The 288,358-nt window shown below is 34.1% G+C and overlaps 8 protein-coding genes across 14 annotated transcripts; 5 read left to right on the plus strand and 3 right to left on the minus strand.

Annotated features, from left to right (window-relative positions):
- Positions 1-21,323: 21,323 nt before the first annotated feature.
- Positions 21,324-58,994, minus strand: AP1G1_1 (AP-1 complex subunit gamma-1). 3 transcript variants are annotated; one of them, XM_051218690.1, is made up of 16 exons: positions 58,943-58,994; positions 56,245-56,445; positions 54,129-54,253; positions 48,200-48,341; positions 45,845-46,018; positions 40,106-40,204; positions 39,351-39,431; positions 38,203-38,301; positions 37,254-37,423; positions 36,695-36,890; positions 35,834-35,971; positions 33,324-33,529; positions 30,656-30,987; positions 30,096-30,488; positions 23,639-23,916; positions 21,324-22,300 (listed from the first exon to the last, which is right to left on the minus strand). In XM_051218690.1, the coding sequence occupies exons 2-14, from the start codon at positions 56,443-56,445 to the stop codon at positions 30,433-30,435; spliced, it is 2,019 nt and encodes a 672-aa protein (XP_051070752.1). In that variant the 5' UTR covers positions 58,943-58,994; the 3' UTR covers positions 21,324-22,300; positions 23,639-23,916; positions 30,096-30,432. The 3 variants fall into 3 exon arrangements, with proteins under 3 accessions (XP_051070752.1, XP_051070753.1, XP_035589509.1); XM_051218691.1 differs by having other exon boundaries at positions 21,329-22,300; positions 30,096-30,332; positions 58,938-58,994; XM_035731943.2 differs by having other exon boundaries at positions 21,330-22,300; positions 30,096-30,332.
- Positions 58,995-70,738: 11,744 nt separating this feature from the next.
- On the plus strand, positions 70,739-91,718 carry MS3_00003057 (uncharacterized protein). 2 transcript variants are annotated; one of them, XM_051210738.1, is made up of 29 exons: positions 70,739-71,025; positions 71,059-71,106; positions 71,147-71,217; positions 71,248-71,347; positions 71,376-71,570; positions 71,620-71,804; positions 71,835-71,877; positions 71,910-71,980; positions 72,034-72,130; positions 72,165-72,299; positions 72,329-72,541; positions 72,576-72,684; positions 72,722-73,023; positions 73,068-73,264; positions 74,153-74,330; positions 77,454-77,577; positions 77,619-77,679; positions 79,062-79,195; positions 81,280-81,369; positions 81,902-81,994; positions 82,747-82,879; positions 84,518-84,619; positions 84,660-84,773; positions 86,200-86,423; positions 87,711-87,890; positions 88,423-88,549; positions 88,582-88,694; positions 88,731-88,868; positions 91,248-91,718. In XM_051210738.1, exons 8-29 carry the CDS (start codon positions 71,956-71,958, stop codon positions 91,305-91,307), a joined length of 2,949 nt encoding a protein of 982 aa, XP_051070755.1. In that variant the 5' UTR covers positions 70,739-71,025; positions 71,059-71,106; positions 71,147-71,217; positions 71,248-71,347; positions 71,376-71,570; positions 71,620-71,804; positions 71,835-71,877; positions 71,910-71,955; the 3' UTR covers positions 91,308-91,718. The 2 variants fall into 2 exon arrangements, with proteins under 2 accessions (XP_051070755.1, XP_051070754.1); XM_051210737.1 differs by lacking the exon at positions 91,248-91,718 and adding an exon at positions 88,914-89,448 and having other exon boundaries at positions 71,607-71,804.
- Positions 91,334-106,890, minus strand: CAPS2 (Calcium-dependent secretion activator 2). The gene is made up of 12 exons (XM_012945154.3): positions 106,830-106,890; positions 103,178-103,444; positions 103,098-103,145; positions 102,950-103,060; positions 102,812-102,912; positions 100,447-100,701; positions 98,870-99,100; positions 97,581-97,702; positions 96,286-96,515; positions 94,571-94,702; positions 92,645-92,741; positions 91,334-91,822 (listed from the first exon to the last, which is right to left on the minus strand). The coding sequence occupies exons 2-12, from the start codon at positions 103,427-103,429 to the stop codon at positions 91,539-91,541; spliced, it is 1,863 nt and encodes a 620-aa protein (XP_012800608.3). The 5' UTR covers positions 103,430-103,444; positions 106,830-106,890; the 3' UTR covers positions 91,334-91,538.
- A 259-nt stretch (positions 106,891-107,149) lies between these two features.
- On the plus strand, positions 107,150-167,773 carry MS3_00010331 (uncharacterized protein; the record flags this gene model as incomplete). The annotated part of the gene is made up of 24 exons (XM_051218692.1): positions 107,150-107,503; positions 107,539-107,726; positions 109,381-109,664; positions 111,458-111,669; positions 113,957-114,211; positions 114,956-115,078; positions 118,993-119,154; positions 120,541-120,697; positions 121,759-121,936; positions 127,044-127,112; positions 130,670-130,796; positions 134,878-135,133; positions 135,538-135,782; positions 140,917-141,102; positions 142,179-142,325; positions 143,680-144,006; positions 145,240-145,407; positions 145,966-146,160; positions 147,217-147,420; positions 149,603-152,692; positions 153,990-154,463; positions 155,614-156,087; positions 160,729-160,968; positions 162,143-167,773. 24 exons carry the CDS (start codon positions 107,150-107,152, stop codon positions 167,546-167,548), a joined length of 13,521 nt encoding a protein of 4,506 aa, XP_051070756.1. The 3' UTR covers positions 167,549-167,773.
- Positions 167,774-189,725: 21,952 nt separating this feature from the next.
- Positions 189,726-208,128, plus strand: FOXC2 (forkhead box C2 (MFH-1, mesenchyme forkhead 1); the record flags this gene model as incomplete). Its single annotated transcript, XM_012940797.3, has 4 exons — positions 189,726-190,939; positions 198,347-199,211; positions 204,649-205,173; positions 207,715-208,128. The coding sequence occupies 4 exons, from the start codon at positions 189,726-189,728 to the stop codon at positions 208,126-208,128; spliced, it is 3,018 nt and encodes a 1,005-aa protein (XP_012796251.1).
- Positions 208,129-210,769: 2,641 nt separating this feature from the next.
- On the minus strand, positions 210,770-222,312 carry MS3_00003061 (uncharacterized protein). Of its 2 annotated transcripts, none has more exons than XM_051210739.1 (8): positions 220,690-222,312; positions 220,512-220,653; positions 219,410-219,469; positions 217,161-217,253; positions 215,400-215,641; positions 213,664-213,899; positions 212,411-212,569; positions 210,770-211,373 (listed from the first exon to the last, which is right to left on the minus strand). In XM_051210739.1, exons 1-8 carry the CDS (start codon positions 220,750-220,752, stop codon positions 211,187-211,189), a joined length of 1,182 nt encoding a protein of 393 aa, XP_051070757.1. In that variant the 5' UTR covers positions 220,753-222,312; the 3' UTR covers positions 210,770-211,186. The 2 variants fall into 2 exon arrangements, with proteins under 2 accessions (XP_051070757.1, XP_051070758.1); XM_051210740.1 differs by having other exon boundaries at positions 217,161-217,295; positions 220,298-220,653.
- A 12,797-nt stretch (positions 222,313-235,109) lies between these two features.
- On the plus strand, positions 235,110-258,520 carry MS3_00003062 (uncharacterized protein). 2 transcript variants are annotated; one of them, XM_051210741.1, is made up of 6 exons: positions 235,110-235,205; positions 236,594-236,831; positions 247,757-247,861; positions 252,459-252,619; positions 254,589-254,792; positions 256,473-258,520. In XM_051210741.1, the coding sequence occupies exons 1-6, from the start codon at positions 235,164-235,166 to the stop codon at positions 256,716-256,718; spliced, it is 996 nt and encodes a 331-aa protein (XP_051070760.1). In that variant the 5' UTR covers positions 235,110-235,163; the 3' UTR covers positions 256,719-258,520. The 2 variants fall into 2 exon arrangements, with proteins under 2 accessions (XP_051070760.1, XP_051070759.1); XM_051210742.1 differs by lacking the exon at positions 256,473-258,520 and having other exon boundaries at positions 249,216-255,240.
- Positions 258,521-280,666: 22,146 nt separating this feature from the next.
- On the plus strand, positions 280,667-282,673 carry MS3_00003063 (uncharacterized protein). 2 transcript variants are annotated; one of them, XM_051210743.1, is made up of 4 exons: positions 280,667-280,746; positions 280,786-280,858; positions 280,890-281,051; positions 281,089-282,673. In XM_051210743.1, the coding sequence occupies exons 2-4, from the start codon at positions 280,834-280,836 to the stop codon at positions 282,351-282,353; spliced, it is 1,452 nt and encodes a 483-aa protein (XP_051070761.1). In that variant the 5' UTR covers positions 280,667-280,746; positions 280,786-280,833; the 3' UTR covers positions 282,354-282,673. The 2 variants fall into 2 exon arrangements, with proteins under 2 accessions (XP_051070761.1, XP_051070762.1); XM_051210744.1 differs by having other exon boundaries at positions 280,688-280,858; positions 281,089-281,248; positions 282,550-282,673.
- Positions 282,674-288,358: the final 5,685 nt, after the last annotated feature.

A 288,358-nucleotide genomic window follows, 5' to 3' on the forward strand; every position in this document is an offset into this window, starting at 1 on the left:
GGACTGCAATTGATCAGGTGCCTATCAGGACTCAATAGCTTAAAGGATAACGTAATGGTATTTGAAATGATCGGTACTGGGTTCAAGTACCAGAGTGAACATCAACTCCGAGATGCCGGTACATCCAGATGACGAGTCCCAAATAGGACGAAACGTGCGTCCTGGATTCCACTGCTAGCCACTATCCATCTCTACTTATATTATATCATTGGTTTTTAATACTTTGAGATAAGTAATAATGTACATCAGTTGAAGTAATAAATTTTTCAGGTCAGTAAAATGTAATAAAACGCTCAATTATAAGCTTATTTTTATATTCCACTTTTTTCTTACTTGTTGTTAAAAACCGATTAACAAATGCTATAAGATTAGTTTCAAGACATTTTTATTATCTATTTTAAATATTAGTTAAATGTGAAATAAGATGACAAAGTTATTTTTAAAAGAATGCACTTCTTGATGAACAGAAATAAAACTATCCAAAATAGTGTAAATTTAACCTGTCAACTAGCATTCAGTCATTAAAACACTTTAGAATGTATATAATGGTTCATAAATCAAAGAAAAGTATCAATTTATTGTTTGACAATTAATAATTTACAATGATTACCGTATTATTTCCGTTCATCATTTAAATGTATCCAAATAAGTCTCATTGCTATTTAGTACTCATATCATAAATTGAGCTTAACTTGTCTGTCATCTACTTGTGATTGATAGGTACAGTAAACGAAACTCTTCTTTTTCATTGTTTTACCAAAACATAGAGGTGAAATACTTGACGAAGTTCTTTTTCTTCACAAGCTCTCCTATACATCAAAATGTTTCTCAACTAGATTAACTTATGAAATGTTGAAACAAAGTTATTTTGTACCTGTCGTGAAAGCTACTTTATTTTTAAATTTAGAATAACAAAAAGGACGAAATTTTTTCTGTAAAGATAGATATAAAATGTCTGAATTAGGTAGATTTATAATTTAATTGAGAAGGAATAAAATTGTTTCAATTTAATCTAATCTAAAAAACCGTACTTCTTAAAATGATAGATTGTTTATACTATATGATAAATCACGAGTTAATAAAGACGGGTTATGTGAATAAGCACTAATTCCGTGTTATTAAAATTTGGTATAGTTTGATGTACCCGTCTTTAATCAGATGTACCACACTAAACGCCCCAAAATCACAAGCAGACATACATCAACACAGAGCCCAGTGTAGATGTGTGCCACGTCAAGTTAGTACAACGAGATAAAAATAAAAAGATTATTAGAGAAATATATCGAAATAGCATAGTATTTATTATTATTTCTTTTTATTATAAGCTTTATTCTACATTATATTTCTGGTGCAATATAGAATTCTCAGCATAAAGCATTTCAACAAGTTTCCTCTTCTTATACCTTGATCGATTCTGATGATAAATATTGAGTGATGGCCAGTTAGATGTTAGGAGTTCGGTAATCTACATCTGAATAATGTTCATTCGTTGTGAGCTCAATAGATATAATGATGTGCTAAGACAAACAAGAAAACAGACTTGACGAAATATCTTGATAGGAGGAACAGGTAGCCCAGATATTCAAGGAGGCAGCTATAATAAAAAGAACAAACTAGTGAAAATATGGTTTGGGAAGACAGCGTAAAAGTATGTATGAAAAAATACTGGAATTCAAGATTGAGAGTAAGATAGGAAGTGAAAGCATCTGTGACACTGTCAACAATCACTAGCCACAACAGACATCGTCACCAACAGTTGGTCGTGATCATTACACAAATCTAAAATAGATAGCATGTATCTAGAAACACGGCTCAAATCAATGACCTCTTCATTTGGTTACCTCTAGCTCTCTTACAACGTGGTTCTATACCAGAAGGCATCACCCATTGAGAAAGGTGTGGATATATAGCACACGTCCTACCCACCCCAGTCTATGAACATTTACAATTTATAAATAAATAATCTACGCCCTTCTCCTAAAAAGTTGGAGCAAATTCTAGTGGTTAATCGTTAAAACTAGTGATTGAAATGTATGACTACTTTTGAGATGAATACATTGTTTCGAAGTAATTGATATGAATTAAGTATTCTACGTATTATATGATTCTTTATGTGGAACAATTAAATGATTTGAATGTAGTGTATATTTGACTAACGTTGTGGATGTTTTTAGAGTCGCGCAATTAATTTTCAGAAGAAATATGTGTAACATAGGGTGAACGAAACTTCTATAGATTAATGACCAATAAAAGTGTAATTTATAAAATCAAATGAATCAAGTAAAAGATAATAAAATGGAATGAAAAGTTAATAAATTATGGATGATTTGAAGAAAATACCGTTATAAGAAAACCAGGTGAGATAAGGAAACTAATTATATTGGTTTAATTTTTATTTATTGAAATATATAGAGAAATCAAAATGTCAGTTTAAAATATAAATGATAATTAACATAATGCGCTCAAACTTGTCAAGGTAGAATAAGAAATTGAATTATAGTGAAATGTTTTATAAAGACAGTCTGAGAGAGGTTTGATTAACATGATGTGGCTTTCATATACGAATGATGGGTGGCATTACAACGAATTTTAATCTATAACGAGGGTTCAAATCTTGTTCTCAACTTGGTTTTCCTTTAACCTGATTTATCATTCGTATATTTTGTAGAGTATTATCCATATCAAATACTTGATAATACAACGTTGTTCAAAGAGTTACGGTGGATTTATTAGTTTAAATGAATACCATCTAATCTATGACAATAGGGAAATGAATTCACATACTCATTTACTGTTACTATTTTTTAAAAATAACAATTATGTTAGATATGGTCATTTGGGTCCTATGTTCCTTTACATTCTTCACTATTTTCTTTTTTTTAAATGAAAAGTTAAAGTACTCGGCAGTCTAAGACTTCATATTTCCAACTTGAATAGGCATATATACCCAAAGAAACAGATTAATTTAAATAGTAATTATTGTTAATACATGAATAATATGATAAACCAACGGTTAATTTTATAATGTATTTAATACTCAACCAATTCGATAAAGATCATTCATTTTAATGGAACATTAGTTCGACGTAAGTTAAAAAATTACTCTTATCTCACATTAGGAAAATTCAAATAATAAACTTTGTTGTTTACATTACATTAAGTGAATATAAAAAAACCCAGTAAATTTGAGTATACAACTAAGATCAAGTCATTTATAAGAAGAATTCCTTGTTTAGAATTTAAAATTGAATGTCTCATAATTTGGACAAACGTTTGATCAATAAATGGAACATTAAAAAGCACATATAGAAGAAGTAATTATTTCTTGTCAGTTAGTTTTTCATTGTGACTCTACATTTAAATGTTCATGATTTACTGTTATTGAGATAAGAGAAGTGAAGAAACGCATTAAAGTGGTGATAATTCCAAAGAAATAAATTCTTAACATCAGGTTTCTATCAAATCCAGGTTAGTTTGTTGGGAGCATTCTGTGTTATTCGTAAAATGGCTAAGTCATTAGAATTATCACTTGGCACCAAACTTTGTGATATTAGGATAAAGATTATTAAACTGGGTGTCGATATTCCTTTTGAAAGTCTGTATACAGAAATGGTAGACTTCTTACCTTCATCAAATGTTGGTGTCGAAAGATTTATATATACTTTAGTTGAATACTGCTTTAAATACTTAAATAAACATAATCATTATTGTAAGAAATACACATAAGCTTTATGGAAAATTAGAATTAGTGGCAGTTCGTAACTCACAAATACAGATAAAAGTTACGGGCTAGATTTCAGAGACCGAAATGATTACTCAGACTAAATGAAAACCCTCCTATATGTTGGAAACAAATCTCAGAGACTAATAGTAAAAAATGGTGTGCTAGACATAAAAATTAACTAACTTACTCCTTGAAAAACGACGAAACAACAAAGTTTAATGTTAGAAAACGTTTGAAAGACTACGACTTACAGCGACAACGACAAGACTCTATAACGTAACTAAAATACAAAAACGGGCTTAACTGTCGAACTCATGTTCGATATGAATAATTCTGCATATTACACCACAGAACAATGGTTAGTACAAATCTTGAAACGATTGAATAAGGGAATGTTAAGCATAATATAAATTACTTTTTTGAATTTGTTGATAAAATATTTGGAAGTTAAAAATAACTTTATGAGATTATTAGATGAACCGTCTCTGTTTACTAATATTCTACTATGGGAAACAGTGAATTTTATTTTCACTGAACTGGAAGAGAAGAGTGTATAAACCTTAACTCTTGTTTCTACAATAAAAACGTCAATATTCAGGTGTACGATTAATGTCCGCTTTCGATTCGACTGCGAATATTAAAAATAATCGGATGGTGTACCAAAGAGATTACCACTGCATCCTCCTTTATCAGAATTTTACTTGAAAAACTGATGAATGAACCACTCGAAGAATTAGTTCATCGGCTAACATTATATTACAGCTATATAGATGGTACTTTCATAGTATTGGCGATTAAACGTGGAAAGAATAGTTTACTTGATATATTGAATAACATTTATCCATAAGTCACATTTACTTTTGACAAAGAACGCAGTAATAACATTTTATTTGTAGGTGTCGCATTACCAATAAGATTAGATTGAACATTAAAAAGGGATACTACATAGAAACTCAAAAACTGTGCATATACATGTTATAAAAGACTTTCGACTCATCCCAGTTTCTTAAACTCTTCTTTAAACTTCTTTTGTGTCCTTTAGTTACCCTGATATTCATCTCCTTATTATTAAGTAACTAATATTAATTTGATTTTTTAATGAAATGTTTTGCTAATCTTCTTAATAATTATTACGTAATCTGACAACCTGTTGAATTACACGTTTTCAATTTCTACAAATAATTACTTTGATTAATGCTACTCTCCTTCCACCTACTCACTTAATCATTCGAGATTATTTGAATAATCTCTAGTGAAATTACAATATTGTTATGTAAAACCAACACTCAATTAGTATTACTTTGTTGTTGTAGATCGTATATGTGTTAGCATCCATCCTTGATGAAAACACTAACTGGTAAAAAAAAATTTTTTACCTCTATTTTTCTCCTTACCACATGTCTTAATGGAAATTTTTATTTTATCGACAGGATTTTAAAATATCCCGCTTGTCTTTCTGTTCTTCTTTCTTCCGAATCCTTCTTTATACGATCCAAATATGGAATAATCATATTTTAATACAGAATATAAGGTGTAATATTCCTATTTGTGGATAAACAACTCAAAGTGAATTACTCAACAGGCGAATCATTAGTATAAAAACTGAAGCGAGATGGATAAACATATAGCCGTTTCAAAAACTTCCGAATCTTAGATATATGTATGTTTGTAAGTCAATTTATACATTTTTGAACTTAAATGAAAGGTATTGAAGAAAGAATCTCTGGCTTCTCAAATTTCAATACGGAAACATTTCAGTTTTTCTTCTTCGTAAATTGAACGTTTAATCCTCATTTATCAAAAATATCTACTTCGTTAAAATGGAGTGTGTTATCATTACTCTTAGAGTTTATTAACTATAAGAATTAACCATCTGAATAATACTGCAATGAGATAATTTAAACAGGGATAGTACTTCAAATCTAATTTTCATCACATCACTAACTGGTATTAGAGGAAAAACCACTGGAAATCAGAGACCACAGTAAACATGTTTCGTTAAAATCAAGTGACAATGTAAGTATTTATATTCTGACTCGCTGAGCTTATACTATCATACTCATCACGGCACCAGTTACTTATATTTTTGATCATGTGTATAATTTTCAGCGCCTACTCCAGAGGTCAAAATCGTCATTCATCGTTTCAAGGTTTAACCATGTGCATATTAGCGAAATTTTGCACGTAAAAATGTATTATATTGGATTTATCACCAATTTGTTATCAATAACATCTATTTATTATTGAGGGTATTTTTTTCTTCATTTAGTAACGTTCAAAAGTTATTCTTTTTGATCTAATCCATAAAAACTACAGAATATGGAACCTTGTTAATTTACTGATATTTTCTTCAGTTCTTACTTCCTTCTTTTGATTAGTTGCAGGATCAGATTGACGAACTCTTCATCTCTGATAACTTTTACACTCTTGAAACAAAACAATGATATATCTTTAAAAGCTGAGGTTTTTGTGTATAAAATAAGACGACTTATAAATTTAGTGAATCTATGAAATACTTATTGCAATTTTTGCATTTTATTTTGTTTTACATTAAATAGATTCATCGTTAGATAAATAATGACCTACTTTAATTACATCTGTTTACATAAACAGTCCACAATCTAATAAATATATACGTAATCGTATATGTAATTACTGAATTGTGATTAATTTCTCCTGCTTATTTACTTACCTTTTGACCAGGTATGTCCATGAAAATCAGTGTATTTCTGATTTACAGCAGTTAATGGTAAGTTGATGTTCCTGGTTTTACTTAAATATTTACAAGAATATTTTATAAAATATACATGAGTCAGGAATTTAAGTTATGAAATAATATTGAAGAATTCAAATAGTTAGTCAGAAGAGTTTACGGCTTCATGATATTGAATACTATCAGACAAGGAACAAAAATATACATTAATCAAATTATTTGAGGTAAAAATCATGCAGATAAAATTTTATTTTATGCTCAAGACAATGATTATAAGAATAATAATGGCTTATGTTGATCATATAGCTTGTATTTGTATATTCTTTTACCGGATATGATGGATTTCAAAAATTAATGTGTATGGATAGTTATATATATAATGAGAGGTAAATAATTAAATTATTTTATGTATAAGTTAAACTATACTAATCTACTAAACCGGTAATATTGTTTGATTCTCGGGTCAACGAAAAGCTCCATACAACTGTTTCATCAGACACTTTAGTAAAACGTTGAGACCCGAGGGATCAACCCTGAACAGAACCAGATAGTCACTTGATAAGAACGCTGAATTATTGTGTTGAATAGCATTGTGTTCTCCATGATATTTTGAGATTCCCAGGTTGAGCGATATATGTACAATTCTAAGGAGTCCTACCTCTACCTGCTATATAGTAAATGTTCAATGTAAGCTTAGTTGGGATGTACACTGTCTATATAAATCAAACGCCCTTCCCCAAACCACTTAACTGTGGTAGTTACATTGATTGATTTTAGGAGTAAAGTAATTACCTAATATATATATATATATATATATATATATATATATATATATATATATATATATATAAGACGGGTTTATCACTAATCTTAACCATTACAAAAAGTGCAAAATAATGAATTGTAGATTTTTCAAAGTTGGATAAAATTTTGTGTTTCACTGATTGAAATCATGAGTCAATTGAAGCTAGACCAGCATGGATGCTGGCTCAGTGGTCTTGTTGGTTAAGCGCCTGACGCGAGACTGATAGGTCCTGGACTCAAATCTGGCGGGGTGCGGGATCGTGGATGCGCACTGCTGAGGAGTCCCATACTAGGACGAAACGGCTGTCCAGTGCTTCCAGGTTTCCCATTGTGATCTAGCTTCAAATGACTCATGATTTCAATCAGTGAACTTTCTAAAATCTCCACAAAACCCCTTCTGAAAATTTTATGTATCTAAAAATCAATTAATTTTTTTTATTTTTGTTTCCATAAAGGATGAATGTGGAGATGAATACTTTTCAAAATTTTATGCAAGAGAACGTTACAAGAGACGTGATCGATTTCGGGGTTGAATAGAACACATTTGATTTTGAAATGCATATTTATGATAATCAATTCGGATAACACAATTCTTTCACAAATTTTATTAGATATTACGTAATACAGTTTGTGAATATAAATAGTTACATTAATTGAAAAAATGCACATGAAAAGTTTGATTTCAAATATTTCTTTTGAAGATTTAAGAAAAAAGTTAATTAGTGAGTGCATTGACAAAATTCTGATAGATTATTTAGTTACCAAGTAAAGGTAAAACACTTTATAATTAAATAATATCTTCTATTTGTACATATTTTGTGGCCTAAGATCTGACTCCAGGTAGATCGTTTACTGCTTGTTATACATGTCGCCAATTCTCGTATATAATCATCGAATTAAATCGTGTCAGTGAATAAAGGAATTAAATAAGTCAAATACGAGAATGAAGTTTGAATGCGTATGTTTCATACAATCGTTGATCGGAAAGCGAAGCAAAACGAAATGACTCACAATAGAGAAGGTGAGTGAGCCAACTCGATTTAATCAAGCGTTAATCGATATTTTAGTCACACTAAAATAAGTTACAGGCATGTTATAAGTAGGCTAAGAAATGCACACATATACGCTTACATAAACGCAGTCAGGGTTGATAAGCGAATAACTGACAAGATCAAAATGCAGCTTGAGAAGAACGAATAGGTTGATCTGTCCAGAGGCTAGTACCAGTCTCTAAACATCTACTGTTAGAATCATGAAATGTTGTATTATTTCATAATGGGAAACACTGCGGTTTTTACGACGTAAACCAAAACATGAGAACTGATGGTGGAAGATTTATGTTACCCTACAAAACATTTAATATTTTGGACAATTCATTCACTTTTCACACTGATTTCATATACCTGATAGCTAATTAATCAATATTACATATAGGGAAAATATACAGAATTATTACAAAAATATATGCTAGTTGTTATGCTTAACAAACTTCACATTAAATTAATACAAATAACACTACAATGCATAAACGATACTCTGACATAAAATGTTATACTATACAAACTGTCACACTGAGAATAAACTGACAGTATCTTAGGCATTTATCCTATGAAATTACAGTGAGAGTGTCATTGAACAAAAATCGCACTGAATTGAATCAGTCAATTAAATCCTTGATTGATTAATTAACAACTAATACTTTACTTAATGTTAATTCGAAAAATGATTAGTTTGTAAAGATGGACGGTGGCTAGCAGTGGAATCCATGGATACACGTTTCATTCTATTTGAGACTCAACAGTTGGATTTACCTTTATAGGATGCACATAAATCAATTCGAGACTGATCAATTGCATTCCTAAGCATCAATGGGAAGATTCAAACAAACAATACAAATAATTATAAACTGCCCAAACTTGTTGTCCATTGATTTACAGACTAATGCTTCAATATTTTCCACCAGTTCTGACGTTTTCAATTTAGTCGTAGATTGACTACCACAAAGTCAGAAAGCATTTCCACCCACTATTCACTCATTAACTCTATTTTCTTTGACAAATATGAGTGACTAGTGTTAAATATTGCACCTTTAAATTCCTGTTATTTACACCAAACTTCAGTCACTTAAGGCTACCTCGAAGATGAATATTCCCTAAAACCGAAGCCAGCAATCTTATTTTTCCAAGTACACTCTTGACATTTCTATTTTTGATCTGAGCTCAAAAGTGCTTTTTGGTTACAATTACTGTGAGTTCGGGAGGTTACAGATGTACTTAAAACTTCTCAGATTTCAAGCATTAACAGGTGACTAGTTTGGAATGTGAGTCTTTTATGATGAGGACCTGAAGATATGTGATGTAATTTCTTTACAAGTGAGTTTAAATTAACACTTTTAGTATTCAGTATGGATAAAACTAAAAGGTGTGAAACAAATGAAGTTCTTCTACACTATGTGGAATAGTAGGTTTCTGCTATTTGTTCATTGTTCCGTATAGGCAAAATAAATCTAGTGAGCAAGAATTATTAGCAGTAGTAGAAAGAAATCGATCAAACGAAAAGACGAAGGAATATAATGGTTCGGATATAATGGCAATCTATTTTCAGTTCAGCCTTTCCCGGACTGTACTTATTCAAGAGACTTGGTTATTTAAGCATACTTGTTAAACGTATTCGTGTAAGATACTGTAAAACATCCATCAGTTCAGATAGAACAAAACCAGGATATTAATTCGGTAAATTCCACTCTGTGATGGTTAAATTGTCTTAACAAACAAACTGAGTGTTGCACTACATTTATACACATTTTAATAAATTTAATTTGAGATAAACAAACATTCAACTGACTTATACTTGTTTACTTGATACGGTAGTAAGTCACTATGGTAACAGTTTCCTTCAGGCTTGAAGCAAAAATCCACACAGACTGGATTATTGTCGAAAGTTTAGCATCAAAGTTCAGCAATAATTTATTTCCCATAATATGTTGCCTACTTAAGCTTTACTAGAATATTTAACAAGACAATCAATATGAGCAATCATAACAGTGTTGATCGATGAGTTCTCACATTATAAAGTGCGAAGCAGAAAATGTTCTACATTTTGTTTGTAAGCTTCTCGAAAAAAATATTCAGTTCAACTGAGGTTTTCATTTAAACTCCTTGGTAACTATGAGTTATTCACTTAAACGCAACTGAATCATTCATCGCCCTTAACTTAAGAAGGCAGAATCTGAGTGGCGATCACTTTCTACTAATTTCATGATTATATATATGAACGTCCACTTCAAGTGAACTCTGATATTGGTTTGATAATAAAAACTATTGAAAAAGTTAGAAGACGAGAAAAATTGAAACCAACTGAAGCTTAAAAACACCAGTGTTAAACGTTGTGCTTCAAAGGACTAACAGCTAGATCAGTTGTATTTCTACCCTGTTTGGTTTTCTGACTTAGTTTCAACTCGTACAAGAGACTTCATTTGTCATTATTGAAGTATTATTAATTCCCAATATAAATCTGCAAAGAATTAATGGATTTTCCCCATAATATCCATGTTCGTTTTCATTTAATTATTAGCCTTCTTCGACCTTGCATTTGAGTCACATAACAGTCGTCTTAGAGATGTGAACTTTCAATATTTTAACTAATTATTTATTATAGATTTTTAGCATTGATAAAATTAATCACATCCAAGCACGCAATTTATTTCTTAACTAAATAGTCATGAATTAACAACTTTTTTCGGATACTGACACTACTCATCTAATAGATATGAAATTAATTACGCGTATCTAAATGTAGTCAAACATCTATATCAAATGTCGAGCGAAATCTGCAATTTTAAGATTATGCATTCAAGTGGTGAATTCAGTGTTTGAAAATATTCTATTCACAGGACAGTTAGCATTTTTCTGCTCACGTTTTTCATCGGTAATGTTAGTTTCGTTCCCACGATATATTTAAAAAATGTTAATTGTTGAACATAGGTTTTTAGTTCCTGATACATTAATTATATGGTTAATTTGAACAAAAGTTCTGTAATCAGTGTTTCTTTGATGTATTTATCCGAATAATCATGAACATGAATATATGGATCCAATAGTCTAATCAAACTTTGTTGTGTAATACCTTTTTTATAACTGTGCACTGAGTTTATCATCGGAGTCAAGGTATATTTTAATGTGTAATACGGCCTCTTTAATTAGTCAAGCCAAATCTTATACAAAAGTAGTTTTTTTATTTTTCCACACATTGGATTCATATACATCTACAGAAATAAATACATATGGCACAATGAATTCCCTCATTGAACTTTAAACAAATGAATAAAAACAGCTTCAACATCTTCAGTCATTAGCTTTGATAAATTGATTTCAACCGTTCTCTGTCAATGATGCTCTCTTTATTTATTTCAGTGGTGTAGATTTTGAGTAGCGCATTAATTTGAGAAACTATATACCAGCTTATTATTTTCTTTTATTGTCATATGGTTAAAGGAAATTGGCAGGAAACTCTGAACCCAAATTTCCCATCGATCGATAGTGTTCCGCAAAGAGGTTCATGAGCTGAACGTTGATCAACAACATTTTTACAGAAATATTTACTACTTCATATACACAAATACACACGAAACAAAATTTACTATCAATTAGTTCTGATCGCAAAATGTCACGGGATAATAAATTGATTCATTGCAAATCGAAGTATTTGAGACATCCTAAAACGGAACAATTGTGCACACCAAACACTAAAGTGAAATAGGTTAACTGATGAAAATTCTAACCATAAACCAGAAAGGTGTTGAGTTTTATTACGATAACAGTTGGACTATTTATATGTCACATTTTTGAACAAATATATTCAAATCATGGAAAATCGTGTACACGTTTCTAGAGGTATTCCGCCGATAAAATAATAAGACAGTTTGGTACTTCACCGATCCGGCTTTATGAAATGTATTTGAACATTTATTTTCATTATATAGTTTTGGTGAAAGTCATTTGTAAACAAATCAAGCATTCGGATAGATATTAATTAAAAGCTGACTTTCAGAAAATATGGCGTATTAGAGGTGTACAAACGTAACGTACTGTTAGGTGTATATTCACTGACACAAGCAATCAAAATACATAAAAACACAGGAATACTTTAAAATGTGTCTATACGTGTTACAACATTTTACATATGAATAAAACATTTCCCACCGATATTTATTAGCTCAGATAAATACTCTAATGATAAACTAAGTGACTAAAATTCTGTTTATATAAAATCTTATTACTTCTTTTGCTGTATTCTGAAGGCACTAACGGTTGTAAAGCTACATTGACATCTGGAAGCAATCACGTAGCCGAACCAACTTTCCAGTATGACACGTTCGAGTATCTTATTTTCAATACTGATCAGAATACCACTTGTTTACGGAGTATTACAAAAATAACTAATAATTACCGTATGATCTGGTACTAAGTAAATTAGAGGAAAATAAATTACATTTGACGCTTAACATTACCAGTGCCCTCTTTATACTCTTGAAACTTTTCTGGTGTTATCATAAGTGATAACACTGGAATGTTTTTGTGCTTACTTAGTGACTAGCTCAATAGGGTGTTTTAAAATTATGTGGATAACCTAGGTAGTCTAGAAAAAGAAATAGTTTAAGTAGGTCGAATCATTAACTCGGAATAATATGTATACTGACAAACAAATAATCTAAGGTCAGTTACCAATATGGCATTTACTTATTCATCTTGATTCATTTCTAACTATTCAACTGATGTCGTATACTTCTTTCCTCATCTACTGTTGATTTGATATTTAAACGCCATTCCAACCTACTTTGTATGAGTTCTCTTTATCTGATTGTATTTGTGAAATACTTCGAGATTTGAACACATTGTCCAGACTTGTTACTTTAACCATTGAAATTCATTTATCAAATGGAATACCTAATAAATGGTTCACTTTCTCTAAAACTGTCTTCATTGTGAGTCTATTTTTTTTTGGAAGAACACGCCAAAATGTTTTTGATAAGGAACATTGTATACAAACGTGAAACTTGTATATAAAGTGACCATGGAAATAATAATAAATTAATCATGTATCTATAATATTCTAATGAGTAGAAAACAGAATATATTACGTTTCACCACTTACATTAAATGTAAGAGTTCCATCTTTCCTTAAATTCCTTTCCAAATTATTATCTACCATAATTATGTTTTAACTAAGTGATTCTAATTAGTTGAAGCAGCATAACGTTTGTAAATGGTAAAACTGGACAACTATTTCGTATTCAAACTATTCTTTTCTATGAATAAACTATATTCTTTATCCAGAATACTATGACTATTATTGAATCAGTGAACTAAATGTTTTGTATATTTTGTTATATCTCCCAATTTATTGACTAAACTGTAAATATGTATTTAATTATATTTTTTTTAGACAGAATTTATCATAAATCGCTACAGATCATATCTAATTATAAATCTATTTATAGTAATTTACTCCTCCTTTCAATGCATTACTTCTTGATAAATAAATTCAATCACCTTTTTGTTATTACTATTATTATTGTGTTTTATCACTATTTTTTGTTATTTAGATCACCGAATCAGTTCACGCCTAACAACACTCTGAAGCATTGTAAAAATTGATTAAAGATAACATTTTATATCAATAGTATGAACTCATTTTCTCGAAATTAAGAATAATTAATATGGACTAATAAAAACGAAATTGTTGTAACACAATTTCTATAAGTTTTACAGTCGTGTCAAATACCATAGATGAAATATCGTTATTATAATTTACTTCTGAGCTGGTGTATTTATTGTATTTTGACAAGATTTTAATGTGTATTTGTACCTATCGTAACAGTCACCTTATTTGGAAACGGTAAAGATTTGTAGCTCGGGAGAATGATTTTATTCAGCTAAGTCGCTTGGTTGTTTTTGTAGACAAAATCATCAGTACAAACATAAGCTATACATGATCTATGGAAATTTCTTAACAACCTTAAAATTGATTGGTTTTTCTCGACATTTGTCTTGTCATTATCTACCGAACATCAGCTACATTGCAAACAGATTGAAATATTATACACTTTAAAGCTTCCACACCCCTATGAACATTGACCACTCGTCAAAATCTATGATATAATTTCATTTTTTCAATACATGTAGACAACTCCGGGAACATTTTAGGGTAGGAAAGTGTTGAGATATTAAACAGAGGTGGCAAAACGACGACTAGAAAGTCTTAAGGAGCTTAATATTCATGTCAGTGAGCAGTCAGCAAACATATTGAAATAAACCCAGTTTATAAACCAGTCAAGAAATTGCAAGGTTAATCGGGAGGAAAACACCAGTATAAATACCCAGACAATGACAGGATATGTACCAAAAACGACCAGTCAATTCCAAGTTCCATGGAACAACCTGCTGGTCTCTTTTGAAGAAATTAAAATAGTTCACTTTATATCTTACGTATATGCTGATATTAAACCACCCATCTATTTCAGCCAAATTAATTTGATAATGTTAAACAATTGCTTGAAAAGCCATTATTTTATACATTATTTTACACGATTAGTAAATCTTATCCTAAAGTCGTACCCAAGTTAGTTGACTATTTGTTCTACTATTTTCAAATATAGACTGACGTTTACTAGTTATTCTTTCAGCCAATGAACTGACAACGTACAGTGTAACACCATTATTTGACATGTGATATGTTAATTCATAAAAATTTAAGGATTCCATTACTTTTGTCAAAAGTAATGGGTAAAACTTCAGTCGAACTGTCATTATGATAAATTCTGTTATTGATTCACCAATATATATATATATATATATATATGAAGAAAATTCAAAATGTTACTCCGGTCTTGTACATTGAATAAACAACTATTCCTTACATGAGAAGAAACGTCATAGTTCGCTCAAAATTTCAAAACTCAGTAGCCCTTTACAGCTGGAGATATTAATTACTGTAAGCACACAAGTAGGAAAATACCAAGAGAAGAGAAAATCTTAATTTAGGTTAAGTAAGATAGCCAATTATGTTTTCAGCTTACATGGTATTCATGATTAGTTTACTAACGAAAGCTAAATATGGTAAAAAAAAAACTACACTTCCGCGAAATTGCTTCAATATAAGTGAAAGTTAAAGCTAAAAAACGTACAAATAATAAAAAACAAATAACATTGATTACCACATTCAACAGATAATAAGATATAAAAATCAGTACAGAGTTTCGTGAATTCGCCATGCTTTTATATTATTAACAACAATAACCTCATTTCCAGAAGGTTAAGAACCTCCACAACTAATCGGAAAATTGAGACCGATCAACATTTTAGCAGTTTCATTTATTGAGCAGCGGTTATCAAACCCAGGGATTTTGATCTCATGTGCAAACGCTTAAACTCTAGATTACTGAGTTGGGATCTAACTGTGTTATTCTCTAACTTTAATCAATCCGCCACCATCTAAATTTGCTCTGTACTTGATTTGAGTGAAATTCAACAATCTTCACTTCCCTTAAAGACAATCTACTGTGTAACTGGAATGCGTTTATTTCAGCAATAGCCTTTTGACTGGAAGTTAAAATATCATACCTGATGCATGAACCCTGAATATCTATTTCTTACCGTTAATGAATAATGTATTCATTGACCAAGAAATGACTAGTCAAATAAATTATTGCGCAAGTCCAGTTCCAAAGTCGACCAACCTAATGTACAACGGTCTCTCGAGAAATTCATCCAATTACTCAGTGAGTTCATTTTGCTGTGACATAGGTAAAAATACATATTTGACTAATTTCCAATCTGCAATATCTGATAATTCGCTTGTTGTTGCTCGTTAATATCAACACTAAACTCACTTGTTTTCCATCCATTACAGGTGTTTACTAAAAAATAATCTAGACTTCTAAACATCCACTCCTTGTTTCCGGATTTCATCCACCCTTGACTTTACAATATCCGCTAAACTAAGTGTCACACTACTTGTTATCTCATATCCTGTTTTATCATGTTTGCCTTCTGAATTCTCTTCATGTCTCTACTTCCTGTTTCATAGGTTTGTTTCTTTGTAACCTCAAATTTATTCGTTTGTTATGTTTTAATTGAGCTAATAGACTGAGAGAGAGATGCATCCCTAACGAAACATGTGCGTATAAACATTTTACGGTAAATAATTTATTTAATTTGAATACGTATCTTGATTGGATGAGATTCATTTGTGGTGTTAGAAATCGGAGATGATTTCATCTTGATGCTTCGTACTGAATCCGAAAACAAATACTATGTTGAGCCAGGAGGGTTGTTAGACTCACAGCACCTAAAAGCTTTTATCGACTTGAACAGACTGTGAAGATTAATGTCATGTTTTAAGAGGTGGATTATTTGGCAAAAAATGATCAACGACAATACTGTCTTTGAAGTTGTGAGAATATAATTGTATTGTCGCTCTTTTAGGTGTTCAGCAGAATGATAAATAATGGAAGATTACAAACTGAACGATACAAAATTGTACGACTTATATAATTAATATTGAATTGAAATAGAATTCTTATTATTATTGTTTACATGAGAAAAATTATCTTCGTACAATGTTTGAAATGATGAATTACTTTCACTAGCTCATTAAAATTTACTCGGTTAGTTGATCAGTTGTGATCTAAAAGTTACAATATCAGGAAAAATGAATTAAATATTTACATGTAGAAATACACCACAGAAATAATCATTCACTACAGAACTGCTGTTAAAAACAGAACAACGAAATTGTTAATAACAATGAAATATATATAAAATTGATAAATCAGTATAAAATCATTTCATTTACAACAGGACCTATATGAATGACGTTCAACTGATGTATTACAATCCGTTGTCACTCATATCTCTGAAAATGGATGGTATAAGATAATAAATGCCATCAAACTTGTTAAAATATTTAGTCAGGACTAATGTGAATATAACTGAGTTCATTAAAATACCAGATTTATCCTTATAAGCGAGTATAGTTTAATGCAACGAGTATAATTACTATCAATCGATACAAGCCGTTAACATATTAACCAAGTAAAATTGAAAATATATTCGTTTAATTTCCTTCAGTTATCATCTTAAATGGAATTTGAAGATACCTAAAAACGAAGAACTTACATTAATTCGCCATTTCAGAAAACATGTAAAAATAAAATATCAGAGCAATCAAAAACAGATGATCTAATATTCCCACACTAAACTTCGTTTAAGTTTAATTTGAGTTGAAGCCGAAAATTACGCTTATTCTGATCTATGAACAGTTACGAACGTTTTTATTTCAAATAAACTTGAAGCAACCAAAATTAATAGTCTACGAACATGCAAATTATTCTTAAGTTTTTAAAAAAAGAGAAATATGTGCTTGAAACGAATATGTTGCCCTCGATAATTGCAGTTATGTTTAATGTCAACATGTCAGCCTTTATATTTCCTTGATTTATCAATTTTATATATATTTCATTGTTATTAACAATTTCGTTGTTCTGTTTTTAACAGCAGTTCTGTAGTGAATGATTATTTCTGTGGTGTATTTCTACATGTAAATATTTAATTCATTTTTCCTGATATTGTAACTTTTAGATAACAACTGATCAACTAACCGAGTAAATTTTAATGAGCTAGTGAAAGTAATTCATCATTTCAAACATTGTACGAAGATAATTTTTCTCATGTAAACAATAATAATAAGAATTCTATTTCAATTCAATATTAATTATATAAGTCGTACAATTTTGTATCGTTCAGTTTGTAATCTTCCATTATTTATCATTCTGCTGAACACCTAAAAGAGCGACAATACAATTATATTCTCACAACTTCAAAGACAGTATTGTCGTTGATCATTTTTTGCCAAATAATCCACCTCTTAAAACATGACATTAATCTTCACAGTCTGTTCAAGTCGATAAAAGCTTTTAGGTGCTGTGAGTCTAACAACCCTCCTGGCTCAACATAGTATTTGTTTTCGGATTCAGTACGAAGCATCAAGATGAAATCATCTCCGATTTCTAACACCACAAATGAATCTCATCCAATCAAGATACGTATTCAAATTAAATAAATTATTTACCGTAAAATGTTTATACGCACATGTTTCGTTAGGGATGCATCTCTCTCTCAGTCTATTAGCTCAATTAAAACATAACAAACGAATAAATTTGAGGTTACAAAGAAACAAACCTATGAAACAGGAAGTAGAGACATGAAGAGAATTCAGAAGGCAAACATGATAAAACAGGATATGAGATAACAAGTAGTGTGACACTTAGTTTAGCGGATATTGTAAAGTCAAGGGTGGATGAAATCCGGAAACAAGGAGTGGATGTTTAGAAGTCTAGATTATTTTTTAGTAAACACCTGTAATGGATGGAAAACAAGTGAGTTTAGTGTTGATATTAACGAGCAACAACAAGCGAATTATCAGATATTGCAGATTGGAAATTAGTCAAATATGTATTTTTACCTATGTCACAGCAAAATGAACTCACTGAGTAATTGGATGAATTTCTCGAGAGACCGTTGTACATTAGGTTGGTCGACTTTGGAACTGGACTTGCGCAATAATTTATTTGACTAGTCATTTCTTGGTCAATGAATACATTATTCATTAACGGTAAGAAATAGATATTCAGGGTTCATGCATCAGGTATGATATTTTAACTTCCAGTCAAAAGGCTATTGCTGAAATAAACGCATTCCAGTTACACAGTAGATTGTCTTTAAGGGGAAGTGAAGATTGTTGAATTTCACTCAAATCAAGTACAGAGCAAATTTAGATGGTGGCGGATTGATTAAAGTTAGAGAATAACACAGTTAGATCCCAACTCAGTAATCTAGAGTTTAAGCGTTTGCACATGAGATCAAAATCCCTGGGTTTGATAACCGCTGCTCAATAAATGAAACTGCTAAAATGTTGATCGGTCTCAATTTTCCGATTAGTTGTGGAGGGTCTTAACCTTCTGGAAATGAGGTTATTGTTGTTAATAATATAAAAGCATGGCGAATTCACGAAACTTAGATCCGTTCATCAGTTGAATAAGACGTAGCATATCGTTTCCCTATCATAGTTATCCCAATACGTCTTTTGGTTAGTCGCTTAGACGACAGAGCTATTTAAGTTCATTCAAACCACATAGCTCATTTTCTACTCATGATGGCCTGGATTTTTCTGTGAAATACAATTCTTTGCTGAATGAATCGATCCGTTAGCCTAGCCATTACTGAATAAACGTAATTTGGCAACCACACAGTGACGAATACATTGTTAATAAACTTTATAGAATATGCACAGGTCCTGTAGTTCTATCAGTAACCTAATCAAACATATACGTGAATCTGAGTAAGAAATTGAACAGTGACGATCACCTAATAGGCGTTGATAATCGCCACTCGTTTCGTAATATACTATCCAATTTGACCATGTTTATTCAGTATTTTTTCATCACAGGACACCTTATATAATTTTTCGGTTGATAATCTAGGAGCTCACGAATTGCTTTGACATGCCTCACGTAGTGACCAACTTGTAAACCTATTTATGCTTCATAATTTTATGACTCTATTTTCTAATTTCACTTGTGCAATTTTTTTTTGAGTGACGCAGGTTGTTTCATTACGGTCGAGTATTTGAATTTATCCTGAACAATGTCACACTGCATCATTTTGATCAACCAATCTCATATGATGCATAAAATGATTTTCAAACTTATTGGTTTCTATTTGTCTGTGGCAAATGAAAATCCGAACGTAATATTATCTTTATTTTGTTTTACCACGATTTTACTGCTCGAGAATTGAAACTGCTAAAATGTTGATCGGTCTCAATTTTCCGATTAGTTGTAGAGGTTCTTAACCTTCTGGAAATGAGGTTATTGTTGTTAATAATATAAAAGCATGGAGAATTTACGAAACTCTATACTGATTTCTAAATAAGGAGATCATATATGATAATTTAATACATTATTTGAATTCCATTGTTTTATTTCAAGTTGTACGGTTATTTTAAAATCTCTACTTGTACATTTTACTAGTATATCTTTGTCTGCCTGTACATTATTATACTTTATTCTTTTAACATTTGAGATACTTTGAACAGATTTCTATACTGTACCTAGTTTAATTTCAATTCAGATGCAGTTGATATAATACCAGTGTAATTATAGTTCTAATATAATTAAAGATAGGTTAAATTCTGGTGTTGATATAATATTACTACCACTTCAATCTATTTTAGTGTTCATCCATTTGACGTCAATTTTGTTCATTATTTTTATCCATATCAATTGGTTTGACAATTTAAATATATATCTAGTTAAAATAATATTCCGATTTCCACTCAATTCATTTATCGGTCTTTCAGAAGAATGATATGGACGCTATATTGTATGAACATGAATTAATATTATTTACCACAAAGATTACAAAAAAATCTGACGTGGATCATTCGGTAAACCCCCGAACATTTAAAATTTTGATCCTTAACACTCTCCAATCGGGGTTCTCTAGATGGTACGACTCAGCAATTTAGAAGACCATAAATGAAGTTGTATTATAAGTAGTCATAATGGATCTATTTGCTTAGAAATACAAAAATTACAATCTCTTCTCATGCGTTGACTGTTCAAACTGATTTAGTGTAAACTTTGGGTGTTACACAGCTACGAAGTGAACGTGAATATAATTGTTCACTATTTAATAGCACACTTTTGAGTCCTTAACTTAATCAAACTAAATTATACTGTCTTTACTCGAAAAAAAAAACCCAGTTCTAAAATCTAAAAGTGAAGAAGTCATTGACTCACAGTCTAGACTACAACGAGTTAATAAAAAGGTTACTCAAAAATTAAGACAGAATAACAATACTATTTCAACAGTTCAATATTTTTTCATTACGTAAAAAATTTGTTTCTTAAAACCATTTAAACACATCTGACTAACGTTTTAGATATATATATCCATAGATGTGTTCAATGTTGAATGATTACTTTAAATTCTTTGGTTAATATAACTCAAGTAAAAACCATAAACTCATAACTACAAGGTGTAATTCCATGCAAACAATATAATTGAAAAAACAGAATGAACACCTATATTGAACTTTACGTTTCACAATAATATACCTTTTTAAACCAATTAATTGTAAAATAATGAACAGAATAATTGCATCACAGAAAAAACAAGACTATAATACGGAGAATTCAAAATATTATTCGTGCATAAAAGAAAGTCTGATTCAACATGGAAAGTTTTATCAGCAAACACAATAGAATTCATGAGAGTAACTGACAATGAATTCCGATTCAAACTGATACTTTTCAGAAAAGTAGTCGATCAGTCAATCTTTATTTTACCCAAAGGAATAGTCTGTTACATCTGATCATGAAAACAGTCGGAATGTTGAAATATTAATTGTACGCACACCTGTAACTGTCAGTTAAAATAAAATACTTCTGATACAAAAGAAACCATTAAACATGATGAAACAGACAAATAAGATGCAAAAACATGAGATTTTGACATAAACAAAAACAAGTGTATCAAAGATAAAAGAAATCAAATTTATCCCAAGATCAGAAGTAGCAAGACAGTGAAAATTTGCATATCGCGTTTATTTGTTACTCTTGCCGGAACGATATGCAAAAATTCGAGTTACATGATATTATGATGTGGAGCTGGTGGAAAATTGATAACAAGAAACAATCGAGGCACTGTGGCAGTTTCAATAAACAGTCTTGGGTACACATAACATTCTATACAAACAAAAAACAACATATTAATTATTTTCGCAGAAATACACGATTAAGCACAGCCAGAATAAGATTAACTCCCCATTTATTTTGGGTTAGACTTGAGGGTTCATGAATGGTTTTGTTTAGTTCATAGAGAATTATCCAAATATTACTGCCACAATACTTGTGGGAACTCGTCGAGTTGAAACTCATCCGTTTTTGTCTCACCGTTTTTGACAAACTGCAAACGAATCTTCATACGTGGACGTACCTAAATATAAAAAATCACCGTAAGTGAAGTCAGTTAGTTTCTTTTCAAACTAATTAAATGCAAAATGAGTAATAATGTGGTGTGTGCTATTGATGTCGACAGATATAAGTAGTATGTATCACCAACCGAAAGTAAAATGCTTGGAGGCAGAAGGTTAAGAAGAGAACGAGAACAAAGAATAATTGGTGTGGAAACGAAACAACAATGAAATCTGAGACGATTGATTGACATTTTGCAAATGAAGTATTTACTGCGTGATTCTCAGATTTTATTAAGATATTTTGTAATTTTATATTCAAATATATTCGATTGTTCCCATTTGTGTTCCCGTTCACTACGATAGTACACTTCAATTGACAGCTAACAGCCACATGTTCGTAAGAGGAAATTAATTCAGTAGCGTATGAAAACAATTTTGAATACCATTATCCTCTACACATGTACGAACACACATATGCATCATAAGCCTTAGAATAATGAGAAACTAATCAACAGAATTATGAAGCTGGAACAGTTTCATTTAAACACGCAGCTTGATAACTGTATACAACTAAAGACTGATGGTAAATGATATACATTTCATTTTATTAATAAAGGTTGATCCAGAGCATGATAGTAAGGGAAAACAGAAAAAACCACTTTAGGAAAAAACTATAATTATATTTTTATTCGCTTGAAATCAACTACGACATTTGAGTCTGTTTAACAGAATATAGAATTGTTATTACACTACGCTTTTTATAATCGGTTAATGTAAGTTAATGATATCGAATAAAACCTTCACAGAGAACGATTCGGTTACTAACATATTTAGGAGAGCGTTTGGTTGATGCTTAAGGTGTTCGACTTTAAATCACTAAGGCCCACGTTCGAACCACTCTCAGCCTGCTTCTGTTTTGGCATCCGGGTAGTATCATCAGGCTTCACATATAGAGTGTGGTCCATACCAATTACCTGATGACTGAGTTTTAAAAAAAGTAGTTTCACTTAACATAACAATAAAACAAAAAAGAGTATCTGAAGTGCTTCTGATGAATTAACAAACGCTGGAAAGAAAATCCACCTTATGATTATATCTAGCCAACGACGACGAATTGTAAATCAAATCAAATCGAATATGTCAAACAAATTTCTCATAATTCCAGGAATAATAATAAGTTCCAACAGATAACTTAATTTTTATTAAGAAATGACAAACACAGGGCAAAACTGATATATTCGATATGAATCAAAAACAAGAAACGAATTCTGTCACATTTCACTGAAATAGCTGGCAAACGCTAAAAAATAAAGAAGCTTGCGGAAAAACGAAAATGGATATAAAGCAACCCAGTTTACCTTCGGTGGAACGCTAAGCTTCAACACTTGTGTTAGTGGAGTAGAGTTAGGGCCACATAAAATAGAACTAGATGATGGTGGAAAAAGCTGTAACTGGCAAGATTTGGGCACAGCAGCCTGGAATTCAAAAGAATCAATTGGCTGAAGACTCGTAGTAGTTGCCACTAACTGGATAGTAATTATGTTAAAATGACCATCTAATACAGCGGAAGGCACGAAGTTGAATACAATTCTTATCTCATTCGAATTGTATATCGTGATGGAAGGAACTGACGGGACTAAATTAAGAAATTATTGTAGAAATTGAATGGAGATTACAAACTGTCAATTATTCTGCAAAAAAATTGTAACCCGCACCAAAAGTAATAATATTACACTATAAGAACGGATAAAATTAAGAAAATGAAACTATTTACTGTTGTATTCATGACACCTATCTTAACAAACTGAAATAAAACGAAGGGTAAATACGTAACAATATACAAATCTAAGGAATTACAACAGAATTAAAACAATGGATGATGCGGATGCTATATTCCTAAGTACATGAGGAAGGAAATCAATCTGAAAATTCGTATATCGGTTTTAAGCGATTTTCTTCTAGTTAACTTGGAGTGCATTTTGATTGTAACGATTAATTCACAGTGAATTTTGTTCAGTTATTCTTAGATTATTTCCAATTGTATCAACTCACTCAGTATCCAGTTAGTTATTTGATTTTCCCTTTTATAGAATAATTTACTGACTGAGTATTCGAGGAACAATTGGTCAGTTTGTTAAAACTCTGAAAGAAACTAAGCGATATACATTGCAAAATGGAATTTTAACACAATGATGTCTTGAGGATATGATTAAAGCTGAATTCGTTACTAACGAGTGATTTTTAGAAATATTGTGACTATTAAGTATATTCCTAGTACCCGTTCCCACTTAATTCCATTGGGTACTCGATACTGAACGCAGCTAATCTTTTGCACAACTAGTGCCAATATATCCGTCGTACCGAAAATACGTAAAGTGCCCATGCCAAAACTTGTTTAAAATTTATTTTCATCCAGTTGCAGTCGCCGTGGCTGATATTGGCGTTTTGGACTTAACAGACAGGAGAAAAGGACAATCGGGACTCTAGGCCTCTCATTCAGGTGCATGCGTCATCTGTTGGTCGTATAAGTCCGCGTATCTAAATTTGGCAAACGTATTCGCGGTAATCGTATAAGATAAGGATATAACAGGGCCAGTTCATGAAAGCAATGAATGAAAAAACTTCATAACGGAATTAAATCAATAAACACTATTACTTATTAAGTATATTTTAATTCGTTCATTTTTGTTGAAACCCAGTAAATTTTCGGAAAAAATTGATTAAGTAATGTATCTTGGCCACTCAATTCGAAGAAAGTCTTCCGCAGTTGTTTACTCACACTTTCGGGCTGCCTATCCAGCTGTTGCAAGAAATTTTCCTGGTTAGGATTTACTTCAGAAAGTAAACATGTACTTAAACCGCAAAGAGTGATTGGTTACAAACGAAATTTATATTAAAATGGATCTCATCTCAACAAAGTAAATTTAAGCCTGATAATTTATTACTGTAACTTAAAATATATCATGGAACCAAACAATGGGTAATGAGATATCATTCACACCTATCTGCAATGTCTATGGCTTCTTATCAGTGAGTGAATTATGTTTATAATATGAATGAGGAAATGAGTCATACATTAAATAAATCAACTCATAAATGTGTACACTGTTTTCTGTAATATCCTCATAATTAATGGTATTAGAATGAAATATTCAACCAGTAACGTTAATATAAAACCAAATGATAAATTATTATTATTATTATTATGGATTTATTTAATATTATATTTTGGTACAATATATAATTCTCAGCACAGGGTGTTTCAACAAGTTTCTTACACAAAAAAAGGTTTTAAAAATCTGAAAAACTGTACAACTTTTCAAATTAGAGACATGTTAAGAACGCAGGTTATTGACTAGGTTAACTCTAACAACCTGTTCGTCACAGAGTATATTTGCTAGGTAAGGTATTATAGAACTTTTATACTTTTGTTTGTGTGCATGGATTTTAATGAAATTACGTTTCGTTCTACCAGAAGATATACAAGGATAAAGATATGAATGAAGGGGATGGTTAGTATCTGATAAGATAACACCTGCCAAGAGTTTGAAAGACTTTAAATGTCTATCCACAACCATATTAATAATGACCTCGAAAGATTCACTACACACCTTGCTGACTTCAGCACTCTCTGCAATACAGCAAAGTCTTTTCTCAAAAGCCCGGGAAAAAATAATAGAGAACAGTAAAGAATAAAAGGTAATATGCAAGAATTGACAAATTGTAAGAGTAAAGGAAGAATAATCCCAAGAGCATGCAATTTCTTTATGTAGTAAGTCAGACGGAAAACTTTCTTCGATAACAATAAAACGTGAGAAGACCAAGAGAGATTAGAGGAAAAGGTAACACCAAGATAATTTACCTTCGACACTGTTTATCAACGAGTCTCCAACGGTACAAGCATTATGGGATCTCAAAATGGTGTTTAGATGCTGTTCATATCTCATGCTAAAGTTAACAGCTTGACATTTAGACGGATTAAGTATAAGACTATTACCAACAGACCAACAATCAAAAACGAGACAAAAACTCATTCATTTCTATGGGATGTAAAGAGGAAGAGATAGGCATACATACAGTGAGATCATCCGCATATTTCACAAAAGTGTTTTCTGTGGAAGATGGCAGATCATGCAGGGAAAAAAAGAGAAAAGAAGAGGTGAAAGAACAGCTGCCTGTGGTACACCTTCATGAGACAGTAGAGACTCTGAACACTTTCCTCTAAATAAAGTGTACTGATCCCTTCCAGAGAGGTAGGAACATAGCCAGTTGGTTATCCAGCTGTCAGTGTTGACGCTGATTAACTTGTTAATTAAACGTTGTCTTGGTATAGAATCAAAAGCTGAAGTATAGTCCAGAAAAGCACATCGAACATACTTTTCACCCTTTTCTAAGTTGAACACTATGTTATGATGCAGAACAGCAACAGCATCTAAAGTGCTTCTTTTGCGTCTGTAAGCAAACTGATATGGATCAATATGCTCTTTTATCGCAGGCTGAAGTGGAAGTATTAATAATTTTTCCATTGTTTTGAGGAAGGGTGAAGTTATTGCAATAGGTCTAAATTTTACATTCTTATCACCAGATGCTTTCTTGGGTACAGGAATTATCTTCATCTTTCTCTACATTTTCGGTATGAGATTAGATGAGAAAGATCTGTTAAAGATAGTCGTGAATGGATAACATAGGACATCAGCACATTTTTTCAAAAGGTTTGGGATACCATCAGGTCCTAAACATCAGGATGAATTAAGAGACTGGAGACATTTTCGGACATCAGTTTCAGTGAAACTACTAACACAGCTATTCCTTAAACCTGTGGATGAATGGAGCATTAAATAAGATGACTGACGTACAAAAGACTTATTTAAGTCAAACATTCAGCTGGTTATCTCTCCTAATCTGTCTGTCACCTGTAAGTTCTTTAAAGAGTTTCCACATACTTGGAGAGTTTTTGAGTAAACATAGAGTTCAGACGTCTAATCTCTAGGTTTTTCAGACCATTTAGCTTACGAACTTCATCAGTTTTTCTCCTTGTACATTTTTTCTTTCACCCTCCGTAGTCGCTTTAGTTGTGAAGATGTAAGTCGATCAAAACTTACAAAAATGGTTTCAGTGGGACAACAAATATCAAAACACAATTTAAGGTAACACATGATAACATTAGTAGTGATTTCTAGTGAGTCATCTGTAAATAATCCCCAGTTAGTCGCATGAAACATGTTTTGCAGATTTCGAATTTTTTTTGAGTAATTCCTATATTTGACTTTTTTGATTTGATGTAAGAGTGTACTCTTCCCACGCTTTCCATATACTTTAGGTAGAACACGAATTATACAGTGATCCGAGCTAGATAATGGAGCATGTTTACGAGTCACATATATACCCACACCATTATTGAAAACGAAGTCTAAATGAGCATCCAAACGAGTAGGAAAACCTACTACATTTTGATGACCTAGTGACGTAAGGAAGCTACAGTCACATGAATTGAAATCACCACATACAACTGAAAGTGAATCACTGAAGGAAGTAACAGTGAAACTCAGTGAATTCACCAGCGAAAACAGATAGCGCAGATGATGTGCAGTCTGGAGACACGTAGATAATGGTAACATAAACATATTTGTATTTATTCAGATGTTTTGGACGACATCTTAGAGTTAGACAGTCGATAAGGTCATTTGAAAACTTGAAACACACAAACGAAGATCGACATCAGTTCACGTTTACATACGTAGCAACACCGCCGCCACACCTATTTTTATTGTTTGATCGATCCTGACGATAAATTTTAAAATCACGTAGTGATACTCGGCAGTCGTCCTGTAAATCATTTAACCAAGTTTCTTGAATTGTGATGACACCACAATTACGATACATATTTTGACTTAGTAGGAATTGAAGATAGTTCACTTTGTTGATTAGTGATCGGCAGTTAGAATTTAGCAGCTCGGGAATCGACATACGATTAATGTTTATTCTCTTTAACGCATATTGCCAACCACCACGATGTCTTTTATAGTACTTTTTTGTAACTTGTGCAGCGAAAGGTCGTAGGCTTTTCATAAACGCGCCTGTATAGGTTATGCAATTAATGGATATAATGAGACGTTAAAACAAGTGAAAAAAACAGATAACTTGTTGAAATAATGAGATAGCAGAAACAGGTAGCTCAGATATTCAACCAGGCCGCCGTAAACCCTGTGCTGAGAATTCTATATTGTACCAAAATATAATATTGAATAAAGCCATTAATAATAATAACATATCGGCTTTGTGAAACTTCACACTTCCTAAACTTATTACTTATTAATGCACATTTAATTTTCAATAAAATTGCGATCTTAAAAACTAAAGTTTTATTAGCCATATAATCTTTTGTAATTGTTACGGAATAATGGGGTCTTTCTATTTCTGATTCAGGATTAAATATTCAGAGCTACCTACTATTTTGATGCAATACAGAACATAAAAGTAGAGGTGGCTGTCTATTATACGCACTGAATTGTCGAACTAGTAAAGTTGAAGTGTTCCCAACACTAATAAAATCAGTTTGGTTCTCGGTAAACCTCACGAGCCACAGTACACTTATGGGTTGTGTATATAGAGATCTAGACACTCTGATTACTGCGAACGATCTCATTCCTAGTGCATTTACACATGCTTCTGTTTAGAATTTTGCTGTGAAAGTCATTAGAGGAGACACCAAATACTGAGATATAATTTGGACTATTGGTATAGGTTAGTCCAGTGATGAAGAATTCGTAAATACACTAGACATAAACTATTGGTCACATCTCAACAAGATGTGATAACACCCTCAACCTAGTTTTCCGTCGAGATATGTCACTATCTGTACAAGTAGATTCGAAATTAAAAGCAGTAAACATAAAATGATTGTCGATTCTCCTTTAATTATTATCAACCCTAAAAATACCCTTCCCTTACAAAAAACTATCTACTACCGGGACCAAAAATGTGAAGAGTGGGACTTCCTGGAAACTCTGTTAAGGTGTTCATAATGGAGTAAATTCTCCAGTAATAACCGCGTAGATGGACTGGAAAATGTAGTCAAATCACTAGTTCGTGCCTAAATTCCATTCCACCTTTGAAAAATACAAGACTAGTAGGCCTAACGGAATATTCATACCAGTTAACTATCGTAATAAATTAAGATGCCCGCAGAAGCATTAACTTAGGTCGAATGATTTGTGTGTAGTTGAACAAAGAAATATAATTTTTAATCAAACTACAAAAACTCAGAAGTTAAAAGTTATTAATTTATGAGTTACCAGCACATGATAGCAACTCAAAGTACAAAAACTTAATTTTTCGTTTCAATAAATGCATTAGATAATCGCAAAATCGAGATAATCCCTGATTCTTGGACAACTGCAAGACTAAGAGTTGCGAAATACTGGACCGAAATGAAGATTTACTGAAGATCATACTGAAATGTGGAGATAATAAGATGTTTCTCAAAGATAACAAGCAACTCCAAAAATGTAGCTCTCTAAAGGATGAAAGGAAGATGTTGGTAATATCTTGCGTTGAATATAATATACATTTCGGCTTTCAGGTTTCCGGAGCAGACAAAAATGTCTAAAAATCGGCGATCTAGAATTTCAAAACCAGATATTCGAAAAATAAACTGGAGAAGTTCCCCCTTAAGCTCTGCAGGTGTGGTAGGAGCAACCGTAGTAATCAATTTTTTTAAACCTACCAAAAAATTTCCTACCAGGATATAGGTAGGTAGGATAATTAATGGTCATTGACAATTATGAAACAAAAGAAAAAAATAGGTTAACTGACCTTGATTTGTCAAACCTGGACCAGAATCATTGACAAAGTTGAAATCCAAGACAGAAGGCTGAGGAGCAGGCTGAATAATAGGGGCACCAAAACCATTTTTAGTGCCAAATAAATCACTTGAAAATCCTGTTGCATTTTGAGTATTGCTAGACACTGTCATTTCAGATGGAGCAAATACATCAAGAAGATCTAGTAAATTAGTCCCAGTATCAGAATGATTCGTGGTTGCGTTTTGAGCTATTACAATAAAAGATGAACGAAGCACAAGTAGGTCATCAAAAGGAGTGAAATTCTATCTGTTCATCCTGAGATTCTGTTTTATGCCTGAACTATGAAATTAAAACTTGATGCAGAAATGATAATCCAACAAGTTTCCAAAGAAGAAAGAGTAGACTGACATAAAAAATGAAAAATAATAGATTCATAGAACTTTGGCTCAATAACGAGCACATAAGTAGCGGATAATGATCAAATTTATGAGATAAATAGATTTAAACATACACTTGAGAAGTAATTTTCACTGAAAATATCACTTATAGGAAATAAAATATAGTGCTTACTCATGTGAGAATCCGATTCGCTTTCTGGACCCAATAAATCGAAAATGGTAAGCGACTGAGATTGATTAGTTGAGCCATTAACTGACAGAGTTTTTGCAGCTCCTATGTTACCTTCTTCAGTTTCGACACCATCACCTTCATTAATTCCACGACTCAGGTTATCTGGATTCGAAGTTCCAGACAAAGCATTTGTTGGTAGTACTGGCATACAATCAAGCAAACCACTACGAATACTTAAAGGTTGCGAGCAAATTTTGCTGTATTCAACAGAACGCTGTTGCAGCTCCAGATTCACATTAGTCGAATAAAACCTAATGAGCTCTTTTAGTTTTCTGTCACGACAAAGTATTATGAAATGAACAGTAAAGAAAAATTGTAGCGACTATTACAATATAAAGAAATTATAAGATAACGGCAAACATTTAAAACAAAAGTGACATATCAGTAGTGAATTCCCCCTGAAGCGCTTCTGACGTTAATGTCAGTGCCAAGCCCACACAGAAGACGGCTCCTTAAAGAGGTAAGGAAACCTGTAGTGTCAGTCATTACATCAAGCCCAGATAGCGTATTCTAGCATCCGAGCACACAGACTAAAATATAAAACTTAGACTACACTTTGATGTTGTTATTTATTCAGCGAAAGATGCGAGAATCAGGAGAGGAGCTGACATGACTTCAGATCACCACCAACTGGTGGTTGCCAAGATGAAACTGAAGCTAAAGAAGTAATGAATAACTGAGGAAACAACATTACAAAGGTTTGAAACAGCCTTCCTTCCAGATACTGACAAACCCAACAAATTCAAGATATCTCTCAACAACAGGTTCCAAGCCTTACAAGATCTACTGGGAGAAGAGGAAACTACTATGGAAAACAATTGGAAAGGGATCAGAGAAGTACTAACTTCAACGTGTCGGGAGGTTCTGGGTCTCAAGAAGCATTATCACAAGGAATAGATCTCTGGAAATCCTGAACAAGACTCAAGAAAGGAAAAATAAGAATATAGCACTTAACAACAGCCGAACAAGAACAGAGAAAATCAAGACACAAACTGAATACACTACAGTAAACAAACAAGTAAAGACGAGCGTTAGAGCTGAAAAGCAGAAATACGTGGAAGACCTAGCAACGACTGTGAGAAAAGCTGATAGAGAAGGAAATATAAAACAACTATATGACACGACGATGAGGCTGACAGGGAAATATAGTAAACCAGAGAAGTCGGTCAAAGCCAAAGAAGGCAGGCCCGTCGCTGAAACTCAAGGAGAGAGGGACAGGTGGGTAGAGCACTTTTAAGAACTCTTGAATAGACCTGCCCCGCTGAACCAATCGGACACCGGAGCTGTACACATAGACCTATTTATAGATGTCACTCCACCACCTATCGAAGAAATCAGGATGTCCATCAGACAAATGAGGAGTGGGAAAGCAGCAGGACCTGACAACATACCAGCCAAAGCACTGAAATCAGACATACAAGTGACTGCAAACATGCTCCACGTTCTATTCAGGAGGATTTGGGAGGAAGAACAAGTGCCACTGACAAACTGGAAAGAAGGACACCTAATCAAGATATCAAATAAAGTAAATCTGAGCAAGTGTGAGAACTACAGGGGTAATTGACTACTCTGAGTTCCAGGAAAAGTTTTCAACAAAGTGTTGCTGAACCGGATGAACGATTCAGTAGACGTGAAACTTCGAGATCAACAGACCGGATTCCGTAAGGATCGGTCGTGCACAGACCAAATCGCTACACTACGGATCATTGTTGAGCAATCAATTGAATGGAACTTGTCACTATACATCAACTTCCCTGACTATGAGAAAGCGTTTGACAGGAAAATCTTATGGAACCCTCTTCGATACCATAGTGTATCTGAGAAAATCGTCAACATCATCCGGAATTCATACAACAGACTACACTGCAAAGTCGTGCATGTAGGACAGCTAGCTGACAGATGCATTCCAAATGAGAACCGGAGTCAGGCAAGGCTGCTTACACTCCACCTTTCCCTTTCTTCTGGTGGTTGACTGGATTATGAAGACCTCGACATCTGAGGGAAAGCACAGAATACAATGGACAACTCAGAATAAATTAGATGATTTGGACTCCGCTGATGAAGAATATATTTCCCTCTTCCGAATTTGGACTGCTCTCTCTAGGTAGCTGGGTTGGGACGCGTCGGAATAGCTAACTAATCTGTCATTGTGTCACAGAGTCATCGTTCCGTTTTTCAGATTAAGTGAACTCGTAATTTCTCCAAACGTAGCACTAGTACTTATAAACAATAGTCTACCTAAGGTACTCAATGTCTGTTGACCGGATAACATTAGCAACAGCCTACTGCGGGAGACAATAAACCAGCTCCCAGATGAGGAGGAAATTAGGGAAAGTTGGAAGTTGATAGGACATACATTTCGGAAATCACAAAACTACATCGCGAGGCAAGCACCAACTTTGAAATACTGAAGGTAAACGGAAAAGAGAACAGTCAAGAAACACGCAGCATCCAGATTTGGAAGCAGATATTAAAAGGATGAATAGCGACTGCGAAGGATTGCACAGAACAGAGTTGGATGGAAAATGCTGGTGGTTGGCCCATGCTGCTCCACGAGGGGTAGCAGGCGTAAGGAAGTAAATATGAAATAATCTTACTGAAAACTTACTCTAAATGTGTTGGAGTAAAACGGGTGGTTAGTTTAACAAGTGTGTTTACAACCATTTGTTTTGTTTGCACTGTCGATGTCACACTAACTAGAGCACGCTGTAACACAGCAATCAATTCTAATTCAGTAACTGGGTTCGGAATATCTTCAGAAGGTTCCGGCGAAACCAACAAATCACCATATTCCCCGATTGTCCAACACGCTACCTATAAAAGAATTTTTAATATTTGGTGAGAAACGATAATTTTACTGAATTATGGCATGTATATTCAACTAGAATTAAAAATTCCGTAATAAAAATATAGAACCTGCTTTGTGGAATGATAACAACCAACACGACCAAGAAAGAATTAGAAACAAAATTACAATGGCGTAATCAAAGCGACAAACCCACCAAACTGACATATCTCAATGTAAAGTCACTAAAAACTGGTAAAACTTTTCTAAGTTCAAAAAAAATTAATTTTATGTACATTTAAAAATGATAGGTTTTCGGTTGTTTTATAAAAATCAAGATCCTCTTTTAGTCAAATGTTTGCTATATGGAGTAAGTTCATCATCTAATACAAAAACCAGTTATTGCAACTGAGACACAAAAGATTTATATCCATATACTACCTTCTATATATCAAAAGAACCTGAAAAGTAGAATTAGATTAGGTTTCACTTGATTGAGCTATTCCCGCCTTAAACAGATAGGTCGAAAAACAGTTCCCTTGTAGCTATGAGGATAGAAATCTATGCTTTTACTATCTAATTTACTCAGCTGATTAAAAGTATAGCGCTTTTTATCTACATAGCGAGAAATAATGGAAAACTTCAAGTATGTCAAAGAACCACATAAAATATATAAATTACAGTTACCAAGCAGCATCAATGGGCTTTAGGAGGACAAAATAAGTTGAACATTACTATACTTTTAACAACCAAGTGTAAATAAACTACTACTATTTTTATCTGCAGTGAAAGTTCCTGAATTCGAATTCCCTAATACAAAAATCGTGCGCTAATACATATTTTTACAACATACGCCATCATGACAAATTTCATTCAGATAGAACTACAATTCAGAAAAGTTACATTAAAAATTAACCTTAGGAAACTAATGAAAACTAATTTTCATTAAGAAAGAATACTGAACTTAAATTGCTTGTTCTGCTTCACTGTCAACTCAAACGTTAATTGCTTTTCTTTAATTTAGACAAACTTATTTCGCTATTCGATTTCGTAGTTTCGATTCTGTATTGATTTGTATCTCATTCAGCAGCTCGTCTGTCGAAAGTACTGACGGTTCCTAACAGCCCCTCGGGGCACGCTGGTTTACTGTGGTGGGACGCAAGTTTGACGTTAAACATTGATTCGCAAAACAGATTATTTCGCAATGTAAGCACATAGAAACTTAGATTCCAGAGCATGCTACGAGTTTCGAACAGCTATTTCATATCATTTCAGACACAAACACGAGGTCTAGTATCAGTAAAATAATCTGTGAAGCTAAGAACATCCCAAACAGTAACATCAAACGGCATTTCTGTGATAAATAACGATTATTTGGACGGACAGTTCAGCTAATATGCTTTCCCAGCAACATCGATCGGACTGTTCCATTATCCATAGTCGATGAAAAGTGATACACATACATACAACAAGGTTACAAGCAACTCCAACGTCTGAAACACCGTAAACACCAGACTCAGACGACTTACTATTAACTCCGTTTAAGGATGGTGGCTACCATCTGATCACCGAACTGACTGAGTTGTTCGCAAGGGTTTAGGAAACAGTGTTCCAACATCCGGGAATAAAGAGGTTGCCCTCAGCCTTAGAAGCTCCGTAGGTCTTTCATGTAACAGCTACCAAAGGATAAGTTAAATTCCGGCGGCGTCCAAACTGTCGTTCAGTTCAGGACATGGTACCAAAGTATGCAAAAAAAACTGTACGGGACTGGGACATTTCAGTTCCTCACTGCTCCCTGGTTAGGATTCTAAGGATTATACAACTTAGTGGCTTGAGACATTACCAAATGTGAGTGGAAACAGAAGCCAATGGAGATCCTGCAGTAGCTTTCTTTTACATCCTTCATATAAAAAATTGAGAGGACGTGGCTTAACTGAGAGATGTGTTACTGGTTGTATTTTTAACTGAACTATATATTCTATCATATACTATTCTCGGCCACTCATTATTATTAATATTATTATCCCTAATCATTTGTTTATTTTTGAATGTACTTCCTCTTCCTCACCTACCTCTTGACAATTCCATTTCACTATTGTTTAGCGCATATTTTGTTGCCCAGCTGTGCCAGTACTTATGTATATTATATAAATAATGCTCCTGATACATGAATGGCATTGGTAGCTGTATAGACACTTCAATTATATCTCTGAATACTGAGAACCTAGGATAAAGATACAGTACTGACACCCGGAATGCAAATTTAACAATATTGCGTGGTTTTAATTAATCAGAAAAACTGAACGGTAATATGGAAGGGAATTACAATATACCTGAACCAAAGGTTGTTGAGACATGGCTCCATTCATAGCACTGAATAGCTGAACGGTAGCGTACGCATGTAGACTAGGATTTTGAGAAATCAGGCTAACCAGAGATGAGACGACATCATCCCGAGCATAGTTTCCAGCCTATCAAAATAATAACATACAATTGGAAAATGCAAATGATAATAGCTAAAAGAAAAGTTCTAGAAGTATTTTTTAGATTTCTGAAAAGAATTCTTGGAGAAACCGAATAGAGTTTGATTAGTGCAAATTAATTATCAACAACATTTAAACTTGCGACGGTAAATGTAGCACCGTTTCTAAAGCATTCTCCTATACGTACATTCAAACCACTTAATCTGAACTACATACAAAAACATAACTCGGAAAAATTAAAGACAATATGTCCAAGCATTAATATACAGGGTTCAACTGATCCGATCCCACAGCAAAAATTTACAAACCCTATTTGCAAACGGCATATTTTACAAAATTCCTATCTACCTTTCCAATAATATAAACTTCCCTTACTGATAGAGTTTTGCAAAATACTTAAGCGAAGAAATCAACAACGAAACAATATGGCATTAAAAAAGGTTTATAACCTTGTAGTTTTTATAGAATAAAACCAACTGAATTAAACAGCTTATGAATATCCTAAAGGATAAATTCTAATAAAACAACGACATATGACAATCATAAGAAAAAATTAGGCTTTTTAATCCAGAGAACATAAAAAATAACCAGAGCAACGAGGGGTATTACGATACAATGAATGGTCTTCGGAAACAACTCGTGAGAGAGTTTGAATATAATTTATATATGTACAAATTATTTGGAGAATTTCAAAACAAAATAAAAACCTACGGTGGTTAACAATTTCATCATGGTGTCTACATGCCACCTTTTATTTGGAGCATATTTCTCGGCTGCTATTGAGATATTTGAACAAACATCTCCTCTGAATTCATTATCACAACTTTGTAAATAAAATAGAAGTTCCTTGGCCATTGAACAAACATTCGTATGATTTGTTAATGCAAAGCATAAATCGATAGCACGCCTGTAAAATCAAAGAAATCTTCAGTTTAATTACACAAAGCTGATGTTTGATTATCTAATTTACGTGTTGAAACATGATGGTAATTTTACTAGAATACTGAACACTATATATATTTATTACAGTTGAACACAGAAAACTAAACATGATTAAGTAAACATTGATTACCAATAGACAATTCGGATAAACTTTAAACGGGGAAGGAGATTCACCTATCACTTATAAACTTATAATATCGAAGTGTAGAGAACGAAAACCACAAAATTGGATAGTTACTTTTTATTGAAACACACGGTGAAACAATTTTTTTAGAAATTGAATGACTTGAATCATACTCAGCTTTTATATTTACAAAAACTGACTAACCTTTGTATCGAAACATCAGGATCCTTCAAACAGTCCAATATTGTCAATCTGTGTCTCTGTACAGCTTTAGAATCAGCATGCACAACTCTCAACAAAGTATTGAGAGCGACGTAGCGAATGTCTTTGTCAGTATTTAGTAGAAACCGACCCAAAATATTTATGGCAAGAACCTTTAGAAGAATTAGAATATAAATGGATAACAGAACGCTCATTTTAGAATAATTTCCATAGCTGTTAAAAGGCATCAAACACTAGTATGCTTCCTAAAGATTAGTTTAATTTCACTCATTACTTCGCTTCGAGCCACATTCTAAGTATAAGAGGTAGTGATACTACCAAACCAGTTACCGAATCGAAGTACATGGAATGGGGTTTGAACATATTATTTAGTGGTTTAAAGTCGAATGTCTTACTAGAAGCTAGGAAATCGTTAGTAAACCTCGATGGACGAGTAATAGTTAGCACTAAAAGTTATTTTACATCTGAATAACTTGTAATCCGTATTTATGAACCCTAACAAGCTTCTCCGTAAAATAAATTCAGAAGCAACAAACGACTAAATTTCTCTACATGACCATGAATAATTACTATATTTGAAACAAAGTAGTAATTTTTCGGGTACACAATGATCTCAGAATGGTAACAAAAAGTAAAAAATGGTGCGAAGCATATTCTCGAAGTAAGACGTGCGAATATTTATCTGAATGTTAACAAAGCAAATCTAACTTGAATGACTAGGATCCCAGATCATAGTTTCGTCTGTTTGATGATATGTTATAAACCATCTATCTAATGTTACTATTCATCTTAATATCTAATTCTGAAGCAATATATAAAAGAGAACAAACTATTAAGTATACTAAATTGTTCAATGATAATGTTTATTACGAAAAGATAGCAAATAACATCCTCGATCTAACCGAGTAAAACATCCTCATAACAAACGTACTCGCAATCCTGGATCTGATTCTATTCCCATTATTGTTAACACGATTTCATAGAGAATCGCATGACCAACATTTTTACTCGTCTCAGTATTTGTAGCAACCTATAAATTTCAAAAGTGATCATGTCAAAGTTAACAAACAAATAAAATAGAAACACTTCAAGAAACCCGAGATTTTAAGTGTTTGAAAAATGGCAAAAGAAGTACACTGATGATTCTATAAACCTGTGCTCATCAGGATCGTTGATCTTGCTTAGATGATCAACATTCATATTGAAGTATGTGTGCTGAGAGAAAAGGGAAAATAGTGGAGTTTAACGACTTGAAACTAATCCATAAATCCATTGAATATAGGAATGTTGAATTAATATTTAACTAATACAAGAAATGATCAGAAAATTTCAGTAAAATAGTTCGAAATCAACAATTATGAAGCAAGTGAGTTGGCTAATCGGCTATAAAAATCCTCATTTCGTAGGCTTACTTATTATATATTTCCTGATTCATGTATGATTTTTCACTGAAATTCTCACTCAGTGTTAATATGATTCAGTTGTTAATGTGAATAACTTCAGAAAAAAGGTGGATCATAAGTTAGAACTATATAATCGAGTATCATATGTAGGTTCCAAATAATCAGTGCGGTTTGAGAGCGTATACACAAACTTGGAATTAGTTATTACTCTGGTTGCAATTTATATGTTACTATTTTAAAGTGAAACACAATCAAGTAAACGCACTACTGTGATTGTTCGCCATTTCAATCAAACTGTTTATTAAAAATGTTCATATATGCAACTCCTTTAAACAAGTAGATGAAATAAAATGAAAAAGCATAAGACAGTATGAGTTACAGCTAACGTCGGAAGGGGTGCAGATATCTACCTGCATACACAAAAAGGTAATGTAATTCTAATTAATTGGAACTTAAATTATAGTTCCACATGTTTTCTATACGTTATTGATAACTTTTTGAAACGATTAAGACATACAATTAGATTATGTCAAATTACATTTTATGAAAAAATCAATGATCATGTCGATAATTCAGAGTAATACTTAGACACAAGAATGAAAGATAGGAATAAAGACGTCTTTGATAGTGATAACAACAATGTTGGGTACTGTAAAGATTTATATTCTAAAATTACTTGAGCTAGAATATCATTCATTGCTTCACTGGCAGCTTTATCACCATGACCTAGAACACGCATGAGCCTCAGTATTTTCACCTACAAAGGAAAAAGTGAATAAAGACATCAAAAAGTACTAAAAGACGATAAATCGCTCACCAGTATAGCACAAAATAGATTATTGCAACATAAGGGTTTTTTAAATAATGAGATTTCATTTAAAGTATTTCAGAATGTTAACCATTTTTCTTAAAAAATCAGACATTTGGTACACAGAATACGAAACAGATAACAATCTTGCAAAACACAACTATTGTGTTATTTCACTCCTTAACTAATCAGTTCACAGTAAACAACAACAAAGCAGCTGAATACTAGATTCTTATTAAATTTAAAGATATCTAATAGTTTAACTATAAATAAATATCCGAAGATAAGCAAATAATCTTCCTTACGCACACATATCTAGATGTGAATGACGGTTAATCCAACAAAGCAACCATACGGAAAGGCATAAATAGCTACGAATTTTCATATGTTAACCTTAAATTACTAGAATGAAAGTGTTAAGCACAACGAATTATGCAAATTCGGGTAGTTTTAAATAATGGTAAATTTCAAAAAAACTTTATATCTCAATAAAGAATATAGTGCAATGATCATCAAACAAGTAACCTTAACAGGATTTTAATCTAAAAAAACCGAAACTCAAAAATTATAATTTGATACCAGATATAATAGTCAAAAATTTGTTTGTTACAATGACGACAAACCTGCAGAAATGGGTCACTTATTTTATTAACGTCGTGATCAGGGGAATAACCCGTCATAATGAGATTCTTCAAAGTACGTACTAGTGTTGGAACTAATTGCTAAAGAATAAAGAGAATTAAATGAATATGTATTACACTAATGAAACAAAAGCAATATGGACTTGAATATAAATTGCTAGAATCCAAGTGAAACAATATAATTATAGTGAGCGACCAAAACACTAAAACAACAAAATTAGACTTGGTCACATTTTTTATATTTATGGATAGAGGTTTTATCTACATTTACATATTTAATTTAGAACAACACATATAAGCGAACAATTGTTTTCAATTAGATCGTCATCAGGCTTTACTCTAATATACATGAATATTTATACGAAAATGCAAACCAATCAAGGCAATATGGGTCAATAATCACAATGAAATAGAATAAGTCTCTACACATAATAGGTAAAAATATAAATTGATAGTAGGAAGACAGATGAACTGACAGTGGTAAGAATAATAAAACACGATACTAGCAGAGCAAAAAAGATCTGTACAGTAGATACTCTAAGTCAGGAGCTTGAATTTATCAAAAACTCACTGACCGAGATCGGCTACCCCAGTGCTTTCATTAAGAAGTACATGTATGACATAATAAAGAAGTCGGAGATTTCGACTGTTCGTAAGAAACCTTTATACATGAAAGTACAATTCAACGGGGATGTGGATAGTGATACTCTGAAATATAGGTTAACCAAAGTAATCACCAGGACATTCTACGCAGCCAATCTTGTGTTGACCTTCTCTTGTCCACCAGCGATGTCTACTCAAACGAAGGATAAGTTACCTGAGTTGGCCTCTTCAATGTGCATTTACAAATTCAGCTGCTCCTGTGCAGATAGCTATATCGGGCGTACTACCAGGCAACTTAGCCAACGAATGAGTGAACATCTATCAACTTGGTATATAAAAGGCCAGATAAAGTCTATTCGCAGTTCTATCTTGGCACATCTTATTGATAGCGGTCATGCTGTAGATGAATCGAAATCATTTCCAGTTATCTATCGTATACCTCCATTATTTCCCAACGGAGTTCGTTCCCGCCTCCTACATATAGCTGAAGCCATCGGAATTCGTACATATAACCTCAATTTGTGTGTACAGAAGAAATTCGTAACTCCCCTATCTCTTCCATGGCCAGTTATAACTTAACTAACGATTTTTTAAAGATTTCTATTATTGTCATTATTTATTTATTCTATTCTATTTTTGTTATCGTTAACCTTATTTTCGCATCCATTATTTGTTTGTAACTTTCCGCCTCTTTCTGTTTGTATTCTTCACTATCTAATTATTTACACACTTCTTATTACGTAATAATCTTAATGTTTTGTGATTACTATTCCTAGTCTATTTACCCATGTTTGACCTTCTATTCCCAACGTTTAACTATTGATAAGACTTTTGTTATCGTATTTTATTATTCTTACCACTGTCAGTACATCTGTCTTTCTACTATCAATTTCGATAGAACAATGAGAAGACGGAGTTGATCTGAAAAATGTGATGTGTTAGCGCTATACATTTCGAACAATCTGGTCACACATATACTTGTCAGGGCATTTTTATATGAAAATTAATAAAGGTCAAACTTCTATTTGTAAAAATGCCCTGACAAGTATATGTGTGACCAGATTGTTCGAAATGTATAGCGCTAATACATCATATATTTCAGATCAACTCCGTCTTCTTATTGTTCTATCGAAATTTATAAAAGGGACTAATTGCTTTAAATACTATCAATTTGTATTTTTACCTATTATGTGTAGAGACTTATTCTATTTCATTGTGATTATTGACCCATATTGCCTTGATTGGTTTGCATTTTCGTATAAATATTCATGTATATTAGAGTAAAGCCTGATGACGATCTAATTGAAAACAATTGTTCGCTTATATGTGTTGTTCTAATTTTCACAATGGGAATCTTTAATATTTAATTTATTTGATAGAATTACCAAGTCAGAGTAAAACATATACAAAAGGTTTGCGACACTTAAATTGTAATTGTAAACAACAAAAAGTCTTCAATCATGTATTACTAGAACCTAGTAGAGGTTGAACACTCCCATTCTAGAAACAATGTTTTATAAAATGAGGCTACAAATGTACAATCTACAGAGATATCTGTGAAATTCATGTGTTAAAACTGTATTACTTATTAGTAATTAGCTTCCTATGATAAAAGTTTGTAATGATTATGAATCTCAATGATTCGAAAACAAAGTGTTCTATTATATTCACTTGGTGTTGTTTTACTTGTATCTTCCCATTGTTATTTAGGACTGCAATTGTTAAGTCTCATGATAGCATATGTGCATCCTGTGCGGATCGCCTCGATATATCTTTAAGTCACAAGCTTTTAAGCAACGATGGATAATCGCTAGCAGTGCAATCCTATTTGGGTTCGAGTCCCGGAGTAAACATCAACTCTGGAATGCAGGCACATCCAGCTGACGAGTCCCAAGTACGACGAAACGCGCGTCCTAGATTCCACTGCTAGCCACTATACATCTTTGCTTAAAAAGCTTGAGACTTAAGGCTATATCGAAGCAATCCGCACAGGGCGCACATATGCCAACATGAGACTGATATATTGCAGTCCTAAACATCAATGGGAAGATTCAAGAAAAATAATACCAAGTGAATTGAAACTTCACCCCATTTCATAAGCAGGTGGCTATCAGGACTCGGTAGTTAAGTGGATGACGAGATGGCGTCTGAAGCGAACGGTACTGGGTTCGAGTCCCGGAACGAACATCAAATCTGTGATTCAGGCACATCCGGCTGACGAGTCCCAAATAGGACGAAACGCGGGTTCCACTACTAGCAACTATCCATCTTTGCTTAAAAAGTGTTCTATTGTTTGTCACAATTTTTATCAATTCGCGCAAATTGAACCAGCTATTATTGTGCATGTTAGCGAAGCGTAATGACTACTATTGTTGAGTTCATCATGTTGAATGTGAGTTTTACCCCTAGCAAATTATCGTTTACTGTAGAACATTTGATTATATATATACTTACTCCCGACTTCTCGTGTGGAAGCATAGACCGACCACAAATATTCTCTATTAAACTCTCTTCTGGATCATCCTTCCCAATCGTAATTCATCCTTTTCATACCTGTTTCCAATTCTCGACGCCTGATGTTTTGCTCAGATGTCGAGGTCTTCATAATCCAGTCAACCACCAGAAGAAAGGGAAAGGTGGAGTGTAAGCAGCCTTGCCTGACTCCGGTTCTCATTTGGAATGCATCTGTCAGCTAGCTGTCCTACATGCACGACTTTGCAGTGTAGTCTGTTGTATGAATTCCGGATGATGTTGACGATTTTCTCAGATACACTATGGTATCGAAGAGGGTTCCATAAGATTTTCCTGTCAAACGCTTTCTCATAGTCAGGGAAGTTGATGTATAGTGACAAGTTCCATTCAATTGATTGCTCAACAATGATCCGTAGTGTAGCGATTTGGTCTGTGCACGACCGATCCTTACGGAATCCGGTCTGTTGATCTCGAAGTTTCACGTCTACTGAATCGTTCATCCGGTTCAGCAACACTTTGTTGAAAACTTTTCCTGGAACTCAGAGTAGTCAATTACCCCTGTAGTTCTCACACTTGCTCAGATTTACTTTATTTGATATCTTGATTAGGTGTCCTTCTTTCCAGTTTGTCAGTGGCACTTGTTCTTCCTCCCAAATCCTCCTGAATAGAACGTGGAGCATGTTTGCAGTCACTTGTATGTCTGATTTCAGTGCTTTGGCTGGTATGTTGTCAGGTCCTGCTGCTTTCCCACTCCTCATTTGTCTGATGGACATCCTGATTTCTTCGATAGGTGGTGGAGTGACATCTATAAATAGGTCTATGTGTACAGCTCCGGTGTCCAATTGGTTCAGCGGGGCAGGTCTATTCAAGAGTTCTTAAAAGTGCTCTACCCACCTGTCCCTCTCTCCTTGAGTTTCAGCGACGGGCCTGCCTTCTTTGGCTTTGACCGACTTCTCTGGTTTACTATATTTCCCTGTCAGCCTCATCGTCGTGTCATATAGTTGTTTTATATTTCCTTCTCTATCAGCTTTTCTCACAGTCGTTGCTAGGTCTTCCACGTATTTCTGCTTTTCAGCTCTAACGCTCGTCTTTACTTGTTTGTTTACTGTAGTGTATTCAGTTTGTGTCTTGATTTTCTCTGTTCTTGTTCGGCTGTTGTTAAGTGCTATATTCTTATTTTTCCTTTCTTGAGTCTTGTTCAGGATTTCCAGAGATCTATTCCTTGTGATAATGCTTCTTGAGACCCAGAACCTCCCGACACGTTGAAGTTAGTACTTCTCTGATCCCTTTCCAATTGTTTTCCATAGTAGTTTCCTCTTCTCCCAGTAGATCTTGTAAGGCTTGGAACCTGTTGTTGAGAGATATCTTGAATTTGTTGGGTTTGTCAGTATCTGGAAGGAAGGCTGTTTCAAACCTTTGTAATGTTGTTTCCTCAGTTATTCATTACTTCTTTAGCTTCAGTTTCATCTTGGCAACCACCAGTTGGTGGTGATCTGAAGTCATGTCAGCTCCTCTCCTGATTCTCGCATCTTTCGCTGACCTTCTGAATTTTGTAGTGATACAGATATGATTGGTCTGTTTTTCTGTAGTGTAATCCTGTGGGACCCATGTAGCTTTGTGTATGCGTTTGTGAAGGAATATTGTGCCGTCTATAACGATTTCGTTGAATACATATAAGTTTGCAAATCTGTCACCAATCTCGTTACTTTCTCCCAGTCTATTTCGTCCCACAATACCTTCATACCCGGCGTTGTCCGTTCCGACCTTGAGGTTTAGGTCTCCCATAAGGATAGTCAGGTCCTTTCTTGAGCACCTCGCTATGATCGGTTGCAGCCTCTCGTAAAACTGATCTTTGTCGTCTTCATTGTTAGGATTGGTAGGTGAATAATATTGGATAACATTCATTGTGATTCCCTTCTTCTTTGTTTCGATTGATGTTTTGATGATTCTGGATCCATGAGATTCCCATCCTATAAGTACATTTAGTGCTTCTTTGGACAGCATCAGAGCAACTCACTAAGTTTGTGGAGCACTTTCTTCTTTGTGACTCGAGTAAAACAGCATCTCTCTCGAATTTATCCTTTTCTGTCCAGCTTGGGTTCAATGGGTTTTACTTATTCCAAGAACCGCCAAGTTGTATCCCCTCATTTCCGTTGTCATTTGACTGGTCCTCTCGGTCTCCCACATTGTCCAGTCATTCCATGTATCTATATTAATTGTTGCTCTAGTTGTTAGAATGGGTATCACTCTCGTGACTTCCAAAGAATGTAGGCTTTCACTATGAAACTACATAATTCTCCTGAACGTAGACTTTTGAAGTGTCAGGGTAGAGTTTAATTGGTTTTGTTTGTTAATTCTGGTTAGTTTTTTAGCAAGGATGTTTCCCATGGGATGAGTTTGCTGACCCTATGTTCAACCCTCCTCCTTCACGCAGGGCTTGCACCGGCAGTAACCCGATAAGAGCTAGACCTCGAGTGCGCTATCACAGTGAATCTGACAGTACCTAAGTAAATAAATGCATTCAAATAGTTTAGCATACTTAATATCGACATACAGTTCAAATAAGTGATACAATCAAAAAAATAATTCGTTGATTACTTATGAGAAGCACCAAAAATAAATATCTGGAAATTAAAATGAACACACCTTGCGAAAGTAATTCAAAGTATCCGGACTACGTTCACACATTTCTTGAATTAAACAAATGGTAGCCAATAAGACTCCATGATTTTTTTCGGAAAGAAGAGAACGTGTACATGGTATAAACATTTCCATGAGATCAGGTACCTTTCGGATTATTTGAAAGGCACATAATGCCGCCTGTTGAAATAAAATTGTAAGCATTCTATGAAAAAAGGGTAAATTATAAAATTGCCACCCATAATCCCCTCATTGTATTTACAACAACCTTCAGTCAGTCAGCTGCAACGTAGGACCAGGCTAATATATGCAACTTCAAGTCGGCCGACAAATAATATGAACATTACGTATGTGGAATATATTTTTAATTATGCACACTACAGCCTATTAAAAAAAATCTGTAAATAAAACACGTAATCGACACTAAACTTTCATTTAACTGGAAGACAAAATCTATAGGGCAACCAACTAGGTGAGATCCTAATAGATATACTCCCGACCATACAAAACACTAGATCCCGAAACAATAGCTTCGAGAGGAAAATCAATTAGCGTCTAGATCCATTAACTAGGTTCTTGATGTCAGCTCGAGAAAACTATGTTCAAATTATCTGAGTTCAATGAGATTATAGATCCTCAATTTTTCTCATAGTTACAATCAAATTCATTAAGTGGATTAGTTCGAGATAATTTATGGACAACATATGAGCGATGCTAAAGTGACCTTGATAAAAATTCACTTGTAGACCTGTGCCCAAAGAGGGTTATAAATTAATATGAGGAATTAGAATTTGGAGTTAGAAGTTAAGGTTAGGAGTTTATAGTTTTCATCACGAACTAACATCAGTTATAATGTTAAAATGCAAGTTAACCCTTTTGATAAATGAATCTCGCACCAAAATCTAAGACGTGCTATTTTTTATTTCACTGGTCCGTTCATAAATTATAGTCTTGCCATTTTTGTCCAACAAGATAAGAGAAAATATATCTTGAATATCAGTCCACGACAGTAATCTAGTCCTACTTACAGATTTTTAGTGCAATTATTCTGAATCGCAGTAAACGGTAGTTTACCAATGTGATAGTGCTATGAATACAACATATAAAACTTACGTTCTCTTACTATTGGACACAATAATGGTAGTAATAATAACTATGACAACAGTAATAGAGAAGCCACTACTTTCACTGATATATATATTCTAGTTCGGAAAAAATCAAAATACTCAGAGCAATATATGTTTATAAGATTGAAAAAATAACTACATATTTTTGCTGTAAATATATTGAATACTCATGTGACCTTCGGTAGGTCCTAGCAACAGCTGAGAGTATCACTTATATACTTAAAAAAGTGATCAGTCTTTTCAAGACCACTAAGAGTCGGTTAGTCATACCACTGTCTAACAGTCAGATTAAAATACTATCATTGAGAAGTGCACTACGAGATGTGGTTGAATTTACAGCATTCAGAAAAGATCACTTTATTACAGTTAGCCAATAATCAATTTTCTAAAGTACAAGACAATAAACAACCAACTAGTTTATTAATCTCTTATTGAAGAATTCATACACTAATTAGTCACTACAGTGCTATTAGTCACGTTTATACATGTTGCCACGTCGAATAAATACTTGAAACAAATTTGTGTACTCGTAATTGTCTTTCTGATCATCACTCTAGTGAGGATAAAATGCTTTCATTAAGAACTCATGATTGAAACTATTTGACATTGGTAAGTCAGTTCGAGTCCAGTCATTTAATCACACGAAGATATCTAAGTATTAAGTAAACCACATTGTCTTTAAGGTGGAACTGAAAAAAAGTTACTCACTGATGAATTACATTCATTCTTCTTGATTATTAGTAGTCATTCAAGTAAAGAAACTTAAACTTCCTTAATTAAGCACATGCAACCTATAACTCATAAAAAACTCAGTCGAATTGTCGGTTCCATTCTATTGTTTCCCTGTTTTTGACTTTTCCTCGTGTGTGTGAAGTCTAGCAACTTGTGTTGTTAAACAATTTTATCAAGTTCAGCGTTGTTCACATCTGGCCGACTGTTTGACTTAGCCGATGTTCAGTGAGTTCTCAACCCAGTTAAGTGGATGATAATGCTTACGGAAATAACCCTGGGAAAACTTAAATGGTAATGTTTTCCCAACACAAATAGCAGAATATTGTAAGAACATCCATAAATATCATTCACCTTCAAATAGAACTAGCGATAAATAATAAATGCGATACCATATTTAAAAATACGTTTTCGCGAACTTTAGTTCATGACTACTGAAATATAAAAATTGGACAACAATAAATACTATCAATGCTTATAATCCCAAATATGAATATAAACTTGCCTTCTTTTTTATGTAAGCATTTGATGATCGTATTAGTCGCTCAACTTCACCGGCTAGATCTCTGCTCATTTCAGCAGAGCATATACTTCCCAAAGTGCATAGAGCCAAACTAACAACATATGGAGTAGGATGATTTAAATCACTAATAATGTAAAAAAATCATGAGTATGCATCACAAAAATTACGAAAAGCCATTAAACAATGACAGGAAACAATAAGCTTTCCTCAATGACAGTTAGAGTGCAGAAGGCAAAATAAAACCAGTTTGATTTACTTATTTGAACACAAATATCGGTACAGCTGGGTAACAAAATATGCGCTAAACAATAGTGAAATGGAATTGTCAAGAGGTAGGTGAGGAAGAGGAAGTACAATCAAAAATAAACAAATGATTACGGATAATAATATTAATAATAATAATGAGTCGGTCAGTCAGCTACAACATAGGATCAGGCACATATATGCATCGGTCCAAGTTGCCACACCTCATTAACACGAGATGGACACCGGATTCATAAAAGTACTTAATTCAGAGGTGGTAATATATAAAAGAAAGATTGCAATAAGGATATATTACAGGAAGAAAGAATTTGTTCGTAGAAAGAAAGATATGGAGCGATTTTAATCTCTTAGTTTAGGGGAAGACAGAGAATGTATACGCCTACGCCATTGTGATCGATTCTGAGCCATGTCATCAAGAGTCTCCAACCATTGGTTACGATAGTCACACGGACCCCAACCAAGTAGTCTGCATCTACCAACATGCCTCAGACTAGAAGTTAGTGACTTCAAGCATTGATGCCACGTTTTGGTTTGGCCGCCCCTAACTTTCTTCCAACCATCTCCAACACCGGTTAGCATTGCACGTCGTGGTAGTCGGTGTTCAGGCATACGTAACACGTGGACCAACCATCTCAGTCTATGAAGATTCATAACCTCATCATCCCTAATACCCTGCGTCTAACCTCACTATTACTTACCCGGTGATCCCACCAGATTCCAGAAATATTTCTAAGGTATCTGTGGTCAAATTCTAGTAGCTTACGAGTACCTTCTACTCTTAATGGCCATGTTTCGCTGCCGTAAATTAAAAGAGAACGAACTGTTGCGCAGTATACTCGTCCTTTTATTGATAGACGGATATTTCGCCTTCGCCATAGGTGACGTAAGTTGGCAAAAGCCAAACGAGCTTTTCGAATCTGTGCTGAGATTTCGTCAGACACCAACCCATTAGGGCTGATCAGACTTCCAAGATAAGTGAAATTGTCAACGCGTTCGACTACTTCACTCCATATCCTTAGTTCAGATGTTGATGCAGACCAGTCCTGAAGCAACAACTTGCATTTAGAGGGAGAGAAGCGCATTCCAAACATTCTGGCATTATTGCTTAGTGCTACCAGAAGACTCTGCATTTCATCAGCGTCTTCACCAAACAGGACTATATCATCTGCGTATTCTAAGTCGATAAGCGGACCTCCTGGAAGGAGATCAATACCCGAGAATTCAGTAGACGAGAATGTTATTTCCATCAGTAGGTCTATGATAAAGCTAAACAAAAATGGAGAAAGTGGACAGCCTTGAAGGACATCACTCCAGGTTGCAAAATCAGATGACAGTTCGCCGTAAGCTCTCACTCGACTAGTAGTGTTCGAGTAAAGAGTCTTCACAAGGTTTATGTGCTTCTGAGGTACACCTTTCGATGACAGACACTGCCACAGAACCTCTCGGTCTACAGAGTCAAATGCTGCTTTTAGGTCAAGAAAGACCATTGTCGGACGCCGGTAAGTATGCCTATGTTCTAGAACCTGACGAATGGTGAACATGTGGTCGATGAAGCCACAACCAGGTCTGAAGCCAGCTTGATTCTCTCGTGTTTGCAGTTCACGAGTCTTAGTTAAGCGTCTGATAACTATCGAGGCTAGTATTTTAGATATTATATTAGTCAAACTTATACCTCTGTGGTTGTCACAGGATGATTTTGACCCTTTCTTATATATTGGGACGATAAGTGATTGCGACCAGTCAGATGGAATAACGTCTAACTCCCAGATCTTAGCTAAAATATTAGTCAACCTAATCGCTAAAATTGGACCACCATCCTTAAAGACCTCTGGAGCCAATCCATATGGACCAGCTGCCCTTCCTCGTTTCGGATTAACTATAGCCTTTTGAACTTCAGCTAGAGTTCGGGGACCTACTTCAATGTTCCATTCACAGTGTCTGGGAATGGAGGGTAGTTGTTGAGTAGCTGAAGGCCAGCGGAACTGTACTCTAAAATGTTCCGCCCATCGTTCTAAACGTCTGGACTGGGACCAGATGAAAGTGACATCTTTTTCCGAAATAGTCTGACTTGCACTTGACTTATTAATTCCAGTTTCTTTTATTAGTCTGTAAAGCTGTCTTGTGTTCCCTATAGCCGCCGCCTTTTCCATCTCTTTTGCTTTCGTTGCCCAACACTACTCACGGTCGTTTCTTAGACTTTTGCTTAACTTAGATCTGATTTCTTCACGCTCTTTATTGTGTTCAGAACCTGACGGGATGACTTTGCGAGAACCCATCAGTGTAATAGACCTTGAAGAAATTCATTGGTTCTTTGTAACCCTGTGGTTTAAATCACTGATAGATGTCACTGCTGTTTGTACATCTTTCCAAGCAACATCTGGGTCAGCCTCGTTTTCAGAACTACCTAAGTGTGACCTCAGTTGTTCCTGGAACCTACTTTTGGTTTTCTCGCTACTCAATTCAGTTCTAATGGGTCTTTATAGTGTGGCTTTTTTGCGTCCAGTGAGGCGCAAACAGATGCGTGCTCGTATTAAGGCATGGTCGGAGTCCAAGCAGGTACACCAGAATGAGCGACAATCTCCTACCGACCCTCTCGAACGATGACTGATGTCAATATGGTCTATTAGAGTCCATCGTTGATTTGGTGTAGGGGGTCGCAACAACGGTCGGGAACAATAATGAGTGGCCGAGAATAGTATATGATAGAATATATAGTTCAGTTAAAAATACAACCAGCAACACATCTCTCAGTTAAGCCACGTCCTCTCAATTTTTTATATGAAGGATGTAAAAGAAAGCTACTGCAGGATCTCCATTGGCTTCTGTTTCCACTCACATTTGGTAATGTCTCAAGCCACTAAGTTGTATAATCCTTAGAATCCTAACCAGGGAGCAGTGAGGAACTGAAATGTCCCAGTCTCGTACGGTTTTCATTCATACTATGACATTGTGTTGTGAAATGACCACTTCTCCCAATGTTGTACCTCGCCCAGAGTCCGAAAATAAAGCACAACATGAAAATCGCTCAGATGATTTTCGCAACACATGTCCAAACCACCGAGGTCAGTGTTTCAAGATGGTGACACTAAATTGTCATCACTGATCCCGGATACACATTGTCGAACCTCAGCATTGCTAACACGGTGTTGCCATCGAATGTCACCACTCCTTCGAAGACAGAGAGTCACCGGACATCTTCAGCTAGGAAAGGTCAGGTTTCACAATCACGGGGCAGGATCGCTCTCCTCGACGCGTTGTAGACCGGATATTTCAGTCACACTAACATCATGAAGGCGCCAAAGATGAATCAGCTTGGCATAATCCACTCTGGATTTCACTATACGTAGGTTGATCTCATCGATCACGCCATCATCAACACACGCACAGCTATCAATATACACGAACCTTTAGACTAGTTATTACGGTTCGCAAACAAATGCGAGTGACAGCACAGATAGTAAAAGTACTCAGCATTTAGATGTAGAGTAGCTCCCGTACTTACGGACACGGATTACCGATCGAGGAGAAAGGACCTGGATAGTTTTTATATCATCCTACGGTAAGACGATGTCATCTGCACACTGAAGATCGAAAAGTTCACATCTAAGTGGCACATCCGCACCAACATCATTACTACCATCAAGTACTTCGTTTAGAGCTAGTTCCAGAATGTCATCGTCGACAGAGTTGAAGATTTACTAGAGTGGGCCATCTTGTATAGCCCGATCACTGAATATGAACAATGGAGATAGGTGATATGTCCTCATTTTGCCTGCGCTGTTTGCATACAGAGCTTTCAAGCTGGTAATAAGCGTATCGGATACACCTTTCCTCAACAGAAAATCCCAGTGTACAGTCCTGTCCAACGAATCGTAGCCGACACTGATATTGAGAAACGCAAGGATTGTTGGTTTGTAGTAAGTGTGACGACCTAACATTTGTTAGTGTAAAAATATGATTAATAACATCCACAACCAGAACGAAAGCCAGCCTGCTGCGCACGACTCAGACTTCCATTGGGTTTTGAACATTAGTTTGGACGCCATTGAAAGTAAACTTATCCCTGAACAATTGTCCCATAGAAGACAGGAGTAACGTTTGTTTCATTTTGGGATGTTAGAGCACTGTTTTCTAAACCCTTGCGAACTCAGTCAGTTCGGTGATCAGATGTTAGCCATCATCCTTAAACGGAGTTAATAGTAAGTCGTCTGAGTCTGGTGTTTACGGTGTTTCAGACGGAGGTGCTTGCTAAACTTGTTGTCTGTAGGTGGATTACTTTTCATCGGTTGTGGATAATAGGACAGCCCGGTCGATAGTCAACCGTCAAATTAACTGAACTGTTCTTCGAAGAACTAGACCGATTGCTTCAAAGACGATGGAGAGAAATTGAAATAACGTATGTTCACCGCTATTTACATTTATAGAAATTACAGTAATCGGTCTTTTTAAAAAGAAATGTTTCAAGAAGTGATATTTAACATTTTTACTTTGTTATCCTTTACTGAAGTTGGAAAGTAAACTCTATAATGCAAAGTCACACAGATATTCTCTAATGTTTTTTTATTAAAATGATTTTTGCAGCGAGAAAACTGAAATATTCATTTTACGTCGTACATTGTTTTACGTAGGCATAAAGAAATATTAAAATTCACCGCGGACAAGTCACTTGCACCCCACTAACGTAAAACAAAAGTGGCAAATTTTTTACTCGAAAACAATAGTTTTAAAATAATTACGGACAAATTTATTGCTCCTGTTTTGTTCAAATTCACCGATGAAGGTGAATGAATGAAGCTGAAATCTGATGAACTGCCTCAATTGACCCAAACAAAATAATGGGCACTAACAATATACTGAAACAGTACTAAAAGAATACAATACACTTTTCTACTTTTATTAGTTTCCAATAACTCAACAAAAAAAGAATATTCTGGAAAGGAAAGCAATGATCGAAAAGTAACGTGTTTAAGATTAGTATGAAAAGGTAAAAGTCCAATACATGACAGATATCGTGGGGCTAGTTGTCAACTAATATTGGTAATTCTGATCCCAGAAAATACTTCTCTTTCCCATTTGATCCAGAAGTTGATGGACGTAGTTAAGACCCAATGGATTTTTAGCTATGTATCTCATCACACTGAAACCATCAACAATGAAGGTTGTTTTTAGTATTGATCTCTAGGAGTATTAAAATTTTAAATAGATTTTCGCATCATATTGCGTTTCTTGCATTTTGAACTTTTCCTGAACACTAAACGGAATGTTATGGAAAATCTGACGGTCTCCTTATCCATAAAAACGAATACTGTAAAGAACTACGATACACCTTACGGAATCAGTGAGTTGATGTGGAATTCAAAAATGCAGTAAATATTGACAGCGTATAGTTGGTTTAGAAAACAAGTTAAATTTTAACAATTTGTAATTAACTTTTTTAGATGTACTTAATCCAAATATAAGACATTTAAAGTAACCGTTGGATCATGGCTCGTTAGCTTCAACGACAACGACATTCTAAGTAAAGAAATTATTTTATGATAAAACAATGGGAATTCAGTCATTACAAGATAAGGTTTGACATACTACTATTCACTTTTAAAACCAATTTTTGGCTTAATTATTATAGAAAAGTATCAGAAAAACTCACTTTTTTAAGGAATTTGTAACTAGAAGGTGTACATCAGTTCGTTCATCAAGTAGAAGCATTGCGCCCAAATAACCAACTCTTTTATCGGTGAAACGTGGAGAAGCAACCAGTTTTAAGCATTCGAGCTATAAACAAAATGGTAACAAATGTTAATCGGTAATTTTAAATCTCTATGCAATAGCAAGAGAGTTAAGATAAGCCATTCGATAACCACGCATGCATTCATGAACTGGTCTTAACTACAATAATATATCAAAGCTACAATACCAATCAATTGACAAAAAGCAGATGGAGGATTTGAACAGAAAAAGTTACATAAGAAACCACGTTTATCATTCATGCCAAATGTCTACAATTGAGGATACTGAGTGAGAATTACTTGCAAAATAAGACTGGTGAAAATTCAGGCTGACCAGTGTAGTCAGAGCACAAAATTTGTTAACACATTTAAAGCATATATAAACTACCAAACACATATATATTCAAATCACGTGGTTAACACTTAAAAAATTTTAGACCTAAATGAAGGGTAATTGGTGAGAATTTTCAAAGGGATTGCGGAAAAATATATAAACGATCGGCAGCACATAAAGAAAACAGAAAGTTTAATCTCTATTTGGCAAACAACCCATCTGTTTTTAACATAGAACCCGGCACATATGTACATCGGTTTAAGCTGCGACATCGTATGAGAACAGTGAGATGCCAGTTTAGTTTAGGTAGTAACACTTGAAGATAGTAGAAAACATTGGGCTTCCCTTCAGTATTCCAAGTTGGCGCTTGCCACGTGATACAGTTTGGTGATTTCCATAATCTACGTCCTATCCACTTCCAAGTCTTTTCCTAATTTCCCCCTCAGCTGGAAGCTAGTTTGTCCCCTCACACAGAATGATGTTGCAGATAGTATCCGACCAATGGATGTTGAGTATCTTGCGTAGACAACCATTTATAAATATTTGTACCTTCTTGTTGATGGTTGTAGTAGTTCGTCAAGCTTCAGCTTCATACAGTAGGACTATAAGTGAAAGTTTCCACCTCTTCTCGAGTTTATCCATCAAGTGTGATCGCCCACCAGTACTCTCCATCCAACTCTGTCCTCGGTAATCCCTTCCAGTTGATATTCATTCTCTTCATATCTGCTTCCAAGTCTGGACACTGTGTTCTTCGGTCTTCCTCCTTTCTGTTTCTCTTCAGGATTCCCAGTTAGGGACCACCTCGTGATGCAATTCGGTGATTTCCGTAATGTGTGTCCTATCCACTGCCAACGTCTTTTTCTAATTCCCTCCTCAGCTGGAAGCTGATTTATTCTCTCCCACAGTAGGCAGTTGCTGATGGTTTCCGGCCAATGAACATTGAGTATCTTCCGAAGAAAATTGTTCATAAATACTAGTACCTCCTTGATGATAGTTGTTATAGTTCTCCACTTTTCAGCTTCTTACAGTAGGACTGTCTTGATGTTCGTACTGAAGATTGTGACTTTGATATTTGTTGATAGTTGTTTTGCGTTCCATATGTCCTTCAATTGTGGGAATACGGCCTTTGCTTTGCCAATCCATGCCTTCGCATCTGCATCAGACCCTCCTTGTTCCTCGATTATGCTTCCCAGGTACGTGAAGGATTCCACATCTCCCCGAGTTTATCCATCAAGTGTGATTGGGGTGGTGTTCTTCGTGTTGTATTTGAGGATCATGGTTTTTCCTTTGTGTGGCTTGAGGCCTACTGATGCAGAGGCTGCTGCTACACTAGTTGTCTTCATTTGCATTTGTTCGTGTGTATGGGACAGAATAGCTAGGTCATCTGCGAAGTCAAAATCGTCTAATTGATTCTGATTTGTCCATTGTATTCCGTGCTTTCCCTCAGATGTCGAGGTCTTCACATTTAAAATTATGGTTACTCCATCCGTTCATTGGTTCTCCATAAATAAAATAAACTAGATGTTCAGTGAGTTATTACCAACTGTGAGTGATAAATGGATAGTGCTCGCAGACTTACTTGCGTAAATGTAGATGAATAAAACCCGTCACATGTAGCTAATAAAATAAAGTAACTAAAATATTAAATGTAAATTTTAAGAGATAACCAGAAAAGCATCAAATGAATAAGTTGAAAAATTTACCTGACCGAAATGTGCTGGGTAACCCAACATGTGAATGTATAACAATTTGGCCACATTACGACATCTGTAAGTGTTATTTTCTTCCCGAAAACTATCTCTAATTAAAGCACACTCCCTGTTTACAATTGCCCGTTCTTCAGCAGCAGTTCGAGCAGATCTAATGTCTCTCACCAACTCTCGCAACCGCTTTGGAGCCGGCATCTGAAATAAAAAAGTTACGTGACCAACTGTAGACCACTAGTGCAAAAAGCGTTGAATCAACGATATTTTAAATAGTACAGCAAAAGAACTGGTGCAGTAAAGCAATTATTCATGCTACTTGACTTGAGAGTATTACCAAGAGGGAAAACAAGGGTCGGAAGACTTGTAATATTAAGTAATAAGAATGGGTAAGAAATGTGGTAAAAGGCGTATAGCATTTGGAAGTTAGTCACAAACAATGTGGGATCAGTAAATATGTGGATATGACTTAAACTGGTAAATGAACAAGGGCTGTACAATAATCTCAAAATATGAAACAGTACATGTATGTGTCAGAGACATGTCAGTCAGTCAGCTACAACGTAGGATCAAGCACATATACGCAGTGACATGAATTGTCACTTATTCTGTTTCTATAACTACACTCATCTGAGTAGGAAATAAATTACCGCAAAAATGAAGCGATAAGGTTTTATTCCCCACGGAAACGATAACTGGATAAAGCAAAGTAAACAAAAAAACGCTGAAAAACAAAATACGGAAACCACCATTTAGCTGTATATGTTATCAAATGCCCCTTTAAAAGCATTAATATGATCTATATGGAACGGCGGCTTACTGCTTAAGGTGTCCGACTTTAATAAGTTTTTAGTTCTAACCCTGCTTCATGTACTTCAGTTTTGGCTTTTATTTTTAATTAACTTGGAACCAGACCACATAAAACCTAAAGTTGGAGAGATATGCGAGTTACAATATAGCGTCTAATAACAACATTCATTATTCTATGCTTAGTAAACGCCAGTACTTTTTATTTTTAAGTGGCATTCGTCAGACCAAACAAGCCAGTGAATAATGATATTCTGCCTATGGTGCAAACTCTAAAGTTCAGTTCCACTGAGAAACAACAGACTAAGCTCATAACTCGTGCATATCTCAAAACTGTTGAAGTGAATACAATTTACTAAAATGGTCTATGTTCCTTCTCTTGATACAATCACACAAAAAAATAAAGAGGGGTTATATTCACTGAAACAAGATTGTCGCGTACTACTTCCACTAAAACGTCTGTGTGATTAGAGCAAAACATGTGTTCTTCGAATGGCTTTGATTTAAAATGAGTTTTAAACTACCACAATGGGTCTTATTGATAAATGGAGGAACGTAAATTACTCTGATACAGGTACTGAATACCGACTGTTATCAAGTCTTTTCTGTACCAGCTAAAACTTAGTTTTTTTAGTTGGTAAGCCATATAAATCAAATAAGACTCCGTACAAGAAAGAAATCAGAGACAAATGATTTGTTTGACACAAAAATATTCCCAACAAATTGGAACGTCTCCAAACTCCTAACTCTGACGAAATGTTTGCTGACTTATGGACCTTTTATTTCCTTCCGTTTTGATATCATAAAACGTAAAATATCAAGTTTGCAGCTCCAACCTACTTTTTGCGTGTAAGTTTTGGAGTTGATCAGCAGCTTAGGGGTCAATCTGTGTGTTTTTCAATTGTTCTACGATTAAATACTTTCGTTGCTGCCAACGTATCGAAATACGGTGCTGGAAAGATTATTCCATATAATTATCCTGATGATCCTGAAGCTATTTGTCATGCATCGAGGACACCCAGGAAGTAAGTAAAACTGAGTAAAGGTTCCCCTCAGAGTTTTGTGGATAAAGTTTTACAAAATGCTATGTGACCGAATTTTTACTTCATCCACTGACCTTATAACACCTGTCGATGTTTGGATGTAGAGAACAATCTCAGAATTTCCTAAATAGCCGTCTCAAAAGATAGGTAGTTACCTCAATGCTTAAGATCTTTAACTATATGAATCTACAAACACCTACTGCTTTAGTTACTGTATACATGTCAGTGTTAGTTTCGTGCTATCCCTTTAACTCTTTATTCCGAAAAAATCGTGCGGGAGCAACACAAACTCAGGCTACTCAATGAACAAGTTTTATCTAGTGAAAGGCATAACCAGATCTCTTAAACGATATCAGGGTGGAGAAACACGGAAGTACATAAGACCGAAACCACGACAAAATGGGAATTAGTGTTACTATTCCTTCAGTACAATCTTTTTACTCCGTACACTGTGAATAAGTGTTGAGATGACACCAATGTTCTACAACGACGTCCCAATGCCACGCAAATAGCTTGAAATAACTATATTTAAGAGAAGATATTTAACCACTGGGCAAAGATAATACTTAATCTCCCCAAGTGGCTCCACAACGAAAATCGGAGAACATTACGGCGAACAAGGGTCCAAAGAACAACATCTTCCTATCTAGGTTGCTACAAAACTTCCAATGGGTGAATATCATTTTGAATAAGGTCACAGGCGAACTAGCATACTTTGAAAGCAAATTCAGAAAATCATCAATTATAAAAACTCAGAGAACTCCGTTCACTGGAACACACTCAGACCATAAAAACGTTACTTTACTACGATTTAATTATAATAAAGAAAACTCGAAACTCCACCTAACTGATACAAATCACCAAGAAAAAGTTGGATGACAATCCGCCCAAACGTCAAGTAGTGACCACAGCGGCAAGCCAATAAACACCAACAATTCAAAGCTCAATATTTCACCCCATTCGAAAACCTAGTCTACAAGCTCTTGATTCCAGTTTTCACATTGTTTTGATCTTACGGTAGCGTTATTGCTAATTGCTTTCAACTGCTTCCTCTGTTAAATAATAGTTTGCTGAGTTTTCAGATGAAATTTTTTCTTGTCAATAACGTTTCACTTTTGAATAAACTGGTTTTTGAAGTACTGGTGTAAAGAAATGTTATGGGCTACAGTTCCGCTGTGCATTGTATACCTATGGAAATCTGTACTACTATATGCTAAATTTCTGTGCGTCAGACAATTATTAACCCATTAGCTTTCACACTCCTTTCTAAATGTTATAATACATTACCAAAATCTCGGAAACATTCAATAAAAGTAGATTAGCCACTCAACTTCACTAATCTCAGTGAATTCGACGGTTATTTTGGGGTTGAGGAATCTTGGACCTAAGAGAATGAGTTAGTCTCAGGAAAACAGGGTTGTTGAAACTGGCAGCCATCACGTTGCTGATTAGGTGACGGATAGTGTGCAGTATGAAAACTGTGGGAAAAGGATTCAGTGGAATGGAGAGAGAACAAGGGTGAATTTCGATGGTTTGGTAGGTTGGGGAAAAATGCGTACGAGAACCATATGTATATAGTAGATTATGTAGATCATATAGATGTAAGACTTCAAACTTTCATCTCAGATCATTCGATCAGCGGAAATGGGTAAGTACCAGCGCTAACCTAGCTGCATGTTTTATGAAATTATACTTACCACAACTTTTAGAGATGAAGCCCCTATTCAGATGTTGTGTGGCTTGTCCTCTCCGAAATTCTAGAATCAGGTTTAAAATTTAATCAATAAAAGTGCTATTTACCGTTAGCCCATAGTAATCCCAATCAACTGTTATTCATTTAGGTTTCCATATGAAGAAAAATGGGCCTGTATCTACTTCTAATTCATATGCACAGATGTCCGGGATAACCTTATTCATTGTTTCGTCATGATGATGACCAAACAGTGAAGGGTGATCGAATCATAATTTTCAGCCTACAGAATAGTCTAGGTCACACGTAGCTTATTTCCACCTGATAGCAGTGGTGGGAATATACAAAACTTCAAGTAATCTCAAAGCTGGGAGCAATCACTCAGGAGTGATCTAACCATTATGTACACAGAGTTGTGGATTATACTCTTTCATCTGAAACAGTATTTCGTGACAAACACTGAGTGACTCTGCCCAAGTCAGAAGCCTTCTAATACTCCATAGCGCACTTTGACAAACAGAGGAATCAGACACCGAACTAGCGGTTTTTAACCGATGCTCTAAAGTCTACAATAATAGGAGCGTTAACAAAGTAACAACTCAGCTAGTGTTAAGAAAGTTATTTAGACTGAGATCCAGAGAGTCAGTGAGCACGACGATACAATATCCTACGATAATGAACAGCTGAACAGACCCTCTTTCATCAAATAAACAGTCTATGTCAACATTTTTTCACTTCAATAAGTTATCAAAGCAATAAAAAGAGTAGTCCCCTTCCCAATTTTCAAGGGAAGGAACAGAAAAGACTAAGGCTTGTCACTGTTTATTATGTTGTTAAAAGTGTTGCAAAAAGTTGGTGAGCGACCAGATGGAGAATCTTATCAAAAAACAGCATCTTTAATGAAATGCAACGTGGCTTTAAGAAATGTATATTCTGAGTCTCGTCATCTGGAAACATATCACATATGTATTTTTATTTTCTGCCTTACATGTTAGCAACGAGAAAAACAATTAAAAATGTGTTTATTAGAATTTCGCCTATGTCCGTGTTGGCATAGGATGGTCACAATTCACGTTGCACCAGGTTTTTCAAATCAGCAAATTGCAGTATTCCATATGGAACTATCCGTAACAACAACCAATTTATTTTTAAATATGTTTGCCTGAGTGTTCCAAAAAACTAAGTAGTAGTCCTGGCTCCAAAGTGTAACTGATAGTCGAATCCATCAAATATATTTGTAGTGGCATTGGGCTTGAACCATACAATCCTCAAAACTGGACACGAAACAGCGGGGAAAACAGATATTCAATATTTAAAACGGAGAAAAACCTAACGATGGAGAAGGTGGGAACCGTGCGTTGAATTGATTAGAATTGATCGGATGGCATGGCTTGGCCTTGCGGGCGTGGTCTTACTTATGTAACATTATCTTTATCCATACTAAATATATAGTTCTATCTCCAGTTTACATGCGTTTTCCATCATGTAATGATGATTGTAACAACGCGATGAATCAGGGTAGACAATGATGTGACTCCCACTTTAGGTCTTATAGACAGTTAAATCATAACAAATCTACAATTTTAGGATTAGGTCTATTATTAGGGCAGTACTAATGTTGAAGTAGACCATAATTCTACAAATTCCTAGACATCCACCACTTCGACTTGGTTTGAACTTGACTCGTTTGAGCACCATTTATTTGCCGATTTCAGACTTTTTAAAGCGATACATAGTATTACTGACTTATTTTATTTGTCCTTTAGTTACCGTTTGATGTGTGCTCTTGCCCTCTCCTGTTTTCCTACGATGGATTGTGTTAATTGTTCCACATTATTGTTCACTCATGTTCTAAGAAGAGATGAAGCTTTTTATGCTGAACACCGTACTGGTTTTGGATTTCGACCAAAACCAAGAGCGTGCTTAACGGCGTTGGAACGTTTTAAAGAAGTTTATCTGTGAGTAAATAAATCATACTCCGTGGTCTCGATTGAGTAGGAAGAAATCACAATAACATAAACCAAAGTGACCAGATATAGCTGACGTAAAACACATTCTCGTAATGAATGCTGTACCCAATTTTATAGGGAGTAGGTGGAGTTTAATTTCATTAATTTTGCATGAGCGGATACGAAATTGGGCGTCATGAAGAAGTAGGCCGGAGGATAACTCATAAGTAACTTAGAAGTTCGCTTGTTACTGTTATAGTCTCGTATAAATACTTCGTGCACGTGCCTTCTTCCTTGCTTCTAAGGGCTTAGGACCGATCGTCTTCAGTGAAAAATGTCTGACATACAAAGAACAACTGGACTGTTAAGCGGTTTGTTCATCGGAGCACTTTTGATGCAGAATAATCCAGAAAACTATTGCATTCATCCGATCTAAGCTGTCGGTAACTGTGGGGTCAGTGAGAAACCCAAATGGGCCAAGAATTTTCACGTCGACTTACAGCGTTTTGATATAATTTGAACGTTTGCATTGATCGCTGCCTGTGAGGACGACAGATTGTATAGACCTGTCTGGTGCCGTATGGGTCATAAAACACAAATCACTAAAACTGCCGCACACCGTAACAATGATGATATTAGATCTAGTCTTTTGCTTATGTTTGACCAGAGGCTCATAGATGGGCACTTTTCAAGTAATCCTAGGCTTAATTGGAAGATATGCAATCTATGTAGTTGATAAATCGACTGAAGGAAGAAAAAATCTAGAAATGGAGACACGGATTAAGGATAATCAAGGGGACTGAAGATAATTCGGAAACCTGAGCCTTTGCTGGAGGCAAATCTTAAGACGTAACAAAGACTGATAAAAATAAATACCGGGAGGGGAAGCAGTTGACAAACTGTGATAGTATATATATAGCGGCTAAATATATGCATATTACAGACATTCAATATGGAGACTTCATGACAAACAACTAGATGAGGCAGAGTGCATAATAGATGTTGAAACAATCCAGACTGCGATTTTCAATGATCAGTTGTGTGAGCAAATCTGTGTGAGAAAAACGTTAGAAAATGGTGTGTGTAATAATATTTATATGGCGTTCTTCAATGAAACCTTGCTATATTAATGGTGTACCAACTATCGATACAAATAAAAATTAACCTTAAATAACAATGTACTTGTAGTGACCTACTTTTATCAAGAGAACGCGATTGGTGTAATGGAAACACTTATTGTTTTAACCAATTGTATCACGGGTTGTTTTACCGTACTTGTTTGTTTAACTGTACCAAAACATACATTCTTCTGTTGATTGTGACCTTGCACGAATTCGGTTACGCTCGGTAATCACACTTGTACTTCTTTTTGGCACGTTCTCGGTATTCTTTCAATACCACGAGATCGCCGACAAATACATTTCGACTACAGCCATCAACTGCCTTCTAATATTTGGCTTACGGGGGATCTTGTCGGTTAACTAGGACGTAGTCTTTCTGTGGTGGGGATCATATTCAACCGCGACTCGACGCTACACTACATGCTCTATAGAATAAATTTGAAATGTTTTGAAATTTGACGAGGAAGAACGTGCTATGAGGGCAACTAGGGGAGAGAAACAACGCACCGAACTGTTTTTTGTGGTGAGTCATTCTATTTGAATTGCGATCACACTTTTTACCTAACCCTCATCTCTTAATTCCGAAAACTTTTTAAAATTTGAGTACAGATCCTCATGACGGCAGGAATTTGAGGAGAAGAACCTGAACTATAGGGTAGGACAACCTCAAAAATTGGAGTCGTCTTCATCAACTAAGGAATGTAAGTAAATATAGGAAATGTTTTCAGCTGATATTGAAAGAATTTGTTAGACATGCGCAGATTTTGCATGAATGAGGCACTATTGAGAGCTGTCTATAAATTCTTTGTCCCCGAGATCCTAAGCTTAACAAAAAGTTATCGATGTATGTATCAATCTCATTTCGCTGCCAGTTTTAGTCAACTTTTTTCTTTGCCACTCCAACTTTTTATACCTAGTCCATTACGTTTCCCTCACACGGATTAGTAACACTACTGTTAACCGTCAAATTCATACCGCGTTATTTTAAGCTAAGTAGCACCATAGGTTGATGTACTTGTGGTCGTTGGTGAGACCATAATTTGTGAACGGCAATTGAGTGATAATAGAAAGACCTGGGAAAATTCAATCAGTTTCTAGGGCTATTAAAGAGTTGTAAGTTAATTAGGTCAGAATAACGAATGAAGTTTTTCATTATGAACTTGCACCAGCTGACATTACAAAATCCCCTCACTCGACTTCTTAGTCATACAGATTGTAGCGTGAATAAATCCCCAAAATAAATGGCTTCGTAAGTTTTCGACATTGGATGCTGACCACATTAGTTGTAATGGACTCACCTAGCTGAAGGCGAACGGTCATGCATCCGCACCAGATCACGAGTGGGAACGCCGTGCTCAACAACCCCTGCAATCTCTAGGCAGATTAGATCAGCCGATTCTCGATATATTGATAGCCTATCAAATATATCTACGAACCTCCCCCCGCTTCTGTCTTTTGATTTCGCTTGGTGAGTACGATTCATACTAGGTGTTACTAGTTAAAGCGTTGTCAAACTCCAAATACCTGCGGCATTTTCACTGGTGAGCCCGACGTGATCTGGTACACCAAATCGTAAACTGTGAGTCTGTTCCATTTTGGTATTCTATATATCATTGCCTTATTTTAATTTCTTATACATTGTGATTTTTTTCGTGTTTTCGTATATATATATTTTTCCCTCGTTCATTCTCGTACTTCATATTTCACCATGACTGAACAGACACCCAAAGTACCTAAGCTTAAGACTATGTCCCCACCTTCGTTCCGATCAATGCCCTTCTGGCCAGACAACATCGAAACCTATTTTTGCTACTTAGAAGCCGACTTCTCCGAGCACTGCGTGATCGACACATGTGCACAATGTAAGGTCCAAACTAAGGTTTAGACTGAAGAATAGCTGTCTACGTGGGTTAGATACGCGCCCTTGCGTGTTTGAAACCAAAACAAGGTTATTGGGTAAAATGACGGTTCTAAACAAATATGACCACCCAGCTATCCAACCAATAATTGTTCAATCAATCAGATCAGTCACAACAAATAAATGTTGTTCTATCCTGTCTGGATAGACCACGCACAGATTCGTTCAAACGATAATATTGGTTGCTTTATAACACAGTGTTTTCATTTTCGGAAGAGTGCCTCAGTCCACAATCAAAAATGCACACTTCCAGTCAATACAAGCAAAGCAATCAAAAGGTGGAACAAACCAATGTGGCTGCCGCCAAGACTAAGTATCAGGTGAAACAACATAAATTCAGTTCAGGAAGAAACACGGAAACTTAGTGAAGGCGTAAGAAAAAATAAAAACTATAATAAAATACAAATATAAACAACTCAAATGGAGTCGAAAAGACTAACAATTTACAACTTAATGAATCAGTAGGAACAAACTGCAAATTTGAACATGGAGGGGATTTTCACACACAAAAGATTCAAAATGGATCTTACACACAATTCCTCGCAGTAGTCATGGCACTACCGCGCGAATTCAACAGGTACGTAACACCGAGTATGTTTACTAGTGATGTTTCTGACCCGTACGAAACCTTAAAGCGTTCGATTCTTAAACGAGGAGACCTAACCGATCGACAAAGGTTAGACCAACTCTTTAATATCATCGACCTGCACAAGGTTCTGAGACGGACGTGTTGCAACGGATGAGAGGGGTGATAGGCCTAAGAACTTTCGACGAAAGCCTATTCAAACAACTGTTCTTGTCCAAACTTCCCCAACAGATGAAAGAGATTCTGGTCTCATTTCAGAACAACGCTTTAGACGAGCTGGCTGCATCTGCCGGTCGTATCTTAGAAATCACCAAATCTTCTAATACTGAGGTTTCTTCAGTCAAAGAAGCCTCAAATGACCCAGAATGACATTACAGAGTTATGTCTTACACTTACACGTTATTTTACGTTTCGTAACGACCGTAAGCGATCACACACCCCACGTAGAAGCACTTCAAGTCAGCGATCTGTCTCTAAACCACGGGAGACTGATAGCCCCGACTGGTGCTGGTATCATAACCAGTATGGAAAGTCTTCCAGAAATTTCAGGAAACCCTGCAATTTTCCCAACTCAAAACCGACTGACACGAAAAACAACTCGGGAAACTTCCAAGCCGGCACGCGTTAACGGCAACTGTAGCCGGCGAACATAGCCGTCTGTTGTACGTCACAGATGTGACAACGAGATTTCGCTACCTCGTCAACACTGGCGCAGAAGTTAGCGTTCTCCCAGCGAATTCTAACGGCCGGCTTCACGAATCGGTTCTAAACTTACAGGCGGTAAACTGAAAGCCTATCGCTACGTATGACAAAAGGTACGTTTACCTTAACGTGGGTTTACGCAAACCCATACACTGGATCTTCGTTGTTGCAGATGTTTCTATGCCAATCATTGGTATGGACCTTCTACAACACCATAATCTAGTCATCGATACGCGTAAACGGAGGCTAGTAGACGGAAACACTAACTTATCCGTTTGCGTAACTTCTTTTTCAGGTTGCAGATTATCTCCAGTCACAATTTAGCACACGATAAGTATCCCGGGATACACCAAACGCAAACGAAATTGCCGTGTGTAACCAGCAACGTTACACATCACATCACGACTACAGGACCACCTGTATTCTCTAAAGCACGACGAATAGCCCCCGAAAAGCTAAGGTTGGCGAAAAACGAGTTCGACCACATGATAGACTTAGGTATCATAAGACCATCAAACAGCCCATGTGCATCTCCGTTGCACATGGTCCCTAAAAAGGATAGCAACGATTGGCGTCCAACTGGTGACTATCGGCGATCGAATGCGAAAACCATTTCTGATTGTTACCCGTTGCCTCACATTCACGATTTGAAAGCTACCTTGAAAGGTACAACCGTCTTTTCGAAAATCTATTTGTTTAAGGCGTATATTTAAATCGTTATAGCTACTGACGATATTCCGAAAACAGCTATCATAACTCTTTTTGGACTCTACGAATTTTTGCGAATGCCCCTCGGCCTAAGAAACACTGCCCAAACTTTTCAAAGACTCATAGACGACGTTTTTCGAGGTCTCAACTTCGTACATGCGTATGTTGACGACTGCCTAATCGCAAGTCCGGACAGAGAATCACATCTCAAGCACCTGGATCTTGTTTTCGACCGACTGCAAAAACATGGCATTACTTTAAACATTCAGAAATTTCAAATCGGAACCGACTCCTTAGACTTCCTAGGACACACGATAGATGCCCAAGGCATCCGATCTTTCAGAAGCAAAGTGGAGGCCATTCTGGATCAGCCATAACCGACCACCATCAAGCAATTACGCACGTTTAACGGCCTCGTAAGTTTCTATAGACGATTCATACCGAAATGCGCGTTACTCATGAAACCTCTTACCGTTCAACTTCGTGGAAATTCGAAATCCATTACCTTGGACGACACTGCACGAAAAGCATTCTCCACAATTAAGGAACTTATCGCTAAAGCAACAATACTTGCACATCAGGACACTCAAGCACCCATTAGGATCGCAGTAGACGCATCCGACTCATCAATCGTAGGAGTCTTACAACAATGGGTTAACCACTCCTGGCAACCTTTGGCATTTTTCTCTAGACGATTGCTAGACACCGAATCGAGGTACAGCAAATTCGGTAGGGAACTTCTAGCTATGTATTGTGGTATACGGCACTTCCAACACTATATCGAAGGCCGCGAGTTCTTCAGACAAGTACTCACCTCGTAAGTCTCGACAACTGGACTACATTTCGCAGTTTGCTTGAGATATTCAACACATTTCTGGAGCAAACAATGTAGTCGCAGACGCCTTGTCTCGCATAACTTCCTTGAGCAGTTTCCAAGGAATCGACCTTCCGAAACTCACCCAGCTTCAAAAAGAAGACACTGATCTTCAGCACGAGTTATCGTCCACAACACTTAAACTACGCATCAAACAGATGGGAACAGGTAAGGAAACCTTACTTTGTGACACATCTACAGGTAGGGATCGCCCAATCGTGCCGAAACATTATCGACGCAATGTCTTCAACACATTGCACAAACTTTCTCATCCAGGTGTTCGTGCAACCATCAAGCTTATAGCAGAACGGTTTTGCTGGCCTGGAATGAATAAAGACGTGAGGGAGTGGGCACGCTCCTGTGTAAGCTGCCAAAAATCTAAGGTTATCAGACACAATAAATGTCCCCTAGGCTCGTTTAAAACTCCCGATGCTCGTTTCGACCATGTTCATCTGGATTTGGTAGGACACTTACCAGATTCAAATGGATACTCTTATCTCTTAACCTGCGTACACCGTTTCACTCGATGGCCAGAAGCAGTACCTATCAAGGACATCACTGCTGAAACAGTGGCCCGCGACTTCGTCGAACGATGGGTAGCAAACTTCGGCTGCCCTTCAACCATCACTACAGACCGCGGACGTCAGTTTGAATCTGAACTTTTCCGTCGTCTGACCACACTTTTAGGAACCACTCACTTCCGAACGACTGCCTACCACCCACAAGCAAACGGGTTGGCAGAACGTTTCCACCGACAACTAAAAGCTTCACTATCAGCTGCAAACGTTTCACAGTGGACCGACGCTCTTCCTTTCGTCTTACTAAGTATTCGCAATGCAGTGAAAGCTGACATTTGGTACATTGCGGCTCAACTCGTTTATGGAACGACACTTCGACTTCCAGGAGAATTCGTGGATCATTCATCCCCTTCAATGAACATGAATCTAACCTCCTACACGAACAGGCTTACAAACGCAATGTGTTCAATTAAACCTGCTTCCACTCGACCTCAATCAACCGATGTTTTCGTTCAACCTGACTTACGATATAGTACACACGTTTTTGTACGTCGAGACTCGCATCGACGATCTCTCGAGTCAGCATACGAAGGACCTTTCATAGTTCTTCAACGCGAACCTAAGTACTATATAATCGATAATAATGGAACCAACGATAGCATTAGCATCGATCACCTCAAAGCAGCGTATTTAGAAGGAAATCCTATCCACGTCGATTTTCCTTCAGTACAATTAAATGACACGACTCCGACACATATAATACCTCATCCGACAACCAACATGCACGATGATACTTCGACAGTATCTGAAAATTAACTTGAAACAACGCGTTCTGGAAGAAGAGTAAGATTTCCAGAACATTTAAACGATTATTGCACGTAAGACACCAGTTAACCTTTTGTTTCATCTCGAATTTCCATGGCATTATATGTAATAAAAGAATCAATTTTTATGTGCTTTTATTTATATATATTTACTATGATGCTAATATGTGTACTAAAAAATGTTTAAAAAAAAACGTTTTGTAAAAATTGCTTTTATGCCATTCTCCTTATTTTCGCCCACTTTGTGTCTTAAAGCGCATACGAGTTTATTTCGATATGCACTTACATTTTCTTTTTCTTTTCCAGGACGGCTGGAAAAGACGATAAAAAGAACAATGAGGTTTACGAGGAACCAAAATTTTCATTGTACATTTTTTTCTCACTATATTGTACTTCATGGTCTTTTATAGCAAGGAAAGACGACCAGACGCTGCTAAACCTGGCAAGCTATCGGGAGAGTGTTTACCAGCGACAAACTCGTTGGGTTTAAACTTATGGCAGGCCACGTCTTAGGGTTATCACTACCCCACTAGGGGGGAGTCATCCGTAGCGGTAAATAAATCCCCAAAATAAATAGCTTCGTAAGTTTTCGACATTGGATGCTGACCACATTAGTTGTAATGGACTCACCTAGCTGAAGGCGAACGGTCATGCATCCGCACCAGATCACGAGTGGGAACGCCGTGCTCAACAACCCCTGCAATCTCTAGGCAGATTAGATCAGCCGATTCTCGATATATTGATAGCCTATCAAATATATCTACGAACCTCCCCCCGCTTCTGTCTTTTGATTTCGCTTGGTGAGTACGATTCATACTAGGTGTTACTAGTTAAAGCGTTGTCAAACTCCAAATACCTGCGGCATCTTGAAGATAAATTAATCTAACATATAAGTTTAAGGGTTATTACCTCAAATCTGATTGCTTAGCCCATAGATTATAGTCCAACAACATGGACCTAGAGCCTCCAGCGTCGCTTCATAAAACTGTGACCATACAAATCACACTTTGCATCTTTTTTAGTCCACAAGCCAGATTCATAAATATCGAATCGTAAAGCTGAACATATAATAGGTAAAGTGTAAACGTCATGCACTTAGTCATGAAGTTTAAAAGCAGTCAACATTTCTGGTTGTTATTTTTGATTTGATCACTAAACCAACGAAAAATTACACGACAAAATAGATACTTCATAACTTTTCTACAAAAATTTGTTACCCGAAGTCGATCGGTGAATACGACCAGATACTGCTCAATGGAAACCACATCAAAGAGCAACGATCTAAATTAAGCCCTCCATTTTTTAATCGAAGATAGACCATATCTAGGACCCTATTTGATTAAGACGACCAAAAACCTTCAAACGGACAGCTTGCAACGGAAACTTGAAAACTTGGTGCACACCCAAGGCATATTAATTCCTGTTCACCTTAGTCCTTTCTCCATTCCACTGAATCCTTTTTCCACAGTTTTCATACTGCACACTATCCGTCACCTAATCAGCAACGTGACGGCTGCCAGTTTCAACAACCCTATTTTCCTGAGACTAACTCATTCTCTTAGGTCCAAGATTCCTCAACCCCAAAATAACCGTCGAATTCACTGAGATTAGTGAAGTTGAGTGGCTAATCTACTTTTATTGAATGTTTCCGAGATTTTGGTAATGTATTATAACATTTAGAAAGTAGTGTGAAAGTCAACTGGTTTACATTAGACTGTTATTACGAAATTGAATATTGGAGGCTTTGATAATGTGCAGTATAACAAAGTCATTAACCCATTATCGTGAATGATTTGTAATCACGGTAGTAATAGTCTCATATTTGAGAGGTTTTCATGTTCAGAGTCTGCACCTGATACACTTCGAAGTCTTAACTGCATTTTTTGTCTGATATCTGTTATTTTCGACCAGTCCTTGGAGCATAATATCCGCCAGCAATATGCAAACAAGTTTTTAAACTTTATTGAGGTCTCCAATCTTCGCTGTGAAACTGTAATCTGCAGTGAAAAGTTGCTCGATAAATCTATAAATTCCATTTTAAGTAATTTACCTGATCTTAAATTTTTATTCTCAGGGACGACTTCTACAGAACTTCTTGAGAAAGATCAATGCACTTTTACAGGTATATACATATATCAATAAACAAACTGGACGCACTGTAGTTCTGAAGTGTTTGCTTCTTCTAGCTAGTCCTAAACTAAAGCTGAAGTATCTGAGTTACACATACTATCAAGTAGGCAGTTATCTACTATCTTATTCACAGGTTATTTCAAATATTGACAAAAGTCAGGACTACATTTATAACCTTAAGCTGTTTTGCGGTTTATTGGACAATCTAGCGGCTGCGAATCCCGTGCTTCCAGGTATTTCTTGAGTTATCTCTAACATTAGACGTAATCAAAAATTATATTTTCGTATTAATTACTACCATATCTTCTTACCTGGATTCATCTTCAATCTGTTACTTAAATTGTCTTCTTAAACATCTTCCAAGAAAGTGTTTTGATTCAGTAAGAACCAGTTTCCAGAAAGTTGCAGAGTTAATCCTAAGAAACAAGAGCAGGGACATTGTGGAAACCGGGCTAGGTTTAACTGATTAGTTTAATATTTACATCTGCACAGATTGTTTGTTCAGATTGTCTCTCTGCAATCGAAGCTTTGTTGATATTTGCAAATATAAAGAGCTCCCGGTGGTTTTACGTGCTCTTTTAAATTCTAACGATGATCAAATTAAAGAAATAACATTTACATTCATTGAACTCCTGGTGAATAAGTTTAATGATGATGCGATTAAATTGGTTTGTACGTCTGGTATCATTGGTATGTATACGTTGGTTTGAATTATTTTAGAACTCCTGTTTGATAATATTTCTTTTAAAAACCCGTGTTTTAGGTACTAAATTTGTTTCCTTAACATAACTTCAGAAACGTTTTAAAATGCTTACAAAGAATAGGTACAGAAGTAGAGCTGATGTCTTCAAGTTATGTACCACATGGTGAGTTATCCTAAAGTTATTCGAGACTGCTGATCACTTTGACTTCTTATCAGGAATTGGCCAAATTGTAAAAGCCATGGATTCGAACCGTGACTACGAAAATGAACTTTTGCCAAGGCTTGTGGAGATTACAAATGGTTTCATAATGTAGTAAGTTGATAGATTGTTCACATTCATTCCGAAGCTATAATGGCCCACTAGACCTTTTTATATGCCCATCAATTTTAGGAAAATTTCTGGTGGCCATTTCAGATATTATGGAAGACTGCACAGTACATTTGGGAATATTAGGAATAACCTGTGTCGCTAATATCTTCAAGTAAGCTCCTTAAGTAAAGTTATTTGCAGGTATGGAAGAGGGACAGCAGTTATGCCGATTAAGGAACTCGAAAAATTTCTAAATTTTGTCGAACATTTTGCAAGAAAACAAATTTATAATTTTAGACACCTTAAGCAACCGAATAACGAATGTGTAATCTCAAATCCAGACATGAAAATAGAAGAAAAGTCCTTGTGTATTTTATTATCAACTTTGCTGAGTTTGTTACGGGAAATGCACACGTAAGTTTTGCTGTAATAACATCATCATGTTTAGCTTCCTGTATACGAACAAAACGATCCCAATAAAAGTTCCCGAAATCATTATGGAAATTGAATATTCTCTCACGTATATATTTTTTTCTGTAGTGATGAATTTAGTTTCTGTAGGTTCTATCTTATTAAATTCTTATCGTTTCAAAGCAATTAATGTCTAAAAATGTTACTGTGGAGGATTTGTTATCCGTGCTAAAAATAACAACAATGTATGCTTATGGTATATGCTCAGACATTTCAGTGAAGGAGATTACCAATATTTGTGGCAGGGTATTTGAGCAGTTTCATACCTTTAAAAACTGTATTTCGAACGCTCTGAAAGACAAAATTTGCGAAAGTTTCACTTTGCTTCTTCCACTGTTTTACAAGATTTGCTTTTTGACTAGTAATGAGAACATCAAAACAGCTTTGTGTTCATCTGGCTACCATACACTTAACGATAAAAAGCGGTAACTACATATTTTGTTACATGACTAAATGAAATTTGCTCTAGGGATGTCAGTCTCAGTTTTTGTTTCACATTTTTCTCGAGAGAAATTTTGCTAGCTGTGATGACAGTCAACTCCAGTATATTTAACAATCTTAGTATTCCGTATCTATCAGGGGGCAAACATTTAGCTGACGTCCTAAAGAAAGATGAATTTAAAACTTGGATTTCTACTTTAATTCGTGGATTTAAATATTTTACGAGTAAGTTCAAAATGTATTTAATGGTTTGAATATTTAGAACAATGATACAAACTTTTCTTAATCTTACCAGTACTGAAGTTTCTAAAAAACAATAGTGTTCATAAATTGCACGTTTTTTTATTTAAAGAAATTTGAGCCGCTGCTTCAAAGAGAAATATTATTTAACTAGATTATCAGAAATTTAGAAAGGCATTTCAAACAACAATATTCACAGGATAGAAAGCATTTGGCCACTAATGTATTATGAAAATATTCGAATAGTTGATACTTTACGTCTTTACATATTTGGACATGCGGACATTATTTGCAAAATAGTAATCAAACAATATGGTTCTAGTGAAATTCCCCCTGTGAGCAAACTCCACTTATGTAGCTTTGTCAATAATAAAAAGGTTCTTTTTCGTATATGGTGTGATGTCAAGAAAAGTATAAGCCACTTTTGTGATGATAGGGGCCCTTGATTAGTTTGCGTGTAGCAGCAAATACAGCTGATTAAACGACATCTTGTGTCATGGATTTTGTTTATAAATGTACATATATATATATATATATATATATATATGTAGGATTACATGTATGTGAGATTTTGAAATAAACTTTAAACCCTTCTTTAAATACTATTGTAGCTGAAAATCAAGATTTTTTATAGTTACGATTTGTTTTACTTTCCAATTGAATGTATCTTAACAAAAACCTCACGTTACGTCCAAAATTATCTGTATGAAAAAAAGCATTAAAAATACTTAGTTAATATTATTTCAGAAAAACATTTAGTGACTAAACGTACCAAAATTTTAGGGTATAACTCAGTGTTTTCAATTAGAAAGCGCTTCGAATACACTGTTCAGGTTGACTGCTTTTGTATTTTTGGTGTCTTTCCCTATCAAGGTGTGAATTTTGAGTGTCTTGAAAAATACATGGAGTTAAGTATACAAGGACAAGAATTTATTGATATTTCTGCCTCAGCAATATCTATTATATGCGTCCTAATCAATCGTAATATCAAACATATTAAAACATTGCAGAATTTCCCTTTGGTTGAAGATGAAAATCATGAGGCATTTAGGTAAGTGGTATTTGGACAAAAAGCCTGGTTAGTTATAGATTCACTTCATGTACAGTAGTGTGAAGGAAACAAGCTCATAGCTTTGTAAACACATTCGACAATTTTTTTAGAATGAGCCAGACCTTGATATCTTAGTACATTAAAGTTTTTGACGAGACACATTTATTTTAAATATGCTATAAAAGTTTTATACCGGCACATTAAATTTTGTACGTTTTATAGCATAGTGAACTACATTTTATCATTCTTTTGCGTATAATGTTATTTTGGAATTATTGTCAACATCTTTTATCATCACAACTTCTATGAGCAGACTGAAAGGGAGTCACCATATTATCCTACTGTTGAACGAAAAATAATTCTGTCAAGTTTATGAACAATTAAATCCATTTTAATCTTAGCATGTTATAGAAATAGGACCACTATTGAATCTGTCATTTCTATGTACTCATAATAACTTTGTAGCAAGTTAAATAGCTTATCATTGATTAAAAAGTTGAAATATTTTGTTCTTGTGTCGCACCAGACATCAGTTGTGCTCTTTAGATGCTATTGCACTATCTATCAAAGCGGACGTTAAAAGACATCTAAAACTTACGAAAACCGTCATTTCAACGATTGCCTAGCTTTAGTTGGTCAGTGATTTTCATAAAACTCAATAATCTCCACAATTCCATAATACAGAGCTATCATTATTAAAACAGAACAATTGGAAGAATGAGCTTGAGACTGATCGATTGCAGTCCTAAACATCAATGGGAAGATTCAAGTAAAATAATACAAGGTGAATTAAAACTTCACCTCATTGCACAAGCAAGTGGCTATCAGGACTCAGTAGCTAGGTAGGTAATGCAATGGCGTTTGAAGCAGACGGTACTGGGTTCGACTCCCGGAGTAAACATCAACTCTAGGATGCAGGTACATCCAGCTGACGAGTCCCAAATATAACGAAATGCACGTCCTAGATTCCACTGCTAACCACCATTCAACGTTTCTTAGAATGGGGTTCTGTTTTAAATAATTACATACAAAACGGTTCACTGAAATTTTGTTCAGAGTAAGTTTTCTGTGATGATAATCTGATTTTCCAAAGCCTAATATATCAGCTATGGTAGCCTAACTTCTGGATCTGGCTAAAACGTACACTGTTGTTATGAAATAAAAGCTAATCGAGGTTGATAGTTTCAAATTGTTATTTTCAGTCGTTTTAGAAGACACTTATACCAAAGTGTTTCCCAATTTAAGGAAATTCCCACCATTATTAGGAACATTAGTATAGTGTTTTGGAACTTCTACGAGTTTTACTTGGTTTCAGAATTACGGAAAACCTCGAACAAGTAAAGAATAAGTGGTGGTTTACTAAGTTAGATAGAATGGTTCTATTTTAAGTCGGATATAACATTTTGTCACCTTATTTTGTCTTCGGTTTAAATTTGGAACAATACTATAAGTGTAACCATGTAATACTCATCTACTATTTTGCCGAAGGCACTTAACTTATTAGACCAGCATATTTTTAATTGTGAACTTGAAATTAAGAATATATTACGTGTACCAACTTTCAGGTCATTATATAAACTACTTTGGCTATGGGACAAACGATGCTTTACATTTTATCATTTTTCTGTCAGAATGTACCTACCATATGTATGCACTGTAGTTATAGCTTACTGAATATTCTTATTTTGTTTTTTGAGTAGCACATCACACGTGTTTAAAGCCCCCAACACTAACTGATTTATTTATTCATCCACCATATACTATTCAGTATAATATAACCTAGAGCGATTTTTATTTTCAACAATCCTTGAGGAACTAGATGAAGAGATGTAATGTCTTTCCTTTTCAGAACTTAAAACAGTGCACATGCTGTTTGCTGTGAGTTACCAAACCTTATATATAGTAGGTAGCCCATTAGAATAAGAACGACTCGATATCAATCACCAAATGGTTTTGAAAACGTCATCAAGGTTTCTTGTCATAATTCTTTATACGTTGTTACGAGATTCTTCATAACAAAATTAAAAAGATACCATCAAACATAAGAGTAAATTGTGTCAAATATTCATATCCAGAGTTCGTTCACCAATAAAAAAGGGGAAAAAAACATATAAACAGTGAAAGTTTTGCTGCTATTTAGTGTTTCAAGAATGTGTTCCCAAATGGACTTTGAATGCGATTTATCTTAAATTGATTTCCTGGTTTTTGATAGATCACCATTCCTCTCTAAGCCAAATTATGGTCTATGGTGTCTCGAAAAACGCAACAGAATCTTATTTATTCAATCGTATTACGGATATAAACATTTTTAAATCGGATATATAGTACTTAAAATTACATTTAAAAAACTGTGAAAGTTTTAAAGATACTGGCTCCAAAAGTATTTCTAGGTAAATCTATTTAATCATGGCAGAACATAATTTTAATTACAGTTTTCTCAGTGCATGAATAGCATGAAAGGGAAAAGCGAAGAACTAGGTAAATCTGTTACTGAAAATAAACCATGGACATATCTACTACCATTTTCAACCAAACAATATAATCACCCGTGACTAAGATGACAGGATACATTGTTTAATACTCCATCTTCCTTCACGCATCATTAACCTAATTTATTGACAATTGATTTTATTCAATACTGCCCTTACAGAACGATATCGTTAATACATAATCTGTCTATCGTAATCATTCAATCTTTATTCAGTGGTCTGCCTATGATACGTACGAACATACATCTCAATTTTCTTCAATCATCAGACGATTCTGTTGGGTAACATCAAATTATAAGCTTAGACGTAGTTGAGCCAAGAAATTCACTTGTTTGACCACCGAATTTTACAGCTTATATAAAATTTAAGGGACTTAAAGGGCATATAAGCTGCACGATTGATTATTTATGTCTCAATATCTTAAACAACATTTTGTGTCATTTAGGCTGTGAATGCGCCTCAGATCATCTGTAGTTTTTACCACTGTGAAGGTTTCTGAGATAGACTTGTGGAGCTATATATATATTAGAGAAAATACGGTGTGTATGTATCAATCATCAACTTCTTGAATTTCACTCAAATGGTTTTTAATAAAGGATTGAATAACCCTTATTTCTTATCTTTTTAAAACTAGGAATTATGTTATTTTCCCAAGCAAAACTTTAAAGCGAATAATTCAGTTTCCCACTAAAGTAGGAGTCAACTTCTTTCTTCTGATTTCTGTTTTAATCACCGTAGAATTTCTCATCACATATACGGTAAAGCGATATTTTAGTTTCTTAATTGATAATTCTTCTAGTGTTTGCCGAAATTCTGGGATTTTTTCGATAATTCCGTGATCACCGATGAGTATAATAAAGGTATGTTGTTGTAAATGTGAATACATAGATCTTATTCGTCTGAGCTCAAACTTGATACATCTTGTGCAAAGCTTGCAGACCAAGCAAGCCTTCACTACTGATGTCAAATATTTAAAAATAATTGATTTAATATGTTTGCTGGTTTTGCGCTACATCCGATACTTCATTAAAATTACTACCTTTACCAGTTATTTTTTCGAGTTACTAAAATAATCATCAACTGAGAATGTATTTATTTCGATTCTCGAGAAAATCTATCATAGTTATTTGCTTGATTATATGATATTGATTGTTTTATTCCAAAATATTTTATATGAATCTGAAATTCGGGGGAAAAACTGTCAATTTATTCTTCACTTCGCATATTGGGTATCTAAACAATAAATAAAGAGATTAAGCTTTCAAAAATACTTTGTGACTATACAGTTACCAGCAAGTATTTGTCTTATTGCTACTGACGCTTGTAAAATTTCTGATTAGTAAGACGGAGAACTGAGATGATTTACATTTCCATGTCAATCGGGTTCGGAATTGAAAAGATTCTTTCAAATCGTTTACATAATGAACATTCAGATTCATCGAGTTTTTTTAAAATGAAGCTAACAATATCTACCAACTAATTTGAAGTGTCATAGCTTTAATTAAAAGTACATTGGAGTGAAAGTGTAGACTGCTTTTATATTTTCTGAAAACGTTAGCTATTGACTGAGTGGATTCAAAATTTACTCAAAGACTATGCGAGTTGAACTTAACTCCCTATTTTTGTACAAAATAAGGCTTTTAAGAATAATTCACTCAAGATGAGAACGCATTCGGTAAAAATTCGGTTTTTAGTAATTACCATTTGTGGATAACTAAGCTCGTAATTATGGAGGGTAATAATAGTCACATGATTCTGTAAGATATGTACAAGTAGTACTTCCTAGTTAATTAAATTTAGAGAATTCCAGTGATGCTATTTTAATTCCAGAATGCATCTTAGATAAGTAAAATGAAATGATCACCTAGTTAGTTATTTAAAAACAAAACTAGTAAATATGTGCCTTTCAAATTATTAATTCCTTACTTAGATTATTGAACACTATACTAATAATAGAAATTGTGACATTTGTCAGGGAAAACACCAACTCTAATTTCGATCTGGATTTCTATCATCCAGTATTTTTCACGATCATGTGGTAATAAAAAAGCATTACCTCATGATAAATTAACCGTATTTTTCTGTGTAATATATGCTCATTTGTACAGAAAACACTTCCATGAATAGAACACAGATTTTTTGTAATTACTAAACGCTGATCTACATCGCCTTAAACCCACTGACCGTGAACGTGCGAAACGTGAAAATTCATGAAGTTGAAGTCATTCTTTTTATATTTTAGGTTTAGATATTTTATCTTTAGCACTGTTTGATCGTCTACAGCCTGTACACACTCTGGTTCTATTGCGCACTCCACGATTTTCTACTTACTTAGAAAATTGCAGTCCCTGTTGGATCAAAATAGCCCAAAAAATTGTAGGTTAAAGGTCATTTTTGTTATAGTATGAGAGTTTTTTTATTCTTTTGGCTAGAGCCAATGAAGCTATTTTACTTCTTATAGCGTCTTCCTAAAAATCACAGAGTTAAATGATTGACAACTAATGCATATGGCATTCCACAAAAGATTTTAAGACCATTAGATATCTTAGTTGCAGTTGACCTTAAGGGAACTTTCCAAAGAGGAATCAATACTTTAAGTGTATAACCAAAGCTGCTTATGATTGTATAAAAGTTAAAAATACTATTGATTACGGACAGTAACTGCACCCTAAATAATATTTCTAATTACTCTTAAACAAGAGTACTTCAGGTAGTAAAATTTCTTACACATCCAGAATTATTCATATTTAGTATATCCATTATAATATTCTGTGTTCGCTTTGTTGACTGAACTTTTGTTACTGACGAGATATAAATACGTCTTTATCATCCCTATGCCATTCACAGAGTCTTTTTTTCATAAAACAATGTGAGGTCGATTTCTAACTTTATTTACTGATAAGCTATTATACCAATATAAAGATTAGATCTGGAAAATGTAATAATTTAGGTGTTTTGTTCGTGATCAATATCTATCGTTCTGTTTGAACTATCGGCATTTTTCAGGATTAAGAATATGCACTAAGTTACAAAACTTTTTCCCATCAGAATACTTATCTATTCCATATTTATTTATTCGGGAAAAACGTTCACGACCATGGTGATCAAAGAATAATCAACCAGAAGAAATTGCCAAAAACAGAATATACCTCAACTTCTTGTCTACTTCTTTGTTTTATGTTAGTAAAAGAGCACCGTTAGAAGTGGTTTGTGAAATCATATAAAAAGACCTAGTAAAACCATAAACTGTTGTGACTTTAAAGTCCATCTAGTTATCACGTCATTTGTTCGCCAATCGAAATACAACTTATTCACTCTTGTACTGTACTAACTGCTATGATGGAAAGAAAAGTCAAAATTCGATGGATTTACTAATCATGAGTTTTGTTCAACATTACTTCTCTTATGATATTTTATTCTGTATAACATACGATATTCTTGTATTAAATTGACATGAACTATACTCAGTAAGTGATTTGTTATAACTCTAAGTATTTTTTCATATATGTGAATTACATTCTAATTATCAGTCAAAATGGGTGTACAATCAATATATAAATGAGTGTATTTTCGACTAGAGTCGTTGTCGTCATCGTGTTTTGGGGTTAATAAATCGTCACTTATACCAGTCTTTGTGTTCTTACTTTCGCGTCGTGGGAATTGCAGAGGTCCCTCGTTTTGAGCATAAGTGATAAGCGTTTCCGACATAACAGTACGTGACGTCCAAAACAAGACAATCAGTATTCAAACGACAAGTTGTAACACTAACCAATGACGTTCGACCGGTCTGATCAGCCTAGCGTCCTTATTGGTCCTTTGTTCGCCTTGCCCGTTCAACTGAGTCCAGAACACCAATAACAGTTTCCGCTATGCGAATCTTTTATTTCAGACATGCTCGGTTTATATAGCAGCCAAACAGGCCTCATCACACCATAAAATAGGAAATAACATTTATACAAAGTAAAGCCCAAAGTGTCTGTGAACGTGGGAGACTGTAATCAATAAACTGAACATAACTTAAGGACGAAATGAAGCTTATAATAAGGAGGATATAGATATATATAATCTAGTTACTGAACATTTATACAGTAGGAATATATATATATTAATCCATTAATAAGTCTCAGAAGTTACTCGTAATTTAATCTTTGCTAGGATATAACAGAAAAGTTTAAAATTCAGTATCGAGAACATTATAGAACCTAAACTATTACATTGATATTGCTTGTTACTGATCGTTATTACAACAAAATGTAAACGACCAAGTGTCATTTCATCACTAAAATTCCTTGGTTTTCGTTCTCAAATAATGAAAAGAAAGAAGAATGTCATGCCTAAAAAACACAGGACAATCTCTGATAATCATGATAGGATTAACAACCTAAACAAAATAAAACAAGATAATCAGTTATATGTAACAAGTAACACTTCCAAACATTTAGTTTTTTATTTCTGCGTAGATACTACAGTGCCACAGTGATGAACTATTGATTGAGGAACAAGTATTTTCCCTACTTCCCACAACTTACATCTTGTTATCCAATACTTGGGTGAGTATACTTTTCTAATTGAATGCGTTCTACCCCACAACATTTACCTCAGTTTCTTGACTTTCTTGATATCTTTGAATTGCAATAGAAAGTATCTGAAACTTTTCCAAAATTACGTTTAGAACAATGGTGATCCAACTAGTCTCTTAGTTGGACCCATGAAAAATCTGAATAATATTTTAAATTTTTGTATAACGTTTTAGTTGTTTGGAATATCATACGCTTATATCCCTAAGATATTCGTTTTTTTATTAAAATGGAACCCTGGGGTCCCAATTTCAATTCCTGATGAGAAAGTGAGCATACATCAGTGGAAGTCATCTAGATCTCTCTGATTCATAATGATTATTCAGCTTATTTCAGTCCATGAACTAATTTATATCCACAATTAAGGATTTACTTAAAATTGTCATATTTAACCTATCGATACGATGAAAATAGCTCATAAGTTACAAACAGTAAACTAAAAACTAGGGTTCAGTCGTTTCAATACCCGACTTTTGAATTATATCAATTTAATTTTTACATATAGACAGTATGGTACAACAATTTGGTGAAATTCGACAATCCGGATATCCTTCAGCGTTTAGTTCTAACTTTCGAAATACAAACACTCAGCTTAAAGGTTAGTTTTCATAGTCATTAATGAAATATCCATTTAAAATTATTTTATATCTATCTTTTACTGAATATGTTGATTCATTTAGAAACTAGTGTGAAAGCAACTGAATGATGTTATTATGACGGCTTCTAAATGAAAAGCTAAAAGAGTTATATGTATTCCAGAAAGAGTTTTTCATTTTTGCTTTTCACGACGAACTCGAAAAAAAGTGATTGATGAACAGTATTTTGTTACCTAATATGAAGTCCTTGCCTAACTGTCATAACTATAACTCACATTTCCAATTTTGTCTACAAGCTCTTCTTTAGGGAATACAAAAATTACTATTCACTTAAGTTGGTTCGAAGTTCATGTTCTCTCCTAATGAAACTTATTAATTTGTTACATGCAAGAACGATATGATCATGATCAATTTGTATTATCGCGAATTATCTTGGCTTTTCTATCGTTCAAATAGATATGGTTGATTAAACCCGGAAATTGTCTTCTGTACTTTCAAAGCTTGAAGAAATTTAGAAATCCCGTTGACTACATCTAATGACTGTTCTTGCTTTGATAATGTCGAAAATTTTAACTGAATGATGTATGGTTGCACCACAGTTCGAAATTTTCTCTAAGAGGACTGACAATAACGTTTAATAACATGAGTATTAAAACTATGTGTATAATTTTATCCTCTGCTGATTTGCAAATAGGCTGGTTAAAGAGATATTTTTGCAGACACTGAAATATTTATTGTATTTTTTTTGCCTAAGGAAAAGGATGGATCAGTAGAAACTAGTTATTCTTCTGTTCAGAGAAAACAGTTAGCACTTTATATTTGTGATTGTCTCTCAGTACTGCCAAATAACCTTCCGGGATCGTTTCTAGACGTCTTCACTTCTAACTGTAAGTCATATTCTCAGGCTTTTATTTTACTCAATTTTCGGGTTCATAAATGCTTTACTTGGTTCAATCCTGAACCCTAAACATTTTTAAAAGATGTTTAATTGTTTTTTAACACTACGGCAATTTTTGAACCGAACTCTGTCTACTTTGATTTTGATACCTAAATAGAATTATATATAAAATGTGGCTCAAAGTTAAGCTTAATAACTTGTTCTTGGTTCACAAACCACATAAAATTCTTGAGTTAAACCTTTTCAGAAACATTTATTAAAGCAGTACATATTAGTAATCCGATTATTTTTTCTGATAAAATCTGCTAGATTAGAGAGGTAATCATACTTATGATAATCCGTTTGTTATATAGGATCATTTACGTGATGTTTATACATTAACCTTCCTTCTGACTACTGGTATATACCCGTGCTTTCTGTTTGATTATGACTTGTAAGTGTTGGGAAATCGATTGCAGTATTGATTAGCTGTTACAATTTCATTTGCCAAGCAAACCAATCTGGTCAACAATATATATAATGTAATATCAACGTGAGCTATTCTTGATATTATCTGTTTGGAAGTAATAGGAGCAATATATAAACGAAGTTGATTTATATTTTGAAAAGTAGTTTATTATTTTTATGATCTGTAATCACAAAGCGCTTTGGCAAAGCCTTAAGTTCATGAAGTTTATTTGAAAAATTCATCTTAAATTTTCTTTTCATGCAATGAACTTCTACTTTAAAGGATCTATAAAAGAAACAGCTTATCATTCAGTTTCCTTATTTTTGTACCAATAACAAGTTCAAACGTAACTCTAAGTTCTAGGCTACTAGAATCCAGTTAGTGATTTTGATGCTTGAGTTGTATAGTGAGTTCCTCCACAAATTATGTAGCTGAGTTAAATTTCATGCTTGTGAGGTAGAACAGTAAACTAGGTGACTAAATCCGGAATGAAGCCGACTTTGTTTGATAACTTGCATAAGTTTGAATAATACTGTATGTGGAAATTTTATTTAATTAGGCCTAAAATATATAGTTTCCAAAGCAGTATTTAGTTAAAAGCATTCAATTTTGCAATATTTCGATCATTCTACATCATATGGTACAACGCCATCGTATTTGATTGTCACAAAAAAATGAATAGTATTATCCATGTGAAAATTTACGTAATCAATTACACTGGCTTTTAAACAGGATGAGTTTAGCATTCGACTGTTACTAGAACTAAAAAAATGTGCACGGAACAAATATGGTCATTTTACCAATAAATAATAATTTTCTGTAGATACCAAATGCCGTTTGTTGTGTAGTGAAAATTTCAGGGTATATTCAATGGATGCACTCCTACGATATTATTGGTTTTTCTTGAATTCCCTATTTTTTCCCAAACATTTAAGGTAAATATACCGGCGAGCATTTACGACTAAGATATTTAATCAATCCCAAGCACTACAGATGGTATATTATCGGATTATATAACATATATTTTATGAATATCACTTATTCAGTAGTCTCGTTTATTATAAGTAGCCACTATGCAAAATTTGTTTCTAATCTAGAAATGAATTGTCATTCATTAAATTCATTGGAAAAAACAATTAACTTCAGAATTGAAATCCAATAAATTTTTTTCATTCCCAGATGAGCTGAAATATGCGTATGTGAAAATGTTAAAAATAACCTGCTTGTTTCTACACGAAGTCTTCCTTCATTCTCAGTTTGTTGTCATGGTGGCACAACAAAGTATGTTTTTATTTTTGTTAATCTGCCAAAATGATTCAAGTTATTAGACTTCTAGCGAATGAACGATTCGATCCTAATTCTTCACTTCGAAATGATCTTCTCGAGATCATATTACACATTTTGATGAATTCTGATAGTAATACACAAGTACAAAGTTAGTTGACTATAAATTCTTTTTTTCGCTAAATATGGGATTTTTGTCGAATTTACTCTTGGTTTAGTTAAACCGTATGAAATATGCGGAGCAGTATTGAATAAGACCGCAACGAACATACTGTTTCTCGAGTTACTGAACGCTCATACTGAAAATGTAACAGCTTAATGAAAATAATAGTTGAAGGTTGAATTTTACTTCCTGTGCATAACATCATAAGTAGTTTCAGTAAAGTTTTCTTGTTCGAGATGGTTGGTTCAGTCAGGGACCGAAACACTCCCAAAATCATCCACTGAGCTACCGATCATCACCATCTCGAAATTAAACCGAGTACTAACCCCTTAATCCTAAACTCTTAAATCATAATTTCTTACACTAACTTCAAAACCCTGATTTTTTAACCATCTAACCTAAACTTTAATTGTATTTTAAGCTATAAGTCATACCATCTTTTAAATTTTTTACTAGGATTTACATTAGATAAAATATACGCTTTGGCCAATACTATCTCAAGTCTCATCACACTCACACCTGTTCAAAACGAACCAGTGTCTTTAGCGGGCTAACAAATAATACTTATACGTCTACGTCTAATGCATCAAAAAGTAATATTTGTCTTCTAGAGCTAAACATCTATTGAATCATAACCTACTGAACTAATAAGAACCTTTACGTTCTCCTAACAGCTAAATGGACTCCACACATGGCTGTGTATTTTATTCATCGCTTGTCGATAAAGAACTTCATTACCTCATCGATTATAATTGAGATAAGCAAAATATTTATTACGGCTTACAGAGTCAGTACTAGGAACGATCCTTTTGGATAAAATTGACAGTATTAATTTGACTTTAAGTACACAAAGTAAACTAAAAATTCGGACCTTCATCTTATAGCGTTAGTATTTGATAATTTTTTAGGTTCGCATAAAGATTTCATCGTAAAGTGATATCGTCAATAATAATCCTGTGGACAGTTCTCCTGAACTTTCAGCAGAAAGCAGTAACCGATAATGTAAGGGATCTGCTGACACATAAATGGCATAAAATGTTGGTTCCACTGTATCCTGGATTAACTCATGTTTGTATGTGCGAACCAATAGATTCCAATTTACTGGCCTAATGGTCTTGGGTTTCAGTGATAACTGAATCCAATAGTTGTCGGCTGGTGGAGTGGTCTGAAACAGGACAAAAAGCTGTCTACTGACACTTGATTCTTACAGTTATTGAGACCTTATCAAGCCCTGGTAAAAACTATCTTCTCTAGAAAGGAGTGGAATATTCTTTTTAAATGGTAACTCGTATAATACGGATGATTTGGAAATTCTATAACTACAAAAAAGAAAATTTTATAGAACCTGCACGATTTATCCTACCTTGATCATCTCTGATTTTTGTCAAATTAAGAATTATGTTTATCCATCTAGTTGTAAAACTGCTATGTTCAGAAATCCAAACCTGGGAAAGTTGTATTTTCCGCTTTTCGAAGGAGACTTCCAAAAGTTCTGCAGCTGATCGTTTGAAAATACATACTGAAGAGTTTCAAATCACAGCTGCAGAATTGGACTCCATTCTAGGGATTGGCGCCTCAATAAATATTTGTACAAAGCATTTAATAGTCAATCATGATATCGTTGACTCTGTTAGTAACGTGAGTGATTATATATTTGAATCACTTAATTTATTAACAAATTCGTTCATTTCCTTACTGTATTTCACCCCTATATTTAAACGTTCATTCATTTGTATACTCACTTTTTTTAACTTAAGTCACAATAAAAAACGCCATTGACTTCTATAAATGTTATACCTCACAAAATGAAAATTCTTAAATCTCATCAGAGAAACAATGTTATATTGACTCAGCTCTGGAAAAATCATTTAGCACTGTAAATTTAGGTGAATCTTGAAAGCTCCATCTGAATTAGTGAACCGTCTGACAATCCGAGTGACTCAGAACGCATTAAGAAGAAAGTTGAAAAAAACTGAATCCTGACAAATTCTACAAATTTTGATGGATGGTGAAAGCTAAAGCTATGAGAAACAGATCGATAATGGACTCAGGGAAAAAACATACTCAATAACAAAGATGCTTAATGTGATTATGAATCAGAAAGGTTTACCAAGATAAATTTAGAACCAGCAGAAACATTTACCAGAATTAGCGTTTACTCACTCTCCGTTTAGATGAAAACGTTTCGTTTTTGATTTACAAAACTATGACATCTACATGGTCTAAAGAAGTCCAAGTTCAACAGTCAAGCAGACGAATTCATAAAATAAATCAATCAGAGTTCCGAAATAAAAAGAGTCATGTTTTGCAATCTTTCTATACGTATAAATTTTCTAACATTAAGCTTCCGGGAATCATGTGATGTATCCATTTTCTTGAGGCTTTTATAAAGCAAAGGTTACAATAGTAATAATATAAAGAGACGATTAATTTTCATACGTTGATAAAAAAAAATTAGTTTAGTCATTGTACGGTGACATTCACTTTGTCTTTTATATCCTTTTGTTTGGAAATCAAGTCCTCATCGTGAATCACAGAGAAAGTGCTTTTATTCTAGATTTATACGACAAAATTATTTTTAAAATTCAAGAAGATGAAGTTTGTCAGCACTATCAGATAGTATTTCGGGCTTCTTTCAGTACTTTCTACCATAAAGTGAATTGATAAATCCATCATAGTTCATTAGGTAAAAAGTCTTTATCTTGAATTCATACTGGTTTATAACGTCTTAAAAATAATTTTGTTAAGGTTGAATACATATATACTTCAGATCTGTCACCATTTTTTGTTTATGTGAGGCAACATGAAGTCGAGTTATGAAATCACTTTCTGAAGTAGTCAGAGAATTAAACAATTTTTAGACCAATTTTTGTTTTAATTTCATTTTCATACGAATACTAAAATTTTGATCGCTTTTCCTTACAGTTACTGTTTATGAATCCAGAAACAATTTTAGAAATTTTGAGTCACAATCCAGTAACAAATGGATCTCCTTTCATTCAGACCAGTGCACTTGTTTGTTTATTGGAATCATTTTACGGACCACTGTCTCATCTTTTATGGCCGGATATATCTGAAAACTCAAACGAGAACTATTACTGTGAAGTGAGCATCAGTATTTTTCACAAATCGTTGTTAATTACGCGACTTCCCTACTGAACGAGCCAACCAATTTTAGATTATATGGTGTGATAATTATTGAAATACAGTTCGATTCCCTAAAATTGAGATTGCCTTTCTACCTACCACGGTCATTCAGGATCTTACTTAAATTAGTAGGAGACTCGACGGTCTAGCGGCTTAGTAGTAACTTATTTAGCAATATGACTAACTAGCATCTTTTAGGAATGATTTCTTTTCTGATGAATGCTAAGAGTTCATAAGGTTTCGTGTTGACAGTATTCAACGTTCTGTAGTGTCAAGCTGAGTGCTTCACTTCATTCTGCTAGCTTGTTTTCAACTAAAGTGATTAAACATGGTTTCAAGCGTGTTAAGAAATGATCTCAGTCAATTATGGGTATGTCGTCTCTTTGTTTATCAATAACAACTAGTAATTTTATCCCAATATTTGCGTTCTTGAATAGCACTGTGTTTTTATTGTGTCGAATTTAACTAATTCCTGTTATATTTCTCGCAGCTTTTCATGTGCTTGAATACTAAAATCATGGACATAACCCACAGATTTATTCAAGAACTGTCAATCGAAGTGTATGGTTGTCTGATTAAATATATCTGTTTAACTACCAAAAAACAATCATTTATCAGTAAGTTATCTATATTTGCTTACAATGCACAGATATGTTCTTATTGACTAGTCCATGGAGTAATATTATTCTTGAACATTTACAAATGGATGGTTCAGTAAATAATATTGAAAACTTGTCATCTTTCCTTGCTTTTGCCAACGTGGTAGGTATTTCTACGTTTTACACCACATAACCTTAGCTACTATCCACGAAATGTCCTGCAATTTGTTCAATTATCAATAAAAATCAGTTGGGGGAATTATTACTAGCTTATATACATGATAAGGATTTGTATGACTCAATTACGAAGACTTATTTAGGAAGTATATGTCTAAAGGTAAGTAAAGGAAATTTAATTATTCTAATTTTATGGAAATATAAGGTCGCTTCTCCAGACTTTGAAGTTCTAGGTTTCAGGGAGCGGTTATGCTTAGAAGTTATGATTGCATCAGACAATTTGCAACCTACTCTCAGTATTTCAAATCGCTTTAATTTGTTCTATAAAGAAATATTTTGTTTATGAACATTGAGACTTATGAGTTTGTTATATAGCCTCAAAGATTATATCATTAGTAAATAAAACGTATTTCTCGGCAATCCAAATCACATTTCTTTTTATGTCACGACAAATCGGACCTTCATAATTTTTATTCAGATACTATATGACGAAGTAGTTTCAAAACGTCTGTTCATAACTTCATATGATTGAATTTTGTTATGTATCTTTTAATCTATAATAAATAGGTTGGGAGTTTTCAAGCATGACATCAATTAACTTCTAATCCATTATTTTGACCTTTCAATCTAGTAGACCAAAAACCTACCGGTTTAGGTTGTTCTCAGAAATCACACTGTTTATTAAAGCTTAAAATTATATGATTTATTCTGGCTTACACTTATTCTACACTGACAATCGCTATCTGTTCAAAACTATAGTTAAAACAAATACAACAATCAGAAAGAACTGTAGTTATTTCCTACGTTTGGATGACACTATGAAAATGATGGGCATGCCTCGATTTCACAGTGTACTACTTACAAATACTAGATTTCTGAAGGTTTCTTACAACTTTTTGAGGCACGCTAGTTTACTGTAGTGGAAAGCGAGTTTGACGTTATACGTAGATTCTTACGCAAGTAATCTTACAGTGTGTAAGAAACAGCGCTTGGGAAGCGCTGACGAGCTGAAAACAACACCTGAGTCCGGAAGCTGTTTCAACGGATAACCGGAGATTGGGCGTCTGTGAAGCAATTTTGGAAGTTGATGGAAAGCCAATTAGTAATATCCAAGGTCTTAAACGGTTACTAGAGTTTTTCATAAAACAGCCCAGCTGGCCCATTATTCACAGAATCGCCAATTAAATTTCTTGTCATCCCTGATCGGTGACAACTGATCAACCTAACGAATCGAAGATTCTCAAAGTACTCCAACTTCTAAAGCGCCACAATTCACCGGGCCCAGATGGCCTACAATCCCTCCCTTCGTTAGGTGAGGGCGAAATTTTGATCAGGAAACTGATTGAGTTGTTTGGGAAGGCTTTTGAAATAGTGTTCCGGAAATCCTGGGACGAAGTGATAGTGTTCCTCAACAATAATTAATGAAGGCCAACCGTCGTTATGTTTTTGATGTTAGGGTTCCCGTCAATCTGTTGCAAAAAAGAACTGTACTCTACGATTGCATAGATCTGTCACCTGGAGGAAAACTTCTCGGTAACCATACGATATCGTCTTACTATGATATGAGACAAAAGCTATCCAATTCGCACTTCTTCTGTTGCAAATCCGTGTCCGTAACTATGAGATTTACTTTGCACGTTCCGAATACAACACATTTCTACAAGACTCAGAAATCTGTACTGTCACTCATACTTGGTGGTGAACCGCAATATATGTTCGTGTGTATGGTAAGCTGTGCGAGTGATGATGATGGCATGATCGATGAGATCAACCTACTTATAGTGAAATTCAGAGTGGATTATGCCAAGCTGATTCATCTTTGGCGCCTTCATGATGTTAGTGTGACTGAAATATCCGATCTACAACGCGTCGAGGAGAGCGATCCTGCCCCGTGATTGTGAAACCTGACCTTTCCTAGCTGAAGATGTCCGGTGACTCTCTGTCTTCGAAGTAGTGGTGACATTCGATGGCAACACCGTGTTAGCAATGCTGAGGTTCGACAATGTGTATCCGGGATCAGTGATGACAATTTAGTGTCACCATCTTGAAACACTGACCTCGGTGGTTTGGACATGTGTTGCGAAAATCATCTGAGCGATTTTCATGTTGTGCTTTATTTTCGGACTCTGGGCGAGGTACAACATTGGGAGAAGTGGTCATTTCACAACACAATGTCATAGTATGAATGAAAACCGTACGAGACTGGGACATTTCAGTTCCTCACTGCTCCCTGGTTAGGATTCTAAGGATTATACAACTTAGTGGCTTGAGACATTACCAAATGTGAGTGGAAACGGAAGCCAATGGAGATCCTGCAGTAGCTTTCTTTTACATCCTTCATATAAAAAATTGAGAGGACGTGGCTTAACTGAGAGATGTGTTGCTGGTTGTATTTTTAACTGAACTATATATTCTATCATATTACTATTCTCGGCCACTCATTATTATTAATATTATTATCCCTAATCATTTGTTTATTTTTGATTGTTCTTCCCCTTCCTCACCTACCTCTTGATAATTCCATTTCACTATTTTTTAGAGCATATTTTGTTGCCCAGCTGTACCGATATTTGTGTACCTAACAAAATATATGCTTTGAAAACTGACGATTTTAAAAACTAAGAAGGAACAAAAATCCCAAATTTATTACGAACATATCAAAATCATAACTTCATAAAAAAGATTAAAAAAACAAATTATGTAGATTAAAACACAACGTTATATAGAACAACTAGTGACAGCTGCATGTTTAAATATAAATATGTGGAAGCAAGTTTGTCTGAATTATTCTATACGTTTATCATGATCATCATTATCACAGCATAGACAATCAAATGCACCATGTATCTTGTATTAATTTTATAAATGTATCACAGGAATCATTTATGTTTTCACCTAGAAAATAGTTTTGAGCGCACTCACTTGATGGAAGCAATGAACATAAATCCATATATGCTGCATCTGATCTTAACTGATCAACAGGACATTCTCCTAAAGTAGTCGAAACAGCTTGATAATATACTTCGAATTCTGTATACTCTAGGCGTTTTTGAACATGAACGAATTTTTCGAAAATTTTCAAAACATCCGGTATTGAATGAGCTATATTAGTACCTGGGAACATTAATGGAAATTTCATAGCAATGAAACATTATTGTTGTGTATAATTAATGCTTTTTAATAAGTAAATGCATATAGTAATTGTCCTAATGTGAAATTTAGGAAACTCCAGAAACGGTAAAGAAGATAACTAATAATACGAGCATTTTGCACTTTCTACATTTCGTGAAGCAAACAAAATGTAATCTGTGAAGGCATGGCCTACACAACGTTAGGACAACTGAGCACTTCAGAAGTTGTGCTCATAAGTTTTTACATCCGACTCAAAATGTTAAGAAAAATTGTACATCTCTGCATACATCATCCCGAGTATGGTAGATTTATCCTTGATACTCTTCATGTTACTTTCGTATTTCTCAGAATTTTAGTAATGGGACTTTCCGTCATTAGTAAAGATTTCTGTGTAGACAGATATTTTTACTTGAGTGTTTTGTTCAAATTCCTAAAACGCTTTTAGACTGATATGAATGGTAACGGAAAGGAAACCATCTTGCTATTTGTTCCATATTTAAATCAAAACCTTATGAAAAAAAAATTGAAACTAAAGTTTAAAGGAACCAGTACAGTGTTCTTCATTAGAACTAGATATCTCATTTTATACAATTGAAGAAACATAACATATTCAATGCATTTGTATTTATTTATGCTGAAAGTGGTTAGTTTAGTTTAGATTGGTAAAAGTTTGTTAGTAAGAGTGCAGTCGCACCCTTAGTACCATTTATTTGCCTCATTAATTAAAAGAGATTTATTTACTGTATAAGGAAGAATGACAAACGCCACACCATTTTTGAAAAACCAAAAGAATTTAGAATTTACCCAGTTGATTCACAGCCCATTTAGGAGTATTGAAAAATCGTTTGATATCCAGTAATTGGATATGACCAAGTCGATTTGGATCCATTTTTAAAAATACCTACATGATTGAACCAAGAAATAATGCAGTGTTTAAGAGTAAATTGTTATTATAAAACTAGGAATTCGAAAACAATTATTAGATGGTCAGCTTAGAAGGACACATGGAATAAATAATGAAGCATTTCCACGTCAAAATATTGTTTAAATTGTTAGAAATAGATGAGATTAGTTGATTTACGTAATAAAACAAAAAATGGATTGTATCTGTAGATGTATTCCAAACCACAATCTATTGAAACAAACAAGATATTTGACTTTTCTAACATATAAACGAAGCTTAAAATAACTGAGGAGGATCTTAATCCATTTACGATACATAAGTCGTGTTTCAAGGTATACATAATTCAGAACGCTAAAAATGTACAAAACTATGATTGTTATTAACTTCTGTGAGAATATAAATATCAAAGCTCCTTCATCGTTTTGTCAATTATGAACCAAACATAGATATTAAAATACATTTTACTTTCATCTAAAAATATTATCTACCTTTACGAAAATCATATGAAACCGAACCCATAACCTTCAGATTCCGTGCCAAACACGGCACTCTTAGGAAGTGACTAATAATCGAATGGTCAATACTTCCAAACATCTTTATACATATATATTACAAGTGTACTAAACAGATAAAAGTACGGTGAACACACTGATGTAGCGAATAGTAACTGAAATCTGTCTATTCATATAACTATCGCATACAAAACAATGCTGAGAGATATTCTAAACTGTGATAAATAACTGTAGTTTTGAGGTGGTATTACAAATTACTAATAGTACTAATTGAATTAAGACAGGCAAAACGTAACTAAGATGTCGCGTTTGAAGTGAACAGAATGGAGTCGTACTGTATTATTATAACCGATTAAAACACGAAATAAAACGTTTGATTGCGCAATAACCGTATTAATCATTCAGCACATTAACCTATCTGTGAAGAGTTAATTGTAAGATAAAATAATCTGGTTTTTAAACATTAGTATTGAGTGATTACAGTAGTCCAGAATTTGAGTAGACTGGTTTTGCATATGGTGATTCAACATTATTCTTTCACCGTTCTTACAAAAGTAACATGATTTATATCCATGTGAACGAAAACTGAATGTCTTGTATACCCAATCCTGAGAATCCTAAAAGCAGTTGGAAATTAAATGCCCAGGATTTCCTGGATTTCAAAGGTTCTATTGTTGACATGATTTTGTGTTGTACAAGCGCAACTGACTCGTTTATATTCTCACGTTTTACTTATCCAATATTAATATATCTCAGTTTAAATTTGAATATCTTTTCATACCAATAGCGTTGGAAGTGATTTTAAAAACTCTAGTAAGGAATATGTTAGGAATGGTTTATTTCATGCATCTCCATCGTTAGACAAACAAAAAATGAAGATATCAAACGTGTACGAAAATGTGAACATGCAGCATGTGATCGGATGAAGTGATCAACTTCAAACTTGATTTATATATGTCGGAAACAATTGATGAAATAAGTGAACAGTAGACGTGCACACAGACACCAGTTATAAAGAAATGTATATTTATGTGAATGAATGACTACGCCGACGAAAGTAAGTACGAAATCGATAGTAAGATTAACAGAAACACGATTATTACTCAGGTAACAGTTAAACCATAAACAAGTTCAACAAGCTTTTGCAGGCTTGGGTTTTCTGCAGGTGGAAGCTATCTTGACAATAACCGAATGTCCTCTTTAAGCAGAGATCACTATTCAGTGATATATCAATAAATGCGAATTAAAACCCCAAACTGGGTACTTTGATAGTTTACTCATTCTTTACTAAAAAATGTGTCAGAAACTGCTTACTTTCTTAACTAGTGTACGATGAAATTCAGGTAATTCTCCAAAAACAAGTGAAATGTAATCTGCGAAATGCATAATTCCATTGAAACCTGAATGAGCCTCTAACGCGTTCCATAATAAATCTAAGTTCTCTGTCTAAAAAAAAGTTTTGGAATATTATTGATTAACTGACCATTAAAAGTAGTTTTAACAATAGTCTAATAAGATTATAAGAAGTAAAAATAAAGGAGTATGGTAAGATTTTATTAACATGGTTCTCTTTTATTATGACTCAGTAACCAAGATTTATTCTTAATCATTTCGAAATTGTGTTCAATGAAGTTAACTTTATGAGAAACTAATGCATTAAATTATTGCACAGTAAATTATTATTGTTATCATTATTATTATTATTATTACTATTATTATTATTATTATTATTATTATTATTATTATTATTATTATTATTATTATTATTATTATTATTATTACGGTATTGACTGTTAAATGGACAAGCAAAATATTGTTTATTTGATCTTAGATTATAAGCTTTGACCTAATGGTACGACAGCAGCAATCAGATTCCAAAATCAATGACGGATGGTTTGTAACTTGTTAAGAGCTATGTAAGAACTCATCATAACTTAGTAATATATCGCTACTTCGATGGTGAAAATTAATGAACACAGCAAGGCTAAAGAATAGGCACAAACTTGAGTGATCCTTAGAATGACGATGGAAATTAATTCTTCTTGGGGGAAAAATGGTGAAAAGTAAATAGATTGAAAATACATGACATTTAACAGGATTATTAAATTTTATGAAGTAACCTCACACCCTTTTCAAACCCATATAACCACTTGCACAAGTATCCACCATTATAAATACAAATCACTATCCTACTTCAGCAATATTCTCTAACCCTGATTCCTTTTCTTCTACTCTAAGAAATAATTTACGTGAAAAGATTCATTAATCACACGAAAACTTGTTGTTCATTATAATTTTATCATAAGTTGGTTCTCATATAAGCTCTGTTTTCTGACTGATTGACAAGCTAATCAAGGTCGGTCACATAGTTGACTTCTTGATATGAAGCGGCATCCGAATTTACCAAACTACTAATGCATTTAATGCTTCTGGTAATCACTAAATATATCAACCTAACTCAATCAAAGAAACCGAAAAACGTGAATTTGTACTTCCACTGGGAATTATTAAAGGAATTCTTTTATGGTTGATATTTGACAGTTCTCTTATTTGGTCTGCTTGTAGGCATATATTCCAAGTGAGTTTTCATTTCGAATGAATCTTTATACGAAAAAAGTATCGGCATAGTGTTTTGTCATAAGCATACATACAGATAGGCTTCCTGTTTTCCAATCATTAGATTTTTGTCCGTCCAACGCTTATCTTCCAACTTTTACAACCTTCTGGTGAGTTTGGTGAAGTTTCGGTGTTATCACTGTCTACTGCTTTGTGAACTATACGTCATGGTTTAATTATGGCGTTGATATAACAATAGGATACCAATCCGGTATACATATATAAACACGTTGATGAAGAGAAATAAGAAATCATATACTGCATCACATATGCAAAAGTATCGAATTATCCTAAATTATGCAAACTAAGCCGTATTTTAGAAAAGCGTCTCATCGGCAATTTTTTCAGTAAACGTTTGGTTAAAACAAACCAATTTCTTTAAGGATGAACAAAATTAAATAATTACAACTAACTTTGTCTAGTCCTGAAAGTCTAAACCATATTAAGCCATCCTCGAATATTTTACGAATTAACTGTTTCTTTATATTTAATTCGTCTTCTTTTGAAAGGTTATTGTTATTTTTAGTAGTAGTATCACCCATCAGCTGTTTGTTACTTTTTATATAGTTTCGGTAGTATAAATGTAAATTTAAGTAGGCTTCAATGGGACTATTACGTTTTCGTAACTCTTGACGCCATAAACCTATAAATGTGAAATAAACACTAAGTGCTGACCAAATACTTAAAAAAGGATTAGGAAGAAACAAAGGATAATAATCTCATCTGGATAAAGTATGAACAAACAAAAACGAAATTAATATGTAGTAAAATATATCGCTTAAAATTCTGAATTAAAATATACAAAACTTATGCTAAATTATATGAAAATAATTATATACGGAACCCCAATTCGACACTACATGAAAGTTTCCATAAACCGTTATACTGACCAGGGTTGAGGAAAATCCTCTGAAGTTCTTGGTTATATGTATGGCTCCAAGCTAAATCGAATAAAATGCGGATTGTTTATTATTATCATTATTATGAGAACAGCATTTACAGTGGTACAGACTAAATGTAGGCCTTATGGATTTACGTTAGATGGTTGAAGGAAGATTTCCTTCTGACTGCCTCCAACGCCACAACATAAATATGTGGTGCACGCGATCTCGAGTCACTTGGACTAATGACCATATTCCAACTTAATCAATATAATTTGATTACAACTAATGGACTGGACAAATATGTCATTGATTACTACTCAAAGACCAATCGATGTAGGTTCTGTGTTTCAAATGCTAGCTTGTTTAGAAATTAGTGGATATGTTCATAAGCTATGTAGATCAAAAGCAATAGAAGTAAAATATATATGAGGGACATAATGTCATCTATATTCGACACTGATATCTCACACTGACTAAATTTTATTTTTTAACAAAACATTCTCCGCCAAGATAAATCTTTTCAAGTTATCATTGCATTTACTTTAAAACTTGACACATGTATTGATTCAAATCATCTAACCAAACTACTTGTAATAATGAAATGGACAATTGATTAGTCATATGGTAAAAGGCAATTCAGTATTTATTCTACGTTGAAGCTATCAGTTATACTTTGTAAATATTGCATTCTTATGCTTGCAATAAAGTGGTCAGTAATAACGTCAGCAAAAGCGGTTATGCGAATAATGATGATAGATATATTTGTTTTATTCGTTAAATTACAGATCATAAAATCATTTGCTCGTACAATTCAAAATACTCACATTGTAATTTAAACAACTCCATCATATATCTCGGCCTGATTAATAAACGTGCGACATGAAGTTTTGCCATTACAGAAAACCACTGTTCTTTGGGTACCTTCTGTCTTGATAATTCTGATTCACTATGGCACAAAACATTTTTAAAAATGTAAAAAACAAATAAACATGAACGAACTGTTAGATAATCATCAAGGTGGTGTTTTAGCCTTTAATGTTCCTTGAAGTTTGTAGACCATAAAATATAACATGGCAGTTATAGAAAATAATAAATAACCATTATATTCTGCGTTAGGTCCTAATTGTCTGAAAATTATGATTGAAAACTATTGTGCCCACAAATATTTATCATCAAACCATATCAACACCGAAAAAATAAACGATGCTTAGAGAAGTCAACCCTTATTTTTCAAGTATAATGATTGGTGAGCTTTATTAAGTGGAATTTAATACACAAATTCTTTCAAACCGCTACAAATGTATTTAACTGGTCAATTTTAGTGAAGGAAAACTAGATAAAATTTTCTTTTACAAAACGATTATTTTAAAAAAGTAAAACGTTAAATGTTATAGTTAATATTTGATCATAAATATCTGCTTTTTATCATCTTATACGTATTCTTGGTATTATACTTCTCGATACAAAATTATTTGAGGCGGTTGCCGCGTAGTAGGATTATTGGCTACAAGGAATAAAGAATAGTAACATTTCTAAGTTTAGTATTAATGTACTTAAGATAATTCATTGCTATGGTAAGTAAATGATAGATCAAATAATCCACTAGAAGTTCAGTACCTGGTGATGACCTTGTTAGTTTTATTGGAAATTAGTTAAAGGTATCCAGTAAAGAAACTAGTTTAGCATCTCGTCAAACACTAATCTTACAAGATCTCGAACACCCAACTAAATACATCATCCCTTCTAAACCGGTTTTGTATTCCTCATCGACCAGATTTTAATGAAATATTTGGAGATATTACATCATTAGCATCTTATTCGTATTTTCGCCAACCAAACAAATGTCATCTTGTTAATACCTTAGTGACTAAACTCTATCAATCAAAGTGCACTACGATGTCGAATAACTTAACTTTGTGACCTTTCTGAAATTAAATCAAAAGAATTCAACCGTTACTGGGAGCTAGATATCACGTTGGTTACTCCTCGTCTGTAGATTGCAGTGAACATCTGGGTTAACTGATTAATTTTTTAAACTGAACTTATTTAAAAGACATTGAACTTAATTTATAGACTCGATGTCACGTTTTTTTTCTCAACACATTAAACTTACATTGCATTAAGTTTACTTAGTCGATCTACTCCAGTGATAAGAATGCGAAGAATATTTCCAGTGTGATGCAAAAACTGTTTTAATGGATTAGGTGGATTATGGTTATCTGAATAACGAATAAATAATATTGCTCCAGGGAAAAAATCAATTTCTGGTAAATACACCTGACCATTCCTTGCTCCCCATACACAGTGATACAATGATCGACGTAGAAATGGTAATGGTTTAGAACTAATGTAAAGTTATGTACAAAACAGTGAGAAAAAAACACTGGTTAATAATAATGAAATTCCAGTGGAACAATATAAATTATTTAAGCTTAGAGTAAACCGATAGAGATGACATGAATTCTGTTTTTAGAAGAAATGACTGAAAACGAATGAGACGATAGCGTAGTGTTCAAAAATTTAGACTTTAAGAGGATTGGTAGCAAGTGTGAGCACTTCTTATCTACATCATATAGAACTGTTGGATAGTGCTTACAAGAAACGTGTGATTTAAAGCTGAATCCATAAAACCTGTACCTGATAGCTAAATGACTTTTGCAAAGGAATGCGTTCTTATCGGAATCATGAGATGATCAAAGTTACAAACCATAGAGAATCAAATTTATTTAACATCATGTAGTTATAGACTATTACTTAAGTGTTGAACAGTTTCCGTCATTATTTTCAGTGATTCTTTAGTGCTAGTCTTCATTTAAACTCTACAACCCATTATCAACTGAAAATGTGATCAGATATTCAAAAGACATGTTATTTGTTTGCTAATAAAACCTTTAGTGGAAGTCAAAACTGATTCGTACTGGGTTAGCGCGAATTTCTGTGTACCAGCATAATTACTCATATACCAGACGGAGGTAAACACTAAAAGAAGCAAATACGCTGTTTATTCATTTTTACAAATCAATTATCACATTATTCTAATTTTATCATTCATTCTTATTTCGTACTTATGTGGTTACCTCATATTTATAGCTCAATTGCTTAAACAGACAAATTTCAAGCTCGCTTCCACACACATTGGCTTAGTATATCAATGATTATTTTTGCTTTATGACAAATGGCGATGGCAATCCATCATTACCTTATTAACGTTTTGGGTACTTATTCAGTTAAAAAGCAAATAATTAGTGTCCTCACAGATGATTCTTTACTCCTAAAAAGTAGGTGTCTGTAAATCACTGATACTCGCTATCCTGACAAAGATTTTGCACATTTTGGGTCACATCCATCGACGATGTATTTTGACTTATTGAAGCTAGAGTGCACTGTCTATTAAACTTAAAAAAACATGGTCAGTTTTTCAGCAGACTAATGATGCACTGATATACAACAAACATTGTCAAAATTCACAGTTTGAAAGTGAGGATTAAAAAGATGAATCACACACAAATGTTCAGTCTTATTGAAAATCGAAAGGTTCAAATTAATTTTTAATCTATTATGTTAGTGGGATTAACAATACAGATTTACAAGCTATACTATGTACACCACACAAAAATCTCTCCCAATGGATTAAACAAAGGGACACTTTTTTTAAATCCTAAATAATAATATTTCAAAGAGATAGCTAACCTAACTCCTATCTTATGATCTTCATATAATGCCCATGTAGAATCATTTGGAAAGGCTATTCCAATGAATTTACGTAAAGCAAATGAAGATAATGAATTAGTCCAATCCATATCGCTTGTCTGTCTAAATTGTTTTTCATTTGATATATCATCCATATTAAACACAAGGAGACGTGCAGTAAACCAAATTCTATTTTTGAAATTAGTTTGAACATCATTAATAATTTTTAAATGATCTAAATATTGATTGCTTGGTCTGTGCATAGAAGAAAATAAAATGAAGAAAACGAAACGAACTAAAATTTCACTTTTGGATTTAAATATATTGATAAATGAATGTATATTATTCTGACCAGTTCTCACTTATTTTAAGGTTGAGCGAAATATCTCTCCTTTTTAAAAAGACTTAGTGTTTTCTTATGCTCAGTGATTTCAACTGTACTTAATGTATGAGTAGATTTCACTAACAGAAATGACCACATGTAATTACTGTGGGAAAACTGCTGAGAAAGTACTGATATCATCAAATTAAATGGTGAGGACTTTGATTTCCTGAATAACTATGCGAAGCTAACTACAGAATTAGGGTTAAACTTTATGATGTTTTGTAGACTGAAAAATGCATAGATACATAGAACTGATATCAGTTTTGTAAACCTGATATTAAGTTCGATAAAAAGAGTATATTCTTCTCGGTAGTGACATGGTACGAAAACGTTTACATAGCATATCTTTTCGACTTAAATCTGAAGTTCATATAACTTTCAAGGTGGTGATTAATTTTACTGATAATAATAATGCAACTTACAAACAATAATCTCATCAGAAAACGTTATATAGAATTTATCAATTGTTAGTTTACTGAGAAAAACTTAGATTGACTATGAATAGCTGAAAAACTGATTACCTTCAAGTGAAGATTGTTTTCACCATAGACTGACTTCAACTAAAAACCAGTGAGCACTAGAAAGCTGTTTAGCTCTAATATGGGACTAACCAGAGGTGTGTAAGCACAACCTTACAGGAGTGTGAACTTGAGACCCTTGGATCATGTGATACGATAATTGCCGATCACGTCAGGACTGAGACATACCACCGATAGCAAAAGTGCTAATCACACCATATTGTAAACTGATTGAAGTTGGAATGTACACTATTTGATCCTGATACAATACCCAAAAATTAGGCCTAAACGCCAGGTCTTCCGCCAATCGCCTATGACATTTTATCATGTTCATGTTTGTATCTTGTATACAAACATGATATTTTATTACATGAAATTATATTCACTTGGCCAGTGGTCTTGTCTTTGATTGTTATTCATTCGGAGGCTCGAGTTTCTTGTGAACAGCCATCACTTAGCCACATCAAATCACTGGGCCCATCTATAGATTAGCGGTTTGTTCCCCCATAAAAAACCTAATTCAATGACCTAACATTGACCGTGAGATCATGAGTTCCTAAATCCCATCATGTGTGGGGCCATGGATTCAAAAACCAGAAGGAAACAGATGTTGCGTAGTTTTAGTAAACCATGTATGTAATACACACAGATAGGATCAACACAGAACTTAGAAAAGATGTATGTTGGTCAAAGTGGCCACACTACATTAGCACGACGAGTTGAAAAGAACAGAAAGAATAGAGATAGTGTAGTAAAAACGACTGAAGGGAAGAATAAATTTTGGGAACAGTTTGAAAAGACAGACGAGAAAGATATGTAGGAAGAGTTACTGCAACTTAAAATCTTGTTCAACATCTATAATAAAACACGATAGACCCTAACTAACTCTTAATTACTGCGTACGATATAAATACTTTTCTAAACTAAATATCACTGCTGTTTATCAAACGCTTTGACCAGAAACTGAATGTGTAGTTAGCAAATTGAACGATTATTTTGGCGTATTGTTACGACTAACATTTAAATAACGCAGTTACATTGGAAAATTACTTTTGCAAATCCTCAGTCTTATCATACAATCACTTGTACACGAAAGTACTAGTTGATTTCTGGGACAGAAACATTGTAAATCCAAATATATTACTAAGGATATTGCTGTAAAAATTACTTATTCTCGTACGTCACTCTAGATTTAAAGATCCCTAGCAATAAACGGAGTTAAAAAGCAGCCATAAAGGTTAGTTAATTTTCATTTCATTGCATTTTTCCATGACTCCCAGTTTCATACATTCATCTTGAGTGATAATAACGTTGAATGACTTTTAAAATTATCCTTTCTCAGATAAATGCCTACTTTTATCAGCATTCACTAAAACTGGTATGACTTAATTCCTATCTTACATGGGTAAAATGAAGTTCCGAAAAATAAAGGTAACTAAGAAACAGAAGAATAAATTAATACCTTGAAAGACCTGGTGCCTGACGGATTGAGTAGTCAATCAACTGCTTAGGTGTAACCATACTACTGAAACTACGTGATGTTTGGTTTCTTGGAGTGATATTCTACGACTGAGTTATCAAAAAATGTAATGTCGTCTACCTCGCATTCATGGGCTTTACAAGTTGATTCTTTTCGCCACAGTTTTTCGAGATCGGAACACATGCGCTGAGTAATATCGCCACATGACGAAGATAAATCTTCATCGTTATCCTTTCTTGAATGTCTTAAATACTAAATAACCACCTACCTCAGAAGTGCGTACTACTTCTCTGCTTTCCGTGTTGTTGAAAGAAGTCTGAAATGTAAACAACCGAAATGATATCTTACTAATGGTAGATGTGTTGCCCAAGGTGGATATACAGCTGGACGTATAGACAAATTACGACTTGAGTTTTCCGACGATTCTGTTCCCCAGCTGATTGTTGAATCTGAGCGGGCGGAATATTCCCCTCCTTTGGCAACAGTATACAATGGTTCATCCTCAGAGCTTGGACAATTATCTAAGCACAAACTTGGAACACTTTGGCGATAGCCAATAACTACAACATACCTGGTGCTAGCTATTTCTCCTTCTCTCATGGTGTAATTTAACACCTGACACCAAAATTAAGAAAAATTATTCCTATTACAAAGTTCTCACTAGATTAGAAATCTTAAGGAATTTAACACTGTTTTATGTAAATTGGATAAAACGTTCTTGAAAACTAATTCAAGTCAATTCTTAGTAAATACATGAAACAATACAATTAAAGTAAAATTCGTTACTCTACATTGAGATATTAAAAACCAAAAATACATATACCAGTGGTTATTGTGAAACAAACACAAAACCTCTCGACTAAGTAACAAGCCTAACTTCTTAGATATGGGAAATAAGATCAGATGAAGGGCGTGTTACGATTATTTTAAGACAGCCATCACAAACGGTTGTAATGGTTTTAGAGATCTTAAGTTGCTCTTCAAGTTCATTACTTGACATTGTCCGGAATGAATATCAACAAAAAATATACGTGGGTTAATTTTCCATACTTAATTTCTCGATGGTGTCAAATTGCACATCACAGAATGAATTTCAGTAACTAAAAAACCGAAATTATACTTCCACGTTTGTAAATCCTCTAACAAAACCGCTCAATCTACTAATTTCAACTAAAGGTTTTTAGCCCCGCCAACTATTCCAAGTGGTTTCACTTTTCTTTTTCACTGGCATGTGTGCTGGATGAAAATGAAAACTTGAATGAATAATTTATGCCAAAAAGTTTCAGAATGTCGACCTTTCATATGAAATTAATCTAAATGCACCAAAAAGCATAACGTCGAGTCAATACTTATCTTTGTTTTGTACTCAGTCAACTGGTTCCTAACAGACCATCTGGCTAACTTTATGGTACTCATCAACACGAATACTATAATCGATTAGACCTCTGACTGACACAAACTAGGTAGCTTTACTAGTAATATCTGTTTGTTCGAAATGTTATGAGTCTCACTTCAGAATGTAAAGAGTGATTGGATAAATCATATTGCGTGCTGCTCATAATTACTGTCATCAATTATAAAAGAATCTATTTCTCCGTAAGACTGAAACAAATAAACTTCAAACTATTTCAAAAATGATCATGAAGATTCACTAAATCTTTAATTTAATTCCCTTAAAATAAAAGGGTGTTCAGTCTAAAATTTCCAACCCAAAAGTACTATTTTTAAGCCCAAAAGGTCCGAATCGGCACAATGATTCGATGTTCAACATTAATTGACTTTCTTTTACACAGGTTGATAGCCAAAAACTTATCAATCGATCTCGAAAAAAGAGAAAAAAAATTCATGTGACAGATGAACAGTATATATAAGAGACTATGGTCATATATTCTGAAAAAACGATACTCACTAGCTAAAGAGAATTAACTGTAAGCTCAGCTTTTAAAAAAAAAACAGACTGCTCTCTATAAATCTTAACAGAGGTGATGTACTAAATACTTTAATCACGTGAAATTTAATAGGATCAGATAGGCTACACCTTGTGTTGGTTAGATAGCTTTAAATATATAAAGATGCTGCCTTCGTAGTAATATAGTGACTGTAATAACCGGGCGTATTTTATTAAAGGGGTGAAAAGATACCAACTTTACCCCCATCTATAAAAAGCAATCCATACGGTGTCAACTTATGAGCCGATTTCCAGAAAAATTGATTGAAAGCATCATAATTAGAAAAATATCCCTTTTAGATTGCTCATAGCGCGTTTCAAAAGGTTGCCTACTAACTGCTGAGAAAGAGAAGACAAGAAACAAAGAAATACAAACTGGTCATAATGAACCGTATCTGGAAAAGCATTGCGTTGGCCTTCAGTTCCGGAACACTATGATAGTTAAGAAGTATTATGAAATTAGACAAGAGCACGTACACTCTTATTTACATAAACAGTGTAGTCGAAATAAAAATGCAGTCGAATACTGTAAATTCATTTCTGAGAACCGACTCAAATCTGCTATAAACAGTCCAAATAGCCTTCACGTAAGATTCTAGAGATGCACTTAGGACACAATCTGAACATGAGAAATAGTGGAGAATGACTTTGAACATGACACATTCCCTTTTTTATTCTAATCAGGTTAGAATAACCCAGAAGATACAGTGGCTATGCTTATTAGCAAGCAATAAACCTAATCTCAGTAAAGTACAGGTATGTGGCCATGTCACAGAAACCTGAAACATGATACCAGAAAAAGTATCGTTGTTGATTCATTGTAAAGACTAGACATGGACAGTAGTTTATCAGGAAAAGACTAATATTATCACTCAGCCCCTTGTTTTTAGTCGAAAAAAGTGCAGCCTAAATGATGCGTTGATGAATTTGATCTTTAAGAATGCCCTTCAATTCATAAAACAAATATCACTTGGCTACTTTAATTAATATATAAGTCAAGGTTTTTAAAAATTGTCACAACCAGTTTGAGTATCGATAAATATAACTAATTGCCAGTTGTTGTTATCGATACACTGACACAAATTTTATCCTGACATATTACCTATTATACCTCAAGAATTTATTAATGACTTAGTAAAGCAACATGTACTTGCCATTATTTACTCCATTTGGATCAAACGACGATGCTAATGCTGAACTGCAGATATGCAATAAGAAGTGCAACGAATGTATGGAAAAAAATAGATTTCGGAGATACACCAACTTAGTGAATAATAATGTGACTCACTTTTTATGAATTATTTAATAAATACAAGAAGTGGATAGGCAAGAATTTACTACCATGCACACGTGTATAAAAACGACCAGAGTAACATGTTCGTAATCTTTGATATGTAAGTAACGAGTTGATTAAAAACATTAGAATAATTCATTCGCCCAAATGTAAAAATAAGTCACGCAGACAATTTATAATGATAATACTATTGGTTTTTTGAAGTAACCAGAGTCAGTCAGAAACATTATATAGTTAAGTTCACCCCATCCAATCCATCGTTCCTCTACTGCATCCCTGACAGATTTCTAAGGGAACCTAAAAGTGTTACATTTGGTGGAAGGTTAACAGCTATGTATACTACAGCTACATATACTCAGCCTTACATAAACAATTTAACCCCAACTATATGAATTCATAATAAAACTGTTAATAATTCATTAAAGACGGTTCCCATAGTCCTAGCAAGTCTGAAAGGTCGATTTTATCGAAGTCACATGTGGACGCATAAACAGAACATGCACTGAAGAACTGGAATAAGATAAAGATCCAGTGCCTTATTTTCATTGACGTTCAGAGTGAGGTAGATTTGTGTCAAACCTAAAGTTAAGTTTTGTGATGGAGTAGTGTGGAAAGCACAATGAGTAAGACGATCTGGGACAGAAGACAACCGAATGGAATGTAAGTCAATTACAAAAACAAAACGTGCAATCCAATTGCATTTATGGTGTAAGAGAATGATAAAATTTAGAAATAGCACAGCAGTTAGACTAAGAAACCTGGGAATCGAAACAAGATGTAAAGGAGAATTTCGAATGTGTAACATTCACAACATGAAAGGAAGTCTAAGTTACTATGGTATCCAATGTATGGTAAACATATAACCAAGTCTTGACATTATAATCAAAGTGTCTATTTTGTTTTTATTATATTTTGAAGTATAATATCAATTTGTCCGCAGAATGGTTTTGTTTGTATGAGTCGACAACAATTTGTACTGTCATAGCAACGATCCTAATTTTTAAAAGCAGTCATTTAAGCAAAATACAGTTCGTATTTTCATTATATAATTTATTCCTTAAACTATCTACATATAGCCATGTCTGAACTTGCATTAGATGACAAAAGGGCAGAGTTTATTGCTGAGTATATTCTGACGTCACATAAACTTAAAAATGACAAGTGGATGAAATTGTGGAATACCGATGATATTAAACAAAAAATCACCAATTTCTTTGAAAAACCTGATGTCACACAACTTTTCATTCTTTTGATGCCGAGTGGCTTTTTGACGGCCGAAAATGATTTTCCTGTTGGGTCCAAGTCCAAAGCTAGCTTTTTTATGAAGAAGTCAAAAGAGGCTATTCCTAAAGATGGGGTCATAACGAAATATATCTTCTACGGTGATCTTTCATACAGTCCTTTGGATCATTTTTCGGTGTTCGTTGACGAAGTAAGTAAACTATCCTAACTGTTCATATTTCTTAGGTGCTTGTCCCTGTTTTGTCTAACAAGAAAAACTACAGTTCTTGGCCATCTGTTGTTTATGAGGATGTCATAAAATATGCACACGGTCTGAAAAGGCAAACGGATATTGTCGTTGGGCAGGCAAAAGGAAAGACATTTTTACCTCTGCCGATTGAACAAGAGCGGTTAAAGGAGCATGTTAAAGAAGGGTAGATATTTGTTCATTAAATCTCATTTTTATCTGCATGTAAAAACATAATCTCAGCGCTTTGGCCGTTGAATCCTTTCTTAAGCGATGAGATCAGTAGTAGCGCAGTACTTATTTATTGTACGGTATATCGCTCACTTAATTTTTATTTATGTATCCTTACCTTTTTCGATATCCATTAAGTTCCAAATTTTTTAGGGCTGAATAATCTTTGAGTCGATATTGGTAGTTGACAGCAATTTACGGATAAATATTACGTTTCATTTAGAGTTGTAATCTGATATGCACCACAAATTTAGTTTTTTTTCATTCAGATATATCACGAAAGCCTCTTAGACGTTTTTGCGCTTTTGTTGTCGTGTTCTTTCATTGCATATAAAATATTTCATTCATATCGCAGAGCGAATTCGGCATGTGTTGTATGATTAGCGATTAAACATTACTTGATAATATCACAGCCTTACTACAAAGATGTCATGTTATTCCAAACCAATGAACCTATTAGTAAAGTTTGTGATATTATACATATTATACCTAGAATCATATCAAATTTTTAACTATCTGTAGTGGTTAACTATAAATTTCACAACATTTGTCGGGTTTTTTAAGGCATCATATTCCTTACCGATGCATACAAGACTTTAAAGTTATTAAGTACCGACCAAATGTGATTTGACACTAACTGACTTACAGTGAAGATGTTATAATCTATCATTTATTACTGTTGTTGAAAGATACATGTATATCTACCAATTCACACCGATTGTTTTGTGTTTTTTACTTCATTTTTATCCCCATTTTCTGTATTATTGCAGCTTGATTTTGTTCACTCCTGGAGAAGATATTTTGTTTTATGTATCTGTCTGTCAACTTTCACTTTTAACCAGAAGTATCTTACATCAACTAGACTAAATGTTAACTTAAATGCTTTAATAAATGCCTTCACTGCCGTGCTAGTTGTTACTATTTGTGTATTTTGACTAGTGTTTATCGTTTTTCCTCATTTGCCAAAGTAAGTCATGAAATGAGCTCAGTAGTTTGCTCTTTTTCTCTTGTGTAAAACAGTAAGTAAATGGACAGTGGGACCTGGAGATTCGCGAACAGTTTCAAATTCTACACTCATTAAGGCTTTCTGTTTTACAAGATTTTAGATTATTATCTGAATTAAGGCACAAACTGTTTGTCTTCCGGTCGTAAATCATAAATATAAGGCTTCCACTCTAGAACGCCAGTACACTGAGTTACGTGCACTTGTGCATTATTTTACCGTTTCGTTGAACGCTTTTACTCTCACAAATATTTTGTGATTAAATTCGGCAAAACGCTAGGTAACTAAAAGAGGTGGAACTAAAAAGGGTTTTACAGAGTATAAATAAGTTGTTTGCGTTTGAATTACCATTTACTAAAATCCTACAAAACTTTTATATTGAAGCCAAACTTCCGTTGTATTACATAAATGCCTCACTAATTTATTTGTTTTAATAAATCCTTTTAGATTAAATGAACCATATTCCCCAGTATTCATTTACCATCGACTTGTTAGAGACTAACTCAAATAGTTATTGACCTCAACTTCTGTTTCTTACAGCTAGACATCAACTCATGTGTTTAAAAAGAACCCATCAATTACCGTTTTTTTACTGTTCATCCTCTAGTAAGGTTAACCGAAGTTTTATATATGCTATCGAATCACTTGTCATTGACTGGTCACATCAAATCCACAAAGTATTGCTAAGGGACTCATCTCAACCATTATTAAGTGGATTACATCCCACTCCATTGGTGGAACTGGACTTTTGGAAGGCAAAAGTAGCAAATCTTGAAAACATCTATTCTCAGTTATGTACACCAAAAGTCAAACAAATGGCGCAAATTTTAGAGCAGGCTAATAGTAGCTACTTTGTTCCATTTAAAGAAATGTTTAAATCTATTGTAACAGGTTAGTCTGTGTTTCTATAATAGAATTTACTATCACTTTGCTAATAAATTGATGTTTCACAAGTAAATGTATGTCAGTAAATTTGTTGTGACACGATAAATTTCGTTAGGTTGTTGGGTTCAACAAAACGACATATTCTAATGCAGGATTTTATCCTCTTACTGATGTTAGGGGCAGAGCTGCAAGTAATGAAATCTTGGACGTGTTGAACTCTCCGTGTGCTGGAGGTGCTGCAATGTGTTTCACTGTTCTGAATAGAGTTTGTGAGTCATTAGGTTGTCACTGTTATATTTTACTATTTGGTCAGTATGGATTAGGCTGATATATAAGTGAGTTCCGCGTCTTCTAATATTGATTCTGATGACCGCTACAATATGAGAAACTGTAAACAAACTTAATTCAAAACAGGGAAACACATTTTATGGTGTGCGCTGCTTATGAGAACAGACCTAAGAAATATGTGGCAAGAACTCAAAGTGGAACACCTACCAGAAGAAGATTGAAATGAAGATAAGAGGAAGGGAAACAGAGAGCAATCGGAATAACAACAGAATTGAAAGAAGAATGGAGTACGCAAAGGACAACTCAGCGAAAATATACAAATGATTTATTCAATGTATGATTTTCATATTTTATAAAGACACTGTGTACTTTTTCATGATATGATATATTAATCTACCGTATCTAAGTTTTCGTACACTGCAATCGCAGCACCCTCAGTACACGGAGAATTGAAAAGAGGTAACTAACAGATGTATTTTTAGGAGTGATCACCCACGAAACTTCATCAAGAAATTTTTTAAAACCAATCACCGAGTACAAAATTAAAAGTTAAAATCAGAAGACAAAGCACATCTTCCAGAAGCTAAACATGTTAATAGCGTTGCTAGGATTAGGTGTAGCTTAAAATTCGATGAAGTCGATACAGTCTATACCATTCAAGCCAAGAAATACAGTGACAAACGAAAACAAACCAAACATAATTCACGAGATAAACTGCATCAACTACAAAAAAGCTCAACATAACACACAGTGGTTTTTCTCACCTGCTACATTTATATAAACGCCATCTAATTGTTAAACGACACTGAACACCCTTGCTTATATCAACACGTCGGAACTTATGGAAATGGGTTCAACCGGGAAGACGTAGTAGTATTTGGTCTATGAATCACAAAGAAAACCAGACAATTTTTAGAAGTCTGGCAACCCAGTCAATCATCAGTCAGTAGACACAGAAATTGATTCAGTCTATTAACCAAGACGAAAAAGGACTAACAACTGCGGGATCAAAAAATCAGGTTAGGGGATAAAACAACTAAAATAAATGTGCAAATAATGGTCACACAATTATGGATAACAACCAGCCGAATTCCAGGTAAAGAGATTAGTTAATTACGAAGAAAGACACTTCTTAAATCCTTATTCCTGAGACATAAATACTTTTTGCCATCTTAAAATGTAGTATTACTTTGTGGGCCGTTATGGACACCTTTATTAAAGATACTGATAGTTCTATACACATTTCAAAGGAGACGATTAATCTCTTGTCCTTTTAAACAACTGTTTTGAAATATTTTGCTACTGATCACCATGATTATTGTATTTTATCACTCTATTATAGTAAATACCTTTTTCTCATCATCAGTCCTTCACATAACATTTTACATCGAGAATACTCGACTAATTAGTAGTTATTAATCAGGTCAATTCAGTTGTAACAACAGTTTTTAACTTTTCTCACCGGTGGTTGTTATTTCAATAACCTTAAATTTAATATCATTCTATTATAGCTTTACGTGAAGCACAAGATATTGACATGCATTTAACTATGATGCGTACAAGATTAGAAGACATGGAACAAGCTGAATTCGACCAGTTATCACAACATATTGAACCTATTTTTGATTTAATCTGTTTAGTATGGGCTAGTTCTAAAGGCTACCGACAACCAGCAAGAATACTAGTTCTTTTACAGGAATTATGTAATTTAATGATTAATCAAGTGAGATAATTATTGAAATAATTTTGAATGATTATTTATTGGTAGTTTAAATGTAAGAATTTAGAACGCGATTCATATATTTGTTAAAATCTGCCATAAAAATACAACTATCTGGTTACATATATTCTATGGGTTAACTCTACACAACTTTTCTTTCTCACCATTCATTATTTTGTTGACAGTTGTTTGTGTTTTCTGAGTTGAGATATTCTATATTATTTATCAACTTGATATTGCAAGATGAATTGGTGCATTTGACATTTATAGACTAAAATATGTCCAAACATGTAGAAATAAAAAAGTACTTACAAGATAGATTTTCAAGCTGAGCTCTAAACTTAAATAAGTGATAAGGTACAGAATGAATTAGAGATCATCGTTTATCCGACCTGAAAATGTGACGAATTTAACATTACAATAACTTCAGAACTATTTAACAAGATACAACTAAAGACCGTGCTTATACTTTCAAGGTAAGTTGTTCTGACCAAGTGAATTAGCCATCTTATTTCTTCCCAAGTTGCTTTAAACATATTAAATATAATTAAATCGGTTGTGTAAAAATGCTTCTGTCAAGTTTTTCTCTGCATACTTGTCATGTTGATGTAAGTTGTAACTACAAACAATAGAATAGCACACAACCTTAATAGGCGAATTTAAAAAATGAATGGATTTGATATGTTGTGGATACTTTCTAATTAGACCACACCAAAATTGAAATTAAAATTTAATCATCTCCACTGAAAAATTATCTTCTGATTAAAAAATACTTGACGTTATTCCTGATGAGAATTCCACTGTTTCAGTTACTTTTATTTATGTTGTATGAAAAACAAAGTACATGTCGATTAAATATTGACGATTTACAGGAATTTTTGAATTCATTTTTCATACTTAGAATTTCTATGCTGAAGTGTTTGTCCACTATTCAAATTTCGATTCATTACGATGTTCCCTTTTCTACTAATCAATGGAAAAACTAATACTACTCACAAGTAACTCCCATAAGATGATCATTCCGATCAATATTTTTTTATATAAAAATATTCGAGAAGTACTTCTGATTCTTCTGTCATTACATTTGATAATTCGACATTGAATTCAGAAACAAAAAGGTATTAATTATGTTCGATACACTTTTCCAGACCATAAGTCTGATTTGAATCCTGTCCTAAGATCTATTTCACAAAACGTAGGTCTCATAAATAATTATTCCTGAACGAATGGATAGTTATATTCTTATTTTCCTGAAATAGAGAAATATATTGTATAAAAAGCAAAATGTTTCATTTTTTACTCATTAAAATTGATGTGGATTAAGAAGTTAGTCTTTCCCATTTTAACTTGCTGTACAATTAATTCACGTATGTTAATCATGTGGATGGTCGTACAATATGTATTTTAGATTTTCTCTGATCAGATAGCTTCCAATTAACTGGTTAATCACAAACGTTGGATAACCTTAACTCAAATCCTATAAATGTCGAACTCTCAACTTAAAACTTGTTCGAGAAAAAAAAGTTGAAAATCGTTTTTAAGTCACATGACTTCTGTAATATTAGTGATTCAGTCATATAAAACACGATGTTGGTATTTGTCTTGATGATCTTTTTCACTCTGTCTCTGGTGTTCACGTTTTTGTTAAAATGGAAAACAATTTTCCACGTGATTTGTTATTTAAGTAGGTTACCTATTTTAGTCATTATCTAATAAATCCTCTGACGACTCTTCGGTTCTTGTTTATAATCTATTCTTTTTCCACTATACCCTTTATTCTTTTCTGGACTTTTAGTAAAAGATTATGAAGTACTTTCCGGTACTTTGACAGTTGCTACTGGGATTATTTGTTAATCGATTTTTACCTTTTGGCCCACAAATAATAAAACGAACTTTAGTCGGTATTTAGGGTAATTTCGTCTTGGGGAGAAATATCTGTCTGATATTGGTTTCAAACACTATCTAGCTGACGGTCATTTTCGTTACATTTTTTCTACATGTCTTATCACGTCCTACTAAGAAACATATATTGAAATTCGTTCTGCATAGAGACAAAAGCCAAATATTATTATCGTATAGCCTCTTTGTGAAACTATTCTGAAAATGAATGTCAAACTGTCACACTCAAATCTCTACTCATAATAAAAATATAAACTGATTTTATTCACAATAAGTCATTAATAAATTAGCTTTTAAACCATTTATAAATTATTCAAACAGTATCCTGTTTGTATAAACCAGTTAAATTATGCCACTTTCAATCTTTTCCCCATCTGTTTATTTTATTTAGTGTCGAACAAATTTAGATCCCTATGATATATTAAAAGGTGAAGCTGAAGAGATCCAACCTAAAATTGAATATACTTTGAAGATATTACATAAATTTAAAAATATATATCATCAACATCGTGAAAACTTACCAAAATATTTTGAAATAGTTTCTCAAAAACTGAATATTTCAGATGAAATTACTTTATGGGAATTTAAAAACGAATTGGCTTTTAGTCGATATGATTCATTTGTTGAACGTGTTAATTCAGTACATGTAAGTAATTTTGATAACATAAATTTCTTATTCTTACAATTCATTTTATACACGAATTTCCTTTCAATTTTTTGATAAAATATAAGCTAAAATTTTATCCCAGAGTTTGATGTTAATTTCATAAAGTTAATCGAGAGGGATCTCTGGACCTAGGTTTCGAAATGCTCAGGACTTATCAGCTGGGTGTATTATAAATCATTAAGAAAGTGATATTATCTATAGGATTTGAACTAATATCATTTGATATTACAGTTGCAGACGTTACTGATGAGCCATTCGAACTGGGACTGACCTCCTGTAGGTTCGAGATGTTTTCATACTAAGTGAACATTTTTATCGGCAAGTAAAACTATATTGTCTAGGTCCCTAGTGTTGGTCAAAGTCGGTCGACCTAGCGACAATAATTAAGAAGCAGTTGGAAGTATTTGAATTGTTTTAGAAAGAAATACGAAAAAGTAGATCACAATAATCTGTAAAAATATTTGTAAATAAATATAAAGAATAATATGGACAATAGAGCATAAAACTTTATTAATAATATATGAATGCCAAGTGTGGAAAGAAGCAAAAAAGACATCTATCCACGATATTATTATCTATTTGCACTCATAAATTTTGTAGTCACTACCAAATGACTTGTGGTGTCCTTGAAACTGTAGCGAAATATAAGAAAGAATTTCTATGCAAAATCACATTTGAGTTTTTATTCATGTTTTTCATGTATTTGATTTTTTTCCTGCACAGCATTTAGTGTCAACAGCTATTGAATTTTTAAAATTAGAAAAGTTAGTATTCGGTGGAATTGAAGGCGGTTCCTTAAATCAACGTGTCACAGAAATTTATGAATCGTTTTGTAATAAATACAAGGTAAACAGAATGGCAGTAGAGCTGAAAGTGTTCCATTATTATTTACAAACTATAGTTTTTTGTTGTGAAAATTTTACCATTCTATTTTTTTATTTCTTCGTCGTTTTTACTCTACAGAGAAGTATTCACCTTTAAACTGTTTATCTCCATATTTATGTGAAGGGTTGAAAAAGGTATGATTTATTCTTTAAAATGTTTTGATTTTGCAATCGTTTATAGAATCTACTAAGTTGATTAATTCCATTTGAAAATCATTCGGTTAATATCGCAAAAATATCATCTTTAACAGATGATTCTTTTTACATTCATCCATATCAGAGAACTGAATGGCAATAAACGTATTTTGTATACTCCATATGTCTGATTGTTATGATTAAACATGTTATATTGTTTACTGGTAATTCTTATTTTGAATCACTGTTTGAGAAACCAATGAAGTTCAAAAATGACTACACATCTTGCCAACCTTTGATCAAATCCTCTTAAACAGTATGAAAAGCTAATATAATAAGAAATATTAATGTAACATATTGGGATATTACTTCATTCTATTTCATCCATTTTAACTTGTAGAAAAACACCTATTTATTTGAAAACAAATATCAAAAATGATTCATCATGATAAATATGAGACTAAGACCAACTCAAACCAACTCACCACCAAAAAGAAAACATAAAACTGCTCCATATCAAAGTATTTAATTGTATCTGATTAAGCAGAAAGTTAGTGACTAACTTTCATTCCATCTATAGAATGCATCCTAACTTTGTAAAATGATGTACCTCTAAGACTTTTTAAATCACTGAAGCTATGATAGCTCATATTTTTAAACCCTGACCTAATAACAGTGTGTTCAGTATCTCTGTTGGTTGAATTCAGTTGATTAGGATTGTATTGTGTGACCATTTATCTGCGTGACCTCACCTTGTACGTCCTTGTATTCAGTCTTATGTCATTGTTAGCAAGTAGCCGAATTCATTAAATTAAGTTTCGTAATTTCATTAGGGTCAATTATAAAAAAACCCTATGCTAATAATAACCATATACTCATTAGTGACTACTATCTGGAGTTCTAATCAGGACCCGTGACCAGTAGAGTTCAACCACGCAATGTGTAAGGCAGTACATACCAATGGCATTGAAAGATGGTTACTTATTGTTTAGAATCAATTAAAGTTAGACATGAAGACCATTGAATTTCAACTCAGTCTTCACTGGGTGGCCGTATGACCTAAAGATTTTGAGTCTAATCCTCAGTAAGGTTATGTTTGGGGACGGCTGATAAGTCCCGCACTAGGTTGAAACTGTTGTCCATTGAATCCTAGATGCCTAACTTGGGTCAGTCCTTGATTTAAATGATGGGATTCAAATCCGCTTTAAAAGTCTGATAGATTACTTTAGGTTCCAAATATGCATTGCCAATAAATATGAAATCTTGATCAAGTAAACTCACTAATAACTGGGAGATAATTAGCGTCACTCACAGACTGGGATCAGCTAAAATACCATAAAATCAGTCAGCTCCATCCCAGGTTAGGAGACTTCAACATTACTCACCAATAATTTCATGGTGGGTAGAAAGAAGAAAATCCATGTCTCGTAACGAATACGAAGCCACTAAGTAACACACAATGTTAACTGGATTAAGGACAAGTTCTTGAAATTCTAGCAACAACTCATGATTGGTAAAGTTTAACCATTTCGAGTGTGTGACAGTTACCTACCGATATGATTGAATGGTTGTGGTGCTATGTACCAAATCGACTCAAGTTGGAAGCGCTAATCATTGAAGTCTGAATCGGTAGTCTAAAGGTAAAGTACTTTGCACAAGTACTGAAGATAATGGATCGTTTAGTCATTGCTTAAAAATTTTGGTGGTGTTTTGTTCTCGTTCAGAAGAACGATGAAAGCTCCTCGACCAAACCATCCAGCTCAGAGAACAAAACACCACCAAAATCATCCACCTGAGCTACAAATCTTCTCCACCATTGCTTAAAAATCCTAAGCTAGTTATAAATAAATGTCCATCGCTGAAAGGTTTTCAAGGGTCTTTTTAATTATATCAGCGAGCGAGGAAATCTACGCTCAAATTGAAATAGTCCTTATACACTTTATATATTACTAATAATTACTTTTAACTATCAGACTTCAAAATTTTTACCTCTGATAAAAAAGGATTTTGATTATATGACTAAATGAACTTATTTAAAAAATAACTAGACAAAAACGACTATCCACATGCTTTCCCGACTGATTTCTGATTAAGAAAATTGAATTTATCCATGCTATATTCATTAGTCTCTACCAAGTTATCATTTTGTTTACTTGTCTATTTTTTAACCTGGTATTTTAACCCCCTATCCAACATATCCAACAATATATTTCGTTGATTACTTTGGTAATATGACCTTAGATTAAACTGAAAAACTAAACCTTTTAGTTATGAAAACAACAAATACGGTTTTATGTTACTACTGCAAACCTTTAGTACGTAAGTTATTAAACTTAATTGTTGCTATGACATTTAACATTGACAAAAATGAAAAAAATATGTGATCTCAAAACTTCTGCTGTTTGTTTTTTTGCAATATCTTAAGTCTCTAACAAACTAATATAACTGTCTTCACCGTCACTTATTCATAAAAATTATAATTTTTAATTAAAGGATAGAATTAACTAAGAAGATAATATATGAGTGCTATGATTCACGTCGTTACGTTCAGTAAAAGTGAAGACAGCGAAAAAAAGGGATATAAAGTATATAGATAAATAGATTAACTAAATCAACAATGGCAAAGTCTGACTAAAATTCAACTATTTAACTATGGACACTGAAACTATCTGAACAAGCGAAAAGGCTAGAACTCTCAGCCATTCTATAATCTATAGTCAGGTTTTTATTTGATGGCTTTAGACTAATATCAATGTTTTCCTTATTACGAATATCCTTGATGGTTTCATAATAAGATAATAGATACCTATAAACTCATAGACAGAATACGATCTCACAAAAAGTACACAAGATTAAAGCTTTAACAAGGACTTAAAATGGTGGTCTAACGTCAATCGGTCCATGATCTCAATCAAAAACTTAACCATCTGTACAACCCTAAACTGATAATTACCATGTGCTCACTAGTGACTAGCTTCGTGAGAAAATTCTCGGAGTTCTAGTGAGAAGCCGTGACCAGTGGAGCTAATCCGTGTCGGGTAGAGACAGGTATCTACCTCAGTACAATGGAAGATGGTCACGCAACTTCGTGGATTGGTTGAGGTTAGACATTAACACCATTGAATGCCGGCTCAGTGGTCCAGTAGGTTAAGCGTTCACGTTCGAAACTGGTGGCCCTGGGCTCGAGTCCCGCGAGCGGGGTCGTGGGTGCGCACTGCTGGGGAGTCCCACAATAGGACGAGACGGCAGTCCAGTGCTTCTAGGTTTTCAATGGTGGTCTAACATCAATCGGCTTATGATCTCAATCAAAATCGTAAGAGGTGATTTCTTGTGTCAAGTTCAGGAGGTGGCTCATCCTAGATTTGTAAATTGATACCACAGTCTAAAATTAGAGCATTAAAAAGATTATATCCATTCTTAACACTGACCAAAAATCTTCAGAGAAAATTCGGTCAAATAACTCCCTGAAACGGAAGTATATGACATATTTAAATGTTCTCATTCCATTTATAATTGAATGGTAAATATGTGTTTGTCCCTCCCCGAGGTCGTTCCCCAGCTTTGATTCTGTGACCACGTTGTCATAAACCAATCACTCAGTTATTATATTAAAAGAAGTCAGTTGGTAAAAAATTCTCCTTGTTTGACCAGTATACAAATGCTGTATTTATTATTTCTAATTATCTGTCTATTATAATGTCACTGTGAATTATCCTATACAACTATTCTATATTCCTTTAGATGTTCAATGATAGAACGTATGATGTTCTGGATCCTCTGAATGAAGATTTTTGTAAGGATTTCGCAGATTTTAACAAGCATGTTCAAGATTTGGAACATCGACTGTCTAATGTGATTGAACATGCAGTAGACGATTGCCCAGCTTTAGAACATTTTCTCAAGGTACCTCACAATTTTTGAAATTAATTTTAACCTACTTAAATAGTAATCAGTAACATACAACTGTTAACTAATATCAGTTGTGAGATAGGAACTCACTGAAGACAATGGTGTACGGTGGCGCAACTTCGTGGATTGGTTGAAGTTAGACATTAACACCGTTGGATGCCGGCTCAGTGGTCTAGTGGTTAAGTGCTCGCGCGCGAAGCCAGTAGGTCCTGGGTTCGAGCCCCGCGTGGTGCGGGATCGTGGATGCGCACTGCTGAGGAGTCCTATACTGGGACGAAACGGCCGTCCAGTGCTTCCAGGTTTTCAATGGTGGTCTAGCTTCAACTGACTCATGATTTCAATCTGTTAACTAATAATTAGAAAATTCTTTTTATCACAAAGAATAACAAAACATACTGATTAGAAGTAAACTTGGGTCATCGCAGAATTTGAAGTAGGGGTAATCAAACTACCAGTTCAGTGCTCTGTTTGCTGATCTACAACATCTGACTATTAGATAGTTTAGTCATTTAAAGTATCAACAACCTGTTCCATTCATTATCTTTCATTACACGACCAGTCAAAGTAATATATAAATAACTAAATTAGACTATTAATATATATTGTTAGTTGGTGGATCGATAATCAGAATTATTATACTTTGCTTTTAATCTGTCAGCAATATATTCCTCGTGATGGACTGTCAATTCTCATCAAAACTGAATGACATTTTATTCTGGAACAACTATCCTTAAACTTCCCCTGTTTGTTTACTACAAACATTTTTACTTCATAGAAATTACCACCACCACAGCTCAATTGCTTTCCATTGTCTAATATTATTGCTCTTAGATGGCCAATATATCTGTATCTCAGACTTAGTTTAATTGGGATTGGCTTGAATAGAATGAAAATTATGAATCCAGATACCTTAGTCATACCATGTATTGAATCAGTCAGTTGGGCTGCCTTAATATTATGTATTTGGAGACGACCAGAAGGAATCTATGAAACTAGGTTATGTGATAGTTGGTACTCGTTAGCAAGACATATTTCAGTCATTTCCAGACTGGTGCTACCTGTAGGATTTGAACCCTGATCGTCATAATGTATTCAACTTCGCACTATGCTGGTAATAAGATTGACTTCAAATGATAGATGTATTCCGTTTGGGTCCTGACCATCTTAGAACACCTAACGATAGGGTAATATTTGTAAACTCAAGTGAAACTAATTGGTATTTAGTTCTCGTGGCTAAAACGGATACTGAGGAGACAGAAATTATTTTCTTAAATCCTACCAAGATCCTAGTTCTCCAAACATCAATTCTTATTCACATATCACAAACCTATCTCATACATTTAACTGCAAATTTGAATTTTTACCTACATTGTATTACAGCTTATTAGTATTCTGCATACATTATTGGACAGACCCATAATCAAGGAGAGTTTTCAACCTAAATATAAATTACTAACTCAAATGTTGAATGAAGAGATGGATACAGTGAAAAATATCTATGACTATCATGTAGCTGGTGAAAAGTTTAGACAAGAAAGTGAGTAGTTGATTAAAAGCTGTATTTTTAAAAAATCTGTTGCTTATTTGTTTCCGAATTGTTTAAAATATTTCAATGATCTTTTTGAATTGGTTTTAATTAACTAATAATGTATTTTAACTGTAATATTTACTCACAAGCTTTAACGGAACGTATGTAGCATAACGTCATCGGAACTTCTCTAAAACTCAAAAAGAAGCATTACTATGAATAGTATGGGGTCTGTCACTTCGTTTTTCCACCGACAGACACAATCATATAATAATTCATTCATATAAATAATACTATGAATCGCTGAACAATACTACACACCGAAGTAAAGTACTGAAAGTGGAATTATAATAAAGCAAATTTGTGGCCAGAAGACAAATAACCGTTAATCACTGTTGTAAAGACATTGTTTTAATATTCCTGAAGTCGATCCATCAGTAATAACAACTAGTATTTCATTTTAGTTTTACAAGTAAATTATTTAACACAATTTTCTAGTTATTTATAAAATGTTAATCCACTTCAATAAAATGTTACTTACGCCTGTTAACCCTTGTAAAGCATAGGCTCTACACCATAGATCTCCAACCAATTCTGTTCTGGGCTCTCCTTTCCAGTTGTTTCCAAGTGCTATTCATCGTTCCTATGTCCACTTCCGATTTCTGGCCCCACATGTTCTTCGGACTGTCTCTTTCCCTTTTGCCTTGAGGATTCCAAGTTAGAGCTTGCTTTGTGATGCGATCCGATGATTTCGGTAAAGTGTGACCTATCCCCCTGCAGTGCCTTCCCTTGGTTTTCTTATATGGAATGGAGTTGCTAACCCTTTGCCCAAAACTCCTCTTTTATCCGAGCTGGGGACCGGAAAAGACCCCAAAAGAACTGTAGACAGAATTACAAAATACAAAGGTTCAAAAAATATTGATTTTATCTCACATTTTACTTTTTATTGTACTTACTCTGAATCTGGTTTGTATTTCTTAATATAAATGATAGATGAATAGTTTTTTTTCTACTATTATCAGTTCCATTATTGAACTCAATATCATCTGCAAATGACAAGTCACAAACAGATGATAAATCATCAGAAGAGAAGCATGATGTAAAACTTGGTCTTAACAAGAAACAACCATCATATTATTCAGAAATTCATAAAAATATGCCTAGATTGTCAGGAAATTTAAAATGGGCAAATGATTTGAAGAGTCGCATTACACAACCCATGGAAATGATAAATCAATTAGACTTACCGTAAGTGTGTTCTAATTTGTAGACTAAACCGAGAATTAGTTATTTTACCGTGTACATTTTCTGTCAATCGGTTTTCTTCCAACCGGAATTTTGTAAGATGACATGAAACCATATTCTTCATTCCTTAAGTTGTATTATTGTAACCAACTTAATAAATATTTTCATTAAGGCAATGATACTTACTTACGCCTGTTACCCCTCATGGAGGAGCATAGGTCGCCGGCCAGCACTGTCCATCCAACTCTGTCCTCGGTAATCCCTTCCAGTTGATATTCATTCTCTTCATATCTGCTTCCAAATCTGGACACTGTGTTCTTTGGTCTTCCTCCTTTCTGTTTCTCTTCAGGATTCCCAGTTAGGGACCACCTCGTGATGCAATTCGTTGATTTCCGTAATGTGTGTCCTATCCACTGCCAACGTCTTTTTCTAATTCCCTCAGCTGGAAGCTGATTTATTCTCTCCCACAGTAGGCAGTTGCTGATGGTTTCCGGCCAATGAACATTGAGTATCTTCCGAAGAAAATTGTTCATAAATACTAGTACCTCTTTGATGATAGTTGTTATAGTTCTCCACTTTTCAGCTTCTTACAGTAGGACTGTCTTGATGTTCGTACTGAAGATTGTGACTTTGATATTTGTTGGCAGTTGTTTTGGGTTCCATATGTTCTTCAATTGTGGGAATACGGCCTTTGCTTTGCCAATCCATGCCTTCGCATCTGCATCAGACCCTCCTTGTTCCTCGATTATGCTTCCCAGGTACGTGAAGGATTCCACATCTCCCCGAGTTTATCCATCAAGTGTGATTGGGGTGGTGTTCTTCGTGTTGTATTTGAGGATCATGGTTTTTCCTTTGTGTGGCTTGAGGCCTACTGATGCAGAGGCTGCTGCTACACTAGTTGTCTTCATTTGCATTTGTTCGTGTGTATGGGACAGAATAGCTAGGTCATCTGCGAAGTCCAAATCGTCTGGCTGTATCTAGGCTGTCTATTGTATTCCGTACGTCCTCTCAGATGTTGAGGTCTTCATAATCCAGTCAAACACCAGAAGTGAACAGTGGAGAGTAAGCAGTCTTGCCTGACTCCGGTTCTCATTTGGAATGCATCTGTCAGCTAGCTGTCCTACATGCACGACTTTGCAGTGTAGTCTGTTGTATGAATTCCGGATGATGTTGACGATTTTCTCAGATACACTATGGTATCGAAGAGGGTTCCATAAGATTTTCCTGTCAAACGCTTTCTCATAATCAGGGAAGTTGATGTATAGTGACAAGTTCCATTCAATTGATTGCTCAACAATGATCCGTAGTGTAGTGATTTGGTCTGTGCACGACCGATCCTTACGGAATCCAGTCTGTTGATCTCGAAGTTGCACGTCTACTGAATCGTTCATCCGGTTCATCAACACTTTGTTAAAAACTTTTTTCTGAAGCTGAGAGTAGTCAACTGCCCCTGTAGTTCTCGCACTTGTTTAGATTTCCAGTCTGACAGTGGCACTTATTCTTTCTCCCGAATCCTCCCGAATAGAACGTGGAGCATGTTTGCAGTCACTTGTATGTCAGGCTTCAGTGCTTTGGCCGGTGTTACACTCGTCTTTACTTGTTTGTTTGCTGTAGTGCATTCAGTTTGTGTCTTGAGTTTCTCTGTTCTTGTTCGGCTGTTGTTAAGTGCTATATTCTTATTTTTCCTTTCTTGAGTCTTGTTCAGGATTTCCACAGAGATCTATTCCTTGTGATGATGCTTCTTGAGACCCAGAACCTCCCGACACGTTGAAGTTAGTACTTCTCTGATCCCTTTCCAATTGTTTTCCATAGTAGTTTCCTCTTCTCTCAGTAGATCTTGTAAGGCTTGGAACCTGTTGTTGAGAGATATCTTGAATTTGTTGGGTTTGTTAGTATCTGGAAGGAAGGCTGTTTCAAACCTTTGTAATGTTGTTTCCTCAGTTATTCATTACTTCTTTAGCTTCAGTTTCATCTTGGCAACCACCAGTTGGTGGTGATCTGAAGTCATGTCAGCTCCTCTCCTGATTCTCGCATCTTTCGCTGACCTTCTGAATTTTGTAGTGATACGGATATGATTGGTCTGTTTTTCTGTAGTGTAATCCTGTGGGACCCATGTAGCTTTGTGTATGCGTTTGTGAAGGAATATTGTGCCGTCTATAACGATTTCGTTGAATACATATAAGTTTGCAAATCTGTCACCAATCTCGTTACTTTCTCCCAGTCTATTTCGTCCCACAATACCTTCATACCCGGCGTTGTCCGTTCCGACCTTGAGGTTTAGGTCTCCCATAAGGATAGTCAGGTCCTTTCTTGAGCACCTCGCTATGATCGGTTGCAGCCTCTCGTAAAACTGATCTTTGTCGCCTTCATTGTTAGGATTGGTAGGTGAATAATATTGGATAACATTCATTGTGATTCCCTTCTTCTTTGTTTCGATTGATGTTTTGATGATTCTGGATCCATGAGATTCCCATCCTATAAGTACATTTAGTGCTTCTTTGGACAGCATCAGAGCAACTCACTAAGTTTGTGGAGCACTTTCTTCTTTGTGACTCGAGTAAAACAGCATCTCTCTCGAATTTATCCTTTTCTGTCCAGCTTGGGTTCAACGGGTTTTACTTATTCCAAGAACCGCCAAGTTGTATCCCCTCATTTCCGTTGCCATTTGACTGGTCCTCTCGGTCTCCCACATTGTCCAGTCATTCCATGTATCTATATTAATTGTTGCTCTAGTTGTTCGTAATGGTATCGGCCGCGTGACTTTTGAAGAATCTCGGCTTTCATCATGAGGTGTTATTATTCTTCCTTCAAATCGGAAGGCAGAATTTAAATGGTTTCAATTGTTTATTCTGGTTAGTGTTTTTTAACAGGATTGTTTTCTATGCTATAGGGTTGTCGATCCCACGTCCAATACCCCTCCTTTACCCGGGCTTGAGACCGGCAGTAACCCCTAAAACAGCTACAGGCGGAGTTTAAGGTAATGACGAATCATTTTAAAGGAAGGAGCAAATGTGAATGAATAATCAAACACTGCTGAGTCAGTATACTATATTTATATTAGTTTAAGAGGATAAAATAACAAATATAGAATAATTTATATCATTCTAAAACTCTTTATTACCTACTTTAGTAAAAAAAACTTGGGAAAACCATGAATACGGCTGAATACCGCTGTTCTGTGCAGCATAAAAAAAATAAAATAAAGGAGATGTTTAGCTTTCGTCGTTTGCTGTTATAAGCTTAATACATTCAACTTCGTTTAACTGACACCATTGAAAGTAACCCTTAGTAAGGTGTTTAGTATTGACAAATATTTTCTTGGAATGGGAATCCGTGGAGATTGTAGTAATTTTAATAATTGAATTCATGAGTCAATCTAAGCTAAACCACCATTGAAAACCTGTAAGCACTGAACGGCCGTGGATGCTCACTGTTGAAGAGTTCTATACGAGGATGAAACAGCAGTACAGTGCTCTCAGGTTTTCAATGGTGCTCTAGCTTAGATCGACTCATGGATTCAACTATTAAAATATTTTCTCAACTGAATTCTTCTCAAAAGATATTATTTTCCCAACCTATCTTTCCTTCCCATAAAATTCATATTTCGGCGAACAAGAACCACTTTTTTATAGATGTTATTAAAATGTGAAGATCACGTGAATTTATTTTTCAATTTAACTGATTAACTTAGATAATGGTTGAATAGGAAAAGATTATGTCAAATGATTGAATATAACATAACTGTTTTCCAGGGAGAATTTAATTCGCGAACTACATAGAAAATAAACTTAATAAAATTTTATAACTGCTTCGATCACAATAAATTGGTTTGAACCATTCATGCCACCACTGAATTAACTACTTCTATGAATCTGGTGTTCATCCTGCTGTGCTAATGAGGTATGGCAACTTGGACCTATGCATATATGTGCCTGGTTCTACGTTGTAGCTGACTGACTGACTAACCATGTTAAGCGTGAAAATCCTTCATAATCTATTAACAGAATATGGGTTTTACAATTGATTGATCACTGAGTAGTGGCCAATATCATTTGCGTCAGGTCCTTCTTAATGCATATAGTATTCGATCAACCAAGTTGCAGTGTGACCACTGGTCATGTGACTCGGTATCGCGTGCAATACATGATATGCACTGTGGGATGTGTATTACATCTCGGTCTTACGGTAGGTCAGTTGCAGCCTGGATAGATCAGTGGTAACATCTCTGACTGTGAAGCTGGGTGACACGGGATCGAATCCATCAGAGAGTATTAGTTCCCTAAAGATTACAGGTACACCCTATTGATAAGTGCCAAATAGTACGAAACCTAGGTCCTGGGTTTTCTGTCGATTACCTCCAACCACCGACTTAGAGTATGGGATTAGATTAGTTACTCAATGTTCTGACGAGAAAATAAATCCTTATCAACTGATGTAGTTGGGACATGTATTACGTATGGCCAGCCACCAACTACCTCAACGGAATATGTTATCTGGTGTGAGAGTAGGTTGCAATAAACCTAAAGGCAACCAAATCATGACGTAGCATTTGTCCATGAAGTTACTGAGTCATTTATGAAGGTGCAGATTACCTGGTTGAAGTCCAAGCGATTGTCGTAACGAATGCTGAGAAACTTTCTGTAACACGACTCAGAATTATTCGCAATGGCACAGATGCATTCACTCTTTATCTTCCTTTGAATCTTATGTCTATGGATTATCATATGAATTTTTTACTTTATGAACCTATATTTTATCTTCGAGTTAAACCTTCTATGGCTAAACTTTCCTACTATTATTTCAACGTCTGTCGGATCTGTCTTGATAAACTCATTCTGGTGTGCTAATGTGTAGTGTAACAACTTTTACCGGTGCACTCATGTACTAGGTTATATGTTGAATGTGACCGACTGACTTGGTTTCATGCAAGCTATGATCTTCAACTGAATCTGTTTTAAACCCAACATTGATCTAACATAATTTTTCCCATGTACTATGTCATTCAAATGACTCAGTCAGTTGAATTGCGGAAGATTATCAATGTTACCTGATCTAAGTAAACAACTGTTAACCTCGTTTAATTTTCTATTTCTTTATACTTTCGTTTTAGAATATTTCATACCAAAGAAGGTGAATTAATTCAAAAGAAATATGACCAAATACTGAATCTCCTTCATGCGTAAGCCTAATTTCTTTTGAGAATAGTAGCGGTTTCGTGCTCTTTGTGATTTACTAAGACAGCGACTGTTGATCTAAATTGTATGTCGTTAAGAGTGTAGGCTTCATTCACAATGTTTAAATAATCTAATATTTTAAAATTAGATATCACTCAAAATTATCAGATCCATTTATCCATTATCTTCGGTTAAATATTAAACACTAATTAATTTTTACTCTGCACTTTCAAAGTCTACTCATATTAATGATTCTAAGAATTTCCCGCTTTCTTTTGTGCTGTTGTGAATTCCTTAACTTGAACCGGTAATCATCTCTAAAATTTCCAAAATGTTCAACCACTCTATCTTGACTATCTGTCTGACATCAATTGTAAATACAGAATTCTATTTAGACGTATAGATAAATGAAATTCACACAAAAATCCAAGAGGTGCTACCTTAAATCTGATTAGTTCGTCTGTAATTTGTTGTCTAGACATCTAATTTGTTATTTGATTAAAAACTGTTTAGAGATTGCATCTGTTTACAAGAATTAACAAGAAATGTGAGTTGTATATTTTAAAATTCTAATTTCGTGTTTACTATTGAGTAACAGGAATTGATGAGCTATTGCAAATAGTATTCTTTGGATAGTTGTTTCATCCCATTTTCGAAGTCTTTAACAGTTCATGCTATATATGCTATATATATGGCAGGACTTTTAAACTAAGCTTTTCCTATTAAACAGCCAACCAATCACCATCAGTTTTCAAGAATAACTGTAGTCATTTTATTACACAGAATAACCACACTGGTTTAAATAATGTATCCTCAATATGATAATCATAAATATTATTGAATAAGAAAAAGAGAATTCAGCGAAGAAAATTTTCTTTTCAACGAAATCATTTACTTAAGCTGTACATTCGTATATAAAGTTATATGGAAAATGTATGTCTATAGAAGGATAGAAAGGATTGCATCACAAAAAATGGATTCGACAATAAATAACAAATGAGGTTAACGTACTAATCAAGGGGTAAGGAAGAAATATGTTTTCAATTACTCAAGTATAACATTATCGACCATTCAGCTACAAGCATTATCCCTCGGTCCTAAATTTTGTAACACGTCTACTAACATTAATGAACTCAACGCGAAAATCCAGTTTGAAAGCCTCATGCGACAGACAAATGGCCTTACTCCAGTGTCTAATGAAGATTTTGAGCATTTTAAAACAACTCTTGTGGATTGTTGTAATCAATATGTAAATAAAATACCTACAATTAGCCAATTACTCAAAAAAGAACATAAATCTCAATTATCTGATCTTCGGAGAAATCAGGACTTAGTTTTATGCCGCCCAGACAAGGGTGCAAGAATTGTTCTTATGGATCGTATTGACTATGTTACCAAAATATCTTCAATATTATCTGATCCTGTCAGATTCTCTATTGAGAACTTTAAAAAAGACACTACTGAAAAAAATGAACAAATGCTAATTAAAATTTTAAAAATGAAAGATGAGGACATTATCAATCATGACCTCTATGAACACCTCAAACCATCTGGTTCTGTTGTACCAAGACTATATGGACTCCCAAAAGTTCATAAGAATAATGTCCCACTACGTCCTATCCTGGATATGAACAATTCTCCCTACCACTTGATCGCTAAATGTTTAGTTAACATTCTACAACCTGTTAAAAATCATATCAACAAATACAACTCTCTTGATTCCTTTGACTTTGTCAACTCCATTAGAAATACCAATGTAGCCGGTAAGAAAATGTTCTCATTAGACGTCACTTCTCTTTTTACAACTGTTCCCCTCACGGAAACCATTTGCTTTTTATGTGACTATATTGAAAACAATAATCTTGATATGCGTATCCTGAAACATTATCTTAAAGAACTACTTCTACGATGTACGCTCAACGTGCAATTTAGATTTAATGATGTTTTCTATAAACAAATAGATGGAGTTGCAATGGGCTCTCCATTGGGTCCTCTCCTGGCTGACTGTTTTATGGTGAACCTAGAAAATTCGGTACTTCGACCAATAATTGAGAGATTTCATTTATATAAAAGATATATGGATGACACTTTCATGATTTGCGAAGAAGATGGTGACCTCAATGATATTTTGAATATTTTCAATGACTGCCACCCATCAATCCAATTCACCTTAGAAGCAGAGACAAACCACGAATTTCATTTTCCTGATATCTATTTAAAAAGAATGCCAGACGGTTTATTACAGAGATCGATATATAGAAAACCCACTTGGAATGGACAGTACACGAACTTCCACAGTTGGATTCCATTAAGTAGAAAAAGGAACTTAATTCATTCTTTATCCTCAAGGATCAGGCAAATTTGTTCCAATGACACAATAGATGGGGAACTATTTTATCTTCGACAGACCCTCATCAAAAATGGTCATCCACTGAGATTCATCGATAGAAACTCGGTACCTAGACCTCATGACAAAGCATTGACAGTAGAGAAAAAACTCTATTTATGAATATGGAATTTAAGGGAGATACGGCTGCGGAAATCCTAAATAGACGGATTTCGAAATCATTGCATAAATTATTCCACACAGCCAAGCTTCGAATCATCTTCTCTAGCCGACCTACCATTCTGGGGTGTGTTAAGGACAAACTTTCGCTTTGAGTCACTTCAATGTGTATCTATAAATTTACTTGCTCATGTGGGGCATGTTACATAGGCCGCACAAAGCAATCATTATCCAAACGCATCTCGGAACATTATCTGGCATGGCTCTTGAACGTAAAACAATCACGAGTTCGATACAGGAGCACTTAATCAACTGTGGACATATCGCTCCAAAAGACTCTTCGTTTAAGATAGTTTACAGAGTCAAAGGAACTGGATCGAAGGGGGTTCGAATCAATATTTTATACACCGCAGAGGCATTGGTAATCCACAAACTAAAGCCTGAACTTTGCGTGCAGAAACGATTTGTCCAACCTCTCATCCTTCCCTGGCCCTAATTCCCTTAACGGGTATGTTTCTAGGTGTGTGTTTTTTGTTTTTTTTTCTGCACTTTTATTATTATCTATATTTTTAAATTACTATTTTGCACTTTGAACTCTAATCATTTATTATTATTACCTTTTACAAGTTGTCTTGATTATCATTCAGTTTATTATTATGACCTTTGTTGTTTTGTCGTTTTTCTTCATATCTGTCAATTGGACTATTATCTGACCCATAAATTTTGTTCTTCCTTACCCCTTGATTAGTACGTTAACCTCATTTGTTATTTATTGTCGAATCCATTTTTTGTGATGCAATCCTTTCTATCCTTCTATAGACATACATTTTCCATATAACTTTATATACGAATGTACAGCTTAAGTAAATGATTTCGTTGAAAAGAAAATTTTCTTCGCTGAATTCTCTTTTTCTTATTCAGTGATACTATGGGTTATTTTGATAAATATTATTACTTATATTTAATACATTTTGGAAGATCTATACATATCACTTAAGAATTATTTCCTATACTCATTAGTAGATGTACAAGTTCATATTTGATATTTTATTTTAGTTATGAAAAACGTGCATTCGATGAATGGTCTAAAAGTGTAGATGAAATATGTTCATTTAATTTATCTCAACCACTACTTGTACGTGATCCAAATACAAAAATGCTAAGTGTAAATTTTAATGCAAAAGTAAGTTTTAAACAATACGCATACATATAAATTATTCTGAAGATAATTATAGTTGAAACCTCATTGTCTAGGATTACTGGATCGTCCACTATACATGATTCAATATATTGTACTGGCATAACATAGATGATCGTAAATAATTTTGGGACCTAATAAACCGAATAATAACATCGGTTTATTAGGTCATAGAAAATCAGACTGAAAAGTAACTGTACATGTAGGCTTCTTAGTTTGATTATTCAAGATAATCATAATACTTTAGAGGACACTTATAGTGTCGTGGTTTATCGGTAATAACACAAATGTTCTCATTCTCTGTCAACCCTTGAACCTAAGGTTTCAAGGTTACATCAAGATTTTAATTCAACGACTTTATTCCCTCTTCTCTAACTAAGCTGTTTGTTTTAAAGTCTTATTATCATCGGCATTACTATTTCAATTCCTTCGCTGTGCAAAGTTCTACTTTGTTTATGACTGACTAGATGAAAATAATGTATCACAACACAATTAAAGGGAGGAACTTTTGAGGTTGACAATTACTGCACGGTGATTGTGATCCCTGAACCCCGGTGATGAAAAAGTTTTGGGTGTAATAAAAAATATTTAGCGACAAGTGATTGTTTAACTTGTTTCTTGAAGTGTGTGTTATAATGAACAAACGTTTTGTTACCTGCAATAATTTGTTAATTGGCTGTAAACTGTGCATCTTTGTAATCTGATTAGCTAAAATCAAAGTAGCATAACCTGGTTTGATTGGATGTGAAAATTTTCATAGTTACATTTGAATTCTGTCTGACTGTTTCATCCGAGTTTTGATAAAAATTTTAATTTCTGGAAAAGTAGACACCGATTCTATTCGACTGCCGTACTATACTCCTGGCTAAGAATAGATAGTGAGATAAGAAGTTTATTTAAACTTCTTTTCGATCAAGTAGAAATGGAACTGAAGTCCTTAGATCTCGTGATAAGAGAAATACTATGCACGTCATTAAAAACAAACTGGGGAAAAACTGATAACTGTTTTTATTAGTTGATAATAGTGATTACTGAACTTGAAAGCTAATAAAATGTTTAATGCTCAAGCAGTAAATTAATTTTTATTATAGTATTTCTGGGAGTTATTTGAACATATAGTTCGATCTTGTAATGATCATAATATGCGTGTAAACATATGAATAGATCATCGTGATAAGATAATGAGTGGGGTATATATTAATAACGCTAAACGTCAAGGATTGGGGGAATGAGTAAGCGTTTACGTTTTCTTACTGTATTAATAAGGTCCACCCATCTATTTAATTCGCCAGCTAAGAGGAGAACGACATTACTATGGCTTTTCTTGATGTCCTACTTTCTATAAGGATAGACGGTTCCATAAATAGATATATATATTTAGAAAGAATACATAAACTGGTCAGTATACCCATTTCCATAGGTTTACACCTTTTCAATGCCAAATAATTTTGGTTAAATGTCTCAGCCACAGAATCAAACTCTTATGTTCTGAAGATAGTGTAGATAGCGAAATAGATACACTAAAGAACGCAATACGGAATAACAGCTAATCAGATAATTTCGTTAGAAAATTTCTATTAGAATGTATTTTAAAACGAGAAACTGACTTGGTCAGTGAAAAAACCCTGTATCTGAAATTGGACTTTAAAGAGGACATAGGGAGTGATATTTTAATACGTCGACTCAAAAGATCTGTTGAAAGGTAGTTTCACGCCACCAAGTTACATATAATTTTCTCAACAAAACCAGTACCTACACAACAAATCAAGGACAGGCTAGCGATTTGTGTATACCAATTCAACTGCTCCTGTGGAGCTAGTTAAATAGGCCGTACTCAGAGAGCTTTATCCTTGCATGTTCGTGAACATGTACCAGCATGGTTGGGAAAAGGAATGACTAGATCAATTAGCAGTACCATTCTTTTTCACTTGTTAGATAGCGAACATCACATTTAAATCAATGAAACTTTCTCTGTTTTATACGAAATTCCAAAGAATCTTATTTATCAAGAGGAGGTATATCCAGCCTCTATGTTTACTGTGGCCCATGACTGGATCACTAGATGCCGAAACTGGATATTATAAACCTCTCATCCTCCCTATCAATTCCTTTTGTGTTTATACCTTTCTTATTCTTCACATTCATCTTTCCTAATCCACATTAATTACCTTGATAACACCCTCTTATTACACATTATATTCAGACGACGAATGGAACGCTACCATATACAACTTACTCAAGAATACATTATCCGTGTCCATGACAATGTTCGAAACAATAGAGCTTGTAGTTTGTGCGTTATTTACGTTCATAATTTGGAGAAAAGGTGATGAGTCGAGAAATATTTACCTTTTATATCAATTTTCAGAAATAACTAAGCAATTATTACCGTTTTAAAACTAATCTTTTAATTGGACGAAACCGAATGAAGATTTCTTTTCAATGTGATGAAAATTTTCTTATCAAAGAAATATACAAAAATCACCGTGTGATAAAAGATATTCAACTTTTTTGAACAATCAGTGCAATATCCTTATGTCAACTAATAAATTTATAATTTAACTTTTAATTACTGAATACAACGATCATCTGACTGTTGATTTTTCCGAAACTTAGAACCATGATCACTACTGAAATAATCAAATCCTACACAACTGGTTGAGACAAACATGAGTTTTACAATCAAGAAACTGTTTGTTGCTTGTTTTGAAAAAACACTTCTGACATTTTATGGTCACTGTTTGCAGTGATTGTTTATGCTTACTGTCCCACCTACCTTGTGATTTACCTCATTCCAGTAAATTGTTCACATTGGAATGGATAATTTTCTGGTATAAAACACAAATACACCAACAACATTCTCTAGCTGATGTGTTACCGAATGTTCTAGCGTTAATTGCTATTATTTGATATGTAGTGGTGAAAGTAAAACATGATTGGTCACTGAGCGTGGACAAACAGGCAGGCAGTCTACTAACTACTGAGTGTGATTTCTCTTTCTGTTATTGATTTATACTCTGGACTCGCTAAGAGTGATTGCTTGTAACTTTGTTGAATGAAGCATTATCTAGTGTTATTCTGGTTAACTATTCTGGGTCGTGAACCCTGGATCTGATACTACGTGAGTAGCCTCACTATCGTGTTAAAGTATTATCGTGGTATACCTGACAGTGAGAAAAATATTTTAAGCCATTCGTTGTATCAGTATTATTACATAAATAACGTCTCCATCATGCATTAAAAATTCGTTTAAAGGTAGACACGCAGATATATTTTCTTCGAAAAATACTGTCAAAATGTAGCTGTCAAAATCAACAAAAACTGTTACTTCCTACAACTACTTTATTACGACACTATGACAAAGTTATGATCTGTTACGATAGTTTACAAAGATATACTGAATAAATTAAACATATGAAACCAAACGTTTCATTTGATATTTTACCTCAACACTTATGAACTAAATACATTGGATGCTAGAGTCAATCAGCCAGTCATTGAGAATCAGAACTACACTTACCATGCATGTTGTCTTGTTTTAAGACTATTCATAAATATAAGTCAGTGGCTTTTGCTAAATAAATGTATTTCGCAGATCCTTTTCATCACAAACTAAGAAGGACGAGACATATAACTTCATACTAGTTCAAAATTCTTTAGCACTATACACAGCATGACACTAAATCAAAATCGAAGCCTTCAGTTCTCGCAGTAGACAAATTATTTTTAAACCACTATGTAAAAGTCCTATGATCTACATTTATAGCAGTTATTTAGTACTCTTGGGTTTTTCAGCCAAAGTAAGTTTGCTATGAAAGTCTTTCGAAGTATGTAAGAACCCTCCACAAAAACATCCAGGTTAAATATAGATGTACCTATAATTGTTTGTTAGTCAAATTCAACTCTGTTTAGCGTTCCTTAATCTTTAATGATCATCCGATTGGTGGTAGTCCTTGACGAAATTAATCTACACTCTGGGAATTATCTGTTTAATGCATTACTAAAAAGTTAGTTATCAATTAGAATTTAACTGTTGATCGTATTTAATTTGCTTTTATTTCACTAGCTTGTAGCTATCCTTCGTGAGGTTAAATATTTAGGCTTATTTACAGAAGAAATAATTCCTGATTCAGCAACTAAATTATATGAACAAAATGAGAAACTGCGCAATTTTCATATTAGTTTAGATATGATTGTTCAAGCATATAGTTATTTATCTAATCAACTTATATCTGTTGAAACAGAATTAGTAAACAACGAAATGGGTTTATTTGATAAACAAGCAAAAGAAGCTGAAACTTCATTAAGTTGGAAAACTAGTGGTAGGTGACTTTTTCTTGATTTATTCAGTTATTATTGATTATATATTTTCTGTATATACAAAAAGATAGATATTAAGTGATGAAAAGCAGTCGGTTCTACCTTGATAGCTCATAAAGAGACGTGAAAGATGTAGGTTTGATCATACATAGAGTCATAGGTAAAAATTCCTCAGGTCCTTGAATCGAATGAATATCTTTTTTAGCAGAACTTTATTTTCAGTACTTATATGTAACTCTACGTTTTTTTACATTTCAAATCATTGTTGTTCAATCTTTCAATCGGATACACTACATATGATGCATAAAGACTACGGCCAACACATGGTTTTATTAGTATGTAAAATATCACTTCTTATAAGTCCTGCATATGTTAATTGTGAATTATTTATCAATATATTTTTCAGATGCATGGGATTATATACAAAAAACACGAAATCAAATCGATGATTTAAAACATCGCGTCGTGCAAACTCAAGAAAATGTACAACAAATTCGTTTAATTATGACCACGTGGTCTAAAACACCATTGTTTGAACGCAAAGATGGTAAAAAAGATACATTATTAGGATTGGATGATCGAGAGGATAGATGTTCTAAACGTTATGCAGAAATTACAGATGCCGGAAAACAAATACTTAGTCTCCTGGAAGTAAGTAAAAAAAGAATATTAAAACATGTCTCATGTAAGATCATTGACCAGGACGATAAAACTAGCGTGATCAGAATTACTTGTTCTTACTAAATGGTTTATCAGGTTTTATCCGTGCTTTAGCTTAAAAAAGTCATTTATTCTGGGAAGAAGCTAGTATGTCATTCACCAACAACGTGGAGCTTGTCACATATGTGTATCAATCCAAGTTGCGCACAACATCAGAACATGTGAGATGAAATTATGATGATTACTTAAAGCATTAAAAGTATTTGTTGTATCTGTAATAATAAAAATAACGTTCAACATAAACACTAAGATTCGAGAAGAAAGAAAGAGTTCAAGAAATGAAAAGTAATAAATAATCTTGAAATTTATGACTTACTGAAAGATAAAGAATGAATGTACGTGCGCGATTGCACTACCGATTTAGAGTTATGTCACTCAATTTCCCAGACACTGTTCACGACTCCAACCACGTAGTCTTCACAAATAGACTGAATTTGTAAAATATGAATGAATCCTAACTTTACGACTAAATAATATCACATTCATCATAAAGTTTGAAGGGTTTTGGTCAAATATTACATCCAGTCGTGCATTTCTAACACTAATCTGCTTCAGAATAAAATGAAAAAGATGTTTAGTGTATTCTAATTTTTAAAAATTATTCAACTTAAGTCATTCCTTGGTGAAAACTATCTTTTCAAATCGAACAAACTTTAAAAACATCAAATTAAATTATGCAAGTAAATTTTTGACAGGGAGATCAACTGAATACATAAAAAGTATTCACTTAGTTTGTTTTCAAGTAACGTAAAACCTGGTATCAATTGCAATAATGTTGCGATGCAACTTACTTTCTAAGCACAATTTTACAAGCCTAGTTACATCATAAAACGCAATCAATAAATTCAAGTTCATTATCCTCTTGCTTTAATACAAACTATATAACACAAAATGACATTACCCGTTAGTAGAGTAAACGATGCCAGGTATTCAACCTATTAAGAAGTTTCAAACATGAAAATAAAACTTCTGTTTTTCAATTATTCTCCCTACTTCTCTTTTTAAGTCAGTTACCAAGTCCAGTTTCATGTACACTTCTCTGATATACACTTCAGTGGCCCGTTGAACTGACTCCTATTTGGGTTAACCTATGAATATACCATAAATGAAAATCTCTAACTTCGCATATTACATCTAGGATAACCCCGTCTTGTGACGACGGTAATAAGTAGCCGAATAAGAATTGAGTTGGATGAAATCATTTTACGCATGTGTACTTAGACATTAAAGATGGGAGGTGGGAAATCGAAGCGTTGAAGGGAAGCGTACTAACTTCTTTCGCTAACCCGTGACTCACTATTTATATCTAGAAGAAAGTCAACTAAAGACATGATGAATGGGATGGACGATACACACACGCTCATATAAAAACCGTCAAAGTTATCAGTGAATAATTGATAAGGTCAAAATGTGATTCAAAAGGTATAAATTAATTGGTCTGTCCGGAAGCCAGAATCAACCATGTGGGGTTGACGTGGTACTAGACACTACAATAGTTTAGTTATTTAGGTGCTACTCTTTCCGTCAATCATGATCGGTGCAGAACCATACGTAGGTTGGTTGAAGTTACTATACCACGTTAGCGGGGTGAAATTAATCTAAAAAGCATAGCAAAGGAATCAAAATAATATGACATCGATGATAATGAGAAAGACTAAACACTGAAAATACAGTTTGTAAAGCAAGAATATAAAGAAGTGTATGAAGGAATATTGAAATTAAAGATCGACGGCAACAAAATGAACATGTGCACCTGGACCATTATGACAGATTCTGAGCTATGTGACATAATCCACAACCCATGATCACCGTTGACAATTTTGTGGGTTGTTATCAAGTTTCGGTTTGGCCGCCTCTATCTTCTTTTCAACTTATTCCTACACTAGCCAACAGTGCTCGTTGAGGTAGGTGGTTTTAATGCATACGTAATACGTGTCCTAACTTCCTCAGTCGATAAAGATTCACAAGCTCATCGAACTATATTTTATCTTTACCTAGTGACCTATGCCTAACCTCAGCACTGTTCGCTCAGTCGTTCCACGATGCACGAGGCATGTGTTCAAGTACACCGACGATCGAACACCTGCAACATAGGAATATCTTTTACATTCACAGATTACATTTTACAGCTACATAGTAGTACAAAGCTGTCTCTTAAAAAGTATATATGCTCTTTGGTTGGCAGACTTATATCTCGCCTACACCACAAGTAACTTAAATTAGAAAAAACCGACCAATACTTCTTTTTGAAGTTTCATATTTTAAGGGCCTTCCATCTGGTTTCGGAAATCTGTGTGGCAAGGTAAAGCGTGTTGTTTTTGCTGCCAATCTTTTCTAACCCACTCATTTTGCTGTGAAATGGCAGGATCACCAGAGATACTGTTTGTCTGAAAGAAAAACCCTGATGCCATCACAGCTCGCAAGAGTCAACAGCATGATTTCACTTTAGGTTTCTGCTCTTAATCTTACCGTTCTCCAACCGACCTACTTGATACGGTAAGGTTTAAATGTATGAGTGTTTCTGTGAACAAGCCACTTATAATAAGTTGTAAAATGATAGACATTCATTTTTCTGGCATTGTGATATTTTAAATCTATTATCTTCATCAATTCAGTCAAGAAACGTATTCTCCGAATAGCATTTTCTGAAGTTGTTCTATATTCGTCAGTAATGTGTGCTATGTTTTACTCCTGCTTTCTAAAATCTAGGTAATGTATAAGAGTGAAATTATCAGACCATATTCAGGATATCTTTTAGATTCTGCTCGTTGCTTGTGTAATGGATAGCTCTAACTGATTGCTAACAATTGTGGAAATAATGTTCTGACTTTCAAACTTTTCTTGAATTTCAACAAAATCGGTGCTTTTTTCTGAGATAGTGGAGACAATTTGCAACTCATGTGCTGTTTTCTTGATGTTAAATGTTTTCATTAAGTCCGTTAAACTGATATGCATAGAGAGGGTCCTCTTCTGTAGATCGATTGACAATTATTCTCAATGTCGTGTTTAAGTCCTCTATCTCGTAAAATTTATGTTTGTTTTTTCAATTATAGGCTTGGTATTCGATTATTCTGTGGTGTCGTGTCAAAAACTCTGAGGAATATTTTGTCGAGTTCCGTTAATACTTTCCATAAGCAATCATTCTACATCATCATTTGCTGGTTTTGTCAACTTTGTCTGCTTACAAGACAGATTAGCTTTGTCACTAATTAGTTCGTTTAAACATCCTGCTCTCACTGCCTGCACCTTTATCTCCGATTTATCCTGTATGGTTCCTTCCACTATTTAAATTGCTTATCATCCCATTGTTTATCCCTACACACATTGGTTACCTCTTTTTATGGCTGATTTAACATAGGTCGTTCTATTTTCTTTTTCTTCGGTTACCATTATTTTAACAGGGACCAAGCTTTTTTTGTCGACACATTTCGAACCAAGTACTTCATAATACCATGCAACAAAAACGTGCTTTGCATAACTTTAACTGTTCCTTCTTGTGAGCATACTAAATTTCATCTTAGTTTTCATAGGATCTGGTACATTTCTGTGATAGACATCGAGTTTTCAAATTTAATTTCTACTTCGTTATCTCAGTACCACATTATTGGTTCCTTTATTTTCCATAATCATTTATCGTGGAATGATTAGGTCACATTTATTTCTATCCTCATTTCTAGATCTTATGTGGTTCTCCTTAAACTCCTCAACTTAAAGATATAAAGTGTCTAGTTTTCAACCTATTGTGAATTTGTTTGCCAATATCCACTAAAACTGTTTTCTGTATATTTCAAAACGATTGATCGCTCATTTATAACCCTCACCTCTGCCACCTCCTCCAAACTACCAACCAGAACCCTTGAAAGACGACCTAAGTATTATTTTTGAATTTGCATTCATGATCGTAGACATAACATAGAAAATCATGTGGTACTATAAATAGTGAATTTCAATGTATACGTGACTAGTATATTTGTGATACAAATCTTAACAACAGATTTATGACTAACTGACAGTAATTAAGAGTTAAATAAATCATATGAAAGGTCAATCATTGATTGTTTTTGAATGCAAAGATCACGTTTGTCTTCTGATAGCCATGGTTTCCTCGAATTTTAATAAGGCACAATCAGATTGTTTGCTGACGGATTCGTCGCATCGACCTTGTGTCCCGCATCTAAGAAGTGGCATGCAATGGAACTACGAAGATTGTTTTGTTCTCAGAAGTACAAGTGCTTGAGAATTCTCTCGATAAAACACTTAGATGTCCGTCTTTCTATCCTTCCAGTGTGCGTGCTTTTGCATGCACATTTGAACTGATACATGCATTTGGAAGTGACAATTAATGAATATTTTTCTTTGCTTGTGTTATTGTGCATCTCATTGTGTACAATGAAATTGATATGCTGCAATAAATTTCGTTCTTGATGCGATATGATTACCTTTAAACATTTACTGAATAAAACACATTTTCCCTCAGTTTTTAACAAAATTCCATCTTTAAATGGTATTCAATTGTATATTCCTTTATAAATGCCTTGGGGAAGCCACTTTTTCGAAGGCAATTATTTATTATATCATACTTTTCTGGTGAACATAATGTTCTGATTCTGTAGTTAAGTGTTTTTACAAACCCATATTTATACGTTACAAGGTAGAAGGATGTTGTAAATTGTACCTTATTCATGTCGAGTTTTGATGTGTCCACTCTTCATCGTACACTGTCTTAATATCTTAAGTTTTTATTTAAAGGAGGTTAGTCATAATATTAAATTTGTATTCTTAAAAAGAAGTTTCTACTCACTGTGGTGATTGTTAAGAATTTTATTCTAATCGTTATTGTAACCAAATGTATTTCACTAAGTTAATTGGTCTACTGAACTCACATCATCCATCATTAAGAGAAAAACAATGACCAAATTTTTTAAAATTTATCTTCAGTATTCATTAATATGACACTAGCTAAATTAAATATTACTGAGTCATAGAAGTTAACTGACCGGTTACATTTATTCAAATGAATAATACATTTATTTTACTATTATTTATTTAATCCTTCAACTTCCAGACAAATCGTGGATTATTTAAAGCTAATGAAAATGATCCTGCCTGGACAAAATACATTGAATATATTGACAGTATTGTAGAAAATGGTCTTGTTCAAACAATTGAATGTAGTTTAAATTATTTACTTACCGAAACTGAAGATGCACCAATAACAGCTGCTTTGTTAGAAGCTCAAATGGAACTACAAGTAACCCTTAATTTTAAAATACACAATTTTCCTTAATCTCAAGTTTAAACTAGTTTATTGTCGTATCAGTAAATTTGGGGTTCACAGGAAAAAGAAATATTGGGTTAGTAAAAAACAAACTGTACTACATCACAAAGTACTAGTTATACAAAATACAATTTTCTAAATGTGATAAGCTGAACAATGAATTCTATTTATGCATTTCGCAAAATGCTAAATTCAAACTGATGTGTTAATACCTGTTTAAACGAATTTCCTGATGAAAATTCAGCGTAGAAATTGCGATAACCTAACAAAGCAAACAGTTTATTCTTCCAGTTAGTTGAATCAATCGACTAAGTGTTGACATAGAGGGAGTTCAAAAGAGTTTCTCCACTCTGTGATGATAAACACCTGGGAAAACGCATCTCTTCACCCAACCTTCTAGTGATACAATATATCTAGACGGGCAAATACAACAACACTGAGCCTTACACCAAGTATCATGAGTAGAGTGACAGATTATGCTAGTTTATTAATATTTTCAAAATTAGAAAGGTATGCCATATAGGATCTCCAATTACTGATTTCCAACATCTCGATAACACCAATGCTTTAGTTGTCATCTTGACAGTTCTCACAACAATATTCATTGATCTCATGATTTATTTTCATGTTTTAACCTGATTACTCTTAACTTTTCTGGCCTACACCTAGCCAATTAAAAATCACAATTTGGAGTAGACGATTCCTCAGGAAGTTAAAAACATTATCATTTATTCCAATGCGTTAGTTGAGTCTTTCATGACAAATAGTTGTGATGTATGAATGATTCTTTTATTCTCCTTAAATCAACTCACCTTTACCGAATGGAGTAAGAAAATGACGGACTAATACTTCTTCACCCTACCGAATATTTCTACAATGACATCATTTAAAATCCACAATATACCATTAATAATATAATGTTAAGCTTATTACACTGATTCTATTTGAAACATATTTTACTAGTTTTTGTAATAATTTTTGAATAAAGGGTTAAGCAGATAAGTTTTGTTAGCTATTATTACTGAAGTTTTTCCTTGTATTACATTTAGGCTCCAGATATATCGTTTCAACCATCTATGGATGTTGAATCGAAGAATGGGCTGTATTCACTTGTCGATCATATTATTGAAGATATTTATAAACAAGCCACATTTATTCCCTATATAACCAATTTGAGTATGAAAGAAAGCTATATGGTTAGTGGCAGTACACTTCTTATTTTGCTCCGTTCCTCAGCTCATTTTATTTCTTAAAAATAATTTTTGTAACATTTGTAAATCCACGAACTAAATAGATAGAATTGGAAATTAGAATAAATTGGTTTGTATTATTATTGTTATTAACATGTGGTGAATAAACCGAGGTTGAGAAATGTGAGCAATCGGACAGATTTTAAATCAGTGCATGAAAAGTTTCATACTCACTTTGAAACTTGAAGGTTCTTTATTCGATTCCGTTTATGGGAATTTCCAAACTGGGATAAAACAGCTATTCAATTATTTAAGCAAACCATCAAAAACACACTACATTTAAAACCAAAGTTGAGTAAAAATAAATGATGACTGAGAGTTGAGAATTAATCACCGATCCAGTGACCATTCATAACTACAAATATTGTATGGTCAAATTAACAAAATTTAGTTCATAATAACTGATGTTTAAGGAACAGAAAATTTGCTAATAAACAAATAAATTAACATAATAATAAGTTATTTTGTATATATCCAATAATAAACAAAAAATTTGGTAAACGATTAGCAAATTAGCACAAATCTTAAATATAAAACTTACTCTGACTATTACATTAATTATTCATCATTTAAATAGTCCACTAAAGAATTTAATTCGTTCTTTTTCACTATATCTTTGAATATTTTTAGTTCCTCATTTTTGTCAATATTATAATTTACTATTGCTATTCTCCATGATTTTCACTTTCTTTACTGAAATATAAAGTGTGGTAACTTGAATCTCACATAGATTTGTTGCAAGGGTCATATGTTTATCAGTTTACTTCTTTCAGTCACCCATTTAAGTCTCATCCACTTTCTCATGTATCTCAATTCAATTATCCAGGTAAACGAAAACTTGTCGGTTGGTTATTATTAGTTATTCCTAGGTCATTTAAGGGATAATGTTGGAGGTGTGTGCAAACCAAAAGCAGATCTTATCATCACTGGTTATTGGACAGAAGAGCTTTATGATTTTTCAGTTATCTACTGTGTGAAAAAGCATATCCTCTTTGGTTTATTAAAACCAGTACTGACTATACATTGGAAATTCTTTGTTCAAATATTGTTGTAAAGTCCCTTAATCAATGCATAATTATGCTCATTTCCAAGTTAACTTAACAGACCAATCAGTAAATCTGCATGACACAAATTACTTCATATAAGAGTCCATTAATTATGAACTATAATTCAGCTTTATCATCATTGAAATTAACAAAAGAACCCAATTTTTATTTGTTTAAAGCTACTTTCAATTCCTGTTCTCCTTTTAATTTTCTCTGGTATTGTATGCTATCTAATTAAAACAAATAATTTCTAGACCAAAATGAATCAAAATGAAAATTTATTGAAAAAACGTAAACAACTATTAGACCGTGTAGAAATTGTTATGAAAAAGGCATTAAATTATCGTGCCACATTTGATGCATATTCTTATTTATGGATTGATGATCGTAATGAATTTATGCAACAGTTTTTACTTTATGGACAAGCTGTCAGTCAAGAAGATCTTGATTTGATCAATACTGGCGGTATACAAAGGACTAGTGAATTAGATGATAATTCCAGTAATTTACCAGTATTAAAACCACCAACGTTGGAACAGTTTAAAGAGCAAATCGATTATTATGAAAAAATCTATGAAGAGGTAACATATGTTTTTCTCAGTTTTGTTTGTTCAAATTAAAACGTGTTAACTGTATTTGACATTTGAAAATAATGGTTTTCATGAGGCCCAAGGTCATCTGAAACGTTTTCAGTGTCCATTAAGTATGTTATACTCAGGATTTCCAATCATTTTTTGTTCACCTAGTTGATTATTGCTGCTTATTAGAGTGCAACTTTCATGAAAGATTTCATTTAAAGTGTTTATAGTTATCCACAACTATAGGTCATCAACATCTCAGTATGCCACATCCCGATTAAAAACAACAAATGGTTATGGCTTGAAATAAAACTGATGAGTCTTGCCTGATTGAACGCTATATTCGTCTCCTAAGCTATTCTGTAACCCCCAAGCTAGAACTACACAGCGACCTGAACACGAGAGAGAAGACTCAAAGTATACGATAAGTAGTTTACTCCAAGGTTCATTTTAATACAGAAAATACAGGGTTTTTATAATATTTTAAATGTCCTTGGGTTGCTAGAAGCTTCTGGAATGCTACTAAACATAGTAGCAGTGTAGCAGCCAGCCAATCAGAACCTCTACATGTGACGTTTCGCTTCCTTGATATCTTTGGCAAAAACTTCAAGTGAACGCTGATTGGACGAAACACATCTTAGTGACTCCTGATGCTTGCTTGTCTGGATCACCCCAACAAAAACCTTTAATGAAAGGTATAATTCAACATGAAACATTCACTTGTTAAATAACACACTCAACAAACACTGAAAATATTGCAAATAGCCTCGGCCTTCCCAAAGTTAGTGTCTGTAAGTTTATTAAAACAAGAGAGCACTGAAGAGTTAGTTGTTTCACCGTTGTTTGGATGAGAAATAATCGGTTATTTTATTCATGATTTGTTTATATGACATTATTCACGATACAGTAAAAAAAGTGAGCGACTGATATTGAGATTAAATCTAGTTCCCCTTTTAGGATGAGTAATAATGTTACTGTTTGATGTAAAGATATTCTTGTTAAAAACGAATCATTAAAATCATCATCATTGAATTATGGAGTGTCACTTTTTCTAAAGGATTTTAATGAAACTATTTTGTTTGATTACTTTTGTTCTGATTATTTTTAGTTTACATTATTTTATATACGGACAATAAACAACTTCAATCACTGTTAGGTTTTTATGTAATTCACTCACTTTTCTTGTGTTATGATAGTTTTTGTCAAATAAATCTGAATTCTTTTTTTAAACAAAAGGTTGGTAAAGTAGATGGATCTACTAAATTTGATTCTTGGTTCCGTGTAGATGCTCGTAAATTTAAACAAGCGCTCATAAATGTCATTAAACGATGGAGTCTAATGTTTAAACAACATTTAATTGATCATGTTACAACCAGTTTAGAAGATTTAAATAATTTCATCCAGGTAAATTTTAATAGTTTACTTTAAGCTCATTTTTATATGTTAATATAATAGTAATAAAATGTTCAATTCTTAGCTTACTATTCGAAATCCATTCATATGATGCACTTACATTTTACACTGAAAGTAGCCTATGACAAATAATGATTTAATAACAATTCGATAATCGTGACTATGGAATAATAATAAGTTCAAGTGAATATTTTATTGTATTGATATTCACCCTTGTTAGTATTTACCTGACAGGTCAGGTTTCTATTTAAATTACTACAGATTACTAACTGATTTGAGCATCAATCTTCAAGGGGCTCCTCTAGAATTCATACCCACAGTTACTTATCTATATTGTTTGGTATGAGAGAATATATGTTAAGACATCAACCCGTTAACTAATACTCGTTTAGACGGTAGTACAAAGACTTTGTTGTAATTTTATAGTTTTCTGGGTTTATTTTCCAAATGGTATTACATTTGTTTTCATTCGATCTCAAATAATAAAACGATTATAACCTATATCTTCTGTTGTTTTGTTTTTTAAATTTCATTTTCCCCTATTTTAAGGTTTCCACTAAGGGTTTAAGTGTAGATCTTCAAGACGGAAATTATGATGCTTTAATTTCTGTCATGAAACATTTAGGACAGGTAAAAGATCGTCAAATAGCCACAGATGAAATGTTCGAGCCATTGAAACAAACAATAGAACTATTGAAAACATATAATCAAGAAATGCCTGATGACGTACATCAGTTATTAGAAGTAAGTCAGTGCATAATATTATTATAGTTTTCATTGTTATAGTAATTAATTGTCCATGTGATAAGTGATTGTTTTATCATGAAATCAGAATGTTTACTTTGGTGTTGCTTGTCCTTGTTGTTGTCATAAGGGTAAATGGTTTTATTGAACACCAACTAGCAATATTTTACGCAACGTTTGAGTAATTACAAATGCTTATAATAGAAAAATCAAATCTATCCTGTTTCACAACGTATAGATAATTAGTAAATCCTACCGCAGACTTGGATGGAAACACTTATAGGTTGTCTACCTAACAAAGAGATTGAGTAATGCCATTTGCTTCGTGATAATCAGTAATCAGTGTAAGATTTTTCTTTTGTCTAATGATAGAATGATAACTAAGTAATTCTTTGAAGAGCTCATTGGGGAAGGATCACCCTACATTGCCATTGAGTGTTGATTATTTAATAGTCAAACTAAAACCTAGTCAATCCTACATAGTGAGCTAAGCGGAAAAGGTATTTGAAAAAAACCAATCAACAAGTTTTTATTAAAATGGAGTTCTTATAATCCTAAATATGACTTCTTGTACAGTTTAACAGTCTATTTTCCTTCAGCACCAACCCTTATCTCTTCGACAATGTAACTAATAACAAGGTAAACAGTTTCAAAACATACTGACCTACTATCAAGTATTTTCTATCATCAATTAAAATTATGCAAAGAATAATCATCAGAGTATTTGCATGCGAACGCGAATCGGTAACGTTCAAGTCTCTTAATTAAGAATTTGCTATCTAATGGTTATCCCGACCTAAACTTGATAGAGGTACTTTCCAACTGAAACTCTCTTTGATTAGAAAAGATTTGGTAACATGTGAGGGTATCCAAAGACTCCAAATTTAAATAAATATTATTTAGTTAAAAACACAAAGTTCAATGAAGGAATCGATTTTCAATAAATTTATTATCAAGCTGTAGTCGCATATATAGGAAATCTTTTTCTAGAAACTAATTAACATTCTTATATAATTGTTTGATTTTTACTTTTTTTTCGAATATTTCTATATTTAGTCATTACCTGAAAAATGGAACAATGTCAAAAAACAAGCTATATTAATGAAACAGACAGTTGCACCATTACAAAATAATGAAGTTGCCAATATACGTCGTAAATGTGCACATTTCGATGTGAAACAACATATGTATCGTGAGGAATTCCGTAAAATGTCACCATTTAATTATAGTTGTCAGAATCCTTACGAAATTATAGACAAGGTAATTAATTATTTTGTTTTAATATAATTTTCATATCGAAATAATTTATAATTCGTCGTGTTTTAAACAGTGAATAACTTTTTTGTTACGTTCTAATGATTCTCATTGGTAGTAATAATATTAAATATATACTCAGTAACCAATTGTCCTTTATGTACTGAACTAGAAATCGAATTTATGATTTAAAGTTAATGACATTTACTGATAATGTTTTCCAGTTGAAAATGTTTGAAACTTATTACTTTGTGATTGAATGTGAATGGTGAACTACTAATTATATCCTGTTTTGAAAACCTCTGAAAACAATCTAAGTATTTGTTTTGTGTACTGTCAACATTTCTTTCTTAATTTGTTGAATCGTTCATTAATTAATGTTTATCACAAGATATTAAAGGTTGTCAAAAACGTAGTTCAAGAAATTAAAAATAATTCATGAGATCATAGGAGAGTATCGTTTTTTAATGATCCTCATGCTGATCACTAAAAATAAAAGCAGTTGGTTGTAAATAGTTTATTTGATCATTTATATGATTATAAAGGTTGCTTGGATGACGACCAGTGCCCATGAATGGTGGTTCGTAGACTAATTAGGAAATCAAAGAATAATTGAAAATATATATGGTCCATTGGGGAATTTGTGTATGAGTTGGTTCGATTTCAGATGGAAAAAATCTCTAAAAAGTTCTGGATACATGCATATTCTAACTAGAGTGTAATTTTTCACCTATATTTGTACAAAAATACACATTGAAATGTTTAAGGTCTTCAAATTACTCGTGGATGATATGTATTTATAGTTTTACCAAAACGTTATACGGAACACTGAATTCTCAGCTGATGACGAAGAATTTAGACTTATTCTGAATCTTATCATGTGAAACTTTAAACATTTTAATTTTATCGGGATTCTTACTTGTCTGTTTACCTATGTACTCGAAAAGTGAATCATGTAGAGTTAGACGTTTACGATGGAGCGAAAACCTTCTAACGATGGTTGATCAATCTGAAATAGTAACCTTTGTTATGGTGTTGAAATATAAGGTTTCGAATCTTTTCGTTAGACCTCTATCACATCAGTGAGTGTCGCTTGAGTAGATGGCAAAATAAACTACTTACTTATTCATCTATGCTACTCATTTATAGAATTAAAAAAACTAAAAACTTCACTCTATGATCGTGAAACTAATGTAGTTTTTCAATAAAAAAAGCCACATATTGATTTTCACTGTTTTACCAAACTACTATCACCTTCGTTATCATATCGTATGTAAGGGCTAATTTATAACTGAAAGGTTTCTGGCCATTTTGTATTGTTTGTTTGAATCTTCTCATTGATGTTTACGATTGCAATTAATCAGTCTCTTATTGGCATATGTGCATCTTATGCGAATTGCCTTGATATTGCCTCAAGTCAAAAGCATTATAAGCAAAGATAGATGGTGGCTAGCATGCGTGTTTTGTCCTAATTGGAACTCGTCAGCTGGATGTACCTGCGAATGAATTTAAACTTCACCCCATCACACAAGTTAATGGCTATCAGGACTCAGTAGCTAAGTGGATAACGCGATGGCGTTTGGTGCGAATGGTGTTGAGTTCGAGTCCCGGAGTGCACAAAAACTCTGGGATTCAGATACATCCAGCTGACGAGTTTCAAATAGGATTAAACGCGCATCCTGGATTCCACTGCTAGCCACCATCCATCTTCTCTTGAAAACTTTCTGGTTATAAATCAGTATGAATTCCATTGCTTAAACTTAGTCTGAAGATAATTTTCATCATATTCAGTCATCTACTACGAAATCATGGAAACCAGGAATTACTAGATAGTCTTATTTGGGACTCATCGACAATTCTTGCTCAAGATTATTACACAGGATAGAGCGCATGTTATTCAAGTCTCAGGACAAATACGATCTCTAATGTTTCAATTTTTCAACTCAGTCCTTGAGGTTGATTCACTGTTATTTTTTTAAATCTTGAATACCCAGTGTAAGTAAATTTCTCGTATAAAAATGGGAATATTTTTTATTACTAACCATAAAATCTATCTCTTTATTGTTGGATTATTTCAAATTGTTCAGTGTTCAACTAGTTTTTTTTACCATAACTTCTCACCGACTTATTCAATAACTTGTCTGTTATTTTGTTCTGTCTTTTGTTCATTGTTTTATTTATATAATAGAATCATCAAAGTTTATTATTATTGGAAAACGAAATGTCAAATCTTCTTACATCAGCTAGTTTATTTGAAGTGAATGTCCCCGAATTTAAACAAATTAAACAATGTCGTAAAGAATTAAAACTATTGAAAATATTATGGGACTATATTCATTTAATCCAAACAAGTATACATAATTGGACATTGAGTCCATGGCGTACAATAAATGTTGAACAATTAGATTTAGACTGTAAAAAATTTGCCAAAGATTTACGTGGTTTAGATAAAGAAATGCGTGCATGGGATGCATATATTGGTATAGAAGAAAAAGTTAAAAATATGTTAACATCATTAAGAGCAGTAAGTGAATTACAAAATCCAGCCATACGTGATCGACATTGGATACAATTAATGAAAGCTACTGGTGTGAAATTCCAAATGACTGAAAGTACTACATTAATGGACTTATTATCATTAAATTTACATGAATATGAAGATGAAGTACGTAATTTAGTTGATAAATCTGTAAAAGAAATGAGTATGGAGAAAGTATTAAAAGAAATCAATGCAACGTGGTCACAAATGACATTTGAGCAAGAAACACATTCACGTACAAATTTGATTTTATTGAAAGCAACTGAAGAATTAATTGAAACACTTGAAGAAAATCAAGTACAATTACAAAATATGATGACATCCAAATATATTGCGTATTTTCTTGATGACGTATCATTATGGCAAAAAAGATTATCTACAGCTGACCAAGTGATTACTATTTGGTTTGAAGTACAACGTACATGGTCACATTTAGAATCGATATTTATTGGTTCTGAAGATATACGTAAACAACTACCACAAGATTCTTTAAGATTTGATGGAATTGATCGTGATTTTCGTCAATTAATTCATGAAATCGGTGATGATCGCAATGTGATTAAAGCAACAAGTCGACCACGTTTATATGAACGTTTAGAGTTAATACAAAAAGATTTAACTTTGTGTGAAAAAGCATTAGCCGAGTATTTAGAAACTAAACGTTTAGCATTCCCACGATTTTATTTTGTATCACCAACTGATTTATTAGATATCTTATCAAATGGTAATATACCAGAACAAGTTACTAAACATTTAACTAAACTATTTGATTCAATGGCTTCATTGAAATTTCGTCCTGATGGTAATAAAGGAAACTCAAAAATTGCATATCATATGGGAGCTAAAGATGGCGAACAAGTTAAATTATCAAAAGATGTAAATTTAGATGGACAAGTTGAAGTATGGTTAAATAAATTATTAGATGAAATGCGTGCTACAATACGTTATTATTTGTCAGAAGCTGTATCAACATATGAAGAAAAATCCCGTGATCAGTGGTTATTTGACTACCCAGCTCAAGTATCATTAGCTGGTTCACAAATTGGTTGGACAACAGAAGTTAATATAAATTTTGCTAGATTAGAAGAAGGCTATGAAAATGCACTGAAAGATTATAATAAAAAACAAATACAACAATTAAACGCATTGATCACATTATTAATCGGTGAATTGAATTCACAAGATCGTCAAAAAGTCATGACTATCTGTACCATTGATGTACATAATCGTGATGTAGTTAGTAAATTAATTAGTCAAAAAATTGATAATGCATTATCATTTACATGGATTAGCCAATTAAGACATCGTTGGGATGAAAAACAACAAGATTGTTTCATTAATATTTGTGATGCACAATTTCGTTATGCTCATGAATATTTAGGTAATACACCAAGATTAGTAATAACACCATTAACAGATCGTTGTTATATTACGTTAACACAATCATTACATTTAACAATGAGTGGTGCACCAGCTGGTCCAGCTGGCACAGGCAAAACAGAAACAACAAAAGATTTAGGCCGTGCATTAGGCATTATGGTGTATGTATTTAATTGTTCAGAACAAATGGATTATAAGTCCATTGGTAACATTTATAAAGGTTTAGCTCAATCTGGTGCATGGGGTTGTTTTGATGAATTCAATCGTATTTCAGTTGAAGTTTTATCTGTTGTCGCCGTACAAGTGAAATGTATACAAGATGCAATAAGAGATAAAAAGAAACGATTTAACTTTCTTGGTGAAGAGATTAGTTTAGATCCAACAGTTGGTTTATTTATCACGATGAATCCTGGTTACGCTGGACGTGCTGAATTACCAGAGAATTTAAAAGCTTTGTTTCGTCCATGTGCTATGGTTGTGCCAGATTTTGAATTAATTTGTGAAATTATGTTAGTTGCTGAAGGTTTTACCGATGCTAGATTGTTGGCTAGGAAATTTTTAACCTTATATAAATTATGCAAAGAATTATTGTCGAAACAAGACCATTATGATTGGGGTTTAAGAGCTATTAAATCTGTATTAGTCGTGGCTGGTGCATTGAAACGTAGTGATCCCGGTCGACCAGAAGATCAAGTACTTATGCGTGCATTACGTGATTTTAATATACCTAAAATCGTCACTGATGATTTACCTGTATTTATGGGTTTAATTGGTGATTTATTCCCAGCGTTAGATGTACCTAGAAAACGTGATTTAGAACTTGAAAAACAAGTTAAACAAGCTGCAATTGATTTGAAATTACAAGCTGAAGATAGTTTTATATTGAAAGCTATACAACTGCAAGAGTTATTCGCTGTAAGACATTCAGTATTTGTATTAGGGAATGCTGGTACAGGTAAATCTATGGTATGGAAAACATTACATCGTACAAATTTGAACATGAAAAAGAAACCAGTAGCTGTTGATTTAGATCCAAAAGCTGTTACAAATGATGAACTGTTCGGTATTATCAATCCAGCTACACGTGAATGGAAAGATGGTTTATTCTCTGTGATTATGAGAGATTTAGCTAATTTAACACATGATGGACCTAAATGGATTGTACTCGATGGTGATATCGACCCAATGTGGATTGAATCATTAAATACAGTGATGGATGATAATAAAGTTTTAACATTGTCGAGTAATGAACGTATTCCATTAACGCCTACAATGCGTTTGTTATTTGAAATAAGTCATTTGAAAACAGCTACTCCGGCTACTGTTTCACGAGCTGGAATTTTATACATCAATCCACAAGTAATTTTTAAATTGATGTTAATATTTAATTTTTCTTATCTATTCATAAACATTTTATCTATTAGACTGTAATAAATCTTTTTTCCAATAGCTTCTGAGTGATGTATATTAGTCAATTAGAATTTTTCATTTCTACTTGAAATCTCTTTGCATGAATTATTTTCATACTTGACCTATCAAAAGAAACACAACAACTTACTGTTGAAACAACAGTGACAGTTACAATTATAGTAGAGTATTTTGTTTATATCACAATATTCTCCTTAAAGGTTTACAACCTAAAGCATTAGTGTTGGTTATTAAGGAAAAAATATTCCAAAACTTTGATTACTTTTTTCGAAAACGTACAAATCATGGTAGACAATAACATAAGTTTCACTGATTGAAATCATGGGTCAATCGAAGCTAGACCACCATGGAAAACCTGGAAGCACTGGACGGCCGTCTCGTCCTAGTATGGGACTCCTCAGCAGTGTGCATCCACGATCCCGCCCCGCGAGATTCGAACCTAGGACCTGCCAGTCTCGCGCCAGGTACTTAACATTAACATTAACACCGTTGGATGCCGGCTCAGTGGTCTAGTTAGTTAAGCGCCTGGTGCGAGACTGGCAGGTCCTAGGTTCGAATCTCGCGGGGGCGGGATCGTGGATGCACACTGCTGAGGAGTCCCATACTAGGACGAGACGGCCGTCCAGTGCTTCCAGGTTTTCCATGGTGGTCTAGCTTCGATTGACCCATGATTTCAATCAGTGAAATTTCTAAAATCTCCACAAAACCCCTTCTGATAATGACATAAGTGTTGAATAATCAACGGTAATAAAAAAATCAAAATTTCATTACGTCTACGACGTCAGCAAATATTCTACAGAGACAAAGCACATAAAGACAATGAGTAGGTATAATTGGGAAATTAATTTCATAGACTATTTTAAATTCAACAGAAAAGTAACAGTAAGAACGAAAAACTAAATAGTGTTAAGAGTAATAAAAATAATCTCAAGGGATGAAATATTAACTTAGTAAAACCATTGAATACTGAAATCATGAAAGTAATGATTGATTGAAAGTGGTATACTTTTTAATATATATTTGATTTAAACTTTTGGATGACAATAAGAGAAGCAAAGTTCAATAGGTTTGAGATGATCTCTGATAATTTTGACCGTTTATGAGACCTAAGCATAATTATCATCATCATTATCCAATATCGAGCAGCTGATGACCCAACAATTATCTGAAGAAAACATTCTCCAATGATAAGCTCAATTCTTTATTGTTTTCTGTTGTCGATTTATAGGATCTTGGTACAACTCCATTTATATCCAGTTGGTTAGCTGCACGTGAACTACAATCGGAACAGGCTAATTTACAAATTCTTTTTGATAAATATGTCCCACCGTGTTTAGAAGTATTGCGTTCACGTTTTAAAAAAATTACACCAATTACTGAAATTGCTCATGTACAAATGTTATGCTACTTACTTGATTGTCATTTAACACCAGAAACTACACCACCAGATTGTCCGAAGGAATTATATGAATTATACTTTGTATTTTGTGCTGTTTGGGCATTCGGTGGATCACTATTTCAAGATCAGTTAGTTGATCATCGTGTGGAATTTAGTAAATGGTGGGTAACTGAATTTAAAAGTGTCAAATTTCCAACAAATGGTATTGTATTTGATTATTTCATCGATCCTGTGAGTAAGAAATTTGAACTATGGTCGAAGAAATTACCAGTGTTTGAATTAGACCCGGAACTTCCACTACAAGTAAGTTATAGTACATCGCATAGGTTTATTTGTCAACTTTATTCATAAGTTTCCGAGTTTGTTTTAATGGCCTGTTTTTACGCTTATGATCACCAATCGTCACAACTGGAGTCGTGTTCAAAAGAAATATATTCAACTCCTCGTACTTTGGCCAACCTTATGGCCTATGAATCAATAGTAATCTTAACTATAGAATGAGCCTATTTGAATAATGTAGATACAACCCTCCCTTTTGTACATTCCTAGCTTAAAATTAATCATACTCAAGCATTACTGTCATTGTTATTACCATTAAACACATACCTTTGTGATGTCATCATTTATTAATCCTCCAAACCCATGAATAATCTAGTTGCCACTCCCCCTACCTTTTTATTTCCCACCGGAATCATGTCACCCCCTACCCTATGTAATTTTTCACCGGAGTTTCGGTTTGACTTGTAGTTGTTATCATTTCTCTCACTCCGTTATTAATGTTTATTCTGATCTTACAATTTCATTTATGGCTAACATACTTCCTAAAGGGAGGGTGGTGGGGAATCGACTTAAATTTCCTCAATTTTAGACTTTTCGGAAGTACTAATCTGATTCGCTTGTACAAACTTTATCTCATTTCCTCTCTTCTCGAGCCAAGCCAATGAGATGACCGCTGTTCACCTCCTACCTACCCTTTTTTCAATCAAATTAGTTTAATCCGATGGGGCTTAGATAGTTCTGAAAGCATGGTTTGATTTGTAGTCTTGTATTTTAAACCTATTTGATCACAGAAAATTCTCTCAGCCGGTTCAACGGACTGGAATACCCAACTATGTAAGTAAATAAACCTTAATTATTAACGAGCGAACATAAAAAGACGGGATATTAATGGACAATCTCTTCAGAATAAACCCTTTGGCAAACTTTGTTGGAAAGTTATAGCCTGAGTTTATGGAATAATTTTAGACGATCTATATACTTTAAATCTGGTTATTCTTTTAAACTATTAATTTAAGTGTGGAATCTGGTGAGAGTTCACTGAAAAAGCTCAGTAGATTTAACTTAATCTGATCATTGAGCGTTTTGAATGGTTGTGCGATTTTGTTTTCATCATATAGTGTCAAACAAACTGATGGATTCGATAAAACTTATTGGTGTTCTTATTTACTTCTAGGCCATGTTGGTACCGACAACGGAAACAACTCGTTTACGTTACTTTTTAGATTTACTACTACAACGTAAACGTCCTGTTATGTTAGTTGGTAATGCAGGCACTGGTAAAACAGTACTTGTACAAGATACATTCTCCAGTTTTAACGAAGATATTATGATTACGAATGTACCATTTAATTTTTATACAACAAGTGAAATGCTTCAACGTGTTTTAGAGAAACCATTAGAGAAAAAAGCTGGTCGAAATTATGGTCCACCTGGTAACAAACGTTTAATCTATTTTATTGATGATTTAAATATGCCGGAAGTTGATACTTATTTTACAGTACAACCACATTGTTTAATAAGACAACATATTGATCATTCACATTGGTATGACAGAACAAAGTTGACATTGAAGGAAATCAATAATACTCAATATGTGGCGTGCATGAACCCAACATCCGGTAGTTTTACTATTGATCCAAGATTACAAGTAGGTAGAAAGACTTCCATTTTTTTTGAAAAACTGTGTTGTAATTCGGTATGATATTTCACTAACTTCTCAAGTATTGAGTGAAGCTGAAAAGTGAAGTACCTTTTTGACAACAATCCTGGGTAATCACTTAAGTGACTGAATCAATTAATCACAAACCGTGTAAGCACTCCAAATTTATGTGGCACAATGATAGATTAACAGTGATGGAAGTTAAGAATGCCATATGATAACTTTCAACATTATTTAATACATGCACCTCATAGTTATGTGTTACATCATACGTGGTTAAGGTCGTTGAACTTAAAATTGGCTGGTAAAATAAAGAATCTTCGAAAGATTTCGCCGACAGAATTTTGTGTATGATTTAATCTGTAGTATTCTTCCTTGTTGAAATCAGCAAACATTTTGTCATCCGTGACTTTTTATTTGTTTGTTACACTGAATCATCCAAGCACTTCTGTATATTGAAGTATTAGTAGTGATATAACAATTGAGATATACTTTTGCGGTTGCATAATTTTTTTAAATAAACAGAAAATCGTATGGAATATTCTTATAACCATCGAACATTCAGTCTTTACTTAGCAGCTGACAACATCAGTAGTTCACATGATCTTATTTTATTTTTACGTATTAAAGAGCTAGTAAGCTATTGAGTTATGAGTTCATTCGGGATTTTTAAAAGGTTTTATAGTTTTTGGAACCTGAAATCAATAAATGTACTGAGCATTCTGTTGGTACTCAATGTGAATTTTAAACAATGGATAGCTTATTGATTCGATCTGAGTTTTCTGTTATGATGACTGAAAATTCATCGACTGATTTACCGATTGGGAGTTCCAACTTCCATAGTCTTCTTCAGAAATACACTAGAATCTGTAATCACAATGCGATTTAACAGTGATATTTATCTCAAGTATACCAATATTTTTCACTGTTCTCTGAATAAATTGTTATGGGAACAATCTATTTGTTTATCTATTAAAACTAATATTTTGGAAAATAAAATTTACCGTCACCAGTATTATAATATAAGGCAAAATCATGTGATCATAATTAGCTTTTGACTGGTTGAACAATGAAGAATTTTATAGTATGAATGACTCAAGTGCATTTTATAGTCATAGACTGACTCAAATAGAAGTCTAGGTGATTATATTGTGTATAGTTTTAAAAAGTTTTCATCTCATTTACTTGAACGTCAGTAAATCAACTAATCAGTCTTCATCAACGTCGAACCTAGAGCACGTTTACTTTGGCCCAAGTTGCCATACTGCATTAGCTCAACGAGATAGAAATAACAAGGTCTAAATAATATGATTGCAATGATAATGCAGAAAAATAAATATTGAGAATATGGTTCTGAATACTGGGTAAAAAGTTATTCATGAAGGAATGCTGAAATTCAATTTAAAGAGGAAGATAAAAGATCAATGCACTTGATACGTATCACTCGAATTCTCCAATCACTGATCACGGTTATCTAGCAGATCCCAACCAGATAGCCTTCATCTAGCCACACGGCTCAGTAAATAACAATTGTAGGCAAAGATTTCGCATTGAATTCATAAAGATATGTAAAATAAAAGTACACTACAGCTTTGCAATAACAAATGTAAAATATTCTGAAAATAGACTAGAATTGAGAGTTTGTGGGGCAAGCGAAGAATCTTTCTATAAATTGATAAGAAAACATATGAAAGTTTATAAATAGATATTGTCATAATATATCATTTGATGCTGTTACAGTTGGACTTGAACTAGTCAAATTATCATATGCACTATTATTATCAGCTGATTATGATGGAAAAAAAGTAAATTTAGTTATTTACTCGAAACCTGTTTATATCTACAATACACTTGCATGGAATACTGACTGAGTTAATATTATACAATCATATGGTGTGTTGATGTGAAAATTTGAACCGATACATATTCTTGTAAGGTCTTACACTGCCTATGACTAACTGACTAAAATAGGAAAAAGTGAGAATAAATTAAAATAAAAATAATTTGTTTTATATCCGTTTATTTTAACACTACGAGAACTTAAATTATCTAATTTTTCTTGCAGTAAACGGTTAAATTTAACCGTCATTGAATCACTAGATTTTTGAAGATGAATAGGTTTATATTAAAGTTGTAAAGTGAGAGGTAAAAATGACTCGCTTATTAAGGAGATATACAACTGAGATTTCTGATTTCCAAGTTTATCCGAAGAAATAAACTAATGGTTAAAGTTGGTGAGCAACGTCGATGACGTGGTACATCACTATCTATAGAAGCATACCATTTATATCCTCTAACTCTGTAAGGTGTTTGTTACCTAGCAAACTTTTCAATTTTAATGATTTAGTGAAATAATATATAGTCATAACACGGAGATTCATAAGTATTCGAGCCATCAATTACTGTAGTGAAGATAGATACCCATTATAACAAAAAATCGACTGAATTTGGTAGATTTAGCTAAATGATGCAAGTGTTAAGTTCAAACTAGGATAAGAATCAGTAAATACCATGTTGAATAATTTCCAGACCAGACCATATCGGTGTCCACTGTCCCTTAGATTTCAACAGTCCCTCAACTAACATCAATTTATGGTGAAAAAACATTCAAATGAAGCAAATTAGCATTGTCATACTTAGTTCCTCATTCATGCATCTTAAAATCATGTCTCCAAACTACTTTGTGTCCAGATTTATATGAATTAATATTCTGAAAACCTTCAGTTTACTATTATACAATAAATACTTTTTTAAATGAAAAAATGTATCCATTTAATCATTTTTTTGTAAATTTTGATAACGAAACTAAACAATATATAGCAGACTTACATCCATATTTTTTAAGTAAATAGTACTTGTAGAATCAGTACCTATATCGAATGACTGCAATACATTATGAAATGATAATCACTCAATTTCCATATCTTTGATAGCGTATTAGACAAAGGATAATCTTGAAAGCTACTGTTGTTTGTTTGATTGGGACTCTGGTTTTTATCCCATTCTAATTTTTGTATTGAATATGAATATCGAAATTATTTAACCATTATTAACTCCTAGATTCATTTCTGTTTATCAGGTTAGATAATTTTAGGTCAAATGGTTTATTTTGAAATAAATACACTATTTTGTTGTTGATGTGAAAATTTGAACCGATACATATTCTTGTAAGGTCTTACACTGCCTATGACTAACTGACTAAAATAGGAAAAAGTGAGAATAAATTAAAATAAAAATAATTTGTTTTATATCCGTTTATTTTAACACTACGAGAACTTAAATTATCTAATTTTTCTTGCAGTAAACGGTTAAATTTAACCGTCATTGAATCACTAGATTTTTGAAGATGAATAGGTTTATATTAAAGTTGTAAAGTGAGAGGTAAAAATGACTCGCTTATTAAGGAGATATACAACTGAGATTTCTGATTTCCAAGTTTATCCGAAGAAATAAACTAATGGTTAAAGTTGGTGAGCAACGTCGATGACGTGGTACATCACTATCTATAGAAGCATACCATTTATATCCTCTAACTCTGTAAGGTGTTTGTTACCTAGCAAACTTTTCAATTTTAATGATTTAGTGAAATAATATATAGTCATAACACGGAGATTCATAAGTATTCGAGCCATCAATTACTGTAGTGAAGATAGATACCCATTATAACAAAAAATCGACTGAATTTGGTAGATTTAGCTAAATGATGCAAGTGTTAAGTTCAAACTAGGATAAGAATCAGTAAATACCATGTTGAATAATTTCCAGACCAGACCATATCGGTGTCCACTGTCCCTTAGATTTCAACAGTCCCTCAACTAACATCAATTTATGGTGAAAAAAACATTCAAATGAAGCAAATTAGCATTGTCATACTTAGTTCCTCATTCATGCATCTTAAAATCATGTCTCCAAACTACTTTGTGTCCAGATTTATATGAATTAATATTCTGAAAACCTTCAGTTTACTATTATACAATAAATACTTTTTTAAATGAAAAAATGTATCCATTTAATCATTTTTTTGTAAATTTTGATAACGAAACTAAACAATATATAGCAGACTTACATCCATATTTTTTAAGTAAATAGTACTTGTAGAATCAGTACCTATATCGAATGACTGCAATACATTATGAAATGATAATCACTCAATTTCCATATCTTTGATAGCGTATTAGACAAAGGATAATCTTGAAAGCTACTGTTGTTTGTTTGATTGGGACTCTGGTTTTTATCCCATTCTAATTTTTGTATTGAATATGAATATCGAAATTATTTAACCATTATTAACTCCTAGATTCATTTCTGTTTATCAGGTTAGATAATTTTAGGTCAAATGGTTTATTTTGAAATAAATACACTATTTTGTTGTTATTACGGAATGCAATTTATAGCGATTAGTTCGGTTTTCGACTTCTTGTCATTATAAACTCATATTGTCTGAAGTATCACTGAAAAAACTCATCTCTAAATGGTTATCTCAGCTTAGCTTTGAGATTCTATGTGGTTGTTGTCGACATTATTTCATAGAAGCTCTGCTCATGAAAATCATAAATATTCTATCCATTTCTAGAAACACAAAATTTGTCCACATAATATATTTTTGTATTTTAATTTCCTCCCATTTAGAGGCATTTTTGTGTATTTGGACTAAGTTTTCCTGGTCAAGAAGCGTTGAAAATAATCTATTCATCTATATTAACACAACATTTGGGATTAATTAATTGTTCCACAGCTTTACAAAAGTTCGCCGTAAATGTTGTTGACTGTGCATTATTATTACATGCTAAAGTGGCTAGTATATTTTTACCAACTGCAATCAAATTTCATTATATATTTAATTTGCGTGATTTATCCAATATATTTCAAGTAAGTTTTTAATTAGGTGACTTTTTTTCTATCATTAAGATCCACCTTTTCCAAAAATTTTGACTAAATGACAATATCAAAGTAATTTTTATCATGGTGCTCATATGCCAATACAAACTAATGAATTATAGTTCATAATATCAATGATGTGAAAAACCCAAACTCCCTTAAATAAGTTCATACTCGTTGAACAAGTTAGAACACGACAGCTCATTGGAAAACGTTATAATACTTCAAGAGAAAAGTACTGGGGTTGAGTCTCAGTGAAAAACCTAACCCTAGAATGTAGGTTTATTCAATTTATGAGTCTCAAATAGAATGAATCGCATGTACTGAATTCTACTGCTAGCTACAATCCAACTTTACTAAAATGAACTGGGATTATTTAACATTCATCGCAAATATTTTTATTTCTTCATTTTTAATATTCAGAACCGAATATTGATCAGACTTTGTCGGCAGATGAGGCACACTGAAGAAATCTACTGATTTCTTCTGAATTTAAATCTTTTTGGTGATCCGGATGACAAACACAACCGTGCAGAATTTTACAAAAAAAATAAATTACTCCAAAATTTCGCGTTGAATTATGTCACAAAAAGTAAAAATCAATGAAAGTAGAAAGATATTTAAATTAAATAGAAAGGAAGTGAATTGAGAAAAGCTAACTAGATATACGGTTGTAAAATGGTAGATAGTTGGTGAAAAGTACCGAGTAAGGATAAAATATAAAAGTTTTTTAATATGATAACACAACTTATCGCGCGTGTACACTGCTATGGAGTATCAAAACTGGGACAAAACAGTTTCCTTGCTCTCTCTGGCTCTCAATGAAATTACCTCAGGTATATTTCTATAGATTGAATTTCGGACTGGTCCTAGCCAAAGAATTATTTAAAGCCAGGAAGCACTGAACAGCTGCTTCATCCTAGTATGGGACTTCTCTGTAGTGCACACCCACGATTTCACCGGTGATCTAACCTAGGAACTCCAGTGTCTCCTTGAGTATTCAACTTTTAGACCACTAAGCTAAAGTCCATGAGTGTACATGTCTAACATCAGTCTATTCAAGGTATCGTGCAACCATCTTCTATAAAATGGGCCATTATACAATATGTACTACAGTTTTCTTTACTTGTATGGTTTAATTCTTTCTTTTCGTCATATTATACAGGGTTTATTATTTTCAACTAATGAATGTATTCGTCAGCCGACTGATCTAATACGTTTGTGGATGCATGAATGTGAACGAGTTTACTCGGATAAACTAATTGAACGTGAAGATGTTGAGTCATTTCAGAAAATTTTAATAGATATCACTAAAAAATGTTTTGAAGATATCGATGAAAGTATATTATTTAGTAAGCCAAATATGTATTGTCATTTCACACAAGGTATTGGTGAACCAAAATATTTACCAGTAACGAATATGAATGATTTAAATAAATTATTAAATGAAGCATTGGACAATTATAATGAATTAAATGCTGTAATGAATTTGGTTTTATTTGAAGATGCTATTTCGCATATATTACGTATTAGTCGTATATTAGAATCACCACGTGGTAATGCATTATTAATTGGTGTCGGCGGTTCCGGTAAACAATCTTTATCAAGACTAGCTGCATTTATTAGTTCATTAGAAGTGTTTCAAATTACATTACGTAAAGGTTATGCAATTACTGATTTGAAAGCTGATCTAGCTAATCTTTATTTAAAAGCTGGATTAAAAAATACTGGTACTGTTTTCTTATTAACCGACAGTCAAATTACTGAAGAGAAATTTTTGGTACTTATCAACGATTTATTAGCATCCGGTGATATACCAGAATTATTGCCTGATGATGAAGTCGAAAATGTAATTAATGGGATGCGTGGAGAAGTTAAATCGCAAGGTATACAAGATACACGTGAAAATTGTTGGAGTTATTTCATTGATAAAGTACGTCGTTTGTTAAAAGTGGTGTTGTGCTTTTCACCAGTTGGTGCAACATTACGTGTCAGAGCGAGAAAATTTCCAGCTATTGTTAATTGTACTTCAATTGACTGGTTTCATGAATGGCCTAAAGAAGCCTTATTATCAGTATCAAGACGATTTTTAAGTAGTATAGAATTACTACCGGAAAATATTCGACCATCTGTTGCAGAATTCATGTCATTTACACATCAATCAGTTAATGATATAAGTATTACTTATTTACAGAATGAACGTCGTTACAATTATACAACACCAAAATCATTCTTAGAACAAATACAACTATATGAAAATATGTTAAATCAAAAATATACTGATTTAGTTAATAAAATGACACGCTTAGAAAATGGTTTACAAAAATTAGAAAGTACTTCACAGCAAGTGGATGATTTAAAAGCAAAATTAGCGGCGCAGGAAGTGGAATTAGCACAGAAAAATGAAGATGCTAATAAATTATTAACAATTGTTGGCGCAGAAACTGAAAAAGTTAAAGGTGAAAAATTATTTGCAAATCAAGAAGAAGAAAAAGTTGCTAAAATTAAAATTGAAGTATCAAAGAAACAAAAAGATTGTGAAGTTGATTTAGCTAAAGCTGAACCAGCATTATTAGCAGCACAAGAAGCATTGAACACATTGAATAAAAATAATTTAACTGAAATGAAATCATTTGGTTCACCGCCAGCGGCTGTAATTAATGTGACAGCGGCTGTTATGGTTTTATTAGCACCAGATGGTAAAATACCAAAAGATCGTAGTTGGAAAGCTTCAAAAGCCGGTATAATGAGTAAAGTTGATTTATTTTTAGATAATTTAATTAATTATGACAAAGAAAATATCCATGAGAACTGTTTAAAAGCTGTACAAGAATATTTAAAAGATCCTGAATTCGATCCAGAATTTATTCGTAATAAATCAACAGCAGCGGCTGGTCTATGTTCATGGGTTATTAATATTGTACAATTTTATAATATTTATTGTGATGTAAAACCAAAACGTGATGCATTAAATGCAGCGAATGAAGAATTACGTCAAGCAACTGAAAAATTAGAAACTATTCAGAAAAAGATTAAAGATTTAGAAGAAAAATTAAAAAAATTAACAGATGAATTCGAAACAGCTACCATGGAAAAACAAAAATGTCAAGATGAAGCAGAATTAACATATAAAACAATTGAATTAGCTAACCGTTTAGTTGGTGGTTTAGCATCAGAGAAAATACGTTGGGCACAACAAGTGAAACAATATAAGGAACAGGCCATTACATTACCTGGTGATATTTTATTAACTGCAGCATTTTTATCTTATGTTGGCTGTTTTACAAAACGTTATCGTACTGAACTACTTGATCAACATTGGATACCGTTTTTAAAATCAATTAATCCATCAATACCGATTACAGATGGTTTAGATCCATTAGATATGTTAATTGATGATGCAGTTATAGCTGCATGGAATAATGAAGGTCTACCGTCTGATAGAATGTCTATTGAAAATGCTACTATTTTAACTAATGCTGAACGTTGGCCATTGATGATTGATCCACAATTACAAGGTGTAAAATGGATTAAAACACGTTATGCGACGGATTTAAAGGTAATACGTCTAGGTTCAAAAGGTTATTTAGACCAAATTGAACGTGCCATATCGTCTGGTGATACAGTTTTATTAGAAAATATTGAAGAGTCTGTCGATCCTGTGTTAGATTCGTTATTGGGTAGAAAAACAATTAAAAAAGGTAGAGCAATCCGTCTTGGTGATAAAGAAATTGAATACAGTCCAGAATTTCGTTTAATTTTACAAACAAAATTAGCTAATCCGCATTATAAACCGGAAATGCAAGCACAAACTACACTAATTAACTTTACTGTAACACGTGACGGTTTAGAAGATCAATTATTAGCTAGTGTTGTCAGTAAAGAACGTCCAGATTTGGAACAATTAAAAGCTGATTTAACACGACAACAAAATCAATTTAAAATTACATTAAAACAATTAGAAGATAGTTTATTAGCCAGATTATCAGCGGCGGAAGGCAATTTTCTTGGAGACTATGCACTAGTTGAAAACTTAGAAACAAATAAACGCACAGCTATAGAAATTGTGGAAAAAGTTGCACAAGCTAAAATTACTGAAGTTCAAATTAATGAAGCACGTGAATTATACCGTCCAGCAGCATGTCGTGCATCATTATTATATTTTATATTGAATGATTTAAATAAAATTAATCCAATGTATCAATTTTCATTGAAGGCGTTTCGTAGTGTATTTGAAGTGGCTATGGATAGATCGGAAGCATCTGAAGATATACAAACACGGGTTAAAAATTTACTTGATTCAATTACTTATTCTGTTTATATGTATACATCAAGAGGCCTATTTGAAAAAGATAAATTAATATTTACTGCACAAATGACATTTCAAATATTATCAGTATCCAATGAAATTGATCCAGTAGAATTAGACTTTTTACTAAGATTCCCAATTATACCGAATTTAACATCCCCAGTTGACTTTATTACAAATAATGGTTGGGGTGGGATTAAAGCATTATCAAATATGGAAGCATTTCGTAATTTGGATAAAGATATTGAAGGTTCAGCTAAACGCTGGAAAAAATTAGTTGAAGGTGAAGCACCAGAAAAAGAGAAACTACCGCAAGAATGGAAAAGTAAAACACCATTACAAATATTGTGTATATTCCGTGCTTTACGACCAGATCGTATGACCTATGCTATAACTGATTTTGTTGGACAAAAACTAGGTCAAAAGTATACCGAAGGTGGTGGTCTATCATTTGTCAAATCATTTGAAGAATCTGGCCCATCTATACCAATTTTCTTTATATTGTCTCCTGGTGTCGATCCATTGAAAGAGGTTGAAGCACTTGGTCGTAAACTTGGTTTTACTGGAGATAATCAAAATTTTCACAATGTTTCTTTAGGTCAAGGCCAAGAGGTTGTAGCATCAAAAGCTATGGAGTTGGCTTCAAAAGAAGGCCACTGGGTCGTATTACAAAATGTTCACTTAGTTGCTAAATGGTTGCCAACGTTAGAGAAATTAATGGAAGAAGCTGCTGAAAAGGGACATGCAAATTATAGATTATTTGTCAGTGCTGAACCAGCCGCTGATCCAGAATATCATATTATACCACAAGGTATATTAGAGAATGCTATCAAAATCACAAATGAACCACCAACTGGTATGCATGCTAATTTACACAAAGCGTTAAATAATTTCAATCAAGATACACTTGAAATGTGTAGTCGTGAGAATGAATTTAAAACAATTCTATTTGGTCTATGTTATTTTCATGCTGTTGTTTGTGAAAGACGTAAATTTGGTCCACAAGGTTGGAATCGTATATATCCATTTAATACAGGTGATTTAACTATCAGTGTCAGTGTATTATATAATTATTTAGAAGCAAATAGCAAAGTACCATGGGAAGATTTAAGATATTTGTTCGGTGATATCATGTATGGTGGGCATATTACAGATGATTGGGATCGTCGTTTATGTAAAACATATTTAGAAGAATATTTAGTGCCGGAAATGTTAGATGGTGATCATTGTTTAGCACCAAACTTTAAAACACCACAAAATACAGATTATAAAGGTTATCACCAGTATATTGATGAACTTTTACCACCAGAATCACCGTACCTATATGGTTTACATCCAAATGCTGAGATGGAATTCCTAACAAATACATCAGAAAAACTGTTTCGTACTATTTTTGAAATGCAACCACGTGATGCTGGCGCTGGTAGCGGTACAGGAATAAGTAGAGAGGAGAAACTACAAAATGTTCTCGATGAAATTATTGAAAAATTACCGGAAGATTTTAATATGTTAGAATTGCAAAGTAAAGTTCCACCGGAAGAACGTACACCATATGTTGTAGTTGCTTTTCAAGAATGTGAACGTTTCAATATTTTAATAAAAGAAATGCGTAGATCATTAAAGGAACTAACACTTGGTTTAAAAGGTGAATTGACTACAACACCAGAAATGGAAGAGTTAGCTAATTCACTTATTATAGATAATGTACCGGCTCAATGGGAGAAACGAGCTTATCCAAGTATGTATCCCCTTGGCATCTGGTATGCTGATATGCTGTCTAGAGTCAAAGAATTAGAAGTTTGGACAAATGATTTTTCTTTACCTAATACTGTTTGGCTAGGTGGATTATTTAATCCGCAATCGTTTTTAACAGCTATTATGCAACAGACAGCAAGAAAAAATGAATGGCCATTAGATCGTATGGTGCTTCAATGTGACGTAACTAAAAAGACAAAAGATGAAATGAGTGCACCACCAAGAGAAGGTGCCTATATATATGGTCTGTTTATGGAAGGTGCTAGATGGGATATACAAACTAATATGATAGCTGAAGCTCGACTGAAAGAATTAGCACCAAGTCTACCAGTGATCTTTTTAAAAGCTATACCTGTTGACAGACAAGATTTACGAAATACATATGCTTGTCCGGTATATAAAACAAAACAACGTGGGCCTACTTATGTATGGACATTTAATCTGAAAACTAAAGAAAAACCATCACGTTGGATTTTAGGTGGTGTCGCCTTACTATTGCAAGTTTAATCAACTTAAAAATAACCAATCGATCAATAAACAATTTGGTTACCTTCTCCATTCACGATTTTTATTAAGCAAATATTCCCTAGGAATTTGGAATCATGTTACTTTGTCAATATTTCAAACAATTCCTTTTAATTCAAAATTTAATCAGATGATATTCATTCTATTTTTCACGGTTTATTCTGTCAATTACTCTTGAAGTTATTTTTCAAGAAAATCATTGAAAGGAAAACACTAGGTTCTATTCTTATTAATAATATTATTAGAATGACAATGACTACTGTTCCAAATGGTACTTCTTCATTCATATTAAGGTTGGGTTTTAAATCCGCCCTGAAGATAACTTCTTTTCCTTGAAAAAAATGAACTTAGTGAATATTTCTTCAAGCTTAAGAAAGGTACTTTGTTTCATAACTATTGATAGTTTGGTCCTGAATACTTACCACTCCATATCGGCGCATAATGTGATGAATTGGAAATATCTAGCAAGTGAATTCGCCAAGATGTTTCATTAGTTGGAATTTCATGTCCATATTAAGTCCTGTTAGAGGCTCATTGACTGGAATTATTTAGTCCTTTGTTTGTGTAACTTTGAATCTAAGATCTGTCCGTTATCTAAATTACGATAGCCGGTTTATTTGCTTCTTAAAGTTTGTACTTTCACCTAGAATTTACTGTCCCCATAAATCTATATAAATTTCAGGAGAAAGTAACCAGCCTAAATTTTGGAAATTAGTCGGATGTCTGCGCACTTAGCATACCGTATATTTTGAACATGAAATCGCGATCGAAACATTCATTTTAAAATAAATTGTGCGAATGTTTTCTTTTTCAAGAACTTACTAATAATAATCATTTAAGTAGCACGTTATGTACAGATCGCTTAAATGGACACTGTCGCCTTTGTTCATTATTGGTAAATTAGTTAATCTAATATTCCTGATTACTCCGCCTGTAGCTCTTCTAGAGCTACTGCCGGTCCCAAGTCCGGGTAAGGAAGGAGGGTTGGACATGGGGTTAGCGACCCCATCCCGTAGAAAACTAACTCTATAAAAAAACGCTAACCAGAAAAAATAACTCAAACCATTTAAACTCTGCCCTGGGAGTTATAAGGTCTTCATTTAGAAGAAATATGACGCCTCATGGTGAAAGCCGAGCTCCTTCGGAAGCCACGAGGCCGATGCCCCTTCTAACAACTAGAGCAACAATTAATATAGATACATGGAACATCCGGACAATGTGGAAGCCCGGAAGACCAGTTAAATGGCAACGGAAATGAGGAGATACAACTTGGCGGTTCTTGGAATAAGTAAAACCCGTTGAACCCAAGCTGGACAGAAAAGGATAAATTCGAGAGAGATGCTGTTTTACTCGAGTCACAAAGAAGAAAGTGCTCCACAAACTTAGTGAGTTGCTCTGATGCTGTCCAAAGAAGCACTAAATGTACTTATAGGATGGGAATCTCATGGATCCAGAATCATCAAAACATCAATCGAAACAAAGAAGAAGGGAATCACAATGAATGTTATCCAATATTATTCACCTACCAATCCTAACAATGAAGACGACAAAGATCAGTTTTACGAGAGGCTGCAACCGATCATAGCGAGGTGCTCAAGAAAGGACCTGACTATCCTTATGGGAGACCTAAACCTCAAGGTCGGAACAGACAACGCCGGGTATGAAGGTATTGTGGGACGAAATAGACTGGGAGAAAGTAACGAGATTGGTGACAGATTTGCAAACTTATATGTATTCAACGAAATCGTTATAGACGGCACAATATTCCTTCACAAACGCATACACAAAGCTACATGGGTCCCACAGGATTACACTACAGAAAAACAGACCAATCATATCTGTATCACTACAAAATTCAGAAGGTCAGCGAAAGATGCGAGAATCAGGAGAGGAGCTGATATGACTTCAGATCACCACCAACTGGTGGTTGCCAAGATGAAACTGAAGCTAAAGAAGTAATGAATAACTGAGGAAACAACATTACAAAGGTTTGAAACAGCCTTCCTTCCAGATACTGACAAACCCAACAAATTCAAGATATCTCTCAACAACAGGTTCCAAGCCTTACAAGATCTACTGGGAGAAGAGGAAACTACTATGGAAAACAATTGGAAAGGGATCAGAGAAGTACTAACTTCAACGTGTCGGGAGGTTCTGGGTCTCAAGAAGCATTATCACAAGGAATAGATCTCTGGAAATCCTGAACAAGACTCAAGAAAGGAAAAATAAGAATATAGCACTTAACAACAGCCGAACAAGAACAGAGAAACTCAAGACACAAACTGAATGCACTACAGCAAACAAACAAGTAAAGACGAGCGTTAGAGCTGAAAAGCAGAAATACGTGGAAGACCTAGCAACGACTGTGAGAAAAGCTGATAGAGAAGGGAATATAAAACAACTATATGACACGACGATGAGGCTGACATGGAAATATAGTAAACCAGAGAAGTCGGTCAAGGCCAAAGAAGGCAGGTCAATCGCTGAAATTCAACAACAGCGGAACAGGTGGGTAGAGTACTTCGAGGAAATCCTGAATATGCTGGCTTCAATGAATTCGTCGGACATCGAAGCAACACACACAGATCTTCCTATACACGTCCATCCACCAACGACCGAAGAAATCGAAATGGCCATCAGACAAATCGAGAGCGGGAAAGCACCAGGACCCGACAACATACCAGCTGAAGCACTGAAGTCAGAAATCGAGTTAACTACAAACATGCTTTACCTTCTATTCAAGAAGATTTGGGAGGAGGAATAAGTGCCGATGGACTGGAAAGAAGGACACCTCATCAATATTTCAAAGAAGGGATATCTGAGTAAATGTGAAAACTACAGAGGCGTTACACTACTGTCAGCACCAGGGAGAGTCTTTAACAAAGTGTTGCTGAACCGGATGAAAGACGCGGTAGACGTCCAACTTCGAGATCAACAAGCTGGATCCCGTAAGGATCGGTCGTGCACAGACCAAATTGCGATACTACGGATCATCGTCGAACGATCAATTGAGTAGAACTCGTCACTGTACACCAACTTCATTGATTATGAAAAGGCATTTGACAGTGTAGATAGGAGAACTATATGGAAACTTCCTCGACACTACGGAGTTCCTGAGAAGATTGTCAATATTATCCGGAACTCATATGACGGACTACAGTGCAAGGTCGTGTATGCAGGACAGCTGACAGATGCATTTCAAGTAAGGACCGGGGTCAGACAAGGCATTACGTCGGGAAATAGAAGCAGACATGAAAAAGATGAATAACAACTGGGAAGAGCTGTAAAGGATTGCCCAGGACAGGGTTGGATGGCGAATGCTGGTGAGCGGCCTATGCTCCTTCACGAGGAGTAACAGGCGTAAGTAAGTAATATTCCTGAACATTTTTGCCTACTGAAACGTTTGTAAGTAGTTAGCCTTCTATCATCAAATAAATGTCCAACCAACAATAATCTGCAAGTTTGCGGCTGGCCAGTAAAATAATCTATTACATGCATAAATTCAATAATTTAATGTGGCCGTTCCTTATAGATATGCAACCTTAAGAGTTGAACTACATGACAAAACTCAAATGAATTGAGTGATTGCTAACCATATGAATAGGGATTATTTTAACCATTGACTAGTATGCATTTAAAATGATACATCAAAAAATAGGTGTATGAAGTATATATCATGTCCTCCTTGAATTATTTTACCACTAATGTTAGTCAAAACACGACTAGACAAATGGTTGGACGGACTGTGAAATCACTCTGACATTGGAAAAATCGAATCAACACTGAAGTGACCAAATTAGAAAAATAACCACCAACACCACAAAAATTGTTGACTAAGTATGCAGTGAATATCATTCATGTTAATCAATTGTCTTCAATGGAATGAATCTTTATGTTAGATTCCTCTGATTTAATGCATACAATAACTGACGGTCCTTGGTTCGGTTCTCAAGTACGAGGCCATGGATTTGCGTCGCCGAGGAGTCCCGTATTAGAAAAAAAAACAGCCGTCTTGTGCTTCCAGGTTTCTAGTGGTGGTCTAGCTAAGATCAATCCGTGATTCCAACTGTGAAAACAATTGATTTGTTCGATTTTAGATTACATCAGTCAGAATGAGGTTGATTAAGTTTCATCCGGATCTTTGTATATCTAATAGAAAAACAACTCCTTTATTGAATTATCTCGATGTACATGTACTAAATGGAATATTATGGAAAATATTACTTTTGATTATTAGTTTGCCCTATAGCCAGTATTTTGGAGGATTGGAAATGGGAGAACTCTCGTGCAAAAAATGAAAAAAAAACGGAGGTTATGTATCTATTGTTGGTGAAGTGAACAAGTTGATGTGTTCACTGTCAGCGATTAAATTTACCTATGAACTCTGAGTTATCTATAAATATTATGGAAACGTAATGTCATAAGTTTGGTAATTTATGTTTGCATAGATAATGTGATCGATTAATATCAGAACGCACAGACTATATAATCAATGAAAGATAATAGTTTGTAAGATAAAATAAGATATAATACACTAATTACCCAGTGATGATTGCACATAAAAATCTTTTGTTTCAAAGTATATGCTTATAACTGAAATATTGGATGTCACTCATTCGACCCCACGATGTACCATTATTCCTTGTATTTTATGTGCCTCTCTTAGTGAGCCTAGGGTTAAGGGTTTCTATGGACATCTTAATAATAAGTGTCATCAATGCTCTCAAGTAATCAAATCTGCATAGTTTAGCTACTTAGTTGGGATTATGAAAATCACATAGGAAACTATGTCAAATGAAGGTCTTATCTAAGTATCTGATCGCATAGATGGTATTTCTTTATATATGTTAGTTTATGAACATATAAATTATCAATAATCCAGATATTTTGATCCAGAATTTTACTGGAAACTAACTCAACCGACATCATCTTTGACTCAACATTGTTTTAACCCTACAAATAAGTGTGACTTTCATAACAAAGTACACTGTCAGTTAACTCAACTTCTAAAGAATGAGATGATTGCTCTGGTTAATTACACAACAAAATTGCTGTCAGTAGATGAGATATCATTGTTTAGATGCAAATAACACTAACTGGTCATTGATTATAAACTAATATCATGTTATCCCATTCTGACTGATTAGATTCAGTAGATCATGTTGGTCATTAGGCTAAGTAACTTCACATTACCGTGTACTTCATTTGATGTTCAGTTGTAAAATACAGTAGTTAAGAAGCTCGGGTACTATTTTTCGCGCTAGCTGACACTAATCAGTAAAATAAATCTGAAATTTCCGGAGAACTGGAAAATCCTGTAAGATTTTATTTGATGTACATATCTCAGTCACAGGAGTGGTTTATAGCTTGAATAGCACCTCTCTGTAAACATTCTGACTGTTTCCCTTAGTCACTTGGGTTAGAATTAGCAAAATGTACATATACCTCTTGATAGCCAATATCAGACTGCACGAAAACTAGGTCAAATACTTTATTCCAACTCCTTCTAATTACTCAAGATCAACTATCGACAACATCTATGTATTTTAGATTATTTTGATCATGAAAAACAGAAACATTTTTAACAAACATATTTCAAACAAACTGGTAGTCTCTTCCTAATGAATAATTTCCATCTAAATTAGATAAATATTGATTAAAATGAAATTCGAGTTATGGTCACTTAAATCAACAAAACAAAAATGATTCGCCATTATCTCCTTCCGTCTTTGATTTTCATTCATTCATTCACTCACTCACCCCCCCCCTCCCTACCACACATATTCAGACCGTTCTATTTTTTCTCGTTTCATATTCATAAATCTTGATTATTTCACATAAATCATTTCAATAATTTTATATAATAAAGGCTTAACCCGTAAGATGATAAAGTAATATCAAACTGTGCATATTTGGAAATTTTATAAAAATGGACAAAATAACTAACAATAAAGGAAGTTATCCAACACTGGAAATTTCTTAAATCTGTTGCATTGACTTGATATTAAAAACAAAACTATTAGCGTTATTTCATATATCATTTATATATGTATATATAAATAATGTACCTCATTACATAAACTATATTTGATTAAGATCAACAGTAATCTTGTACAGTATGATTCACCTATTTCCTTGTGAATTCACCAATTTGTTTTATCGTTTAGAATAAAATTTAAGTCAATTAGCCATTTCCTAAAGTCTACATAGGTGAGTGTTCTGTAATAATGATTATAACAACAATAATCTTATAATTTCGAAAAAAATTTGTATGTTAGATATGATCATTTACAGTGGACGTATAATAAACATGAAGTAATCAAATGTGAATCATGTAAACTATAGTGGTGGTATGTAGGTCTGTTTATGTGTATTTGTTTGTCTATATTGTGAACAAACTCATGTACACACATAACACTCTAAGGACAATGCAATTAACCATTAATGAGATCATTAAATTTATTAATTACTTACTAACTAAATGACAAAAATACTAGATAAATTACAATTATTTGTAATTAGTACAATATTATTTAAATATTTTTAAATCAAAATTTATTCGACAACTTTTTTTGAGATAAAGTGTCAATCAAAACAAACAAATAATGAACTTACGTTTTATTTCAAAGAAATTATTGTGATGTGTATACATTCTATTTGTTATGAAGTCAAAACCTAATATGTTATATACTCGCCCCCTTTATGTTAACATCTGAACAATGGATTGTAAATTATTGTTCGTCTTCTGAGTATATATATATAAGGGTTTGAGTTCACCTATTGTTGATAACTTTTTATACCAATAAAATAGGTCAGTGACTATATTAACTCTGAAGCTTAATTTGAACATCACCAGTGGGATACAGCTGTATTCAGCTGGAGGATTTCAGTGAGGGCTATACTCACATTTTGCACTGCATTACTTAGAATAATCTAAATTTATTTCTAAGCAAAATGGATAGTGGCTAGCAGTGGAGTCGAGGACGCGTTTCGTGCTATTTGGGACTCGTTATCTGAATGTGCCTGCATCTCAAAGTTGGTATTCACTCTAGTACTCGAACCCAGCATCGTTCGCTTCAAACGCCATCGCATTATTCACTTAGCTACTGAGTCCCGATAGCCACTAGTTTGTGCAATGGGGTGAAGTTTAAATTCACTTGGTGTTGTTTTACTTGTATCTTCCCATTGTTATTTAGATCTGCAATCGGATCCGAGTCCCAGAGTGAACATCAACTCTGTGATGCAGGTACATCCAGCCAAAGAGTCCGAAATAGGACGAAACACGCATCCTGGATTCAACTGCTAGCTACTATGCATCTTTGCTTAAAAAGCTTGTGATTTAAGGCTATATCGAAGCAATCCGCACAGGATGCACATATGCGAATAAGAGACTGATCAATTGCAGTCCTAAATAACAATGGGGAGATACAAGTAAAACAACACCAAGTGAATGTAAATTAATTTCATTTTATCAGCTTGTTTTACTCCTCTTGATATCAGTGTTGTATGTAATTACCCAATCAACTCTGTCGGATTCCATGTTGTTTATAACTAATGAATGATAAGAACAACTCAAGATTTTACTTTGTGATATATCATATCATAAAAGTCAGTCATCCGAAGAATACTATACGAATACCTTTCTCAAAATTCTCTACGAATTTTAACCATGTTAAAAAAGTTTCACTTTAATATGATGTAATCGTATATGGTTACTTCTAATTAAATCAGATTTCTCCCGAAAATTCCATAACTTGTAACTGAATATTTGAAAAATCATTTTTGAAATGAATAATACATTAACTTGATAAATTAAAGTCACATGTAAAAACTTCACTAATTCTGCTTCCATATTCAAAGTATATCTTACTTCCCACCATATCCATTAACTCGTGTCGTCCAGGTGTGATATATATGTATACGGGTCAGTTTCGTTAGTTTCCATCACCTTCGACACTTTGCACACCTGGGTAAAGTTTAATTTCACATGTTCTGTTTTTAACTACAAATTGTATGTATAACTGTGAATATATCAGATGAAAATATAATTTATTCTACGCAGAATATACATACAACATGAAATAGATTTCGATAAGAGACTTTGATATTCACTGAAGTTAATTTTTAGCTTTTATCTCAGCATACACACATTATTTTAAAATATCTATAGGATGACAAATTAATTTTAAATTGTTGTCGAAAGAAAAATGATTTAAAGAAAAAAATTCAGTTGTATTGGACACTGAATTTGAATTGTATTTAATATAATGTACATGTACAAAAACAATATATATAAACTTATAATCAAGTATACACAGAATAGACAATATTATTGTGCGCACACACACATATATATTTATACATATAAATAGATATTCAATTATACAGAATCATATGCTACGTACACCATGTTTTCAAACTGAATGCCGATTAACTTGTTAAATAAACAAAACATTATTTCACATGTAGATTTCTGTCACCTCAGTTTTATGTAAAGCTTTCTCGTTCTCGCACTATATATATATATTGTAAAAAGGATTATACAGTTATCTACTATATGCCCATAATTCAGTCTCGTATATACGCTAATGGAGATGATTTTTACTGCAGATGAATGGAATACAATTTAGCAGAAAAATAGTGAAATAGTGAGATCTGTAATCATGAGGTAGTTGGTGTCCTCAAGCAGGTTCGATTTCAGCTTCACAAACTGAGATGTTACAACTGAACTATTCGGGCTTCGATTGACCTCCTGCATTACTGGGATCCAATCTACATGAAAATTACAGGTACATCTAGCTAATGACCACCAAATAGCATAAAACCTAGATCTGGAGTTACCTATTGACTACAAACAACCATCTCAACAAAGTTCATGCGATATCTGGTTACTTAAACCAGTGGCTACATTTCAACTTGTCCAATTGAATACGATCAGCACTAAAGGTCTAGATAAAGAATAACACTGGTCACAGTGATCATTCAATTGTGGATTATGTAGTCCTGAGCAGATATTTTTGCGTAGAGAAGGATAAAATATTTCAATTTTCCTAATTAACTAATGGTTAATTTATATTAAATCTTAGGTTATTCACCTACAAGTCATCTGCTCTTTGTTAATGATTACAATAACTAAGGTTTGGTTTGAATATTCCAACTATATTATCCATTCCTTACATTAGAAACGCTCAGTAGAAGCGATAGAATTTAAAATCCAACTGAAGCGTTAATATTGGAATGAATTGTAGCGTATGGTTGATCATAGATTAGTACTTCAGTGTAAAGTGAAAACTGACAAGATTATTTACTCACTACAGCGCGTAAATTATTAGCTAATTAAAATACATTTTCCAGCCCATAAGTTCAGTTTGTTGTATTGTTACTTTGAAATATTATTCATTTACAGGCTACAAGTAGTCATAGTATTTAGTCTTTTATGTTGACTAAACTTGTATTTCGAATCGTGACTTCTAGGTTAAGTAAATAATCGTTGTATGATGTTGTAAACAAATATATTCAATATACAGTCATGAACTTATGATCCTTGCTTATTGCAGTATTTTGATGACTATTAATAAAAACTGAACATTGGTTACTCTACAAAATTTGACTCATATAATTGATTGATTTCCTGATGACATTTTCTGAATGAACTGCTAAATGACACAAATCTAAATATTTAATAGAGTATGGGTTTTTTTTAGTGTTATGGAAATTCTTTACAAATGAATGTTAACAAACATAAGGATCGAGTACAAGTCTCTCTTCGAATTTGTCTGATTATTCTGTGGAATAAATTCATCTTCATATATGTCATTGTCGAGTGATGTCGATTTGATTTTACTCATACAGAGATAAAGTTCCGTATGTAAACTAACTATATTATTTACATACTTTATGAAGATAAAATTAACGATTGGGAATTTAATGTTTTTTTTAATTAGTTTTTTGCATATAAATACATCGAGCTTCGGAGATCACAACTATATTCATACCAAAAAGGTTTACGAATAGTCGAAATTGAAACATTTTGGTCAATAATATGTTTATAATATCGGTATCGACGAAACTAGTGATGAGGTTTTTATTAGTATAGAATAATTTGTAGGGATTGTAGAATTTTCACAATTTAAATTACAAAATGATCTCAGCTAGGTCACTGAGGAGTCTCGTATTAGGATGAAACGAAAATGCAGTGTTTCTAGATTGGATTTTTATTTACATAATTTCAAACAACACACATTTGTTGTCTTTGTGTAAGTAATCTCAACAAATGTATAATTCAAACAAAGTATAGTACATAGTTTCGACGTCTTCTCCTGTAACATGATAATAATTGTTTTCATTTATCACCGTGATAGTTTCAATAGTAGAATATAATTTAGGTTGATCCAAACCGAAATGACCATGAATTGTTGGAGTTGCTACAGTATAATTGGTTTTTAGATCTATGTTTCGCTAGTGTTGTGATTTTGCGAGGCGGTAGTGGTAAGTAATCAATACCTACTCCTATTAGTTGTTTTGTCTGTGCAGTAATAATTTATACTGTGATCCTTAATTAATTATCTCTTCTGGAAATATTAAAGTTATTCTGAAAGCTTCCGTTCCTGAATATCTGGTTAATGAAATGGGAAAGAGTGAATTTCTTATGGGGTGTCAAGCAACGAATCTGTATAAGTGAGATATTTTGGAATTAATTCCTTCTAGTATATCTTCTGTACAAGCAAAATCATATGCCATAAAGAATTTAAATCATCTACTTAGTGCAGAAGTATTGGTGAATTTCAAGTGCTTTTCTTATTAAATTTATTTCAATAGATAAAGACTGATCAAAATTTATTCTTGCCTATCAGCATTCAGCTAATACAAACACAATATTAAATACCACATCCGTTAAATAAGCTAGTGGCTATCTGAACTCAGTAGCTTATTCTATAACACATTTGCATTCCAAAGGATAGGTACTAGATTTGAGTCTCAATGTAAACATCAACACTGAAATGTCCTGGTAAATCCACGTGGAAGGTCATAAACAAGACGAAATTCATATTTTGAACTCCATTGTTAAACATAATCCATTTAATGACAGTAGCTTTCTGTGGAATATTGAAATCACTAAATTGTGGGACAACAAATGAACATAAACATTAGACGCATGCGAGAGGATAATTGTTCCTTGGTGTGAAGTAGAACACATACATCATTCAATTCCAATTCTTTGACAAGTGATAATATGTTTGCCATAACACGTGAAGACCTTTTTTTAATTGCACGGATCCTATGTAAAATAAAACAACAAATCAATAATTCTTAGCTACTAATAATTTCCGAGGTATGGAATTTTTAGAAATTGTTTAATTCCAACTGACATCAGTTGGAGAACTAATTGGAAAGTGGGCAGTAATGTTCAGTGGTTTCATGATTGTTTAGAATTCTTCGATAGTATACACCACCAATGACCCAGTTAGGGACTACGTCCAAGACATTCAGGTATCGTGGGAATCATAATATTCCATGATATCCTTCGTATTTTCTACATAGTTGAACTCCAAAAATCAAAATCCCTAAAATACTTTTATTCGACATAGGTAAGCTTTGTTATTTACTCAGCTAATCACATAAACTGACCCATACATCTTGTATACTTAGTTATCGATGATTATTTCAATACAATCCCTGTAAGTTAAATTGTACATTCTTCAAATGTTATAGAAGAAAAAATCAGAAAGTCAATACACTGATTCTTAGAAAAAAGCAGTCAAATATAATAAGTCTTCACACAAATAAAAGCACAGACAAATACATAGATTTGTGATTTCCGAGAAAAAGAGGGAACAATTCAGTTTGAAGAAATGACCAAGTGATTGTCATAAGTTTCAATTTTCTTTCCTTAATCTGAATTATGTCGCATGCTAGAGTAGTTTTTTTTACAGTGGACCAATTTCATTTTGTTAGTAAAAATGAAATCTTATTATAGGTATTTTGAAAAGTAAAAATAAGCTAATGGGAAATAAAAAACGCGGGTGGGATAGAACTGAATCCCATAGTGTCTCATCTGGTTCATGTTGATCTGATTAACTGACTAATCACAGATTTATATATATATATATATATATATATATATATATATATATCACATTTTTGGTTATCTATGTATATCTTACGTCAAAATTTTGTTCGCATTCACTGCATATATAAATACACACTGATGTCCACCCACATGGACAGCATATATTTGCATGGATGGAACATATAAGGCGTTTAGGAGACAATAGAAATACTGTTAATTCTAAACTGGACAAAAAGGTGACATACTAGTTTTAGATTATTTCCACTTCCTTTTTTGTTGTTTTTTGAATTTGTTTATCTTGATTACATAATCGGGATTTACCTGTCTACGATGCATGTATAGATTGTTAGTTTTCTAAATCCCAAGTGTTTTTATTCTGGTAGTTATTTCGTTGGTGTGCTTTTGACCTCGATCTACACTTATCATGTGTATAGATGTGCATGTGTGTTTGTGTGTATCTGCGTGTATGTGTTTCGCATAAGAAGTACCAGGAAAACCAACAGTGAATTGAAACCAAACTTTGATAATGTTGAAATTGAAAAATATAAAATATATTTTGTAGGTTTTATTGAACACCAGCTGAGTTTGTCATACTAAAGTAATTGGTTGTGAATCCTATGCGTTTTTAAATTATTTTGATCCATATTATAAAAACCAGCGGATAATAGAAAGCATATGCATAATATATTGCATTCGAGAAGATCATTGACACTGTTTTGAAAAAGCTAATTAAACAATTGTTTTCTCTAGTAAAATTTCTACAATAATGTCCATTTAATTTTTAATTGGAACAATAACACCCACTGTGATTTGGGTTTCGGACGAAAAGTTTCAATACCGAATGAATATGTACACCTTGGATCCCATGTTCATCATTCAACATTTTCACCAAGTTAATAATGAAACAGTTATTAAGGATCACGCATTAATTCCTAGTGGAAATTGTAAATGATTTTTGAATAGATATCAAGTGGAAGTACTCGGATACACTCAAATATCTGTTAATGACTTATTGATTTGCTAGCTAGACCACTCAGCCGGGATACATTGGTGTACAAGTTTGACTTAAGTCAATCCACGGTAGTGTGCGATTATCTTTCACTGTCTTAGGTGGATAATTTTTTCACACTTGACACAGTTTAGCCCCACTGGTCATGACTTCTCACGAGAACTCCCATACTAGAACGAAACAGCCGTCCAGTGCTTTCAGCTTCTCAATGGTTGTTCAACTTTGATTGGTCTGTGATTTCAATAAAAGAAACAATTAGTGACAAGGAGAATTTCAGTTCGAGTCAATTAGAATCTTTTTCCAAGGTGATTTTCACCGCGAAATAACAAAGTAAATGATTGATGATATTAAATAAACATTATATTACATTGTGAGTTGACTAAAGACAGAAACGTGCCCCGTTTGATTATGACTCAGTAGTTTCTGAACAATCTGAAAACGTGTTAAGTGTTATGCGAAATTGTAAAGTGATTCGAGGTAGTCTCCAGAAAACCCCCGAACTTAGGCTTCGTGCTGATTGACAGTCGTCAGTAATTTAGATGGAACTGATGTTCTCTGATCCATTAGAACCTACTTCGTCCATTCACACAATCCGAGAAGTTACCATTGAATTATTAATGCTTATGTGAAACCACGGGTGGGAAGTTTTTAAGATTCCCAAACTATGATGAACAAGTTTTCTAGTATTCACTACTTTATAACGGATTGCAAATTGGGGTAATTCACAGTGAACATTAGTACCGAATTGATTGAGAACTAAATATAACTAATGATAGAGGGGACTATCTCCATTTTATCAAATGATAATGATTATCATTGCTATTTATCTTATATTTCGAATGACATTTTCATTCTGATTTTTAATTATTAATTTAACACTCAACTGTCATTTCTTCATTGCCTTATTAATCTTAGTTTTATTGTTATTGCTGATGGTAGTCATGTTTCCTGTTGAAACTAGTTTCGTTCTAAAGTATGCTGCTATTTTATTATCATGTATCAATATATATGTATATAGCAACACTAGCTTTCGGTATGTGCATGTGACGAATATAATTGCCATCATTGTTGAACATGTCTATATACTGTATGATTAATTATTGAATAGATACTATGAACATTAAACAATGTAATACAGACTATAATAGTAGTCCCATCGCATGAAGAACAATTCAAAAGGCACGTATGAATGAAAAATAATAGTTATAAGATTATTAATACACTGACAACTTCAATAAAATTATTCGTTTCTTGTTGGTGTTACAAAAAGTCATGAAATAAAGAAGACAATAAGTAAAGTTAATATCATTTACCGATTATTATTGCTTCTGATGTTGTTAAATTTTCTTACCCATCATCACGAAATTTTTGTACATGGAAAGAAGAAAACTGAAATAGAAATGATTCGACATGTAACTATTTCTCGTAAATCTGTTTTATATTCAATAGCCTGTCTATCTGCCTATCCATTCATCCTTCTATCTATTAACTAGTCTGTGATTCCACTTATAATTTTTCACTGTTAAAAAGATGCTCCACAAATTGGAATTTATTCATATCACTGTTACATCGGAGGGGAATTGTTAAACGTTATAAACTAAGTGGAAAAGAGTCAAAAGAATACTTTTACGTGACTATTTTGTAATAAATTTGTTTCGGAAAATAATGTACTATGAAGACTGAAGTCGAAAATCATATCAAAATTGTTGAATTTAACAAATATTATATAATTTCTTCTAATCAATCGTAAGTTTCCACTGAAAACAAAAAATAATGTTTTGGTAAAAGTGTATAGATTTTTCATTCTCTGCTGAATTTATCAGTTTAATTTGAATTATTTTACTGAATGTTGAGGTCGTCACTAAAATTCACTGAAAATACCAGAGTTCCTAATTAGATGAATAAAGTATTTTAAAATCAAATCAGCATGCTTAACCTCTTGTTCAGTAAGTTTGCAGCTTGTACTTGTTTCTTTTTTTAGATCAACTTAGTTGCTTGATTCGACTGACAGTTTATTTGAGTATTAGTTCCTATTTTTTTAAAAAACACATCGTAGATTATTATTTTGGTTCTCTTTTACCATCAGAGTCAAAAAACATTCCAATAGTAAACCCATATTACATGAAAAAGCATATTTATAATGAACGAGAACTCAAGTGGGGACAACCATACATTAAATACTTCATTTACAAATCTTCCATCAATTGTCCTTCATATTCTGTCTATATAAGTAGCATACCCCATATATTAATAAACAGAGGTTAATAGATGATTAAAAACCCTATCCATAAAAGACAGTTTTTAACTTGGGTTGTAAAGAAATAAGAAGAAAATTGCAATGCTTTAAACGTAAAATTAGATTTACTCACGATAATACAGTGTTTAAGAACTGGATGAAAAATGGGAAAAAATTGAAGGGATTTTTGGCAGTGATTAGGAAAGGGATTTAAGAGGCGCGTCTCGTTGTATTTAAGGTCCATCAGTTGAATGGACCTACATCGTAGTTGGTTTTTACTCAGAGAGTCAAACTCAGTGTTTTTCGCTTCAAACGCCTAACCCACTATCCATTGAGCTACTGAGTCCAGATACTAACTAGATTATGTAACCGGGATACATTTTAATTAATTCATAATTGATGTATCTCTCTTCTTTGTAACTAAGCGTATATTTATAATAAATTTTTTATAAAAGAAAATTTTAAGTTAATTAGTAAAATTTTGAAAAACTATTTAAACATTATTATCATTATGAATAATTCTACAATGTGGAACGAAACATTTAGCTAATAATTGCAAAACTATTGACAAATAATTGAGTTCATGAATCAATTAAAGCTAGACCACCATGGAAAACCTGGAAGCACTGGACAGCCGTTTCATCCTAGTATGGGACTCCTCAGCAGTGCGTTGATATTAACAAATAAGTTAGTCAATTAAAGTGGGTTTTTTTTAAATATAAACATATGACAAAATCTCGTAAAAATTAAAGGTTTGTTTAATAATCTTAATAGAATAGTTGATAGTGAACTAATAAAATTTAGTAAATAAGTAGTAGTTAGATTATAAAGACCTATTGGTTAATTATGAACTCTTTAGGAATTATCTTAAACCGAATGGTATTCTTTTATTGAAAGTGCCTTCTACGTTAATCAATATGTATTAGCCTGTTATTTATCATACTTATTATGAAATAACTTTATTGCTATCATAATTTATAGCTTAATTAATAGAGTAATGACATTGTTACCCAGTGACTGTTTAGATTATAAAGCGATTAATATACACTTTGAATGTTGATCATCATTATAGTATACGGGAATATATAAGCAAAAATAAGTATTTAGAAACATTATTAGATTTCAATATATAATCAATTTTATGATAATACGATGTAAAATCTGTTTGTTGGTAAGTTTGTATCTAACAAAGAGATATGAAAGTTTTGAGGAAACGTTAAAAAGAAATAGGAAAGTTGTGTGAAATCTAGGAAAGAAATTGGGAATGTGAAAACCTAACCCATTAACTTAGTCAGTATCTAGGATGTACTTTTTAATGATGAATAACACTTAACAATCTGATAATCGAAAATACAAACTGATAACAGTATGATTTTAGATTTATTATCATGTTTAATTAGTCAAAGATTATATGGTACTTTCATCGAAACATTTCTGAATGTTATTTAATATACTTCATTTACACTCATTTATTAGTTGAAATAAGTCAGTGAAAAGTTTTACCATCGAATTATTTGCCTGACGAATAACATATAAAAGGAAAAGAGGATTTGAAGGGGAAAAAACAAACTGTTTTTAAAACAATGTCAACGTGCTAACATTAAATTGTTTCCGAAATATGCATATTTCATTATTCCAATTTAACACGATACAATAAATTCATTTTAATGCGTTCATAGCTTAAATCATAACAGCTAATTATAGACTATATAATTTGTCCGTAAACTAGTTTATTTGTATATTTTTAATGTTAAAAACGACTAATCTGTTATAGTCAGTTTTGTTCTAATGAATAGATAATGAACCTTGTTCAATTCAAACTGAAAATGAGACGTCATAACTATAATTTGTAGTTACTTGTCACTTTTGTTATTATTAATTATATAATTGGGTTATAGAATGGTTGTTGGAAATTAGTTGCTCGAAAATTAGACTAAGATGGCTAATGTGTATGTAAATTAATAACTATCTCTGAATTCTAATTTAATTTCCAGTTATTTTTATTTCCCTATTCACATTCATTTCTCCGATAACTTAGTTACTGATTCGTAGAAAGGAATGTATCCATTTTGCTAGTAATTACAAATACCGATCATTTACTAAGGTAGCTTTTTCGAACAACTTGTAATTTGAAAGCCATATTTAACACAAGCTGATATCAGCTGAAGAACTAACTCATTAGTCTCAATGGCTCTAAAGCTGATTTCATCTCGTAATGAAAATTACCGTTAAGTCATACAAGGTTTCTACTACCTATAGAAACAAAAAAACATCTAAGTTTCTATCCTAATTAAAACTGTAAGTGAATTCGAGAGATAAATAGTAAACTGTAACTGAACAACTAGTCAATGCTATGTAGATTCCAATAGTCCCATAATTTTATGAAGCAAAATACTTTCATATAATACAATAAGTCATTTACCTGCTTCCAGTTGACTTTTATTTTGTATTAAATTTCAGTCATACGGTTTTGAAATGAGTGAGAAAAGTTGTAGCTCAGACGGATGTCCTTTACTGATGTACTCTCTGAACTGACTGATCGGTTTTAAAACTTTCAATGCCGTTCTGGTTAACATTGTGATTGTCTATTACATGTAATGTTATCCCCAACAGAAATTGTACTAGTTGCGATAAATATTACTTTGAATAAAGCAGAGAGCTCATCTGATTATAGATACACGAAAATCTGCTTAGAGTGAAGCGACATGATATATTATTACTGGTATGAGTGTAACCTAAATAAAAATGGTCATTTTGAAATTCTGGATAGCGACAACTATAAGCGTGTTAATGCATTCTTAGAAGTATGATATTACGATCAATCAGGGATTCAATAGATATATCAATATAGATCCAGTCTATCAACACACACATAAAATGTTAGTCAGTCAAATCGTCTGAGGTCAACCGAACACGACAGCCGACAGGAATCTAAAGATAAATAAAGACAACAAAACGTACTAAAACACCCACGCACTAACAAATCCATCAGAACGAACTAATTTAACACTTGTGAAATAACTTAAAAGCTTACTTGTGTGGACTGATGTGGTTGTTCGGAATAACAACAAAAACTTCATAGTTATCCATTTCACTCAAAAACTACAACACCATCAGGGGTAAATTTCACATTTATAGTTATTGTCCTTTGTACATATGTTTTCGATGACGTAATAACTGTTGTTCGCTTTAGCTTTAGTCACAGTATTCCTATTACGAATTGAAACACTAAAATTTCTAATTTATTTAATTAGTCAATTGTTTTAGTATGAAAATTAGACATTAACTTCAAGGTTATTAAAAGTTTATTCAAAATTTACTTTTTAAATAATAATTTCGCTTAACTTGTGTGTGGACTGTTTTTTTTAAGTAGTTAGTTCATATCATTGAATAACTTTTTGTAATCAATATGTAAAACTTTCAGGATTCCCGTTGTTGATATTCATGACAGCGATAGATCAGTCACTATCGGAATGTGTACATTCGGAGCTGACTGTCTTTATGGTGCCTTAAAGGCTACGAATTTGTGTTGACAGGTTTGAAATTAAAAGCGGTGTTTAGGGTTTATCACTGTGGTATAGCGAAAAACGCGTCGGCATTTGAGGCTGTATTCAAAAGTGAATATCAACACTGTAGTGAGGGTATATCCAGATGACGGGTTTCAAACAGAGTAAAAATTCAAGTCCTGGATCCCACTGTTAGCCATAAACCAGATAGTTTTTATAAATTTTAAAGTTAACAACCATTTTAAATGTTTCACACAGGTTTATAGTTATTGGTCAAAAATCCATTTTATTCATCAATTAATTGAACTGTTTGCTATATAACATCTATCGGAATCATCCGCTGATCAATGTTAGACCACCACTGAAGACCTTGAAGCACTGGAAGTCGTTACCACTGGAGCTCAGTTGTATTGGGTTTGAGGCAGTTATTCACCGAGGAAACAGAAGATGGTTGCACGATATTGAGGATTGATTGAAGTAAAACTTTGACAACGTTGGATGCCGGTTCAGTGGTCTGGAGGTTAGGTGTTCGCGCGCGAGGCTAGAGGTCCTAGGTTCAAGTCCCGCTTGCGGGATCGTGGAGTGCACTCCTGAGGAGACCCATACTATAACGAAGTGGCGATTTAGTACTTCCAGTTTTCTAGTAGAGGTTTAACATTATTTGGTTCATGATTTGATCGAAATTTAACAATCTCCACAACTCCGAACTGAAAATTTGCAAGACTTTCATTGATTCTCATACATAGTTTCACAATGTTTGGCTATAAAACATTGATATTATCTCTTAGGTAGGATTGCTTCACAACTCCCCTGTAGCTCTTATAGGGATAATGCCGGTCCCAAGCCCAGGTAAAAGATGAGGGTTGGGTGTAGGGCCAGCATCTCCAACCTTGCTAAAAAACGCTAACCAGGATTGCTTCACAGAAAGAGTGGAAACACCATTTGTTTTCTGAAACAACATATTAATTTTACAAAAACCGTTTATACGTTTCATTATGAAATATCCTTATAACTTACCGTGCTGTAATTAACCCGCTGAGCAAAACACATTGCAAAGAAATGGTTGTTGTGTCTTTTAAATAAATCAAGCTAGACACACGTCTTAGTATATGGTGACTTCCTACAAGTTTACTGTTCGATGGCTTGAGTGTAAAGTGGGACGGAAAAATTAGACAGCCTGTTAGGATTATTCAACCACTCAGTGTATGGACAAAACTTATAAGAGGTTTAGACAATTCTCTTCAGATGATGATTATGTTTATAAATTATTGATTCGTGACCAATATCATTCTTTTATTATTTTGTCCTGACAGAAGTTTATCAGCTATTGCGTAATAAATAAATTAATTTGTTGTCTATATCTCACTGAAGATAAATTATCAAAATAACATGGCAACAGGATATCTTGGTTATTAGTTAATAAATAAAGTCAGACACATAATATCATTCAGATTAAGTTTTAATAATCGGTGTGTCACAGTATTTATTAGTTAGGACATAGTGTTTAGTGATTCAGTGACTCAGTATATATTTCAATCAACTCTAAAATCTACTTATCTATTATTTATCCTCAGTACAATATGGAGGTAATATTCACTTATGTATATATTCACTAATATATAATAAAGAAAAAAAATTCATGAAACACATTGATCATTTAATGTTTAGCCAATTTATTTAAAAATCTAAAAATTAAGGTAACAGCATAACATATGCAAGCTTCCTAATAAATTCATTTAAGTGGTATTATTTATTGATTTATTATTTCTGGTTGTCCCATCGATGAGACATAAATATTGATTAAGTTAACTTTTCACATAATTGGACGTTTTCTTAATGTCTGTTGTTTGGATTTAGATATTTTTTTATTATGACAGGGTGAGATCAGTCACTAAACATCTTTATATTCTTTAATACCCTATGAGATGGTTCTATTTTCAAATGACTTTTCGAGGCATGATCTTCTTCTTGAGGAATTTGTTATCCACCATAGACTACATGAATGGTATTGTTATGTTTGGCGAAGATACTTGGAAAATTAAATTCCTTCTGTACGCTTTTAGTGACAATGCATTAGGTCTGGTATGTATTGTTCGTTAATTTGACCATGGGGATTGAAGTAATGTGCTGACCACTTCAGTTATCTCGGTAATTTTAACATCCCTAATAAATTGATGGCCGAGTAGATCACGCAAAAAGTCTGTTTAATTTCTGCTAATGCACGTCAGCTGTGATGCATGAGAGATGCTTGTCTCATCTTCAGAGAGCAAACATACTCTAAAGGAGTCCTGTCCTTATTAGTTAGTCTCTGTTTAATATGGATTATACAAGTAGAAGACGTATGGAGTTTGTAAGTATCTAATCATAGATACGTTCTAAGTTTTGCTCTAGTTTGTGAAGCTTAATGAACAGAGTCAATCGTAGCACATGTGACAGAACTTAGTGCAGATCGAATCCTGTCTGTCAAGAAGGACCTGATATACATGAAATTGACTACTACCTAGTGACCAATCAAATCTCAGTCCTACAGAGGTCAGTCGCGACCCAGATAGCTCAGTTATAACGTCTCTGACTGTTAAACAAGATTATATGAGGTCGAATCCGTCAGGAGCATCAGTTCCTTCAAAATTACAGGTACACCTCGCTAGTGTGTACCAAATAGTACGAAACCTAGGCGTAGGGTATCGACTATCTCCAGCCACCAACTTACATTAGAACTAGTTAGATTCTTCTCATTATTCCAAGTAAACTAATCTATTGGTTCAAATCAAACGAATTATCGCCCTCCAATACTTGACATTTAATGGTCAACCAAACAGACAAAAGTAGACAAAATTATCACTCTTTTAATTAGGCATTAAATTCTCTTTTATTACCTTATCCTTGAACTAATCAAGTAAAATTACTAAAATATGTTGGATTTGCTTTGACATTTTATGCGAAGCTCGACATTCATATTCTTTCTAACTTAAAAACCAGTCACGAGTTGCATACAAGTTTGTCGTTCGTTTTCATAATTAATACTCATTAACAAGTATTAGGATTCTATTTTGTGACCCCTCCCTTACGAAATAAACTGAGGTGTAAATGACAAAAAAACATTTGTAGCGTCTTCATTGGTTAACAAAGTAAAGGAATGAAGTTATAACGCTTCACTTAACCAATCAACTATTGATATATTTTATTGCTAAAGTACTTAAAAATAAGCTTAATTCCGATTGGTCAGTTGGAGAAGAACATGAAGAAGGACATAATGAGCTACTTCATGATAACGTGGATGGGAAACTTATGACGAATTATATTCCAGAATATTTAAATAATAGTTACAATCTCTTCATATGCTACATTCATATCTAACTGATATAGGTACTCGTAACCCATCGATTACCTCTAAACTATGGCCTTCATATAATCTAGAAACTGCTAGTACTGTAAATTTTCATAGCGCTCCCGACAATAATAGTAATACTTTAAGAATAATTAATCCAGAAGGTTTTCCAATGAATCGTGCAAGATTTCTGACTACATATGAAGAATCACAGAATAATTTAGAAACTTATTTAACAGACAGTAGTAGTGATAATAATGGTGCGTATATTAGACCATTTGACCTGTGCTCTCGTTCAATCCCGATCTATTTTCCTACATTCAATAATTATCAGTCATCCGAGAATATAGAACTTGAAACAAATCCAGCGAGTGCAAAGCCTATCAACCAATTTCCAGACTATTCTCACATACTAATAAACAAACATGTCCATGGCACTGCTACTAATAATGCTAGCAATGATTGTGATTGTAATAAAGTGGATGAAATACAGAATTCACAAATAAAATCTAGTTTTTTTGATGCGGGATTAAATTTAACTACAAATGGCTATCAACAACAAGGATTAAATAACTCGATAACTGAAAGTAATTCTTATCTGAAACAAAATAACAGCGATATTCTTAATACAAATGCTAAATGTGAATCAGAAACACCAACTGCTAGTTTAAAATATCCTTTATGTGTTCCACATCCATCAGAATTACCAATAGAACATTTTAACTCTTTTAAAAAATTCACTGAAATGACAATAAAATCAACGGAATCAAACCAGTCGTTAACAACAAATCTTCCAACAAGCTATCGACTTCAAGGATATCCTATTCATCAAGCAAGAAATGATTTTTTGAATCCCTATACAAACAACTTTAATTTATCGAATCCAACGTCAAATCGTACGTTATTTAATGATATATCCTCTTTTATTTATGATAATCAGTTATATAATTCGTCCTTAAACCATACACTTCCTTATCAACACAATTTGCACTTACAACATCAGTTACAACAAGAGAATGCTCCAAGAGAACAAAGTCATCAGAAGCAAACTAAACGAAATGATCCAAATAAGTTTTCAATAACTACAAATCAGTCAGAAGGAAATGTTCAAGACAGTTCGGTAAAACCACCATACTCATATATCGCGTTGATAGCAATGGCCATTTCATCCCAATATGATGGGAAAGCAACACTAAATGGAATTTATCGTTATATCATGGATAAGTAAGTTGACTTGTTTTATAAATTGTGACATAAAACTTCATTCATCTCTTATTCTATGGTGACAATTCTTTTGTATTTATTTGATAAATATTCCACAGGATTAAAGATTTATAGGGACTTTTCCATGTAAATATATTTTTACATTATGAACTGACTTTACTATGGTTTACTGGACAACTGTTTTCATTTATTTCGAGATACCTTATTAGTGTGTACCAACTGCCACCTCAAAGCTCGAATCCAGAACTTTGAAATTCGTAGGTAGTGAGTTATCACACAATGCTTTACACTTCCAGCTTCAATCACTTCATGATATTGCCTTACTTCCAGTATGGTTTAACTGTTGGTGAGAGATTCACAGTAAAATTTAGCTAGTTCATCTATAAGCCAATCATTAGAGAGTAGTGATTTGTGATCAGCATGAAATTTTTATTCATCTTCAGAACTTTAACAAATTAAATAAGGTAAATTTTAAAACGTTCATCAGTGTGTCACTTATAAGTTTCGGGGAGATTATTTCAAGTGATTTACAGACTAATGATAGCCTTTGTTAAAGACTGACTAATTGAAGACCAGAGAAAACATGATGTGTTTGTTATTCCTCATTAATGGATCCTGACTGAAATGAAATCCAAGAATTTAGGTCTCATGACAAATACAGTTCTGTTCATTTTTCATGTTTATCAGCCACTGTTCATAACTTCAAATTGAAATTGTGGACGTCACAGGTTGAACAGTCAGAAAGATTGTTAATCTTTTTTTAAAAGTTCATGATACTCAGTGACAAATATGAAATTTGAGTGTAAGACTATCTCATTGTAGCTTTTCAATTGTCTATAATTCAATTAGTTAATAGCTACGATAGTGTTGTAGTGAATTTCATCATTAGCTTTGTGGTTCAATTCATGTATATCTGTCTGTATGGTAAGGAGTTAGCTATATTTTGACATGGCAGTGATTAATTATTAAACTTCGATTATGTACATCGAAAATTAACTTGTACGTCATGGAATCTGATCGTTGTTTTAATAAAATCATATGCAATATGAGTCATTAACACTGACATGATCCAAAAATATATAAAGGAGAACTAACCTTGCATTTCAATTTCATATAATAATGAATTACCTTATTGTTTATGAAACGCTTATGGTAAATCCTTGACACGTAAACATTTTTGTAAATTGATTATTCGTTGATCTCGAATTTTCATGATAACATCCGTTATCATTGAAGGCTTCGTTTAAAGTAAAGCTTTACAAAGAACCTGTAAAAAGCGATAAAGCTAAGAAAATAAATATCAATCTTTTTTATTAGCACAGAGAGTTATGGAGATTTTTTGATTTTGTAATATAATGTCACAGACTGATTTTCGTTGGACAACTAGTGGAAACCAGGAGGCTCTGAACAAACCATTTGTCCTATTACGGGAATTTTCGGGAGTGCACCTCCGTGACCCCATTCATGTCAGGACCTGAGGCCTCTTACGGTGACTGCTTAATCTTCAAACAAAAATTGTTTTGTTGTGAAGAAAAAAGTAAGGTAAATAGACTGAATCGTTTTAGTGGAATTTATTTCATCATGAATCAATACCAATTGAAAGATCATTAAATACAGTGGAGCATTAGACAGTTGTTAGTCTTAGTTTAGGACTAATTCATTTGAAAAGTTTACCAAAAAATACATTTACTTAACAATAATTTAATGCTCATCAGTGATCGGCTCAAAAAGTATTCTAAATTCCAACGAGAAGTGTGTAGAATCAATCAGATTAGGCGTAGGAATATGACTCAACACTGATATCTCTGATGAGATTCTGGTAGTGGAATTGTGAGTGCTCATTAATATGCATAAGTCCTATACAATGACAAAATAGTCCTCGTTTAACAATTCATTAGTTAAAAAAGCTAATTACAAATTAAGTTCATCGAATAATTATTAAATATTGATTTATCCCATACTAAATAGTCAGTATATAAATCCAGCAGTTTGACTTTTAATCGTAAATTAAATTAGACAATCGTTTTTATCGTTACAAACCATAGCCTGAACATCCTATGTACAAAAAGTAACTGAAGTAGCTTTGTAATTGTTTGTTTCAAAGGGTTCTAGTTCTCAGTATATCTAATACTATCTGAAATAGTAAGATAGATCCCAAGTGTTCTGTAATGACAGGTACATCATTTGGTTTAAGTATGTTGACAAAAAACTCACCGAATATGCAGTCGTTTAACTTCACACTTAATTTATTATATTTTCGAATTGTGACACATCTTAAAGATGCGTTTTTTTAGGAAACATTTTTTTTCGATGAATGATTGAAACATGTTACTGATGGAATTTCATAGTCTATATATTAGTCATCTACACCTGTGGAGTACAATCAGCTTAGCAACATATAATCTTCGTTGGAAAACTTACTTTTTCACATTTGGTTTAATTGAAAAGTAGAGTAACAAGTGTTGAAATTGAAAATAAACGAATCCTTGAGAATTGATTTAGAAACTCTAGGGAATATTTCCATCTTCCAATTCTTTTTCCCTCTCAAATTATTTACCAATAAAAATCAGTGAATGTAATGATTGCTTATGTGTGTGTGCAGTTAGTGTGTCACATGCTTACTATTTAACTGACAGAATATGGAAAGACAACGTTATTAATGTCCATTACCGAACCTAGGAACTTATTCAATTGTCATAGTTTAAAAAAAGAATACTTTAGTGAATCAACTTACTGAATCAAGTAATTATTTACACGTAAATTAATGAACAGAATTAAGTAAGGTTCAAATCAAGATGTCACCAATGGATTTCATCATTTCTGTAATAATTTTTTTCTCCCTCTAGTTAGTAACTAATGTCAGTTCGTATTTCAATTTGTTGGGCCAAGTGGTTTAACTTACCACTATATGACAAGTAACATTGAAAGTACTAGAGATCGCCCACACCATGAATTCATCAGATGAATGATATTCAACAATTAAAAAAGAAAATAATTCATAAAAACAACTGTGGTTAGTGGTCAGTATGTTTATCAACCCGCCCTTCCACTAAATCAGTTGACATAAAACCATTCATTTCCAGTTATGATGGATTACTTCTGAAAGGAAAATGTTTTTATCATGATGGTTAAAGAGGTAACAAACGTTATACAGAGAAGTGAATACATATTTTAACACTTATTAGAAAGATAATAACTACTGTAAAATGTCATATATTGAAGTCGATGACACTTACTGAGGTGATTGGTTCAATAATTTCCTACAGCTTGATTTACAGAATTAAGACTACTCAGACATAATTTGGAGGGTAATAACATCAACTAGTGTTTTTAAAAAATTGATACCTAACGACACAGAGAGAAAGTACCTGACAAGTTCGAATCTACATGTTATAAGGCAATAAGTGATTTAATAATCCCGGGTTATAATTAATGTGATTTTATTGCTAATTTTATTCATGGAAACCAGTTCCAAAATCACCATTTAGATGAATTTTCTACGATTGAACCACCCTGCTGACTTTCGTTTGTTTCTGTGTTCAATGAAGAATTAGAATCGCAGTTAGTATTAAAACTATTCTACCAGAATAGTCTGATATAACAGATAATCAACAATTAAGCAATGATGAAAGTAAAGATCACAAGATAAACAATAAATTTGGTCTTTTACTAGTTCCACCACGCTTTACGGGGATGTACTTGTGAGTAATCGCTGCCTATAAAGAAACTAGTATATATTGCTCCCTGGTTTTCAGTACTCATGTTAAAATAGTCCATTTTGCAGTGTTAAAAGATTGGATGTCTAATTCTTACCTATTAATTATTTTAAATACAAACAATCGCATTGTACTAATAACAATGAGAATAACAACAAACTTAGATATCATTACATTATCTCGATAATTATGGGAATCTTACCACTTCCGGTCTTCTTTTAAATATTCATCCTACTTTTTACATATTATAATAGATCAGAGAGATAAAATTTTACTAAGGTTAGCACTATCCAAGAGGGTAAGTAGGATCAGTTAAAATGACCAAATACCACTTTGGGAGAAAAAAACCCAACTAAATTTATCAAGATGAATTATATTCCAATGAACAGGATGTTGACGAGTTGAAATAGACAAACCAAGAACTGAATTGTTTTTTTTCTTAGTTTTTCGATATCCTCTCAAAATTAATTGCATAAAGGATAGATTATCTTATTCGAAAAATATTAATATTAGTGGTAATATCTTTATATGTAATCATAGTAAATGCTTATTTTTTATCATACAATGGCAAATGTATATGACTGTGTTTGATTATTCGTGTGTGGATGTGTGTGCGTCTGAAGACAATAGACGTAGATAAATGGTCATTGCATCGTGATGATTAAATGTGACGGTGATCAAGAATATTTTTGATATTTCTCATTTCTATAGTCGTTGATGATATGTAGTAGATGTGAATGGTTAAGAAAAAAGCTTTGACTTTTATACACTAGTGGTGTATATGTATACATTTTTCCCTGTGAAAAAAACATAAATTGGAATGTTTACTTAACTCTCAATAAATAGATCGTAAATACTCTGCAAAAGATTTATATACATTCAGTTCAATGAAATACCGCCAAATTAAATTCATTCTCTTCTACCTAGTATAAATTAAAGTTTTGTTCAGAACCTGTTTGGTTAGGGATAAAATAGACAGTTGATTGTTAAGCGGTTGAAGGAAGTTGGTTCGGGACCTTGCATTTAGGTTTCGTGCTATCTGATACTTGTCAGCAATGTATATCTAAAACCTGGAGGGAAATGATGCTTCTCGAAGAATTCGGAACCTCATTGCCTGGCTTCACAGGCTAAAACTTTACCACATGACCAACCTCCTGTACAACACATATTCAAAACTGATCGACTACCGAGTAATAACTAATGTCTTGTCTATCTAGACCTTATTACTAGCCAAATTCAATGTATTAAATTGCAATGTAACGACTAATCTTAGTGATTAATTGAGCGGATTTTACTGCTCCTAAATTTTAGCAAAGGAAGAGAAATAGTTAATGTTTGGTACATGTACATTCTTATGATGTCTCAATAGTAAAGTAAATCTGAATATGTGATTAAACTAAATGATTTTATTAACTTTTTGCCATTGTCTAATCATTATCTAAGTCAAGTTGTATAAGGTAAAAAGATATCTTAATGTAGAGTAAATTCACGGTAAAGATTTATCTTTCTAGAACTTTAAATTCTATCTTTTTTTCTTTAAATAATAATTATTGCTGAGATATGCAAGTTACATTAACTTTATTTTGATTATCAAGTAATCCTATTTAACGTAAATAACTGTCGAAAAATAAACATACAGTTGGACAATATAGTCACAGAATAAAGTTATACATGTAAGTCATTAAGTACTGACTCAGTAGTCTAGAAGTAAAGGTCTCTTGCCGGAAGATGAAAGATTCTAGGTTCTATCTACGGTGGGTCCCAAGTTGAGACAAAAACATTCGTCTAGTGCTTCCTGGTTTTTCATGATTACGTAACTATGTGATGTAAACTGTGAAGATAAAATATAGTGGATTTCATGTCGGACATAAATTAGTCATTACAAGTGATAGTAGCTGATCAACTCTCCACCTATTATAGCGATTTGACTGAATTCCGGAAGACGAATCGTTGGATTTAAGCTTAGTGGCTCAAATGCATATATATCTTATGTTTAATTCGTAGATAAGTCATGTGTACATACTTCTGACAAATAAATAAAAAACTGATGTTCAGTGCTCTCTTGTTTTCAATAGTTCCTCCAATCATATCACGATGTAGGTAAAATTAACTGAAAAATAGCATATGCCATAAATAAACTAATAAAGCGAATTATGTCTTACCTGGAGATACTTATAGTACTAGGGGAGAGTGCATGAGGAAAGCTGGAAAGGATAAGGATAAAAGATAAGGGGAGTCAACGCCTCGACAAGCATATAGAAAGTACTTACATTTAATGAGAAAAACAATGGACAATAATCAAGACTAACATCAGCCTAAGAGTAAGGCAGAAATAGAAGTGGATAGCATAAACTTTCAAAACCGCTACAATACTGTTAATTATTTAAGCATTTTACAAGAAATATCTAATTCAACTATGAATATATCCATTGAAGTTTTGATATTTTAAAATAAACATTAGGTTTTTATGCTAGGGTAAAGGCAAGGATTGTCAAAATAAGGGCCGCATTCCTACATATGGAACTCAAAACAACTGTCAACCAATACCAAAATCAGAATCTTCAATACGAACGTCAAGACAGTCTTACTGTAAGAAGTTAAAGAGTGGAGAACTACAACAACTATCATCAAGAAGGTACTAGTATTCATTAACAGTCGTCTGCAGAAGATACTCAATGTCCGTTGGCCGGAAACCATCAGCAACAGCTTACTGTGCGAGAGAACAAATCAGCCTCCAGCTGAGGAGGAAATTAGGAAAATACGTTGGAAGTGGATAGGACACACATTACAGAAATCACCAAATTGAATCACGAGGTAGTCCCTAACTTGGAATCCTGAAGCGAAACGGAAAAGAGGAAGACCAAAGAACACACTAAGTCCAGATTTGGAAGCAGACATGAGAAAAATGAATGGCAAATCGAAAGAACTGGAAAGGATTTCCCAGGACAGAGTTGGATGGAAAAAGCTGGTGGGTGGCCTATGCTCCTCCAAGAGGGGTAACAGGCGTGAGATAAGATAAGAAGATTCTATGCTAGACCCATTGATTTAAAACCAGGAGGCTCAACTATATGATGAAAGTTATTGCTACTAATAATTATCATAACAACACTGTTAATATTAATAGTGTGGAGTTCATTATATACCGCTAACTCCATTTATTTCAAGTTAGTATGAGAAATATCAATGTACTTAATAAAGTAATATGAAGAGTTGGCAATTTTACTGAAATTATGTCTTTTATATAACAATTAATCAGCTCTTTAGTAAAATTACTTTTTATTTCTTTATAATATAAAATTTATCGACATCTTTATCTTTGAACTCCTGAGCCGGGATACAATGGTTTATATTGTCTGACTTCAATTAATTGTTAATGGTGCACAAATATCTCTCACTGCTTTTTGGGGGCTAACAACATTGTGTCCGATATGTTTAAGCTCCAGTAATCATGACTTCTCACTGGAATTCAAAAAAATTTCCCTCAAAATTAGTGAAGTTAATGGCACTTATCAGTGCTAGGGTTCATGATCTCTAATACATTCGACAATTTCCATAAAACCCGACTATGATTGTATCGAAATGTTTATGATTTTTGTTTAACTGACAACTATAACAAACATACGATTTTTGATTATAATAATGAATTATTTTTATTTTTTACTTTTTCGATTTTTTTATATTTGTAATATAGTTATCCATATTATCGAGAAAATAAACAAGGTTGGCAAAATTCTATTCGTCATAATCTAAGTTTAAATGATTGCTTTGTTAAAGTGCCTAGAGATGATACGAAACCAGGCAAAGGTTCATTTTGGACTTTACATCCAGAAGCACATAATATGTTTGATAATGGTTCATATTTAAGACGTAAACGTCGATTTAAAACTGATCTTACTTCAACAGAACGTTATTGTAGTATGAAAAAACGTAATTTTATTGGAGAGAATTTAATGAACTCAATCAAAAAGAATTTATTAAAAAATAATTGCAGGGATAATCTTGATGATTCAAGAACTAATCTTGAATTGACAAATGAAATAGATGGAACTAATATTAATACTAATTACGATGACGAAGATAATTATGGCAATGAAAGAACTGAATACTGTAATGACAATGATGACAGTCATCTATCAGATAAAGACAAAAACATTGCGAAATTAACAGATGGTCAGATCTCATCAAAATCAAATTGTTCATTGGGTTCAACTACGTTTCAAACATCTAATGAATTTATGGAAGTGAGTATTATTACTAGTACTGTTACTACAACTAGTGATACGATTACTCAAACAATGAAAACATCAAGTACTGCATATCATCCATTGTTGTGTTTACAACGTCAAGTAGTAGCACATTCCGATTCAAACAATAATTCTTTAATTAAAATGGGTAATTTTGTGGATTCTAAACAATCTTATCTTAATTTTAATATACCGATAAAATATAAGGATGAATTTTGTCAAGGTCATACTCATGATTATTACTCATCAGGTGCTATACCAAAACATTCTGATATGATAAAAAACTTAAATGAGTCTTTTCAAAATGATGAGGTTAGTTTATGTGTTGAATTGTCAAGTTGACGTTTATTCATAACCTATTTAGAAGTGTACAAAATTTTAATATCCAACCACTAAGAATTTCTGTTCAGTATTTCTTACAGGGAAAAAAATTGCCGGATTGTCTAACGTGAGTTCATTTCAAAAAAGGAAATAGGTGTTTACAAGTTATTTCAATACGCTAAAACTATTCTAACGCATTCAACGCATACCCATGTAAAAGAAATATCTCAACCAACCGTATTGTCTAAACAATTGCCTGTTGAGCTAACAACTATATGGTAACTTCCCAGTTTTTATGGCACACTGTTTACTGGCTTAGAATATATGGTGTTTAGATCTTCGTAATTTAACCAGTCGGCGGCTATAGAACAAAAGTATAGTTTAGGGTCACCTACTGACGTACAAAAACCTACTAGGTTAACGGTCGCCGATCAAGAATCCACAATCAACTCTGTCCTGGGTTCTTCTTTTCAGCCGTACCTAAGTTCTTCTCATGGTTTTCATATGCGTTCTTTGATATTCCTCCTTTTCCCCTTCAGGATTCCAGATTAAAACTTGTGACGCAGTTCGAAGGTTTCCGCGCAGTTTTGCCTATCTACCTCCAGCGTCATTTATTAATTTCTTTATCAACTGGAAGTTTATTTATTCAATAGAAGAATGGATTATTGTTGATGGTCTCTGGTCAAGAGATCTGAAGTATCTTGCGCAAAAGGCTGTTTATTAGTGCCTCTGAGTTTCAAGTCCGTACAATAGAATCGTTTTGGCATTTGTATAAAAAATGCTGACTGAATTGTTGGCTGAGAGTTCTTTTGAATTCCAGATATAATTCAGTCGTAGGAATGTTGTCTTTGCCTTGCCAGTTTGTTTTATGACATTTGCATCAGAAACGTCATGCTTATCAGTGATCCAGGTGTTTGAGGCTTCCACCTGTGTCAGAGCTTCACTATCATGTGTGACTGAGTTGGTGCCCCTTATTTTGCGTTTTCCTTTGTGAACCTTGAGGCTTATTTCTGCAAAAGCCTCTGATATCTCGATTGTTTTCTTCTGCATTTTTTATTGTGTATGCGACATAAGGGTTAATTTACCTGCAAAGCTTAAATCGTTTACTTGTGTCCAAGGTGTCCGCCGTATTCTTCTCTTTCTTAGAGATGTGTAAGTCTTTATAATCTAGTCAACTGTTAACAGAGAGAAAGAAGCTGAGGGTAGATACCCTTGTCTAAACTGGCGTCTATTCACGACAGTTCCTTGTAAAAGTCCTGCATGATCTTCAGTGATTGGCTTCCGTCCTTTATTCTCGATTGGTTGATCTGGATCACTATATTTCCTTGTTAACTTAATGGTTTGATGATATATTCCTTTCATATTTTCTTCCCTTGCAGCTTTTCCTTCGCCAGTTACCTGGTCTTCTTCTAACGGAAATAGATTTGCAAGTCTTTCACCACTCTCATTTCTTTCTCCTAGTCCATGTCACCTAACGATACGTTCGTATCCACTGTTCGACATTTTGGTCACCTGTCAGAAGAATCAGGTATTTTTCTGGACATTCATCTAACATGGAATACGGTCTCATACAGGACTGATCTTTACCGTCTCCACTGATATGATCTTTGGTGGCATAGCACTGGATGATATTCACTGTAATCCCTTCTGTTGTTTTGAAGGATGCTTTAATGATCATGTATCCATGAGTTCTCTATCCCGTAAGCGGTTTTCTTACTTCTTTAGAGAGCATATATCCAACTCATTATGTGTGCGTGGCATTTTCTCCCGATTGACCGGGATACAATAAAAGCTCTCTTGAAGTTGATCTTTTTGTCCAGCTTATGTTCAGTTGGTTGCGTTTATTCCAAGCAGAGACAGGTTGTATCTTCTAAGCCGTGTGATCCTCCTGAGCTCTCAAGTTGTTCGGGAATCCCATGTTCCTGTGTTTATTGCTGCCTTGGGTGTTTCAAGGGTTGTCCTCCAAGTGGCTTCCAGAGACTTAGGTTTCACTGTGTGGAGTCATATTTTTTCTATATGAAGGTCCTTCAACTTTCAGTGAAGAGATTATTCAGTTTTATGCGGTTAGCTTTGCTGTAGCTGGTTCTGCTTTGAGGTACGGTCGCTAGTCTTACACCCAACCTTTCTTTATTACCCAAACTTAGGAGCAGCAATAACTCCAGAGGGGTTCCAGATGGAGTTAATAGCTTGGAGTACTGCACCTATGCATAGTTAATCGATAAAAACAACAATGTTATAGATTTAGGTAAACGTGTTAACACAATAACATGAGATTTTCGCTACTGAACTTAACATACTGTGCCTACATAATCTTTGTTTTCTAAAACTTGAGTTTTTTTATTAACACACCAGTATGACGTAACGCTGTCTATGAATAAAGGAAGTTGACTTTTAACTGTGACAAAAACAGACAATACTCGAAAAAATTGTGTCATTAGTCTAAATTCATAGTCCACACATACTAGACACAGATTTCTTATTGTTTAGAATTGTCAGGATTGATTTTGTCAGTACACAATCATTAAGTGGACATGTTGAAAAGGTATTGCTTTCTTTTTATGAGAAATATTTTCTCATACTTCTCTTATATGTAAATATTTCCAGTAACATTTAATTGGAACCAAACGTCATTTACAATTTGCTATCCATTATCATCAATTAGTTGAATTCTTCATAAATGAATTATATTAAATTAAACCAGTTGAAGAACGAGTTCTATGCTATCGCTTTTCAATCACATTGTTTGTGTGAAGTCTGGTAATATTAACCGGCTGCCTAATCCAAATTAGCTATACTGAGCTTTGAATTGATAGTCTATTTGGCTTTAGTTTGAATTCTGTCATCTATAATCTACCGCGCCTGAAATATCACGACACGGATTGTTGAAAATGTTTTACCATCAAAAATTTCCCTTCATGTAAACTTTACGAATAATTCAGATTTAAAATAATTTTGCCCTACCAACAATTTGATAATAATTTAACATTTGCCAATACAAAAAATAGAATAGAATGGATACAATACAATCACCAAAGATTTATTCGAGAACAACAAAATACATTTAGTGATGATTCATAGACATCTATTCGAGTTACAACTCATCTACAAATTATAGTTGATATCAAATCAAGTTATGAATTTGATGAGCTAAACATTCCGAACCTGTGACGCAGATCTAAGTACTATTATAAATGTTATGATTTGTCTAATGTTTTATATACATGAAAACATGCTTGTCGGTAATTATCTGAAAAATTTCTTCATTTTATAAAGTAAAATGTCTCAGAAAAATGGCGTAATTTCAAAACAACTTGCTATATATATATATGTCTGAATCTATTATAGATTCCTTGGCAGAAGATACAATGAGCTCCATTGAATCTGCATTTTAATTCCCATGGTAGTAATTAATAAAGGATATATTTTGAAACAAGAATTATGGGCTATTCCGTTTCGAATTAGTTTTTGCATCAAAAATGATCCTGGAATAGTACATAAGTTAGGTGACGTATTTTAGAGGATTTGTTTATATCCAAAACAACTAATTGTATTGTTTACAATTAATAATTTTCAGATCTGTCTGAAACGCATTTTTCTAGTGACAGACGAAATAGCATCTGAAGACAATAGAATAACTTGTACACATTGTGGATGAACCGTATTGATTAAAAAAGAAAACCATAATGAATAAAACATATATTAAAAAAAATACAAACATCACAATTGCACTTTGCATGATCATCATTTACTAGTTAATAAATTTGTAGAATAACAATAGGTTCTAAGCACTTTATAAAAGGTATTTAAGTAAATTTTGCAGTTAACAGGAACTGTTGGTTGGTTGAAACAAATCAAAGCTATTAACAATTGTTGCAATAAACAAACAGTTAAGAAACAGTTAGCCTATACGATTATGCATCTCGAAAAGTGAAACAGTAAAGTTTATTGATTGACTGTTAATCCGATTACAGATATGTTAAATTATTAGATGATTATTAAAATAATTATCTTTTATGAGTTGGAAACCGTTTTCATACTGAAATCGAACAAATGAAATATATTTTCTAGTTTTGAATTAAATTACCCAGAATATGATCGAATTCACAGACATCTGTCAAGTGATACAATGAATGTTTTCGAAAATTGATTATATGTAATATGGTCTCATGTGACATTTGACACTATCAGATTCGACAGTTATTGAACGATACATTTATAACTTTACACTTCACTCTCATTTAAACGGTATTGTGTCTTTGGTTTATCCCCTATATATATCACAACAGAATATTTAAGCGGATATATATATTAAAACCCCTCTAACATTTTGTTATACGATTATAAGAATGATGAAAGGGGAAAAAATTAGTTTATTTAATGTCCTGAATCATTTTTTGTGTAACATTAAAAGACAGAAAAGTAAAAAGATACACAACGCTAACTTCTGCTGCATAAATTCTCATGTATTTGTATTTATGTGTATATTTGCTACTGTAGATGATGGACTGGTTTCCTTGTACAAAAAACCAGTTTGTTTAATCATTGATAAAAAAACTTCAACTACCCAATTCATTATTTATCTGCTTAAAGAGAAATACATTAGTCGATCTAAATAAAGGATAGAAGCACACAGAATAAAACTTATCACATACATCCAGTATACAGAAATATGATCCAATTCAAGGGAGACAATTCTAATCTCTAATAAAAGGAATTTATCACTAACAAGTTTGATACAAGGGAATGAAGACAAACAATAAACACCAAATAACTAGTTTATTGGGGACAGATTCATGTGGTTGGATTTGAGATAAACCTTAAATGTGAGAACTAATGATACTAATCAGTTACCCAAACCGAATTAGGTAGTGTTCGAACCTGCTGCTTAGTGGCAGACAGTTAACCTCCCTAACCACTGAGCAATCGCTCCATAAATAACTGCCAGTAAAAAAGTGGAAATAATTTAGATTAAACAATGTCTTATAGATTGTGTATTAGATAGAGGTAATTTTCTTTTTATTATAAAACGGTATCATTTAAAAAATAACTACTGATATTCCAAAGGTATTCTAATAACAGTTTGATCCTGGTTTGGGATTTATTCTTTGGGTTAGCTGTTAAGCACACGATATTCTGATATGTTAGACATGTGTAGCTATTTGGTACCTTATTTGATAGAAGCTATATATTCGTATCGAATTTCTTTGCATAACTGTCTGATTAATCGTTAGTTACACTATGTAATTAAAGTTGCAGGAAATTCATAATCGATATAAGACTGGAACAAACGGAGTTTTATGGTACAAATATGATTTTCTGTCGACCAAATTACAACCCTATTGTATGTCACGGATAAAACACGTTTTTAACCTTCGAATTTAAAAGAAACATTTAATTAAATAATTATTTTGTTTTCTTTTTTTATAAGGTTGAAAGTAATGCCAGAAATAGTCATCTGCAACAAGCAATTAATTCAATCTATACAAACCAATATCAATATCACATACCTGAACATATACAACAAAATAAAATTTATGATTTATCATCATCATCATCTATGAATATTCAATTGAACAATGAACACCATAAATCGTTTCAAACGTTTATGCCAACTGAATCGGATTCAGAAGCATCCCATAATATGAGTAATAACAATTGTGATAATGTCAATAATGATACAAATCAAATTCACCTGTATGAAAAGTTACCGGGATGTCCAAAACCCAATGTATCATCATTTCATTCTAAAGGAAGTGAATACTTTGATTATCCATGCTGGTTAAGAAGTGAGAATTTCGCTACAAATATGTGGAATAAAACAACGGAAATCTGTGCCTCCGAATCAAATACCTCATTAATAAACAATCAGTCATCTTGGTCAAAATCACCAGTGAATGAAATTACCGGTCAGAGTATAAATGAGCTGAGTCATAGTCAACCAGATTATCTCCAGGTAATATGTGTTTATTGTAAATTTTGTTTAAGAAACAATACCAACTCATAGTAAGATTTAAACCTATTCAAATATTCTCACCTACGGCTGCTTCACGAATATAATTATTCGGGTATACTTTGAAACGGTTTCCATAGCGGATTAGCTTTAGATAGTGAGCCATTCATATATGGAAAGCATTGGATGACCGGGTTATCTTAGTTCGTAGCTCTTTAACGGTACCCAATTACGATCCTAATATTGATCGGATTAAGGATCGTCTGGTCTTATATGGGATGTTTTTATTTGTAGATCAGTATCGAATGGTTCAGATTTCCACTTCATTCAAATTGCTAGACCCAAAGGGCTTAGGTCCGATCCGTAACAAATGCACACTTCTGCGAGTGAAGGACCTCATCATTAGTCCCTAGTTCTTAGTTATTCATGAGTTGGTGTTGATCCGTGACGAAAACTTCGTCCAGATCTAACTGGTTTTTAAAACTAACGAAATAGACAATGATGAATTCCATCTTCAGTTGTTAACCTATTTGTTTTTTAACCGAAAACAAGTTTTAGTGAATTTATAAGAGAGTTTATCACTTCTCATTGATTAAAAAACCATGTATATTTGGTGGATAGGTATTTGAAAAGCCTTGTGTTTCCTCAAACTCGTTTTATAAGACTAGGTCATGGGAAACATGAAAAAAGGAATATGGGAGAACACTTGTAGCACTAATAGTGATTAAGAAAACACTTATGTCCTTAGATATTTTAAGCATATTATCTCTATTATGAAGAAGTTAGTTTGAACTGTACTACCCATTGAAAAACAACGTTTCCTACTTATTCAGATATTTCCTCCACACCTGAAAATTTCTTCCTGATTATATTAATATCATGTACTGAATACTTGATTGATAGCTATAAACTTTAGGGAATATTAAAGAATCAATAATTAGAGCAATTGTGGTGCATGCTTCTTATGTTTGCAAATATAAGTATTATGAAACACCAGTTGGAAGTGGAATATCTGCGAGTAGAAGGTTGAGAAGATTGGCATGAAGAAAAGAGAGAAGAGAACTGAAAGTAATCAAGCTAACAAAAGAAATGAAGGAACAATGAAGCTTGTGAGAGACAACTGAAAGATGATGTGCATATGATATATTTGATCTATGATTTTCATATTTTACTACACTACTATGTGATTGTGCATCAAACAATAAATTGGGTTTCCTCACCTGAAGTCTTCGTTCCCTACATTTATTGTAACTACCAAAGGAGAGGTGGAGAGGGTGAAGTCAAGCGGGCCCCGTAGTAAGGCCAAATGAGGAGGTGCTAGTTAGGGCGTTTTGGTTGACGGAGAGGAGTGTTACGTCCGAGCACTGGAAGGATGTCTGATGTAAATTGCCTAGCGGGTCGACATTGCTACGGAGGTCAACACGCCGGCTGGCTTGAAATTTCTGCGGGAGGCGTAGCGCAAAATAAAAGAAGGAGGGAAGCGACACGGCAATCAGGATGACCGTCTAAGGGGGGAGGACTAGTGTGGTGTATGCTACTTATATTGACAGATATCAGTAACATGTATCACCTACTGGAAGTGGAATGCGTGCTAGCCAAAGATTGAGAAGATTTAATGGAAGAGAACAGAAAGGGAAGCAGGGAGTAATTGCAATCACAATAGGGTTCAAAGAATGATGAAGTATGTAAAAGGCAACTGATGGAAAATATGCAAATTATGTATTCAGTGTATGATTTTCATACTTTACGAAAGGACTCTGCAATTTTGCACTAAACAACAAAATGGTTATTTCCACCTGGATTTTTCGTTCACTGCAATACTATTAAGTGTGCTAGTGGGATTCGGAGTTTCAATGTTCTGATTGTGTTCTACAAAGATAATGTACCATGTGGTAAAATAATCTGTAAGGAATGGGTTATGTTGCTATTATTGTTAATTTCCATCTTCACTATGGAGTACCGAGTTTCCGGAATCAACAATAATTTTTCTCGAAATAGTCTCTGTATGATCATTTACTACTGTCTTACAATGTTGTCATGGTACAGCAAGATGAATGGTGGAGAAGATTTGTAGCTCAGGTGGATGATTTTGGTGGAGTTTTGTTCTCTGACCAAACCATCCAGCTCAGAGAACAAAACTCCACCAAAAACAGCAAGATGAATGTTACGATAGAAATATATGGTTAATGTTCGGTGGAAAATAATAATAGGTTGAATATTTGGACACTTGACTTGATACTAAAGTATTGAGTGTTTTGGTTAGTTATAGAATTATTTTAGATATACATATTACTTAGAGTGTGTATAACATTTATCATAATCAAAATATCACTATAAACGGCGTACTTCATATATTAGGTAGCTGGAAATAACCAATGAAACACTTTGGGTTTTATGCATGGTTTTACTAGTCTGGCAACTAGGTTCGGCGAGGTCCTTTGATAGGACTTGGCCATCTGTAAAGAATAAGAATAATGACTTAAATTAATACGGAGTAATTTATTTGTAGTGTAAAACGTATTTTTATCATTATTTGTTCTACAGGCTCTTTTCCAGGTACAAGGTAATCAAGTGTCAAGTGAACACATATTAAATCCATTAGGGTCAATGCAAATGACAGCAGTTACAATTGTACAACGATCAAATATGGAGAGTCATCAACAGAACAATACTTCTGACAGCAATCAAAGTGTTCATTGTGAAGCATTATGGAATCATAGTAATTCAACAAATATTAAATGTCCAACAGCAGAAATAACTACTGATAAAAAAGTTGGAATTATTGAAAATTCACTTCTTGAAAGGTATTCAACACGTAATGTCAATGGCGAAAAAATTAATCATAAAAATCTAAAACCTAGCCTTGAGAGTATAAAAGTACCTAATACATACACATCATCGTGCATATCTGGAGTCGAAAATTCTTCAACAAGTTCGAATGAGTCACATTTAATTTGACTGCTTCAAGCCAATCATCAAAGAGATCAATAAAATATGATTATTATTTAACTTAATTCTTTCTTCAGTATTGTGTTGTTGGATAACAATTAACTCATATTATAACAGTTTTATTAGAGCCTCTGTCCAAATCAAACTACTGAAGTATCACTTGTAATTTATTTGTCTTCTTCCTTTGTTTTCATATTTTATTTCATGTTCATTACCATGAGATAGAACATGTTTTACTTGAGTTATTGAAAAGGTTATTAAGTCGACTCACATATACGGCGCTAAATCTGTTAGTACTGTACATGTCTCCATTACGATAAAAATAAATAATTACAAAAATAGACTTGAAACTATTTTTCTGTGTTCTATCGTTCTCATCCCTTGTCAATTAATCAGATTTTAATTTTTATTATAGAAAATTAAGATTACAATCAATCAGTTAGCGTGTATCATTACTGTCAAACCCCCTAGAAAATATATCATTTAAATCTGATAACTGATCGTTCTAACTAACTGTTCATCTTTTTGGGTCGCTTTATTGAATACCAAATTAATTCAACCTGATTTTAAATGTTTTTGATCCTAGTTTTTCCTTGTTGTGTGCTTGAATTTGCTTGATAAGGCAATACCGAAAACCTTTTGAAATATTTCGGGAATGAACATATTTCAAACAGTGTCGTCAGCAGCCTATGAAGTAAGGTCTGGAACCTGTGTATATTGAATTATATGATGCACGGATTGATGTAGCGATTAATTATTGAAGTGAGTGGATTGATTAAACGACTTATCGTAGTGTTATATGGCTTGCATGCATCGATGAGGGAAGTAATATAATGTCAAGTAGCTATTGAGACAGGATAAAGCATCACGCATGAAAGCTGTGCATAGACAGAAACCTATAATTAATTACATGAAGAAGCACAAATCAATAGGAAAATAAGGGTACCAAAATGGTTGCAAAAACAAATCAAATAACCCAATACGAGATCATAAACATCTATCATCCTCTGTTGCTAAACACGTAGTTGAACAGGTCAAAAGCTTTTTATTCATATATGTTGGTTGTTTAGAGCTTCCCAATGATATTTAGGGCTGCAACTGATCAGTCTCTTTTGGTATACGTGCTTCCTGTGCCGATCGCTTCGATATTACCTGAAAGTCTAATATATCGCATAATTCAGAAAACATTTGTCTTCTTATTGCATTGTCCACAATCGAATGTCACATAAACGTTGTTTTATACCTGTTTGAACAAGCATTAACTTGCGTAGGTTTCTGTTCTAAGCGAATATAAGGCCGTTACAGCTTTCGGTTTATAATTAATTATATAAGAAGCAATATATATCATTGTTAAAATACCGATTTTGTACATAACTATATATTGCATTCGTTAATATTCTTTCTTGTGAAACGTGAGTGACCAGAGACAATAAAAATATTCTTACTAAATTGGAATGGTTCTCAGCTCTTCTGTATCAAATTCGTTTTATGTTGTAGATTATTTTTAAAAGATGCCTCATTTCTATGTGAGGGTATCCGAAAAAACACGTGTCTTCTGGTATGTCAATAAAACAACTGGTAAATGGACATTATTATTGGTATGGTGGACTTGTGGAGGTCGTAGTATTTCCATAACTGAAATCACGAGTCAATCTAAGCTAGACCACAATTAAAAACCTTGCAGCACTGGACGGCTGTTTCAAGTTCTGCTTGCGAGGTCGTGAATGAGCACTGCTGAGTCCTATACTAGAACGAAATGACCCTCCAGTTTCCAATGGTGGTCTAGGTTAGATCAACCCGTGATTTCAACTGTGAAAGTGAACACAAGACTGAAATATCTCACTCATTCTCACTTGTCTCTATTGCACAGTTTGAAATTTTTATTACAGAACTCTAGAATGTGATTCATTTTACGCAACCCTATGGTATTTGATGTGCTTCTATCCACACGATCGGAGAAAGTGGGTTTGAAAAGTCTATGAGGACAGCTTAATTCCAGTCTATAAGTTAACTGAATACTAATAAGTGAAGAAGTAAGTCATTCGGCATTCAACTGTTGGGTTGTAATTGTGAAAAATGCAACTATCTGCATCATTTTTTAGAGTATGGGAGCTTCCACACACAGAGAATGCACAAATTTGTACATGGTTGCTGACGTACGTCATCAAATAATTTCGGAGCTCAAAGTTGAAGGGAAATTACAAGCTGTTCTGTATACATAGCAGATTTTTTAGTTTATTCATTTCGGACATATCCACTATGGAGAAGTAGGTTCTTGTTTCCCAACCTGCATTACTTGTAGTCTGAGATCTCCATCTGTCAACCAATGGGTGTTTTACAACAGTCAGCTCTTTATTACCCTATGAAACATAGCCTTTAAAAATGGAAGATTAAGGTTTTTGACTATAATTATCTCCAAAGCACTGGTCACGTATTGTGGAACGACCCAGTGAGCGATAATGGGGTTAGGTATAGGACACTAAGCAAAGACGGAAAGCCGGTTGAGAAGGCTGTGAATTTTTATCGACTGTGGCTAGGATGCGCATTACTTATGCTCAACTAGTGTCAACATTGACGCGCAGCGTTGAGTGATGCAAGCTGGAAGAAAGCTAAATTCGTCCGGGCCAAGATGTAACATTGGTTTATGAAGGAACTAATTGCTCGTCGAACCGTTTTGATAGATGAAGATTACCTGGTTGGGGTCCGCGTTCGGAGACTTTGGGTGACATGTCTCAGTGATGTGGATGAATGAACTGTCTATTTTCTTCTAGATCTTGAGTTTAAGTATTCGTTTTTCTATATTCTCAATGCCTAATCCATTTTATTAACATTGTTAGTATACCATCTTGACTCGTTCGCTATTCATTGTGTTAAACTCATATGTTTTGCTGATTTGGTGTAACTAGTGCTTACGAACATTTGCGCTAGGCAAAACATATTTACGCATTATTATCACTACTACAAATATTATCCCAAATCTAAGGACGACAAAAGGACTAAGATATAATTCAAGAATGTATATTACCAATAACGGCAAAAATATACATGCAAATGGAAAAATAAAATGTTAAAATCGAATTTTAATAAGTGGTAGTCCTTGTGAATCTGAAACAGGTTTTCTACCAGTTAAAAATAGAGTTCCTAAGTGATTAACAGACTGTTTCAACGATTGTACTGAATCGGTGGTAACTTTTAGTGGACATCTGCACATGTAAACTAATTCATTCCCGTGTTGACTTTCTGCTAACATTGATCTATAAACGTAAATTTAAGATAATAAATGTAATAGGTATGTAGGAATACAAATTTCATTTAGCAAGTTACAAGAACTGATCAAAAGACAGAAAGTGCCACACAACAGAGAAGTCAGTTCCACGCTAAATAACATGAGGATCAATAATCTGATAATAATTTTTAGTATGAAACTGTTGAGATAGTTGAATTTTATCGAAATCACGAACCGATCTAACTTGGGCAACCATTGAAAACCTAGAAGCGCTGGACGGCCGCGACCGGTGAAATTAAAGTTAGATGTGAGGAAGATATCCATTAAAGACAGTGGGAGATGGTCGCACAATATCGTTAATTGATTTAAGTTAGATTTGTACACAATTAGTACCACATGCATTAAAGGTTTGCCCGTGAAACTCAACGTCGTGGTTTCGATTTCTGGTTGTGGGTCGAGGATGGGCAACGTTGAGGAGTTCCATACCAGAGCGAAATGGCCGTCCAGTGCTTTCAGCTTTTAGATGGTTGTTTAACTTAGATCAGTTTGTGATTTTACATGTTCGCACAAAACCGTGTACATTGGAAAGACAGGCATCTAAATGGTTCACTGACTATATTCCAAAGAATTTTCATCTCAAAAGCCATGACAGTAGTAAAGACTCAAATGCGTATGACCTTCTGGGTGCAAGTTAGGCATAGTTCGAATCTTCACTATTAGTGTTCGCACAGACCATGATAATTAGAAAACATATATATATGCGTATTTACGGCTACTGGTTAGACTTTAAGTGGCTTGACAATACAAATGAACAAAGAGAGCATTTTCTTATTCACACTGATTATGAATTGGTATTGAACTCAAAGTTCTAGCATGTTTTGTTACGTAATGCAATAAAAATCACATTATTTCTAATCTCACGAAAAATATTTGAATTTAAGCTATGTTTACATTTCGCTTCCAGAACAAATTAATGTTCTATAACTTATAATTCACTTCCTAAATCCTAAGTATATGGATGAAAACGTTTTTAGCATAACTGAGTTACAATACTGATAGTCATACTTTATTTTATCCTCCAGTTCATCGTAACAACAATCCGGAAATAAACCTGATAGACATATAATGTTCAGTTTTTCCAGCTTATAGACAGGTAACAGGATTTCATCTATAGTTTGTGCGTAAATTGGTGACAGACTTGCATTTGTTAAGCATGGATTATCACTAGAAAAAGAAATTATAAATGGGAGAAAATAGTTTACAATGTTGATGAACATATTTAGTATAAATAAATTGGTAGTGATTTTAATTTTGGAACATTGAAATACCAGTTGAAAAATGAAAGGTAATCATTAATGTCGGAGCTGTAGCACAATGCTGTCAGTGGTTAGGTAGTACCCATATATAGGCAAAAAGTGAATTATTTTTAGAATTCATTGGTACTTTTGTACGTGTAAGCTTACGGTAACTACCGACTGAGTGAATCGTTGTTGTCACATATCTCAAAAAATACATCCCCAGCAAAAAGACAATAACTTGCAAAGGTGTTACTCACCGTCAGATTGAATGGAACTTTCGGACGAATGTCCGAACATGGAGTTGGAAGCAAAGTATCGAAAGATGCACTACCTGTTAGACAACACTAGTTGAACTGGTAGTGGAAATAATCTAGATCTTAGTAATAAAACTAAACAACCAACAGGACTATTATTACTACCAATATCAGTATAGTAATATACAAGTGTCGTTTTAAAATAAATGCGGTATGGAGGTGAAGTTATACTATGATATATAAAGTGACTAAATTAAAGGTAATGTTTTGGAGGTAACTACGGCAAATTTAGGTCTTTATAGGACTTACCGTAGAACTAACGCCTTCATAGTAATCAGAATCTTACGGAGTCGGCTGCTGTCCGAATAACACAGTAGTAACCCTGTTGGTCGTATTAGAGCCTGACACAAGTTTGAGTTTCACGAGGAGTACCGGATCTCTAAATATTGTACTGAACCTAGATTCGAGGTAATCCATTGATTCCCTTCAATCACTAAAGAAACTGTTATCTCACTGGTAGGCCATACGATTTTAAAAATGAGCCAAATGAATTGAAATATAATAACGAATGTGACTGGTGCATGTGTGCTAAGGGATACACTTTTTGCGTCCCAACGTCCACAAAATTTAGATGTAGAGCTTACAATCAAGTGCACTTTTACGTGGAACACATTGAATACTTTTTTGTTGCTATTGTCATTATTTAAGTGAAGCTTTTTTTGGAATTTTTCTAACATTTTCAAAACATTTAATGATAATTTCTCACCTTGGAACACGATTTGAAATAGCTGAATCAGGAAATGAAATTCCAGCTGCTAAATAAGATAAAACTGTTAATCCTAAGCGAATATTTACAATATTTAAAAAATCTGACGTTTTGTCTATTTCTATGCATGTGCATGAATTTTCTTCTTGTTTTAGAGGAAGTTTGTTCCATGAAATTAGTTCTGGTATTAGTATAGGTGATCCAATGTAGTTAAACACCTCACATTGTGGTCGGATCTTTATTGGGGAAAAATAATAACATAAAAAAGATACCGATTACAACATTCTTTCCGCTTTCTCCCTCTCACCGAAATAATGCAACTTGATAGTTTAATAGTCTAACCTTTGTATCTTAGGGTTATCTTATAGTTGAAATAATAAAATATCTTTGAATGAATTTATTAAAGTTAATTCAATATTAGTGTACGAAACTATTCAATTAGTTTTCAGAAGATAGTTATCAACCATTAAATTACAGTTGAATAGTAATCCCGAAAAGCCATAACAGTGACTGGCACTCATGATTTTGAGTCAAGTGTGTAGTAAATAAAGTGATTTTTGTAAGATGTGATGTAACTGTTGGTAAACACTTGAAGTTATTCAGTTATAAGCATTGTGGGACTGGACATGAGTGAATACTTAAAAACTATCAAGCAAGTAAGTATTCATATGCATAGAGGGATAAAAAAACACAAACGAAAGTACTTAATTTCTCAGCATCAAAAGAATCAAAGACTTAAAATCGTTTGTGAAACAACTAGAGGTCTAAACACTAAATAAGAAATATTACTATAAATGAAATGCTGACTACAGAGTGTATAAAATGAAATAAAAGTAGAGGATCTGTTGGAGAAAGTTTACTTTGTAACATAATTCGGTATGGAACTATCAAGTAACAGTAATTATCCAATTTTCTAGCTCGTTCATAAACATAAATCTATATGTAGCTGATAATGATTTGGATATACATAAATCAATAGACAATACTAACATTGTACTAAGCTTTTATAAATACAAAATATCTACAGAACAGATATAAGTTACAACAATTAAGTATATTTGTCTTTGGATGAAGCGTTTTAATCTTAGTGGATTTGTAAGGATTAACTGAAGGAAATCATCTTACTGATAAATTGTAACAACTGAGCAAGATTACAAAAGTATGTTAGGAACACCATTACCATTATTGAATCAGTAAATTATTCAAATGTAGTGCAAACACATTTAGTTTGTCTATCATATTTCTATAACTTCAATGCTATTCAGTTTGTGTACCCGACTTTCATTCAAGTTTTACGTGAGTGGAGGCTAGCGGTTTTATCCAAATGGAATGATCGGAGTAGTTGGAGAGGAGTTTAAACTTCTAACTGAATGACTGAAATTCATATCCGTTGGTCACCAAGTCATTGATCCACTATTATATAATGATACAAATTGCAATGCACTGAAAGTGCTTAAAGAACTTAGAGATTATACTAACGTAGCCGTATGTAAAATGGAGGATAATGAGAACAAATACTCAGCACCTTATTAATGTTGCGAAAACCATTTCAATACAATCTCCGATTACTTGTGCGGAAGAAAATCTCACTGCAAAACATAAAGTACACGTTCACTTTAGTCAACACTTTAAGTTAATATAAACCTATTTTCTGCAAATCTGTAAGCCTGAAAAGTATAGGGGTAAATAATGCTTTTCAATGAAGATTTATGAATATACCGTTCCATAAAACGTACCACGAGATGTTCTTTGTCATTTAAATATGAAGCAATGGATTCACTTTTAGGGAATTCATTTATTTGTGTGACTGAGGAATCTGGTAACCAATCAACAAAGAAAGGACCAAGATTTCCAAGGCATCGAGGGATACGAGTGCCCAATTCTAGGGGGTTAGTGAAAGCCTTGAAAAATGATCGAAGACGTGTATGTACTGGTCCATTTCGCTGAAACTGTGGACTTTTTAAATCGACTTGAAATCCTGAACAAAAGAATGATAAAAGAGATTAGAAAGTTTGAAAACAGGTTAGTAATTATGCTTGGGTTACGTTTCAGTTATATTTTAGAAAAGTATGCGAGGGAAAAGATGGTACGTATTTTATTGAATTAAAACGAGTGAAAGATCATGGACGTGATAACCAAATCTAATATAGACGTGTTAGTTACTTTGAACACTTTTTTTAAATATTCCGACTATCACTTTTATAATAGGAATACTAAAATTCCTTAACACTAAGGTCGAAAATCCCTTTAATCAATTTTATTTTGAAAATACAGTAAGTAAGCCAATCAAATTATTTAAATTGGATTTAGAGACGAGTATAGCCTATGCAAGTAAGTAAATCAGTTAAATAAAATTTTGAGGTATATCTACACTAGATTTTTCGAACATATGAAGAGCAAAGAAAACCAGTTGACAAAATAATATATCACCAAGTTGAACTGAGTGTTAGTTGAGTAGGTGAACATATGTCACTTGAGGTCGCTAAAGCCTTATGGATGCCCTAATAACTAATACCTTTAATTTGGGGAATAAAATTGACGGACGATTCAAAAGGAACCGATCAAAATATGATAATAATGGATAACACTATTGATTACAAGTTTGTGCTTATTGTTCAGACACATAAACATCGGTACAAAATGGGACACCAGAAAATATGTGCGCCATACAAAGTAGCTATCATTCATTTTGTGTGTGGGCTAAAATACTGTCCGGGTGGCAAAGCCCAAACGGGTGGTTTTTTTAAGTCGCTCTCTGAGCCCTTGACTCAGAGATCTAATCGTCAAGGCAGTGGAGCAATGTTGGGAGATGCAGCCCCATGGTAGCCGATGACCAGGAATAAATTTATATGCCACTTGTTCCCTAAAGATTCTGGGGTCCGTATGCACCATTAGTTTGGGATCAGGGTTTTCTAACTCCCCCAAATGGATCCTCTGTAACCACCAGCTCGGTTTAATTGCTGAACGTTCGCTTTTTCTCCTTTCAAATTTGTAAACAACACCGCCGCGAGAAGGAAGTGGTCATAGACACGTAACCATATGAGAGCATTTCGAATGAGTGGGCTCTCCCCACCGTCGGTCGTACCAGGGATTTGATGGACTATTGCGTTAAAAGACGAATGTTTAACTATTTCAGCTTCCAATTTAAAAAAGGTCACTGAGATATTTTAGACACTCACTGCTATTTTTTGTGGATAGTTGCCTGCTTTTTAAGTGTTGATTTTAATCTAGTGCAGTGTCACGTATAATAAACTGATCAGGTAAATTGTATTGTTATACTAAATGAAGAAATACATAAAAACACTGGTCTCCGGTTGCATAAATCGTAGTAGAGGGATTGGGACCCAAATTACTGAACTGGCGAAAACTACGAAAAATTATAGTTTCTATGGAAATCTATTTAGATAGACAAAAAACATGAATTACTTAGTATAGAATGTGTAAGGAATTTCGTCAGTGATGCGAGAAATATGACCAGGAAATACAAAAGAACTCACGATAGAAAACTTTCTTCTTTTCTTGTTTAACTTTTTTAGCGGATAATCCAAAACCAGAGTACACAACTGGAGACATGTCCAGGGTTAAAATAGCTGGAAAGTATCATAATGAATCACAAAACAAGAGTAATTTGCCTGCATAACAATTGGGTAGAAAAGGTTAGTGTTAGTTTTTTCTTCGATGTTTGAATAAGTAAAAACAACGACTCTGAGAAGTATTTTTTAAAAAGGAAGAATTTGATGAGACTATAGCTTTCAGAATATTACAACTAATGTCAAAATAAACTGGTCAGATATACAGTTAACTCGAATAACGTGAAATAGTAATAATAATGACCACTGAAAAACATATATGTGTAGTGAACGAGAATACAGGTGGTGATAACCGATTGTATTTAAATACAGAATTACAGAATCTCTTAATAAGATATGAAAACCATACACTGAATACTCCACTTAGAAATTTTCATCCTTTGTCCTTCACAATACGTATGATTCTTCAAGTCCACGATTCCTTTCTATTTTCCCCTCGATTCTCCTCGACTCAGTCTTCTTAGCCTTCTGATGTTAGGTTTTCCACTTCCGATTGGTGTTACATACTGCTCATATTGACAGACATAAGTAGCATACGTCACACCAGCCCCCACTTGAAACGGTCGTTCTGCTAGCCGTACCACCTTCTTCTTTACTAGTCTGTGCCACACTCCCTGTCAAAATGTTGATTCTGCGGTACGCTGACCTTCGTAGCTCCGTCGACCCACCGGGCCATCAAAGTCCGATGTCCACATCCAATGCCTGCGCTCCAGCGAATTGTCTGTCGACATAAGTAGCATACACTGCACATAGAATAGATTTTCACAGGTTTTATTAGATATATACAAGAAGCAGCTCCGCAAAAGTGTGCCACTGTTTAACCTGTCTGCGGACTAAGACTTTAGAAATATGCCAATCATGAGCTAACATATTTTTTGAAAAGACATAACCGTGCACTTTCTTATAATTTCGATTGAAGTGTTTAGTCTTTATGAGGACACAATTAAGGTAACTGAATTTTTTTACAAATGATAGATAATACTATGTAAGTATAAAACTCTTATGTTGCCTGCTTCGATACACTTACTCTATCTCATAGCCTTATATATTACTGTATAGCAGTTCTCTTTGTGTGTTTCTAAATGGATCTTCGGGATTTTAATAACTAAATTTTTATTGTTTTTATACATTATGAACAATTGAGAATATGCATTCATCTAATTGATTTGCATGTGCACTTGATTTAAGTCATGTTTCATGTGCGAGTACAAAATAAAATTCCTGACAAAATGTATGAGTTTTTCGTCACAGTTTTGATTATCGTTGGCTTAAGAGATACTCGTAAATCAAGGATTATCGCATTGTACTCAGAGTTGGATACACGTGACATGCCCAACAACCGTTTAATGAAGAAGGTTGGTAGACAACGGTTTGAAGACAGATACACTAAATTACTTGTAGATTCATGTATTTTGCTTTTGGCTGTTGTTTCTTACAGCAATACATAGAATAGATAGAACTGTGGATTACATACTAAAATTTAGAATATACTGGCACAACGACTGCAGCAGTTCCTGGAGTTGCACTAAAATCGCTTCATTGACCAGTATACTCAGTTTAGAAGCAAACCTTCATGTACTGGAAACACTTAGTGGATAGTTATAACAAAATAGAGTGAAGAAGTGGTCAGAGTTTTAACGGAGTCAACACCTCATACACCCTGTTTTGGAGTTGAACTCATGAGTAGCCTTTTACTTATTCCTCTACAATCGTAACCACTATCAGATTTCCTTATTATAGAATTTGTGAATGTTCTGTATTTTCGACATTAATGGTGATTTCTTCATTAGGAACCTAAAACTTGACTGATTATTGTACTGGGTAGTAATGAGTACTGAAAACTAGAAAGCACATCTTAAATTATCCAACACTCATCAATTAAATGAGCTAGAAACACGGTAAGGGATGACTTTTTTACTGTGACTTAAATTTAGAACCTGTCGTTCATAACGTCCCAGGATTATCTTTTAAATTAATGAATAAAAACACTCATTTCTTGTTGAAAAAGTATTATTTGCCATTGGGTCTTTCAATCTATTGGTGATCTTTTTACTATTTGATTACTATGTAGAGAGCAAATTATACGGAATTATATATAACCACTGATCAGAAAAAGGTGAAGGCCAATAAATTAAATAGGATAGGAAAAGACTTACACTTTTGAATAGAAAGACCAAACTCCGACAATGGTTTTATAGGCAGAACTGTAACAGTTCCTAAAATATAACATTAAAGGATCACAGGATAGTAAAATATCCTGAAGTGAACATAAAACTTGTATTATACAGACAAGTTTTCTGGGTTAAGATAATTAAAAGAAATAGTTTAGTCAGAGGATCAAAGAATATGCAGTTAATCTCTTGCCCACTTATTAAATATTAAAACAGTTCAAGTAAGAGACTGCTGTATTAAGATTAATCGCTTACAACCAATTTTAACAACTTTATTTCATAGTCTCTGTTTACCTACCACCTCTTAGCCAGTAGTTGCGCTATTTACATAAATTCTTCAGTTTTTTTATTGTCATAGAACTTCTTGCGGAAGAAAAGGACTACTGGTTCCATATTTATGTGTAGAATTATGCAGTTAGTAAAGATAAACTGAAACAATATTTAAAAATGCATCTTGGAAATTGATGGGGAATCCGCTAACTGATCACTGAGATTTGCTTTCATCTTTAACTAAGTGACCGTTATCCGAAAATAACTTATAGTCATATCTTGACTATAAAATTTAGTCAGTTGACAATGGGATAATTTATTTGGATCTCGAAAATAGATCGGTTTATTGAGTCAGTACACCCGTAAGTAACTGATAACCTCAAACAAATATACCTCAGTCAGTATTCGTTACTGGTTTCTTAAATAATAGGGACACTATAAAACGAATACCTTCAGATATATGCAGATAATGCGGCGTATATTAGATGAGACTCGAATGTTACAAACGCGGACTAAAAATAATGAGCACGACATTAGTTTAAGAGCATTTTGTCAAATTTTAGCTTGTGCATTTCAAGAACACTATCTTTAAAAGGCGTTTACCTTATAAGATGGTTGAAACTAGTTAGATTATCTAACTTAACCTCGTCTGATAACCACATAGTTTTATCAGCAATTAAAACGTGCAATGCATTCCACAGCACAGATCTATATGCACCATACTTTGACTTTCCATATCTTGTAAATTGAAAAGAAAAATCACATTAACTGATATTTTTAATATCACTAATATTACTTCTTTTTAGATTCAACATACCTCGTCGACAAAATCCTGCAATAAACTGTTCCTCCATGAGTTTAACAGGATCCAGCTGTATGATAATACTGGAATTTTTAAACTGTTCAACAAAAGTGACAAGACTTTTTGTTACACCTTCATGTTCTGTGATAAAGATAATCTGAAAATATTACACTAGTAACAAAATGGACTTTACATTTTCCAGGAGACGAACCATGTCGTGTAAAACCCGGTTCCTGACTAAAAATTTGGATGTCATGAGAAAGGCTTATGGAAATGTGAACAGAATTATTAATGACAGTTAACTTAGATGATAAAAGAACCCAGTATAAGAAAAGAGCACAACATAAGATCCTTTACTAGATACAAAAAACATTAGATTTACTAGTAAATATTTATAAGATATTCAGATGGTTAAATACTGAGAATACTAGCGAAGTTCTGTTGTATTTAAGGATGAGAGGTTATCGAAACTTCTGAACTGCCTGGAGACATAGATCGTGCTTAACAACCTACTCCTGATAATTTCACACTGGACCTCGATACTTAATATAAAACTCAAGTATTTGAGATAATCCATCAATATAGGCAGTTTGAATTTCCATACCCAAATCCTTCCTAGTGGTTAATCAGTTTTGTATTGACAATATGTATTAAAAACAAATGAATGACCACCAAACGTATTCGTCATTTGCCGGACGGTTTTATTGGCAATGAAGTCACGTGTAATTTATGGCAACACGAGACTAGAGTAGTGTATATACAGTTAAATAGTTTTCTGGAAAAAAGCATGTAGGGAAAGTAGCGTCGTGGATGTTTTCTTGTATATTAAACGAAGGATGTGCATGCCATGAGACCTTATCAGGACGAAATAACAACTTTACAACCTGTTTCCACGTCAACTTCGAACTGTCGATGGCAGATTGACTTGTGCTCAAGCGTCAGCACTTTAAACTCAGCTGAACTGGCATATGTATTCTTCAAAACTTGAACCATATTGAGTTTTGGAAGCGAGAATAATCCTAGGCGCTTGTATGAGTGCTTTAAGGGAAGGATTAACTCTACCTTGTGAAACTTCTACTGTAAACCGATGTAAAAACTTGATGTCATAGTATCTAACCACCTAAACGAAATGTAGCTGTGTTAGTTCAAAAACAAATATTTTGATTGCCACATCATAGCTTCACTGGTTTAGCTCTAGATTTGTGCTACTAGGACGGAAAGCATGCGGTCTATGTTAATCTTTTTCTAGTAAACTTTTGAGTGTCTAGTCTTCTCTTGAATGAGTCAATTGAAGGAGCGGACACTTCTTCGGGTAACAGGTTCCAAGAATCGATGGTTCATTGTTAAAACCTGTATTCTGTGGTTATTTTGTCCGTTCTTGGCTACTATAGTCGCCTTTTATATCCTCTAAGTTGTCCGAATCACGTAAGAAGAAAAAAGATCTAGCAGGTCCAAAATCACTTCTTATTGTTCTGTACATCAAAATCAGATGATCTCTTAGTCTGCGGCAGAACAGAGTAAAGTCTAGCTTTTCAAGCCACTATGTGTATGAGAAGCTAGACCACTTTTTCCTATTTTAGAAAAAGTGGTGATCTGATTTTGATGTATAGAATACAAAGAAATGATTTGATTTTGCTGAAATCGGATTACACATTTAAGTCCAAACGGTTCACAAAGCTGTATTTTACATAGTAAGATAGCTCAACTAATATGCAGGTGGAATTTGCTAGGTAAAATAGGACTCTATTAATCCTAAGGTGGCTACCGCAACACTACCCCCAAGCCCGAGTGACTTATTTAAACTTACCTCTGGCATATGAAAAGCATATTGATGACCTTGCGCAATGTTTTCACTAACCCCGAAGAGTATTCAGGTACGGAACTTTTCAAATAAACTAGTAATAAAATTACACGAGATAAGTGTTGGCAGTGAAGCTGAAATAAACCACTGAAACTAATTATTTGTGAGTCACCTAAAGGACACGGGGCGTTTGACAAAATAGGGTTAGGAAGTAGTGTTAAGATATAGCATCGGGGCTTAAGGCTATAGTTTTCTTTTTACCACAAACTGACATGAGCTACAATGCAAGAGTCTTAGATTCTATATCCTAGGCCCTGATCTTAGTGAAGTAGGTAACTAACACTTATTGTCTCTTTAATGACCTTGTAGCGGTAAATAAATCCCCCAAATAAATAGCTCTGTAAGTTTTCGACATTGGATGCTGACCATATGTTTTAGTGGACTCATATAGCTGAAGGCACTCGGTCAAGCATCCGCACCAGATCACGTGTGGTAACGCCGTGCTCAACATCAACCGTAATCGCTAGCCAGATTAGATCAGGGAATTCCGATATATTGGTCATCGCCAAATATACTCTTCCGATCTCCTCGACTCTGTCTTTTGATTTCTCTGGGTGGGAACGAAATACATTAGAAGGTGTTACTGGTAGAAGCGTTGTCAAACACTGAATACCTGTGACATCATCATTGGTGAGACTGACGTGATCTGGTACACCTTATTGCAACTGTGAGTCTGTCCCTTTTTGGGATTTTTATATATCATTGCCTTATTTTTTATTTTTTTTTAAACATTGTGATTTTTTTCGTGTTTTTTCTTGGATATATATATATATTTTCCCCTCGTTCATTATCGTACTTCATACTTCATCATGACTGAACAGACACCTAAAGTACTCAAGCTTAAGACTTTGTCCCCGCCTTCGTTTCAAATGATGCCTTTCTGGCCCGACAACATCGAAGCCTGGTTTTGCTACGCAGAAGACGACTTCTCCGAGCACGGCGTGATCGACACACGTGCACAATTCCTCGCAGTAGTCAAGGCACTACCGCGCGAATTCAACAGGTACGTAACACCTAGTATGTTTACTAGTGATGTTTCCGATCCTTACGAAATATTAAAACGCTCGATTCTTAAACGAGGAGACCTAACCGATCGACAAAGGTTAGATCAACTCTTCAATAACATCGACCTGCAACACGATTCTGCGACGGACATGTTGCAACGGATGAGAGAGGTAATAGGCCCAAGAACTTTCGACGAAGGTCTATTCAAACAACTCTTCTCGTCAAAACTTCCCCAACAGGTGCAAGCAGTTCTAGTCTCGTTCCATAACAACGCCTTAGACGAGCTAGCTGCATCTGCCGACCGCATTCTAGAAATTACGAGACCTACTACCGAGGTATTTTCAGTCAAAGAAAAGCCTCACACGACTCAGGATGATATAACCGACTTATGTCACACACTCACGCGTTATCTTAGTCTTCGTACCGACCGTAAGAGATCGCGCACACCACGTAGAAGCATTTCTCGTAAGCGATCTGTCTCTAGACCACGAGAGACAGATAACCCCGACTGGTGCTGGTATCATAACCAGTATGGAAAGTTTTCCAGAAATTGCAGAAAACCCTGCAATTTTCCCAACACGAAACCGACTGATTCGAAAAGCAATTCGGGAAACTTCCAAGCCGGCACGCGTTAACGGCAACCGTAGCCGGCGAACAAAGCCGTCTGTTATTCGTCACAGATGTGACAACGAGAGTTCGCTACCTCGTCGACACTGGCGCAGAAGTTAGCGTTCTCCCAGCAAATCCTAACGACCGACTACACGAATCGACCCTAAACTTACAGGCGGCAAACGGAAAACCGATCGCTACGTATGGCAAAAGGTACGTTTACCTTAACGTGGGTTTACGCAAACCCATTCACTGGATCTTCGTTGTTGCTGATGTTTCTATGCCAATCATTGGTATGGATCTTCTACAACACCATAATCTGATCATCGACACGCGCAAACGGAGGCTAGTAGACGGAAACACTAATTTGTCCGTTTGCGTAACTTCTTTTACTGGTTGTAGAATATCCCCAGTCACAGTTAAGCATATGATCGACCCACTTTATCAGCCACTACTCGATAAGTACCCTGGGATACAACAAACTCAACCGGAACTACCGTGTGTAACCAGCAATGTTACACATCACATCACGACTACAGGACCACCTGTATTTTCTAAAGCACGACGACTAGCTCCTGAAAAGCCAAGGTTAGCGAAAAACGAATTCGACCATATGATAGACTTAGGAATCATACGACCGTCAAGTAGCCCATATGCATCTCCGTTGCACATGGTCCCTAAAAAGGACAGCAACGATTGGCGTCCAACTGGTGACTATCGGCGATTGAACGCGAAAACCATTTCCGATCGTTACCCGTTGCCTCACATTCACGATTTGACAGTTACCTTGAAAGGTACAACTGTTTTTTCGAAAATCGACTTGGTTAAAGCGCATAACCAAATCCCTATGGCTACTGACGACATTCCGAAAACAGCTATCATAACTCCCTTCGGACTCTATGAATTTTTGCGAATGCCTTTCGGTCTACGAAATGCTGCTCAAACATTCCAGATTCATAGACGACGTTTTTCGAGGTCTCAACTTCGTACATGCGTATGTTGACGACTGTCTAATCGCAAGTCCGGACAGAGAAACACATCTCAAGCATCTGGATCTTGTTTTCGAACGATTACAAAAACATGGCATTACTGCAAACGTTCAGAAATGCCAAATCGGAACCGACTCATTAAACTTCCTAGGACACACGATAGATGCTCAAGGCATTCGACCCTTAGGACCAAAGTGGCGGCCATTCTGGATTACCCAGAACCGACCACCGTCAAGCAATTACGCACGTTTAACGGCCTGGTAAGTTTCTATAGACGTTTCATACCCAAATGCGCATTACTTATGAAACCTCTGACCGACCAACTTCGTGGAAATGCGAAATCCATTAATTTAGACGACACCGCATGAAAAGCATTCTCCACAGTTAAGGAACTTATCGCTAAAGCAACAATGCTTGCACGCCAGGACACCCGAGCACCCATTAGCATCGCAGTAGACGCATCCGACTCGGCAATCGGAGGAGTTTTACAACAATGGGTTAACAACTCCTGGCAACCCTTGGCATTTTTCTCTAGAAGGTTGCTAGACACCGAATCGAGGTACAGCACATTCGGTAGGGAACTCCTAGCTATGTATTGTGCTGTACGGCATTTTCAACACTATATCGAAGGCCATGAATTCACTCTTCTCACGGACCATAAACCGCTCACCTTCTCGTTAAGCTCTCCTTCTGACAAGTACTCTCCCCGTGAGTCTCGACAACTGGACTACATTTCGCAGTTTACTTCAGACATTCAACACATCTCTGGAGCAAACAATGTAGTTGCAGACGCCTTATCTCGCATAATTTCCTTGAGCAGTTTCCAAGGAATCGACCTTCTTAAACTCGCCGAGCTTCAAAAAGAAGACACTGATCTTCAGCACGAGTTATCGTCCACAACACTTAAACTACGCATCAAACAGATGGGAACAGGTAAGGAAACCTTACTTTGTGACACATCCACAGGTAGGGATCGCCCAATCGTGCCGAAACATTATCGACGCAATGTCTTCAACACATTGCACAAACTTTCTCATCCAGGTGTTCGTGCAACCATCAAGCTTATAGCAGAACGGTTTTGCTGGCCTGGCATGAATAAAGACGTGAGGGAGTGGGCACGCTCCTGTGTAAGCTGCCAAAAATCTAAGGTTAGCAGACACAACAAATGTCCCTCAGGCTCTTTCAAAACTCCCTATGCTCGTTTCGACCATGTTCAACTGGATTTGGTAGGACCTTTACCAGATTCAAATGGATACTCTTATCTTTTAACCTGCGTACACCGTTTCACTCGATGGCCAGAAGCAGTACCTATCAAGGACATCACTGCTGAAACAGTGGCCCGCACCTTCGTCGAACGATGGGTAGCAAACTTTGGCTGCCCTTCAACCATCACTACAGACCGCGGACGTCAGTTTGAATCTGAACTTTTCCGTCGTCTGACCACACTTTTAGGAATCAATCGCTTCCGAACGACCGCCTACCATCCACAAGCAAACGGGTTGGTAGAACGTTTTCACCGACAACTAAAAGCTTCACTATCAGCTGCAAACGTTTCACAGTGGACCGACGCTCTTCCACTCGTCTTACTAGGTATCCGCAATGCAGTGAAAGCTGACATTGGATACACTGCAGCTCAACGCGTTTATGGAACGACACTTCGACTTCCAGGAGAATTCGTGGATCCTTCATCCTCTCCAATGAACATGGATCTAACCTCCTACACGAACAGGCTTACAAACGCAATGCGTTCAGTTAAACCTGCTTCCACTCGACCTCAATCAACTGATGTTTTCGTTCAACCTGACTTACGATATAGTACACACGTTTTCATTCGTCGAGACTCGCATCGACGACCATTCGAATCAGCATACGAAGGACCCTTCAAAGTTCTTCAACGTGAATCTAAGTACTATACAGTCGATAAGAACGGAACAAACGATAGCATCAGCATAGATCGCTTAAAAGCAACGTATTTAGAAGGAAATCCTATCCACGTCGATTTTCCTTCGGTACAATCGAACGATAAGACTCCACTCATAATTCCTCAACCGACAACCAACACTAGCGATGATACTTCGAATGTATCTGAAAATATACCTAAAACGGCGCGTTCTGGAAGAAGAGTAAGATTTCCAGAACATTTAAACGACTACTGAACGTAAGGCACTACTCGACATTTTATATTATCTCGATCTTTCTTTTTAACGATATATAATTTTTTTTAAAAAAAAGACAATTTCATTATGCCTATATATTTATATTTTTATTTAAAAAAAAACAAAACAAAACATAAAAAACATTTTTTTAACGCTATTACGTGTGTTTGAGTATATTTTCAATTTTTTCGCCGACATTGTGTTTTTACGCACATACGAGTGTATTTCGACATGCACTTACACTTTCTTTTTTTCTTTTCCAGGACGACTGGAAAAGAACGATGCAGTTTACAAGGAGTCGAAATTTTCGTTGTAACTTTCTTTTTTTACTATGTTGTACCTCGGTCCCATATAGTAAGGAAAGACGACCAGACGCTGCTACACTTAGTAAGCTATCAGAAGAGTGTTTACCAACGATAAACTCGTTGGGTTTAAACTTCTGGCTGGCCACGTCTTAGGGTCGTCACTGCCCCACTAGGGGGGGAGTGATCTGTAGCGGTAAATAAATCCCCAAAATAAATAGCTCTGTAAGTTTTCGACATTGGATGCTGACCATATGTTTTAGTGGACTCATCTAGCTGAAGGCACTCGGTCAAGCATCCGCACCAGATCACGTGTGGTAACGCCGTGCTCAACATCAACCGTAATCGCTAGCCAGATTAGATCAGGGAATTCCGATATATTGGTCATCGCCAAATATACTCTTCCGATCTCCTCGACTCTGTCTTTTGATTTCTCTGGGTGGGAACGAAATACATTAGAAGGTGTTACTGGTAGAAGCGTTGTCAAACACTGAATACCTGTGACATCATCAACCTAAAAGGATTAAGGTCGTTCGGAATTACGATCCAGTCCCATGGTTAGGGTTTTTAATGCAAACTGAGGGGATACATAATGCAGGGGCTCTTCGAAGTCACATGAATGGACGAATTTCACTCAAACACACAAGACACCAATTAGGACTTCATGTTTTTGTTTATGAAGTATCGCGCCACCTCATTAATCTTCGATCTTCTTTAAAACTCACAGACTTGAGGTGATCTGTCATATGTTTCATATCTTTTTACCTTTAATTATTTTTACATGACGATTTGAAAATTTCCCATCGTTATTCTGAGAATCATTCAAGTTCGTTCTGTCTTCAGTTTCACCATGTTTGCCAATCTTCAGAGTCTGAGCATCGAAATCTTGATAAATTTTATTGACCACCCATCCTATTATACAAGTGTCTATTGGAAATCACAAGTATCCAGTGGTTCGTTAGAGACTTTACAGGCTTCAAAATAGGACGATTTGAAAGGTACACCTACCACTTGGACGAATTTTCTAACAGGGATCAAAATCTGGTAAATGTACTCTAAAACGTCGCTACAAAAATAAGTAAAAATTTAAGAAACCATCTTTTACAACCTCTTCGGAGACATATCGTATCCGTCCAGAATTTTGAAATTTGATGGCACAACTTTGACCTTAAGGGAGCACAAGTACAACCCATTTACCACGGGTTGCTGTCGTACTATCTGCAGATGCTTCGGTTCCGAAGTTCAGTTTGTAAGACCTAACTCTCTAGACATATATTTTGAACAATATGGCTAGAACGTAAAGTAAGTTGATGTATAAGTAACACAATATACCTGAACAGCTTTATGAGACAGACTATATGGCTAATTGATGTTATTGGAGGTATAAAAATGCCAATTATAAAAACATAAAGATATATCTGTAAACGCAAAGAACACGGTTTTAGCCTACTGAATAGATCAGTTTGATCTACTTGTGAGATTTCAACTACACCAAGACGTAATAAGGAGCAAAAAAGTTACAAAAGAGGTACAGTTAGAAAAAATGCAGGTACGAACGAAACTAAGTATACCTGAACAATGCTTTGTCTAATTGGCATAGACAACAATCTTGACAGCACATGGAAGGCTCCGATCGTCACACATGAAAGAATATTCTTGTCTGTCAAAGAAAATTGCTCCTTGTAAATATAAGGGATATGTTAGTTCAATTTGTCCTGTGAGCTATCAACTAAAAAATAAAGATTATACAAGAAATACAACCAACAAAAGATGAATCGACTGTCAAAAATCCCTGCAACATCAAAAGGTTGGTCTATTATAAAGTCCATAGACTTTACAACATGATAACTGTGAGAACACAAAAAAATGTAGCCTTCATGCGCCTTTGCTCCGGGAACCTAAAAACTTGAAGATATACCATGGTTTAATGACGGAAGAGAACGGAAAACGTGAACGTAACAGTACCTCAACTTAGACAAGGGACGATTGGTTTAAGGTAATCGCGATGTCAGTGTCAAAGAGCTGAGAATCAACATTGCTGTCACAAAGACTGAGGGTCGAATGAAACGGAACCTCCATCGACCAGGTGCTGTTGAGAAAGAACTAGTACAATAGAATGCATCAAAAATGCAAGTGAATTTCGGCGCTCGCCTTGTCATGTGACAGCAAGTAGTCGTAATGTGAAGTTACAGGTGTCACTGCAGTAAGCATACGACTTTTTCTATTTGGCTAAACGACTCAAACCACATTGTTTAAGATATATTTCAACGTGGTCATCCATATTTATTCCCTGCGCTTCCACCTGAGTCGTACACGGAAAACTGATCCGAGTTTATACATCCACCCACACCTTTAGATTTGGGGAGTCTATTAGGCTAGTTAGGGTTGCCAAGTTTTCGCATTTAAGAGTTCTCGGCTTTATAACACTATTACGTTCCCCATTTTAACGAGTAGCTATTTTCTCAAAAAGACAAAGCATATTCTGACGAGATCATTGCTTGAAATAATTCAGAATCCGGGTGGTCACTAAGAAAACGTTAATTTTATGATTATGATTGGTTGTGATAACACAAATAGATCTTGCCCCGGATGATGTTTAAGCATAACTTGATTTGAAGTCGTCTTTTGAAAATTCTGTCAGTTTTCACATTACTAATTTTGGCCAAGACGATACACAACGATATAGTTCAAAGGAACATAATCGGCGAATTGAAGACTACGTCTGAGACATAAATAATTGTCAGACAAGCAAGTAGTAGTGGCAATTCTATGGATATACTTACAAAGAGTTGGAGGCTGTTGAAATAGAAACAGGCTGCAATCCTGTATACTTTTTGAGAGCGAATATTATCGCAAATATATTCTCACTTATTCTGAAGTAAGCATCCACTACGTGGATTATTAATATGCAGTTCACACGAAAGGAATTTTATTATATTACCTAACTGATTCATTTTATAACCATTCGCTTAATGAATTGTATAACAAACAGTGTCAACACCTATTTTTACGCTCACAGTGTACATGCTGTCGTGAAGGTCGCAGAAGGTTTATGTATTCTGCTGAATAAATCAGTGGTTTACGTACAAAACCCATTGCAAGTGTCTAAATTGTAACATTTGGCCTGGAGGAAGAAAATAGCCCAATAATACGAGAGTAAATCGATAGAACCTAAGCAATGTGTTATTCTGCATAGAGCAGTAAACTCGTTAGCCAGCGATATCAGGGCACAATTATTCTGCATAGTTTGTATTACTATACATAACAAATGGAATCTCAGGTGATAACTACACTTTTACATGCAGCACTCATCTATTAACTGTACAGAAAAATACTCAAAAATGCTGCACACTACACACTTAATCAGCACTGACAAAAGGTGAACAACTGCAATTGTTTCAACCAAGGTGAGTCTGTGTTTCTGACACAGTCAGGGGCTCTAGAGGTATTCGTCGGAGTAGCATTTCGTAGAATGTTCTCTATGTAATAACTTTGAAAACGAAAATGGTCAGATTCTGAAATCATAGGGTACCAACTGGAATGTTGATCTTGTGTAAAGAATTCATATTTTTAATTCCCGTGATATGTAGTGCCTTATATATGTGACTTCGTCGTAAAAATATTTTGGTGGACAAAGGGTCTGGTAGTCTATATTTGCTTGGCCGTCAAAAGTCATGTGGCTTAGCCTGAATAGTGCAACTGCCCAACTAAATTGGCTTTCTGTCGATGTCATGCCATATGGTAATCACTTGACCTATCTCACCCTGATCCAGTGAACAGGCCCTACATTTAGTGCCTTTGACTTCACAGCAGAGAAAAGGTGGGCAGAATAAAATTTTTAATGAAAATGTTTCCGAATATTTACTCGAAAAATTAAATTTTCTAACATGTACGGTTGTCTTCTGTTATTTATGTTTGGTAGCGAGGTGACTATTCTAGATATATTGAGGTTGTTCTCCCATGTCCGCTGCCTCTTAAACTCGCGTTCTCCACTTTAAGTCAGTTTTGTCGTGTTACCAGGTCGTCCTATCACTTGAATTATCAGACGCTTTAGCTCAGACGCAACGGTTGACATTTGGTAACAACGATAAGTAAGAGCAACTGATACGTAAAGGCTATGGCAATAAAATCAATTGGCAACTTGAACAATTTCTGTTACTGTTAATGTTTCGAAATTAAATTTCACTTTTCTTCCATTAAGTGAGGGATGTTCCCCTGTTACAATTCTTCCAACACTGCATTTAGTTCTTATGGTTTATCAAAAGCTCTTTCTTTAGTTGGTTTGAGTTCTTCCTGCAAATAGACATAAATTAACCACCCTATAGTAAAACACTAGGTTTGATTAATGAATTTTTGTCCTCATTTCTACTTGTTTTTTCCTCCGCTTCTCTTGGCACCACCAATTTAACACTCAAAAGTGAAATCTGGAGCAGATGTGTGTCCTCCAAGGCTACAGTTTGTACGATGTGCCATTTTTGAACAGATTATGACTGTATGTGTCGGTACTGTATTATGTGTCCACAAAACTCATTTGTTGGGTTGTTTGCTTATCAGCATAAATATTTTACCATGAATTTTTACTGACTTTATCTGTTCAATAACCTCACGTGGATAGTATCTTACCTGGAAACACGTGTTGTAAATTCCTGAATTTTTATCAACATCAACACCCAATAAAATCACCAGTAATTGTATTTTGATAAAATAAATTCTGAATTGCCCTGAGTATGTTTAGTCTAGGCTTTATTGAAATGAATCCAAACTGTCCAGAATGTTGATTGGTCTACGTATTTCAAAACTTTACTTCATCTGCGACGTTCACGACTGACAAGATAATTCAGAACGTTTGTCCTGGCATGATAAGGCTAATTTCTGATACCACATCTTGGTAGTAACACTGTCAATTCCTGTCGAACGTGTGAATTAAATGAAAGCATTATTTTGGCCCTATTTAATGCTCATTCCTCGGACAGTATGAATTGATAGAAAGAGGTCTGTGAAACAGGTAATGTCATAGTTTCCAATATATACTACTACTCTTTGTGTTGGTTATTGGCCGCCTGAACTCATCACTGCTCGAGTTTGTTGGTTAATGTTAACATGCATTATCATTGTGATAATAATTACAACCTAATGGCTCGATTGATACAAATAGATAAACAAAAATGATCATATTTAACTATTATTTTTCATGAACAAGTATCGATAGCATTTAAAGTGCTTAACGCAGCAGCTTTGTTATGTTATCAGACACTAGCAAATATAATGTCTAATCAACCTAATTGAATGAATGCTAACAGTCATTGTAAGCACTGACCAAATAGTTGTCCGTCACTGATTCCTTGTCTAGTTACTTGCTACAAAATTAACTCAACTCTATGTTGCTGATTATCCTCTTGTATCAGTTCTTACGGCCTCTATTTGCCTAATTTTCGGTTGTCGAATTCTATCGTCAAATGAAGGTACGATGTATCATAAACTTACGGTGAATTTGAACCATGCAATTTTTACAATAATAAATGTATTTTCAAACGTTCGCTCTTAGACTTATACTATTTTGCATAGTAGGCTGTTTCTACCCAGCAAAGAATTCAGAAAAGCCTCAAAATTTCGCTAAGTGACTATGTTAATAGAAAATACAGAAATTCGGTATGGTTATGTGTTCTCTATATACCAATTTAGACGTCAAAGAGAACACAGTGAATACAACTGGAAGCATCGTATCCTAAAACTAAGTTAGCCGTGGAACCACTAATGGATTCAATGATTATGATGACCTTGTGCTACATTTGTGAAACTCGGTAACACCTGACAGTTACCGTTAACTAAATTGCTCACAGCCTCTCTTACTAAACTCATCATGAGCTTTGCCATAATATGTGTTTTTGATGAACTCGACCATCAATGTGTTTGAGACCACAGGTAAGAAAAATGTCAGTATATTATGATATTATCATCCTGCGCTGATGACTATAATATCATTGTATGTGATCGTCTGTAATGTAGTCAGATAACCATAACATGTGCCGGTGTTTTGGAGATTATGCTAGACAGTTTGGAGTTACTGGTAATTAAACGCAAATAAACTTTTGGGCAGTAATATTATCCGGTATGTGAAACAGATGTTTTCTGACAGCTTATGCTCAAAATTACAAAAAGTTATTTGAAACTTCTTTTTCAACACCATCATTCATAAACGCTTCATTTTTACATTGACTTACATATGCTAACACACTAGATCTTTTTTGTATTAGAAATTCAGATGCTGTAATAAGGGCGTACATGAACATCACAACATACATGTCAACTCAAAGAGGCTCAGGAAAACTAACAAGGACACAAATGTTTCAGTTTGTAGCACGAAAGTTCAAAGTCAGAGTTTTCGGATATACAGAATTACGTGAGTAAAAAACTCTGGCTTTCAACCAATACTGAGCAACTGATATGAATTCGGTGAAACAAATATCAAAACATAATAAGTAACCAGGTATCTTAGAAATAAAATCCCAACGAAAGTTAAAACCATACTGTAGAAGGCAATCCGAAAGGCTCCTGAAAAGTTAAAGACGAAAAAAATGAATCAAATCGCATGTCGAAATTAAGAATCACTATTTTTCTACATACTTTAAGGTCATCTTGTTTCTCAGGATCTCTGAAAACAGTAGCAACGATTAGCTTCCTGTGCATGATTGCAGACGATCTGTTTCTAGGCAGAAGTGTACAAACTCGAAATTTCCGAACAGGAAATTTAGAGTAGGAAAGCAATCCCTCATTGTTTCGCACAGCATTTTGAAGATGATGATTAGTTGAGCACCTTTAGTTAAAAGCGCCTATCAGAATTACGTTCATCGTCTTCTTGTTTTTCTACCCAGTGACACTTTTAAGCAATTTCGACAACGAAATAGCTCGATTACATCGTATATTAAACATCAGTGATGTTAAGTGAATTTCACACTGAAGTAACTAGATAATAGTATAGCTTGTATGCTTCCTTTTCGAAAATACCGGATATGGGAATACTGAAGCGTTCAACTATTACTTTTTTCGTCAATGAATTGGTGAGGTATTCCATTTAAAAGCTTTTCATCGACCGGGAAGAAATTTCTTACAGGAATTCAGAGAAGAAAACGGTTCTTTTTTATTTTGTGGTAGCCTGTAAATTAGTGACGCATTAACTACATGGTGAAACTTGGGTCTTCATATATTAAAAATTCCCTCACGTTCGTCAGACCTTCTGAAGTGGGTACGATGGTGCTTACGTAGCATTTATGGCGTCAAAACACATACAAGCCTGTGGCCGTATTTCTCTAAATTTGTTATTAATAAAGGGAGTTTTCTTCCGAACTTTTGTTGTTTGTTCAGGATACAGTCTAACTTTTAAGTTCCTGTGAATTAAACCTTGGACTACCTAAGAATTTTGTTCCCTCCTTTTTTTCACTAACTCATATATCGAACAACCGTAAACACAAGTGCACAGCTTGAATACGTCACACTCGTGTGTACACCAGTTGATATATGCTATGATAAAACGTCTAAACAATCAAATAACCTTGAATTTTAAGATGCGAAGTGAAGCTTGGAAATAAATAAAAATTACACTATAAAACAAAAATTTAGTTTTTGAACCACTGGGTGTTTCATTTTTCACAATAATAGCTAGTACAATGAATATTGAAAATATTCGTTTGAATCACTCGATAATGTGACTAAAATCTAAGGTTACTAAAGTTACGGTTTTTATCTGTATGTATTTTCAGAGGTTGCCGTTTCAAGGGTGGCTTTACAAGGTAGATACTAATCATAAGATTTCACATTTTGCTTACTAAGCGACCAATTTTAATACTTAGATGAATAAACAGTCCAGTGGTAGTTATCGTTCGTATTTCAGTAAAAGCACCATTTTACTGATGATCACAAATGAATGTAATAGGCAGTGACGACTTATGTCGATGAACTTTGCGAATACAGTCCTTAAATGACTGCCACATACTTTTATGCAGGGCTACACGTGGAACAAAAGTCCTAATAATAATATTGAATTTTTTCTTCAAAATATTGTATCTTTGCATATTTCTGTTGTAAAAAGTTAATATGTATATTTAGTGTTCCTAAAAAACAATAATCCTATCATAGGTGAGATCAGTTTCAGTGATTTTGTTTCACGGTCTATCATCAACTGGAAAGCCAATAAAATCGAAAAGCTCTGAACATCTTTTTTTTCCTAGGCTGGTTTCCTGTAAGATCCTTAACTGATGTCAGTTTGTAGTAAGAGGAACCTTCCGATTATCTTGGAACTTCATAATACCACGTTAAGTAGTATGCAAAATACACCAAACTTTTGTTTATTGTCAATGTCTTATTCTTTATTCCATCTATCTATATCGATATTTAGATTAATTAACCATTCAAATCTACAGATTTTTACTTTAACACGATAAAAGTCAGATTGCAAAAGCGTAGTTGAACTGGATTTTTTGTTATTTACGTCGTTGTCATTTTTAGTACTAATAATTTCAATGAGTCATATTTTTCGTAAGATTCGTCTGTGCGAATAATTTATACAAAAATAAAATCTGGTTGCATTCTAGTGGTATCGAAGTGTACGGATACTATAGCAGTTTCATTAGTGAACTACTAGATATAGTTCTCTAACGAGCCTCACAAGACCAGTATATCTAAGCAAATAAAACAGTTGTTGAATATTTAATCATCTTTTGAAAATTGTAGATAGTCATTAGTAATCAGGTTTGTATTCTAGGTTATTACAGCTACCTTGACTTTAAGTGATACTATTGAGTAGAGTACAGGTTAAAAATAAGCGAGATGTTTATGTGAATCCATAAATTTAATCAAAACCCAAGAGCTTGAAGGGTTTTCCTTACTCATTTAAACAGTTGAACGGGAGTGAAGTATCCTGTAAAGTAATTTAAGTATATTCACGGTATCGATGTCAAAGAACGTATTATTGTTATTTGAAGGAAAGTTAAATATAATTAATTCCAGCCTACTACGCAATAATTTTAGAATTTAACAGAAATACTTGTGGGTTGCTTGTAGGCGGTATCCTGAATAGGATTGGTGATATTTTAACGGCATTCAAGATATTCTTGTAAATTACTATTCATCCTACTATCCTATAGTCCTTTATTTCGTCACATACATTTATTCATTTCAGAGATTGGATCTTGTACATATTCAGTCTTTTCTGTTTTATTCAACGTCCATTACTAATTCGTTGGATACTGTCTCTGTATATAATGAAAATGGTCTACCTAAAATTATCATCCCATTGCCTTCTAGACGAGAAGCATGTTCTTTTATTCTCAAACCATTACAACACACAGTTGGGGATTTATCAAACTTTATAAAATGTGAAGATAGTGGCGTCGATCGAATAACATTTTTTAGTGAAGGTAAGACTTTCTTATTAGTGAATATCATTTATTAACCACTTCAATACTTTGCTCGTTATATTTACTTTATTGGTTTACGTTACGTTGATAAGCTCGGCTGAAGTGATCAGTTTTAGTGCTGTTTGCGTCTGTCTCTGCTTCCTTTCCTTCAAACTAATCGTTCTTACCATTTTCGTATACACTAATATTTCATTCCTTCTTACTATTAGATCAGAAAATAACAGAATGTTAATCGTTAAACTGTCGGTTTGATACATAAAATTCAGTATAACCAATTTTTTTTACCTCCATTGTCACTAGTAGGGTATACTTAACAATAACTAGAATGTAAAAGTTTTATCATTTAAATATTGGTTGATGCTTGTGTATACTTCATCAATATACAGAACGATGGTTACAAGATTTGTAGATTAATACACGTATTGATTGTAAATTTGACTGATTTAGAGTTTTTAAAGGATAATATCGACCCAAAATTCATCTCATCAGATCTTATTAGGTAATAGTCTTGCGAAATGCTCTTGCAACACACGTTATTAAAGTCAGCTTTTTCAAGTATATGTATTTTTGCTGATAAGTGTGTAACGTATAGAATCCGGTAACAATTTTTTCTACTGACTACCTTCAGTAACCCAATGTCGAATTCGCTACATCAAAATGTCGATTCATGTGGATAGATGACATTTCAAACTGGTTTAGTAAAATCGAGTCAGTATAATCAACTAGACAGTACAACATTGATCAAAACTAAGTGACTGACTAATCTAATGTACATGAGTATAACTGAAAGCTTAAGGTGATAAAGTAACGAAAATTGAAAATAATAATAATTAAGTACAAAGTGAACATGGTGAGTGTGCTCATAGTATTTTGAAATTAAACGTAAGTTTAATACTATTTGTGGTAGCCATTTGATTAGTCATATTGAAATAAAAAGGATTCATCACACTACCTGGGATTATATGTATATATACCAGAATCGCGTCAAGAGCCTAATTAATGGGGTAATATTTATGAAAGGAATAAGTCCTGTATGTCACAGATCTGAATTGCAGATAATTGATTTGAAAATATATTGTCCCTCCATGTTCCTGAAGGTTGGTATGTATTTCCAAGTTGAGAAACACATAGATCGAAGTACATCAATTTCCTCAAAATATGACACCGAATGCTCTTGTTTGATGTTTAATATCGATTTAGCGAAAATTTCTGTTTTAGAGGGTGTCTAAAGTGCTCAAAGTTAGTTTAGATTCCTAAGCAACCTCATTTTCAGTAGGAAATCAATACACATTAAAAACTATATATAATATATCTAAGTTTGAGATATTAAAGATAATTTTGAAAACAAATCAATCAAGAATAACATCTACGTTGTGAATTAAAGTGTTGTTAAGGTCATAATGGTCTACTCATCACAAACTAAAAAAATAAACGAACACATTGGAACACTAAAACAGGTTCTTGGGGTAAATGACTTTACAAGTGAAGTAGTTTGTCCCCTTAGTTTTTCCACTTCTCAAGTTAAGTAGGTGTTTTATGCTAGATATGGTTTGTGTTGTGATTTTCATTTCTCATAATTTACCAACTTTTACACGATTATAGTTCTTACAGTTTAGCATCATTTTCATACTCTTGCTGCATGTCACATTGTCGTACTCGTGAAATAGTTGTAGTATGAATAAGCCTTGAGTATTAATGACCACATACAGCAGCTGATATACAACTGGTCGTTTTCGAGATCACGGGGTAGTAAGTAAGTCGTAATATAGCCCAGAATATGCTAGAATCTTTTGTGTCACACTTGGAGGACTGACAATCAAATCTTAACAAGCGTCCATACGATCTACAGGACCTTATTTATTACTTGGTTGTTTTACCAATATTTTATGTCTATAATTCTCAATGTGTAGAAATCAGGCCACGCAGTAATTGTTCTGGGTTAAATAACAGTTCTAGGGAGCGATGAAACGTCGAATGATATATCTCAATTGTAAATCATCGATTTTTCGTGAATCTGACATATGAGTGGATTTACTTAAATGTATGGTGAACGCATTCAACATACCAGCTATTTAAAACTCTAAGACTTACATTGCGTGCAAATTTAAACTGTGATAACAATCCATACATCTATCCAACACTTATACTCAGATATTTTAAATAAAATCATTTACTATTGATGTCGAAATAAACTATCCTGTCCTTTAAGTATTGAGAGTTCATCATTTGCATGTGGGCTGTGATACTGCGCGGGTGCCCAAACCGAAGCAGGTGGTTTTCTTAGGGGGCCACTCCCCGAAGGTCTGATCCACAAGGCAGTGGGGCATCGTATGGAGATGCAGTCCCGTGGAAGCCGGTGACCAACAATTGGTTCATACGCCATTTGTTCCCGCAGGATACTGGAGCCCATGTGCACCATTGATTTGGTTTGGGATCCGGTTAAAGCGCCGGACATTCGCTTTTCGTCCTCTCATTTTCGTAAACTAAACCCCCGCCACGAGAAGGCAGTGAGTAGGACTTCCCTGGCAGAGGCTGTATACTCGTGGCCGTGTGAGAGTATTTTGAGAGGGAGAGCAGACTCTCCTCACTCTCGGCTGTACCAGGGCATTTGGGTGCCTATGCCCCGACAGCTTGCAGCCCGGATGCAATCAAGGATTAGTTTTACCACCAGTTATCTGTTCTTCTCCAGAAAGTGCGTTCGACAGATATTGTAGTACTAGCCGGAGACTTGAATGCTCAGGTCGGGCGTCTAGGCACAGAAGAGAGTCGTCTAGGTGGCCGATGGGGACTCGTTGGTTGCAGGTCAGATAACGGGGACCGTCTACTGCAACTCTGCACAGACCATAACTTGTTTTTGGCTAGCACTAACTTTCGGCACAGTCATCGCCGATGTGCCACCTGGCCTCCTCCCTCTGCATCCCAAGCCTGGACTCAGATTGATCACATAGCGATCAGCTACCGCTGGCGTGGTTGTGTACAAGACTGCCGTTCTTTTGGAGTACCTATCTGGACTCTGACCATGCCTTGGTCTGCGCCAATCTTACCTTACTTTTCAGTGGCCAACGAAGTGACCGCCACCAACGGATTGATGTTAGCAAGCTGGTTGCAACTTCTGTTGCAAGGAAGTATCGAACCGAGCTAGTTTCTAGGCTAGCTACCATTCCACCGAAAAGTATAGATGAGCATTGGTTGCAATTGCAAGACGCCATGAAAATGGCGGGTACAGTCAGTTGTGGGTTCGCGAAACGTCCTGCTTATAAGCACTGGGTTTCTTCTGGTTCCTTACAACTCATTGAAGCCCGTCGGTCTACTCCGTGTGACCGTGAGTTTGACCACAAACGAAGGATGTTACGTAAGGAAACTGGGCAAAGCTTGCGTAAGGACCGAGAAGCCTGGTGGTCAGAGCGTGCTAATGAGTTGGAAGCAGCAGCTGCATCTGGTAATTACCGGAAGCTCTTCCAACCCATCCGAGCCACTGGCAGCAAGAAGTTTGGTGTGAGCGAAACAATCTGCAAGGATGATGGGATGCCAATCACTAACATCCATCGACGTCTTGGACGGTGGGCAGAATTCTTCGAAGGGCAGTTCAACTGGCCTGCTGCTCCGGCAACATCGGTCAAACTGTCCTGCCCTCCACGACCGGTGACGACTGATCCACCAAATGAGGCGGAAGTCCGCAAGGAACTCCAACTCTTGAAGCGTTACCAATCACGTGGCCCAGATGACTTACCTCCGGCTCTTTTTAAAGATGGTGGTGACTTTCTGACCAAGGAACTGACTGTGTTGTTTACAAAGGTTTGGGGACTAGAGAGCGCACCAACGTCATAGAATGAGTCGATAGTTGTCCCTATCTTTAAAAAGGGTTCACGTCGTTCCTGTAACAACTGTCGGGAGATAAGTCTACTTCCGATTGCGTCCAAGCTATTGGCTTCCGTCATACTTCGTAGGTTGTTCAAAACCCGAGAAAGATTGACTCGCGAGGAGCAGGCTGGGTTTCGTTCCGGTCGAGGATGTATTGATCATATCTTCACCCTCCGCCAAATGTTAGAACACCGCCATACTTATCAAAGGCCAACAATCGTAGTGTTTCTTGACATCAGAGCTGCCTTCGATTCGTTGGATAGGACTGTTCTCTGAGATTGTCGATTGAAGAAGGGTGTGCCTGAGAAGTTCATTAACATCCTAAAAGCCCTATATACAAACACTTCAGGCAGAGTGAGGGCATACAACCACCTCTCTCCATTGTTCCATTCGAGCAGTGGGGTTAGGCAGGGTTGCCCAATCTCACCATTCCTCTTCAACTTTACCATCGATGACATTCTGGAAACAGCTCTGATGGATGTAAGTAATGGTGGTGTGGATCTGTTGCCTGGAGAAAGACTTCTCGACCTTGAGTATGCGGATGATATTGTCTTACTGTGCGGTAATGCCCAAGCCATGCAATCCACACTTCATCAGTTGGCAATCAATGTCCGTAGGTATGGTATGTGCTTTGCACCTTTGAAGTGCAAAGTACTTCTACAAGACTGGCAGGATTCTAATCCTGTCTCACCCTGGATGGTGAACAGATAGACGTAGTCGAGAAGTTCATGTATCTAGGTAGCTGCATAAGTGCTGGTGGGGGTGTGAGTGATGAGATCAATGCACGTATAGTGAAAGCCAGAGCGGCTTATGCCAATCTGGGCCACTATTGGCGCCTTCGTGATGTTAGTCTGGCTGTAAAAGGTCGGATCTACAACGCGTCGGTAAGAGCAGTTTTGCTCTATGCTTGTGAAACCTGGTCTCTCCGAGTTGAGGACGTTAGACGACTCTCTGTGTTCGATCATCGTTGTCTCCGAAGGATTGCTGACATCCAGTAGCAACACCTTGTCAGTAATGCAGAGGTTCGGCATCGTGTGTTCGGGTACAGAGATGATAATGCAATCGATGTCACCATCTTGAAACACCGACTGCAGTGGCTTGGACATGTTCTACGAATGTCGTCCCAGAGAATTCCACGTCGTGCATTATTTGCCGACTCTGGGATTGGTTGGAAGAAGCGGAGCGGTGGTCAGTGCATGACATGGTGTCGTGGCATGAAAGAAAGCTGCAAAGGACTTGCTTCTGGCGGTCCTTCACGACTCCCTTGTTGGGGTCCGAGAGATGGTGCTACACAGTGGCTAGAGACGTTATCAGATATGGCTCAGAATAGAAGCCAGTGGCGATCCTGCTGTAACCTTCTTTTACTTTCTTCATAAAAAGTGGGTGTCTTCCTTAACTGAAAGATTTCTTCTGATTGTAACTTTCCGTTCCTCATTATTACTATTATTATTACTACACTACCTTACACCAACCTCTTCGTTATTGTTCTCTTTTTTTTACGCTCCTTACCTCTCTTTTTCTTCGAATTCTCATTGTTTTGTGTGGCGCATATATATTGGCGCTCTCTTGTACCAATATTTATGTGTTCAAATAAATAATAAATATATAAATAAATTAAGTATTGAAGAAGGTTCATACAACATCGGTTGTACACCATTATTTTAAACACTATGTCATAGTTATGCTAAAAAGTTAGAATTGAAAATCGATTTCAATTAGACGGGTACTAACACAATGGTATTTTGTAGCGACAGCTTATCAAACATTGACAAAGTCAAGTTTTTTTCTTCTGGCTATCATTGTCATTTTGGTGATTGTGTACATTTATCACCCAGAGAGCGAGAGAGAGGGAACTAAAGAAAAATTAGTTATACAGCTTATAAATTTCAAATGACCGCATACCAAAGCTAATTAGCCGGTGACCAAAAACTATGAGTATGATATACCTTTATCGTTATAGAAACGTAAATTTCCCCTACAACGTTATTCAAAACAGGTCCCTTCATATACCTCCTAGGTAGCATAGAAAAGCTCAGGGTTTTGGTAATCTATTTACTGATGGAAGCGTATCAAGCAAGACTGATTTTTCCGTGTCAAAGCTAGAGATAACTTTCATTTTAGATCATCTTTGATCTCGTTTTGGAATTCTTTAGGGTATTAGAGTTCCAATGTGTATTATTTTAAGGTATTCTGTGGTCTTAATATTTTGATTCAATCTTAATTCCGTAATGGCTACTTTAACCTAATCACAAACCAAACAGTGGGCTGTGTCTGAATACTTGGTGACTGAGAATCGGAGATCTGGGAAATGAGGACTGAACATCAGGTGTCCCAGTCAATACTCTGTCTTATAAATTTACTATGTTCTAACTGTCCAAAGAAAGAATAAAGCATGATAAACTGCACATTTTTGCAAGGGATAAAATTTCTTAGCCAGAATCAGGAACTTAAGCAAACTTTGAGATACGAACTACGGAAAACGAGCCAACAAGTTCTTGAGATTTTGAATATTAAAATCAAACGATTAATTAGTGGTACGTTATGAAAATGGAATTTATGTTATGTAGCATACCGTACTCTAGTCAAAAACATTTTATTATACAGTAATGAGTGTATCATCCCAGTTTAGTTGTCAGCGACTTCATATTTTGATATAAAAAGATGGGTCGAAAATTAAACTAATATTTTATGGATGATATATATATACCAGTTGTACTTCAAATGATAAATTATAAATCAATCAGTCAGTCAGCTACAACGTAGAATCATGCACATATATGCATCGGTCTAAGTTGCCATACCTCATTGGCACAACAAGATGAACACCGAAGTCATAGTAGTTAATTCAGTGGTGGTAATATATAAAAGAAAGATTGCATATAAGGACATAGTACAGGAAGAGAGAATTAGTTTGTAGAAAGAAAGATATGAAACGATTTTAATTTCATAGTTTAAAGAAAGACAAAGAGTGTATACACCTACGCCTGACCGTTTTTGCTACCTTGACGTGGTGGTCGGACTTACCTATAGTGATGAACCAATCGAGCTATACTGTCTGGAACAATTGTTCCTCAAGGTCCTACCATGCCAAACAGGTCGGTTGAAGAGAGATAAGACTAAAAGCAGAAAACCCAAGGTCTGAGGGCGAAGTCGTACTGCTGACTGTACAGAGGTGTGACGGCAGTAAGGTGTTTCCTTCAGACAACCAACATAACAGCGATGCTATCTTCCCACAAGGAGGGGTGGGGTTAGAAAAGGTCGACCTTAAAAATGCACACCTCTCCTTATCCCATGGATATCCGTCTCCGGCGGTAAGGTCTCAACACGTACGGAGCTAACACGAAAATTACCCACAAGAAGGTTGTGTGTGACCGACCTCAAGCAGTTGTCCCTTGGGCACTGCGGTCACGCTCTCAGGCCACTAAGAGCACCTTTAATCCAACTTCTTTTCCAGGTACCTCCAGAAGAACCCTTCCACTATGTGGGAAAGCAGGAAGTGATAACCACCCTCATGTCTCTAACAACACTGAAGATCACTGTATTCATAATCAACCTTCCTCTTCATTTCCTATTTTTCGTTCTACATCGACTCTCAACACTAAACTTCTTCTTTTGGCTTCCTCCTCAAGTGTCACCATAGCCAACGATTTTAATGCTCAAAACACTGTCTCTGGTCTACCGAAACCTCGCTCCAAACTACACATTAGAGCCTTCAACGTACTCACCCTATGTCAAATCGGTCAGCAGTCCTCCTTGGCTAAAACCCTAGAATCTCGTACCATTGATGTATGCTGTGTCTCTGAAACACGCCTACAGAATCCTAGTGTGGTCATTCACTTAACCTCACCTCGCTAAAATGAGGAGCCGATGAGATACACCCTCCGTCTATCTGCCGACCCGACGGTAAGTTCTCATGGACTTGCATGTGTAGGCATAGCACCAAGTACGAGGGCAGAACAAGCACTATTAGAGCGGATCCGCGCTAACAGTCGTCTATGTGCTGTTCGGCTAAACGGCTCCGTAAGAACTCGGAAGAATAGGGGCACACGTCGTCGCCTTTTCGTTGTTTCTGCCTACGCTCCCACTGACTGCAGCCCGGATGAAGTGAAAGATGACTTTTACAGAAAGCTTTCTGAATTTTTCCAGAAGGCTAAACGTTCAGACATAGTACTCGTAGCAGGTGACTTTAATGCCCAGGTAGGTAGCTTAAACCAAACAGAAAGACATTTGAGTGGGTATTTTGGTATTCCGGCTCAGCGAACAGATAATGGCGACTGTCTGCTGCAACTGTGCTCAGACAGTTGTTTATTTTTAGCAAACACTAATTATAAGCATAGGGACAGACATCGTTTAACATGATGCCCCCCCGCACCAAACCAATGATGGAATCAGATAGACCATATTCCCATCAGTCATCGTTGGACAGGGCCGATAGGAGATTGTCGCTCATTCTGGAATACCTGCTTGGACTCCGACCATGCTCTAATATGGGCACGCATCTGCTTGCGCCTCACCGAACGCAGAAAAGCCACACTTAAAAGACCCATTGGAATTGAATTGAGTAATGAAAAAACCAAAATTAGGTTCCAAGAACAACTGAGGTCACACTTAGGTAGTTCTGAAAACGAGTCTGACCCAGATGTTGCTTGGAAAGATATACAAACAGCTGTGTAAACAGCAGTGACATCTATCAGTGATTTAAACCACAGGGTTACGAAAAACCAATACATTTCTTCTACGTCTATTGGACTGATGAATTATTGTAAAATCATCCCCCCATCAGGCTCTGGACACGATGAAGAGCTAAAGCAAATCAGATCTGGGTTAAGCAGAAGTCTAAGGAACGAACGTGAGTAGTGGTGGGCAACGAAAGCAAAAGAAATGGAAAAGGCGTCGGCTGTAGGTAACGATTATAAATCAATCTTAACTAAATATGCTAAAACCACTCAGTACTTTTAAGTGTTTTTCATCATTGCATACCACTGAATACCTCCAATACTTTCGTAGATAGAACACAGAACAACTGTGTTACCACTATTCAGTCATCAAGTTCGAGTATTGTATTTTCATCTCACTAGAGAAACCGATACTCAGTTTTGTCTACACAATGGATAGTCCTTTATATATATGTATATATAGAAAGAGAATCAGTAACATTCAGATATTATTATGTTATGTTGTACACTTCATCATTCCTCTACATATATCCATCAGTTCGGAAACTTAACGTTATTTTGTACCAGCTTAGAGTTATAAGGTTTTCAGTGGTATTATAATTACTATTGCATCATGAAGTAAGTGTTCTATGTCGATTTCTTAGAGTGACCTACATTATATATTTATCACTATTAGTTGTCTGTTAATTAGCACAACTTTTGAAATCACGTTTATTTTTCGAAATTATACTACTGGAAAATGTGTATAACGAAATGCAGTCAAAATTGATCATTGTTAGTGATTGAAGATTGACGTATTGATTTAGTTTCAACTGAAAGGAATATTTACAAAGATCGATTTGAAATACCACTTGAAAATTGATAAATCTATAGGCTAGGTTGTTAGTAAGACCGTTTTGAATATGTCTAGTAAACAGAAACAAAGTACGACCTATCCCACGTATGTTTTCTCTGGTAAACTATTGGTGATGACAGTTGTTTTCAGCACGGAATGTTATCAATCCTGGAACTACTGAAAGCCAGCTAACCCTAAAAAAAATATTCAGTCCTGGATTATATCCGTTTAAAAGTGCTCATCCACAACCCGACATAAAGGAGATCCCAATACCTTCAGTGTAGGATGTAGTGCAACCATCACATTGTGCCATCCGTATGTAAGTTGGCTCCACGAGTTATTGACGCGTACCACTGAGCAGTTGTAAACTAAAAAATGGCCTATCAATGCTACCTGGTCCCAAAAGGCACTCCACATAATATCGTTTCATGATTAAAATGAACTTAAAATAATATTTAAAGATCCCTGTGGTCATCTAAGTAAATAATAATAGCATTCCTGGAAAAAGGGCTATATTATTCAGATTATTTTTTATTGAGACGTTTACAACCCCTGAAAAAATATTAGGTGCTTTTTGTCGAATATATATTCTAATATGTCAAGTTCAAACATTTGATACTCAGACGTTGTACGCAATGTATCGTTTCTCAAACAAAAATTTAGAACTGGATTCATTTTTTATGTTGTATATATATGGATTTATAAGTAGGGAGTAGTTTCTAGAGTCCGTCTACAACTTCTCTTTTCTGTAAAGTATCACTAGTTGTAGTTAGTTTATAAAACAGTAAAACACCACTACAAACAAAGTAGTTTGTGATATATATGTTCATCGACTGAAATTACCATTCAACATATAAGTCCAGATAACGAAGATTAACAAAATAGAAATCAAATAAGTCAAAATTATTATAATGACAGCAGTAGTGAGCTATACATGGAAAATATGATTCTGAAGAAAAATAATATTAAGGGATAAAATACATGAGTTACTATTTGAATTCAAGATTTAAAGGAAGATGAATAACTAATACACTTGCATCAGTGTGGCTATTTTCAGACCGTTTCACCTAAGGGCTCCAGGCATAAAATTTGATTATCGCTCAAGCCCAAACTCTGAAGTCTGAACTTCCCAGCCTGACTCAGTGTGAAAACAGATGATTTTATGGAATTATGATATATTTTGGATTGGTAATCATTACGTTTCTCAGTCTAATCTTATCCGAGACAGGATTATAAGTGTAAGGTGTTGCTTAGAATCTACAGCATGTCCCTGTAAAAATTCATAGCCACATCAAAGGATTTATGCTTCCTGCTTAGTGCTCGTTGCATAACCGCAGTATTATTGACACGGGCTGAAACACACTATTTGATACCATCCATGATCAGATACTCCAACCTTTGTATATTTTCTACCTTCATAGACCATTTTTAGCATTTATAAAGTTACATTGAACAAAATGCTATACAATATTCTTTATCTATCAGACATACCACCTCCGATAGGATAATCCTTCATAACTGATGTGTGAATGATGTTATTTACAAATTCACAGATGGGACGAGGATCGCAAAATCAAATTCGATTTCCGATCTACTTACTTCTGATTTTCACATAATTATCAATGACCAAAAATACCATGTAGATACGTCGTCAATCTGTAAGTCCTTTTTTGTTATAAAATATAATACCTTGAACCGCTCTTGAAAAACCTTTAATTGTAGTTAATGAATACCCATTCTCTGCCGAAAAAATCAGAAACAACTGTCCGGTGATTTTTAGTTTTCAATGTCTCTTTTTCTTCACTGTAAATATACATTAAAATATGGAGATGATTTCTATGTAGAGTTGGGTTAGGACTAGAAGTAATATTTAGGAGTTGGATTTCATACATTTTGGGGGTTCTTCAGCTGGATATGCCACCATCTAAGTATTGATGTTCACACTTGAACCCGAATCTAGTACCTTTCGCTTCAAACAGCTAACACATTGTTCTCTGAGTTAAGACATCCACCACCTTGCGCAGTGGGGTTGATATAGTTTAAATTTTCCTGTTGATATTAAGGGTTTGAATTGATTAGTTGCCTTCTAAAATATAAAACAAATACGAACATATTTTCCGCTAGGTTTCGCGTAAATATCTTAATGGTAATGTGTGTCTCATAAAAGGAAAGATCCCATAAAACATTACAAGTCAACGCTATAATGCTCGGAGCTCAACTTCGTGAAAGTATTCTCTCAGATCTTGATGATAAGTCATATAAACTACATTGTGGTCAATTATACGATGAATTTTATGTTTCCTTAAGGTTTCAAAAGAATTTAAAGTAAATACAGTTTATAAAGTATTCGTTAGTTTTACAAATAGGGGATATGTTTTTGTTTTATGACTGTTTCTGCTTTTTAAATTAAACTAACATTTTTAATATCGTTTTTAATATCGCTACGTAAAATTTATTCTCTTTATTCAACTACTACACATTGTTCAAATGCATAATATTTTTTCCTATGTTGAAATATGTTCCAGTGAATAATTATTGCAGGGATACCAGTTCTGGGCTTCATTTTCTAACACTTTTAACTCGGAACATTATTTTATTTAGTGGAAACAATGGGCTGATGAATACTGTCTATACAAAATCTTCACTGTCAATTTAAACAGTTAGTATCTAATGTAATACCGAAGTATATCGAGCTGTTGAGTCCATTAAAAAATCTCAGTTAACAAAAGATGAATCTAGTAGTCCCAAATTAACTCATTGGTATCCTAATGTATTTCATATTCTCTTTTGGTTTTATTCACCAGGTCTGTAAGGATATTTAAGCCAACTGTTCAAATTAGTGATGTTTGTTTTTCAACTGTTCATATTTTAATCGAATAGTAACGAATCGATTTCGCAATATTTTTCTGTTATTTTGCCATGTAAATAATTTAGTAATCAGTTATTTTTATTTTGAAAAGTCAATAATTTGGCTATAATATCACTGTCGTTTATTCCGTTGTTTTATTCAAGCAAAATACATCAAGATAACTGAACATTTTGATTGGATTAAAGCGTTCATTGAACAGGTTTTGTACGTAGCTCGTGACCACCATCGATTTTTTCCTGTTTATATGAACCAATAAAATAAATACTTCGCATAAAAGATAGTTATTATTTAGTGAGAGGTAGTGGTTCGTTAAAATAGGAGGTGGGGTGTATCTTTAATCACATCAGCTTATGGGAAATCAAATAAATCAGTTGATTATTAATTGTATCAATTTTAAGAAAGGATGTGAACATAAAGTGATTCACAGTTGAAGAAAAGAATCGTGCTACCAGGTAAAATCTAGCTAAATCTCCGGATTGCAAATTGTGATTTTTATATCTAAGATAATTCACCATACCAATCATACTGTTTAACGAAATTAACTTATCATTGTGTATCAATGCCAAGGTTGGACATGATTTTATTTTATTTGAACACATAAATATTGGTACAAAGGGGAACCGAATACATATGCTCCACACACGTCACGTGATTTGTGTGTGGGCTGTGATACTACCCGGGTACCCAGACCGAAGCAGGTAGTTTTCTTAGAGGGTGACGCCCGGAGCCTTCGACCTAAAGTCTGATCCACAAGGCACTGGAGCAACATCAAGAGATAGTTCCAAATAAATTGAGGATTGGGTAGAAAGTTAATAATAAATGTATTTTCTGTCACATCCCAATCAGTATAAAAATCGTATTTTTGACGTTTCGTGACTTAGTAGAAGACGCTTCTTCAGAGCACACATTTTTATTTACTCCGAAGAAGCGTCTCATATTAGTATCAATAATTCAAACATTCAGGTAGTAATTTAAATAGTTAGGGTGCTATCTCTCCTATCGTACTAGTGATATATCTTTAACTTCCGTTAGTATATTTCAACATAGTCGACAAATCATATGATTTGTCCTTTTTTAAGCTTTCTGTCAGAACAACAGAAAACGAAGTGAGCTGTGACATGTCTTTTGAGGTTACTATACATCATCTACGTGACTATGCAAGCGAAATGTGAATATCACAACGTACGTGAATTTATGGACTAAAATAAGTATATAACTAATGTATTGTTATAACAAAACTAGAGTACATTTAATAAATTTGTATTCCTAAACAGTAAAATATAACTATAATTTCGCACAGTTGTCTAGAATTATCGTGCTCTTCAAGAGAGCTGAAAGACCTTGACTCAACCACGTTTAGGGTCGTCATAACATACTCTTGGAGGTTACACCTTCGGATGAAACACTTTTCCAATGCTCCCTGGCTTCCAATAGATCTTCAGTTGGTTGATTTTAGTTCGTAATGAAAACCGTCTTCAGAATGAATTTATCTGCATGAACCATCTAACATGATAAAGTTTCCATTTTCAAACTAGGAATTTTAATGATTCTCAAAAAATCACTTTCATAATGAAGTACTGAAAGAAATCCAAAGTTTTGACTTTTTAATGCCAAATTTGAATTAGTTTTTTGAAGGGAAAATTTTAACGGTATAGTATTGTGAAAAATAATAATAGTACGTTTCTAAAAAGATTGATTTATAAGTTATTTCATGTAGAAGCTTATCAATTAGTTATGTCTTGCAACTTGAACTTCTTTTGTTTGAATTTACAAACAGAAAAAAGATGATATAAAGTGATTATAAAATATTTTTAGATTTCACTCACACCATATATACATTACATCAGCTGACTTTCAAGTGTAACATAATTATTGTTTCTTTTTAACTGATATTTAAAAAAAATAATGTAGGTTCAGCTGGTCAAATATCTTTTTATTTTTTGGTCAATACTCACCATTATTAACCTCCTCAGAGAGTAAATTTACTGTATGCATTAGAATGGAATTTTCATGTGAATAAAACATAGTTTTAGACATTGCACCTATAATATTACTGTTTTAAGTCACATACTTTGAACATTATTTTTTAATATTTTCAGTTGATTGAAATTTTAATAATCACATTTTCCAATATTATATTGGCCAATTGAAGCAACTAACTTGACTATAAAGGTTTTTCAGCGAAATATGAATCAGTTAAATATAAAAGAATAGCTGTCCATCATAATTTCAAACTTGAAATTATTGACTCATGGTTTGACCTTGTTCAATCACGAATACACTAAAACTTTTATTTAATTTGAAACGGTTAAAAATAGTTCTGACAGTGACATATTGTCAGTTTCAATAAATGCATATGAAAAGTGTTTTTATCCCCGTAAGCATAAGAAATCCCTAAGTTTTATTCATATTTACAAAACCGTTTCTAAAAAATATGTAAATCAGCGTCTTGCTGTAACTACTTTTTAAGAACAACACATATTCATTATAGGTATTCATGATGAGTTCGATTACACTTCTCGGGGTGGAAGTAGGTGTAGAACCAGAATTACTAAAATTGCGATACATTCTGTATATCTCCTACCATTGTTTCGTCACATGCTGAAATCTGGCAGTAAATTAAGCTATAACTATTCAGTTATAACAGCGGTACTAACTAAACAAAGTTACACATAATATGTAGAATTTACAGGGATACCTAGACAGTTTTTATATTGCAGATATACCATTCTATCTAATACCTAGTACATTTGGGAGAATCAAATGAGCAGTGAGTATAAGTTTCCTATCAAGCAGAGAACGGTATTCTGTACCCCGAAAATTAGTACAGTCAAATTTTCAAACAAAACAAAACGTTTTTGTTAAGTAAGAAACTTAGTTCTATCCACAATGGATAGATCAAATCCATCAACTTAATGGCAAACAGATAATGAAAATGGAAGCCAATAAATATAAAGTAAAACAAAATTAAACCAATCAGTAAAAACGATACAAATAAAGCAATACATTGAAAAAACAATGGTAAGTAAAATGAATAATAATAATATTCTCTAAAACCAAAATGAACAAAATGCTCACTAAACCAAAATATTGAGAACAGCTACCTTACCTTTTAAATGAAATAAAGCGTTATTGTCAATTGTAGGGTACACATAGTGGGACTACACACATGCATACAAAGAAGGCCTTACACTAGGTGTAATATTTTTAATCACAATCACTTTTGATATTATAAAAGGCCTATGAAGCCCGTATTATAGATGTTGTTTGTCAGTAATTGTTAAGTGTACATACTTGATGTTTTTCAGGAATTCTAAATGTCTATTTATCATAAATGATTACCTTATTTACTGCACTTCTAACAAATTCTGATTTTTTCTCCACAGCCTCCCAGTTTACTGCATTGCCGAAAGATTTAGCAAACGTTCGAGAACTAATCTCAAAACTTGCCAATGCCATTCATGTTGATGAATTTTATGCACAAAAGCAACAACAACTTGAGAAATGTATAGAAGATGTGAATCTGCAATTGGAACCATTTGAAAAGGTATACCAATTAATTTGGATTAAATAACTGTACTAGAAGTAGTTTTAAGAATCATAGTGGAATAAACATTACGTCTTATGTAGTCTATGCATGTGTATAAATGTCTTTATGCATACTAGATCAAGATGTAGGATTTATTGTGTACTGCTATCTTAGTATTATCACTTAAATTTTAACTTCAATTTAAGTAATGTAAGATTAACAGGTATTAGTAACCTGAAAGTATTATTTGTCAGTGAAAATATCAAAATAGGATATAACCTTAACCCTCTATTGTTTCTGAGATATCTAACAAGTATGCTGATTTAGAGAGGGCAGACTAAGAGATAACACCAGTCTGCTGAATGACTGACTGGTAGATTGAGGCGTGTATGGAGGTATGGTCTTTTTCATTGAAGTTTGTCACACAATCAGAATCTATGTTTAAAAATCTTAGGTGCCGTCTCTTGAAATCGGTCGCAATGACTCAGATGTATTTATTTTCCAGATTCCTCCTGGGCTTTAGACATAGTATTATTCCATACTTTAATTCCCTAATTATATTCGTCCTTTTAGAGCTATTTAGGCTATATGCTTATTTTTCAACTGCTGTTGGACTCATTTGTTTGACTTCTTCGCTTTACATTATGCTAAATTCTTCTCTCTGTTTTGATGGGAAGCATGGAAACCTGGACTGATGCATAATACGTATACTATGTTCAATGTTTATTATCTGAATACCGATAAAACCTAGTTAGGCAACACAATTTGCGTTTCCCATCCTTTCTGTAATTATTTAGTTAGAACTGTTCATAAATTCATTAAGTATTACTCTAATGCAGTTTTCTTCTCCTTCATCTATTTAAAACTGTTATTCCATGTTTGAGAAAACTTTCAATCGGATGGGAAAAATATGCCCTTTTTGAGGGAAAACTTATCAATTATATTTTTGTGTAGTGATTTTTGGAAAAAGACTCTATTCTTGAAAAAGTCCTTTTATTTGACAAGTATCTCCGGACAAACAGTGTTTATTCCGAGGGAAAAATAAGTTTTCCGTGCCATTTTTACCGGCTATCAAAAATTAAAATTGCATTAGTAAAATTCTCAATGGTTGGAGTTTAAAAAATTTAGCATTCCGTTTGGCAGTCTGGTCCCAGCTTCTTTAGAAGAACAATAAGAAAATCGGAGTTATCTTTCTTACAAACTGATTTATCAGATAGTTAAATTATGACATAAAGTGAACATCCTCTTTCGATCCCACTGACAGAAATCGCTTTTTTCTCTTTTCTAACTATCAGTAACAACGATATTGAATGATTTATTATGAATTCTCATTCATAATGTGGGAAAATAAACTATGAGTTTGCCAGATGTAAAGGTTTGAGTTTTCCCGTTGTCTTAAATTTTGAGAAAGGAAAATTTTAATCGTTACAACTAGTGAATATCATACATATTGGACAAATTGGTGTTTATCATGACTGAACACCCTTTTGGATAATGTTGTGACTTTCTACTGGTACATGTTGCATTCAAGTCAGCGTAAACATCAACGGTATATATATATATATATATATATATATATATATATATATATACTACCCATTCCTCTAACTATTCAATTCGAAGAAGATTGAAAAATTATTCTGTCTAAAGCAAACAAGTGAGTAATTTTCTGAGTAAATCGTTGATTTTATTGTTACCCTTAGGGTACATTTAAAAAAAGGATTAGCTTCCTCTAGCGTATTTTTTATAAACACTTTTTTCCAATCAAGAATCGAACTCAATTCTCGTTGAAATACGTACTTCAGCAGAAAACAGTGAATTAGGATTATCAAGTTGTCTGAGGTAAACTGATATGGATTTTATCTTAACTCAAATAAATCAACTAGCCATATTAAGCATCACATGTGAAAGGTTCTCAAAGTTTGACAATTAGTATGTTATGTAGCATTTTTTCCTTGCGTTAATCTTTTAATAATTTCTGATTTAGAAAAAGTCAGTCATTGCTGTACAAGCAGCACAGCGAACACGTTGGCTTACTTGGCTTGGATTAGGTGCAATGGGTATACAATTTGGATTACTGGCAAGATTAACATGGTGGGAATATTCATGGGATATTATGGAACCCGTGACATATTTTGTTGGTTATGGAACTAGCATGGCTATGTATGCCTATTATGTGATTACACGACAGGTTAGTTTGAATGCACCATTGTGATTCTTGCGATCACTTTTGTTGGGAATCCTGTCAATTTCATCTCGTTGAGCCAGCATACATCTGCGCCAGGCTCCATGTTGATGATGGATGATTGTGATTAGTGTACTTTTTTACCTGAAAAAAGCGGGTATTTTGAATATAATCGTAAAAAGTAGATAATGTATGGTTATTCTTTCATGCCTTTAAGGATACATTTCTTTACTAAATGCTCAGGTGGACGGGAACCATGCGTAGTAATTTCTGTTGGTTTACAATACAATAAATTGAAAGTAAAACTTTACTTAATGTCGATTCAACAGTCCGCAGGGTGTATCAATTGCTTATGATTACACAATACAGTTATTCTTCCTTTTCATTCGTAGATTATTAAATAATTCATTTTCAATGCTTTCCTGAATTCATTAATTCATTGTTTTAATTGAGCACATGACATTGTCTTAAGTATTATAGCATAACAAGTATTTATGTATGTGTATATTTATTTTTTGTCAAAAATATTCATCGTTAGTTAAGTGAAATACATTTTCACAACTGATCAATTTTTTGTTTTAAGACATTTATTTTTTCGAAACTGACATACACTTTTTGTGTACCATAGATAATTAAACGAGTGGATTTTCCGTAGGTGTTAATCAAACAATATTTCATTAGTCATGCAAACGTTTATGAGTGTAACATTTGAAATGTAAAATGTAAACATCTCGAAGAGATGTATCGATTTGTCGTATTAAGAATTAACAATCAAATCCACTAATCATTCTAAATCTCGAAAAAATAACTATTCTGATGAACAAGGTCTAAAATGAAGCAATAACAATATAAGAATAGTTAATTTAAATGTTTGGTACATTTACTTTATTTTAGTTCAAATTTATATTGAAATATATGGTTATTTCAATCTTTTTCTGATATCTGAATGTTGCGTACTCGACTGTGCAATAGTACACATTACTGAATGATTTTTAAGGTAAAACAGCCGTCCAGTGGTTTTTAATATTCCTTATGTTGTAATAAAATTTATATGCAGTGATACAAGATCTTCACACAGTCATTCAATCTACCAAAAATTTATTCTGACTTACGAATCATTGATTATTGAATTTCTATGCGAAAAGTCTAAAGACGAGACAAACAGGAAATTGGTCGGTACTTCATGATTACCCAATTGTAAATATCATAGTATGACTGAAGGTCATTCGATGCCTGAGTAACTCGTTTGTAAATTCTCTGATTATGAAACTGAGTGACACGAGGTCAAATCCAACAGGAAGCATAAATTCCTTCAGTATTAAAGGTACACCTTGCCGGTGAACTCAAAACAACAATAAACTAAGATCCAAGGTTTTCTTCTGACTATTTCTAACCATCTTATATCTAAACTTTGAGATAAAAAGTTACTATTCGGAAATTCTATCAAGAATTGATAGATGATTATTATTACTTTCGGTATCTGGTTAAATATGTTGATTGAATCACCTACATTTATCTAACATGCTTGTAATGTTGAAAATACTCTTATGGTATTACAAAACAATCTGTATAAAACTAATAAAAAGTCTGTTTTCATTTGAAAGTTTCACAATACAACTTTTTCACTTCTTAATGATGAAATAATTTCTTTTATTTTTCTTCTTAAATCTAAACCATTTATCACAGGATTACACACTTCCCCAAGTATTTGATCGTGAATATCTTAAAAGCTTTTATAAATCAGCTGATAAATCATCATTTGACGTACAGCGTTACAATGAATTACGTGACGAACTAGCTCATTTGAAATCAGAACTACGTCGTCTTAAAGATCCTCTTTTATATCAGTTACCTTTACAACAAACTGAATATATGATACCTGAACAAGTTGAAAATATTCTAAACCAAACTAAAAATTCACCGCAAAAATAATACAAAAAGAACAACAAAAAAGTCAGCATCTATACTTCGTTTAATGTTTTTACTGTTTTATTTCATGCCAGTTGATCTCAACTATAATTCATGACATTACAATACTTATTATTAATTTTTCTCTTTCATTTTACTAATTTTACTGTATTGATATTTTTATCCCATACATCCTCTCGTTTGTAGTTTAGTTTGTCCAGCACATTGCCGTTGTGACGTCTCTTTACTTTTATCTTTGTTATGAGTGATGAATACAAATAATGATAATGATTAGTTTCAATTATGAATCTCTGTAATATAGTATGTTTTTATTTCTGTTTTTCTAAATGTTCACATCAAACATATTTGTTAACTTCGACCTAAATATTTCAGCTCAGCTTCTTCAATGCAACATTGAACAGTTCAGCATTAAAAAGAAACAATGAAAGAAGAGTGTACTCACCAAAAAAATATGAATGTATTGTTTGTTTCTCATCGTTAACTTTGTCTTTTAAATAATTTTCTTATGTGAATAAAATGAGGACAATTATTGACTGACTTTTAAAGAATAATATTTATTGTGTAACTATTCTATGTCCAGAATGTCTTTCGTTAACTTTTAACAAAAAGAACAAAATAAATTTAAGGAATCGTGAGACGTTTTACTGGGCTTTTGTATGAACTATGTATAGAAATCAGTCTATTATTTTAAATTGAATAAATGACTGATATCATAACTCATTTCATTAGTTCGAATTTGTCTTTGTTTGTATGTTTAGTGTGCTTGTTTCTATTACATATATATTGACTGACGTATATAATTGGCTTTATATTTTTATTTGTCTCTAGTTTCCTCACTATAAAGATAAGTTATACAAATTTTTCCTCTTGTATACATCCTAGCTTTGTTTATTTTTCTTTCTCCATAGATGAATGGTTTCTTTTTATAGCTTCTGCTTCATTCTGATTATATTGTTTGTATCTTTATCAACACGTAGAAGCTTTTGATATTATAAATGATAAAGTATGAATATAATTTCTAATTAGGTTTACATTGATTTGTTTATTCTTTAATTCAACTTTTTTGGAAATATTTTTTGCATTACAAAGTGTTGTCAGCTAGAAAATAAATAAGAAGCTGCAGGGAATGAACAATTGATTAATTCGATTTTGAGATATCTCATGAATGTTTACCCACGATCCTATATTGGATCGAATTTAGGAATATTATAGTATCATAGTAATTAAACCACGTGAGTCTGAATTCAGGAGTCAGTGCTTAAAATTGGAGTGGTAAAGAGCGATCCTCACCCAATCCAATTGGTAAATTCATATTTTATTGTCGATTATACTAACTTCCTGATTTATAAAGCAAATGGGGATAAGACTGACATGTATTTGTTGAGATATTCCATTATTGTTAAAATAAAACATGATAATAGCTTAGTTATATCAAAACTAATCCTGGACTCACCCTTCGTCCCGGAGTGAACATCAAATCTGCGATGCAGGTACATCCAGCTGACGGGTCCAAAACAGGACGAAACATGCATTCTGGATTCCACTTCTAGCCACCATCCAATCCACACAGGATGCACATATACCAATAAGAGACTGATCAGTTACAGGCCTGGACAACAATGGGAAGATACAAGCAAACAACACCAAGTGAATAATACTTAAAGCTTTGAGATATACTTTTATCAGTTGCTTTCTAATAATAAACCCAATTATTCTAACATGATGCATATCAATGAGCGGATTTTTCTGAAATATTTGACAGTAGCATATTTTCATGTAGTTGATATAAAAATATAATAATTTATGAGATTCTTGGTTCCTAATTAAATTACATAGCATAAAATTACTTTATACTAAAGAATATACTTTAGAAATTTGTGAAGGTGCACAGTTTAAACAAATATATTTTTATGTTGTGTACTGTTCCATTTAATTAGTCTGTCATGATAGCCTTTCATAATGACAATCGTAAGCAGTATGATACTAAGGTTTTACTCTTTCAAATGGTGAATCGTTAACATCGGTTAATCAGCTTTTAAAATATTAGATTCCAAATATTATTTATTTCTTTGCATTTCATGTTTCACTAAAGACAACTTAGGTGAAATTGCTTGAAAATTATAAAACATATTTATCCCTTAAGTCTATATATTTGAATTGCATGGGTTGAGAATAAAAATGCTTTTCCACAAAATACCTGAAATCTTGGTATGTATATAGTATTCTGTTACTCTTGAGTGATATGCAGGTCCAAATACAGTATGCAACTTCTATCCGGTAAAGATACTTAAAATTTAGTTATTTCCTGTACAATAAGTATGTTTAGGGCAGTCTAGGGTGCAGAAGCAGCCATATTCTAGAGCGCTAGACTTCTACCAAGCACAACTCATAAGTGGTAGTGCCAGGGTCTCAAATTGTAGTTGTATCACTATTGAGAGCATTGATTAATTATGATGCGTCGTTCAACTTACGCTTATTAAATTTTGTCCCGGTATTTTATTATACAAACTAATGCTAAGTTATTTGTTTAGGGAAGATTTTACCGACTACATGGAACTTTTTAACAATTACACTTGTAGCTATTAACAATGGACATACTTGTTTGCTATAAAGTTAAGAATAGAAAATGGAACTGAGTACGTTCTTTTTGTGTTTTGTTTAAAAATCAGTACTTCCTTACAATTAGTTCATTCAATTTAGTAAAAATAAAATGTTTCAGTTTTGGAAAAATATGTCATCATACAATAACACTGAATTTTATAAATTACGAAAAATACGATTACCATTATCGATTTGTTAGAATTAATTGTTGCTACATCGTTAAGTAATTTTGAGTATTCTAAATGCAAACCTCTTGAAATGATGGAAATAGTTTGTTTAAGGTCAGGCAAGATAACCATGGTTGCATAAGTAACTGAGTAGATAAAGGTTTTACAAGAACACATATGCATCGTTACCAATTTATAGAATGAAATAGTTAGAGGATTTCATTTACAAATTCCGTTTTTTAGTACTAAATTATGTTTTATCATAAAATTAGTGTATATATGTAAATAATAAATTCTGAATATCTGAAATAAGTTCATCCACTATATGGTAAGTCATATCATGAGTCTGATGTGTTGAAAGTGAGAGAATAATTTACAGAGGATATTGAATGGAATTATGCCCAGTCACAAATTGAATGAATCTGAAAATGTTTTCCATTAGATTTCAACTCGATGAACGATTCTCATTCAGCTTGCTTGTTTTCTGAAGATCATGGACTCGGAACTGTGTAGTGTGTTGAATATGCATTAGAGAGAAGAATTTTGGACCGGGTTTACACAATAATTCAGTTCACTATAATTTGAGTAATTTTCTAACTGATATTACCTTGTAATGAAAATCACTGACCAATTCGATTTTCCTTAGCAATGTTGTAACAAATGTTATGGAAATAGATATGCTTTATTAAAGACAGAGATCGTTCATGTGTCATTTCCATTAGAAAAATCTTAAATTTATTCCCTAACACATCTAGTTATAGAAAACATGTAAACTCAGATGGGTATGAGCATTTTGAAAAACGTTTGTATCACATATGCACAGGCTGAGAAATACTTACGTAAACATGAGTCGATTAAAGCTAGACCACCATGGAAAACCTGGGAGCAATGAACGGGACAACTTATCCTTCTACTTCAACTGTGCTTCAGTTGATGTCAGTTCTTTAGGAAGTATTATGTTTTTGTGTATCTGATGTGTGAAACTTCAGCAGTTAAAACAACCACATTAAGTAACAGTCATTGGATATTGATCGATTTTATCACCAAAAAAAATATATTTTTATAGTGAGAAAGAAAATGAACAGTATAATTTAGTTTACCGTATCTTCATTATCGTAGTTACAGAAAATTTTACCACAAATTTGTTTACATAAGAAGTCAACAAAAGCATTCAAAATTTATTATTAAGGCGTCTACTATGTCAGAAGTGACCTTTGAACAGAAGCTTAGATCTCAGAGTAAGCAATAATGTTTTCTAATGGATGAAACACTAGTCCTTTGCTTCCAAATTTTCAGTGGTGGTCTAGCTTAGATAGGATTTTAAATTCAACTGTGAAAAAATATTTTTTTCCCTCAAAAAAAAAATAAATAAAATCACAATTTTAATCAATAATATGGATCCGATCGTATCGTTCACTTATCATTTGGCATACTTCTAATTCTCCCAGCTGATCATTCAGGCTTCTACTACTAGTAAATAGACGTCATAACTAAACTGTCTTAATCCCAAATTACTTTTCATAATCAGAATTCAATGTTGCACTGATGATTCATCAAAAATACTAAAGTTAATGTCCTGGCCTTATTATAGAACTAATTATTCATTAAGTAGTGTCATAAAAATCGTCATCATCCAAGGAATTTGTGTAATACATGAATCGAAAATTGTGATTCTAATCAAAGTAACAACACAGTCATTCTTATTTCCATACTTCGCTCCCTTTGTTTGGATTCAATCATTTCTATGCAATGAATTACATTGTTTTACGTAACTACTGAAGTGTACAAAGACTTTTAAACAGATTCCCGTTGATAAAAGGGGGTGGAATTTTTCCATACAAAACTGTAAATTAGAGTAATAATATAACAAAAGATTTCTAAATTCAGTAGCTAGTTACTTAAATCTCAGGTAGTTATACTCTAGCCTATCCCGTACTTGAAAAGATTCGCAAGTCCTTAACTCACAAATACACTTCATTTCATGTAGCTTATAACAAATAATCCAACTTTCTATTGAACTGAAATACTTTAATCATTACAATAATGGCAGTGTGTATATTCCTGAACCACTTTCAAATATCGCTTGACACCGGTTATTTGTACCGTGCAATTTTACTTTCGCATTAGTCTTATCAACTTACGAGTATTTCTTTAGTGAAATTTCAAAATCCGAATGTTTAATACTTTAATTAATAACCTAGCACTCTACTATTTGCCCCTTCTATCCATATTTAATTAATGTGCTTAGTGAGTATCGAGTGGTTACAGTTATCTATGAAGTTTAAAACAAAATTTTTTGACATCATTCAGAGAACGAAAAATCATATACTGATTGATGAAAAAATTATGATTGTTTGTAGATATCTTTCAATCAAGAATCGACATCGAGATCTTTAGATTTCACACAGCGGACAATTTTGTTAAACCATAGAGTTAAAATTTCATGTGCTCACAATTCTAGTCACAGTATTGTGATCATTATTATAGGTTAGATCCTTGAAGATATCATGGATATACATTGGTAAAAACTAGTATTCAATGCTGTTTGATTTTCAAAGGTTCTCCAACCAATACCAGTACGTGATGAAGCAAGATTTATATCTGTTTTACCGTTTAGCTGTATAAATTAAAAGTGATCAGAATGACATGTAATACAGAAGAAATATTCTACTTAAATGAAATTTCTTTTGAGTTCTTCAACATACTATTTATCGTTTATTTTGAAATAAAATAGGATTATCTCTGGCTAAAAAACTTCAGTTTACACAACTAAACGTTTAAGAAAATTGTTTTTATTTTTTTAATTCTCTAAGCGTTAAGTTCCCATACTAGGACGAAACGGCCGTCCAGTGTTTCAGGTTTTCAATGGTGGTCTAATATTGATCCATTCATAATCTCAATTATGAAACTATGTATCGTTTTAATCGTCAACATCGTAGTTAAGCGATAAGTTGATCCGTGCAACTTAAAATAAGTTGTTTTATCACTATGTAAATGAATTACCAATCCTATTATTTACATAGAAACAAATCAATAATATATATATATATATATATATATATATATATATATATATATATATATATATATATTGATTTAAGAAATTTGGCGAATCAGAGCAGCTACATCATCTATACGGTTACTATTGTTAGTTTACTAACAATTTTAAAGTTTGGCCAAAAGCGTTTTCCACACAAAGCCATACATCTTTTTAAATAATCTGGATATTTAATTGTGTAAATCAAAATTGCTGTCAATATATGTGATTAAGAATGTTCGTGTTCATTTCACGTAGTTTATAAGACTTTAATAAATCTTGCTTTCAATAAATTAAATCTCCACGTTTTACCATTTTAAATTGTTTCTATGTAATTTGTTTGTTTGAAACGGTGTTGAATATTTTGTAACTTGAACTTTAACTATTTTGACAGGCTACAACATTATTACACATATTTCAACTTAGTAAAATAACTGTGCCAACACTTAATGCTCATTTCAGTTTATAAATCTAAGCATTTTTATCATGAAATATTTTTGTAAAAGATAGTTTTTATGTTATTAAGTCTGAAAGCCTGTTAATATTATGGGCTGTAATAAGTTGATAAAGTTAGCCTAAATACGTTTGGTTTTTCTTGAATATTTTGTTCTTAACCTCAATACTATTTTGTAGATTAAGGTAAATTTTTATAAAGTACATGAAAGATACACTTCTTAAAATAACTTGTCATTTCAGTTAATCTGGTAAATGTTTGTTTAATTTTGTGCAAATTCATGAAAACTTTCTTAGGCGTAACAAGAATATCTCATTGAAGAAGAATTAGAGACCATTTAGAGGATAATTCCTTTCCGACAATATCATTTACTGAAGCTGTACTATGGTGAACAAAGCTCAACAGGGATAATCAAATGTAGTGAAACACAAGATTACAGAATACCTTAATAATATCTGAGAACCATACAGTAAAAACTTCATTTCCGAAATATCCATCAATTGTCTCAGACTTTATTGTTTCTTCATTTCTATACCAATCACTCTTTGTTCTTGTTCTCTTCCTTTTGATCTTCTTAATCTTCTGCCACCAGGCATTCCACTTTCTGTTGGTGATACATATTACTTATGACTGTCGACATCACTCGCACACATCACAGTGTTATCGTATTTATAGTTAATTAACAAATAAAGTAGTTTATCGAAATAAAGGAGGATTAGATCATTTCAGATGTCCGAAGAAAGTCGTTTAACGATTAAGGACCTGGTGAAAAACCTAAAAAAAGTCTTAACCAAAGTCTACAAGATCTCCTACAATTCCTAAAAACACTATTTTCATACACTCTGATTTCGAGGAAGATACTGCCGAAAAAGTTCGAAAGATTGTTAAGTGAAATTTATAAGGGAAACCCTTATGTTGTTAACTTTCGCATCATCTTTTCCTGTACTCCTATCGTTCGTGGATGTGTTAGAGATAAACTTATACATTGGGCAACAACAAGCGTGTATTTATAAGTTTATCTGCTCTTTTAGAGCAAGTTATACTGGCTGCTAAAATGAGCGCTTTTTAAACGCATCTCAAAACCTTATCTTGCATGGCTTTCGAAAAGGCCATGTAAGCCAACTATTAGCTCAATACTGGAATATCTTGTCAAGTCTGACTACAGTGCTCCATCTGATATGTGCTTCAAAATCATCTATACATTCAACTGATTTGGTTTGAAAGGAGCCAAATTTATAACTTGTACTAGCAATTAGATCACCGTCGAAAACCTGGAAGCGCTTGGCGGTCGTTTAGTCCTATAATAGGGTCCCACAGTAGTATACATCCATTACCCGTGAGCGGTAATCAAACTCAGAACCGATGTCTTTCACACATTTGTTTTCATCTTATTATCCCTCTTTGAATTCTCAACCGTTAAACAACTTTCGATATCTGAAATGATCTAATCCTTCTTTTTTTTCAATGGACTGATTGATTTGTTAATTAACTATAAATACGATAGTAAAGCTTCAGTAAGTGACACCGTCGAAAAGAAACTACTTGCTGAATTTGTTGGAGATGCTAGATCCCCAGAAATCACTTGGTAAACGTCTTATTTTTTCATATTTTATTTTGAAAATTTGAATTTCTCATTTTCACTCCAAAAATGTCCATTCTTACCTTCAGAGTGTATTTCGCAATTGGAAGAACCTTACATGTCATTGGTTCGTTCCCTCTTTTAATACGCTGCTTTATGATGTTTCCCAAGGACATTTTTATACTGTATATATAAGCATGAGTTGTGTACTTGTTTGTTCTTGCGTCTGGGCTGCTTGTAGAATATACGTTTTCCTCTACTGAACCTGGTCTTCTCCGTCCAGTTAGCTGGGCTGGGGTGACGTAAATAGTTTAGCAATGTCTTGTTTTTGTGTTGCTGACCTTCCTTCCGTTCGCTGATGTACTTTAATATTTTCCTTTGTTATGACTTACCCTTAACCTGTCTAGTTGACCTTTTAATTTTCATATATAAATGTTCTTAACAAGTATATGTGTGATCAGATTGTTCGAAATGTATTGCGCAAATATATCACATAATTCTGATAAACTACGTCTTCTCATTGCATTATCGAAAATTTATCAAAGGGACTAATTGTTTTAAATAAGTAATTTAGCTAAATTTACTATATGTCAAATCAACGAGGTTCCATTCAACTTTTGCATAACTAATTTTATTGCTTGTGTTATCTCTTCAGTTTCTCGTACTCAGGGATAAGTATGCTTCCATTTTCTTAAGCCACTATAAGTTTATTTTAAAATGGCCAGGTTTGGAAGTATTGTACTTTTATAAGTCAGTATTCATAACATCAAAAAAATGAAAATTTCATAAAGACTTATAATTTTATGTATCTTTTCTCTGTTCACTGAAACCGTACATATTTGTCTGATGTCAAAACATGTTGATGAGAATTTCATGTTATATTCGACTGTGTAAATTTCTGAGACTACAAACAGTTCGATACATTATCTCCGATATTTATGACACTTCACACTATATAATAATAGGTTACAATGTAATCTCTTTAAAATTAGCTGTAATTAGGGCTTGAGTCGAACGATTCAGAAGAGTTGTTAGTATTAGATTGTTTTATTGATTCATTCGTTGAATATTCTATCCAGAATGTAATTACATAACATTGATATTTCTTGTCTTTATTTGTCTTTTCTGACTTATTTAAGGTCATTTTCTCCTACGGCTGCCCTTGTACTCAAAGACAATGTTAATTGTTTAAAGATCCTCATCGTATTAAAAGACTGATATTTGAACGAAGAATATTCTTTTCGATAAACTCTCTTCAAGTTCCACAATTATATATCCAAATTAATAATCCGATAAATGACCAGGTTTAGGGCCAAGCGTATCGTTTTAAGAATGTGAACTTAGGATTGTCAAGCAAAATAATATAAAATTGTTAACGCTGATATGACTCATAGAATGTCAACTTGAATCAGCTTCTACGTTAAGCGAAAATTTTAAGATCCATAATCAGAATAAATATGGGTCAGATAGGGTAAGAGAAATGTATATTGGAAGACTATATTGTGTGAAATATTAGTAGGACGTAATAAGGTGGGATGAATTAGAAGTAAATGAATCATGTATTGGGGAGATTATAATGATATTTAACCAATAATAATAATAATAATAATAATAATAATAATAATAATAATAATAATAATAATAATACAAAGGTTTGTGAATAAAGATAACAGACAATTATATTTGACTACGAAAGGTCGTAAGTACGATAATCAAATGAGGTCATTCAATAACTAAGATTACTATTGATTAATTGGCCTTGAGGTTGGCCAGGGGAGGAGGAGCGGTTGAAGATATTTATTTCATACGCATAGCTCCGGTTTTTTAATCTGGATGGCCACTGAATCAGCCGTTTGAAGGACCTTAAATCTGACAAGCTTTAGCAAAAAATTACTGACACGATAAATACTTGAAAAGGATTGGTTTATACTGGCACTATGACCAGTTTGTACTAAATGAACCAATATCGAGCTGTTCACTTTATTCACCAGACCTTCGTTTAGCCATGCTGGGAGGTGTTCGCCAGCACGAAAATGTAAATTCCTAGAACTTCGACCAATACAACTTACTCCACAGGAGCAGCCGAACTGACGAATAGAAAATGAGGTGGTTATTCTAGGTAATTCATCTCTTAGCCTCGGTGTCACCATTGGGCGCGTAGAGAACACTAATCGTAGTTCTTCGGTGTTGAAAGATTTTTGGATTATTCTGAGTAATCTCTGAGTTAATATTTCGCTAGCCGTATTTCTTCTGCATTGTAGGCGCATGAACAGGGATCTCTTATTCACCGTTTGTATTTCGCCTATTCTCACCTTCGTGATCATATATTTAATTATAAAATTCCTAGGGTATCCGTTCTCTCTAAGAGTATTACGCAAGGTGTTTAGCTCTTCTTCAACCATATCCGTAGAACATATAGTGCGTATTCGATAATTAAGAGATTTGATCAGGTTTCTTTTGTACTGTAGAAGTACAAAGCTAAGGAAATATGTGTATTGTCCTGTCCAGGTATTTTTTCTGTTTACATTCCTTTTTACTAATCCATCCGCCCTCTTATTTAAGAGAACGTCCAAAAGGCTATTCTACCATCAATCTCTTCTTCAGATGTAAACTCAGTCGCTGGATGTACTTCATTAAACTGTCTAAGAACCTCTTGTTGTGATGTATTATCTTTACAAAGGATGAATTCATTGCGATTCCATCCGTTTGTCTATAGATTTATCCGTTGAACTTGAGATTCACATTCATGGTGTATTTCAGTAATAACTCTTTTACGACGGTGTCGATTTGTGAACTTGGTAAAATTAAGAATAAGCAAATCATGATATCACTGTGTTTACTTCTATTTCTTGAATATTGATTTGGTTTTCTTTAGTACTCCCAAATTTTCACTCATTCTAAAGTTAGTTCACCTTAATAACGGTTATTTTATAACTTCATTTCACGTACACATATTTCAACCCTAACCCAGATTGTAATTTGATTTTACAATTTCTTGTCAATCTGTTTCATTGGTTTGTAAGCTGTGAGGAATTCTTAATATGAACTAATGTCGTTTTCTGCAATTAACACTTCTCGTTCCTTTCAGATTTGAAAAAGAGAGGAAACGATCTATATAAACTTCCGTATAGAAAGAATCTAGCCTAATATTTCGAGCAAATCACCTGATTTTAACGGTATTTTTGTGTTCACTTTCTAATATATAAGACAATGGAATAAACTACACTCTTGAGAATAACTAGCACAAAAAACCAAAGCTGATAACTGTAAGCCATAGCTGACATCATATCTGTTTGTTGATTTTTATTAATAAATACTAGTATCAGAAGAGGGTTTTTGTGGATATTATAGTAATTTCAATAGTTGAGATCATGAGTCAATTGAAGCTAAACCACCATGGAAAACCTGGAAGCACTCATGATCTCAACCACTAAAATTATCATAATATCTACAAAACCCCCTCTGATACTAATCAACATATGCTCACTATTGACTAGCTTCAAGAGATATGTCATGGAGTTCTAGTGGGAAGCAGTGACCTGTGGAGTTCAACCGGGTCTGTAGTGAAATAGTAACTCGCTGAAGACAATGGTGAATGTGTCGCTCAATTTCATGGATTAGTTGAAGTTAGACACTAACACCGTTGCACGCCGGTTCAGTGGTATAGGTTAGGCGTTCGCACGCGAGACTGATAGGCTCTGGGTTTGAATCTCGCGGGGCAGGATCGTGGATGCGCACTGCTGAGGAGCCCCATAGTAGGACGAAACGGTCGTCCAATGCTTCCAGGTTTTCCATGGTGGCCTAGCTTTAATTGACTCATGATCTTGTAGTGACCTACTTTTATGAAGAGAACACGACTGGCAAATGGAAACAATTATTATTATAACCAATTGTACCAGTGATTGTTTTACCGTACCTGTTTGTTTAACTGTACTAAGACCATACCTTATTCCGTTGACTGTGACCTCGCACACTTTCGTTTACGCTACGTAGTCCCACTTGTACTGTTTGGCACGATCTCAGTATTATTTCGATACCACAAGATAGCCAACAAATATATTCTGTTACGACAGTCAATTGCATTTTGGTTTTTGGTCTACGAAGGGATCAAACCTAGTATCTGGTACGCAATCTTCCTATAGTGGTGATCATAGTCAATCGCGACTCGATGCCTACTACAATCTCAACTACTAAAAATAATTATAAGTGACCATACCTACTCCATACGTCCAGTTTTTTTCGTGTTTTTTTCGACTTAGAAATACAAACTATTTCTTAGCTTGTTTAATAGGGTATCTTGAGTTTTCTTGCACTGACGATTTTCAAATCCGTTTCGAAGAAAGGAAACCATGAAATAGAATGAATTTATTTTATTCTACAAGTCTTGTTGTTCTTGCTTTGTTTAATCTGAAACATAACTGGCAAACAGACAGACTGGTTGATTAGTGATAAAGCACTCTCATTATCCATATTCAAACAGAATTATGATTTCATAGATCAGCTATAAAACAAAGGAATATTTAATCAATACAATTCGTTATAATGATCTGTCTTAAATGTATTTACGTGGTTACTATTTTGGTTTTTAGTTGGAGAAGAAAATGTTGTGTTCTGAAATCGTGTCATTTTTGACTGTGTGTTTTTAGATGAATTAAGTTGAGGTTAAAATAATAAACAATCATTTAGCTTTAAAATGCTTCAGGTCTCAACCAACTATGACAAATGAATATCTATGTTAGAATTGATTATTTCTGTGTAAGTGATTATTTTGAAATAATTTAAGAAATACGTTACATAGGTGGATACTTTTGCTTGTATTGTATTTTATGGGCTAAATAGTTAAAATAAAAGGTTTGGATTGTTGTTGTTTAACAAAAACAAGTAGAAGTGAACTTTACACAAGCCTACAATTAGTTCATTCGAGTGTTTCTGTTTTACTGCTTTCAGAAGTTTTGTCATCTTTATACTATACTGCTTTACGTTCCCATTGACATAAATGGGAGATAACAGAAATTACAAATATTATCACTTATAAATAAGGACATTAGAAAGGATTAATTTAGCCTCTGTTAAATAATTAAAAGATCTAGTTTTAACAGAAGTAAGCGCTAATTATCTTTTACTGGACGACAATCAATGAAATCGTCCAGCTCAGAGCACCCAATACCATCAATATATTTTTACATGTTGAGAGGAAGAACTGATATCCTTTTTAAAGATGTTTCCTCGTTTGATGGACAATTAACTTTGTCACAGAAACTGAAATGCAAACAATATGTCTTGATATTATTTCTTATAATAACTCTCGTTAAAAGCAAGGATTTTATATCCTCCAATCTTCAGTATTTATTGAATTGTAACCATCTTTTGAACCGGGGTATCGATAAAGGTGTTTTTGTGTGCTGGTTATGTGATAGATTGACTAAATTTCTGTGAGAATTGTTATGAAGTGACAGCTACTAACAAAAACCAAATCGTTGTCAGAAAGCATCGAATGAATAAAATTCAAAATACAGAACAACTGATCAACAAAATGAGTAGTGTTATGTCGAAAAATGGCACGTTTATATACAAAATATTTGTCACAAAAATGAACGTGATTAAATGTTTCTTACAATATAAATGATTATAAAGTATAAGATTCGTAAATCAATTACCATTTTTGAAGCTAACTAAACTATAAGGCTTACTTATTATGAAGTATTCCTCTAACACATGTGAAGTTCAAGGTTGGGATCAAAATACAGAAGAAACGGCTTATTTAAAAATAATTTGCTTCAATAGGTCTTTGAGATTAGTTTCATTTGAGTATGATGATCAATTGATGATAATCAAAGCCAAGAAATTCAGGCTTAACAAATAGTCTTGTAAACTTTGTTTAAATACGTTATGTTCAAAGTTTGAAACTAAGGCAGTGAACGAAAAGATTAGAATAGTATTCACTAGTCAGCCATGGATTACGTTCTAGTATAATCATATTTCGGAATAAAAACTAATTTTTTCAAGAATAGGTTATAAACTGGCAAGCAGGATTCACATATAGTTGAACAGCTTACTTAGAACACAATCCTCTTCCATATAAGTATGTTACTCTGCATAGGGCTCTGGAGAAAGGCACGTCAATACCTTTTGTATAACCTTTGAATAAATGTCAAATAGAACAGACCATCTGCTAATTTTTTTTTTGCTATTTCAGATGACCCAGGATTCGTTAAACTTCGTTTGCTTTGAGTTAAGGTTATCATATCTGACAATATATGATACCGTCTTATGGTCTTAGCAAATGCAATTGGTAGTTTGTAGCTCCAAAATAAAAAGAGTCCAAGCACATTTTCTCTTATAAAGATGTTGAAAATACTTCAGTCAATCAGTCAGAGTACTTTAGAAAATTCCGAGGAAATTCTAATAAAAGACGAATTATATTTTCATTTCCTAACAGAACAATTACCAGTTTTGTAGCCAAATTTGTTATGTTTCCAGAATCCTTCGAAATCTCAGGGTTACATATGGTAATTTAAGTATCCTTGTTTCTTATGTACAAACTATCCTTAAGACTAAAGTGCCCAGTGAACTTCCTACTTTTTTGTTTCTGTCAGGAGTTCAAGAGTAGAAGATTTCTGGGGAATAGGAAAAGGTTGAGAAGTTTATGTCTAAGCCTAGATTCATAAGATGTATCGGTAAAGACTTTTAGAAAAACAGGCAATTGTTGGTGCTTAAATTCTGAAATCGCAATGCTGGTATCCCATATTTGTAAAGCACCTGGTGTACTGGATTATTCATACATTTCATTTGGTTATAATGTTTAACAGATCTCGAATATGGTATCTCTGAATCACTTGTTAAGTGACTGATTTAAAGTCATATGATCCGTTAATTTCAATTATTTTTCTCTGCACCCAAACTAAAACTAAAGGGTAGAAGCCGTTAATTATGGAGGGTACTTCAATTTAAAAGTTAATTTATATGAGACAGAATACGCACCCGTGGATTTGTAGAGCGTCTGCTGCTCAATGTTTACTGTGTGTGGAGTGTTCAGCGTTTTTCCGTGCATTTCGTATGTGAACGGCTCATATGAAAACTGTTTTCACTAAAGATTTCATTTAGAGCTCTAACTTTCATTTCTTTTGATTTCTTAATCCGGCAAAGTGGGATGAACTACAATAGGGTGTTGACAGCAGAAATGTAGATAGCTCTAGTTAATTAAAATAGAATCTACAATGAAAACCACACTCTTATGTGCAGCACTGACACACTAAATGAAGAGAGAAATATTCGAAAATGCTAGATATTGTACTCTTACGAAGTAATGGAAAAGATTTTATGACAGTAAATAAATCCCCAAAATAAATAGTTCTGTAAATTTTCGGCATTGATGCTGACCTCATTAGTTTTACTGGACAAATCGAACTGAAAGCGCTCATCCACTCATCCACAACAGATCACGAGTAGGTACGCCATGCTACTAATTCCTTGCAACTGTTAGCCAGCTTGCACCAAACGCTTCTCGATATATCGATAGCCTTCCAAATATATCTTCGAATCCCTTCACATCTGACTTCCGATTTCACTGGGTTGGTATACTTCGGCTATAAAGGTGTTACTTGTAGAGTCGTTGTCAAACTCCGACGACCCGTGGCATATTTAATGGTTATCCTTACACATGCATGTGCTGTAAATGAGGACATTTAAATTTTTAGATATGATATGTTAAAAGAGGTAAAAACAATATCGCTATTCTCTCAGTGAGATAGCAAAACATCATTATTATGTACTTACATCCTGGACACAGTATTTAAAGATCTGGTTGAAAATGGGTGTCTAGCATAAAGTGGCTCCAATGAAATCTTACTGGAAACACTGAGTTAAAATAATAATACAGACCTAGGACAACACTTACCCATGATTTTCTTGGCATAATTTTCTTGCTACCAACAATTTTATGTTAGCTACAACATAGAACTTCATATTTTAGGCGATGTTGTTATAACATTCTTTTGCCAATTGTTCAAAATTACAATTACAACAATGATAATAATGTTAAACATTTTGTAGTGTCGGTTATTATGTTAAGCCTACATACCTTATTCTAGCTTTCGGATAACTCAATCTATTCATTCTACTTGAGTCACATTCTGACCTTGTTATTTATTCGCTTATCAATCTTGAATGTTTTTATATGAGCGTGTAGGTGTGCGTACATTTCTTATCCCATTACTCATCAAATGTCTGTCACTTACTTTTGTGTAACTATAAATATTGATTGACGCTTGGTTAAATGGGAGTTGGCTTACCCTCCATTCCCACTCCGCGTCGTTTCTCTTCTTTCTATTCCATTCGCTTCATTTACAAAATATATGTATTCAAGAGTCCATTCTCGTTATTTGAGTTATTTAATTCCGTTATTGACTAACGCGATTCAAGTCGATGATTATATACGAGGATAGGCGATAACAAACATTCATACGATCTAGTTGGAGTCAGATCTCAGGCCACTAAAGTGGAGAGCCCTTTCGACAACAACGTCCGATCTAAATGACGACAAAATTCAAGGGCCCCACAACCTTCATCCGGGTAGTTATGTAGAATCATAGTCTACTTCGATATTAGTACCGCTGTAATAATAGACACAATCCTAAAATTTTGGATTTGTCATGATGTAACTGCTTAATCTATAAGATCTTACGTGAAAGTCACATTATTATCTACACCAAATCATCGCGTCGTAACAATCATCAATATATGGTGAAGAACACAGGTGGGCTGAGTCATGCCATCCGACGAATTCGAACTAATAGTATTCATTCTTTCCGCCTTCCTCATCGTTGGGTTTTTCTCCGTGTTAAATGTTGAACGTCCGTTTTCCCAATTGTCTCGTGTTCAGCATTGAGGATTGTGTGGTTACAGCCCAGTGCCACTACAGTTATGTTTATAGTGATTGTATAGTATGAATAATGTAGATCGACCCTGATTCATTTATAATGGTCTATATGAATCAATATATACCACACATGGGACTTCCACGAGTTTTATAGCCAACCTGAACCTACACTAATTTACCTTTAAAGTCTATCAGAATATTTTTTCCATGACACATACCAAAAGCAAATAGACACGACATAAACCCATAAAAAGTCAGTTTAGACCTTTTCTAAACCAGACTTCAGTATCTTAGATAAAAAACATATTATTTTGTGTTACTATAGAACTGAAAGTATTAGGGGACTTCTCTACTTAAACCTATAGTATTGTGTCACCTGAGATGCTGATGTTTCTAATGGGAAATTCTGTCAGTTGCATAGTGAACGGAATTCCTATGCGATAGATTTTATATGCTTGCTTCCTCAAAACCAACTAGTCATCTCTGGGGGGGAATGATAATATAAAGTTGTCAAATTAAAATATTCAGGACGCTATTTGAATGATTCTGCATGTTAAATTGGCTACGAGAATGATTAGCATGAGCTTTGACCGTAATTGTGTATTAACTTAAGATTATCTAAAATGTACGAAGGCTAGTAAGTTCGCTATTGTGGCAGTTAAAAAGTTGGTGGGGAACGAAAGGCAAAAACCTGGTTAATACTTCATTTATCTTCCACAGACTATGATCCATGGTAACGGTTTTTCCCGATCTACGCAATAATGACTACTAATGTTGACTTCGGAAATGTAGAGAAATTAAATTGATGGATGTGGTCATGACTGTTTATAAGCCAGGATAAAGGAGGCAGGTCAGGTGTGATGTTGGGAAGCCCATCAAATGAAAAAAATCTTGCCAAGGAACGCTAATAAGAAAAAGCCATTTTTACCATTGAACATCTTCCCTGGGAGTTGAATAGTTCTCATTTAGAAGTTATATTACCTGATGGCAAAAGCCGGAATTCCTCGGGAAGGTCGTTGCCTCCTCTGACGGACAAATCAAAAAAATTATACGGCTGCATGAAGTGCCCACAAAATACAGAAGACCAAGATGATCATTCAAACATCAGTGAAAATGAGGGCATACATTCTTGCACTGCTTGGAGCAAGTAAAAACTGCAGGATACAAACTGGACAGAAAAGATTTGTTTCGGAAGAAGTTTTATTGTTTTCCTGTCATGAAGTGGAAAACTTTTTACATACGCAAAAACATGGTCTAGGTTGGGCCACTTGGCTTTCCCTGGCTTGCAGTCTTTCTTTCAAGGTTAGGCTCTTAGGCACATACGACCCCTCGAGTCTGGGGATTGTGTCCTAACTTGACCTGACACCCGCATGCTTCGCCAGAGCCTAGCCCACAATTGTTTGAAAAAGGACTTGAACCAGGCTGTTACTTAAATGTGAACAAACTTAGGTTTGTTGATAGTCAGTCAGTCAGCTGCAACGTAGGACCAAGCACATATATGCATAGGTCCAATTTGCCACACCTCATTAGCCCAGGATGACGAACACCAAATTCATAGTACTTACTCCGATGGTAGTAGTGCATAAAAGAAAGATTGTGTAAAAAGGATATAGTACAGTAAGAAAGAACTAGTTGATCGAAAGACATTAGGCGATTTTAATCCCACGGTTTAAGGGAAGACAAAAAGTGTATACATCTACGCTATTGTGACCGATTTTGGACCACGCTTGTTCCGCCCTCGTACTTGGTGCTATGCCTACACATGCAAGTCCATGAGAACTTACCGTCGGGTCGGCAGATAGACGGAGGGTGTATCTCATCGGCTCCTCATTTTAGCGAGGTGAGGTTAAGTGAATGACCACACTAGGATTCTGTAGGCGTGTTTCAGAGACACAGCATACATCAATGGTACGAGATTCTAGGGTTTTAGCCAAGGAGGACTGCTGACCGATTTGACATAGGGTGAGTACGTTGAAGGCTCTAATGTGTAGTTTGGAGCGAGGTTTCGGTAGACCAGAGACAGTGTTTTGAGCATTAAAATCGTTGGCTATGGTGACACTTGAGGAGGAAGCCAAAAGAAGAAGTTTAGTGTTGAGAGTCGATGTAGAACGAAAAATAGGAAATGAAGAGGAAGGTTGATTATGAATACAGTGATCTTCAGTGTTGTTAGAGACATGAGGGTGGTTATCACTTCCTGCTTTCCCACATAGTGGAAGGGTTCTTCTGGAGGTACCTGGAAAAGAAGTTGGATTAAAGGTGCTCTTAGTGGCCTGAGAGCGTGACCGCAGTGCCCAAGGGACAACTGCTTGAGGTCGGTCACACACAACCTTCTTGTGGGTAATTTTCGTGTTAGCTCCGTACGTGTTGAGACCTTACCGCCGGAGACGGATATCCATGGGATAAGGAGAGGTGTGCATTTTTAAGGTCGACCTTTTCTAACCCCACCCCTCCTTGTGGGAAGATAGCGTCGCTGTTATGTTGGTTGTCTGAAGGAAACACCTTACTGCCGTCACACCTCTGTACAGTCAGCAGTACGACTTCGCCCTCAGACCTTGGTTTTTCTGCTTTTAGTCTTATCTCACTTCAACCGACCTGTTTGGCATGGTAGGACCTTGAGGAACAATTGTTCCAGACAGTATAGCTCGATTGGTTTGCTATTGTTGCTAAGATAAAAAATGCCGGGTATTGTCAGCCTCTAGTCTGCGATTTGAGAATCTGCAATGGCATTGGACAATAACAACACAATCTTCAAAGCTGAATACGAGATTGCTCGGAAAATAGATATTCAATATTTAACGCGGAGAAATAACTAACGATGGAGAAGGCGCGAAAAGGAATGAATTTAATGAATTAGAGTTGATCGAATGGCATGGCTCGGTCATGCAGGCGTGGTACCTGCTGAATATTATCTTACATCTTTTATTCATATTAAATATATTGTTCTTTCTCTAGTCTAAGCTTGTTTTTCATCATGTATTGGTAGTTGTTACGATACAGTGAGTCGGTGTAGACGATGATGTGACTTCCACGTAAGATCTTATAGATTAGGCAGTTATATAATGACAAATCTACAATTTTAGGATTAGGTCTATTATTAGAGCAGTACTAATTCACTAATTCCATTGCAGACAGCCTCTCTGAAACCTGTTTATGCTCCACGAAACCTCATTTTACATTCGTAAGGTTCCATATCATTAGTGACGGTTTGTCAATAGTCAAACTGACTATATGTTATTTACTGACTATGATGGACTTTAAGTGTGAATAAAATTGCCAACTAAGATGAAACGTTTGAAAACGTGAAAAAATCAAAATCGGCTTTATATGCAATTGAAATAAGCTAAAACTACTATTTTGTCCTCAAAAACTGTAAACGCCGTATAGAAAGCCATTGTTGTTGAATGCAACTGGGAAAAAATAATCTAACGAATGTTGAGCTCAATACAAGGTTTTTGAAATAAAAATATCACTTTGTTTTGTATATGAAGTGACCATGCCAATCTATTACTAATGACGGGAAATATTCGTTTTCTACTATCAAGTTGAAGTATTCAACCTCCTCAAGAGGCACAGATTGCGTCTCCTTTTGCTGGAAGATAGCAAAAACAAAAAATCTGACAATCGTGAGCCACTGTTAGGTTGATCTGTGTGTCCCAACCAGATATTTTAGTTGCTCCAACCGCTATACAGGCACATATATTCACTTACAAACTCAGGACTTGCATAAAAGTTACTGTATACCTGAGAATTTGATTGCTAGGATGGTCAAAGGCGGTTTTGCGGTTTTGAGTGTTTTCTAGACTTTATCTTTGTGTACCGTATATTCCATCACTTTTTTTATTCTTCCCTCTCGAAACTTTCATCATGTATACTTTAATTGTCCAACATTCCATCTTTTAGTCTGTTTAGTAGAATACTCAATAACAGCATTCACATCAGTACTTACACTATAACTACAAGGACGGCTAGCAGAGGTCTTAATTCAGGGGCAGATAGGTCGGAGACCCCTATATCTAGTAAGTGGGTTATAAAACAGTTCAAAACTGCTACAAATAATGAATATCAAAGTAACTTTTACTACGTGTATTATAAGACTTAGGTACCAAAACCTAGTATCCAGCTAAACAATTAAGATCATTCTCCTTCTCAGATTCTTACTCTTACTAGGACTAGTGTGTAAAAGAGAAATAGGACGAGTGGTATAAACCCCCGGTGAAACAGGAGGAAAGATACGTAAACGATAATTGTACCGCATGCCTGTCTCTAGTCAAACCACGGATTCAGCATTTGAGTGTAATTTCTGTGGTCTCTAGATGTATTGTCATTGTGATACTACAGTACTTAGGCTGTACTACGGGTATGATTTGACCTACTTTTGTCGAGAGACTGCGATTGGTTTAATGGAAACAATTGTTATTATAACCAATTGTACCAGTGATTGTTTCACTGTACTTGTTTGTTTGACTGTACTAGAGACATTCTTCCTTCCGTTGATTGTGACCTTGCACGCGCCTACGTTTGTTCAGTGATTCCGCTTGTACTCTTTTGGCACTATCTTGCTATTCTTTCGATACCACGAGATCGCCAACAAATATATCTCGCTACAACCTCCGATCACTTTCTGATATCTGGTACGCAACCTTATTGTAGTGGTGGTCATAATCGACCGCGTCTCGACGCCACACTACAGGTTCGTGTTAAGTTATGCTTGTTCATAGTTCTGCAACGTGTGCCCACTATGTAGAAAGAATACACAGTAAATATATTCTTCCATTAAAGACATTCGTAAAACCTCCCACTAGTATACTCGGTCAGTCCAACACATATCAAACTAAACTTGTCACTATGAGAGCCACAACCCGAAGTAGCACAAAAATCGAATAGTCGGACATTCCATTTACTTCAGTCACTGTCAGTGTTAACGAGCACCTAGTGAATGATAAAAAGGAATATGGCGGCAAAACAGCCCCGGATAGCTAAAATCGGTGATAGAGACGTCAGACATGATTTGCTGACCTCACATAGTGTCCCAGTGTCAGAGGGTAGTTTAATGGAATGTGTGACAGGCTTTGGTAAAGAATGGTGGGGCAAATACTGCAAAAAACTACGAATGAACGACAATCCAAACAAACTCCGACGCTTGTATAATGGCCGAAATGCAACAGAAAGTAAACCTCTTCCACTAGGGTAGCTTTAAAATCAACATAAGTCAAAGAATTCTCACTGGTGTTTGAGGACCATCGATTGAATAGTCTACTTAAATCCAAGATGGAAATGACAAGTTGTGGCGCTAGATTGACGACATTGGGTCGCCAACAACCCCCAAGGACTGGTCAATATAGTGGTTCATGGAGGCTTTGAGATGGCACGTGGCAACCTGAGTGGGGTAAAACGCGTAAAATGCAACAGTAATGATGACCGTCAAATAGCCTAAGTCTTAACACTACCACGGCAATTATCATATATCTACTTCTTCTTCCCTCGCATCTCACGACCATTAGGTTTTCCCATTTAGTGGTTGTGAACTTCAGAAACCGAGAAAACCTAAATGGCGTTGTTAATAATTGCTACAGCTTGAATTACCCGGCAATATTACATGTTGTGAAGGCAGACCTGCATCGGCAAGGCAATATCTTGAAAGACGAATAGAACAAATCTTCGTGCCATTTGACATTAGTGGTCAACCCACGCTGTAGAGTACAGAGGCCGCTGGCTCGCCGACCCTAAATAGAAGTTTGTTTTCAAAACCCAGAGAAGAGATAGTGCTCTTTATGAGGTGTCATGTGATTAGAAAAAACAACGGACTCCCTGTATAGCAGCGTAAGGAGAATAAGGGGTAATCAAGAGGGATCATAAATACTGTTTCGCAGTTGATCGGAAAGATAGAAGTGATAAATGAAATGTGGCCCACTCCCGAGAAGACGATGATGAAATGAGCACGCATGATATGATACTGTTTCGACGTGATAACGTGCGGAAAAATGTAGGGAGAGTGATAACATACACTAACAATAATTTTTAAGTAACAGGACGACACAACAAAAAACCGGTGTGACAGAATCATATGGGTGTTATTTTATTGAGAACGGAACCAAGTTCTTGATTGAAAAGATATGCCAGGCCCTCAGCGGTACTAACACTCAGTACGGTAATCAAGGAGCTGTTACAGATGCCACACCTGAGTTCGACCTGACACTCCTGGCCTGAAAACTCAACACTCTGTCCATGAATCTCGTAAAACAGGATGAAATCCATCGAAGGTTGTTTCATAAGCGACTTATCACAGGTATTATAATGAAGGTGCCACAGGTATTTGGAGTTTGACAACGCTTTGACCAGTAACACCTAATATGAAGCGTACCCACCAGGTGAAATCAGAAGACAGAAGCGAGGAGGTTCGGAGATATATTTGATAGGCTATCAATATATCGTCCGATCTAATCTGGCTAGCGATTGCAGAGGTTGTTGAGCACGGTGTTCCCACTCGTGGTCTGGTGCGAATGCATGACCGAGCGCCTTCAGCTAAGTGAGTCCATTAAAACATGTGGTCAGCATCTAATGTCGGAAACTTACAAAGCTATTTATTTTGTGGATTCGTTTACCACTACAATAAGTTCAAAACTGAATAAATATGTGAATGGTGGAAAACCCTCAAAATTAGGCTTTTTACAAACAAATAGTCAGCCTCGAGTTAGAGATTTCCATTCCCAGGAACTAATAGAGAAGAATGGCTACGTAATATGTATAAAGCTGGTGACAAAATAATCAGTCAAAGTGATCGCTGCCTCATACCACTTACTTATTCCCACTTTATTTGTTTGTCGTCTCTGTTTCTTTTTTTTTTGGTCTTACGCTTCGATCACTTAACATCGGACGACCGGATAATGAACCCTTTTCTTTAGCTCTTGAAACAATCGTCTCGCTCCAATATTTTTCGCATTACAACCAACATACGTCCGACTGATAACATAAGAAACACGAGATCCAAAAACACTACTACGTCGAGAAAATGTAGACGAAAATATCACAAGGTAAACAAATTCACTTGTATCTAAGTTGTTACAGTTAGTGTAATGTCGTCGTTGTACTGTACACTCAATCGAAAATTTTCAATTACTAAAAGTTTTTTTGAAAAATATAGAGGAAAAAAACGAGTTGATTAGCACAAGTTCGTGACAAGGTTATTAACAATTGAATAGTTCAGTTTTGTTTTAATTTACCAACAATTCATCGAATGGCTGAGATCACAGACGCTCACTAATTGAAGCGGCGTGGTCAGCAATAACGTGTTGCTGGGGCTGGTGTTCGATACATCGTACGTTTTTTGCGTCTAATAAAGTCATCTCTTTATTAGTGCTACTAGTTCTGTGGATTTAAAGTAGTTCGTTTCTCGACGTTGACAATGATAAATATTAACACAAGATCAGGTAATTACACATTGACTTGTTATTTTCTTAGTTCTACGACCTGAGTACCTATATCACTCTTTCAACTTTTCTGCTCCGTCTACCCTCAGAACTTATGATGGCATCTCAAGTAAGATTAACACAAATACTGCACCTGTCTATTGCCTAGAGGGCAAATCACACGTTAAAAGGTTACGTCCTGATAATAAACGAGGTAAGTGCTATAAAGTGATTACTCATATCCTCTAAAGTTCATCCATATAAAAAGCCCTGTGGCGATTACGCAACTAGCACAACCAACTTACCGGACCAATTACTATGGCCTAGAACTTCGAACAAATCAGACTCGTCGGATTCCGAAGGTGTTTCTCCAGAAAATTCCTCTTCTCCATCCTTATCGTATGTGTCAAGGTATTCATCTGAATCTACATCTCAAAGCTTTGATCCTAAATCTCATGTAAATGATGTTCAGTCCATTCGAGAAAGCAACACATCACATCCTAGGTCGCATAGTCATGGTCAGGCCGAACAAATCCGAAGATCGCGTGAATCCATTACGTTTGCTCTTATCGATGCTCAATTATCAATACCACCTCTCAGTCAAGTTAGAGATATGTACCTGCAAACTCGAAGTGGTTGTGGAACATCAAACTCTACTGCACGAACTACTAAGAAGGCGAATTTATCTGTTGTGCACACGGTTGTCCGTTTCAGAATTAAGGAATACTTAATTGAGTTGCGTGAACATATACGCCGTTCGCTCGACACCTTGTTCTACAATTTAGTTGAGAACTATGACGCTAAGTCCAGAGACACTTTGGCCACTGAAATCCTTGGATTACCCAGTCGTTTATGTTCACCTGATTGTGACTTCTGCTCAGATTTACTACCAAGAAATGAGCGTTGCCGAACTCAAAGTTATGATTCCAATCGACCAAACAAATATCCATCTCAGCTACTTGCACAAATGTCCAGCACTAGTCGTTCACCGAGTCCTTTATCAATCAGACCACAGATATCCATATCTTTGCCAACTAATGAAACACTTCGCTCTCACACTCCTCCCGACTCAGCCTCATATGTGGGATCCGATATTGAAGTGCTTCCAGATGTTAAACCTGTAGAAAGTTGTTTTAGTGATAATACTAATGCAATTTTCAACACCAGATTAAACCAGTCTTTATTTCTAGATTCATCCTCTGTGTTAGAGAGACCGTTGCCATCTTACCACATTAACGTTTTCGATTCTCGGAATCACAAGCGCGTTAGACTAGATAGTACTTCGCTTCGCCTCTCCAATGAATTTGATTATACAGATTGGACTTCAGATGATATTGATTTCGGTCCGTGCGGAGAAGAACTTGTTGATCTGCACTCTTTAGTTTTTGATTCAAGCTCCGATGTCCCATCCAAGCTTGATGAGACTTTCTTTGACCCCGCATATGACGTCGGTGATCTAATGCATCACTTCACGATGGACAAATACCACAGTTTTCAGCTTGCTATAAGTCCATAAACACGTGCCTCTTCTGTACAGATACTATCATGCATGCTTTTTTCCCTTGGCCATTGTACTTCCTATTTTTCTGCTCGTTGATTTTCTTCATTCCACCTCGACTTTGTACATAATTACTGATAAAACACTCATTTTGTTTAACTTTTGCAGATTATATACTATCATATTTGTTTTTTTCTATATATTTGCCATAAAGGTTTTGCACATGGCTATTAGTCGCTATTGTGTACAATTTTCCAGCTGGGTGGATCAGTAGTGTTTTTGTAATTTCAATATTTCGTTTATTCTGCAGACAAATATAATGCGTACATGTTTTTAAACGCTTCCTTCTTTAATGCGATAGCCGCTGTTGACATTCTGTCAACTATCGTACTTTATGTATTCGAGCACTGTCTAGTCGTGTCTTGGATCGGGTTACATGTAGTGTTACTGTTCGCTTATGTTTCTCAGTATAAACCTTGTAAGCTGGAAGTGAATTGAATTTTCCTCCTAACCTTAACATTAGTGATTTCCGATTCAAATCTCTTAAGCATGCTTAATAAGTAAACGATTTACTACGTAGTTCCAGGGATGGTTGTGAAACATTCTTTTCTAACATTATCTTATAATTCTCAATATCGAAGAAAAACGTTAAGTTGACTAGCAGTAGACTGTCCGTAACGTATTGGTAATGGCTTCGCTCACAGTGTTTGTCCGAAAGACAACGCTTCTAAGTATTACAACGTTATCACTTTAGTGTCAATAACTAATGTCATTATTGAGAACTGTAATAATAAAATTGAGTTGTGGTCAAGTGTTGCGTTATTTCATGGTTATTCGCGCAATATTGAGAACATCCACTGTAAGTAACTGGTTTCAATGGGCTTAGTGATAAGCAGGAACTATTTCGGGTGTTCTATTATATAAGTTCGTTTTGGTTTTTCACTACAGAGTGATACATTGGGTACGCAGGCCTTTGATATTGAACTGAATGCAGGCGATTTCATCGCCTTGTTTCAGATTCTCTTAGTTCGGATGAATGATGTTAATCTACCCATTCTGATGAATGTAATGTCATCCAATACCGGCCTGTATCGTGAGTCTTGAACCCTGAAGATCATCTATTTAAAGGCAGTTATTTTCCATGGTTAAAAGTTTCTCTTATGTTCACATTTAAACTCTGATACATGCTGATTGAAGTTACCAGTTGACACCGAAAAATGCGTGTCTGAAAATCTATATTCAGTTTAACCACTACCGAGTAGATGACATTGTTCAAATGAATCTTAGTCTTCAGTTTTTTGTGCACTGGTGCCATTAACTAAGTTCTCCTAGCATAGTAAAGTATCTCATCACTTGTTGTGAAAACACTTCAAGAACACAAGTTTATCGTTAATAATCATTTTACCGAAAATGAAATTCTAGGGTTCAGACGTGTCTCGTTTCCCCATCCCCTCAACAAATGTTTTTATCGTTGTGGTCAATGCATCCATCCTTTCTATTGTTATTGTTCTGTTTTCTGATAAAAGTACTTTGTTGTCTTGGTTATCTCTTGATCGTTATCATCAACGATCAGGTTCATAAATGTTATTCATACAAGCTGATAAAAAATGTAGCCCTATTCCGCTTAATATTTGTGTGTAAATGTTTATACACAGTGGTAGAAAAAAAGTGACAAATCGTCCTATACCTTATCACTTTGATATCGATATGATTTTCAAAGGGGTCAAATGCGTTCATGTGTGTCTGTGTATCATTAACTCGAAATATACTGGTGTTTGGATGTGTATGCATGTTTAAAAAGTGTTATTTTTCGTGTGTAGAGAATTTCATGACGAATCTTCAGACTGTGATATGACTGACCACAACATGAATCCGGCTAGTCTAATACATATTTTCAAAATGCAAGGAATACAAGATATTTGTATTGCCATATTTAATTTAAATAAACTATGAACACGAAATCGTTAGGATATCACTTATGAAATCTCGAGTCACTGTAAGTCAACTGTGTTCAGTGCTTTCACATGGCCGCGCGTATACAGCCTCTGCCAGGGATGTACTGCTCACTGCCTTCTCGTGGCGGGGGTGTTGTTTACGAAAATGAGAGGACGAAAAGTGAATGCCCGGCGCTTTAACCGGATCCCAAATCAATGGTGCACATGGGCTCCGGTATCCTGCGGGAACAAATGGCGTATGAACCCATTGTTGGTCATCGGCTTCCATGGGACTGCATCTCCTTACGATGCTCCACTGCCTTGTGGATCAGACCTTCAGGTCGAATGCTCGGGGGGTTGGCCCCCTAAGAAAACTACCTGCTTCGGTTTGGGCACCCGGGCAGTATCACAGCCCTCACACATATCGAATGAGACTTGTGTGGCGCATATGTATTTGGTGCCTCCTTGTACCAATACCTATGTGTTAAAATAATAATTAGATCACTGCTGTCATCATTCATAGATTTCGTGATCACTGGAGCAAAGTTATGTCTAAATTTGATTCTCGCCAAAAATGACCCTGGTTAATTTTTTCATTTCATCACAACCTGTGGATGGCAACTTGGGGATATGATAGTAAATCTTTATTCAAAAGACCTAGAAATCCTATTTTTGCCTCATGGGTAACTACTTCTGAGAATCTACAGTCTAGTGCTTAACGTTTATGTATTCATAGTTCTAAGTTCACTCCAACCAATACTAAGCTATAGCGAATATTAAGCTCACAGTACAATGATCTTGACGAAAGCTCTAGATCGATTTCCAGACTGTCATTTATCAATCTTTTTGCTTGAAAAATTAAATGATCCATCTCCTTAAAATGATGTCATTACTTCTAGACAAATTTTACAGAGTTACTATGGAGACGACGGGTTATTTTGTTTGCGAATGACTTAAATATTATTATAACTGCTAAGCTAATTAATCAGCTCTTCAAATGAGACAGACTGTATGCATTAGAATTGTAGATGCAACTTATACACTATCGGTAATTTTTTATGACAGTGTTAATACGCCTTATGAATATGGTGAAAGCTGGTCAAAATCACTCTTCAAAATATTAATCATTTTGAATAAATTATTCTTATTATTATAGTTAAGGAGCTTTTGTATTAAATTTTCATCCCTAGATAGTTGGGATAAATTCTCGTCAATGAATATTACTCATGTTGAATCAATCACAATTTACAGTTTTAAATTTGTTTGTCATCTAACATCATAAACATAAAATTTACCAAATGTGAGTAGTCATCAAGATATCTATTTAGAATAGTTTTAATGCATCAGTGACTAGAATACTCCAAGTTGTTTACATAGCATGATTATCTACAGTATTCATAACAATTATATGAAGGCCATTCATCAACAAAAGTACTATATTATTAGTGTACTTTAGTTACCGATACAGGTCTCATAGTTAGATCATAAACATTAAGTCAATAATATGCGCCATTCTTACCCATCATTATTTGTGAAGTTTATCACATTAGTCGATATGATTATCTATTAGCCAGTGGACTGATAGTTGCAGACACAGTTTCATTAAATCGAACTTTATGTCCTGGGATACATCTCGGCATCATGGATAGTTTATCGCTTCTAGTGATAGCGAACCCATATGGGTAAAATTTCAAATTTTTAATTGAACTTCAGATTGGCGCTTGGAATACCAACCATTGTATCGTATTACCTGGTTTACAAAAGCAGGTGAATTATCGGATTTACAGACGGTAATTAATACTTGGTACAACTAAAGATTATGTACCGAATGTATAATTTAGTCTAAGGATAGCAAATATACAGTTTACAATGTGGTATCTAAAGTTAAATATTTAGGAACCTTATCATAAATTCATTGTCCAAAGTCAAAGACGTCTTTACTACTGTAGTGGATCTTTCAGATAGCAATTTTCTAAATCTAAAAATAAAAGTCTCATAGTTTATATTCTCTTATTATGACTTCAAAATACTTATACTTTTTGAAGTAATTGTTAACAGTAAAAAAATCTCATTCACATTAATAAAAGTAGTAATATTAGTAGTAGGGCGTTCCTGTGAAAGCAATTTCATATGTCGGCGTTCAAGTTATTTCTTATTTTACAGAAGAAATTGCTCGAAGTACACTGATCAATAAACACTAAAAATAATTATGGCGGTTAACGTTTTATTTGAAGAATTATTGTTATTACACTTTGTTTTAATTATTTACTTTTGCCGTCTATTTGTTAAACAATTAATAGTTGCCCAATTAATCAGGAAGCAATATAAAGGAAGCTTGTGGATTTATATACATATATTCCATTAATCTTCGTTTAGAAATTTCAAATACGATAGTAAGAGTAATGCATTCAATGAAATTCTGGTTGTAGTGTTCACATGTGTAAATATTGGTAATGAGAAATGCATTATTGCTTGTTACATTGATGAAACTCACTAGATAAGACCAGGTTACAGTACTTAATTTTGATTCATATCCTTTTATATGAGGATTAATAATGCTATAGTCTACTCAAACGCAAATTGATTGAACAGAATTTGAAGCTTTGACCAAAAATGTTTTAAATTCAAATACTTCAACCTTGAAACTATTACTTCAGCAAATTTTTGTTGTAAACTTATCAAATAGTATTTCAACTGGATTTTACAAGTTAAACAAGACTTTAATTGCCTTTACAATACAGATGTAATAGTATCATGATTTTTCATGTTATTCTTAATATTTGTCATCTTTTCAGATTGTTACTTCTCCATTAAATAATATTTCTATATATCCATTACTTCCACTTTTTTTTCTCGCTATGATCGCGTGACTTTAGGCAAACATTTCAATGAATTTAATAAATGATAAAACAAACACAGTCACAAGACTACAATTTGTGAGAAAAATATTTCTAGAATGATTGAAAATTAAAGTGTACTCAACAGTTCTTTTTCTTATTAATGTTTTTTTTTTGTAAGTCGAATCCTAGCATTGCTCATCAGTATAGAACTAGAAACCTTATGCAAATCAATACAAGGAATTAGAGGCTTCATAGACATATTGTTCATGTATTTAATATTACTAACTTATTGATTTTATTTTATGAGAAGTTTAATTTATAAGAAATGAAAGTCTTTGATTAGTTGTTCCTTAATCATTAACTCTCATGGCTCAACGTGTGAATATCACTCATTTAACTGATAGCGTTTTGAGACTTTCATTAAAGTCCTGCCCAGCTCACCGGATGAATCCTTAAACGTGGTGAAATATAGATTTCTGATTCCATTGTAAATTGCCAACCGATACCGTTTAATTTATTTTCTTTTTGCTATCGTTTTTATCCGTCCCGGAGATACCAGATTTCATCTTACCAAACCAGTTAATCACTATCGATTTGATTAATTATCATTATAAGATACAAATGTGAGTGAAAGAAAGTGCTACATCGTCTCTATTGTAGTTTATAAGTTTGATAACAAGATCATGAATAGGATAGGAAATTGAGATAAAAGCCTAGTCATTCTAATTCATTTATTGTACTCATATGGATTTAAATAGAGAATTTTGTCTGGTTGATTCATTCAGTTATTTAATTGAATCAAACGTCTAGACAGTTAAGTGACCTTATGGGAATTCAGTTGTATAATAAATGAATGATTAAGTGAGAAAGTAATCTAACAATAGTTTGACATTGACAATAGTCTGAATTGATCTGACTTAAGTTTTCACTTATCATTACATCATCTATGAAAATAGAAAGTGATTTGTCAGCCAATACTATTTTGAACAGTTTAGTTGTTAACTGTTTATTTGTGGAGACAAAATATAAAAACTAAAGTGAACTTGGTTCTACGGATAATTCAGAATAGCAAACCTTAGATGACTAAATGGATGTTCTGTCGACTGTTCCATAATTCTCATCTGCTAACGTAGCGGCGATTTCACTTTTGTTTGTCAACCAATATTATGTATCAAATTAATATTTGCGTAATTCAGATGTATGGATTGGGAAAATATGTTCTTTGTTAAAATTAGTGTAAATCATGAAG

The sequence above is a fragment of the Schistosoma haematobium genome, chromosome ZW (assembly GCF_000699445.3).
Source record: "Schistosoma haematobium chromosome ZW, whole genome shotgun sequence".
NCBI classification, from domain to species: domain Eukaryota; kingdom Metazoa; phylum Platyhelminthes; class Trematoda; order Strigeidida; family Schistosomatidae; genus Schistosoma; species Schistosoma haematobium.

Coding starts and splice junctions, on each gene's coding strand:
- MS3_00003063 (XM_051210743.1), top strand. CDS start 280,834: ATGATAAATATTAACACAAGATCAG. Junction 280,859..280,889: donor AAATATTAACACAAGATCAG/GTAATTACACAT, acceptor TTATTTTCTTAG/TTCTACGACCTGAGTACCTA. Junction 281,052..281,088: donor ACGTCCTGATAATAAACGAG/GTAAGTGCTATA, acceptor TATCCTCTAAAG/TTCATCCATATAAAAAGCCC.
- AP1G1_1 (XM_051218691.1), bottom strand. CDS start 56,445: ATGCCGGCTCCAAAGCGGTTGCGAGAGTTGGTGAGAGACATTAGATCT. Junction 37,424..38,202: donor AATCAGATCCAGGATTGCGA/GTACGTTTGTTA, acceptor ATTCTTCTAAAG/GTTCTTGCCATAAATATTTT. Junction 23,917..30,095: donor TCCAGGTTTGACAAATCAAG/GTCAGTTAACCT, acceptor TTCTTAATTTAG/TCCCGTCAGTTCCTTCCATC.
- CAPS2 (XM_012945154.3), bottom strand. CDS start 103,429: ATGAGAGAAGGAGAAATAGCTAGCACCAGGTATGTTGTAGTTATTGGC. Junction 103,146..103,177: donor GGGCAACACATCTACCATTA/GTAAGATATCAT, acceptor TTTACATTTCAG/ACTTCTTTCAACAACACGGA. Junction 102,913..102,949: donor GTAAAGCCCATGAATGCGAG/GTAGACGACATT, acceptor ACTCAGTCGTAG/AATATCACTCCAAGAAACCA.
- MS3_00003057 (XM_051210737.1), top strand. CDS start 70,773: ATGATTTGTAATCACGGTAGTAATAGTCTCATATTTGAGAGGTTTTCA. Junction 81,370..81,901: donor TCTTGTTATCCAATACTTGG/GTGAGTATACTT, acceptor TTTTACATATAG/ACAGTATGGTACAACAATTT. Junction 81,995..82,746: donor TACAAACACTCAGCTTAAAG/GTTAGTTTTCAT, acceptor TTTTTGCCTAAG/GAAAAGGATGGATCAGTAGA.
- MS3_00003061 (XM_051210739.1), bottom strand. CDS start 220,752: ATGACATCCAAATTTTTAGTCAGGAACCGGGTTTTACACGACATGGTT. Junction 220,654..220,689: donor TGGTTCGTCTCCTGGAAAAT/GTAAAGTCCATT, acceptor TAATATTTTCAG/ATTATCTTTATCACAGAACA. Junction 217,254..219,409: donor TGGTCTTTCTATTCAAAAGT/GTAAGTCTTTTC, acceptor GATACTTTCCAG/CTATTTTAACCCTGGACATG.
- MS3_00003062 (XM_051210741.1), top strand. CDS start 235,164: ATGTATTTTCAGAGGTTGCCGTTTCAAGGGTGGCTTTACAAG. Junction 247,862..252,458: donor TGTAGATACGTCGTCAATCT/GTAAGTCCTTTT, acceptor TTTTCTCCACAG/CCTCCCAGTTTACTGCATTG. Junction 252,620..254,588: donor AATTGGAACCATTTGAAAAG/GTATACCAATTA, acceptor TTTCTGATTTAG/AAAAAGTCAGTCATTGCTGT.